General features: G+C 42.0%; 2 protein-coding genes across 8 annotated transcripts; one reads left to right on the forward strand and one right to left on the reverse strand.

The window, feature by feature from the left end:
• Positions 1–37,650: 37,650 nt before the first annotated feature.
• fto (FTO alpha-ketoglutarate dependent dioxygenase) lies at positions 37,651–158,934 on the forward strand. 6 transcript variants are annotated; one of them, XM_042406639.1, is made up of 10 exons: positions 37,651–37,896; positions 58,132–58,209; positions 58,457–59,495; positions 62,019–62,144; positions 66,082–66,161; positions 66,755–66,898; positions 73,387–73,506; positions 93,241–93,365; positions 156,480–156,620; positions 157,089–157,362. In XM_042406639.1, the coding sequence occupies exons 1-10, from the start codon at positions 37,819–37,821 to the stop codon at positions 157,126–157,128; spliced, it is 1,971 nt and encodes a 656-aa protein (XP_042262573.1). In that variant the 5' UTR covers positions 37,651–37,818; the 3' UTR covers positions 157,129–157,362. The 6 variants fall into 6 exon arrangements, with proteins under 6 accessions (XP_042262573.1, XP_042262590.1, XP_042262600.1 ...); XM_042406656.1 differs by lacking the exon at positions 157,089–157,362 and adding an exon at positions 146,528–146,614 and having other exon boundaries at positions 156,480–156,567; XM_042406666.1 differs by lacking the exon at positions 157,089–157,362 and adding an exon at positions 151,854–151,956 and having other exon boundaries at positions 156,480–156,560.
• Positions 158,935–201,613: 42,679 nt separating this feature from the next.
• Positions 201,614–204,892, reverse strand: irx3a (iroquois homeobox 3a). Of its 2 annotated transcripts, XM_042413464.1 has the most exons (3): positions 204,417–204,892; positions 202,735–203,776; positions 201,614–201,739 (listed from the first exon to the last, which is right to left on the reverse strand). In XM_042413464.1, the coding sequence occupies exons 1-3, from the start codon at positions 204,633–204,635 to the stop codon at positions 201,723–201,725; spliced, it is 1,278 nt and encodes a 425-aa protein (XP_042269398.1). In that variant the 5' UTR covers positions 204,636–204,892; the 3' UTR covers positions 201,614–201,722. The 2 variants fall into 2 exon arrangements, with proteins under 2 accessions (XP_042269398.1, XP_042269389.1); XM_042413455.1 differs by having other exon boundaries at positions 201,614–203,776.
• Positions 204,893–217,175: the final 12,283 nt, after the last annotated feature.

Genomic DNA, 217,175 nt, shown 5'->3' on the forward strand with positions numbered 1-217,175 from the left:
TGAGACTATTTGCAAAGGAAATTATAATAGATACACAAGGCACTGTTTGTTACCTTAACTCCAAAGGGAAATCAGCTTCAAAATCATCTGAATGTGAACTCATTGAATGGCAGCTGTCCTCATGTCGACACCTCATCAGAAATGACAACATTGATCTAAGAGGGATACAATGAGCCAAACAAACTTTGATTTCACTTCACTTACATCATTAGAACCACTCATAAGGTCACAGCATAAGGAATCAGCTTGAGGAACATCATGAAAAACATATCTGGATTAAAAGGAAACAGCGTTGACAAAGTTAATATCCATTATACATCAAATTGATAATGTTAATTTTGAATACGTCAAAGGTGTGAAATATTCATGTGGAGCTGTCCAAACTTTTTTTTTTTACTCCTTTACTCTCCTCCTTCTTCTTCTCTTCACGTTGACTTGACTTTCTTCTCCATTAATTATCATGCCCAGGAGGTTTTTCAGGGAGAGGAGCAGCCATCAGGCTGAATCATCTTGACAAGGCGGCATGGCCCAATTACACCAGTGCTCCGCCGGGCTTTGATGTGGCGGAAAAGCAGAGAGATAGGGGCAAATTGCACAGCCATATTATGGTAATGATCTGATTTAATCCTGCCACTAAACTTTATGTAGCTTGTTTAAAGAAGATGCTAACGCTAATTACAGAGGTGCACAGAGGTGCTGGGTGGGATCGGGTGGAGAGGGCTGAGCCGAGGGGCATGTGGCGATGGTGCTGCTGCTGTGGCTGGTGGGAGTTTCGAGTCTACAAAGTGCAGCTCATAAATGTTGTAAATGAAAATGAGACAAAGTGGACTTATTTCCGTTTAATTATACATCCAGCACAGGTGAAAAGGTCAGGGGTATAGGAGGGCATGTGCGCAGGCTCAAAACCTGTTGGGCTACTGTTGTTAATTAACACATCTGAGGATGGGAGGTAGAGCAGGTTCGAGAGAAGAGGAAAGAGACTGAGACAGGAGGAAAGGGAGACATGGGGAGGGAGGTAGAGAGGGGTGTTACAAGGAACGCACGATAATATCAGCCTGTAATTAACTTGTCACTTCAATTACAGCCCCTCAGATTGGAATTGTATTGGGTTATGGCGCCGGGCCCTGTCTGTATGGTTAATTAGTCTGATGAGTAGCCACCATGCTCCTCTCAGCTCTCCACACTGTCACGCCTGCAGCAAGTTAGTTTATTGTTCTAGATGATTGACTAGTATGCAGCGGAGAGCAGATCAAACTCAAGAAAAGGAGCACGACTGATCAGCCATCAGAGGTAAAACGACTCCATACTGTCCTCTATTATATTTTAATGACTGTTATGACTCAAAATTTGTTGCTTGCTTTACTTAATCAATTATTAATGTCTTAGTAAAATGTATTATGATCCAGAATGTACTTGAAATAAGCTCAAGTTGATTTTTATCTTCAAACAGGAGCAGACAGAGTGGCAGTGCCACCGATGGCTTGTGAAACCTGAAAGCTTAACATTTAAAGAATTAATGCATCAATCAAGTTCAATAAGGGAAGTCAGGCTGGCTAGCTAACCTTAATGTGAACCCACTTGTGCACCATTTCAAACTGTTAGACCATTAATATATGAGCAAAAGGAAAATAAATAGGGATGATGGAAGAGAAATAAAAAGCGAAACCAATAGTATAATTCATACTGGAGTTTTCTCTGTGTGTTTTTCTTGTTTATGGGACCACAAGCTATTAGTGCCAGTGGAGATATGAAAGCGAATATAAATATCACGCTGACAAATTGCAGACTAGAGAGCAGTTACAAAGCCTCCTTGTAGGAACAGGCTTATCTTTGATACTGTCTGTTATATTCATAAGGAAAACTGTGTATATATCAATGGGCATATAAAAAGTAAACATAATTATCTGTTTGCATTATACTCAGAAGGAGATCAAAGATATTAAGCATTCTTAGATAGGTTTTTAAACTTTTTAAATGCAAGTGAAGTGCTATAAATATACATTAGAGAGAGAGAGTTGCAGTATCTGCTATGGTTTGTCCTCTGTGTTACCTCTCTCCGTGAAGATGAGGACATCTCCTGGGACACTGAAGGCCTCTTTGTAAAGATTCATCACTTACACAGGCAGTTGTGTGTACTATCAGAGCTCTTGGTGTAACTCTTTGAAATCTCACTGTTATGCAGAACTTGCGCTTGTGAAGGACTTGTGAAGATGTGTTGAGCATTTTGACACAGGTATAATCCGCACTGGGCCAGAGTGGATCAGTGTGTTTTCTCAGAGTCTCAGAGGAAACTTAGAGAATTCTCATTTCATCGTATAGTGTTTTGATTTACAACTCTTTAAATTTATTTAAAGAAACAAATGTATAGAAATGTTCAACAGAAAGTACTAAGCTTTACTTGATATCCCAGCAACAATTTTATCAAGTAAATGTCACTTTTGTAATTGAAAGACTTGCTTTCTTTTGCTATATTGATTCCAGCCCTATCTTTAAAATTTATCTCAAATATCAGTCAATTCATGTGCATGTGTAGTAAAGGATCACAGCCTTCCCCCTTCTCCTCTAGTTAGGGTGACCATATTTTCAAATCCCCAAAGAAGGATCCTTAAACCTTCAGTGTGGAACTTTTACATATAAACGAACATTCAAATTACATTCAAGCCCTTGCCAAACGAGTTCACACAATGGTAAACTTATCACCCCCAGATAAATCTCTCTGTATTTTGCAGTATACGAGTACAGGAGTTTTAAATCTCATGTTGGGCGCAACATTCCTGTGCTGGCCATTTGGCCATTAATCGTGCGGCTCTTCTAGACGTTCCAAATGTTATCCGACTGAATGGATCAAATTCTGATAGTGTAATGAGTCATTTCACAGGGGTTGTGTGACGCTTAATACAGTGTATCCACCGTTTTACAGCCACAATAGTAGGTTACAGCCAGTGGTGTAACTACTGGCCATCGGGCATACTGGGACAAATCCCAGTATGCCAGAAAAAATATGTTTTTGGACCAGTGGACCATCAAAATCTCTCTGTGTGCTGCATGCCTGTGTAAGGCAATAACAGCTGAGCGCCCCCCTTTACTTTCACTGCCAGAAGGGGGAGACAAAAGTCCCGCACACCAGCTTTAAATGAACCACACGTTCATGCAAGTGCACATGTACCGCACACTTACTGAGCAGACAAAAAGTTATATTTTGTCTCCCAAAATCCACCAAGGTATTCGTCAGTGTCCACAAGCACAGGCTGCTGGCTAAATGGCCGACTGTGACACATTCTTTGCCAGCTTTTTTTTAAAAAAACAAGACAAGGTACAAATCTCTTTGTGGCCTACAAATAACTTTATAGGCTATAGAATAAAAACAACTTTGACTTAATTTATTTACAATGCTATGCCACGAGCTGGTTGCAAGTTTACAAAGATTAAAACGTCAAAACATTAAATCACAATTGTACCTCATTAATAACAAAGAGCCTTTAAAGAAAATTATCTTTAAGAAGATTGTCGGGTACTTAACGCTTTGCAATCTTTCTTGTTAGTTGGAATTTCTTTTCTGGAGCTCTCAGCTCTCAGGGAAACCACTGCCTGTGTTTGACTGTCTTAATATGACCTTTTATATCGGCATTTCCAAAGTGCACAACTGAAAAAGTACTCTTGCAGTGTGTACAAAATGCAGCATTTTCATTGCTGGATACTTTACGAAGGAAGGAGTAAGCCTCCTGGGGCTCTTTAAAAAATACTGACTCTCTCGTTGGCATGACCGCTAACCGTTAGCATGCTGATAGGTTCTATCAAGAGCCGCAAGCATCATGGGCTAGCATCAGCCTTGACAACAACACTTGATTGACACTCATACTGACAAATAAGTGTTGAATTCAGACACATTTTTGTCATATTTGTCAGCACTCAGGACACCCAGCTTGAAACCAGAACAATCCCGGACAAACCAGGACGTCTAGTCACTGTACCACTAGAAGCGTAGTGGATGGCAATGGCGGGCGGTTGGTCAGTCCACCATTTTGATCCAGACTCAACAACTTTTAAATGGTTTGCAAAGAAATTGTGTACAGATATTCATGGTGTCTAGAGAATGAATCCCAGTTAAATCATTTGGTGCCACCATGAGGTTCAATTTGTATTTTTGAATGATATGTCTTTGGACTTTGCAGATCCCTTAAATTTTCAGCTAGCACTGTCAGCATGTCAAAATCTTCAATTTGTCCAATACTTTGGTTTATGACCAAATACCTGCAAAAGTAATGACATTCCCATCAGCCTCAGCTACTTGGTGTTTAGTGCTTACTAGCAAATGTTAGAATGTTAACACACTGAAGCCATTATGACCATGTTAGCACGCTGACATTAGCTCAACGTACTGTTGTGCCTATGTGCAGCCTCACAGAGCTGCTATAGCATGCCTGTGGCCTCTTAGTATTGTGTTTGAAAGGAGACCACAGGACATGTGATTTACAGAGCAGATATGGACGCTGTAGCAGAAAAAATCCATTTAATTTTAGTTTGACTTGAAAACCTCCACTTTGACTTGACACTGTTGTGCACACATTTTCATAGGTTTGAGAACCCTGCAAAACAAAGTCAAAGAAGGTGTCTTGCTTGTTTCCTTGTAAATAAAGAGTATACACAATGAAAAAGCGAAGAATACAAAAAACTTACATCAGTCCAGGATTGCCCTTTAAGCCTCAGCTAGCCTGAATTGGTTACTACTACATTTATTTTAGACTAATAAGTTTAACAAGGATATAAAGCAACAATTACTTACACATGTCTGTAGGGATCAAGGTGTGCTACTTGAATAGCTTTGTAATGCAGCAATTAAGCTGTACCCTGGTGGCCCATATGTATCTGTGCTTAAGTAATGGTAGCAACACCCAATTGACCATTCAAGGGATAACATTAACCCGTACATCCAATTCGAACAGCAGACATGTGGTTATGTATTTCACCATACTTCATCAGTCTGAACTTACAGCAAAGATTTAGAAACTGATAGATTGTAATCACTGTGGAATTGCTGGTGATAAAAAACATAACAGTTACACCCTTGTGTAAAAACATTGTTTTTCTGTGAGCGTCTGCCATCAGAATATGTCATCCACTTGAGGTTATGCTATCCCGGTCACTGAACAAGTCTTGGCTATGAGGGGCAGGGGTGGTGGTTGCACAAAGTCATGATGAGGCTTCCTCTCTGCCTTGTTCTCCTGCGTGTATCTGTCAGCTTGTGGCCTTCAGAACTCAAGCCCAGAAAGCCCTCTGGGGCTCGTTCTGTCTGACATTGTCATTACTGGACAACATACAAATGTTGTGGTTTACAAGATTGAAAACAAAAAGAAATCGTGTTTCTTTTTCTAATTTCAGGAAGGCAGCGTGATTGTGCACATATTTACTGGAAGCGAAATGATCCATGAAAAATGGCTGACCCATCAATCAAATCTGGCAACAGTAAGCAAATGAAGAAAGGCTTGTTGATTAGACTCAAACCCAAGAGAGGATTTATGATTCATCTGCCTGCCACACTGCACACTCTCTGTTTCTGGGTTCATGGTTGTTCTCTTTTTTTATGATTTTTTTTCTCCATATTTTGTTCTTTTTTACTATTTAGTGCCTTTCAGTTGAAAGAAAGCACAAGGCATCAGTTTGAGAGAGTGATAATTGTCAGACTCGTCTGGTTCTGATATAGTGGCAGTCATCCATATGAAATCTGACTCACCAGCAATGACAGCAGCAATGGGGAATGCACACCTCATGAATAAAGCTGGCATGCAAAACCTCTGCTCCAAAAAGGCTAAATTCAAATGAGCTCTGTTATCAAGCTTCTCCATGGTGGCTTGCCAATGGCTGGACTGCAAGCATGGCCATTATCCAATAGCACAAACCCTTTGATCAGTAATAACCAATACTGTAGCAGCATCATGGGCCTAACTGAGGCTAATTCTATTCTTTTCCATTTTGCAACTTGTTTACAAGTTATTAAGGAGCCTCCTCCCTCTTTGTGGCTGTCAATCTGTTTAATTGTCATTGACAGCACAGTTTGGCCCACGACACATGGGACATGCCTAAAAAAAAATCAGAATCTGCAAAGGAACTGGGTTAAAAGGCAAAATTAGTCTGACGATTACTTTGCAACAGTGCTGTTAAGTCCATGCAAAAAAAAAAAAAAAAAAAAAAAAGGTATTGAACTGATTAAAGTGTTACTCTTTTTTCTACTGCCTGGGAGGATCAAACATAGAGGTTCAGCCAACTTCTTTTAGTACTGCCATAAAAGTGTCCCTTCCCTCGCAGATTTGATGTGAGAGCTGGAGATGTTCAATCACTCATATTGTTTGAAGATTACAGTATCTTTATATGCATGTACCGTACGTGCATGTGCAGTACCGGAGCTGTAGCCTTTACATTAAAATGGCCAGTTGCATGTGAACTCGCCTTCTGTTAATTTTTATCCAACACTTTTCTAATATATGTTGGTGCTATTAAATTTTGAACTTGTACGCATGTCGTTAAAGCAAAACATCGTAATACATAAGGATAATATACCACAGTACAGAAATAGTTTAAAACAAAATCTTAATCTACTCTTGTCCGCAGTCCAGACTATTCTCAGTTGTTTCTCATGCGATGGGGTATTATGTTCACATCAAAAAGTTATGCTAAAGAGAGTAAAATACAATCATAAAGTTGTCACAGTTCACAAACTCTATGCAGAGCTGCTTTATGAGATGACGCCACAAATACCAAATCTGTCTGTTATTGCAAGTGACATTGTCATTATGCACTGACACAGCATCCCTGCTCTAGTGGGGCATAAAAATGTCCTACTAAACCGGCAACATAAACACGCTGATAAATTACATTTATATGCCATCAAGCTGCGACATTTGCTGACACCAAAAATGTTTCTCCAGATCTGCCGAGGCGATGGTTCTCATTATCCAGCTGAGGAGTGAGCAGCGCTGGGTTGTTAATGAAAAATACACAGACAGTGACCTTTGTAAAGTCTCCCAGCAAATGACAGAGTTAACAAACTCCAGTGAGGGCACAGTGAAAGCTGGAACAGAGGGAGATGGTCTTGCTTCTCAGGATACATTGGAGGAACTCAACGTTTTACCTGTCTGAATCCTCAGGCTGTCGTGTTGGATGGACACTGACAGGGTTAGAAAGGTCACACTGGTCGCCAACTCCTGTCTCTGCTCCAGAAATCACAGCTGCAGAGGGAGAAAACCTCAGGCCTGAGCTCTGCCCAGGCACCAGGGGAGTTGGAACAAGTTGAAAGACTACGGTTTGATTCCGCAAAGAGTGTGGAGGAATTTCTATAATGGCTAATGTCTTAATTAGCCCATAAGAAATAATAGAGCCCAGGACTGAAACATAGCCCGCCAAATCATGACAAAATGGCAGTAATGGTTCACTTGGATTCCTAAAAAACATGCAACTCATTAAGCATTGGGGTAACAGGCTAATTTCCTATTTTGCAGACAAGGTTTATAGGGCAAAATCAAATGTACAATTTAATTAAACATAGGTGTGTCCAGCAGACAGCACATAAAAAATGATATTTTGTTTCCTTTTATGTATCCAGATATGCAAGCTAGTATTCTTGTGGTATTATTGTACAACTGTAAAGGCGCATTGAAAAACAATTAGAGGATTTACTGCCAAGTATCAAATTAAACCGCCTGTGACCTCCGGGTTCACACAGTCATTTTCATAAATCCATGCTTGGACTGATTTATTGAATGACCTTAAGACGGGTTACCAGACGAATTGTGAATTTGCTGAGTTGATGATGGCACCATGTTTTTATACCACAGCCTATTAGGCTCCTTTGGAGCTTAGCTGATCACTGCTGATGAAAGGGTCAACACAATGACAGTTGCTATATGAGATGCAATCAGCCCTGGGGCCATTAATGCAGAGGTAATCATCCTTTATAGTGGTACCCGTTTATAAAAGATGTACACTAATCTATGTAGAAGAGTTTTGGAAATAATCATTGTGAATGCAATCAACTTCGACAACCCATGGGTGCAGCTTATCACATCGGTTTAGATCCTGCGCAGTATCTTAAATGTACTTTCAAATCATCTCGTCACAGTCCAGTTTGATCAATTCCATCTATCTGGATCTCCAAGCAAGTTAGGGGTCTAGAAATGATTTTCAGAGATGACCGAGTCTGTGCACTGAAAACTGCCTCAGAAGTTTTTGGGAAGTGTTTCGGCACTTTGTAGAGCACTTTGCTCCATGGCAGGTGCCCTTTCTCACGCTCTCACTAAGACCATATGGGCCCGTCCAGCCTCAGACTCAGCCTGCACCGGGTTGCTGTCTGCCAAAGCCCTGTCACACCTGAGTAAAGAAGATCAAAGAGCCCTGCAGTGCCTACAACCACACAGCTGCTGCACGTGCCAAACTTCCTTCTCTGCTCCACTTCCTTTGCTTTCAGCACATGTGTTTCCAAGGTTGACCACTAATCCTCCATTTATGTGCATTATCGCGTCTCTAGAACTCACTGGAGTGACAGCTCTGGAAACTCTCACCCATGTCGTTGTGTCTTTGGTGATGTTATCCCTTCTAGTTTATTCAAGCTTTTGGTCTCCTTTTTCTGTTTGTTTTTGTTTGTTTGTCTCTCCTTAACTGTGGAAAGCCACATTCGGAGAGAAGGAGCATGAGGAGAAGGCTTCTGCGATCTCACCCGGCCAAACCGTAACCAGTAAGGCATAATTGTCGTTGGGGTTTCCACTTGTAAAACAATGGCTTTGGCCTGCAAAAGAGGCAGCTTTTCATACCAGCCAGCTGAGGAGAAGAGTGTTTTCTGTTCAGTGCTGCATTAAAGCTCCAAATTGGGACTGTCATTAGAGAATTCCAGAGGGACTGCTAACGATGCAAAACGCTGACTCAAACCAAAGCAAGAGAAACCTCTGGGGCAAATAAATATTCTACATACAGCCATGTATCTGAGCAACAAACAAACAAACAAATTAAAAATATCAGTCTGATTAAACTGCAGAGAGAAGGGTCTTGATTATCACTTGGCTTGCAGAATTTTTTTAAATTGTGTCTAGCACTTAACGGAACAGACATTGGCGTGAGGAGGGACAACTTGAGATTAAGTTCATGTCTCCTGCAGCTCAGTCCTCATCTAGCAAGCAGTGTTTAAGTGATCTTATCGACTTGTGCAGATGCACTCAATCTAAGTAAACTTTTTCTTAGCCAGAATTGATTTGGGGAAAAAAATCACCAGGGGTCCCTTTAATGCTCTAAGCCACATTAATTTCCACTGGGAAATCCATCTTTGTCCTGTACATCAAGTGAAATGGGGATTTATTTGTACTTCGGAACACTCTTAATGAATCCAACCAAGAATATTATCAAGTGTGCATGATGCTTGTAGTTATACTAAATTAAGAGTATTGCAGAACAGTATATGTATGCAGCCTTTCTTCTAAAATGTTTGGAAGACATGAAGTATATCATAAAATCCAAACATATTCATTGCTAATCCAGACAATAGTAATGTGTTTATGTAGCTGTGTAACTGAAAAATACTGCAATTATACTGATAATTTACTAATCAGCATGTGTAAAACATGGAAACCATGACAGAGCTCACTCAATCTGCGCCCAATATTTTGTATCAGATGCAGCTGTATACTTTGAAGAAACTATAATTCGGTGAAAAAAAATTGCCTGCTCGCATAACCGATATTCACTGTACCATTACGGAGACGCAAGCAAGGCCACGCTTTTATTTTATGATGCAGATGTTTATCAGAAATGAGTCACCGCTCCTTGGCACTAAAAAGCAGCACTGTGATGTACCGGCGTTATTGTCTGACTGCCAGATGCTGCCGTCTCAATTTAATGTTTTCATGACAACTGTTAAATCTCCACGAAGCCACAGCGTTAGCATTTTCCCCAAGGTCAAATCTGGACCACCACTCTAAAGTTTTCCATACAGAGCATCACATTCAAGATGATGCAGTTTCATCCTGAAATGAGATATCTCATATTTGAATGAAATGAGGCCTAACCTTGATCTGCTTACCCACAGGCTCTGACACTGACAATAGGATGCATGGATGGGTTGTCTTGGCAAAGGAATGATTTCAAATAAAACATGAAGACAATATGGTGGGCTAGCTAACTTTAATAAATACAATATAATCAGGCTTTTGAATATAACACTGATTTTTAAATATATGACATGAAAGAATAACTGTGTTTGAAATAAGTGTCGTACTTAGCGTTGACTTTTTTAAAAAAATATGTAATATTCCCTTTTTGTGACCTTGCTTCCAAATGTAATAGATCCCAGGTTAAGAGTATATATTTCTCACTGATTTACAACTTATCACTTCAAGACTTCAAAGAGAGGCTCTTCAACACTTTTGAAAAATAACTGAAAAGCAGCATGGTCACTTTTCCAGGCCGTTATTGGCAAACTATACAATTCCCGCTGATTCAAATGGTGTACTATAAATCTGCTGGGTGAAGGGATTCCAGAGAGCATATCAACTCAAATACCACAAAACTGGATGACAGAAAGGATTTATAGAATTGTTTAGGGAGGCGTTTTAATCAAAAGCAAAACTCAGTTGTGAGACATCAACTTAAGCAAGGTTGACCCTGCTTGTAAAAAGGGGAGATGAAGGAGCCATTTTTTTGTAGTGTCTTAATTAAACATTATTACCAAAACTTAAAGAAATATATCAAAAACCTGGTAACTTTAATAACGTACTTTAAATCCAATAAAATGGAAAAGACCTCAAAGCAGGAATATTCGGAGCCAACTTTTATGAGGTATAATAATATTTTATATAAACAGTGTACATTGCAGTATTTAAGCCACAAACAGTTCTCGGAAGGGCTGGATGCGTGTCGCCATGGGAAAATTGGAAACTACAACACTTACAGCATTGTTTTCGAATGAGAGTGCACAATAACCTTTGTAAGGTAAGAGGAATGGAAACCAAATAACCAAAGACAGTGCTGTTGGAAATATTAGCATATTAATTAATACCAGAAATTTGAGCATGTTGCTTGTGTTCTTAGAAGAATTGGGTTGTCAACTAAGCTGTGAAGGGATGGGATGGGATGTACCAATAGAAACCAGAAGGTTTAGAGGTCATTTGGAGAGTAGTGACAACATGCCACTCACCAAATCATCTCTAGTCTCTCTAATGTAAAAATTAACCATCCCCCTTATGCCAACCACAGCGGATTTGAGAGTGGCTGTGCTACACGGTTGTGCAATGCTTCCTTCATAATTCAATAAGGATCAGTTTCACTACAGAGAGTGCTGGCGTCAGGGCAGGGAAATCTTTACAGCAACACGACGCAGAACCAAGTGCAAATGCTGAAGCTCGCCGAAAGGTTTCGATTTTGGTTGTCATGCGCTCTGTGTTAGACTGGGGTTGAGAGCATTTGGTCCGTCGGCTAATGTGTTCGTGTTGGCACTCGCCTTCTAACCAGAATGGGTGCCAGATGTCTTTCTTTTCTGAGCTGAGAACCTGAAGCACGGTGACTCGGAGGGCCCTCGTGCTGCTCCAAAAACCACCAGCAATGTACACGCAAACTGGCACCATTTAATGAGTCACACAATTGCTTCAAAGTGAAATTACATCCATTTAAACCTGTCTTACACGTCACCCAAAGAGGCGCAGAAAAAAGTGTCTACCTTCAATTTATAGACGAATGAAAACCGCAAAGACAAAAGTGGGACATGTGCAAGTTATTACGGATACACTCCATTCTCAGTGATGAGAGCAGCATGTATAAAATGGGGGGGAAAGGGAGGGGTGGCATAATCTCTGCCCGGCATATTTGTATGATACCAGACTTTGAAATGGAAAAATCAAAGGAAAGCTTTTTAGAACAAAATGTGAACTTTCTTGCCGTCTCCTCATGACCGGGCATGGTATATAATCATCATTTCAGCTGTTGTTTCAGGCCATCAAAGGCTCTGCACTCGATTACTATATCACAGGTGATCACAGGGAAGTCAGGAGACATGCTCAGTGAATAAAAGCAGCCTAAGAAAAGTACAGTCTGAGCTGCTGACAGAGTACAAAGAGGGCAGATTTTTTTGGCATGTAAAGCCTCTGCTCACATATATGTGAATATAGGGCTATAAAGCCTTAATACAGCACTTGGGAGTTATGGAAAAAGTCGCTACATGGCCTATAGTTAGAGGCAGAGAGCCACCATGTCCTAACAGCTGTCCACAGCTGTGTGGGTGGTTGAAACAGTGGCGACAGCACCCACACTGACATTGGATTTATCCGACGTGGTTGTCAGAGCCAGAACACAGAAGTATACAGCTACGGTACTGTCAATAGCCAACATGCTTGGGTGTGTGTGCGGTGGCGGGCCTTGTAACTGGTGTCAAAGACATTTCCCAGAGGCCCAAAACATGTTACGTGAATTTCTATTATTACCAACAGCAGAGCTAACATGTGAGAACACCAGCTGGTATAAGAGAACCAATAAAATGATATATTAAACACAAAATGTACCAAAAATAAAAAAGACCACAAGGTGACAAAAATGGAAAGGTGCCCTCTTTAATGTTGCCCTCCCTGATAAAGAACCCCAATTCTGACACAAACAACACTCATATGCTTCTAAAAAGGCTATTTCAGTGGAAAGTGACTACGTGGCCCCTTTTTGACACAGGAAGTAGCCTAATAAATGCGCTGCTATGCTTTTGATACAACTTTTGGCTTTCATGTCAAGCAGCTGGGCAAATCAGTTGACTTTAAGACTGTAGCTGGGCCTTAATGCCTTCCATCCCTGTGGCCGGTAGTATCACCTTCATCATCCTGGAGAAGAAGAGAAAGAGCTAAAGGAAGTAACACCTGGTTCCCCAGAGCCCCATTGAGGCCCCTGGATAGGGATAGTGTGTGCAGTGGCACTCTGAGTGTCCCGGGCGGCGCTCAGCTGCAGCATGAAGTATGTTACCAGAACAACCAGCTGAGCAGATGATCTGAGGCAAGAGGCACTTAGCAATGACATTTAAACATCTACATGAGAGGTGGGGCAATGTGGGGACATGGGTTTATGTCTCCGTGTGTGTGAGAGAGAGAGCGAGTGAAAGAATGTGTTTTGATTGTGTGTCAGGACAAGCAGGGTGAAATCAGGTAACGTGTCACCAATAAATCTTTATGTCCCTAGCATATGCTTTACAGACAGCCCATCTTTCTCTTGCTGTTGCTGTAAAACTATCGGCTGCAAGAGGAAAAGTCCAAAAACATTATCTGAAACACACATACACGCATGACATGCAAGTTGAAATATTTGATCATGAAGGTGGTACCATCACACACACACAGACACGCTGGACGTGGCACATCGACTTCACAGGCTGTGTTCCTCTCCCAATGCGTTTTAAGTGGAACCAAACAGGGCTGCGGCCCGGTCCACACATCTGGAGGCGCTGCTGCAGAAGGCCGCAGTCCCCTCCTCCTTCTTCTCCATTATAAATCCCATCTCACTGTGTCCGTAATTATTCCACACATGCTTATGCAACAAAGCAGTAGCCAAGCCAAATGACAAACAGACCAGAGCTATAAATTAAGACTTGTTTCTTACTTTAATGGCTTGCACTCTCATAATGTTTGCCACTAATTCTGTGCTGCAAAAAGTGGCAACAGTGCACTTTTCTTCCCCGTGCATCATTCTTATTAACACTAAGTATCTAAGCAACAAAGCAAATATGGTGTGTGTGTGGAGACGACAAAAAAACATTAGTTTCCCCTTTGTAAATCATATTGTGTGAAAGGATTAAATGATCCAACGGCTTTAAAGACACAGTTACCCGTGCAATATTGTTATAATTAACACCGTGAATCTTCACACACAAATAACCAAAATCAGTCATCTCCCTTAAGATTAGCGTTTAGAAAACCAGCCAACAGAAAACATTTCTTTGGGTAAGAGGCACTATAAATCCATATCAAGTGTCAAGCACTTTCTCAATTATGTTCAATTACAGAGCACCGCATAAATCCTCCAAATCTCTCTATTATACCAGTTCCGTTCGTGTCATGACGTACACGTAGCACTGTAAAAGAGAATTCCCCCTGTCAAGCAAGCCTTTTGTGACTGTCTCACAGAGTGAGTTTCGACCTACGACCCTCATAGTCTCTGTTCTGAAGAAAAATATATCAGACCTCTTGAAAATCTGTCCTCTTTATTACGAGGACCTGACATCTGAGAGAGCAGAAGGAATGGGACAAAGGAGAGGAGAGGAGAGGAGAGGAGAGGAGAGAGAGTTCTTCTCCAGCCCGAGGCTTGTCACTCAGCCGTACCCAGCACTCACTTAATTAAGCAAGCATGTGGCATGGTGTGGCAACTGCCTGGGTGCATAAGTACATGTCTTGTGGTTTACGCTGGTTTAAGACAGGACGGATGTGGCACTAGTGGCAGCCTGTCTCAACTTGTTCCTGGTATGTTTATTTTGACAGTCAGCTAAGACCCCATGGGCAGGCCTTTTTCGTCCTGGCTGATCCAAAAACATAATACATTTGGTTTTCAGAGACAGAAATAGAAGCCACATTATCCTTCAAATATGGAAAGCTGTTGCCCAGAGAAACGTATAAAAAAAAAAAAGTCATTTAATTTGGTTTTATTTATTTTTCATCCCCCAGCCTTCTGGCTTTTTAGAATAGAGCAGAGATACTCACACACAGGCTAGCACACCATATGTATGAGCATTAATCAAATGTTCCTGGGCCTCGCCTTTAGTACCCAATTCACAATATAACAAATGTTCCTCCAAGCAGCACATCTGTAGAGGATGTCAATAAAGGACTTTGAAATGTACACCAACGCCAACACTCGGTAGACAAGAAAAAAGAGCTTTGAAACAGCTCCCATTGGAGGTGCTCGCTGAAAGGAAGACCAGCGGGGTATTGAAAAGATGTCCGTTTCCCCAACTTTCTCTATATGTAAATCCACATTCCCTACGGGTTCCGTTTCTCAGCGAGGTATCTATATATGGAGCCACTTTATTACGGACAAATCCTCTTTAATGTTCTTGTCGGTGGAAGAACAGCTGGAGCGGAGATAAAAATGAGGAAGCAATCTGCACCAGCTGTTGAAGTATTAATACAAAAATTAACTACTGTGTGTTGGTTAATTGCTTTCTGCTTAATGTGCTTTCAAAAGCCTTGATTCCTCTTTTCTGTTACACAATCGCAACTGCGGTGGGATATCAAGAGGCCTGTGAAATTAAAGATTCCATTTAAAGGAGCAGCCCTCCTTCCCCCCATTCTTCTCACGGCTCAGCGGTCATAATGGACTCATGTGTTGAATAACCAAAATGGTCACATTAGACACCTGCTACTGCGGTCTTGGTAGACACAGATAGGGAACTCTTTTAGACTGCAGCAACACAAGTGCTGCTCATCCGTCAAGAGTTCATGCAAACATTTCCATAAGTGAGACTGTAAGTTTATCACGCTCTGCTCCGTCCCATTCCAGCAATCACACGCCTACACAACCGGCTGAGTGACGACAAGCGATTTCAAACAGCACAGCTGGTATACTCGCTTTAACTGCCATGCGTTTTATTTGCGTTATTATCTGTTGCCACCTCACTCCTTAGATCCACACTGACTGAGGCCACATGGAAGCAATTAAGAACGACGTGTCCCTTTACAGAAAACAAAGAGATTTTTTTTCTCCTCTTAAGGAGTCACAGCTCTCCTCCTCTGGGGCCCATACATGCACGGGTCGTGTCTCCAGCACATTTAATTCCATGCTGTAAAAACATTAATCAGAGCCAGATGAAGTTGGAAGAATTCTAAGACATGTTTTTATGGATAATTTGAGGTTATTTGTGCAGGATGAATAAGAAAAAAACGAGCACCAGGCAGCAGTGCAGAGGGCACTGGTTGCTGTTTGGACATTCATTCAGTGCAATTATTCCAATCTAGGGCACTAATCTTTATAAACCCTATAAACCCTACAGTAGATGGATAAATGGATGGATAGATGGATAGATAGATAGATAGATAGATAGATAGATAGATAGATAGTAAACTAGGCTTCGTGTCAAAAATTTTTCCATTGTTGTCCATTAGATGGCTTACTTGTACTACAAACTCCCAGCATATTGGTGAGGTTGGGGGCTCATAGTTCATGATCAGGCCACGGTCTACATCTTCCAGGAAAACAATGCTGGATAAGAGTGCTGTGTGACATATGAGAGGTCAGAGAGAGGGCTGCCACCGCAAAGCAAGAGGCGAAAGATGAGGAAGGGTGCAAGCTAATTTGACACACACCGCTCTCTCTTTCTCTCTCTCACACACACTCACATGTTCAGCGCTGTACAGCGTGTTCACACAACTACAACGATCAGAAAATACTAGTGATGAACGTCTCTGATTTTTATCTGTCGAGGTGTGTCTCCTGCAACACGACAGACAAAGTTTCGAAAGCACTGCGTTAACAATTGTATTTGTAAGATTTGAGCGAACAAGTTTCCAAAAAAAAAAAATCTGAAAAGAAGTATATTGAAAACTTTAAAATTAAAGTCAAGATGAAATAAAAAATGCCTTTTTAACCCTTTTAAAACACATCCCTGGTCCTATTGTGCACAACAATATATGCCAAAAAAACAAAAATTCAAAATCCAATCATGTTTTCTTCCTGTAAAACAAAAAATGACATGTGTTTACATAGCCTGTCTATCCTGTTTCACTCAGAAATACGTCACGATATGGAAGTTAGATACCCTCGAAATGCTGTTTAATCTGGACTTTAAGAGAATAAGAATAAAAATGGACCATTAAGTAAAGTGAACAATGTAGCAGCATAGTCCTGCAGGACAAACAGAGAGGAGAGCACAGTAGAAGAGCAAGGCATGGCATGTAAGGGAAATATTCCAAAAAATTCAATTTTCTATTTTCATCCCTGTATAATGATTAAGACGCGGATAAGATAGAGAGGAATCATAACCTTATCATACAGCATAAGTTTTATATGGAAGCCCCTCCTCCCCTCTGCTTTGATATTGCATGTGTTGTGAACATGGAGTCTGTATCTCTGTTCCAGCTGCACCACCTCAAACTGTCATTAAAGCGCATGTCCTCAGGTGGAAAATGACTTCTGTGGGGGAGCTTCTCCAATGATAACATGGATTTGCTCTAAAATACGTTGCTTTTCTCAGAGCATCATGAATAAGTAAACGTTGATGAAAACCCTTTGCATTTTCACTATCGTTCCTAATGCTTTTGCTTTTAAGATGCATATTGAGGCATGCATAAAACATCCTTTTTCCCTCCTCTGTGCAGCCGCAATGAATGATGGAAGAAACTCGTGCACACAAAAACCTCTTCACGGCAAAAAGAAAACAGATGAACAAACAAAACAAGTAAGTCTAAATGTGTCCTAGGCGCAACGCCGAGGCCTAAAATTACATGGCTCTCCCTTTCCATTTAGCTGAGCGTTTCTGTATGAATTGCGCCGGTGTCACTTGAGTTTATTTTGGTTGAATGAACTTCATGTGATCTTTTAATTCATCCAATTGTCGCTGTTGCCCTGGAAAACAGGGCTGTAATTTTGGCCTCGGCATTGATAAGTTTTTCACTTAGCATTGAGAGGATTAAATCAATTATGTTGATTCTGTATTTACTGCTTGCATGCCCACAGTCGTTTGTAATTAGCTTATTGCTTTTGATCTGATGTAATGTGATGAAATGCCTGGAAGCAGCTCTGGGAGCCTGCTTGGCTGGAGCGACTGCGGTGGGCGCCACTTTCAGGCCCCTACTAAAGCCCATCCGATTGTCCAAGCATGGGGAGAGGACCGGGGCGACTCGCGTGAGCAACCGCAAACAGAGAGACAAGGGGATCGGTGTCAGAGTGGAGGAAAGGACCACCCGCTGAGATGGCAGCATCCTCCAAACCTCATTACCCTCAGAGGCCTTTGCTTCACATGCATGTGTAATTACACCCCACCCCGCCCAACCCCACCCCCCACGAAAACTCTCCCAACACCTGATACCCGCAGGTAGAGCGCCACAGGGGGGGCTTTGCAATGATAGGGCTCCAAGACCCGAGGGCTCGCTTAGAGTAACTAGCATTCAACTCTGGCCACCCACATCAATCAAAAGACCCCTTAACAGAGAGACTGATCATCTGTTTTGGAGAGAAAGAGCTGTTTATTCATGGAAAGCTAATTGTTCTACCTAGCCACTGTTCTCCATCCAAGACTGTACTACAAAGCACAAAGGATGGAGGATCAGATTTGAAATAGTCCAATATATTTGGACTTGCCTTAAGGACTGGATGTTGCCTGACAGTTTAAGGACAGGGAATCCTTTTAAGTTAATTCTGTCAACCTTCTGGTGAACAGACGGATGCAGTCTTTGGCTTAACTAATACAAGAATGAGCTGGACCTCAGTTTCATGTAGAGTTTCAAGTGCTGCCCATCTTTCCTCAAAGGGGAACGGCTCCAGCATGACTTCCATTTAAACTACCCCAACAGAACCCCTCCCAAAGCACCCCTTTAACACCCCTTTCTCTTCCTTTCCCAAACTGGTGAATCAGACCCATGGTGCTCTGCAGACTGTTCTGTTTATGAAAGAGGTCAGGGTGCCACATATGGCCAGCGTGTTAAAATACACACGGCTCCTGCCGCGGCTGCTAAAAATGTATTGCGGCTGTCTGTACATGCAGGAATAAAATAAACTCTGAATGTTTCAGCAAGCAGTGCTGAGAATTTAATGATTGACTATTTGAAACTATGGTCAGATTTGTACGTGAAAAAGCAGAAAAAAAGCACACGTCTTTAAAAGTCCAAAGATATTGGGTTAGACGTCAGCAATATACAGAGAGTTGTTTGACTTGGCAGGAGGGGACGCGCAGATTTGCCTGGGATAAGTGTGTGTCACACGCCATCTGAGAGGATAGCAGGGCCACAGTAAGCCATAGGAAACTAGCGGTGAAACTAAACACATGCAATGACAGCCACAGGCAGTTGATGTGAGCCAAGGAGTCTTAGCTCCCAAAAGACGGGCCTGAGGGGAGAGAGAGGAGGGCTACTGATAAGTGGAATAAAGAGCAGAAAATATGAATACCTTCCCCTTCAAAGCGAACCATTATGCGCCACTAAATTCTGATTATTTTCCGTGCGATTCTGGTGCTTATTTCTCTTGGCTGCACGGAGCTCTTCCCTGGCTCTGTAACAGATTTGTGGCTCTATGTTTCACCTCACCAGCAAATTGACTCTATGCTTAATAAGACAGAGGTTGGAGATTACACTGTGGATTGTGTGGGCATTAAGAGCAACGCTTCTCGTGGGTTTTATGATCATCACGCCATCAATGAAGCCACAACAGACACCAAAGACAAAATCTCAAACACTGCGCGCTTCTGCAGGCGCCAGTCAATGTGAAGAGAAGGTCAAGAAGGGATCACGGCATGTCACTGGGTGTTCCTCTTGTTTTTATGATTATGACGCCTTGAGACTGGCTGCAAAGTTGTACAGTTGCAAGTTTGACTGCAACCGCCAATTCATCCATCACTTTAGATATTCAGTGAACACCTACCTTCTCCAGCTGGCTCCTGCCTCCAGCCACTGTGGTGAAAAACATCAAATTCATAGTCTTAATTACATTCTGTGATTAAAATGCTCTATATTTCATAAAAATATTAAATCGGTGAAACTCCCCAGACAGCGAAAAACAAAGGCTCTGATAGTATATGAGGCGCCAGTAAGTGTGAATATAAGTTCAAGAGGGCATCACTGTGTGCAGTGTTGGGTGTTGTTTTCTGACGCCCTGTCTTTACGAGATCAAGCCTGGTTCTGGGTAATCTGCTGTGACCTGTGGCAGGAAGACTGTGTCCACCTCTCAGCTCTGTGATCCTTTCTTACACCTAGCAGTTGCGGGTAATAAGCAACCATAATTCCATCTCCTGCTGGGCAATGAAAAACCTCCCCCGCCGCTCTTTGGTTTTTTCCAGTTGCAGGGTCATGTGCTAGCAAAGCATTGTGGGATGAGAAGGGTGACCGAAGTGGAGGAGGAGGAGGAAAGTTTTGGAGTGTGGGTTAGGGGGGTTGCTCATAAAAAAGAAAAAGAATAAAAACATATGTAATGAGAAAACATGTGGTGTGTAACTATTGGAAGTCATCAACAACAGAAAATAATAATTAAAGTGCAGGACGAAGAAAAAAAAATCTGAAGCTGTCTTTTCGTGGCTGGGAGACCACTGTCATCATGTCTCAGGAATTAGGCAAACATATGCTGGTCTGCTGCTGTTGAAACCGAGGCGCCTCGCTCAGGCTGCGGTTTGGGAACATGAAAGGCTTTGTGGGATGAGCAGGAGGACTGGCCCTAATTCAGGGCCTCATTGCCAGAGAAGCTGGCAGCAAACTCCGATTGTGGGACAGGGAAAGGAATTTGGTTACATATTCCAGCGAGGACCGCAGCTCCAAACAAACCGAAGCAACAGGCTGCTGAGCAAACCATTCTGTCCGCATTCAAACCCCCTCTGTCAGAGCTGCTGTTGGGGCGAGGGACTCACTCCCACCTGACTGAACCCCAGAGGAGGCTGAGGAGGGAGAGCATGGGGAACAGGAATGTGGAAGGTCAGGCCTGAAGTTGAACTTGTGCCTCTCTTCCCTGCTGAGATCCAATCCCATGCAGGGTTTAGGATGCTGGCAGTGGACTCCCTTATTTGGATGGAGTGTTTGGAAAACAAAGCAGGCTTTGTGTTGCTTTATTGCAGCCAATTAAACTCTTAAATTCGATATCTATCTGTTAGAGGATGCACAGAGGTCAGTCTGAGATGAGCAAGGGAAACAGAGAAGGAGCAACAGTTAACAGGTCTCAATAATCCCCAGGCTGCAGATTTCACTGGGTTAGACACAGCAACCTGATCATCTTAGCAAATTGGATAAAACTCTTTTGCTTCTATCTTTTCACAGCCATTGCAATGTATATCCACAGGGCAAGCCCATCTTGATTGCTTTCCAGAAGAGAGACATTTTCTGGCATTTTCAGACAGGCAGGGATTAGATTAATCATGTCTCTGTTCAGGGTACATATGATTATGGTTGACTGTTTACAAGTTTTCTCAGATGTGCTCCCCATGCCAGGACATGGTGGTAGAGCTCAGAGCCTGAAACTCATTCACGCATGTGGTGGTCGTGTTTTAGCTCAAAGCAGTGAAAAATCCTTCATTCTTTGACACTGGGAAGTACACACATGAGGCAACAGTGGATTTGCACCTCCTTATTAGCATTTATTTCACTTTTTGGATTTCCAACTGGTATGTGAACTATGAAAGTGATTTTTTTTTTCTGTTCAGTGACATCTGAATTTTCATGATGCAGTTAACTCCAAGCAGGAAAAGGCAAACACAAAGAATTACTTGTATTGTTATTTGTCTTTCAAGAGAGGATACAGTTGGAGGAGATGGAGGTGTCACTGTGTCAGTATCATGCCCAACCAGTGGGAGGCAGCACAGACTGGAGGATGACAGGATTGCAGAGTACACACACTTGCATGCATGTATACACAGAGGGTGAGTCAGTTGAGTGGTTGAAGGTGACCATATCACACATCTGGGGTGCAGAACCTTATGGCCCGTGGCAGAGGAGAGGACCGGGATCGGTGGCCAGAGGAGCCGGGACATGTGGCACGCAGAGGGGAGAGCAGACCACATTGAGTTTCTGTCTGTAATCCTCCGCCTGAGAGAAATGTTTGGTTATGGTTAAAGGCACTGTTGTCCCACATTTTCATCCACTTCTAATTACAACATAGCTGAGGCTCTGTGGCAGCCAGCGTAACTGTTGTTGTTGTTGTTGCTGTTTGTTGACATACATAGTCCTCCCCCACAACACACTTGTCACACGCACACGTTCAGACACATACAATTGAGACCAAGTCATTTACAGCCATGTGCAATACAACTGCATGTGCACACACTTCCACACACACAATGAAATGAAATAGCTATGCGTGTGTGTGTGTGTGTGTGTGTGTGTGTGTGTGTATGGGAGTGTCTTTGTGGCTGTATCTTATTGTGTGTATACGTGTTTATATGTGTTTAGTTGTTTTTTCTGTTGTTCTCATGATAGATCTGAAAGTGATTAAATACATATTTTATGTTGGTTAAAGAAAATTTATGATGCAAAGAAATTCCGCATTATACCGAAAAAGGGATTAAGAATAGCCCATTTGAATATTTGCAGTTTAAGAAATAAACTGCAACAGGACATTTCAAGAAATTCTTATAGAACAGAATTTACATATATTTGCAATCTCAGAAACACATTTAGATTCAACAATAAACAGTTCTTTATTGGACATAGCTGGGTATAATATTTACAGACAAGATAGGAATGTAAATGGAGGTGGAGTAGCAATTTATGTTCAGAGCCAAATACCAGTAAGAGTTATGGAGGATCTAAGAAGTATAGGAGTTGAAATAATCTGGCTACAAGTTCAAATGCCTTATCCAAAGCCAGTATTTATTGGGTGCTGTTCTAGACCAACAAATGCAACGATAATGTATCTGGATCAAAATGTTAGATAGAGTATGTGATATAAATAATGAGATTTACTTCCTGTGTGACTTGAACATTGATTGGAATTCAAGGTGTTGGGCACTCAGAAATTAGTTGCTTTCTCTTGCAGATACATGTAATTTTTCACAAGTTATTACAAAGCTGACAAGAATATGTTGCAGAGCTGATGGTTTACAATCATCGACTTGCACTGACCTAATTTTTACATATGTCGCTCAGTTGTGCTCAAAAGCATTATCAATTCCAGTAGGCTGTAGTGATCACAATCCAATTGCAAATGGAAGGAGGACTAAAGTTCCAAAATCTGGTCAGAAAATAACATTAAAGAGGATGTTTAAATATTTTAATGAAAATGATTACTATAATGAAGTAAGAAATATTGACTGGTCAACATTTCTATGGGAGGAAGATCCTGATTTGGCTTTAGATGTTTTTAATAACTCGTTAATGCCAATTAATGATAAACAAGCCCCTGTAAGAAAGCAAACTATGAGAAATGTTATGGCTCCATGGCTGGACCAAGAACTCAAAGAATACATGGTGCAAAGAAATGGAGCTAAGCAAATCGGATGGTACATTATAGTGGAGTATATATTGTAAATTAAGGAATTATGTAACAAAATAAATAGGAAAAATAGGAAAAAAATAAAATCAAAATAGATAATAATGAATTAATGAGAAAAAGATTTAAGCCAACACCATCCAAAAGTTGGTATTGGTACAATAGAGAAATTATTACGAGCGAGTAAAGAAAAGCCTTCAGGTGTTTATAACCTTGATGTGAAGCTACTGAAACCTACATCAGAATTGAATGCTCTGCTCATTTCTTACATCATTAACTTAAATTTAGAAAAAATGTGTTTGTCCTTCAGAATGGAAAATAGCCGAGATTGTTCCACTAGCCAAAATATGTAAGGAACCATTCTCAGGTAAAAAAAATAGTCAACCAATAAGACCTCTACCCGCTTTGAATAAAATTATGGAGATAATAGTATACAAGCAAATCCAAAAGTATTTCTTTAAAAATGATTTACATACGGTGTATCAGCATGCATATAAAAAGGGCACTCTACAACTACAGCATTAACTCAGATGACTGATGACTGGATGAAAGAAATCAATGTGAAATAAGTTGTTGATGCTGTCTCATTGGATTTGAGTACATAATTTGACATACTTGATCATAAGTTGTTAATGAATAAGTTGAACTGTGATGGGTTTGAAGCATCTGCTGCTGCATGGCTCAAAAGTTATTTAGCCAACAAATATACTGTACATTTTAATAGAGTTATTCTGGGGTAAGAGCAGTAAGTTGTGGAGTGCCTCAGGGAAATTGTTTAGGGCCGCTTTTGTTTCCCATTTTTACCAATGATTTAGCTCTAATTTTGAATTATTCCACCATTGCTATGTATGCAGACGATTCCACAATATATACATCAGCACACATCTGGAGAATTTTGTAGGGTTTTAAATAAGGAATTAAACTTCATAGAAGAATGGGTAACTGAAAATAAATTGGCTCATAATGTAGAAAAGACAAAATGTTGGTATTTTGATTTATATAATGGTATTTGCTTCAAAATACTCATGAAAAGTCACACCAATTTTACACTTAACTATAGGAGATACTGAACAAGTAACAGATGCCAAGTTATTACAGATCGCTGTTAATAGTAAAATGTCTTGGAACAGCCAAATTGATCAAATGGTGGTAAAAATGGGCAGACGCATGGCTGCTACAAAACACTGTAGAAAATTCATGCCTAGCTATTTATGAGCATTAGTGTTATCACAGTTAGATTATTGTTCAGTGATTTGGTCCAACACAACAGAAAATAATTTGAACAGGTTACAGATAGCTCGAAACAAAGCAGCTGGCATTGCTCTTCACTGCCTGAACAAGAGTAAGTACAATGAATAATCATTTGGCTTGTTTAAGTGTAAAAGCAGGCTACATTATTCTCTAGTGTGCTTTTTGAAATATCATAACTAAAACCCAAGAAAAACTATTTTGATGGTAACCTATCTTTCTCAGACAGGTACTGGGATTTCCACAATGTTCTTTGATTATTACTAATGTACACATCAAACTTACCAAGCCTGGTTGAATGGCTACTACCTTATCTTATATGAACAAAACAGAAGCCACACGTAACCTAAACGTCACACTTGAGTTGAGAGGCTAAAGAACAAAGGAGCTCAACAATATACATCCATCTATAGCATATGTGCTGCCCAACTAACTCAAGAAATACAATGCGCTGTCTGATGACGTTGCTTTCTTGTATCTCGGTAACACAGTATGTCTTAAAGGTACATTTCACAGTTTCAACTGTTACAAATTCATTACCAAGTTTTTTGACTTCAGAAAGTAAGACAACATGTTTTAACAAAAAGTTAAGATTGTATTTGTTTACACAAGGAATAGTGTAGAACATTCTATGACTTTTTTGTTTTTTCTGTTCTTGAAGATGTGGTATGGATGTACAGAGCTATTATCCCACTTTTATATGTGATTTAGTGGATTGAGTTGTTCAGTGATTTCTTTTCTCAATTATTCAAGAGATTAAATTATGTATGTGTTATGTATTGTTAATCTTATTGTGAGTATGAATGTTACGGATGTGTATTGTTGTATCTTCTGTTATTCAAGTATTGTTAAAAAAAATACTTATGAGGACCCCAGGGGGAGTAGCTACTGTTTCAATACAGTAGTTAACTGGGATCCAAACAAACAAACAAACAGAGACACACACACACACACACACACACACACACACAAATACACACACAAACACACACTACAGGCAGTTTTTACACATAAAGAAACACACATCCGTCCACAAAGTGATCAACATAGTTGAGTGGTAACCATTGTCGAGCCCAATATAGAGTCACAAATCTTTTTGGTGCCACTAAGAGATTAGTACAACCACACTAAAAACCAAAAAACACTATGTAGACATTTTGGTGGACCGGATATTACAACTTGTACATATGTGAGGGAAACATATTTGTGGTGAAAGGACGGGTGACACAGTTGTATCTCACACACTAACTGTACAATACAAATGAGTTACCACTAATAGGTGCCAGATACAAAGTAACCATAGTATGATAATTGATTAATATTACAGCTGCCAATTGCTGAATAGTTTCCCCTTATTATTATTCCTGAGAAACAACTTCCCTTAAAAATAACTGTGTTTATGACATAAAACACATCATAGTGTACACAAGTGGGTGCAACAAACTAAGAAAAAACAGGTAATACACCTACAGACACATAGATATTGGCAATTTTTAGTATTATGAACCTGCAGATTTTGGAGGTCCCAGAAATTATAAGTTTGTTTTAAAAAAGATGGTTATTTTATGTTTTTATATGTGCAAGACAAAAACCTATTAGCTTACATTAATATTGTTACATTTGTAAATGGAATATGAACCTAGAAAGTGTCTATGTTTACCTGTTATACATTTAGACAACACACCTCATGAACAACAAGTAGATGTCTTGTTGGCACTGACACTTACTAGCACCAAAGCTACAGCTGCAAGTCTAAATACATACTGTACGGTACACACCACAATTTCTCAGTCTGTAATTTAATGTTTGCAATTAAAAACTCCTGCACTGTCTCTCAGAGCACGTAATTTACTGAATCAATGCCTTGAAATCAAGCGTTTCCTTCTGTGACAGACTTGTGTCTCCCTGAGGAATTTGCCATTCCAAACCACAGTCTGCGATCCCAACATTGTTTTCACTCCCAATCACACGTTTTATCTCCAATTGCTGACTAATTACCAAGAGCTAAGGGTTATGGGAAAGGCCCCCCAAAATGGCAGTCTGACGTTTTTGTGGTTCAGCATTTGGATTGCTGCTTCTCTTGTGCTTTTTTTAATTGTCTGTCAATTTACAGTGTGTGAAACTGGGGTCAGATGTGAGAGAGGTCAAAATAGGGTTAACAGGGTTTTTTATCAAAGAGAATCTGAAATGCACAAGCAATGCACAAACATTTATTTATATTGAGTATAAAAATACATTAAATTGGAAGAAATACATTCATGTATTATTTTATATACAGTACCAGTGGAAGGTTTTTTCATTTTGTCATTCAGGTGCATTGGAAAGTGTGTCCAAACTTTTGACAGGTACTGTATCTGTGGGGTACAGCTAACTCATCATTACATATTTCAAACTGATTCACTGCCATTCAAAAATACATGAGTGTGAATTTTTGCACTGGTGGCCAGATTGTACCTTTTGCATGACACTCTATGCACTACATTAGAGTAAGTTAACCAATGTGAAAAATGAGTCACTGAGACAAAATATAGCATACGTCTGTAGAACAATGTTTCCTAAGACTTTTATTCTTGGCAGGGAGGAAAATATTCTGTTTTAGCACTTAAACAAAGAAACACTAAAACACTCCATTGAAATCCTAAAAATGAAATTGTCACACATGGGTCTGAAGATCCTTGGGGCAAAGTACCCTACCCTGCTTTTTAGTGGTGGGGGAAACTCCCTTACCAAGTGAAGCATCATTGATTGGCATTATCAATCATATCTTTTCCTCTGTGATCTCAGATGCTGTGGATGAAGTAATCTGACAACATGCCAAGCCTCTATTGATGTGCGTGTGAAACACCTGAGGTGACTGACTCATATAGAGGCACTGTGCAGTGTGACATGTACGATTCTCCGGAGAGAAAAAAAGGGGGGCGCTTAATGCCTCTGTTCATGATGAAGCAGCGAATTATGGAGACAGGGTGTGTCATCTCATTCTCTGCTCCTTTCATCATAATCTCCCCCACTACGTTCAGAGAAAAGCTCACTGGAGGCCATCAGCCCGAATCGCAGCCTAGAACATCACACAGAGATCTACCTATGGCCTATTTCAACAATTCACAGTTTATGGATTAAAAGCTACCATCTTAAAGTTGGAGGAATGTTAAGAAAGTCAAATGTACAGTAGAGGTGGCAGGATTAATTTACATTTGTGAGTTTTTGACCGCTCTAGCAGGAGTGTCATCTCTGCCATACAGCTGCTATTTTGTGTACTTACTGATGACAGACAGACCACATACAGACATGTACTGGTTCAAGTTGTTGCTCTTGTTTAATATATATCGTTGTCATTAAACTTCTACCAAATTAAACTGCAACCTGAAAAGTATAACGAAAAGTGTTGGGTGAGGTACTTGGAAAATGAATTACTCATTATGTATTACTTATAGAAAGAAGTAATTGGTTACATTATTATCTCCGTTTGGTCGATCATACATTTGGTCGTGTGTGTGTGTCCATGTGTGTATCTGTCCACAGCTAATCTTGCATACTACTGGACCCATCAGCCTAATATTCGTGTGCACATTTATTACTGTATGCTCAAGGACCTCTCATGGTTGCAATGATTCACAATTTCTGACTGCTCTGTTTTATACAGCCATTGACTGCTGACTCCTTGCTCCTCTTAACTGGCCGGTAGGGGCCACAAGTGATCAACAACTGCTTCAGTTTGGAATCTTCAACCTATCATGCCTTGTTGTCACATTAGATCAATCAGTACCAAATTTCAGTACCTTCAGAACAGGTTGTGTTGTGAATTCAAATAAATATTGGTAAGATTCCTTATGAGCCTAAGGTAAAGCTTAGACCTCCGTCTTTTCAGCAGTCCTCGCCATTTTACGATATGTGTTACGACATAGCAAAAGGCATTTCTGGCAATCTGCTAAGCTAAAAACAAAGCTAACCTAGTCTGTTGCAGGCCACATTTTGGCCTTTGTTGTGGCTCAAAAAAGGACATCCATAGAAAAGTTTGTCTCATCTTGAACTGCAGCATCTGCAGATTCATTTCATACCTGATATGTTATGATCCACTAAAGTTAGGCACAATACGAAATGAATAAATCCCTGTTTTCGTTATCTTCACCACCATTGTGACTGTACACACCTGGCGAAGATCTGCACTCTAATGAGTGTGCTCTTCTAGTTCACTATGGTTTAACAAACGCATCTACAGTTTGAAGGTATTAACTGACCATCGACAGCTAGCTTAGCCTCGTTTACCAACCACAGCAGCCCAGAAGTCCTGTCCTCACAATGAAGCCATGTGGTTCATACACCCTCCAACTCTGAACAAAATCAGGTCACTCCTGAATGTAGGATTACCAGTGGCTAATGTTAGAGAGTCAACTAAAAAACATCACATGTACATGAGAACCACTTGGAGGTGTATTATTTGTTACTATGAGTCAAATTTCTACTTTTTTGGTGGAAGCTAAATGCTTACCCACCTCCAGCCCTTGCACCAAGCTAATTCATCCCTCCACTTTTTTTTTTTTATCCCTTCTCAGTTTCTCCACTGCAGAAGAAATGACTATAAATCCTCCATTAAACTACATGTACTGTAAGTTAGCAAACAACAACACTGTTGAAGCAACGGAGCATTACTGAAAAAAATAATCACATTACTATATCACATTAAGTATTGCATTGCAGCCCAACACTGCTCCAGAACTACAAGCCACTATTCCAGCTGACTTTAATATACAAAAAAAGCTAAAAATGTATTTATTGTCAAGTCTGACTGAAATGGGGTCTTGGGAGCATTATTCTGGTCTATCTTTAGAAGCAATAAAATAATAAAAAAGTAGTGTGGATGACTGATTAGGACATGAAGGTTCATGCTAAGAAGTCACAAGAAAGATTTAGTTTACAGCTAAATTTCAGTGTTACATTTGATCAAACTTACTGGCACCTCTGCCATACAACATACACACTGTTTTTCCCATTATATTTTTGCATGTGGCAGCAGTCTTATCAGCGAGTTCAGCCTGAAACTTGGCCATTATCCATTACAACAAAATTGTTGCCTGCTTTTAACATAATTATATTTCTGTTGCTTTGATTCCAGTCCGAAGTAATAAAACACTTCTAACCAAAACCCCAAAATCTATCCACAACTACAATTAAAGTTAAAAGTGCAGTTGTTTTATGATAAGAGCTGCAGGGTCTGTAGCCACCAAGCCCTACCACCTGCTTCTGATTGGCTAGTGGCATGTTATTTTCCCCTCACACATACCCCAGCATGCACTGGGGTTTATTTATTAGGAATAAAAAAAAGGAGTCACTAATCTGTGTTCGGTTCAGACAGCGGGCTCCCCCTACACACTCACACACACACACACATCTGCGTACCAGCTGAGCAGGGAGCAGTCCCACTGTTAGGCTTTCACATATCAAAGAGCCTGGGGTGCTTTGGCACTGGCGGGGTAGTTGTCCTTTTTTACAAAAGACAAACAAGCAAAGAGCTCGGGATGCGGTCCAGAGCCGCCTTTGACATAGTGTTGAAATGGGGACTTGGCTCTGTGACATCTATGATCTACATGTTTAAAAAAGCCGTTTCTTTTTTCTTTTAGACATTGTCAGTTGCTCCTCAGCCTAGCGAGGCAGTCCACATTCTTTATTAATCTGCCTCAACCATATATCACAAAACAACATAATTTGCAGAATTGTTAAATGGCTTCAAACTATGGCCGGAGGCTGCTTTTGTGTCAGAGGTGCATGGAAAGTATTACCTCTAGGTGTGTGGTACTTCTGTGATGTATGTTATACAGATTTTCAGAGGTCAGGATGTTAGTCTGACACTGTGACATCACCAAAACATCAGTAATTACACAAATAGACTGTAGTGAATGGGATGATCAATTGGCAGCGTCTATAAATTATCCTACAATCATCAGAAACTCCCTAAGAGACTAATGTTCCCAAAACAGCCAATCGTTATTTATCATTTTTCAGCAGCAGAATCAAGTTATTGATGATGGTAATGATGACAATGGAACACAGAGAGAGATGATCAAGATAATGGAAATCCCGTGTAAAATGAGCTTGCAAGACATCATATTTAACACGTAAAAACAAATCACAGAGGTCCAATCCATGTACCGCAGCACAAATACAGAACACAATTTTCAGCAATTGGAAACAAGGCCCGTTTGGGATCAAAGCATCTAATGGGTTCTGGATAACCAGAAGCTGCTGTCATTTTCTGGCCAAACCAAACAGACATGCAAACACATGTGGCACTGCGTCCGAAAGATTTTCAATACTGCTCCGAGAATTATAGCTACATTACAGCTAATCTGATTCTTCCCCTCTTCACAAACCTATAGCATTGGCAAGGTACATCTCAGTCAGGACAGTTGACTAAATGGAAAAATAGCTAACAATCTTGAAAAATGACTTGATGGACTGTAAGTAGGGGTTATGCAATTGAAACACTTTTATTGCTGAATGAAAACAGTTCATCTATTTTGTGGCAATAATGTCTATTTCTAAAGATATGCCTTTTTTTGCACTCGTGTGCACCACATTCTGTCTTGAACTGCACTTCCACCCTTTCAGGAAAAGAGAAGAAAGAGAGGAAAGGGGACAGTGAAATCAAATGAGAGGGAAATTGAAAAAGACAGAATTTATGTTATACACTTTATACAAAATCTCAATTTAACCTCTGAGGGTGGGCTGAGGAGCGGGGTGTTCTACTATAAACCAACCTGCCATTCACTTGGATGTACAGTAATTAGACATGAAGGCGGCCTAAATGAGAACGTAGAAAGCTCTGTATATGGGTTTGATTTATACCCTTCAGCCTGTGCTAAATGTACCTGTCACCTTCAGCACGCTCCATAATGTCAACTAATTTGGAAATGAGGAGAAATGTGCATGGATAAATAAACACATTTCAGAGTTCATTTCAGTGGTCAGACTGGAAGGTTTGGGTACAGTTTGGGCTGTCAGATAAATTCTTGGTCACTTGCCAAACTTGAATCAGTTTCACATTCATCAGTGTACACTCCTAATACATGTCGTACCAACAGTTACTGTATGTATGTATGTATGTACATGTGCGCCTCATGTGCGTCTTCTACTGAATCCAGCGACTGGTCACACAACAAGACCTAAACCTGGTAACATTGAGTCAGGGGGAAAACATGCACATTAAAAACCAGAAAAGCCCTAATAAAAAGCCTCTAATGTAAAACAGTCCCCATCAAAGAGATCTCTCCCAATATGTGTTGAACTCTTACATATCATATTAATGCCATTTCAGCCATTGTTCACTCAAGCTGTGTTTGATCTGCAGGGCTGCTATAACTTTGGGGTAATAGGAGCGCTAATGAGAGGAGTTGGCACTTTATAAACACTGTCAAGAGAGCAGGTGGAGCAAGGGGTCACACTGGGCCATTGTGTCCACCTCACCTGGTCCTATTCAGAACGACTTATTTTCTCAGTAGTATTTTGACAAATCAGCATATTTCGGGCAGACGTCTTTGTTAAAAGTTAAGTCCAGTCTTGGTGATTGTATCGTGCTGAACAAATGTGTGATTAATCTGCAGCATGGTGCTGAGCGATAGGGTACAGACCTCTGCCTCCACCGAAGATATTCCCTCCTGATGATGTGTGAGGCAAGGACACACACAGAGGATGTATGCTTCTGTATAGAGTATTATAACGTCTCTCAGCCTGACATTGTGCGTGAGATTTAAACACGGGCTCTTTTGTATGTCAAAACCTCACTTTTAATGGGTTTCTTATAAAAGTGCTCAGTGATCATGGTATTCAGATCATGGCAATAGCAAAGCGCTTCCTCATTTCGGTGTCTGGAAATGATCCCAGGCAAGGAGGTGTACCACATCTTAGACTAAGGCTGCACGCTCTTTCTGTTCGCTAACCAAAGGGCTCTTTCCTGTGGTGATATGATCATTTATTGAGGCTTAATCAACATGTATTGAATGGTGTATGTAGTTTTTGAACCATTTTAAAGGGCCCTATGTGCACTTTAAGCCTCAACCATGGGGTTGCGAGGGTTTTAATGACATTCCAGCTAAGAAGTAGAAGCAAAAAAAGCTCCTGTCCTTCAGAGCTTTAAGAATCTTCTTTTTCCAATGGACTTGAAGAAAGGTGGTTATATAAACCAGACAGCAGGTGCTACTCAGTCCTGGCACTTTTGTCATTGCAGGCTTGAATAGCAAACTGAAGTCTGACGTAATTCACACTCATCCAGTCTGGGTCTTTCTGTCAACAATCGTGGTTAGTTAAAACACAGTCAAAGGTACTATACTGGGGAAATATCAGAAGAAGGCAACCTGTTTCAGCTGGTCAAATCAACATTTTGCATGTGGACCACAACAATATGGGGGTCATCCTGCTATCATTCTGCAATGTCCTGGCAGAAAACATCTATAAATAGCATATAACACAAAAATGTGTTATGTATAAAACTAAAGCACATGAAAATACTTTATTATAACTTATTTCCATAGTGCTGCAAACCATGATTACAATAAAGACTGCTGTGCGTCTGTTACACAAGCGAAAGCTGTGACATGCAGCTTTACACTTCTAATATTCACCATCTGTCCTCTTTTAATTCCCTTTAATAAAAAGTTTTACACCTGTTTTTCAAAACTCTTAGTATCTAAAAGTCATCTGGTAAGCTGTTCCAAATTTTGGCCCCCACAAACTGAGAGGATTCAAATCCAAAAGACCCATATCTATAAATTTTGATGGAATTTTGACTATGCCTAGTATTATACTTATGCTGGCCTCTAGTATACACAAACATCTGTAAATAGTCTGGTGCATTCACACATTTACACAAATGACCTGCTGCTAACTACATAACACTATTAGCAATATTTAACCATTTTAGTGATTTAAAATTTGCCATATTTAAATCGGCTCTTTTATTGCAATAGAAATGTAACATGTCATCTCATTTTGTACAATCTGTAAGCGAGCTTGTTGTTGTTGAAAGACCATGGTAATAGAAATGACATGTGATGTCACGTTTAGATGTAAAACTGTCATTATAAAACTATTCAAAAAAGCACCTCTCCTCTAACACATGAAAAGCCAATTTTCAACTTTGCACCTTTTACATTTGGCACGTTTTTAATGTAATGCATGTAACACAACCATCAGTTCATACGGTAATGGTGGCTCCAGTGGGAATTGAATAGCTACACCTGGGGGAATTTCCAAAATATTCCTAAATCAACCCATTTACCCACACACGGGACTTTTAATCTTCTCCATCTCTATTGTAGTGCCACTTTTTATGCCCTGTAACTAATAGGCCACCGGGTGTGAGCCACACAGGTACCCTGTTGCTACAAAGAGACTGAACAGGGGTGATGTGGGGGTGCTTCAAAGAAACGAGTCAAAGGCGGCGGAGTATATGGAATGGAAAAAGTCAGCAAGAAAAGAAAACCCTCTTCTGAACGAGGACATAATCGTTTGGAGGACTCCAGCACATAACCTAAATAATACATTTCAGGTTTTGATATAACTATTACTGCCTGTGAAGAGCTCTTTGATGTTAATTGAAACCACTGGGCAGCAATCTGCTTTATAGCACTGACAAATAACAGTTTCCTAAGGCTAAGCATTGAAGGTTAGCAAGCAGAGAAGGCACATACTTGCTCCATATGTTCACTCGATATAAATAAAAATCAAAAAAGCGCTTGTCTTCATGTAGGCGGCACAATATGCTGAGGATAGTCCCTGGCCGAAGTTGTGGTGAGTGAAAAATGCTGTTTACAATTCTTAACAGTACCTTCACCAGAGGTCCTGTGTGGTGCAGGACAAAGCTTGACTATATTGTTTTCTGTTTTCCCAGTAGTTTGCTTCCTTTCTCTCATACAGAAACCACAGCTTAACTTGATAACACAATAATAAAATCTCGGTGGCCCAATAGAAACTGCTGCATCGGAAAGATATCATTAAAGGCCTGTCTCTTGTATTTCTGATTTTTCGGGCTATACAATAGTCTGAAGCATGGGGGAGAGATGATTGCTGGGCTCTGTGCTCTGGTTTTAATACAGACACAACACAATGGTCTCTGTCTTCCTTTACAGTGCTTTAGTACATTCTGGCACCGTGCTCTCCTCATCTTTTATTCTTCCCCAGCTTTTTTAGACGCTCATTATATCACAAAAAGAAGCCTTGTCAAAGGGTCATCCGGAGCTGATGCAATGCACAATAACAGAAAACATACCCCCATAGTGAGTGCAAACACATTGGCCAGACCAATAGAAGGAACTATATGATGATAGAAGAAGTTCAAAGTGATTTTTTTCCCCCTCCCTTCGTTCTATATGATACCACATCAGAGAGTGTACAGGGGTGACCTTGCCTTACGCTGAACCCCACAGGTCGGACATGAGAGAAGAGGTGCCTGCTTTAGAGCCTGATTCACTGTACGACAAATGACAGGCATTGCTGAAGGAGGTAATTGGCTTGTCTTCCTGTAAAGAGCCTGTACGTTATGATTGTTCATAGAGCCTCAGATCTGAACATCTGGAAAAAAAGATGCAGAGGACTTTCCCCTCTTTGACATGTTCCCATCAAGATGATTGACAGTGACAACATGTGAATGATAGTTTGACATGTTCACTGAAGTAACAGACTGTAATGATGGATTAGGTTTAAGGGTTGAACAGAGTGGTATGGATTTAAAAAAGATTTGGACATCACCAGGACAAAATGAAAACATTTTATAACATGGCTTGGGTGATCTAAACAGGAAAAATACCAAACAAATTCTGACAGTAATCTGAAAATAACTTTGAAAATACATAATACACTTTTTTGCTTAGGATGGGAGTTGGATGTGAAAAATGATATCCCTTTTATATCTCTCCAGTAAATAAGAAGCTAATAGACTGCCAGCAGCTGGTTTGGTTAGTTTAGCGTAAAAATGGGAAGCAGGAGGAAAGCTATCTTGGCTCTGTCTGAAGGTAACAAAATCCCCAAACACCTCTAAAGCTCACTAATTAACACCTTAAATCTCATTTGTTTATCTTGTACAAAAAAACATTGTGTATAAATGCTACGTTGCAGTTTTATGTTGGGTTATCGGCCAGGCTATTTCTTGGCAGTGAGCAGTGACCTCCTGGAGTCTTGTCATCAACATGACTTGTCCAGCACATAACTCCCCATAAAACTGCAACTTGTCCTTTGGTTTTTGTACAGATTAAACAAAAGATATTTATTAGTGAGCTTCTGAGGTGCTGGTAGGCAGATTTTGTTACTTTTTGTAACAGAGCCAGGCTAGCTCTCCCCATTTCCAGTCTTTATGCTAAGCTAAAATAATAAGCTACACTAAGCTAAGCTTCTCATCTAACACTTGACAAGAAAGTATGTTAGCATATTTCTCAAAATGTCAAACTATTTCTTCAAAGTAATGGAATGTTCTGTCTCATAAATTGCATTACAATTTTGACAAGTTTACTATTAAGTGTATTAAAATACATTTTTAGTTATGATCAAAAGCAATTCCATCCCCTTTGGCTCTGAAACAAATCCACAAACCTCCATTACTGAGGATTATAGTCTACATGATTTGAATGGTTTACATACTTTGTGAATAATTTAATAGGGCCCACTTTGCACATATGATTCTTCAGCCATGGGGGTTGTGAGGACTTTGACACCATCCCAGCAACGGGCCACCAGCAATGGAATTAAAAACCAAAGCTTCTGTGTGGATTGTTGGACAAGATGGCCTGTCTGTCATTAAAGGCCCTATACATTATGTTCACTCACTGAACCCCAGATCTAACAAACTCCACAAAAAAAAAATCAGACAGGGAACCCTCTGTTCCCTGAAATGTTCTCCATAAAGATGATTGACAGTGGGAATATGTGAATGATAGTCTGACGCATAAAAGGAACATAGTGTAATGACGGATTGGGGTGATGGAGGTTGAATGAAGGCAGATTTTGACATTATAAGATAAAAAAAGAAATTATTTACAACATCATACCGTTTTTTCCCCCTGATAGAAGTATTATAAGGCACTATATGCTCACACATGTTCGTGTAAAAAAAAAAAAAAAGTCTATATGCACATGGATCTAGTTTTCGCAGAATGATTCAAGGATATTTTTCAAACAAATTCTCCCCTTGGAAGACCAGGACAGAGGAGAGGAAATGTAGGTTATAAATAGGAATCAAAAGAACCCCCTCCGTTTATTAGTAAGGGATGCCAGAGACCGACATCTTTGAAAGTGGGAGAGCTTTTGAGCATTTTACAAGACAGGTGAAAGAAACATGTGTGTTAAATCACTGTACCCGGCTCACTTGGGTCAGCTCTACCATAAAAGAAAAGAAATTACAAAGGAAACTAATGAAGACACTGATCAAAGTCTGTAATGGTAATATGTAGCAGGTGTTTCAGACCCCTGCAATCCACCCCTTGCACCACCCTCCCACACTGCCGCTCCATCCGTGAAACTCTCTCATGTACTTCACATGTGCTTTGATAGGAACAATGGACAGAATACATTTCAGCACTATTCAAAACATGTTATGAGCAATCTGGATGAACCCTTGGAGGGCGATTTAACTGTGGGTGATACATAAAACCGGCCAGTGGGTTTACGTTGCACTTTCATGATCGGTAGTGAATTGAAAAGGACTGACGTGGTTGAAGCCCACACCGGCAGACGAGCACCTGGATATGAGATGCATGCAGTTGAAGGAAGGTTGGCGGGACTTGAACTGAAGCTGTTCAAAGCATGATTGCTATTTTTACACATAGTCTGAGATGAAAGTGGCACTGCTTTTGATTTACAAAAAGGGGGGGAAGCACATGAAATATCAGTGTTCAAGACCTACATCTTTTGAGAACAATATTTAAACATTTTTTCCCATTCTTCTTAAAAAGTTTCAAATGCCAAATGTATATTCCTAATATTAATACAAATGTTACAGCTACTACCTACTTCTAGGGTAGTAATAATAAAAATATGAATAGGAGTGCTGGTCGTGTGCAGTAGAAGTAGCTTTTGCTTGTATGTTTGCTTCATAATGTTTCCTTTTAATGTCACAGCCATTTTAATAGAGCTGTGACAGTAAAACCACCGATTTCGAACCATGTTGATAAGCATATCTGTAGTTTGTTGCTCTGTACCTGCGCTGCACCTGCGTAGTGCAACATCTAGAGCATGTCGAAGCTACTTCCGCCTCGAGCACACACCCACTCTGGGATTTGTAGTTCTCATGGCTAAGTTTTTAGCATCTCCGTCAAGAATTTCTGTACAATACAGAATTTTACACCGAAAACATTGACTGCTGGAGCATGACTGACATTACCTGAAAGGATAGATGTCGTCGTGATTTTCCTGTCAGGAGAATCGATCGCGGTACTATTTGTGCGTGTACTACATCAACCAACATCGCCCCTAATGAAAGCGAGACAGTGTAAACACAACTCCAGGAACATGAAAAGATCGGGTGACAGTGAGGGGGAGAAGAGAAGAAAGGTATTGATAGCGTTTTTCTCCGTTAGGTCTGGCATATTTCTAAGACCTGTCGCTCGTTGAATATCTAACGCTCCTTATGTGATGCTGCTGGCCGCATTTTGAAGGCTAGAAAGCCGCGAATGTCAGCGCATACCTCACCTTGCCTGTTTCCTTTATTGTGTTTTCCATTTTTCCCCCCCAGTCTACCACAATGAAGAATTACAGTTGCATTAAAACGGCGGTTTTTATCACGGAAATACACTGCTGATAAGACGCTATAGATTGCAGAATAACGTCTTGGCGGAATCTCATATCAAGTGGAAATACAGTACGACATGAATATCAGTCTGTAGTGTATTGGTGAAAAAATAGTGAAATTATAACTATCCTATAGGTTAGCCTAATTATTAACATTTAATACAAACAAACAAATAAACCTACAGGAGACAATGTGGAAGGTTAATTTAATCATTCTGGTGTAAAGAATTAACAATGAATCAAATGTTAATTGTATAGTAGCAACAGAACAGTTTAGTGCAACAGTAAAAACAAATGGGGAAGTTAGTGCGTGTGCATCGCAGATTTGGCAAGGTGCCAGGCCAGTAGTGTACAGCTGCTGCAGGCTTTTACTATAGATTCACTGGGCAATGACTGCTGCTCTAATGTACAGTTGAAATAATAATTACTAGGCTATGTTGTGATTTCACCTTTCTACACCTTTCACAGTGTGCCAAGCTGTAGAGCCTGCTGAGGTGTAAAAGTGAGATGTCTGCAGGGTCATTTTCAGATAAATGTGAGATGTGAGCAGAGATGCGTGCATTTATAACTTGCGAGGACCCACTGTTGTGTGTGTCAGTACGTTTAGCTGTGTTTCGTGCTGACCTGGGCTTAGTCAGGCTTTCGTGTGCTGTACAACCGTAACTTTGCTGTTTGCGGTTTGAGGAGATACTGATGGAAAGGAAGGAAAAGGGCTCTGCTGTGCCCAAGGCATCCTGAGCTATATTTTGCCTATAGTCATCTGTCTGTGTGTCTGTCTGCCTCTCTGTCTGTTTCTCCTCTTATCTCCTGACTTGGACGCCGTCTGCTGTGGCACATGTGTTTGGATCATGTTAGACAGCAGTGAAACTATGTAGGACGTGGTTCCTCCTGTTTATGAAAGCAGCCATGGCGGCCAGATGAGCGGCTCAGAGAGAAAACTCATTCCAGCTGGCCCTCAGGCAGTCAGGCAGCACTGCACAGACCTAATGGCTTAGCTTTCTTTCTCTTTAGATAAATAAAAGGATGAGCAAGAGGAATTGTAATTTTAAAATGACTATACGACTGCAGAGGAGCCAAGAAGGGAGCTGCGTGCATTTTGGCCAGTTTTTATAATATCAGTGGTTGAATAATGATACAGTTATTATCATAACTAATAACTTGGATATGATTGTTGTCTTATCCAGTAAATGAATGTGTTTGCAGTGCTGCACAAAGTGAGAGATGCGCTATGATGGGTCCACTGTCATTCTGAGTTAGGGAATGCAAGCACCAAAAGATTAGTGCCAAATGAATACACAATCTCCTTAAAAAAAAAATCCCACCACAGCAAGTCAGTATAGCATAGTGGCAGGTGGGATGCCATAGTCTATATATATTTTCTGAGTGATATAGAATAGGACATTGGCCTAAGTGCTCAGTGGAAAATAACCACATCCTGTCCACATTCATCCACACCCTTTCAATTACTTGATCCATCACATGTTGTTTGCCACACTAACACATTCATTCGTAGTTTCAACTACAAAAAATTGTAGACTATATGTACTTTTGCACATTACCCCAATGCCCTAGTGGCTACTGTTGATCCCAATGCAACATTCAACTCACCATGTACCCCAAAGAATTGAAAACATCTCATTATGTTTTATCAACATTGTCATCACAGGATGAATTTCCACTCATGCCTTGGCAAGTGTGAAAACAGTACTGACCCTCTCCCTTAACCCGATGTTCTAATGCTGTCTTTGATGCAAGCTCGCCATTTGGACAGCGATGACAAGTATAAAGTGCTGTGTCGAAACAGGAAGTGTGTGTGTGAGCGGCAGGCTAAGTAATGATCACACAGGGTCACCAGATGTTGTGAGGTCCTGGGCTCAGCCCAGCCCATTGCTTAGATCAGCCTCATTGGTTTGCTCTGGTTGTGGCACCTAGTGCAAGCTGTTTAGGGTATTTAATTTCTGAACACTCATTAAAATGGTTTGTGTTTCCCTTGGCAATTCTGTTAAATTAACAACTAGCAAGGTAAAAGCTGATTATGTGGCCACACATCCAGACATGGTTAATCAATTCTCCCCCACAAAATGTTAGCTGGTGAATTAGTGTTAAGGAAACGATTTATGGCAACTAATGCCGACGTCCTGTCATGTCAGGCCCTGTGTTTTAGCAAGAGGGGGGTGTCAGATTCAGCACATTCAGCAGCTTTGCACTCTGCCGGCCATCTTTTTCTCCCTCTTAACCCAAGCTACATGCTGGTTGCTCTATTAATGAGCCAATAATGGAGAAATAGTGTTGGGTGCTGACATAAAACATGGGTACGGATACCTAAGGCAGGGTAGCACATAAGCTCCAACAGAGCTGGATTTACACCTAGGCTCTGTGTAGAATAGCAGAAAGGGGGACACTCGGCATGGGGGCTTTCACAGCTTCATCAGACCCCCACTGGTCGAGCTGTGGAAAAACCAGGTCTCAGAAAAATACGGCTGTGGCAGATAATGATACCATTACACTAATGGAGCTGGCAAATGAAGGAGAACCCAGATGCCCTGCTTTATTACCGGAGGGGGTCATTTCCTCGCTGCATTCCTAATGGCCTGAGCACACAGTATTGATCAGGCTATCATGCTGCTAATCCTCTACAGAATTGCTTATCGCTGGCAAGGTGTCGATCCACCACATGCCCTGCTCCTGCCTTGCCGCTGGGCGGCTGCTGGGTGTCCAGCAGGGACCCACTGGGCCGTTTATCCAGTCATGATTTAGGGCCAAGCAGGGATGGTGTCTGGGAGGTCTTCAGCAGTGGGCTGGCCAGTTCAATGTGTAAAAAAAGGAGGCAAATGAACCTAACAGCTTTCATTTAATTAAGGAGCAGGCAATGAGGTGGTTCCTCCCTTTTTATGGGCCTAGTGGCTGCTGTGGAGCAGGGGAAGCTGTGAGATTGGGTATTGTTCTTAGTGATTGTGCTGTGCTGTAAATAAGAGCAAGCAGCTCGTGTGCCATCAGCAGCAGCAGCAGCAGGATGCAGGATTTTCACCAGAACTCTGGCCTGGGTTATTCACAAAGTGTTTTACATGTTTAACTCTACCTCATGCTCACTTCATGTGGCTGAAAATGTGCTAAATTGATTTTTTAGGCCAAACTTTAGTGGACCTCCCAGTTCCAGTTCTGATTACATAGTGGCTTTATGTGAACATGACAGAGAATGGTGTAGCCTGGGCCCATCATCATTACAAATGAATAGGAGGGTCAGGTAGCACAGAGCACTCTGCTCAGGGCCTGTGACCTGTCATATCTTTGGCTCCTTTACTGGGCCCCTGTGTGCATTAGCATCCTCAGGCCATTGGAAGCGTGGCATCCTAGCATCAGCAGACCCCTCTAGTCACCTTTGGCCTTGGCTAATCAAAGAGTTTACCTTAAGGGGGGCATTTAGCCCTGTTCGTTAGAGCCACTCCAGTAGCCATAAAGATGTATTTATATATTTCCATCTGGAACAACCTGTCGTGGCTAGGGAAACTAGCTATTGATCCAGATATTTAGTCATTTCTTTCAGCGTGAGCCATCAATATTGTGCAAACATCCGTCCACACGAGGGTTGACCTCAGCCCCAGCCTCTATTTTTCGCTCCCATTGGAGTTCAGTGATATACTATTCTGAAAAGTAAAATCAATGAATGAATATGAAGTTTTGGTGTGTAATATAGCGCAGGACCAAGGCCCCAGGTCTTTCATTGATCGGCTGTGTGTGCGTTGGAGGGGGCTGATTAGTCTGTGGCTGAGCTTTTCCTCTACATGTCTTTACCTTGTCCTGCTTATTTGATCTTTGGCTCATATATTTGGACTGAGGTGTTTACAGATCAGCTTGGTTAGTCAAGCCTCTCTTTTAACTATTTCAACCAACGCACTAAAACTGTGATGAATTTATGTTCCTGTATTGTTTTGGTGTAAGACTGTCATAACTTGTATTGAAGGGATGAGATCATTTTCGGGGTAGTATCAATGCTTGTCTGTGTAAATTTATGTGAAGTTTAAAAGCACTAGTGTGGGAGATTGTCAGTAATGGAAACATGGGATTGTTTTGCACCTCTTTGTCTCTAGTGTAATTATTAAATACACTAATTATATGTCCCGTGACTGGTGACGTTTAAATGTAAGCGAGCTGTTTCCTGACGATAAAATGACCCACTAAGTTACGGTTTATGATGCATGAGATGGTTCTCTGTTGATGACATTCTGTCATTAACCAAGTAAGGGCTGGATTAGCTTCTCACTATAAATGTGAGAAACCATTCACTTTGTTCCTTCACTTCCCACCACCTTTTTTATAGCATTCTTTGTTGAACGCATGACGTTTTAAAGGTTCATGATGTCTACATTTGGTTTACATCTGGAAGGATATCAATTTTTACAGCCCCGCCTGCATTGTCTCAGAGCACGTAGCTAAGATGGCCTGCCCCGGACTCCCATATGTGCTTAAGAGCACCTGTGATCTTACTAAATATTTAAATGGAAAAACAGAGATGGCCTTATGCTAGGCTTTGCAGTTTGGTGTGGCTTTGTGATTGTACACCACGGTGAGTCACACTGTAACTGAGAGGGTCATCTGCAGAGGTTTCCTCCAAGTACCGGCTCCCATCTATTCACCTTTGTCTGGCCGGCTACTGTATGTTACTACATTTTAAAGTTATCTGCTGCTGCTTGAGCAAATGCAAATATACTCACAGAGGTCTGTTTGTTTAATCGTATCCATCCAAATTCAGACATGGACAACCATGACATAGATTTTCATTTTTGCTTTTAATTTTAAACATTTTTTTATTGTGGATAGTTTGATTAGTTTATTTAAAAGGGATGATGCACATTAATAAGCACTGATAAAGATTATGGTCTAGACCTGCTCTATGTGAAAAGTGCCCTGAGATGACTTTTGTTGTGATTTGGCGCAATATAAATAAAAATTGATTGATTGATTGATTGATTGATATTTAAAAACATAGTACTGTAAATGTGTTGGAGTAAGCTAAACCACAAATTTGAATCCATAGTCCCTACACAGCAAACCACTGATCACCAGTATTATTGCCTATCATTAGGCAAGTTGCAAAATTGACAAATAATTTTACTAATGAAAAATTCCAACACAAACTTCCACAAAATTAAGTTACACCAATCACGTCCTTCACCCTTGAAGCCATGCTAAGTTTGATTTCCTCTAGAAAACACCAGCGGCCTTACCCTGTGCAACATTCTTCCCAAATTAAAACAAATTATATAAAAGCTTGATTGTTTAAAACATTAAGAAATATTCTGCAGGCCAGTTAACACTTTAGGTACCAAACATTTGCTGTACTGCTATGTTTAGCATTTTACCACCAGGATGGTTTGCTCCTATGGAAGCAGTCACTAGGATTGCCTAAACAGCCCTTGACAGCTTACGTGTCTGACAGCCCCTACCGAGCACCTCATATTAGTGTTGAGGCATTAGCCACAGATGTCAGCGTATTCGCAAACAAGGCCGCGATGTGGATCATGCAAACTGGCCGACCAGATCAGCCGTCAGATTCAATGAGATTGCATCGAATGTGACCTGCTCAAGTAGGGTTCATCTGTCATGCATGTGTCCCGTCACAAGAGAGACATAGAATAATCAGTTCAATCAATAGATGGTGGTGGCTCATTGGACTGGTGCTGAATAAACATGGGAATGACCCTCTCACCTCATACACAGAGGCTAGAGCCTCCAGGGGGTTCATTAGCCACTCGAGGGTATGATCCAGGGGAGTCGTTATTTTCCATTTCTGTTTATTTGGCATTCTGCTGGTGTGAGTGTGAATGTGCACTGTGTGTGGTTTTGTGTAGTTTGATGTGTGTAAATTTGAGGTATCAGTTTGAGCTTGTTTTTGAATGCGTGTGTGTGTGTGTGTACGTGCACATACTTTTCTGTGCATGTTCCGGCTGCTATTGTTGTGAATGCTAAGAAAACAGAACACATAAGCGATAAACATCTTCAATAAACTTGTTTAGCACCTTTGATATTGGGAAGATTAACAATAACAGCGGTAATGTTGCATCAGACATGTTCCGTCTGAGCCTCCAAAGCAAAAATGTCAGTAATAACTGATGCTACCCTGAACACATAGCTGCCCTGGTTGTAGCTAATTTTAGCTAACGCCAATAAAAGTGATTTCACTACGCAAAGCCACCTGTACAGGACTGAGCAGTCTTCATGCTGTTTATTTGTAAATTTATTTTCCTTTGTAATGACTCACCTTTCCAATAAAATAAAAGTGCCTACTGCTACGGTGTTGCCCAACATCTGGTTTCAATGGAAAGTCTAAAACCCTTCATTCACAAAAGCTGCAGGAGACCAGGTTCACAAGGCTCTGTAAATAGTAACTGTTAATTTGTACATCATAAGTTCTTTTCCATAAACGCGGGCGATGAAAGTGTGTTAAAATACTTGGCATTTGGCTTATTGCGTTGTGAAGGCTGAACATAGGAAGTGCCTTATTTACCCAGAGCCAGGTTTTAGCATCGGTGTTAGAGGTACAGTTGGCCTTCTTTGTTAACCACTAGTTTCTACTTGTAAAAACAAACATAATAACTAAAGTTAGAGTAATGGTGCCAGAGCCTTCAATTTTCTATGTAGTTCAGTTACCAAATAAGCTAGCTAGCGACTACATTAGCCCTTAAACTCATACGTGTCTTCTTCACTTATCTAATAAGCTTAAAACTGTGAAAACTTTGAAAAATTCTTTTTTACTCCTTGTGATGTAACCAGACCAACTTTCAGTTTGGAGTACGCGTCCTAGTTATCCTGGATTTTTTTTTTTTCATGAAGCTTTTTGTATCGCTCGTTCCAGCATTTACTCTGCATCAAGTCTTTGAGAAGTGTCTGCTCACTTCAGGTAGTCTGTTCATGTCTCAGTGATTCTTCCTCTGAGCCCCTGTGTGTTTTTTCCTCATCAGCCTAACTTTTCCTTGCATATATGCGAAGGAGCCAACGACAGCTTGACTGGCATGCTGTCAGAAAGGCGATGCCTTTCCAATGGTGGAGCATCAGCCCTTTCCTGAGAGCTTGTATGTGTGTGTATGTGTGTCGATTCCGTGTGTGTGTGTGTGCGTGTGTGTAGAAAAAGTGAGGGTATTGTCAGGACGTGACCGGCACACTTTGCATGTTCTTCTCGAGACAGGTGCTCCTGGGCGAGCACTGGTGCATGACAGTTGCCTTTCATCGCTGTCTTCTCTACACTTAACCCCTGACCAGCCCTCCCTTCTTCCTCTTGCTCCTCATCCTCCTCTCCTCACTCCTCCCTCCCTCTTTTTCCTCCACGTCTGACCTCTTCTCATAGCACTTCCCTCGGCCGTCCTGAGTGACGGACTGCGAAGGCCGATGGGCGGGTTGCGCGTTGTATGTGGTGGTGTGGTGCGGCAGGCTTGTCACAAGCCCAACACTGTCAGGCCTTGGAAACCCAGCTGTCCAGACTGAACCACACATACACAGACAGGCCCACAAACACACTCACACCCACACCACAACTTTTTGTTCAACAGTCCGTAATTCCATCCACCGGCGCTGTCAAGCACTTGATCAAACGTGCATAAAGAAAGGAGCCCCTTGGCTGAATCCCATCTTCTTTTCTCCTATCATAATGTAGGCAGATTTTCCCTCCTCTGCCTGTTTCCTCAGCTGTTTATTCAGATGAGCCTGACTTGGGGGCAGCGGGTCACATCCACTTGCCTGGCTAAAACGGTCCTGAATTGAGGGTTGTCTCCAGTGAGATGGAGAGAGAAAAAACACAAGGAGGGGTTAGGAAGGGCTGCCGAGCGGTCATGTCAGGGCTGTTTTCAGGGCTATTTGTGTGTGTGTGCGCGTGCTATGGCAGGGGTAAGGGTTAGGGAGTTTGAGGGTTCACTTGTCAACCCTTGTGTCATGCTTGCCCTGGCCCTGTTATGTAGAGGGCATCCACTGTCATTTGTTGCAGGACTGTTTGAAGAGGAGTGAATCACAGAAGCATAAAAAGCAGTCAGCACACTGTGAGCTCTCAGGTGCCTTTAAGTACCACACATTCATTTAAAAGTACAAACTCATACTCTGCAGGAACTAATCCCTCATAAATCTGACGCCCCAAAGTTTATGTTTTATCTAGTTTGTTTTTTTTAGGCTTAAGGGTTAGCCTTTTAATCACTATCATTATTGTGTTTATTCAAGATGGAGACTGATCCAGATGTTTTCTTTAGCACATACTTAGTTTTATGTTGTTTTCCTTTTTTATTCTCTGTGCATCATAATGTTAAGTGAAGTAGGTGGATTAAAGTCATGCTTCAAGCCAACTTGGGGGAAGACATACACTAGTTAAGCTCGTGGTTTTCAGACAACAGTCGTAAAGTTTCTTGAAGTTTATCCCAGAGTGTGTATTTGTCAGTGTAGGTGTATGCGTGCGTCTCATCTGACATACATCTCCCACATTCTCTCCGCTATGGAAAAAAACAGCAATGGTTAAGACTCCTTAAACTTGTTGTCGGAGTGTCAGCGCAGACATGAGCACGGCGCGCACTACGTGAGCTTAATCCAACAACAGCCATACGGTACACCCGCTATCTGCGAGTGAGTGGACCCCTTCCTCGCAGCCATTGTCATATATAGGGGGCATTGTCATATATGAGATGGACTCATGTAAATGCGGTGACAGGCTAGTGTCTCGGCTGACTGACAGCACAGAGGGATTGGGCTAATCTGAGTGACTGATTTGAGACGTGCGGCGGCTCGGCTGTCCCCATAACTCCTGAAAAATAGACAGCTTCAGCGGAGTTATCTGTGTTTGTAAGTCCTTCTGCTGCGCTGGGATGACAATAGGGATTAGTGCCAAGGTTCTTTAAACTGTTTTTTTTATTTTATTTTTGGGAGGGGGGAAGGGGGCCCTCTTATCGGTGTCTCGGCAGGATGCTGCCGCAGCCAGTTTTCCTTGACTGTCAATTAAAGAGGGGATCATTAACTTCAAGGGTATAAATGTTCTAACACTGGTATTACGTTGGGAAGCTAAGTCGCTGACAGATGTTCCAACTTTAATTCTCCACTTGTTTTTTTGTCCTTTAATTAATTTATGTATCACTATTCGGGTTTTAAATATTTTTTCCCCCTGTCTGCTCTTTGTTAGCCTGTAATCTCAGTTACCATGGTAGTCGCAAAGACGATTGGGCCTTGTCACTCGCCTGTGTTTCTTATGAGGTTCAATCGGCTAATGTATTCAATATCACCCAAACTGAAAGGTAAACAGTATCTAATGGCGCGTGTGTTCCTGTGCTGCCTCAGTGCAGCCCGGAGGTGCTGGGCGGGAGGAGAACAGCGTGTTTTGCCTCTAGTTCTCCAGATTTTTCAACAGGAGGACCCAGCTACTTAGAGCGGCGCTTGATAAAAACAAAACGAGCGCAGCTTGTATCTCTGTACATGTGTGTTTTTTTCGGGAGGTGAATAAAAGTAGTGTACTACTTTGGGGTTTTTCTTTCGGGGAGCTTTGTTGGCGGTTGTGAAGCATGAGCGTGACAGCTGTGGTTGAGATTTCCTTAGAGTGGATGTACAGGCGTAGAGCTGAGTGCGACGGGATACAGTCAGGTGTGTACTGTAGGTAGCCACATAGAGAAATAAGGCAAACAAGAGGAGGAGAGATGAGAAGGGGAGCGGGAGAGAGAGAGATAGGCGACAGAGACTGCTAATGGGCAAACTCTCTTCTTCCACCGCCACTGCCATCACCACCACCACCCTGTTCTCTCATGACAGCTCTTTTCCTTTGTTCTCCCCCTCGGCCCACTCTCTGCCGGGGATTCATGACAAGTTTTCGCGGGCTGATCAAACGCGGTGGTGACACCTGATTAGGATATAGCGCGTGTTTACAATCGTGCATGGTGAGGACCCCCCCCCCCCACCCTCCTTTCTCAGACAACAAGGGAGACTTCACCTTGACTAATTAAATTTGCACCTGCAATGCCAGCTGTGACAGCCACTGGAGAGCTGCATTTATTTATGTCACTCCATACATACTTCCTGTAACGTTCATAGAGGCTGAGTTTGCACTAGCTCCCGTGTTTACTCACAGTATGGGTTTCTCCAATAGCCGTCTTTATTGTGTTTGTGTCTGCCATGATTTTGGGACTGACACTAGAGAAAGTGCCTGCAGGTGTAGAGCCGCTACAGGAGGCACTGTTGAGGAACAATGAGGGGGGGGGGAAATGGATGTGCAAGATCATAAAATCTTCATGCATGCTAAGATGTTAATTCCTGCATGTAATTTTATGGCTTCCAACATTGTTTCTGACTGATAACTTAAAACATTTTTTGCAGTGTAATTTTAACATAAGCTATAAAATTTCCAAATACATTCCTGTCAATTTTTTGCTCAGGAGTTCAAAGTTTACTCAGGATAGCAGGTGGCAAACGTATCAAATTAATTTGCATGATTATGGCATTAAGATGGAAAAACTTGATCAGTTTTATGTAGTATCATCATTGTGTTTAGCAGTAGCCAGCAGTTATTTTCTATGGGTAAGTAATTCATGCTAACTAAAACAAATTCAATTCTGTTTTATCTGAATCTTTGAGATCTCATTCTGAAAGGGCTTTGAACCCTCGTTTAAAATAATTTGTGTGTCCCCCGCTCGACGTCGAATGTGTTGAATCATTCATTAACGTGCGTACATATGTGTGATTGTACATCATCTGCCTCTTAGAGTGTGCGTGTGTGTGTGTATCTATCTAAATCAGTGTTGAGAGTGTAAAAGGCCACAGCTGAAGTGAGCAGGACATCAGTCACCCAGTAGCAGAAGAGAGAGAGGGCCTGGTAATTTGTGGCTGTCCCCCCTTCCTCTCTCTCTCTCTCTCTCTCTCTCCATCTCCATCTCTCTCTCTCTCCACCACCCACCTATCTCCCCCATCCTGCCTCACCAGCCTCAAATTGACCAGGCTCGACTGCTGGTCATGCTGTATTACATGGGTTAGATGAAGTAATTATTTCTAGGCCACTGACTACAAGCAAGATTAATAGTTTTTGAAACGGCCATAATGGAGGGCTGACCCGTCGTGACATAAGCATTATTTCAAGCTCACCTCCACTCTCATCCTTCTCACCTCTGGGCACTGGCAGAGTGTGATTTATACCTGGGCTAATGAGGGGAGGGGACCTAGGAGCCCAGGGCCACCAGCCTACCAGAGCAGTGTTACAGGCCTGCTCCCGGAGCCGAACAAACAGCAGGGGTCACTTGAGGAAGGCTGATAGAGTTTTTGCTTGACTGGGTTTTGGAAAACGTGATGAGAAGTAATTATAATATACATCGTTTTAGAATTTCATCGCTTTACTGCGTGTTGAAGTTTGGGTCGAAACTCGAATGGTTCAAGCTGCTCTATGAAGAGAGTTTGTGTTCGTTGCGGTGTCCTATAATGAATAGAACAATACGCTACTGATATTGAATTTCTCTTTTTGAGATGAATGTAATTATCCCCACAGAACCAGCTCTCTCTCCTGTCCACCCCTAACCCTGATGTTTTGAAGCTGTGAGGACCAGAGAAGCTGGGAAGTTGTCACTAGGTGGCAGTTGGACATCATGCTATTATATCCTCTCTCCCCTTCACCCCACTCCACCACCACCCTCTTCCCCTCCCTCCTTCCATGCCTTCTTCCCCTCTGTGCTAAGTACACCTCAGATGTCAGGGTGTTTTATTTTTATTGGATGAGGACAGTGTGTAATGCATTCACCTCCGTTCCTGCCAGCTGTTAAATGCCCCAGAACATGGTCTGGCCAGGCTCCGCCCCGTTAACCCCTCTGATTGGCTGTAATAATTAGCAGAAGTGAACAGTAACTATGGTGCCTAGCGTGGGTTTGGGACAGCTTGCAACTCCCTGATACGTACGTGACAGAATAGTCCGTCCTGCCCCGGGCGTCAGTGACTTGGGTCCGGCCCAACCTGGCCGCATCCCTCCTGACCGGAGTGTGTGTTTTTGAGCTTTAATATTAACCTTCAACTTAAACACATGCATGCAGTGTGCCACCAGCAATTACATTTTCAAATGGCTGGGTTTGTAAACCTCCAGCGTGTTAATCTGTCACCATTCAAGCTACTGGGAAGAGTGAAAAGAGGATTAAGCCATTCAATTCCTGGTAGAATATTTTCCTTTGTTCAGAATGAGTGAAGGAAAAATAAATAAAGAAATGAGGTGGCTTCTCAAGCAAGACAAGTGCCGTCTGCTATACTTCAGGATTTGGCTAATGCCATTATAGAAAACTTATCTGCCTCAGGATTCCAGGAAGACAGGCCGATGGCCGTGTAAACAGCCACAAATGATTCCAGTGCTTAATTCAATATTAATCTGAGGTCACATCATAATGCCAGTTTATCTGGGTCAAAGACTACATGAGATAGAATTAGACCTGTCCTAGATGTTTAGTCCACATCTGTTTTGAGCCATATGTTTTTCTAGTGGCTTAGGTGATTGTCAGCTTTTAAGTACAGGTCACTGCTCTGGCTTGTTGATGATAGTATGTTAAAAAAAGCATAGGACTCAACAAATAATTCAAGAGTTTGTCCTAGTTGTCCGTTGAAGAAACGTGATATGTCAGAAAAGTAAAACGACATGTCATATTTTGATGGACAGGCAGCTCAAGCCTGTTGTTGGGCAAATTGAAGGAGATGGGATCCTCTGTATTTTTGATTTGTTGTATGATCCTCTGATATTTCTTTCCTCCTGCTCATTTTATGTGTAGTGTGTGAATATGACATACAGCTTGAGAGTTGTAACTTGATAGCAAAATAGCCTTGAAGTGTTTTGTCAGCCAACAAACAGTATCAAATCTTATGTTTAGCATAAGGTTATAATATACCACATGATAATTGTCACAGCTGTCAGCCCATCCGGCACACTACCCCTGTCTTAGCCCCTCGTTTACCCTTGACTCCCAGCCCCTCGGGTTGGATTGCACATCATCTTTATCCCAGATGAAGTACCAGACTCGGTAGTGTCAGAAGATGATCTAATATGGAGCTGAAAGGACACAGAGCTGGGAAATCATCGTCATTTGAAGAGGTTGCTTGTCACATGATGGGTTTGATCAGCCAGTGCTGCGGTACACAGAGCCGGGTCTTTGCACTGCCTAACAGTGGTACTGGATTAGAGGCACAAGCCACTTCTACTGTGATCAGTCACTCACACACGGAGACACGCGGCAGGACTGAAATCCTCCTTGCATGCTTCATCCACATCATGTATAGGCTTCTTCGTCAAGCCTACTGTATGGAAATGAGGAACACTGCTGTTGACAAAGACGGTATATGCCAGTTTTTCTTTTTTTATGAGGCCACTTTTGATGCTTTATTCTATAAGTAAGGATATGATTTCCTGAAGTAACTGAGGCACTGCACTTACAGTGAGATCTACTGATCTGTGTCATGTTGAGACAATGGTAGTGTGTGTGAGGAGTTTGGCTCTACACCCTTCAGACACCGTGTATGGCCACGTAAGTGCTATTGAATTGTTTATTGTCACAAATCACAAACCTTTCAATGACCTGACCAGGTGCGACCGCCATACACCCACTCATCCATCCATCCAGCTGCTCTGCCCTGAGCGATGTGTTGGTCTACTCGACTCTGAGGAGCGTAACGTCAGCCTCCAGAGCCGGGGATTTTAAACGCTCCACCTGCTTATTGATCTCTTCTGCCCCGCTGAGCCAGCCAAGCCCAAGCAGCAGAGAGAGAGAGAGAGAGAGAGAACGCGAGATGCTGAGGGGAAGGGCAATCTGGTGGCCTCAGTCCTCTGGTCCTCAGGTCTGTCCTTGACACTGCCTGTGGGACAGGCCTGGAGGACGCCTGTTGTCCTCCCTGTAAGCCCTGCATCCAGCCCCTACAGCTAGCTGGCCCTCCCCCTGGGCCAAGCTGCACTTTGCACAGCCATATTGATTTTTTGGAGGGGCAGGAAAGTGTGGCTGGGTGGTGAGAGCGAATGAGGGAGGGAGGGAAGGGGGGGGGGGGGGGGGGGGGGGGGGGGGGGGGATGGAGAAATCGAGGGAGCTTTCTAAAGCACTGACTTCTCCTTGACTGCACCTCGAGACGCGACAACCCTGTTAGAACAACTCAATGGCCCTGGTTCCCCGCTGAAAACTGCTAATCACAGTCTTTCAATCAACGCTCTCTCTTCCCATTCCGCCCTCCCTCCATCCCTCTCCCTTCCTCATTTTCTCACTCTTTTCCCCTGACTTTCCCCTCGCTGAACCGGACCCCGCCTGAATACCAAGGGACTGTGTCTGCATTAAAACCGGCCATTCCACATGGAAAACAGCTGACCTCATGAAAGCATGTTGTAATTTGAAGGTGAAAACTAAAAAGCTTTTCTCGATCGACATAATCTTAATGGAAACATTATGGCCCCGGCCGCAAACTAACAATTAAGGCAAAATGGCAAATGGCTCTTGCATATTGGTGGTTGTAGCTAAGAGTTCATAGATATAGGACAGCTATTGTGATGACAAGGCTGCTAGTTTGAATCCCGCACTGGGCGTAAAGCTCAAGATACTCTCGAACAAGACGCTTAACTCTGAGTTGCTCCAGCAAAGATCAGAGAAACTTTTTATTGTCCAGCAGAAATCTGTAGATATACCAGCCAGCTCCTGTGTGTGAAATTGCGTATGTGAGTGTGAAGCAGCCAGTATGTTTCTGATAAAGAGCATGCTCAGTCAATCTCTCCCGGATAAATAAAAAGGTTATGTAAGGCATACATCGACAGATCTCTTAAATCGCCCTCCTCTTTTTCTCTCCTTTCCCCTCTCTTCTTCTCTCCAGATTTGACACTTGCTAAAGGTCACATGAAACATCTTTTTTCCCCCTTTGAGGTGTAGATAAGTGTGAAATAGATGTTGACACCACAGACACATTGAAAAGCACTTTAACAGAGTGGCCATGTGCCAACCTGTCCGTGTCTGGCTTTGTGCATTTGTAAATACTTTTGAATGATTGATCTGGAAACCTGGGTCTCTCTGTAAGCCTGTCAGGTGCAGTGAAAGAGATGGAGAGTGGGAGAGTTCAAAAAACAGATGAGGTCTGATACTCTTTTTTTTTTTTTTTTGTCATCTTCGTCTCACTCTCTTTCTCCCTCACATGCATTGCACACGCACTCTCCACCTGACAGAATTACACGTACCCCGGGATGACTGGAAGAGCAGCTTTAAGTAAGCGTGCGTACGTGTTAGAAAGCACACACGACTGACAAAGAGAGAACAGGACGGGACTTTTGATGTCTAGTTAAATAAGCACACCGGATGCGTGTAAGTCTACCTCATCTCATACGTGTGACATTTTTGAAATGTGAGCGGGCGCCAATAAAAGGTGCTCATATCGTGTGTGTGTGTGTGTGTGAATCTAATTAATGACTGGCAGTGGTCCCCCACAGCTCTGGTAATGTGCTTAGATCAGTGTTATAAACAGGGTGTGAAAGGTCTGCCCAGCGCCAGCCCTTTAAATGACTGGCCTCTTGTTCAGGTAGATGGATGGAAATGTTCTGATATTAATGATCACGTCCCCCGCTGACCTGTCGCGAGGTGAAATGAACAACGCAGCCTTCAGCCTCCAACAACAATTAACGGGCCAGAGCCAGCCTGTCTGCTATTTGTCATCGCTTACCCTACCTGTGGACCCCCGCTGAACACATGCTGAACGTGTCTGTCAATGTATACACAATGTTCAGTTCATTGATTAAAAAAAAAAAAAAAAGTGCTGTGGTTAATGGCATAGCATTTTTAGAACAAATTTTGAAACACCAACATCTGGTCCATTTGGTTAATGCTAGCTTGGACTACTTTATATTTAACCCACCGTACAGGGGTTACTCCTGCTATCTCAGGGTAATATAGGTAATCCAGAAATCTTCAGATATTAACAGCAAAGTAGCTGAAAGCCTGTTTTTGTAGATGTTTCTGGCAACATCCATCTAACCGGCCTCTTGCTTTCACAGTCCAATTCATATTCATGGGTCTGTCCTGGGCAGGAGCGTGTAGACATGGTGTTACACATTACCACCGCTTTCAAGTCAACTCCCACACATTCCAGTCAGTCATTTACCAGTTTGCCTAGTTGGCCATCACACTGAGTCACTAAACCACTAGCTAGTATTCTTAAAATAAATGAATGCCACATGGTTGCAAACTAAATGTCAGCAGTGAGAAATGGTTAATTTTTTTTCTCTGAATGTTGTTTTAGTGAAGAAGAAGCCTGATCTGTGAAGTAAGTTGAAACGTGTGTTTCCTAGATTGTAACCCCTGCTAGTGTTGCTAGTGCTGTTTGTCAGTTTGTGTATGATATTAGAGAAGTATTCTAAAAGCTATAACCCCGCAAGAAACACTGCACCAGAAGTGTAGTGGCTCTCTATGCATGTGTGATGTGTATGTGTGTGTGTGTGTACAGGTATTTGTGTGTGATGGCACCTAGGTGCTGTGTTATCTCACTGTAGTTCAAGTCAGAGGCATAACCTGTAGACCCTTAAAGACTAATATGGAACATACTACCGAGGCCTTGACCACCACTTAGCTGAAGCGCCTTGTGTGTTTTCTTAAATCGATTCCAATTTGTATGTCTTCCCTCAGTTTTTTCCAGTTTCAAAACTGAATTCAAGGCTCCCGCAGACGTTGTTTTCGTTCTGTGCAACACACCTCCACATAGAAGTGTTCTTGGGGTGGTGGTAGACACTCCCTTCCCCTCTCTGTACCCTGAGTCGCTTCACACCGGCTCCCTACATTCTGCGATCCGGTGCCAAATGGACCGGGACGGAAGCGCCTTTGATGTACGCGGGTAGTCTGTCTGTTTGAGTCCGACGTTTTACAGCCGACTTGTCAAAACTGTTGATTCACCATCACTTTTGCAGAGGAGGACCAGTTCTGAAATGGGTGTCACACAAGTACCAATGGTTTGCTGTCTAAACACGGAGCTCTATTACACAGCTATCTCTCATCACGTCATCCTCCAGGCTACATAAGGCCTGTGTAAGAACTTTTCCGTCTGTCTGCTCTCTGAAGCCCCTGCGTTAATGAAGTTGCTGCCCTCCTTTGGTTGGAGGTTTTGAAGAAGGTATAACTTTGTACTGTAGTATACTTAGTAGCCTCAAAAGAAAATATAGATACCACACAAATCATATGTAAAGCATACCATGAGTGCTACCACACAAGGTGACAATTCTAGCTTTGTAGCTTTCTAGCTTTTATCTGCAGTCCATGATGCATAAGCCGAATCTAAGCCTGCAGAGTTTCACGTGTCCTCCTTCAGCAGTCCTACCACATACGGTACGTTCCAGTGGACCCTCAGGGGCAGACACAACTCAGACTGGAAGTGTTTTTTATCCCTACAGCAGCAGAGTTATCTGGCTATTTTCAGCTATTGATGCTAAGCACTGGACATTAATCTACTCTGCAAAGAACGCTTTGAAGAAAGTGTCCGTTGAAGTGTCACAGATGGGAAATAAATGAAATTAATAAATATATGGTACACAGTTTAATATCTCTTATAGGCCAAGATCAAAGCGAACCAATTGAGTTCTATTCTACCTAATATGTTTTTCTGTGATAAACAGTCCGGCTGAGGGAATAATCCCATCAAGGAAGAGAGAGATTAAAAAAGGAAAAAAAAAAAACATCAGATATATCACTCAGCGCGGACGGTTGGCATGGCTACCGTGAAGCATCCGTGTTATTATGGGATTGGTAATCTCGTTTCTTGGGTTTGAGTGGAAACACAGACCTTTTTTTTTTTTTTTTTTTTGCGCCTCGTGGTTTTCCTTCTAGAATCAGGTGCAGACAGAGAGACAGGAAGACAGACACAGTGGTTCTCTGATACAGCGAGAGTCCATCTGCTTCAGAGGGCTCCGGTAACTTTGTGTCTTTCTTTTTTTCTGTGGAATTTCTGAGTAGCTTGATGTATTTGACATGTGTGTGACAGCCCTGGTTGTGTGTGATTGGGGTTGAGGCATCATGCTTGCTACCCTGGCTGCGCGTTCTTCAGGATGGGCACGTATATGTGTGTATCTATGGGAACCTTATACACACACAAACACACACACACAATCTGAAGGCACAGTTTTGTACACAGTATTGGTTTGCACACTGTGAATAAAGCAGACTGTAATGATTTTACTTATGTGCACACATGCGCATATCCACAGTAAGTGGATGTCAGGATATCATCTGCACAGACACACACAGCAGCACATAGATAGACACACACACACACACAAACACATACACACATACAACACTAGCCCAGAGCCTCACCTTGATATCTTGAGCTTCTGTCATGAGTTGGAATGTGCGTCAGGTTGTCAATTTCTTCCAACAGCCTTTGAATGCAGTCTGGCCATGAATAGTGCATGTTGTTTTGTTTTTTAGATTCCAACTGTCTGCAAGTCTGTTTTTGTTTGTTCCAGAATAACTTGGAAGGCCTGTACACTTATGTGCATCCTTTAAGAAAACTTTCAGCAGGTGTTGTGCTGTTTAGCCTAAGGTAAAGATTCAGCCCTGAAGGTAAATTCACCAAACTTTGTCAGATCTGATGCCCTCCCATTTCTTTTGCCTCCGTTATCGGAATCTGTTTTTTTTTTACCCCTCCTGTCTTTAATGCACATACTTTCACTGTTTGCCCTCTTTTTGATCCAGCCCCCTTACGAGTCAGGACACACATCTTTTTTAACCTGCACTTTAATGTTATTAACGGGACATTTTATTTCACTCTAAAAGTCAGGACATATTTTGGCAGCCGGTTCCCATATTCCCCGTAGCATGCCACATGAGGTCTTTGGCATTATGAGGGCTGAAGAAATGTGAGACCCGTGTTGTAAATGTCTCGGAAAAATATACAGGGTCGGTTCTCCTTAAACTATCACAACCGCTTGGTGGTTGATGCACAGGCCATTCACGCAAAACTTTAAAGATGTAAAAAGGCAGCGGCATGTCGGTGACATTTCTCCTTCTCCTGCTGCTGAGACATCATGCGGAGTCTGTGTGTGTGTGTGCACCTGTGGGTCATGAGTATGAGGTTCTGAACCCACATACACACACACACAGATACACCTCACCACACCTCCATGTACACATACCTTCACACAAGTATACAGTGCGGGAGGCGAAGATGAGGCAGGGTCGGGAAACAGTTGTGAAATTTATTTGGGCATACGTATAGCTTTTATCCCAGTTGCCATTGGATTTACGGGTCAGAATGGAATGCTGCCCAATGAAAGGTACTTTGATCCCTCCACCAGGTTGGTGTTTTTATTGAAGGAGCTCTGTATGGCACAGGGCATCTTTTAAAAGGTTGTAAGAAACCCCTCGGCAGCCTCTTGAAAATCATAAAAATGTGAGACGTCAATGAAAATGGTTACCAGGTTGCTGTGACATCTCAGCCAGTTTTGAATGCATTTATTTGTTAAAATTAATTCACTAATTTAAGCCTCAAATACCTGGTGATTCAGTTTGTATGATTGGTTTGTTTTTGTCATTCCCTACAGTCCATTACTGTATATTATTGCAAACTGCACATTATAACAGTTGTAGATTGCCAGTTTTGGAGAGTTAATGTATTTTGGCCATATAATTCCATTATACAAGCCAGCACTAGTGCACTAATTCTCATCCCAGGAAGTGGTGTAATAATTCTTACATTGTAGCGCCTAAGTAAATGCATACATTTTTAATTGGGAGTTTGACAGTGACTTCATTGAGTTCCTTTTTAATTTTTTTTTTTTTAACCACAGTGCTTTAGTGTTTGTGTAGTTTCTATAACTTTAGTCATATACGTTTTGCCCTCCACGCCACCTCTGCCATCAGTTCTGGTAATGTCCAAAAAGTTCAACCCTGAATATCTATGAATAGAAAATAAATGCTGAGGCTATTGATAAGAAAGTAAGTATTTAAAAAAATACTCAATAACAACATGTATTAGTTTCCTGCTGCTATTCATCAATCTTTTTACTGTGTTTGTGTTTCACAGAGGCGGAGGTTACTGCAGGAGTTGGGGGACCAGAAGATCCCCTTTCTGGGACCTTCAGACCGGGGCTATCAGCAACTGGTGAGTCATTCCCAGACACACTGACATTTCCAGATTATGCAAATGATGTCTAGACCTATGAAGGGTCTATAAACTGCCTTTTGTCTAACGTAACCTAATACTACAGCTGTGTACCTTGCAATGTTTTGCTCAGAATCAGAGAGAGAAACAAGCTTGGCAAATAAGTTGAATTGTTATTTAGTTTTAGTCAGATTTGTTGTGATATTATATGATGATGCTGTCATTATAAGAATGTTTTGTTTCCTAGTGGGACTCCAGCTACACTGGCCTGGCTCTGAGGAGATCCTGCTCGCTGCCTGCTGAGCTCCATGGCCGAGTGCAGGCAGCCCTGCTCACTCTGAGAAGAAAGGGCTGCCTCCTGAAGGATTTGGTTCGTGTCCGTGACAGAGATGTATTCACCGCCGTGTCGCGGGCTCTGCTGGGTGAACCGGGCCACACCTATCGCTATCTGGACACGCGACTCTTTGCTATCCCTTGGCACAGCGAGGACAGCGAGGTTAAAGGACAAAACTGTTGTGACCCTGACCTGAGGGCTGCTTGCAAGGCATTGTGGGAGCTTAACACCTTCTTCTGCTCTGATGTCTGTCAGCTGAAGGAGGGAGACAGGCTAACACAGTGTGTGAAGACGGGGGAGGTAGAGGCCAAACAGAGTGAAGAAGGGGACACAGAGTCGAAACACAGTGAAGACTCCAAGAATAGTGAAGGAGGGGACTCAGAGTCCAGGCAAAGTGAGGAGGGGGACACAGAGTCCAAGCACAGCGAGGAGTGGGACATTGAGTCGAAACACAGTGAAGAAGGATGCTCTGGGTCAAAACAAGAAGGGGAGTGGGAGACTGAGTCCAAACACAGCAGTGAGGAGGGAGAGACCTCCCAGGTAAAGCCGGCTGAAGCGGCTGTAGCAGCAGGGTCGGAACAAAGTGAAGGAAAATGCCCCGCTGGGACACCCAAAGGTGTCAGTGGCACACAGACTGAACCTGTGGGACTAAAGGCCCAGGAGAAACCTGTGGCCCAACTCAAGTACAGCCTGTCAGATTACCATATTGAGGAAAAGGGGGAACAGGCCAGTGGGCAGGGCTGTTCCCAGCCCAGTCCGCAGCAGGTATGCAATGATTCGGTCAAATTCAATGTCACCTTACTCAACTACATGGACCCAGCAGCTATGAGCCAGCTCAAAGAAGAGCCATACTATGGCATGGGGAAAATGGCGGTAGGGTGGCACCATGATGAGAACCTGATCAGTCATTCGCCAGTGGCTGTTTACAGCTATAGCTGTCACGATGACAAAGGTAAGACTCAAAGCTGAAATTGCTTTCTTGTCATAACTAATTGGATAACAGTAGTTAGTAGTAGTAGAGACATACATCAATATGTAACACCTTTGAATCTTTTATTCAATACTTTAATCCAAAGTATCTCTTACTAGTCTTTGGCATTTTGTCTCTGAAATTAGAATTCCCTTTTCTCTTTAACTTCAATATCCCATCAGCTTATCTCAGTGTCTTTATGGTGGATCAGATGCAGCTAACCTTGTGTATTATGGCCCTACAGCAGCGCTGTAGCAGCTCTAGACATGGCCTCTGGTGAGGCAACCATCAGATCCATCTATGTGATAGTGTCAGGGCATTATCAAATGTCATCACTGGCTTGCTGCTGACAGTCTTATCGCCGACCGTGCGTCGGGAGATCACAGACATTTGGATCTCAGCTCTTAACACGCGCTCAATGGCGCAGTCTAACAAACAGGCCTTATCACACACACCGCATCCCATCTAAATCATTTCCCCAAGAAATGATCGATGTGCAATTATCTGATATGGAAAAATGAGCCCTGCTTTGATAAGTGTTCCTAGACTGTACTGTATGGATAATACGATGTCTCCTAATTATGGAATGTGCACTCTTTCAAGAACTGATAGTATTTGCTGATTGAGCTGATAGAGCATCTCAGAGAGAGGAGAACTTCGCCTTCTAGAGCAAATACAAAACAACCATAGGAGAGGTACCACCATATCAAAAGTGTTATATTTAAAATATTAATAAATGTCTGAGAAGGGTCCTCGTAATTTGTATGTCATGCGTTTGTATACAATAGAGTGCAAAATACATTTTCATCCATTGTAGAAATAATACTCAAATTTACAGCAGTAGTGGTTGTTAAAACTGCATCACACCTTGCCTTAGGCCTGTGTTTATATTGTAGACAATTTCAGACCAAATGAATCCATTTTAAAATAAAAGTCTAGACCATCCCATGCACCTGAAGGAAGAGAAAAACGTGATTTCCTGTTGTGGATGGACATAAAGGTGCAGCTGTAGTTTTCGCAGGCATGCAGAACAGCCAAACGTGGGAGCTCTACACAGTCTGCATCTGTATCTTGAGACTGTAATTTTACAGTATCGTACAGGTGCAGTGCCAACTGCTCTGACATCCCAACACACTTTACAGCTGGGCTCCCTTCATCTGGGTTTCTTAAGCAGAAACACCTGCTCTAGAGGTCTGCTTCGATGATTTGTTCTAGGCCATTTCAACTCTGACCCTGTGAACACGGGCTTCAAACACTGTGGCATAACACCTTGCTGCGCTTAGCAGCTGTGTCTTTTCTAGTCCCGAATGACCCCACAGCTCCAGACTTTAGAGAGGAAAGTCTGGTCAGAGCTCCACAGAGCGTTATTCCAGTGGCTGGCTCTGAGGACTCTCAGGACCAGGCTAATGAAATTGTTACCTTGAGGAATGTTGCACTTCTACAATAAGGTCACGCTTCTTACATTGTCCTTGAGAGAGGAAAGAAACAGCACATTAGAAATCTTAGATGTACAGAGAGCAGATATTTAGTATGACTCCTACTTCCTTTGAGATGCTTTTCTTCCATTTGAGCCACCTCACCTTGTCTTCTGCTTCAGCCAGAGAAGTGTTCAGTTGTGTTTTTCCCAGCTACGCTGATCCAAAGGAATCTGCCACGACTGAGTGTTTTCCGGCACAGAGGATGATCTTCCACCATTCCAGAGGCCTTGGGGAGTGCTGTCATTAGCTGGCTCTCAGAGCACAATGGCTGGAAATTAAGTTACTATTTATCCGTGCTGAGCAAAGGAAAAGGCAGCTGTGGGGCAGAGAGGCCCAGAAAGACTTTAGTATTGATTTTACTGAAGGGTGTTGGCCAGCCAAGTTAAATCTTGTTTTCTTAGTATGCCATGTTAGAATGGAAGGAGAGAGAAGAACAGGGGAGGTGGTTACAGTGAACGGGTTCAGAAACAGGAATATCATAGGATACCTACCATCCAATAACACACTCTCACACACTCACTAAACAACATCAAGGGCTTTTATCCAACAATTTCCTCCTGCACAGCATAATGATAGCATAAAGATCCTGTGGTAACAGCCAATATAATCACAGCAACACATATCATCTTTGCTCTGCTGTTAAGTGATTTTTACTTTCTGGAGACAAAGGCATACATCTTACATCCCTTGTTTGGGTGGTGAGGATTAAATCATTTCTCTCCCTACTCTTTTAAAGTGGCAGCCCTGCATTTCATATTATTTATTTACTCTTTGCACTGCATTACCCAGACATCACTCTGTGCTTTTACATCTTTTCCACATATTTTTTTCTTAAATTAGCTGATATTATAACATGATGAAACAAGTGTATGCACATCAAAAATGTGAGACATTTAAGTGAGACGGCGTTGCACTTTTACACTCAATTTAAGTCATGCTGGCTGAAACTGTCAACCCAGTGCCTCAAATATGAATATAAATGTAAAATGCGAATCTTACAGTGAGTTGGGCTGTGTATGACTGACAGGTGAGAGCAGTGAGGGAAGCAGCAGTGAGAAGGCATGCTGGAGGATTGGGCTGAAGGTAGCCTGGGACATTCACACACCTGGCCTGATGCTGCCACTGGAGTCTGGAGACTGCTATTACATGAGAGGTACTGAGTCTTCTCTATAAACACACACACACACACACATGTAAACACATTGCTCACACAACTCTGCCACATTCACCACCATGTCTGAGTTTGCAGGAAGGAACATTTTTTATTGCCCTGTGTTTTAGTGTTTCTTGTACTTTGTCCCAAATGACCCATGCCAGCAGGATGCACTTGAGTCTCACTCTCTTGCTCTATTCTCTTCTTCTTCTACCCTCTCTGCAGGAGAAAAACAGAGCCGAGGTGTGTGTGCGTGCATGTGTGTGTGAGGCGCTACTTGGCCTGAACACAGAGCTTTAAGGTTCCATGAAATTGTGTGCATTAGAGAGGTTAGGAAAACCAAATGTTATTTTTTGAAGTCCTGTGACCCAGTGCTGACTATGTCTCTATGGAGAGGACAGACAGCGAGTCACAGGGGTGTAAATCATAGCTTAATGCTTTTGGCTGCAGCAGACACCTCCACCCTCCTCTTTTCAGTCCCGTGGGCCCTTCCAAAGCTTTCTCATATTTTCTGAGTGTGAGGACATTTATCCACATCACAGCAGAAGCTTGTGTACAGATGTACGAGGAGTTAGGACCCCCGGTTGGATGGATAGGGGATTTTTTATTTTTTGTTATGACGTACTGATTTCACATAAGTATAAAAAGATGCGCACTTCTGTTTTCGTTTATTCTAAAATCTACAATTGATTTCTGTGTTTTATTAGCTACAGATAAACAAAATTAATATTTTCACTAATATAGATAACTTTCAGATAGCATTCTCCCTAAAAAGATATCTTAGCTTTGCCTGCTATTCTTTTAAACCGTGATGGTTCCTCAGTGGACTACAGAAAGGATTTAAATTGAATGAAAGTATTAATCTTGAACTCAATAACTGGTAATGTCTACTCAATATTCATTGTAATATTTAACCAATACAGGATCTAAATAATTTTGATTACAGTATTTATCAGGGAAATAATGTGCATAGTGTTTCTGTATATTTAATTTACCTTTAGAACGTTTTAATTACCTTTTATTTCACCCATGTTCGTATGCAAAATCACAGCATTATTCCTTTTTTCCTCCTTTTTTGTCTGCAACTAGCTTTTGCTAATCCTTGTACAGCAACCCTGGTTACAATTAAGTCCACTGTAGGCCAGCGGTGGGTTTAGTCATGGTTTCTAACAGCATGACTTTACCTGATATATCAATATATTAAATTGCTTTTCTTATTTTCATATTTCTTTATTTTCTTATCTAATCTGTTAGTTGTCTGCATATGTGGTAATATATGTACGTGACCTAATGATCAGACTGTACTGTGGATAAAAGAGCAGTGATTTTATCGCTTCAACAGCAAATACGTGTATCCATCTGGTGTACAATAACATGTGCTGTCAGTGTTTTTTATGAAGACACTGAAACCCTACTTGTGCACTCTGCATACATGCCAAATCATAAATACACCGCTTAGATTTAAAGCAGCTTTCAGCTTTTAGGAATTTTAAAAACCGTGTCAGGGCTTTGGAGTCTAGAGTATGTAACTGACATGATCTACAGGTTAGGCCTATATCAAATACATTTTTTGGAAATATGCTGTATTTAAAGTATTCTTTCTGTGTGTTTCTTTGATGATCTTGTTGCATTACATTTTGAGCTCAGGAGGACAAGTCCGATGATAATATTTCAAAAACTACAAAAAGTACATTTCCTTGAAAGAAGGTTTTGTTTAGCTACAAGCAAATCCTAATAAGTACTGTTGATGTATACAATACTCCCCCCAGTATTTCACTGAACAGTGCACTGCCATATGTTGCCTCTACAGTTAATTCAGAGCAATTCCTAGTCGTCTTTAGGTTGTGGGAAAGGTCGACAGTATTTGCTACCAGGTAATTATTAGATGGTTACTGTTAGTCACTAGTGTGATGAAGTTTTGACATCAGTTGCACCAAATATGAACGGTTAAATACTTCAGATTACTTTAAAGCAAATCAAAAGTTGAATACGTCCATATATCGAACACATATATCTAACGTAATATTGTCAAGTTTGGTCGGGTTACTTATTTATCTGTTAGAATGCCCACTAATAAGTATTTGTCAACCTGAATATATTTTTTACAAGCAAGAAAAAGGAAGGTTTTAATGAATTCCTGAAGTTGACTCTTTGAAGCTGCTATGTTTTCTTCTGAGAGCAGCGATGTCTGTACCTAATATTCAGCTTGACAGGGCTTGAAGCCGACCTCCTTTAGCTGGATAAGATTTACAATAGAACAGTCAGTTTCAGGCCAGCCATGATAATAGAGTGATGGGCTGTTGTGCAGACCATTCTAATGGGACTTGACTGTCGCGGATCAGTGGGGATTTATGCTCCACTTGGTGAGTACGCCCTTGAGAGGCCAACTGCTGCACAACGATAGCGGCTCACACAGGCCTTGGCTGTCTGTCGCTTTGTGGGTCTACCTGAATTAAATACTTGGCACACTCCATGAACATATGCACGCACCTATAAATTTGCACAACTCACATGCACAAAAATACACGCTCTCAGACATGCAAAAGGTCGCAGTCCTTTGCGTTTTCATTTGAGAGAGGACATATCACCCCTCCCGTTTCAAACACACACACACACGCACACACACAGGAGCCACCAATAAACCAAGTGTTAAAATATATTGTTCCAGTGTTTTAGTGACATATACCATATGATAAGTAGTTTTGTGGTATTAAAAGAAAACTACAATGCTGTATAACCACAGACACCATAATGTCTTTTCAGCACCATTTGTCGCCGGGTGGCCCTTTTGAACTGCTAATGTCTAAGCCGCTGGAGGCAAATTGAATCACCATCATTTCCACCCAAATGGAATTTCAGTGGTTAAAAAAGAACAATGCAAGTCTTGACACCAGGCCTGTTCAATAATCAGATTTCCAGCTCCCAATGCACAGGGGGACTGGAGAAAAGAGTTGACCCAATATATTTAAAAGCCTGCTTCCTGGAAAAGGAGGACAAGTGGCAGCAGGCGCAGGGGTTGAAAGAAAGATAAATATTTATTACAGTTATCGAGTTTGCCTCTACTCCCTCCTGATCCCACTGACGCATCAGACGCGCCAAGAAAAGAGCAGATTGATGGAGATAATTTGTTATTGGATATAAACAGTTTTAAAGACGCAGAGTAATTCTGCCCAGAGACCTAATCCTTCACAATCTCATCAGGGTGAAGAAAACACCAGCAAGTTGTTTTGTTTGTCACCATCTTTTTTTTTCTCCTCCACCAAACAATAATATCTTCCTCCCAAAGCATTTGGCTGTTTGACTTTCAAATCACAGGCATTAGCCGGTGTACTCTTGCTCAAGGCGGGTGTAAATATGCACATGTGCTGTGAATGACAGCTCTGTCATGGCTAAATTAATTATTGGTATGAGGCAAATAATGGCAGAGCTGAGAAACATCTATACACACAAAGAAACACATGGAGGGATGCACAGGAAACAGCAGTAAGGCCTCTTTGTAAAGCTCCTGTGATATTGGACAAATGTTTGTTGGTATGGCTCTTCCATCTTGACAGATTGAGCGTGATCTGGTTTTGTTTGGTAATTAAAATTATAGTACAATGCCGCTCATTCTATTTGATTCGATGCTGGACCAAGCGCAATCTGTCTGAGAGTACATGATTTAGTTGTCATGTTCACTCACGCCCTGCTTTCCATCTGTTTGGCTATTGTAATCACTTCTTTTCTTTTTATGGTCTGCTTTATTCTTTATTATAATTAATTAAAACCACAAAATAAAATATTAACTCTCTTTTAACTGCTCTCTTCTACTCTCCACTACTGAATATTCTCCTCTTCTGATCTGTTCTCTTGTTTACTCTTCTTCGCTGCTCTCTTGATGATTGTTGGTGGTATTGTTAGCATGTTCTGATAGTTTTCTCTCGCCTGTATTTACCAGATGATCTGAACAGTACCCACCAGCACTGTGTCCTAGCTGGAGACACCGCACGCTTCAGCTCCACTCACAGAGTGGCCGAGGTGAGAAGCCACCAGCCTTAAAAGGGAAAACGCAGTGTTTCGAATTTGTCGTGAAGATGCTGTATAGCATGCCGACTGTCTCCTTTGGTTTCAGCGAGGACTTCTGTTGATACTTACACGCTCTTTCAGGGAAAAGCTTCAACATTGTGTCTGGTAAACAAAAACATTCAAAGAGTTATGTTTCCAGTGAGATGGAAGGATTCCACAATCTCATATGAGTGGAGAGAAATTGCAATTATATGAAAGTTTTTCAAACAAGCCCATATACTTGTTGTGTTATTCACTGATACTCTCCAATGAGAAAAACATAGGGAATCATTTATTAAATAATACCTATATAATATTTCAATCATGAACATACAATCATTCTCTAAAAAGTTTTAATATGTACACTGATACAATATGATATTGACAGCAATGGATCATGATGTCCCAAGAGAAATTTGAGGGTTAGTCATCGAGACCTCTTCTTGTACATTTCAGTAGTTTTATATGAAACTTTTAATTGTCTTTTGATACTCAGGGTCAAACTGTAGCTAAACCCTACGCTTCAGTTACGTGTATAACACTGGGTCTGTCCCTTTTCCTGTCAGTGTTCCAGTGGGACCCTGACCTACATCCAGTCACGGTGCCAAGAGGCCCTGTCCAACCTGCACACTGACCCAGAGACAGGCTCCCACAGCCTGCTGGCCCTGCGGCCAACCACGCTACAGAACTGTGAGGAGATTCACAATGAGGTGGGGACACGATGGTGTGTTTTCATCTGCGTGTGTGTTTTTAATGATAGCACATATGTTTGTACACCTACAGTTTTCATGTATTTAATGTGTGTGTGCATGAATGATAAGCTGTATTTGAACTAGCACTGTAAAGTCTTCAGTAGAGTTAACTTTTAACTTTTTAGCATCAGGAAATATTTGCTGTTTATTTTTGCACCAGATGAATGTGGTTGGCCACATTGGACAGCAGAATAAATGCCAAAAAACTTTAGACAATAGCAGTCTTTGAAAGTTTGAATATATCTTTCTGTGATCATGAACCTGCCTGACACTTTCTGATATTGTCCTTATGCTGTAATCCTCACCCATCTGGTACTCCAAGGAGGTTAAAGACGGCTAAGAACCATCTGCAGATATGACAGGATTTCATCAGAACAGAAGCACAGTCATTCTTTATAAATAACACGGATAAATATCTAGTGAAAGAGTTTAACTCATCTGAACAAATCTATGAATTTGCATGAACATACACATCTATGCATCCAGTACATACCCTCTGGTAGATCTACTAATCTATGGTAGAATGATAGTCAAGACCAATTTCGATATTACAATGACACCAATAGATGTAATTTAAGAAAAGTTTACATTACTTCTAAGTGAAGTAATGTAAACTTACATCTGAAGATATGACAGGACTGATCAGATGGATGTAAAATAATCTGACAATACAGCATTTCAACAAGTAAACTGGCAAAATATTGTAGTAGTGTAGTGGAAAGTGTACTGTGTAATATGGTGAAGTCAAAGGAATTGATCAGCAGAAAACATGCAGCACTACATTTAATCCTGGTTTGATATGCCCTTTCTATTTCCTCTGCATCATGGGATTTACAGACCATGCTGTGAGTCCTCTGATAGCAGGTTAAAGCTTTGTAAATGGCAGAATGGGAGCCTGCCAGCTTCCCACCCTCTACTTACCTGGTTGTTTCTACTCAGGGAAATGTCTCCTATATGAAATCCAGGTTGTTCTCATTTGTCCTGGCCTGTGATGGATCGTAAGGCAATAGCCTCTCCATATGTTATCTAAAGATGGAGTCATGCCCCGCTCCCCTCCCTAACCCCTTTTCAGTCACAACAATGAGTGATGCTGGCTTGGGGTATTGAGGGGTAGAGTGAGGTCAAAGAAGACCGCGAGGGGCACCACCAGCCCCCTGTGTTAGCTTGCCGCAGGCCAACAGTTAATATAGCACTTCACCTCTCCCCCTTTCCACTCCTGGGCTCAAAGCGCACATCCTAGCCGACGCTAGCACCCAGGCCCCTCAGTGGGACGCCATGACAGATGAGTCTGACGTAAGGTTGTTTAAAGGTTGTAGACAATATTAATTATTCAACACTGCCAAACAATAGGGCTGTCTGTGTCAGGAGGAGTGCTGCGCTAGTTGAGCTAGCAACACCTGCTAGCTTGCCGCATAGCGCCACAGGATTACTAAGCATAGGCCCCCACTAGGAGGGCAAGGCAGGTTTATTTAGGAAAACAGGATGCTATTTATAAAAGAGCAGGTGTGCGAGTATGTATGTGTGAGTGTTTAAGTAAGGGGGGGGGGGGGGGGGTGCTCTCGGGGGCTCAGCCTACCCTACCTGGCACTCGCAATGATCGATGTGGCCATTTGTTTGGAGTTGCCCACGAGAGCAGAACACCCACTTAAATGATGTATTGTTGGTGGAGTTATTTATGATGGCGGCCCACTTTGGCGCTTGGCGGGTGCATATTGCACAGGTCGTGTTTGACATGGACGACCGAGGAGCGAACAAGCCTGAGACGCGCAGGCAGCCTGACCTGAGCAGTGCCTTATGGGCCTTTCCTTAAAAAGTGCTAAACAGCAAGCTAGCACCGGCTGACGTGCCACAGATATTGTGTAATGTGGTGCAACGGAAAGGGGGGGGGGGTGGGGGGCGGTGAGTATAGGTTGACACTTGTCAGAGGACGTGGGCGGGTCTGACGATGATGAAGCAGAGCGTCTGCCATCTGAGTATGAGTGTTTGGGGATGGGGTGGGATGTCGAGTTGAAGTAGGAGCTGATGGGAGACAGAGACAGAAATGAAGAAAACTCAAGTTCCCACCTGTTTGTTAAGCGTGGTCCCTCTCACTGTCTCTTTTTAATCTTACCTCCTGTCTTAGGTGGCGGTGGAGGGGAGGGGGGGTTTAGTCTAACATAACATCGCCACACGGCCTCCGCGTGCATGTTTGGCTTTGAAATGCTAATCCCAGACGCAAACGTCTTGTCTCATTTAAAGCCACTGTGTCACTTCCCAGGTGGGTGTGTGACAGAGTGCCCTGAGGGACCCCCTCTAATGATGCTAGTCCCCCCCCCCACAGTAAATATTGAAGGGAGGGACAAGGTTTTCCCACATGTTCTGGCAGAAAGTAAACTGTGAGGAAGCAGGTGTGTGACCTTCCAAATGTCCTGTTTTCTTGGCCAAAATGTCTCCCCAGGCTCTCAGGTCTTTGCCTGGCTTTGAAACACCTTACCGTAGGGGCTTATGCTGGCAATATCATTGTAATCTTGTAAACATATTTTTGCTAGCAGATCTGTGCAGCCTGTAGTTTGTACTTTTTATTCCTCTTGGATTTACCAGTTTTATTACCCTTTAACACTCTTTTTAATTCATGTGAGACATTTTTATTGTTGATCGTAGGGGTTTATTGTAGTTTTAATGGTTTTTATGTACTTTGTAAAATTGTTTTGGAATTGCTACACAAATAAAGGGATAGAGCATTGTATTTATATAGATAGAACATTGTACATATTTCACTCGTTCTGAGCTCTGCAGAATGACAATTTAGGGATGTACTGTTGTTTTTCAAAGATTAAATTTACTTTAATAATTTAATTTAATGATATTAGTCACACTGATATCAATGAGCTCTTCTTCAGTGGCAGCGTAGACAGCAAGAGCACACGTAGTTGTATTTTTGGCCTGCGGGAGAGAAAAAGAATTCAACACTGCTATTTGTTTGGATATAGATAGAAATGGAAATGTGTACAGCAATGTGTGCATGTACAGTATAACCTAGCTTGTGTGTGACCAGTTGGGCAAGTGTGTGATGAGGGTAAATTGCGTGACTGGTCGCTCACAGAGAGCTGGGGGGACCAGTTCTCCTGGCTGATGTGTGAGGAGGCCAGGGAAAGGTAAACAGAGGACGGCAGAGTGGGATCGATCCCACTCTCATCAGCTCCCACCTCAGGGCCCTGGCCCGGAAATTGATTGGGCTCGCTCAGGGAATACCGTGAAGGTGTGGAGAAAAAAATTGCGCCTCATTAGATGGGAAAAAAGGGGGCTACTTCACTTTAAATCCAGAGTTTCTATGGTGGGCAGCTGGACGACTAATGTGGGGCTAATGTGTAGTTAGTGTGTCCATCACCTGGAGAGATGACAGCGACTGCCGCAGGGGAGCCACTAGCTCCCCTCTCACACCCCCACGCCGTCTTAGAGAAAAACTAGCCCTAACAACCACTCTCTCTTTCACACACACTTTCGATCTGTCTGCCCGGATAGGTGGCATTTAGTCAGAGTTCCCCTCTTGGTAGCTCTCAGCTGGGTGGCCAAACTCCAAATGCCACATAGCCAGCACTCCTCAGTCGCTTTAGATGACCTGCTTTGTGGCTGCCACTGGCCTGCGCAGTGGGGGACAGGCAGCCATGTCAGCTCAAAGTGGAGACACAGGTTGGTTTCTTCTCACAAAAGGACAGGCAGACAATCAGAGAGATGGAAGGAGGGACAGACAGAGAGAAAAGGACGTCCGATATCGGCGCTCGGCGGCTTTGTTGTGTGTTTGAGCTGTAGTGATCGAAGGGGAGTGGATTTGCAGAGTGTTGAAGGGACCATAAAGGATGACATTTCTTTGAAGGGTGGGTTGTATGGAGTGACTGAAAGGCTGCTGAGCAGTGCCACTGGCTGTGTATTCTCCCTGACATGCCCCAGTCCTTGCATGTCATCCCTGCTGTGATCAGAGCCTTTTGGAAGCAAATGGCAGGATGATTCTGTGCACAGCTACTACTCAAGGCAGCCCTCACTCAAGTTGTTTGCGCAAATCATTCTTGCCCTTTGTTTTAACTTGCTTGGGTCGCTGGATGGTAGGTGACTTGCCTTATAATACAGCGCAATGATCACTAGAAAATTTCAATGTGGCATATTGTTCCATGGCACTTGTATTAGCTGGAACTGGGATAATCTGGACTTGATTTGAGTTTAAAACGACAATATATTTGGACTTCTTACACCTCAACAATTACTCTCATATACAACATTGCATTGATTTATAATTTGGGAAGTTACATAATGCCACCTGTACCAATGCAGGAATTGTCATGTTCTTATACTTCATCAAAATGTTGCAGTGCGCAGGTGAGGGTGGATGACACAAAAGTACTGTACTTTGACAGCAGCGACATGGGATCCGTCTCTTGTTTCCAGTCACTGACAGCATTGACTTTTGAATACTTAACCAAGATCCCAAAACCAAAAAGTGATATGTCTCATCATCCAACAAAACATATTAGCCAGTGCAAATTAGTTGTGTATGAATGTATATGACATTTGAAGGAGACAGGGTTAGATGAGAGTGGAGGATTGGCTCATCACAAAAAAAAACTGAGCTACATGAATTGAATAACATGTGCAGGTCGATCAGTGAAACAAAAATGACACTTATTTAAAGCAGAAATGTAATTTTCATTTAATGGGACCTTTTGGGTAGCACTCATCCGCTCAAACCTTGTCGCAACTATGTGTGACTCCACTGCTTTAAAAAAGGGTCTGGTGTGTACACTGGCTAATGCTCTGTTAGAATAACTGTAAACAAAATAGTTTTCATAAAAGGAACAATAGCAGTCCCATTCGAGATGCGACTCCTTTGTATGCAAGTACATTTTGTGTTGTACAGTTGTCTACGTCAATATGAAATGGAGCATGCATTGTTTTGGGTGGATGATGCTTTGTAGGACGTTTTGGGGGAGGGCAACTCACAGTGTCTTGCATTTAAGTTGGCGGCAATTGGGGCAATCTTTGACATACACACTTGCATCGGCAATTGTATGCACAGATGCTCACAAAGCCACTCACACAACTATGTAGACAGATACATGCAAGGGCGCCAACACACTGACGCACTAACTAACACAAAACATGCAAACGAAAAGACACACGTAGAAATAGATAGGCTACACCTGGCTACACGAAGCATCCTTGCGAGGATTAAATCAGCACTTCAAAAGAGCAGGAAACAAAAACACTCCCAACGGAGGAGAGGGGAGCGGCTCGGCAGCCGAGACTGTCATCTCCAGACAGAGCGAGGGAGCTGGAGAGGAGGGGAAGAAGGGAGGAGAATGAGGAGAGGAGGAAGAGGGCGGAGTTTTCAGGTGTGCTGACTGGAAGGTGTGTGTGTGTAAATAGACGTGCATATTTGTGTGTGAATGTACTCTATGTCTGTTTGTCTGTATTTGGTAAGGGTGTGACTACTGTGTTGAGATCAGCAACATTTACATGGTTTGTGTTAGGACTATTTTTTGCATATGTCAATATGATTATATCTTCCATTTCAGAGACCTCATAAAAAAAAAATAAAAAATGTACTCATAAATAATCTCATGGCACACAAAATGTTCAGCAAATAAAAGCAATGAATGCATTTCTAAGTGAAAAAAAGTATTTTCTTCTTGCCCAGAGTCATGCATAAATATATTCGATGTTTTTAGCCAGTTATTTTAATTATTTATGTTTACAATTTTATGAAATTAATCTCTATTTTAATTTCAAATAGAACTTTACGTAAAAGAAAGAAAGAGGCAAACACTGTGAGGCAGTAAGTGAGGCAGTGAACATTGTGAAATATTGAATTAAAAAATGTGATGTTTACCAGTTGAAAAGTCTGACAGCTACTCTCAGAAGATGACTCACTGCAAAATTAAAACATGTTATATTATTATTATTTTTTTACTGAATGTTAAGTAACTTTTGGGTGACAATGGGATGATTAATTTTTTATGTTGTTCTACAGTTTGCATTTTACAGATCCTAAATGATATAATTTTTAACTTCTGTTCAAAGCTGACATTTGGGACTGTCAAATAAGGCTGAAAGTTTCTCCTTGTATTTTATAGTTTAGTATAGTATATAGTATAGTTTGTTGACATACATGACTTTATGCAGTTCCATATATGTTTCATATGATAATTTCATAACTTACAGTAACATATTAAATTTTATTCCTTTCACATTATGTCATGATTTAATGTTTTATGCTTTCATTCAGGAGCAGTGAGCATTTTTTGACAACTGTATTTTACAATCCCAAAATAAGAAGAAAAAAATCATAGTTTTTTTTTGTTACTTTTGCGGGTTGAATGCTGGGAAAAATGTCTGTCTTAACTCAAAATTTCATCCTGTTTATGTGTGTGGGTGTATGTGTGTGTGTGTGTGTGTGTGTGTGTGTGTGTATGCAGGTGGAGTTCGAGTGGCTGCGACAGTACTGGTTTCAGGGCCAGCGATACGCCCGCTTCTGCAGCTGGTGGACCAGACCGATGGAGCAGCTGGAAAAGGACTGGAGGCTCATGGAGACCATGGTAAAGCCGCTCAGAAACACTGCAGGTCACATGGCTGCATCACAGTCTGCTTTCTCAGCCTGCGTAGTTCAGTTATTATGAATATCAACTCAGTGTCACTCACGTTACCTTACAGATGTTTAGCTGCTTAAATGTAATATATTTGCATTTTATATTTGTAGGCCTTTTCTTTTCAGCTGTTGTTTTTCAAGTTTTTAGACACACCATCCTCAGTGCATTTTTTTAGAAAATAGATGGAAACAACAACAAAAAACAAAAAACTTTTTCTCAACATTTTCTTTTTAAAAATACAAAACCTGTTTCTTATGACAATACAAAAAAACATATTTACTGATAGTAACAATGACCCTGATATTAATAATATATAATAGTTTATAGTGTAAATAAAATAAAATACCCAGAAAAATATAATAATACCCAGAAAATATTCTTGAAAATAATAATAATACTAGTAACAGTAATAATAATACGTTTTTACCATTTCCCGAAAATATGGGCTGCTTCATGACTAGTGTAGTTATTTCTGTCATTTAATAATAAGGGTTTTCACCTTTCTAAATGCTCAACATGCCTCCGCTTGTGTGTCTTACACAAACTACACGAGTGATCTGCTGTCCAATAATGCTCCTCACAAGGGAGGGTGTGTTTAAAATAACATGATAGATTGTCTAACTTCTCACCGCGACGCATTATTAAGGATGTGTCATGTGTTTAATCGTAGCCTCACAGAAGTTTTATTAGAGAGGAACGTGGGCACACAGCTATTAGTTAGACACCACTGTAAAGGAATCACTTAGTAATGTCAGACTCATAATTAAGTCACCTTAGTCACAGCTCTTTACTGTACATATGTGCTGCACACACACACACACACACACACACACACACACACACACACACACATACATACATGCACACACACACACACACACATACACAACACTGTATCTAAATAGCACACAAACACACACAGATACATACTTGGTCTCGCTTTCTCTCCCGCCCTGCAGGTTTTTACGCCGTCCTTTTCGCATAGCTAGATTTCAAAGAGTGTGTGTGTTCATGTATGTACGTGTGTTTAACACCCAGACACCAGAAGCAGCAGGGGGCACTCTTGTATCACTGTAGCAGCAGCAGAGGGAACGAAAGAGCCGTGCTCCTCTTTTCCTCTCTGCTCCCTCTTTCTCTCTCTCTCTCCTACTGTCTCTTTATGTCTCTCACCCACTCCTGCTGTCTCTGGGAGCTCTCTGTCTCTGTCAGTGTCGAGCGCTGAGCAGTAATCACATCTAATGCTCAGGCGGGGATAAAGACAGGGGCTGGAGCAGAACAGTACTGCTGCTGCCGACGCCGCTCAGCTCTAGTCATAGTCTCTCTCTCTCTCACCCTCTCTCTCACAGTCCAACAGCCTGGCGGGGGAGGGGTGTGTGTGTGTGTGTGTGGGGGGGGGGGGTAGGTTAGTAGACAGGGGCTAAACTCATCTAGAGCTCCACCTCCGGGCCCAGATGAAGTGTGTGATTTGGACCCGTATTTAGAAAAGGGCATCAGTGAAATGTGAGGTCTTTTTCTCTTTCTGTTGCTGTGTCTCCATCTCTCTCTAATGGACAAGCAAACCATATCCACTGTGTGTGTGTGTGTGTGATTGTGTCTCTCTGTGTGTCCACATGTGGATTTCTGTCATGCAGGAGAAACTTAGCATCAGACTTTACACAATACAGCAAATAAAATGTGAGGATTTTTTTTTTTTTAGGAAAAAAAAGTTGAATCAGTAAATTAAGATAAATAAAACAAACATAAGTACTTAGATTTATATAGTGTATATATTTTATTAATGTAAAATTACATTTATTTGTTGTGTTTTCATATATATTTTTTAAATTACTTTGACATGATTTTGTCAGAACATTATTATTATTATAACTTCAAATTAATGACATGGTGTCAAATTGGACAAAAGCAAGTATTCCTTCTGCAGAAAGGCGTATTGAACCTACGCAAAAATAATACACTGGTGAATGCATAAATGTAATGATTCACCATAGTGATGAAAGACAACATTATTGCTCTCGCAAGCAATATTTACATACATGCATCGACCTCTGATATGCTGATGAAAAGCACTTTATATATGTGATTTATAGATTTTCCTTTTGAGTGTTTTGATAGCTGTGGCTTTTCTGCAGTTAGATTAAAACACATTTTCTCTAAACTACTTATGTAGGCATCCCCGCACATTCCTTTATTGCATATATTTTACATTTTGAAGCTGGCAATCGACAGTATAGTGTAATTTAGTGAAATACGAGTGACCTACTGCGCTGTGTGCTGATGCTGTTTGCCATTTATTTATTTAGATTTGTCTGCCGTTTCCTTCCTGAGTATATTTTAATACAGCATTATTTTTGTCAAATTTGATATCACCGTGGGTATTTTAAAATAACAAAAATACGTCTCTTCAAATAGGGCTTATAAAATGACACTATGTTTTACCACGCGCTGTGCTGTAGCAATAAAGCAGACTATTGTTTTATCCTGCTAAAATAGCAATACAAACAGCCATGCTTCCTCTCTTTATTGTCATATTTAGCACACAGGGTTTTGCGGGATGCGCTGGGCTATGTATGCGTTTGTTAGTCTGTATGAAGAATATTGCAATATGGGGGGGACTAGCTCCTGTTTATGGATACTGTCTCTCCCTGGGGCTCCCTCTCTGCTCCTCAGCCTGTTGTCATGCAAATGCTCATCCTTCCATTTGAATGACATTCTGATAAAATACATAAATAAATATATAAATAAATAAATAAAGAACCGAAACAAAACAAGTCCACTTGCTCGCTCGCCTCTTTTTCGTCTCCAAACTGGTACCTCATGAATTCATGTGCTTCCTTGATAGAAACAAAGAGACAGGCGTCTGAATAGTGTGTGTGTGTGTGTGTGTGTGTGTGTTTTGGGGGGGGGGTGGTACCATATGTAAGGTAAAGGTTTTTTTCTGGAGGGTGGGAGAAGGACATTAACTTAAAGGTTTTACACTCCCCTGTGATCCAGGGTACTGAAGTCCATTTAAACGTGCCTGGCTTGCAGCCTTGTGTTCCCCCAGGACTCTGCTATCATGGCTATCATACAATAGTGACATTTCCTTAAACTAGCAACAATGAATAGCTTCCGTCTAACTCACAATAGACAGAGTGTCTTGGCTTTATGCAGAATATTTTAAATACCGGTGTGGTATTTTTTATCTTTCCTCTTTTCACTGTGGGGGAGAAGCGACAGCGACGAGCCCATGAGCACATCTCCCTTTTTTTTTTTTTTCTTTTTTTTCTTCCTGTCCTGTGTGTGTTGGTGTGTGTGTGTGTGTGTGTGTGTGTGCGCATGTGTCTGTGAGTGTGTATATGTGTGTGCCATTGATGTTAATGTATGCACTCGGCATGACTTTAATTGATTTAGCAGCTCTGCTTGCACAGTACAGCTTTTTCCCTAATTTGTCACTTTCCTGACTTCTGTGGCTGCTCATCTCACAACTTCAAAAGCCACCGCGGATGCAAAGAGATTTCAATGCACTCCGTCTCCCTCCCTTTCCTCTCTTTCTCTCTCTCACTTTACGTTCTTTCTTTCTCTTGTTCTCTCTCGCTCCCCGCTATCTCTCCATATCTCTGTCTCTTTCTCACACTTTCTCCCTCATTTGACAGGAGAACGAGCCTTGTAGATGGAAATCTTTTCAACACATATCAAGGAAATTAATCTACTTTCATAATAAATGGGATCCACTCAGTTGAATATATTTGTATATTTCAAGATGTACAAAACAGGAAGTGGTATCGGGGCCATGTCTTCCTCTACTCTGTTCACCCAGCCTGTCACTCCCTGTTTTCCAACGGTTTGGTCACGCACGCATATAAATATACGCCTTACACACTCTCGCTTTTCTTCTCATTGTGTGACAAAATTTACCTCTGATTTATAATGGAAGCTGGCTTTTGCGTGCGTGTATGCGCTAGGGATGCGCTCGGTGACCATTTCATCTTCTCCCTTCGCTTTAATAACAGTCTTCGGAAACAATCTGGGCTGCTGAGGAGGGTTGCACCGCAATCATACACAGCCTGGCCCGGTCGCCATCGATAGCTGATTAGGTTATTGACCTAACGTGTGGAGGGCGAGCGCCGAGGAGCGGTTGGAGAGGGAGGGATGGAGCTGTAGGGACAGTCTGTAGAGACAGAGACGGAGAGAGAGGGAGGAGAGAAAAAATAAAAAAGAGAGAGAGGGTTGTGTGTGTTGGGAGGGAGGAGGGGTTGTGAGGGGGGGGGGGGGGGGGGTCAATGTAAATGTTATTGCTGTGTGAGCTCATTTGATCAAAGTCCTGGAAAGGTTAAGCGAATCCAATCTGGTTTTGTATGGCAGAGTGGAGACACAGGCGCTAGGGAAGAAACCCCCAGGACGGAGAACGGATTATCATATTGGCGCTGGAGTAGCAGGGGCCTCCGACGGACAGTTTACCCTGCCCGTAATGCGTTTAGACAGCAATTGGCCTTAATAACCTTTATTGACTTCAGCGGGTCAGTGCCAAGAATCTAATTATCAAAGTGTATCAATTTCATTGGAGTTTAGAGTTGCACTGCTCAAAATAATTATTTTAAGGTCGGGCCGGGGCAATTAATCCCCTCTCCACTTATTTGATGGCTTTGTAAAACATTATAAATGTTATGGTTTCTGTTGTGCGTTTCACCGTAAATAATTTCAGGGAGCAATTTTTTGTAATGCATTATTTGGAGAGCTTGCCGTGCTGGTCCAGGTGGGGGGAAAAAAGGCAGCACATTTCGAAAGCTAGAGGCCACAGCTGAATCACGTCGCATATGTTTACCAGCAATAATTTTTCTCTTTCGCTCACTGTTTTACTTGCGTATTTGGGCAGAGTTTTATACCCACTTTATATGCACACATGGAACCCAGATTAATTATAAGTGTGAACTAAGCAGTAAAGTGTTTAAAGACCATTTTTATTGCTCATTATGAAGCCATTTATTATCTCTTACATTAAATCACACTCTGTTTATTCATCATATTGTTTTGCATTTTGAGCTCTATACAGCACAAATAGGCTTATGCATTTATTATATCCCAATATTCCGCGGTTCTGATGGATACGCGGTACATACAGAATGCCTCTGTGTTCATGTGTATGCATGTATGTGGGCTTGTTTGTGTGTTTATGTGCGTATGTTTGTGTGTTGGGATATGTATGTGTGTGGCTGTAAACTGTGTCCACAGTGTGAATGAAGGAAGTAAATGTGCAGCTACACAGTAGTTTATCCTTCATTGACAGTCAATATGTGCTGTTACCTGGATAGTAGCAGCTGTTTTTCCTTATCGCACAACATAGACTAGAGGCCTAATCCACGCGTTCATTATTGCACAGCCTTGTTTACCCGCGGCTCTATATTAGCTTGCTTGCTTTGCCCTATTTAGACGGAGATGTATAAAAAAGAAATTACTCAAAGATTATTGTTATTATTCATTTAAAGAGGAAATATATGGCTGATAATACATTTTACATCATGCAGCAGCTTGTGTTTGGAAATATAAAATGAAAAGAAGCAGGAAGAGATGGAGAGAGAGAGCGAGAAAAGAGAGAAGGGAGAAAATGTAGCGGTGCAAAGGTATTTGCAATTCTCTTTGAAGTCCCTATTCAACAGGGTAAGCTGAATTTTCGGCAGTGCCTGATAGTGTTCTGCGTAAATGCTTAAACCCCTTTAGAGAATTTTCATGGGCAGATACGCGGCGGCTTGAAGGGAGCGTTTATGTTACCTGGAGCCAATGCAGCCCGCAGCTTTGTACCTAAAGATGTACACTAGTAGTGAATAGAATCCCACAGAGGTTTGTCTATGACAGAATCTCACTGCCACATCGCTGTAAGCTGAAACGGGAAAAAAAAAAAAAAGAGCTATGAACAGGTTTAACCCTGTCACTCTTCGGCTGGCGTCTCACAAATACATTTATATACATGAACACAGACCTGGAAGGACAAAAAAAACACAGGCCTCAATATATTATTTAACATACAGTATGTGCAAATACAGCAGTGCACATTTAGGAAAGTTTAAAAGAAACTATAGCTGCAGTTCAAATGTTCTTTTTTTTGCTTAACCTCCTTTCATGGATTTATTTTAAAGCTATTACATTAATACAATATTCTGTTCTTTCAACCTCAAGTGACTAAAAACTAAAATTCATTAAACACAGTCAAAAATGGGACTTGGCTTCACACAGCGCCACAGTCTATGAACAGACACATTCAAATCATAATTGCTTTTGCTTTCTATGTATTACTGTCTGTTAGTGAACAAAACCTGACAGCAGCTCATCTTTTCTTCTTGAACACGATTCCTTTCGGAGCCCCTCCTCATTTTAAATGATTAAAACAATCCCTCATATACCGTATGTATGATTATTTCCCAATAACAGGATGTAGCTCATTGTCCGGAAAGCTAAGGTGGGGAAAGCTGTTCGCATTTTCATTCCTACAATAGACTTTGACCTGAGTCAACTTGTTTTGCGCTGTGGATGACTGCGTTTGGAATGTATTTGAGGAACTTAGCCATCATTGACTTTGTGTCAGTCCTGTGAGTCATGTCACAATGTGAAAACCGCAGATGTAACAGTACCATTGTTTTACATCACCGCTGTTTATGAAGTAAAATGAGCTCATCAGAAAAAAAAACCCCTCATATTTTAGTCTTTGAATGTCAGCTACAGTATGGAGTACCCCTCATCTTAACAGTGAGGGGGTGGGGGAATTTATTGACAGCGGTTTGGATAATTTATTTTGTTTGTCTGTGAATTGTGATGTTGACAGTGTTTTTACTGTATCAGCAGGCTCTGAAGGCGGCTTGTCTCGTCTTCTTAGAAAACAAATGAGCACTTTACAGAGCCTGATCTGCCTTATCCGCTTAGTAGCTCCCTCAATCCCTGCATTTATTTATTTACTTACTTATTTACTTACTTATTCATTTACTTACCTCTGTATGGATTTGGTTTGATTTGTCCCCTTACCCACAGCTACCCCCTCCTCTTCCTCTCCCTCTCTCCTCATCCTTGGCCCCGATCAGCAAGATAAGCCTTCAGAGGAGGGGAGATAACATCCATTAAAGTGGTAAAGAGGAATTATGGGGCAGCCCAGATTAATCACTGCTCAGCTTAATCGCATTCAGTGCGGACGGCGGGGTTGGCTGCAGGGCCCTGCTTCTTCCTGTGTCATACCAACACAGAGAGAGAGAGAGAGAGAGAGAGATGCAAGGAAAGGGTGTGTGTGTGTGTTGAAGTGCCTCGATGGGGGAGAAAGTATAAAAAAGATGAAAGCAAGATTTCAGAGCATCTTATAGAAAAGCCCGCCCCTCATATAGTTGACTGGAGACATAACTACTAATCGGCACTTGACATATAATTATTCCACTTCTTTGATCCAGGTGTAATTGTTTACTCTTGCAGGCAATCATGTGAAAGCGGTGGAGTAAAAGAAATTTCCACAGACACAAGAAAACCACATTGATTTGTCACTAAAAGCAAAAAAAAAACCCTAAACTCTTGTTCAATTTATGTTGTGTTCTTGTGACATGTTAGTCTTATTGAATATTGAATACATGACTAAAGCTTGTCCATCACTTGTTCAATATTTCTCATTGGGTTGATGGTCAGAAATACGCACATTAAGATGTGGTGTTGAGCTATTTAAGCCAGAGTGAACAAAAAATATTGCTCTCATACTCTGAACTCTGCACGGCCTCTTAACAAAATAATTTGAATCTGAATCTGGATCTTCATGAGCTTCTGTGATCCTCATTATTGTTTTCTCTGTACTTCAAGTCATTTCACATTTACTTATACAGCTCCTAATCACAGTCTCAGGCTGCCTTCCCCAACCATAGGTCATCAAAGTGAACAAAAAAAACCTAATTAGGGAAAAAAAAATCAGAACATAAATCAAAAACCTCACCTGTGATATATATGCTGTACACACAATACAATAAAAACAAAAGAAACACAAAAAGGTTAAAAGCTACAAATTCAAATATCCCTGTTATACCAAATGACACTTTTCATCTTTTCATCTCTGAGGAAGGCTTAGGCTGTAAGGTCTACAGTTTAGGGAAGAGTTGATCCTTAATCAGCTTTTTGTTCGAACGTTGCAACTAGCATAGAAAAATAGCAACCTCTTAATACCTCAGTAGCTCTAATTCTTCAAAATCACTAGAGCAGCTATCGTGTTAGGGTTTTAAGTACATAAAGCCTCCCTTGAAAACAATGAGTGGAGTGAATAGGGTGATCCTGATGGGAAGACGGTGTAAAATTGTTTGATTCGCTTGAAGAGATGTGAAGAAAAGGAAGAAAAAGATGTTGATGATAATTGTGGCGTTTTATAGGATGAAGGGGGGTGTAGGGAGGTGGAACAGGGAAGATGAAATGAGGGAGGGAAGGTGTGACATTATCAGAAGTGAAGGGAAGAAAGAGATAACGGTAAAGATTTAAGTCGGAATCAAGAGTGTATGAGAGAAGGTAAACAAGGAAGAAATGAAAAGCTGATGCTGTAGACAAAGGGATGTGAGTACAGTCAGGAGGAAGTATAAGTCCTCAGAGCATTCTGGGAAGTTCCATGCCTTGTTTTTTTTTGACTGTGCACTTTTCAAAACAAGGCATATACAGTATAAAGAGGATAACCCAACAGAGATCAAACCTGATATGTGTGTTTTCTGGTAAAGCAGATTCTCTCCCTGGTGAAGTCTGAAAGGAAGATCCCCTTTTGTTTATAACCCGAGGTCTGTTTTTGTAGTTTTGACCATCGTGCCTGTTGGTTATGTTAACATTTTACTCACCAGTTTCACTTTTGAAATCCTAACACTGGTAGCCACTGCTTTACACTGGATCACTGTTGGACAAGAAACGCTGATTTTCAGAAGATACCCAGTATAACGTAGCTATCAAGCATTATTTCTGAGTGTGCATTCCAGATGTTTTCATTGTTTCCAAAACCAGAAGCAAACACACTCAAAGTGTCCATTATAGTTGTCCATTACTCTGTAAATCAGTGTGCACACACAACTTTGGTAATTACGGTAACTTTGTTGAACCAAGAAGTTGCTGTGCAAGATTAGATACTGTGCATCTAATTGACTTTCACAACTGACTGTTTTAGTAATAACTCACCTTTGTTTTTACTGGACTTGTTTTAAACCTGTTGGATCACTCACATTGCTGCTCTGTGTACTGTACCAGTGTTGCTGCGTCACTACATGTCATTGATACACTTGGCGAGTAAAATGTTTTCATAACCAACAGACAAAACTGAAAACAAAACCCAGGCATAAAAAAGACAACTGTCTGAATACACCATTATATATATATTTAAAAAAAAAATATATATATTTCTAGGGTCATTTAATTGGAAATGAGTAAGACTAGACTGGAATGACTAAGCTATTATAAATTGTTTGAATTTGACTGTGAGCCTCATGCATGCATATGCAGGTCACTGGGATGTCAGAGAAGTTACAGACAGGAATACGGAAGCAGCTTTAACTTTTATACTCACAAACATCAAGCACATTTTCAGGCTGTGCCACACCGGTTAAACTAAGAGTGGCCATCCTTCCAGGTGGTGAAACGCTTCCACCTTCCTATCCTTCCCCTGCAGATAGAGTGATCTGATGGGTGGTGTTAAATGGGCGAGATGTAGGACAGTGTAATTAACGCTAGTCCTTTAGCGGGCCCCGCCTCGCTCCGCTGGGAGCGCCAGATATAGCGCTCATTAATTCCTATTTGTGTGTAATGAGAGGGTCATGTTGGATGTAATAAATGGCTCTTTTATTTGGGCGAGAGCTGCAGGGCGGCATCCTCTCCTGGCTAACAATCTCATAAACACCCTTTAGCTGCTCTCATCAGGCTCGCTGGGTGGGGAGCAATCACACATACAAACATAACACAATGGTGGGGGGGGTGAGTATACTGTGTAAATGTGTGGAAAATCAGGTGTGTTTAGGAACACCTCAGTTACTTTAACATGCCCCCTTTTTCCATTAATAATAGATAACCAGTAGAGATAACCAGCAGATAGCCAGTAATAACACCATGTCAAGTTTTCCCCATTCACTATACATTTTGTGTTTACCCAACATCACTGATGATCATTTATCAGAGAATATGCATTTTTAATATATTTTACTGTCCTACCATTACAGCCAGTGTTTTTTAATTCAATCGTTTAAGTCTTTTTTTTTTTTAGAATTATACAAACATACAAGTCTTCAGAGGCTGTATGCTGATCAAAAGATTCATTCATGAGCTTTTTTTTTGTTGAAAGATTAAACCTAGAAAACAAATGATAAGCAAACACAAATGTCAGGAAAATAAGAACTTGGCAGCTTCTTGGTGTTAAAATACAGCACAATGTAATAGAGATTCTTGATACAATAATCACACACATGATGTTACTTTTTCCACATTTAATTCCCCTTAATTAATTCGATCATATTAACATGCACACCACAGTGGAATTCTTTGCATATCATATACTGTCTGTTTTGAATATACAGTATTAAACGTAAAAACTGCTAGAGTGTCTGAGATTTCTTCGCCAGATTGAAGTAGACAGCATTTTATGGAGTATGTGAGTCCATAATCCAGTTATATGTAACCGCTTCATGGTGTGTGCCATTGTCTATTACTGTATAGCCATGTAGTGTGGAGAGAATTGTTGCCATTCTAATCACAACTGAGCTAAAAGGAAGCAGCGGATTGAAGACACTCTTGTTTTTATGTCACATAAAGCACCGTGCTTTGAATGATCAATACTAGGAGTTTAGGTAGAACTGATGTCGGATTGGACAAAACAACATCATAATGCAACAGACAATATATGGATTACGTCAAACCTTAATTAGGCGTTAGAGTGAGCTGCCAGAATAATATAACAGACAAACAAAATAGATGTGATTAAGTCTTCATGTTCATCTCTAAATGTATCCATAAAACCAAGGTTTGCCCATGGCTGTTTCTGCACAAACCTCATGGCCTTTATTATAGTGTACAGTATTTATATGGGAGGGAATTTGGAACTTTGGAGATCTCAATCTGTTGTACTTTAGATGTAGTCATTCTCTTTCACTGTACCTCCATAGTCCCTTCATATTTGATGTCAGAGTAGACGCATAAGAAGGCCTGTTTAGTTTCACTACAGCGACTCCATGGTTTTCAGCCAGATGCAAAAATTGAAGAATCACTATACTTCAGACTTCTTGTAGTCACAATCAAAACTTTGTTAGCGGCACATTTCAGCCCCTGCAGGCACATTCCCCCACTAAAACAAAATTCCTCTATGCAAGCGTGCCTAGATGGATGGAAACCCTTTTTATTGGTTTAGCATTTTTGAAGACCTGAAGTACGGTGCAGTGTGTGTTCCGCTGTAACTCTGGGGTTTAGAAAGGCTGGCTTTGGCCCCAGTCAGCAAAAAGCTTTTTACTGGCAGGAGAGTGAGGTGCTGATCACAATCTGCTATCTAGCTAGAATCTAGACTCAGCTTTCATACACTGAAAGAGAGAAAGGGGGTTTTAACAGAGCAGAAGGTGCTTGAGTGTCACGCTCATCGCAAACATCTCTGTCCAGCTCTGTCTTCATTGTCCCGAATTAGTCAAACCGCCTCTCAAAGCTTCCTTGTGATGGATGGATGATGCATTCTTGCCAGGCCAGTGAGCGGTTTGCACAAGTGTGTGTCCCTTGTCCAAGCCTGCTGTATGGAGTTATATTTGTGCCTCATTCCTGAGCGCGCAGTGGAACATTTTGAACACAGAAAAAAAAGATTTTTTGCAAGAAAATAGAATATATTTTGTACAGAAATAATTATCACGCAAAGAATGATTTGATTTGAGCAAACAAATCTATTCTGTGCTCAATACATGTGTGTGTTTGCTATTATCCACTTACTGTAACCTTTCTCACTCAGTTTTACTTACTTCCCCTCTCAGTGTTTCTGCTCTGTGTGCTTTGTCTTTGACACTCGCTAATTGTCTGTCTGTCTTTTTCTCTCAACATCTCTGCTCTGTGTGCTCTCAGGTTTGCCTGCGTACTCATTTAACTTGACAGAGTGTTACGGTGTGCCACAATTCCAGCTAATCTGAAAATTGCAGTAAGCAATTTTGATATTTACAGTGTGTGGCTGACTTACTAATTGCTATCAGCGACCCTTTTAGCATGTTTCAAAACAAGATGTAGCACTCGCTCTCCAACAAAATTGTATCTTAGATTTAAATTTACAGGCACAGTTAAAGCCTTTTTTTTTTTTTACTGTACTTTAATAATTATAATGCCTTGTCTGTGTAGCTGGCAATCATCAAGTTAGCCAACTAGCTTAGTTAACTATTGTTAACTATTGTTGTATTTTCTGGCAGAACTTAGCTAGCCAGCTGTCAAGATAGGTGGGTTGCAAGCTAATATTTTACAGAAGGAAAATTCATAAAACTAGATATATACCTAAAACTGTATAAAATAATTACATGCGGTTATGGTGTGCCTGCTTCCCTCTTCCAGTGCTTCCCTAGTAACTGATAATACTACTAGCAATCTGATTGGAGAAGAAAACAGCCAATCAGAAATGACCCACTCCACTTTTCAGTTTGGCTGGATATTGTGGCACACTGTAACATTGTCAAGTTGAGCGAGCGCACAGGCAAACCTGAGAGTGCTCTTGTCCAGAGATATTGAGAGAGAAAGACAGACATTGTGAACTAGTGTCCGAGGGTTTGTGAGCACACAGCAGGAATATTTAGAGAGGGCGAATGAGTATAACTGACTGAAAGGGAGGTTATGATTTGTCTCGTATGTGGATATTAGCCAACACACAACTATTAAATTAAATTATTCTTTGTGTGATAATTATTTATCGAGCAAATTTTATTTCCCTGGCAAAAGATATTTTTCTGTGCTTAAAACGTCCCAACATGCGCTCGGGAAAGAGGCACAAATATAACTCCATACTGCTGGAGAGCTCATTCAAACTAAGAACTATGTGGTTTAGCCATTAAGGCCAACTGGATCCACACTCCTTATCATGAGACAGGGACAAAAGCTTTGCAAGAAACAGGCCGGTGAATTTTTATGTGATATTTGTGGGCCCATTGGGACTACGACCCAACAACAGATTTGCCTTTTCTTCTCGCCACCAAAAGGGAGCACCACAAAGCCTGTGAGTTCTGCTTCATTTGACCCTGTGGAAAGCATATGTCCCTCCATCCTGCTTGTATTCTGCCCAAAAGATGGACTGCCGTTAGGGCCATAGAAAGCATTCCTGCCCACTTGACTGTGTTACAATGCCTTCAAACAAAATCACTTGTCAGGGGTCTTCCCTTTTTGGGAGTGTCTCTATCCACCCCCAACCCTTTGTCACTTCAAACATGTTACTCTGATGTTTCAGACACATTTTTCTAATGTTTTACACTCCATATAATCTGCTGTGTGTAGCAAAGCCCATTTTACTGGTTGACATAATTGATGGTGCCCGTGACCTTGCAAGGGTCAATCTGGCAGAAAGGCCTTGGTTTCTATCACCACGGAGATGGCGAGAACACATTAACACACCCATACATACACACACATATACATAAACACAGTAAAATTAGGGATCTCTAGATGTTGTTTTTCTTGTTTTATCATGTAAACATCTAGATAGACTTTGAATAGAATCTGTTCTGAGATTGATCCCGAGATTCCAAAAGCGAGGTTTTAGTTGAGCTGAGCTGAGTTACAGAGTTACTGCCCATTACTGATGGGTAGTACATCAGTGTAATATGTTTGCAGTTATTATTTTCAAATTTCTATATCATTTTAAGACAGTAAAAGGTTCATTTCTGGAGTAACTGTAAAGAAGTGTCCAGGGCAAACATTGTAAAGGGTCCTTTAAAGTCTAACTGCCCACTATTGCACAGGTAATTCAAAAGACACACACACACACACACGGACATACAAGGAAAAGACTTTCTTGAATCATCTTTGAGAGAAATTTTTTATAGAATTTTCTTCTCTCATTTTCCTCACTGTTTCGTCTTTGATATTATCAAAGGTTGTGGAGCTTCAAGGTCTGGAAGACAGCCCTGGCCAGCAATGTTGACACCCTTCACTCTTCCCCTATACACACACTCACACACACATACACACACACTCACACACACACACACACACACACTACACACCACACATCACACACACACATACACACACACTCACACTTTATCAACCAATCTTACGTAATGGAAACTGAACAAATTTAATTTCAGATATGCCTCAATTTTGAGCCATCTGTAATCATGTGACAGCACACAGACGGTAGGAAAAAAGCACACTTGTACACCCACACACACACACACACACACACACTTTTTATGACTGCAAGTGTGATGTCACAGAAAAGTGAATGTGGTCTGGACTTATTTCTTCCTGGGCTAATATAATTTTCCACTGGTGGAGAGTCCCCCCCGCCCCCCAAGAGCAAAGTAACTTGGCGGTGGCATGCTGCAAACACACACAGATCCCTTGTCCAGACTGCAACTGGCCCTGAGAGGATCACAACTCCCCAGTTGTTTATATCAGTGAGCAGAAGCTATCCATTACCTCGAGCAAGGTGCCTGATGCCTTTTTCCACTAGCGGTCAAAGTGATATTGGTTTCTTGTATTAGGAGGGAGAAAGAGATGGAGACAGCTAAGAGGCTGCCAAACTCCCACTCCCCAGGCCTATGAAATCAGATGTCAGGGCAGCTGTGCGTTGACTGTTGCAGTGGAGTGTCTGGAGTTTTGGAGAAAAGGGTTGAACCTTAAAGCTTGAGATACCTTGCTTGTGCACTAGCCCTGCAGGTGGGCTAAAGGAAGTCAGGGAGCAACGAGAGGAAAAGGCTGAACAGACAAAAGGAGTGTTAGAAATTCAGTTTATCTCATGTTATTTCTATAGTCTGAAAAAAGTGGATCTCTGTCATGGATATTAGTATAGTATTGCCCAAAGTCATCCACCTGCCATTATTATCAGGTGTTAATTAGTGTTTTAGCCGATAACTAAAACAAAGTCATCGTGCTGGTGATTAGGGTTGAAGCCCCACTGATCTTGAATAGTTTAGCCACTTTGGTAATTACCAACATCTTAAACAGAAACATTTTCTCTTTCATGGTATTAAATCTGAAACAACTACATCAGACACGTTTGGCATGATAGAGATTATAAAAAGGTTGTCGATGTCAGTTTTAGAAGCATTACCTGTACTGTAATGTGAAACCTATTTGGGCGTATAGTTCTCTAAGTAAGTCACACAATTGGTCCTCATTCATGAATCTGCTATTTTTACTGATTTAACATTTAGAAAACTTTTTTTAAATACTCATACGATAAATGTCATGATCTTAGAATAAGACATGTCTGTCATTTAACGTACCCTTTGAGGCCCTGTTTTCAAGTAATGAATTGACACAGTAGTGAGTAGTCAACAGTCTCTTCTGCAGTTTGAAAAGGTATCATGATTTTCCTCCAAACACGGTTTTCTCATTGTAGAGTAGTCAGCCTGGATTAGATTTGCAGCTTATTGCCGCAAATGTAATTTTTAATATAGAACTGAATTTATGGAGGTTTTTAGTGCTTGCACACCATCACTATGAGTTAAAGGCCCCAGCGGTGGCTCAACAGTCACAAACAGGAGGATGGATTACTAGTCAGGGCCATGCTTGCCTCCATATGGGCACACAGGCATGTTGGCACACAGGGAGGCAGGGGAGTCTGCTGGCCTGTTGCTGAGCCTGTTACACATGCTAGTGGCAGGGGGACAGACTTGGAGGCTGCCAGTCCAACAGACAGAGGTGCACTTAGGCACCATGGTGGAAAATTAACACCAGCCACCAGCCAAAAGCTGGGGAATGTTTGGTTTTTACTTGTGTCTGTTTACCACCTACCTTTTTAGTTAACTATTCTTCATCTAGATTATCTTTTTTGGTTTAGAAATCACCCCTCTCTGTTAAAATAGTTAATAAGGGGGGTACGTTTTGGTATTTATAAGTGTTTGTGGCCTGCAGGCATAAATGGTTTCCTATATAAGAGAGTGCCAGTGAGCTTAAGAGTGCTCTGGGTCTCCTGAAAGTCCTGGTCTTAAGTCAGCTAAGGCATTTCATGGGGTGTTAACAGTTTCTGAGACACTCTGGTGGTCAGCTAGTAGCTCCGTTTTATGGAGTGTAAACCTTCAGTTCTGCATGCGTCTTTTTTTAAGCTTCCCCTCTTTGAGTACTTGCTTCTTAGCTATTATGTGACCTGTGGTTGCTATACTGTGAAGTTTTAAGGGATGTACACCATATTGCGCTGTGTGCACTAACAATCAATCTTCCCATTCAATCATTCTACGTTGAATGAGTGACATGTTGTTATGTGATGGAATAGACAGATGCTTGTTGGTGTTAAGCTACAGTCCTGGCTCGGGTGTTAGTATGCTGCCCCAGGCTGCCCTCCAGCCAGCCTTCCCTTGGAACACTATCATCACTCCAGCTCTCCACCAACCAAAATATCACCTCAGCCTGGCTGTGTGTTTGTTTACCAACCCTTCTTCTGCACAGGACCGGAAATGTTTATGCGTAGTAAAATAGACAGGGTTGAGTTTGGGGTCTGGGGACCAAGAATTGGGGTACCTAGGTCCCTCTTGTCCTCTTGTTCACCTCGGGATGTGGCCAGGGTCAGGGGGACATCTGTGGTCAGCATCAGTGTGAGAGAGATGGAGGCTGAGGACAGCTACTGTCATCAAGGGGTAAATAGAAGGAAAAAGGGGGCTGAGTAGTGCTAACACTGGCTCAGAGATAAAGGGCTGTGGTCTGGCCGAGGCTGACTGAGGCCGGGCTTGACCAGTAAACAACCAGTGGGGTGTCTAAATGGCCTGGGGATCAGCCTGGGGCTAAACCTGAAGGCCTCTCTCAGCACTGGGTCTTCTAAACACAAGATCATATGCAAACACACTCTGACACGCAAACACACATGCCCACATTTTCATGGGTAGGGCGCTTGATAACACACATTCACAATATTAGAGGTACACCTATACTCAATACAAAAATTACCCTAGGACAAACATTAAAAAAGCTTTCCAATACACACCCACAAATGTACACACACTCCCTAAAAGCAGACGCTGTCATGTGTGTTTAACATGTTTAATGGAAGAGGTGAGCAGCTTCAGGGTGTTTGCAGGGGACTATTTTGGTGATTTCTGTCATCATCTTTCAGTTGGGACCGAAATTTTATTGATGCATATTACCCATCCATTTATAGGTGTGATGATGTACAAGCATTATGGACTCGTCTAAAGCTTAGTCAGTATGACAGTAAATGTGGTGAATTATTAGACTTTTACTGGCTGTATTTTGTTAGAACAGTTAGAATAAGCTTATTGGACTACACTGTCTGTTCCCAGACCGGCTTTGGGAGGAGCTACAGCAAGCTCAGAAGGACGTCAGAGCAGGTTTGAGATCAACTACAAATCACTTGTTCTTCAGCGCTGTGCTTGAAACACTGAAAACTGCGCTGCAGGGCCGCCATGACAATATGATGTCTACCAGCTGAGATAGTGATACACTCTGAATGCACTTTCTGGCACTTTCTTAGCCTGTCACTCATCCCAGGAGAACAGGGTTTGATCCAAAATGAAAGGTACAGTTTCCATAGGGAGTACAGCCGGCCCTGCTTCCTCCTGGTCACCGTAATCTTTGGTGTCTCCTCCGAGTCAGGTGTAATCAGTCACACACCGCCACATGTTTTGACACCTGTCCTGTGTGGTGTGGAGGAAGTAAGCATATTACTCTGTCTGCAAATCACACTCTTCTCCTTTGGAAACACACACACAGACAATCAGACCTTTCTTCACATGAATTAAGACAGACAGGAAGATTGTCAGAAAGGGATTAAAAAAAGAGGGAGAGGAGAAGAAATGAAGGTTCCCTTACATTGTGGGTTTTCTGAAAAGAGGGTTGGATGACTGGGGAGGCGAGTGACTGTTAATGGGAAGAAATGAACGCGCTTGACTGGTGGATGTGACAGGAAGAGACTGTTCTTAACAAGGCGTCAGAGTCAGTCAGAGTTACAGATCCATCACTTCTCAGAGGCTGCGAGAAGGAGGGGGGGGGGGGGCAGACATTTAAGGATATTCAGAGAGGGAGAGAGTCTGTGAAGGGTAGAGAAGAAGAGGGAGACGGTAAGGGAAAAGAGGGATTTGAGTGTGGCTGACAGCACTGCATTTAATTTGGGCTGCCAGATCCTTTTTCATTTGACTCCCTCTCAACCAGCTTAGAGGCTGCTGAGGACTTGGAGGCGAAGGTTTGCCAGGATGTCTCAGATTAGCACTGATGTGCCACGTCACACTTTAAGCCGGCCTGTAATTCATGTTCAACAGGGGGATACTCACACATTACACTGTGCTGTGCAGGACGTGATTAATTGACTCACACTCTAATATTGGGTGTAATTTGCCCATCCTCTGATGTGAAACTGACTTTATGCTAGACTTACTGTATGATGCCATCCCGGGGATGTTATAATGGAGTCTTGACTCAGAGCTGTGTAATTTCTAAAGTGAGGATAGGAACTCAAGGATGGAGGGAATTGCTTCAGGTAGTTTTTTTCCGCTTGCTTTCATGTAGTTTAATATTTAGGAGGAGATTTGAAAGAGCCAAATAGTTTTGATATGTCTTACTCAAGGATTTAGTGGAAAGTAAACCAGCCATCATCTTTTTAGCTACTGTTTTAAGAAAATGAGCAAGAACTGCGTGTATGAACAGATTTGTTCTTAAGTGGCCCGTATAGGTGATTTTATAGAGATTTCACCAGATGTCTTATAGAATTTTCTTTTAGGTATGAGCAACTTCTACAAGTGGTCCAGACCTGTCATATGAGTCATGTAGAGATAGTCCACCTTTCTCAGACAAGAATTACAATGCCTTAATCCGAATGAATTTTCAGTTTGAAAAGGCTTTGCGTCTGAAATCAAGTAACATAAAAATACATAACAAGAATAAACTTAATGCAAAATTAATATTGTATTCACCATATCATCATGGCTTGCCAATTTGCTCAGAGGTGAACATTTTTTCTCTTTCTTTTTTGATTTCATTGGCATATTTTGGCATGGCAACTTCAGTTGTTAGAAAACTTTCTTTCACTCTGACAGCTGCCTCAGGGTCTTTATGCAGGTCGCTGTCAGGGGCAACATCCTCCGCTGTGCCAGAGAGAGTATCATCACTGACTGTATAGGCTAACATTTTCCATGTATTGTATCTCCATGACTGTTACATCCCCACAATCACCTCTCATCTCTCTTTTTTTTTTAATGAAACTAGCTTACAAACCAAGTGGAACAGGTAGCCTTATGTAGAAGTTTAAGGCCATTGATTATGGATAATATCTCACAAACACGCACCTCCTCCTAACTCTCAGTTAAGAGAGATGTTGAATCTGATTTGGAATACTCGTATGAGCAAGTCTCTAAGAAAAAAAAGTGAGAGAAGTTTAGGATAAGAATATGAAAATGTTCCTACATGAGGCACAATGTTCTTTTGTATTGCAAACGGAAAATTAAATGATTATAGGTATGTTGATGTTGTGTTTTTTTCAGTTATACTCTCTTTTGCACATCTTTTCATGTGGTTATGCTTGATCCACCTACTGTATTTTTTACCTCTGCTTGTATTTTTCAGACTATGCTGTTCCTGGCTACAGTGGAGGAGGAGGGCCAAGCGGGGGAGGGCAGGAGGGAGATGGCAGAGACCCTGCTATCTGCCTTGACAGACAGACACCAGCAAAGACAGACATGGAGAGACAGGTAACACATTGTACCACCAACTTTGTTCCTTCCACTGGACATCGAAAAATAAATCTCTGACAGACATGTGAGACAAGGAGAGTAAGACACTTCACTGTGCATCAACCCTTTCTCAAACTGAATCGCATACAGTACATATAAAAGTTTAACTCCAAACTCATTTTGGAAATGAGCAGTTATGTGAGCTTCACAGCTTCTCATGTCACATTTTATGTAAAACGGTCATGATTATTACAGAAGTAACCCATTATTGAGTCCTATTTTCATGTCGGAAAAGTACAGTCCAGTCAAAATATTGTTTTGAGTGAAAGAAATTTAATGTTAAAGCATGGCACACTTGACATTGTTACTGTTTTATCACAAAGTGAGAATATCTCATGTAGACAGTCAGGATACTTCTCATTTCCTTTACAGTACCACTCAAAAGTTTGGACACGTCTTCCCATTCATTCGAATGAGAAAGTGTGTCCAAACTTTTGACTGGTACTTTAGGTAGTTAAGTCAAAGTGTTGATATAGAGTAGGATGCATACAACTGCAGTGCATCGTCATAAGATAAGTTGTGGTTATAAATTGTGTTTGATCACATCAACAAGCATAATAATCAGGATTCATCACTCCAGTCCCACTCTCAATGGGAGGGCATCGACAATGATTCCTTCTGAAGAGCTGATGTGAATTCCACAGATATGCAGTGGTGTGGTTGGTGTTTGTTTGTGCTCCGAGGGCCTGGCAGCTATCACAGCTATCACAACGACACGTGTGTCTTGGATAAGCCCAGTCACTTCCTTCCTCCCAGATAAGGGCAGAGAGTGCAGGGATTAGAACACTGGCCATTCATTCAGATAAAGACGGGCCTCACACACACACACACAGTTTTGTGTTATTTTAGCTGCCCCTTCTCTCAGTCACTCTCTCCCTCAACACTAGCAAGGACACACACAAACACTGGCATGCATGTATAAACTAAATCTACGGTCACATATGTTTCCCTGCTTATTGTCTCTATCAACAGATTTGACCTCAGTGTCACACACACACACACAAACACACACATGCTTTGGACCAGACATGATCCAGAGACTAAAGAAAGCAAAAGTGCCAGGGGCAGAATCCACAGACTAGAAATTCCTGAAAGCAACATCTTTTCTTTTGAAAGATATATGTTAACTTCCTGTAGTGTTTTGTCCCTCATCTTTCCATGGCGCCCCTCTGTTTTGAGTCGTCCCCTCTAGTTGACCCTTAGCTCTGCCCCATCCAGATGAGCCTTGTAAACAGGCTGTTTCCACACACCTTGCTCTGCTGCGTCGACGCCCACCGCCTCAAAGCTCTGATGTAGGGCCTGCTCTGATAGTGCATTCCAGCTGCAGGTGCTGAAAGCTAGAAACCATCTTGCCATACCCACCCCCGGGCTAACATCAGCACTGTCCCCCACCATCCCGGGTTCGCCCACCACCCACAATGCAATGTTACCACCTTCTCACCATGTCTATCCCTATATGTAGCTCAGCCCACCCTAAGATCCTGACAAGCAGTATCACAGACCAGGACAGGAAATGCTCAGTCCTTGTCAGGGGAGCAGACAGACGTTTACTCTATCAGCAGTGAAAGACTGATTAGATTAGTTTTTGGAGGAGGGCAAGCGTCCCACACAATATGTTTGAACTCCAGCTGCTCCAGATATCTCCTCTCCCCTTTACACACATTAAATGCCTGTCCCTAACCCCCCACCGCCCCCACTTACAAAAAAGCCAGGGGTCATCCTGTCAAGTGGCTGTCAACAGATAGCATTTACACAAAACTAAACACATGGCTATGTGCAATGTTAAGTGAGACGTGCTGGTTCTGATTAGAGATTCGCTGCTTATGAGTTCTTTGTGAAGGAAGGAAAAATTTGTGTTTTTTTTAAAATTCATTCTGGAGAGGTAAAGTCAATGTTTTGAATTAAAGATAGAATATATTACAGAATCAGACACACAGAAGGCAAATTTTGTTCACTTCAGTCAGATGTATTCAAACCCTCATTTATTTTCATAAAAGCACTCACCAAAATAGGACGTTTGAAATTAATTTGCTGATTCATTTTGCTTCTTTTTTATATCGGGCGTCCTAATTAGGTTTCCACACAATATGCAACAGGCAGGCTTTTATCATAATACTGCCTTTTGTTTCCATGGTTTCCGTTCAGCACATAAGGACGGAAAAAAGCATGATTGATGACCCTTGCTAGAGGCACATAAACATAAACAACCAGCACTGATTGATTAAGTTTCTCGCTGACTTTTGTTTCTTAAACACCGGTTAAAGCAGCACTCTGTGCACTGGAACGTGGACCTGCTAGCTGCCATTTTCTGCCTCCGGGGCATTTTTAGTACTAGCAAGAAGGAAAGAAAGAGAAATTGGACCCGGTGACCAGTGGTTCTTCACAAGTGACTTATAGGCACTCAGAGTGAGTGATGCCTCGGTTCGCCCTGCTAGCAGAAGCAGTCCATTCATTCACTCTGAGCCAACAAAGTTATGAGATCTTTTTTATTCTTATGAGCTTTTCTGGTAACTGGGTTTCCTGATGCACATGGTGAATTCTTTGATAGATGCTGCCCTCTGTGTCCCTTCGGTAAATGCCCCGTGAGTACCCTGGAAATAGATGGATTATTATGTGGGTGGGTGACTGCACCGTAGCAGAGCAGTTGAGTATGCCACACAGGAAGTACAGATTGAAGAGCAAGGCACAATCTCCAGGGAGCAGGCCTATTAGGATGGGGAATGGCATATCCCAGTGGCACCAGAACAATAGAGATTCAAAACACTAGGCACTGGAATTATTAGGTTTTGAAAATTGCATAGATGTTGTTTCACATCTGTGCAAATACAGGTAAAGAAGCATTCACTGGTTGACAAACACTGGAAGTGCATACACACAAAATCCAACAATCTTCCATAGTTTTGTTCAAAAAAGTGCTATATTTTAACTTATGGTACTTACAGTAGTAACTTGTTGGGATGCTATTGTGACTGTATGCTTATAGTATGGCTACCTTTGACCCTCCTGAATGAGGTGACCTCATGCTGACCTTCCAGAGCCTAGAGGTCACTGCCCTGACCAACAGAAAAACTAAACAAAAAAAGCTTTGTCACACCCAGCGAGCAAACACTGAAGGGAACAGCTGTGAGTTTTGTACTGACCATGCAAACTGCTGTAGGCTTTGTAAGGTCATTATATGATAATGAAAATCATTACAGAATTACATGGGGGTTTAGGACATGAGAGCAGCGGGGAGGGGAGGGGAGGGCCACATTGGGTTTGATAAATGGACTGTGAAGGTGCCCATCTGGCCCTCTCTATGGCTTTTTCTTCCTGCTCTTTTATCCACTCTCGTCCTTTACTAGCCCTCTTTCATTCCCTTCCTCTGTTCTCCAGCGGGCCAGTGTAAAAGCGAGGAGGCCTGTAGTGAAAGATTAACAGAGTGCAAACCTGACTCACCTCTGTGCAAGAGAAAAGAGGAGTGGAGACAGGTGGAGGGAGGTGTTTATGATCCAAGTTTGTGCCTGACTTGACAAACCCTGTCTGTCCTCCCATCTATTAGTGTGGGCCGGTAGGAGAGTAGGCAGCAAATGACCTTTGGCATCGGAAACAGTGGGATGACTCAGGATGTATGAATCAAGACGTCGCTGTAGTTTGGAGGCAGTGTGTTCATTGTTTAATAGGCATGGGTAATACGTAACAAGGTTTAAAATAGCCCTTCTCATTCGTGTCACAGACCTGCTCCTCACATTAGAGAAGGGAGAAAAGATGGCAAGTGCAAACAAGTCTGCTACTGAAAAGAGTTAAACATTTGAGAAAATGGCAGCCAGGGATGAAAATACATCATGTGCATTCATATTAATTTAGACATTGTACGTTATATTTGACTGCACAAATAAACCTGACTTATGTAACAGCTTTTTCCCTTTCTTCCCTCAAGGATGACAACTTGTAAGTTATGTTATGAGTACTAATATTAGATTTTTTTAAGATAATGCAAGTGTTTACTACAGGTAAAGTTATGTGTCCATGAGAGATCTAGTGCCTTGTCAATGTAGTTTTGACATTAGTTTGTATTTTGTTATTTTTAAGAAATAAAAAGCATTATTTAAAATGACAGCTATTCCAATTTTTAAATTAAATAAAGGCAAATTTCTTGCATGCAGTTGACCCAAACCATACAACTTAGGTTGTCAATATATTAGCTGTACACTCTGTGGCGTAGTACATCTGTTGTCTGTGTTTATTACTTCTCTCTAACTTGTTGAGAGTTAGTGAGGTCTTTATCCCAAGACAAAGGCAACATCAGCTGACATGGCTAAAGGACAGAGAAGGAGGTCCACGTGTTCACAGCTGCACTCATCACTCAGCTGTCCAGCTTGACCCATGACCCGTAGGGCCGTCTCCCAGTCTCCATCGGCTTTATGTTTCCTGCTATTGTCATCCTCTCTTGTCCTCACCTGGACAGGGTGCTGCTACACAAAGGGCCCAGTCTGTCATCAAAACTAAGGGTCAACTGGGGCCAAGAGAGGCCAGAAAGCCGAAGTTGAAGCTGTGTCCAGTTGAGGATGACCCCACCAGTGTTGTCAGCTACCAGTTGCACCTCTGTTGAGATGCATAGAGACACAGAAAAAGGAGGAGAGAGACCTTCGTAGGCTGGCACTTCATTCCAGGAGTGGTGACATTTCTTTTGTGCTGTCCCTGACAGACCCCGCCCCCATTCCTGAGCAGGGGTGGAGCAAGGAGTTAGGAGACAATGGAGGTCCCCTGTCCCAGATGGGAGTTGGAAAGATTGTCAGTGTCGTGCCCACAATGAAGATGGACAGACCACAGCCTTGTCTAATGTGGCCAATGACCTCCTTAAGCCTTAGAAATGGAGGCACTATACTGCAGGGATTGCTATCATGCCAAAGACAACTCATTCTTTTTATATACTCAAGGCTTTACTGAGCACAGGGTCCCAATGACCTCTAGCAAAGCTGTCATCTGTTCAGCTGTAATTGCACAAGTGAATGAGAGGGCTTTCTGAAATTTTAAAATGTAGGCAACGTGTCATTCTCTGACCGTCTTTCACTGTAAAAATCTGGCTGGCTGTCATGTGGATGGGTTTGGGAAGCAGGGTTTGTGGGGTACAGTTAAGAGAAGGTTGTATCAAGCTGTTAATAAGGTTTAATTAGCGAGGGTAGTGGTGGTGTTTGGGTTGGCATCATAAACCAGTGTTCTGGTTGGCAGCAGGTTGGTCCGGGCATGTTGTCAACCAGGCCTGTGCGATGTAAGTTGCAACCCGAGGTGACAGGTTAATCAGATCTTCCAGACAGCAGCCCCATATTTGCCTCTACATCAACCCCCACAACAGTGGTCCTGTTATGCAAGAGGAACAGACAGGGCTAGCTCAGTCTGTTTTCCTCAGCATGAGTTGCCAGCCAAAGGTTTTTCTGGCTGTGCCCTTGTTTCTCTATTTTTTTTTTTTTTTTACTGCACTGGTGGGCAAACACCTGTGTATGGTGGGTGGAACTTTCATCCCACAACCATGTTCTATATCTTTGTTGTTTGTGTGTCTCTCTGTGTGTACCACCTTCGTTTGCTGTCATCTGCATCGCTGTGTTTACTTGGTTTAGGGCGCTGCAGGAGAAAACAAATAAGGACATGTCATCTGTCTCTTTCATCACCGGCCAGCCTGTAATTAACGCAAGCGCAGTGGTTAGCCTGCGATTCTGTCGTCTAATTTGTCTGTCTTTATCTAAAACATGTCTGTGTGGTCCCTTAGACCGGTTACATGCGTGCAGCGAGATCGACTGTGGCCTGCGTGTTTGTGAGGTGTGTGCTTGTGTGTGCTTGATTGTAAATTATGAATTCTTCTCTCATGCACCCGCCCCTGTTTAGCAATCAGTCAGTTATGCATGACATGTCCTGACCTCAGCAGAACCTCACAGCTGCTGTTGCCGTAGCAATCGTCCTCCCATCCTAGTTAGCTCCCAGGCTGGAAAGTACATCAGAGAGTGTCTTATTTTTGCAGGAATGCACTTTGAACAAGATGACTGATGATGCTATTCCTTTACCTTCCACTTACTGTACAAACAAGTTCAAGCCGTGTAAATATGCACTTACCTCTATCTTGCCTGGTTCTCAAACAAGTCAGTAATTAGCCGTTGAGCTACATGCTTTCTCTTGTTCTGTGGTTACGAGTGGGGATGGAAGACTTACAACTTGCAGGAATCGGTATCACTCTCTCTCTTTCTCTTTGTTCAGTTTCCTGCTTATCCATGACTGAGTCACAACTGCGTTAAATTGCTTACAGTTTTTAATGGAAACAGTCATTTCATAATCATCTATTTCACAGCTAGGGCTTGGCAATGCAATGCGGTACAGAAAGGGAGAAAGAGAGTTAAAAAATGTCATTAAAAGTCCCACAGACATTTCAACACACTTGTTGCAGAGACAGTTACCCATTAAGTGCTGCCTTTTTTAATATGGAAACAAGATTTGTGTTTGGAAAAGACAATGTGGTAAGGAGAGGGGGAGAGGGAATGGGTTTGGGCCTGTTTTACTGGTAGTCAGGAAAACCAGGACATTCTTTCTGGTCAAAGCCATTATCCCAGAGAGCTGATAGAGCATGATTGGGTGAGAATGTGTGGCAGGCATGAGAAACAAATGACAAGAACATAGCATTATGGTGTTGTTGGAGGGTGTGCTCAGAAAATACACTGTCATTACAGCTTATCTCATCTAAATCCTGTTTGTTATTGGTTGGATAGCTATTCTCCTTAAAACATCAAATTGAAATTGTACCAATTAAGGATCGCTATGCTGAAATATTGAACATGTGAAAAATGTTTGTGTGGTGAGTGTAGGCCACAGTAAACATGCAAACTGCATATCAGACCCTCATAAGGTTTCACACAGTGTTTTGTGTATGATTTGTTAGAGGCACTTGTTTAAAGTTAGATATTTCTTTGGTTCGGGTAGTGTTTTTGCTATTTAATATATATATTAATATTACAGAACTGAAGTAATGTCCAGTATGTGATGTATATACATTAGATATGCACACCACATGTTCATTCCCTCTTTATTTTCTCCACCCCATCTACCACAACCACCCCACCTGGGCTGCTCCCCACCTTCACCCCTCCCACCCGATATACACACATCTTTCTCCCCTCCACTGTTAATTATAACCTACGCCGCTGGAACACTTCATTTCATAGCAAGCATATTGTCTCTTCAAGGCTGGCAGGCAGGTCATAAATTATCCTGAAGGTGAGGATGGAAGTTGGAGGAGATAGTTATGAAAATTTCATCTGTCTGCCGTAGCGGCCGCAGCTGCTCCTGTCACCAGCCGTGTGCTGGAGAAATTACACCGGGTCAGCGTGTGTGTGTCTGTGTGTGCTCTGGTTTGTGCATATGGGTATGTACATGAACTCGTGTGAACAGTAACAGTGCGCACATATATACAGCACTCACGCATGCACGTCTTTGTGTATCTCCCTACGTCCCTGTGTATGTGTGTGTTCGTGTGTGTGTGTGTGTGTGTGTGTCGTTGGGCCAATGTGTACAGCGGGTTGGCCAGGTAAGACCTGCCTGTCAGTGTGTGGAACATCTCTGGCGTCCCTGTCACCTCAGGGCCCCCAGCTCTGCCCCGAAGCAGGGAGACTGGGAGGGGGGACAAGCTCACAGGGCGGTCCCCAAGCTGTCTCTGTTCATTACCGCTACAGAGATGGGACGTGGCCGGCAGGTGGCCAGACCTTTAGTCCCTACCTACTGTGATCATCTGCTGCTCCACTCTGTGCGTGTCTGTGTGGGTAGGTGGGTGTGCAAGTGTGTTTGAGTATGAAAAAGTCAGAGGAAGCCTATAACTGATGTACTGGAGCAGGGAAGTGCATATTTTATGTTTGACCTATGAATGTGCATTTGTGTTTGTGACAGATTATTGCATTGAAGCAATGCGCCTGTGCATGCACATCTCTAATTGACTATGCTTACATATTTACAAATGTACAGAAACTCTGCATTTGGAGAAACTGGAGTGCTGCTGTGGCACTTTCTTGACAGAGCGTAGAGCAGCTCTTCTCAACAGACAGCCACTCCAAGTGGCAATTAGTAAGAAAAGAAAAACACAGTAAAACTCCCCCCTCGTCTCCTCCTATGTCAATCTGCAGTTTCCTGCAAAAATTCTATTAGGGGCAAAGTCCATAGCTGTTAATTACAATTCTAACTAGCTTGCCTCCTGACAAATGGATGGTTTCAGCAGCGATGTTGGATAAAAGGGATATCAGCGATTTCACTTCCCCGTACAAAGGCTGCCTCTGAAATGGGTCATCAATCCCATAGTGATAAATGTCTGGTGGAGTAATGACTCTCTTATCGGCGCCGGATTACTGCAGATATTTGTAATTAGTGTAGCCACACAAGTCCCCGACAGATGTTTTTGAGGCGGCACAATATTGAAGCCTTGGTTTAGTGCTAAATGGGAACTTTCTGGAAAGAATAGGGATAGTTAAAGCCATTGTGTTGCAGCAGACATAGGTGAATCAGGAGAGCTGAGTTGCTGTTTTGTCAGTGGGAAAGAATGTACGTATTCTGCTGCACACACATACAGTACACACAAACGTATGGAGCCACCTGTACACATGCACACGAGCTCATGACCTGATAGCTAAATACACAGCCTGAGGTCCATCCTTCAGATATTGAGCTCAGCAGTCACATGACTGTGAGAGCCAGGGGGGGCTCCTCTTCTCCTTCTTTTCCTCCTCCTCCTCCTCCTCCAGCCCTAGAGGTAGCCACTGTTACGCCAGGGGGAGTGAACGATTCACTTTTAACTTCCATTTCTCCTGTTTTGGGCTGAGATTCACTAGCCACCCTGAAGTTTTTTTCTTCTTCCTCCTCTTCCAGCTCTCATGAAATCACAATGTGATGTATTCAGCCTGAGGTGTAGCTCTATTCACAATGCAGTTTGACACTACGAAGCCCTGCTCCCCTCTGTTTTCACCAAGCATCTGTACAGACGGACGGCTGACAAGTCTGTACCACTAATAAAATTGTCCTGGATTTACCTGACAGCTACTTTGACTAAAAATGTTTAATATAAATTTACAAAGAGACACCTGTGTAGACACGATTTCTATCTCTCTCCATATGTGTATATATCAATATACAGTGCGTGATTGTAGAGAGAAAGAACTCGTGCCAATGAACCCTTTGTGTCTAGATTTCATGTTGGTTAAGGGCTATGTTCTGTTGCCAAAATATACACCCACCAACCCACCGTCCGACACACCCACCTACCTACAGTATACACACATACACAGCCTGCCCGCCACTGACAGACGTGTAAGCAGATGCAGCCAGAACTGGTAATGGCAGGTGATTATAAGTGGCACACGTGCCAAACTAATTAAACCCCTGGGTTGACAGCAGCATTTGGTAGCACTGGCATTCTGGCATGCTGGCATTAGAATAATTGTAGCAGCATCACATTTCACCTGCGAGACTGCAGCTAACAACGTCATTTATTTTACAGCAGGCTGCACTGGATGTTGATACAGAGGCTCGAGTTAGCTTACTTTAGGTTTGATATGTATGGCAACCTCTGGCACAGATGGGACAGCTTTTCTCTGTTGTTAATGTTGGTAAACTTCAATTCAATCTACAAGTCAAAAGCCTTTCTTTTGAAAAATATGAAACCGATGATGAAAAAGGTGGTAAATAAGTATAAGCATGAGATCATCCATTCAACTGTTTGTTTGAATTTGTGATTGTAACAATAATAATAATTAAAATAGCAATCATCCATCACCATATTTGCTCTCTTCTTGTTCTTTGGAATGGGCCTGGGTCAACGCACTAAGTTCTTGATTTTTATCATATTTATTTTCCCTTCTTGTTCAGTTTTCATTGTGATATGTTTTCCTTCTTTTCTATGATCAGATTAGATGATTTTTACCAGATGATGATACAGAAGAGTTGATATTAGAGTAGCAAAATAAAAGATATAAAAAACAATTTACATTTATCGCAACCCAGGGATCAAAAAACCGTGTGGCTACAAACCAAAGAACAGACGCTTCATAACAGCTCAGAGCTCTTATATACCAGCTGGTACAATTACTGCCTCAATCAGCTGATTGTCAGAAGAGGAATGTCTACACTCAACGTTCCAACAACAATTTGTCAACACAATTCCAATAATTTATAATGAATCTATTTCAACTCCCCATCTTTCATTACATTTATGCATAATTAATCAACATAAAACTTAATATCAAGTCATAATTTTGGCTCCAACATCAGTGATAAAAAGTGTACAATGTTTACAAAGACATGAAAACATAAACTCACATACATCTTTACATGCAATGTATACCACTACACACCCAGGATTTCAGTGTTGTACATACAGTACATGCATACACCCATATATGAATAACATTAACATTTAATAACATATTAATTCGTAAATCCATAGTCATACATATATCTAAATATATACACAAAACTGTATGCATTGTTTGTTAAAGAATAAACAAAAAACTGAAGACAGTGAGATATTAACAGAGCTAGGAAGAAGAAAAGGAAAGCTAATTTTAAAAATATTTTCATGCATTAATGAAAATCAAGCCGTTCCATCATGTCTAAACTACTGAGTTCTAAGAAGTGATTTGAAGGAGGACAGGGATTCATCCAGCTTGATATCTTCAGGCAGGTGCACCCAGCTCTGCATGTCTCCCACTAAGGACAAACTGCAGCAGGCAGGCAGGCAGGAAGGAGACAAGGACAGGAGGACGAGTCTCTCGGTTTGTTCAGTTCTCAGGTCATCACTTTTCCAGCTGGTGGGCTGGAGCTGTGAATCCTCTTCACAGAGGTCAGAGCTATGCCAGGAGGCCATAAACTGCACCAGGAGGCCCACCTGCACACATTCTGTGCATCTCCTCACGTATACCTCACACATACACACACACACACACCTGGACTGTTGAGTAAGAATTCTGACATACCTGCAGTTCTGTGGAAACTAGTCTGTTTTTAACTGACTTGACTGATTCATGTGATTGCCTTGTGCTATGCAGTAGGTGTGGCTAGGCCAGGTGCACATTGCGCTGCATCACAAGGTGTGTGCACTCAAGGCTTGAAGTAAATATGACACTGTATCTGTTAGTGTAGGAGTGAGTTGGGTTATGCAAGGTATGTAAGGTCATTGCATGTATTGTCAGATTTATGGGGTGTGGCGTGGCATATCATAAGCTGTCATGTATGTACAACCGTTTTCTAGTATTTCAGTGCAGTAAATCACGCTGGTGACAAATAGGATGTAATCAGCTCGCACATATTTTCCCTATAGACTGCACTGTCTCGTCCACTCGCACATAATTGCTTCCTTGCTTTACAGCATATATATCACTTGCTGAAACATCACTTAGACTTTTCAGGTTTTATTGCACATGCAAAGACTGCGTTCACTCTAGATAGCTACTGTGTTAAGTTGGTTGTAGACGAAGTGAAAAATCAGCTCTTTGAAGGCACAAGTAAGTGGCCGATGGCAGCTGATAGCTGGGGCTTAGTGGATCCTCATTATGTGCTGTAGCAAGCTGATTAAAACATTTGATTTGTTCCCAGTGTGTGTGTGTGTGTGTGTATGTGTGTGTGTGCCTGTGCATATAGTCGAGTGCCTGTGTGCGTCCTGTGTATGTACACGCTTCCATGTGCATGCGCATGTGTGAGAGAGAAGGCCTTCGGGCTGCTGCGATGTGTTATCTGTTTTTTCAACCTTGTCATACTAATTACAGTCCATATTTACTTACATTTTCTTTTTGTTTTCTGCCTTCGATAGGCATCTGTGAGTGGCTCTGCCTAGGCTGTTCTCATTAACAAACCGATGATGTGTGATAGGTCTATCTAGTGATGATACAGGGAGCTTTTCCAAAAAAAAAAAGAGGTCATGATACAAATGTTGTCAGCTTTTTGCACCCACAAAGAATTATGTTCTTGTTATCAGTGACACTGTGATTGCAAATTTGCCAGCGAGTGTTGGTAGGGAAATACTGGATGTTCAAATCAAAGCCAAATGAAAAAAGGCATCAACATTAGCTTGTATCAGAGGCTTTTTAAATTGTATTATTGCCACATGATAAGCTAAGTCACTGGTTCCATACTCGGGGTAGGGATGTGACATGATTAACAAGATAGACAAGAAGAAATATAATGCAACACAAAAGGCTGTTTATTTTTTCTAAAGTTATAATCTTCATTTTTTTCCACTTCAAAAATGCGATAGTTTTCCTCTTTGGGCATTTAGAAATGACTGAAATTAAACAGTATGAGAATGTTAAAGCCACTCCTTGCCCAACATGTTCAGAAAAAAAACGTTTCCATTGCTTTTTAAACAGGCACTTGTCTAAATACTGTTTCTGAGGTACAGTATTTGCACTGGTTTGCAAAAACCTATATCAGTAGCTCTTACTAGCAGCTAAAGGCTACATTTGATTAGCTAGACAGCAAAACTGCAGTGTCCAGATAGTAGATGTAACCAACATCATTGTGCCCCATAAACTCATGTTTGAGAGATTCACATGATAAATAACTCTGACAAAAACAGAAATGAAACATATTTCTACACATTTTTTTGTTGTTCCTCTTGGGTCAGCAGCTCCGTGACCAGTTTACCAGTAGTGACCTTTGTCATATTACCAACCATTGTTTACTGCATACTCACCACAGAAGACCAATGGACCTGACCACACCCTGATACTGTAGCTGGCTTTTTGGATACTGTTTCTGATTAACCAAACCCCTTCAGTTAACTAAACTGGTTAGGACCCAATTAACAACATCACTATGCATGTCCGTGTGTGTAGGAGACGCTCTGACAAACTTACAATAGGACGTGTAAATGTTTAAACCGAACAGGAAGCTTTGTGAGGATACATGGAGGGGTGAGCAGCGTAAATCGCCGACAGCTGAGTTTTATATGGCAGAGGTGGGTGGCGGGGTGTGAATGGTTTTATATGAGTGTGAATGACTGATTCCCAGACACAGACGCAGTGCATCCTGAATGGGTAAATGGCATTTATTCAGCCGGTTAGTCTAGGAAAACATATGGTGCCATTTGGAGGCCCAGACTGGTGCACGCTGTTCTCCTGTAATTAGACTGGCCCAGCAGAGCAGCTACATAACTGCTTCATGATAACCGCCTTACTGTAGCCTACAGTGCTGCCACCCAGCCCTGGCTGCAGCACAGGACCAGCGCGCCGCATTATACATCCTGTTAACACACTGTTCAACACCAGTGAACATCAGTGACACCACAGCTTTGGCAGCTGCACATGTGCACTGTGGGCCAGATTTATGTATGCGAAGGCGCAAACTGAAAATAAGCACTGCATCTTTTATTCTATTTGTGCTTATAATCGAAAATGTACTAAAGCAGCAACTGACTGTGCAATCAGTGACTGGAACTGCCTTCTAATTACATTTTGTGACCTGAAAAAAGACGCAGTTCAGTAATGGAATCTCTTGATGTTTGTTACTAAAATTGTAATAATTGTCTTCTTTATAGAAACATTTAAGAAGAGTCTTTCAATGAACTTATAAGAAAATGAAAAAAGATGGATTGGCATAAAAAGAAGAGAAAATATTGCTTATGAAAAACTTAAGCCACCACAATATAAATGTCAAATCAAAGCGCATCCACAGTGCATTAGCAGCTCAGTGAATGTCAAGTTTAATGACCACACGGTTACAACTCCCACCCATCCACTCATTATTTGCTCAGATATTGCATTATTTTATATGTTAGAAAATGGTCAGATATTACATTCCTTTATTATGAATTCTGTATTTTTCTTTCTAATTAGATACTAGGTTTCTGTATACTACACAGGATTTTCAAATACTATACGATTTGATTAAAATTCTGCTCTACACACACAGATACAATGTTAGTTTAATATATCAGTTCCTGGATGGAATTCAAACTGTTGATCGTATGGAGTTTGCATGGTCTCCCCTTGTTTGCTTGAGTTTCCTCTGCACGCTTCTGTGTCCTTCAACAATCCATTGACATGTGGGCTAGAAACTGAAAACTCTGTCACTGTGGTTATTAGTATAAAGTAAATGTTAGCTCCTCTAGAAATCTATATTTTGAGGACACCTACTTTGTGAAAGAAGGTAATGTACCTTTCCTTTCTTTGTTATTTTCTTCTTTATTGTCTTTGCTCTTGTTTTTTTTTTACTTTCTCCCCACCCTCCCTACGTCAGGATCAGGGGAGCAGATTGTGGGTCGAAGGCGTGGGTTGGCAAGGCTGTGGGGGCGTCAGCTGGGCTGTTGTCCCGTCAGGGGGGAACAGGCTGGCAGCCTGGCAGGAAGGCCCTGTTAAAGATACACTGCTGGGAATCGGACTGAGCCAGTGCCTGGTCCAAACCACACACACACATGCACACACACCGGGAGGGATTGCTAAGGAAAGTGGTGGGGGTGTCCAAACCTGGGATAAAGACATTTCCTCCCTCATTTATAAAATCTGACACCACCAGTCTGCCCTCTCCTCCTCCCTCATCAACATCCCTTCACAAAAAATTACCAACACGCACACACACACAAACACACACCAGTGCACATACAGTGAAAATACAAGCTGCAGTTCCTCTACTGGCCACTAGATGCTGGCTCGAAAACAAATCTCACTTAAAAATGTCTCAACGTGTCCCTCAAAATACACTCAGAATGTATGGGCTCAGTACTTAATTTTCCCTTTGCTAAACTTCATGGAGAGAGATTTAAAGTAGTAATTTTTTTGTTTGTTTTTTTTTGACCAAGTTTGGATTTTATCGCTCCAGTGGTAACTGCCAAAATGGCAAAAAGCAAGCAAGCCAGCCTATAGAAACCTGTGTTCAGTGTCACAGATGCTAGTTCTGTGTTTTTCCATCTCGTTGTGTAAATCCAAACGCATCATTTAAAGACCTCAGTGCGGGTGGAAGACATTTAAGGGTACAAGAAGCATCTTGCATTCCCAAAACAATTAAGACCGTAGGTACAGCTAACATCCCCGCAACACACACACACACATACAGTCACATACAGTACTACATACTGTCTGTGTCCAGAAGGGGCTCTCTGCATGGCATGCTATTCTCTTGTTGTCTGTTTAGCAAGTACAGCATGTGAGAGCACTGCCAAATTTGCATATGCCGCCATGTATATTTCAGCAGCATTTAAGACACACATCACCGGCAGTGAATTATGCATTGGGCTGGTACAGTGGAGGTGCTTGTTTTATGCACTTGTGAAGGGAAATTGAACTGTGTTTTCTTCTGCTCATGACACTCAAGGCCCAAGGCCCATTAAAGTATACAGAGCAGGCAGCTTCTAAATGGACTGGTGGTGTACATCGTATTCCCCGCTAACACAGGGGCCTTAGCATAAGGAAAAGGGCCCGACAGATTCTGACAGCTTAGGTAATAGGATTCCCTCTTCTCCAAAGGGACTGACTGAGGTGCTGTTGTAGTATCCTTGTAGACCACTCTGTCTTTTTATATGTGAATGTGCATATGTGTTTGTTAAATGCGGTGCTGTGGCAGAGATGAGTGACTGAATAATTCAAAACTGGCATGTCTCACAAAATGATGCAAACCCATGCATAGATTGTCAGTGGGAGGAATAGAGTGTTGCAGTAAACACAGCCTAAAAGGCTCTTATGCATTATAGACAAGCCTTTTGAAACTGTTTTCTCATATGCAAATGGAACACACACAGCTGCAAAGGCTTAATATGAATCTCTCCCATTCACTGCAAATCCAAATGAGGCACAGGGTTGTTTATGTTTATATGCGACTGGTAGAAGAGGATGGAAGGGTGTTGGTCGAGGCACATGAAAGATACAATAAAAGACACAATTGTGCTGCTATCAGTGTTTACTTTATAGAATGAGCAGTTAGAGCCGTGGTGGTGCCGGCACACACAGCAGTTGTGTTCTCATAAGCCTCTTCTGGACTATAAGAGAAGACTGCAGAGGATGAGCATCATTAGATATGTCATTTAAGACAACTATGCTCTCCCACCGCTCTATATTTATCCACTTGCAGGTCTCTAACAGGCCCTCGGGTCAACACATTGTGTCCCTACCTGTCAGCTCAGCAATGGACGGGACATATGTGGTGGATAGAGACAATATGAAACCACCTGCTAGTCACCCTGCCCTTTCCTCTTCTCTCCACTCTTCTCCTCTCTTCTCCTCTGCACCTCTCCTCTTCTTTTTGCCTCACCTTGCCACTAGATGCATGTGTGACAATTTATATATTCCTGTTATAGCAGCCTTGTTTAGCTTGGCTTAGAACCAGTGAATCTGCTATTTATAGAGTTCGTTTTAGCCACCTCTGCGTGGTAAATGATGATAAGCCTAGTCTGTAATAAACAATCTCGTAAACAGCTCTGCAGCTCAGCCCTTAATGGCCTTAGGGGCTTGTAAGAGCTTTATAACACATTTATTACCTCTTTAATGGTCCTAGGACCTGTGAGCCATAACATAAGCTAACACTAATTTAATTTCCTGACATATATTGGCTTTATGTTATCTTAAGGCTTTGGTTATTTTGCCAACTTGATTGATTTCATACCTGGTCCTATTTAGGGTTTGCTTAATGCAGAACTACACTCAACACTTGCCTCAATTATTTTTGCCACTTGGTATTCAGAGTCTGGTAAGAGAGAATCACAAACCATTACTTTGTTAGCCAAAAGCACACATCTACTCATAACAGACGAAAGGGCCAGTATGGGGAATAGAGATATTTGATGTTGAATCTCCCCCTATTTACAGTAGGATGCCTGAATAAAAGTGTTCAGAAGCTGGAAAGCAGCATTATGACCCATAACCCAGAGGTATTTGAAATGGAACAGCGGGACTTACTTTGAAAAAGAATAGGAGATGTGCTCTGGGCTCACTGTTTATACCTTGATGTGATTTGGACTGAAATATAAAAAAAGCCTGTTTATCTGTTCTTTCCCTTACGTCCATGGCTGAAAATTGCAGGGTTTAGGAAAAGGAGGCTATTTAGATACACTGCACTGCTGGCAGAGACTGTAAAAAAAGAAAATTGTGTCTTTTGTTTTAGTATCTGCAGCAGAAAATTATTCAACAAGTATTACTGTAGAAGTTTTAATGATATTGTTAGCTATTTACCAGTTTCTCTTGTCATTACTGGTCAGTGTTTAAACCAGATTTGAGTAGTTTTGTCTTGCACAAGTGCCATTGCAATCCAGATAAACATGGGGTTATATTTGAAGGATCTAATATGTAAGAGTGTACTTTTTTTTACAAGGTACAGATTTCCCATCACAAAAGTGCCCTTTCTGCAAGATTTTCCCATTATGGTTTATTAAACTAACTCGGGGGCCTGGGCATCCACTTTTGCTTTCAGTTCTCCATTCTCCAAATACCAGTTTCAACCCTTCCTCAATTATTATTTTGTCTGAAAAGACGCAAGGTATCAATCTTTTATGTTTTGGAAAAATCTGATGAGTGCTATTTGCCGGACCTCCTGCTCAACAGAGATTGTGGAGCTGGCTCAGGGAGAGAAACACGAAATTGCAGAGTAAATCAATACTAGGCCAGTAATGTTAGGGGGGATCCCCTTTCAAAGAGCGGAGCTGAATTTGTACGCCTTATGTTTTTGATCTCTTACTGTACTCATTTCATTCCAGGCACAGTTGTTATCATAGTTGCTGTTGTTTGTATGTTATTTTAGCTTCTTTCCCAAGTAGCTATTTTGCAATTTGGACAAAAATACAATTAAAGTCCCATCTGTTTCCAATGCTCTTAACGTTAGACAGATGGGGTTTGTCTATTGAAGCCATACCAGGATCCTGGCAGGTTAGAGGCTTCAGTAATGAACATGCTAAATATACGACCAGGCTGATTTCATCATAACAAGGCCTGTATGGGCTAGAATTGCTACAGTAAATATTCTTTTTCATAAAGTTAAGCTGTCGCACTTAAGTCTTGGCAGTGGTTTGGGAGAAAAACAGGACGAAGGTTTATAGGTATTCACCCCTAGTGGTGTAAATTTCAGTGTTATTTGGGAGTCTTCTCGGTCATCCCATGGTCAATTCTCACAAGACTGGTGCAGTTGTGGCTTTGTTGTTAATGAACCAAGATCTGTACATCACTGACAATTTGTCAAAGAAGTATTTTCTTTTTGTATATGAAAAATATAATGACATAAAGTTTTGAAGCCTCAATATGCATGTATGTGCAATATTAATGCTGTCTGTCCCAAAATTGTTAACTCATGAACAGCCATTTATTTCCTTTTGTTCACCTAGTTTGCATGTTTTTGCATAACACCTCAGAGTATAATGAAGGCACGTATTTTCAGCAGGAGAGGCCTCCCCCCTTACTGGGCCCCTAACCACCAAACCTGACTATGTAAGTTAGTATTTTGTGGGACACACGATCCTGATTCTGGTTGATTCTTTCTGGGCCACTGTAAAGGCTACAGCACTTCACAGAGTACACTGCTACTTTTGAGGAATCATGAGATTTGTCACATGCTTTCACTTTCAGACTCCTCACATTAAGCTTCAAACCACTGACCCTGTGCTTGCCCAATTATAAATGTCAAAGAAAATCTCACTAAACACATCACACTGAGTGCTTATACATAGCATATGCGTGTAAACACATTTGGCCACAATCCTGTATGCTGTTTTAGAGTGCTCCTCTTACTTCCTGTCTGATCCTTTTCCTTCCTGGGTTGCTACAGCACTGCATTAGTAAGTAGGAACAAAGAGTGCTTTTTTTAATAGTTGCTAACTCCTCCTTTAGCTACAATGGCTGCAGGACTAAATCTGTGCAACAGTAAACAGGCTGATCTAATAGATAATAATATCCTCTAATGACAGCTGTCCCAAAGTGTTTAGGTTAATTGTAACAAATACACTGCCCCACCCTGTTCTGTCTGTAGGAGACACTTGTGTGAACGTGAGACACAGTCGGATCAGGTTTTCTGGGGACTGAGGCAGGGTCTGGGAGTGATTGATTACACTGTGTCGAACCCCATGGACTCAGGTCTCCACTGAAGTACAAGCATGCTCCCCTCTCGTCTTGCCTCCCAAACATGCAAGCACAAACATTTCTAACACAGTTCTTTTACCTAGAAACAAGCCTGAGGGCTCTGACCAAAACACTTCTGATATAGGAAAATTGAGCTGCTTTGAACTTTAGTGTTTTTGATAACTACTTGGTATGCTTCCTGGAGGATAACCTGTGGGCTTGGCTTCCCATGCTTTAATCCCTTTGATTAAGTGCCAGGGCAAGATAGCTCGGCTCTCAATAGGCCCTTTACCTTCCTAATATCCCTACTGTCCTGGGCTTGAAAGCACCGGTGCTCACAAGCTCTCAGTAGGTGAATTTGGAGTCCTCCTTAGTCCAAAGACTCCCCTGCAGATTTTTGTTTTCAAAGTTTGGGCCAAACTGTCTGTGCCCTTTCCCTTGTCCCTCATCCTGTTTTAGGTCAAGTTGTCCTCTGTTCTTTTGCTCTATTTATGCATTATGATTCATTGCAGCAAGGTTGTGCGTGGTACAGTGCTGCACCTCCTTCTCCTCTTTTCCCTCCCTTTCAGTGACCAGGTGGAGTTGATGGCAGGGCCACATCCTCCACAGATTAGCAAGGCTCCGAGGAGGAGCACGGTTGCTGGGATAATTATGCTGAGAGTTGTGGGGTTTGCCAGATATAGGATGAGGCTCAGGCCTCGGTTCCACACTGGTGGATCAACCCAGGAAAACTGCATCAAATTGGGGGGAGCATCCATGGTCTGGCCCATCCAAGACTCCATCATCACCAGCATCTATCAGCTCATGGTTTGGCCTTATGAATAACTTTATTTATCTCTGAAAAGACAGCTGGACACACAGCAGATGATTATACTGTATATTTAACTTTTTACAAAAATACATATGTCCAAACAAGCACAGACGAAAACACGGAATTTAGGGCTTAAGATTTTGGTATGACAATGGAAAGAATTAATGACTGACTGTTGCCAAAAATATTGTATGTAGCTTCCCACGTCAGTATTGGTTATAAGCCCATCGTAGTCAAAACTCTCAGCTTGCATTTTTACTCAGCTGAAGCTTAACTGTGCTGTATCTGTTTAAGTCTTTGTTCATCTGTTTGTGTTTCATACATATTTGAAATGTATCATGATCTGGGTCCAAAACCCAAACAATTGCTTTGTGCAACATTTTTTTTCTGCTCTTTTATTGGAAATTGTCATAAATCTTGAAGCTTGAGAAGTAAATGAGCTTGTTTGGTAGGAGAAAACCTCAAACTTGAAATAACTGGCTCATATTTATTGCATCTAGCTCCTGATGCATGCTTTGATTGGCTCAGTGTTTCTGAAGAATATGTATGTGATGTATTCCACTGCAGCTGCCCAAAGACAACCACTGGATTTAGATGCAGATAGAAAACAACACGCTCTCTAAAATTGGCTGACCCTTCCCAGCACTCTGTACCTTCTCTGCCCTCACCACAGAGATATGAGGGCACTCTGACATACTTCTGAGGCATCTTTTGTTGTTTCTCATGGGTAAATTCTGCCCAGTGTTATTCCCTGTAAAGCCCCTACACACACACACACACACACACACACACACTTGTACACATACACACATAACCAAAACCAGTCCACAGCAAAATCAAGAGCGTTGCAGTTTTCTTTCACTCACATCAAATATTGTATAATAAATACTGTTAAACGATCACAGCTGGGACGCTATTTAGATCTTTGCTTACATTTATAATCCGAGACAGTAGCTTGAAACAAAAGGCTATAATGAGTGTTTTTCTAACAGTAACTATTTTATAACAATTCAATTTGCTTTCATTATCTCTTACTGCATCCATCTTCAAAATGATTGAGGCCGTATTTAGTGGGACTGCATTCTGACTGTATTCTAAAGGATGTTAGAGCTCTGCAGGAGTAGCATTAGTAAGTAAAACATTAACATTTTTGCTTACTGTATGTCAAGTGTACTGTAAGTGACCTAAGAATTTTTTTCTAACTGTGTTTAAATTTGTACTTTATCTTGTTTCAGCTGCATTCAGTCTACATCTGGTGCAGGTTAAGTACCAACAAATGACTGATGAAAGACTGCTGAAGCCTATGTCCTTGTCAGAGCTTGTAAATGACATGTTAGAGGTGGTAGATAAGTCAGTTTCTATAATGTCCCAAATATCTCATGTTAAATTAACTCCACTGCAGTTTACAACTACCTATGACTGCAAATTGTCAACCAAGGAAAGTGAGTAAGTCGCCTGGGAATGCAAACAACAAGCCAGATCAGTTGCAGGTCCGTTGAGTTACCAGATTAGACACGTATGGTTCAGGCTCGGTAAATCAATAGCTTAGCCAGTAGAGTGAGTAGCCACAGCAGCCAAGCTCCTGCTGGCCTCTCAATTGACATCACCAGCTAATCATTAACTGGAATAGTTGCCAACTTTTAAAGAGTTAGGCTTTGCCGACCTCTCAGTAGTTTCTTTTTTGGGTCTTGTCCTGTGCCATACCATCCTGCCCCAACACCAAAGCAATGTCATATGGCATCTGAATATTGTAGAGGGTTGAGTCACCCATCATGGCGAATAGCAGCTTGACTGCATGCATGTGTGTATGAGTGCTTGTTTGCGTACACGCCTGTGTACATAAATGTGTGCAATACTGAAGATGGGCTCCATTACTTCTGCAGAACGATATCTCTTGACTTCTATCTTTTAAATTATTTATTTCATGAACAGTATATATATTTTGTTGCGGGTTATTGGGGCATGAATAAGCGTGTGTCACGGCCTTTTCACAATCCCTTATGAGCGAATCCCACCCCCCATCTCTGCCTTGCCCCCAGCAGGCCCGGCTCAGAGTTCTTCTGATAGCCATGAAGGGATTTGGGCTGGATGGGCAGACCCTGACTGGGCTGATTGCTTTGAATGGCACTGGCTAAAGCTGCCTTTGAAAGCAGGGGCGTTGATGAGCGCCTTCTCAGAAGAGCCTGTGTAGTCACTGCCTCTGGGAGGGACCCTCACTAATACCCCAGCATTAGATATACAGCAAGAGGCAGGGATCACCAGTCACCCCCAGCCATACACACACACATACATGCACATAGACATGCACACACCCACTTACTTAAACAACAACAGAAAAGTACTTCCAGTAAACTTTTTGAATTTTACTTATGTTGCCTACTAGTTGATGGATCTGCATGTCACTCAAGCTATACAGTGAAATAACTAACTTTACCCTCCCAAAATATTGTAGAGTGGAATTATTCATACTATTTAAGTCCTCACTCAGTTTGATGAACAGCATGCCGCACATCTTTCTATTTGTGCTGAGGCATATTTGAAAAATAAGCTCAGAACAGCTTGTGAAGACAGAGAGCAAGGATTTCCGCAAGAATATGTGGGCTTGCTTGTTTTGTTCGCTGTTTAACCTTGTCCTTTTGCTCTCATAAAACACCTTGAACATGAGAGAAGACAAATTACAGCTTCAGACGCAGGTGTCCTGGTGCGTTTTTATCTCTCAGCAGGCCCCCAGGGTACATTACCTGTGTTCCACAGAGCTGGCTGTGACATGGGAGCTGTCACTGGTGGGGCCCCTGAGGCCTGGGCTGCTGCTCTGAACAGGGTGGCCTTCTCTCTTTGATGGCCTGTCCCCCGGAGCAAGGAGCTCTGAACCTAGGACGGGTCCGCACCCAGCACCCCTGACCCCGAACCCAGTTACCCCTTGACTTTGCAATCACCTTAGTCATGGGAACAGGCATGTCCACCATAAGCATCCTTGGTGATTAACATGAAAACACATTGGCTACACAGCTTCATGCTCATTATGGTGACTGGTGCAAGTTGAGGCATGGCAAGACATCAGTGCTTTAGAGTACTCATCTTTACTGTGATCATATGTATGGAAAATTCCCAGGTAACGCTTGTTGATGTCAGTAAACCTTGTGTCAGTCAGTGAGTTGAGGATACGTGCTTGTCTTCCACAGCAGTCGAATGGCTTGAGGCGAAACAAGCTCATTTTGTGTGAAAGAGAGAAAAAAAGAAGGGGAAAAAGAAGTAGCAGTAAATTACTGATAAGTGACAGAGAGAGCAGGTTATCGTGTGATAGCATCAGTGTGGAATGAAGGCCTTGAGTGTGTGTGTGTGTGTGTGAATTAACCCTTTGACACGTCTCACGGTGAGGACGAAGGTGAGTGAAACACAGACGCGTAGATGAACAACCGTGGAAAGAAGAGAGGCGGAGAGGAAAATGGGAAAGATGTTAGTAGGGGAGTGGGTGGTGTATACAGCGCGTCTGGCTTTATTTTCAATTGCAGTTTACGATTTTTCATGGTCATGTCTCCCCTGCCTCCTTTTCAAAATAATCGGCTGTCGGTTTTTGCGAGTCTGGCCGCCTTTCATTTCAGAGGTTTGTTTTTGAAAAGGTTGCTATTATAGCCAAATGGTTTCTGTGCTTCTCTAAACACGGCAAGGCATTAGGCCGGGCTCCGGTTACAGGGCCTGGCTCCTAATGAGAGACCCAATCACACAGAGGGAAAAGACGGATCAGTCCTGCTACACCAGACCCAACCTGTGGTTTACCTCTTGAAACATAACCACACTCCATCGTTCTTTCTTTTTCCCTTTCTTTTTCTCCCGCTCTGTCGTTCCCTCCACCTCCTGTCATGTCTCTTCTGTTTTACAACTAAACTTGATCAAAGTTGATTGTGCAGCTGCACTGTTCCACACAGATCTGTAAATAAATAGATTAACACCAGGGCCAAAATCTGGCTTGACAGCTCGCGTGGATTGCAGCCATGGCGCTAGAATTAGTTTCATCTTATATGGGTTGAGAGATTTTCCTCTCCGGCCGCAGACAGTGACTGTGAGTGAGAGGAGTGAATGGCTGTAGGTTTTTTCAACCTAAAAATGATATAAATTACTAGACATCTGACATCAACAACCGATATATCAACACAGATATTAGCTGTAGTTAGCTGGCAATACGCACTGATTCTGTTCCTGTGTGCCTGTGTTACAACTTGGACTCGGACAGATTTTAAAACTTGCCAGGAACTTTCAATTATTTTCCTCCAGAGTCTCTATTTCTTGCTTGTTGTTGTATGTCTTGAAAAGAAGCCATACAGTTTGAGGACAATTGCACATGTTTTGCTCTAATAGAAACATTTTTAATGTGGGCGACATATCTTTTCAGTGATTAGAGTGAATCCATCCATGTTTTTATCTGCTTGCATCTTTCCCACTACTTTTTAATGCAATCCCACCACTAAAATGTGCCTTATCTTCGATCTGAACACATCTTTGCGCTGTATGTATCGCATTTCATAGCTATATACTGTATATGCTATATACTGTATAGCTATGGTAGCTATGGTCTTAGCTCCTGCTCTAATTTCTGCTAACCTCGTGACTCTCCACAAGTCTTCTTCCAGTGAACATAGAAGTCTACTGTATTTGCTCTGTGAAGGTTGTCTGTTCTCCACCACTGAGTCACAAGACCCTGTCAGTAAGACGGTGGCTTTGACTCCTGCAAAGCTGGAGTGGAAGAGAGGATGGAGGAGAAGAAGAAGAAGAAGAAGAAGAGACAGAGAGCAGTATGCACAGTCTTCTGTCACTGCCAGACACTCCTCAGTCTTCTTGCAGTGGGGACTATGATTTATGGAGGAGTCTCCACGTTGTAAGAACCTGAGCAGAATCACTCGCTTCTGCAGGAAGAGAGAGGGGGGAGAGCAGTCTCCTCTGTCCCTGGTGTTTCTCTTACACACCTATGTTAGCTCTTCTTATTTCAATTTCTGTTTATAGTTTTGACAGATTATAAAAAAGCAATGCCAGTTGGATACCTTCTCTTTTCCCCCTTCTGTTCTTTTCTCTTTTTTTTCAAAGTGAGTGATTGTTAAACAGTTTATGTATTCTCTTTCTGCCTGTGTGTTTATTGGAGGTAGTGAATTAGGTTTGAAACCATCACTGGAGGTTGTGTTTGAAACTTGAAAGGAAGCCCCCTTAGCACAGGCCCCCTCCCTCTCTCTCTCTCTCTCTCTCTCTCATCCCCCCACCCTCTCTCTCTCTCTATCTTTTTCTCTCTCTCTCTCTCTCACTCACTCACTCACACACAAGCTCACACTCTCTCAGCGTTAGCACAGTTGTCACACTGTGGCGCCGCTATCTGCACATTATTAGTTATTACTTTATCGGCTCCCAAAGCTGTCAGAAGACACCCTCCTGGAATATACAGCAGGCATAAGCCATCAGTCCTCATTACGCTAGACCCGTGTGCAATTTACACCCAGCTGCCGCTCACACAACCATGACAACATGCTAATGTGTATGTGTTTTTGTGTGTGTGTGTGTGTGTGTATATGCACACTTCTATGCAGATGACAGGGCTGCACACATATGATATGAACACACCTTTGAGGGAATGCACTCACATGTATGAATGGGGCAGGGCTAATGTGTAACATGATAAAAGCATCCACCAAGGCCTTTATGTATGCGTTTGAAGAGAGCAAAGGCTTATGTTTTTTCATGCTTAGTGCTGCTGCTCCAAGCCACCAGGAGGCAGGGACAACATTGAAAACTGCCGCTCAGGACAGCTCAAGTCCTGTTCAACACACAGGTGTGCGGTAAAGCCCCTGGAGGCACCTGGGACAGAACAGGGCCCAGCAAGTCAGGCTGGGTGAGTTACTGCGTATCCCAGAGATATAGATCAACACAAACGTCACATCACCTGAAAAAAACGAACTGCTTGTGTGTGTGTGTGTGTGTGTGTGTGTGTGTGTGTGGAAGAGGGGGTGGAGGGGTTGTAAAAATAAAAAAGAGCATCATATCAACATAATGAATTATGTTTTGATTCTGCTCTTGCATATTTTGCCTGAGGTGGCTGTCATGAACAGATGTACAAGTCAGGTTCTCATCATTACTGTTAGCGTTGGAATATAAAGATTGTGCAAATCAGACCTCCTGCACCGACATGCCGTTGGATGCTTATTACCCAGTCCTGTTGCCAGTGACTAAACTCTCCACCGTTTGATCTAGCAAAGTGGCCACATTAGCACTGACTAATTCCCTTGGCTGTGGGTTTGGAAATAGCACACGTTCCTGAGGCCTGCTGTCACACTGTGATTGTGAGAGTTGAATTAAGTCTTTGAATCCTTCCCCTCCTCCCCACATGGTTTTATTAAGAGGCATCAGTTGGGCACATGCCCTCACCTATCTGTCAATCACAGGACCGGCGCCCTGTGTTTGGCATGACGAAGAAGTGGGTCTCTTTCATTAGCTGCGTTTACACGGATCCTAATATTCCACTAATAATCGGAATAATAGCCCAATCAGAATAAAAATGAACGGAAGAAATTTTCAGTCGGGTTAAGAGGGGTAGTGTAAACCTTTGATAATCAGTTCAATAGGAAAATATTAGCGCCTAATAACCATGTAAACGCTCAATCTCATCATTTCTCTCTGGTTGGAATAAATATATTCTTTCTGTGCATGTTTGCCCCACGTGGGGGTAACATTAGGTGATGTGTACAAGTTTTGGGGAGGGAGAGAAACGTGACGCTATAAAAAACAAAACTGGTCTGGTCTGTCTCTCCTCCTGTGTGAAGATTGCAGAAATATGTGCTGCTGAGATTGCTGCTTAATTAGAAAGAACAGCGGAAACGCAAATATTGTTCCTAGGACACGATGTAGGTCCATCTTGAAAGTTGTATTAATGGGCAGAACCACTTCTTCTTCTGCTGTTATATTTCTGGCAGATTAGATGCTTCACAGCGGGTGGAACCACTTTGCGCGTGTCAGAAAAGTTATATTCTGATTAAATGCTTTTGGGCATGTAAATGCACATCTCACCAGATCACTTTATTTTGATTCCATGTAAACAGTTAAATTGGAATCTAATTTCAATCAGGTTGAAGAAATATTGTCCATGTAACTGCAGCTATTGTTGATGTTTCTCTGAACTTTGAGGAAATATCTACGTTGTCATACATGCGCAGTAGAAAGGAGCCAGTGTACTTTCTTTTAATGGATATGTTCCAGTGACCATCCTGACAAATTATGTTGACTCATATTTGATGGTTATTTGTGTATTTATTCAGTAATCTCAGTTTCAGCTGATATTTATACAGCGATAAGTCATGTTATTTTTCTTTGTCAATCACTATTGCATGCTCCAATTCCAGAGAATGTATGTCAACTAAAGAACAGTTTTTTTTTTGTTTTTTTTCATGAAGCATACTGTGCAGCTGTTATAATAATTTTATGGAGGGCAGACTCTTAAGAAGGTCATGAATAGTAACATTGCAGCACACAAGCCTTTGAAGCACCGGTGTCTCCAGTTTGCTTCTTGCGAGAGAGACATGCCCGTATTTGTCTGCTCCTGCATTATCAAGAGAACGCAGGAGTATGGATGGCCAGCAGCAACAGGAAGGATTTGCTAAGTTGCTCTTGGATAGCTGAGCCTCCATCCCACATAATGCTAAACACAATTATGCAAACTTTTTTTTTTTTTTCAATGAGAACAACACAAAATAATGGCTTTAATATATGCCCTTACCTCCAGCAAGTGTTTTGTATGCAAATGAGGTGTGATTTCAGGGACGGAGAGGCGGAGTGTCTCTTGCATCCATCTTTTGTTGCCAGGCGGATTAAGGGAGATCTGTTATGGTTTGTTAACATGAGAGCTTTTGATTCGGATTGAAACGAAACCATGTGTAGAATTAGATTAAAGACAATGTGTGGTGAGTGGCGGCTCAGGCATGTGCTGGACTTCACCCGCCCGTACGCCAGCGCTCACCACTGTGGTCCCATTGTTTGGCCCGGCTTCTGTTGTGAAGTGGGTTTTTGTCCTGTTTTTGTTCTGTAATGGGCTATAATAACTTATATAAATCACAGTGACTGAGCTGGAGCTCCACAGTTTGGGTTTGGCATTGATGGAAGGCCTGGTTCTCCAGAGGACTGGTGAGCAGAAAGTCTTGTGTATGCTGGGGGAAAGTTTGAAAGTCAGCGGGCTTTAGGTTTGACAGTGTTGTTTTGTTATGAAGGGAATCAGCCTGAGGTTTTCTTCTGGGGAGGAAGGTCAAATAAAGAGAGAGGAAAGCTTTGATAGTGATCTACAAACAGTGTGTTAGAGCAGGACAGGTGAAGAAATAAAAATATAAAAGGGAACTGAATTTGTGTGAATTTTACCCTGTCTTTTGCCTTGCCTGAAGGGTTATATTTTGCTATCAAAAAGAAAGCGAGAAAAAGAAGGCTAGATTTGAAAATGAGGCTGTTCTCATTAAAAAGGGCACACAAACATCAACAAAGGGTGAGAACATAAATAATGTTTTCTTGGAAACTGTAGTCAAGTGGAAGCGAGTGTTTTTCTAATGTTACGTGAAGGTTTGCGTCTCTGATAACATGTAGGGATGATAAATTAAGGAATTAGGAATTATTTAGAGCACTCACTGTGTTCATTACTAGTCAGTGATGTTTTGTCAATAGCAGAACTCACTTCGTCTTGTAAGCTTTGGGCGGTGCATTTAGTTACACTGCTGGGAATTGTCCGTAACCCTGTTTTACATTGAAAATAGCCCAGAGTAAAAGGGGTAAGAGGAGAGAGAGAGGGGGGTACAAAGACTAACCACTGATTAATTATGCACATCCCTGATTGTGACATGCTATCTGCTGCTATTAATGGGCAAGGATAATCACTCTGGATTGTAATTGCAGCCTCTGACTTCAGAAGTGTACTGTGTCCAACATCAATCTTCATATGAAACCCTGCAATTTAGAGAAGAACTTCATTTGCGAACTGTTGTTGAGTATCCAACTCAGCTCATTTTTAAGAAGAGAAGTGAAGTGTCGAGGAGAAGTGGGGGCAGAAAGGGTGGAGGGTTGCTTTAAACGATGTCAGCCATAGACACGCAAGTTAGAACAGGAAGCTGTGATATTACTGTACACTGCTTGAGGTTATGAAAAATAATTAGAGATCTGTGTGGAAGGAGAAAAAAAAGTATGCATTTTGAGGTGGCATATGAAAGTTTTCACAGCTTTCATTGTTTGAACTTTTAATTCAACTCTAAATGAGTGTCATTATTCTCACTCACACATGGTATTACTGTGGAGGAAAATATATACGAGAGCTTGGAAAAAAATATCACATTAAAATGTTAAATATGAGTTAATGAGAAAATAACACTCACCAACTGATTTTAAGGCTTCATCAAAACTGCCACAGAGTCATTTCAGGTACAGTATTTGCTATGAAATGTGTTTCCGTAAATGTAAATGTCTGTTTTGTGTCATGTGCGTAATAACTCTGCCTATTAGAGGGAAAATATAAAGAAGATAAATGGACAGTTTATTCCCCATTTTATCCAATTTCAGCACATTTTTTTCATTACAAACTCAAACCTTATAAAAAAAATAACAAAGTGAAATTGAGCCCAGCTTTTCTTTTTTTTTTTTTTTTTTTTTTTTCTTGCCTTCTCCAAAAGCTTCCCTGGCAGTTTGTCTAAAAGCCGAAATGAAACGAAGAATGTAATTAGAGGGAAGGGAAACTTTTAAGGGGAATTTCAGAATACCGAGCAATCAGAGCCTTAAAAGCAGCTTTTGGTCCCCCATCAGAGAGTCTCCTGCCCAGCCACAGACAGTGTCAGTACACAGAGTGTAACGGGCCCCCTTTCCATGGAGGCACACAATGTCTTACTGTTTTTATTCTACCTTCTATGGCTGTGCTTTGCTGCTGTCACACCTCCCTTATATTAACCTTGCTGTGGCTCTGGGATCCAAGAGGAAACCACAGTATACAGCCTTTCCCCCCACTGGAAAGACAGGAAAGGGAGTTGGAGTAGTGGGTGATGCGAGAAAAGTAAGATATAGAAAAAGAAGATCAGGTGTGTGAAAGGCAGAGACTGGGTGAGAGAAATCTATGAAAAAAAGCATGAAAAAGTCTGTTCTTTGGTTCTTTCAGGCCCATTGGCGAGGCTAAACAAACAGCGAATGCTTTGGAGAGACACATTAACTGTAACTGCCCTTGATCTGCCAGTGTTTAGAGTGCTGTCGGCACGGCTAATAAACACTTCATTTAGTTTTAATGGTGCCGGCGCCTCTCTGCAGCCTTCAAAAGTACCCTTTATTTGGGTCATTTACGGCTCTTCCTCGAGGAGCACCCAAGGGATGGCAGATCCAGTCCACATCTCTGTCTGCCGGAGCACTCCAGGCCTGGGGAAAATTAATAGGGCTATCTGGGAAAAATAAATAAGTGATGGGCTTTAGCCCTGCCAAACAGCCCTGAGAGCTTATTAAGGCAAAGTGAAGTGAGATGGGGCAGCAGAAAGAGAGATTTTAATATGAATTTTGCACCTTTTAATGTAGGGCCAGGCTCATTCTTTTCTCAGTTTCATCCTTTCTCTTTTTTTTCTCTTTTATTCCATTTCCTTGTGCACCCTCACCTACCTTCTTCTTCCTTTGCCTCCGTGTTTCTCTTCTACAGTAATTGTAAACACAGCAATTATGGATTGTGTGAGACTTAATTATAGCTTGTGCAGAGCCCTGGGGGAGCTCTGGCGGAATGCTGCGGCTGATAAAAATGCTAGCTCATCAGCACCCCTCCAATGGTGGCGAGCCCCAGTGAGAGTGGACCAAAGGGAGCCGTTCCCCCAGGGCCCTCCCAGCCGAAGGACCAATTAGTATTAGGCGGGAATTAATCTTAACGGGACACAGCCACTCAAACAGGTCCTCCCAAGGTGAGGAGGAATTAATGTGGTTGCCTTATTGGTTATTGCTGCTGTTGTTTTAGGTCGTTCATTGCTCAGCGCATAGAGCTTAGGTGTCTCGATAGACCAGATTGGCCTGTAGCTGACATGTGTTCTTCTGCACGCGCTGTGTCAAGACACGAGTTGGAGGAAGCTCCTGGATTAGAGAATAAACGAGCAAATCGAATCAGAGGAGAAAACGTGTGGTCTAATTTTTTGCTTTTAATGTCTGCTGCAGCTCCGTTTATTCTTTTCTGGAATGTTTTTACATAGTCAGTTGGAGAGGGGAAAAAAATTGAAGGCAGCAGCCTGTGAATTTAAGTTACTGCTTCTTGTATTTAGACATTCAAAGCTCAGCCCTATTGTCAGATCCCATCAGGCGGGGGCTCATATAGTGATCCATGCCCAGTTTGAGTATTGATTTCTGGGGAGCATGGCTCCATTAAGGTCCTGCCCGGGGGTGTGGAAGGGTCAGCAGGGGAAGTTGCGGGCTGCCGTGACCCCAGCTGCAGTTTACAATCGATTAACTCTGACTGGGAAGGGAGAAAGTCCTGGGGAAGTAAGCACAGGGCCCCACACGCGATTAGGCTACATTAGCCCTCTGGTCAGAGCTGTTCCAGAGGTTGCAGTAAGTTAATTAGCACTTTCTTATGATATCAGTGATGACAGGGATAAAGCAGCTAGCATTGATTCAGCTTTACTCCATTTCAGCCGTAGAGACCCACCACCAAAACACCCAATACTCCCAACCTCCCTCTTCACAATCGAGCACAAGATGCACGTCACTACCCGGAAACGATTAGTAAGCACTAACCTGTTATGACCGCTAATATGCTAACTAACTGTAAGTGTTGATCCAAATATTTAAAGCAGTGTGAAGTGCAATTTGAAATCTTTGCTGATTAGGTTGAGATTGTTGGAGTAAAAGGTCTTCCACTGTTTTATTTTGTTGTGTTTGCTTCTTTGACTTCTCAAAATTTAAAGGGTTCATGGATTTGTATATATTGCTTCTGACAGTTTGCGATGGTTTGATGAGGGGAGGTTGTTCTCTTACAATACCCATCCATATACAACTTCCCTCTTTGTATATGCAATTTAAGGCTTGAGATAGGGCTTCCTCTTTGACATCTGGATGCGTGTCCTCCTCATCATGTGTGTTTTTGCCTGTGACTGCTCATTGTCTGCCCCAGTTTCCTCAAGAGAAAACACAAAGAGCCTGCACTAATTTTCTTATTTTGGCAATTAAAGTGTAAAGGTGTCAGAAGCTGATCATCTTTGTCTACCCCGCTTACCGCCTAACCAACATCTCGTCATGTCTCTCCAGTAATCCCTTTGTTGTTTGCCTGCCATTTCCTTTATTTTGCCTCCTGCTCTGTTCTTGTCATCCGTCTTTACTTCTCCATCTTTCTTTCTCTCTTGCGCTACATCGTTCTCTCTCCTCTGCTGGTCTCACAGTACTCCCTTTGTTAAATGAAAGGTTTGCCAATGGATCACTCACGCTCTTTGTTCTTCCTCCTTTGCAGTATGCTGCTTTCAATATTGTTTGTTTTACCAGCAGCTAAACTGCAGTACACCTTCTTTCTCTCTCTGTCTGTATCGCTCCATCTCCGTCTGTCTGTTTTTGCTTGGGGCCCAGCCATGCAAGTGAACAGCGACAGATGAAGCACCTTGTCTGTCAACAGTGTTGGAGGGAATTAATCACGACTCAGTAAGTGCTCTGATGAGGATTCAGAGATGCTTGTTAGAGATAGAGCCATCAGGTGTGTCTGATCCGTCATGCACTGACAGCAGCCTCAGGCAGGACACTGAGCCAGGTATTAAGGCCTGTTTAGGGCCCAGTCCTGCCCTCAGGTGCTAGTGGTCATGAGCACACAGGACTTAAAATTAACACCCGCCAACCCACCAACCCACCAAATGCAGGTTAAAATTAATTATGGTGGGTAGTGTTATCAAATTGCAATGTCTAAAACAATGCATCAGATCATGCGCACAGTGTCCAGCAAACCTGCTATTCATTCATATATGACACACTATGGGCAACAGATTTGTGGGAAACATATATTGGAGGAATGGCTCAGCACAAAAAATGTTTTTGTTTTGTTTATTTCTTTGTACATTTATGTTATAATATAGTTATAATGTGTAAAATTATGTGAAAACCTAATAACCAAAAATTAAGGTAAGCCACACGTATTAATATACACACACTAAAACACACGTACACATTCTCGTATGTAGAGCACAGTGCCACTTAGAGACAGACAGACACAAAACATTTGTGCACCTCTGAATATTAGTGGCTATATGTGGCCATGTCTTCACATGCCAAGGAAGTGCCTCTGCTCCTTTGGAAAGCCAAAGTGTATGTTATGGCTTTGTGACAAATCTCTGACATGACACACTAATCAGATAAGAGCTCAAACCCGAGGCCAGAGAGGGCCACTGAGACAAAAGAACAGGTTGAAAAATAATAAATACCTCTAAAATGTTACAAATTATAAGTGCTCTGCTATTGAGGGAGTCTATATGATCTGCTCTTTGTGTCTGCGCCCAGTTGCACATTCCTCAGGGTAATTTACAACATGGCTCCGAGCAGCTTGTTTAATTTCGGAGCCCAAATGAAAGCGTTTGCGGCATATTGGCATATTTTTCTTGTTAAGCAATGTTTAAGGTAGAGATAGACACAGCAGTAATTGCTGGTTTGACTGAGAGTAGGAGTTGAGTTAGCAGACATCAACACTCCCCCTGCCTTGGGTAGAGAATGAGAATAAAAAGATAATGTTGCAGATAAAGCATGAGAGAGGTATGTCATTTGCTTAACTATTTCACAGTTGGAGAACTCACATGGATCCTGCAGAAGATGCGAAGTAGATTCGAAGTACGAAGGGAAACATTTGAGCAGAAGAAGATAAACAAGAAAGCAAAAAAAAAAAAAAAAAAATAACTGGGACAGAAATTAAGAATGAGGACACATCAGCCTGTAATAGCAGTAGCATAACAAACACAAGCCAAAATTAGTCTCTCACAATAAACTGACAGGGGTATAAAAACAAGCCTGCGTACATGATGTGAGATTATAATGAGGCATTGATTGTTTGTCCTCAATTTCCATTTCAGTTCCCTCTCAAATTGAAGGCAGACACTTGTAAACAGCCATACCTATGTCTTTGCTGTTCTCATTAGCTTTTCTTTTTATTTTCCCCACACGTTGTTGAGCTAGCGGATCTAGATGAGAGAGCCGTGTCACTTCCTGTTTGCGGGAGTGCATCCTGTTTTCCTGACCATGTTCTGGTCGTCTGTTCCCGGGCTGGTGTTTATGGCCTGGTTTGCAACCATCTGAATGTAGCAGCGAGGGTCCTATGGGATGTTTGTTTGTACTGTCTTTTATTATGCAATTTTTTAAACTGCCATTGTGGCAAGACAGGAATGTGCCATTGCTTGTTGTTGGCTGCTAGAGTGAGAAAGCCCAATTACCACGGGATCCCAGTGCCTGGTTGTAGTTGTAGGCTGGGCTGTGAGTGTGTGTGTGTTAGGGTGTTCTGGTGAGCAGCTGTCCCAGGCCTCACTGGCAGTGATGGCAGGGGATGTCTATGGTTGTAGCGGTGACAGTGAGGAGGAGGAAGAAGCAGACAGGCTTATAAGGGACTTCGTATGTGTTTTGTGCTTCCACCTTGGTTCTGCTCAGCAGCCAGCTCTCCCTGTCTGTCTCCCTCACCACTTTTAACTGCTGTCTGATGTTGTAAAATCTTGTATGCGAGTCTGCGACTGAAGTCGTGCGTGTTCCTCCCAGTTTACACAGTATGTGTGGCCAATTAGAGCTGGGGTTATGAGGCAGATGTATGGATTATAGTCTATTATTCCTTCTTCCCTAATGTTGACCATTAACTGCTGTGTCATTAGTTACTTTACCAACTGTGGTGGCAGCACAGGAAGGCACACAGTCTGTCTTACACATTTCTCTGTGGGTACATGGCACGGGACATGAGAATGTGCCTGCAAATGGTGACAGTATTCTGGGGAATTTTAGTAGAGTAAACCAGGAACCACATTATATTGCTGCCATCTAATTAAATGAAAACAGCAAGTAAATCAGCTTTATTTGAAAATTGTGCTTTCTTACATTTGAAAATACGCGTTGTGGACTTGTTTGTCACTGTTAATTTATCTTTTTTTTTCTCAGGGATGTACAAACCTTCAATTTGACAAAAGAAACAGACATGTATGAATTGTGAGATTTTCAGTGTCGCTGCAGTGTTGTCGTAGTAAATACAACAGTAACCTGTGCATGATTCCACTATTCTGCTGTTCCACTATGGGCACTGTGTTGTATGCGACGCAGCATTGACTTGCTGTCTGTCTGTCTCATATCCAGTGTGGCAGCGTAGTGAGCGGTGTCTAATGGAGCCTCTGATGAATAATGAGTCCATACACTGGTAATGTTCTGTGCCGAGTAACGGCTGCATTGGTTTCTGTCCTGTTAACTCCACTGGTGTAAGATTGATTGTGGTGTGCTCCACAGTCATACAAAGACACTTCATTGCTTGGCAATGAAAATAAAGCTTCTCCTACTGAAATGAAGAGCAATGGCACTGGGGCAACAGAGGCAGACCAGCGCCAGGCCTGGAGACAACCACAGCCCCGTGTCGCCAGCATGAGTGAGTGACACACCATGAAATAGGCACCGCTCCAATAAGACTTATTTGTTTACACATTGCTTTCTGCCAATTGAGGTGTGGCAGAGTTTGTTATTTTTGCCTTAGTCGAGATGAACCTTAGTCGCCCCGATTAGCCCTCTCACTTTACTTAGAGATCCTCTACCAAGACTCTCCTTCAAATTACACTTGACACTGTGAAGAAACATCTAATAGAAGTGTGTAATGGGCTCTGATGACAAACTACACGGTTGGAAGACCATGTAATCTCCCCGCAATTAATTAAAGTGCGTCGCGCATGTGTGTGTATGTGTGTGTGTATGTGTGTGTATGTGTGTGTTAGGATTTTTTTCTTACTCCCTCTCTCTCACACCCACCCTAACCAGATGCCAAAAAATAACTGAAGTAACATAGCCTGTCAACAGTAAAAAATGAAGACCCATACCCTAACAAAGAAAGGTACTTAGAGCTGGCAGAGGGAGGCAGATGCAGGGTTATTTGTGCTCCAGTGCTTCTCAGTGTCCCGGTAAGGGTCCTCCACAGCTCAACATCTGTACCTCCACCCGCCTAATTACCCACAACACCCCTGCCCAACCGCTTCCTAGTCTGTCACCACCTCAAAGCTCGCTGGAGAGGAGAAGGAAAAAGAGAAGGTGAGAGGAGTGTTACTCCTCGCCGGTCTTCATTGTACAGTTTCACCGTACAGTATAGAGTTTTTTCCCAGTTTCGTTTTTTTCTGCTTCAGGGGTGATTAGTTACAGTGTTCGACTGTACTTTACATATTGTAAAGTGAGCATTATTGTATGCTGTAATTGTTTATACATAGCAGTAGTATGACTTTTACCTGAAATGTTAATTCTCACTGATCAGAAAACCATATTGAAGGAGGTGCTCACTCTCTGTCTCACTCCTGCTCCTCCTTATCCATCTCTCCACATTGTTCTTGCGCTTTACTTTTGTTATTTATCTCTTTATTTATTTATTTCCCACCACAGTATTGATTCGTAGACAGAGAACAATTAGGGCCATTTTGCAGATAATTCCCTTGTCTTTACTTATTTTTATAAGTAAATGAGAAATTTGCCATGCTTTATGTAAGTTTTGATGGGAGCTATCAGTTTGGAGTTGCTTGTGCCATTGATTTGATTAAAGGCATTATCCATTGTCTAATGAGTTTTACACATGGCTGAGTGGTAAATAATCACCCAGTGATTTCTGACCCAGAACTCTTCTTCACACCCCCTCCTCCTCTCATTTTTCTCACTTTCTCCCTTTCTCACTCTCTTGGAGCGGAGGACCAGACACTCAGTAGTTCACAGAAGAGGTAACGGAAATCAATTGAGACCATGATTTGAAGAGTTTTTTTTCTTCTTTTTTCCCCCAGCTCAAGTCAAATTGATTCCTTTGCTTGTTTTGCTTTAATATTCATTTTAGGTAAGTGTTGAGTAAATGTGCAGAGAATGAATATGAATATTAGGTGCCAAGCCTCTTTGCATGAGATCAGTTTTGAAAACTATAAATTTTACCCAGCTGAAAATTGTCTGACAATTAAAGCGTGTGTGTATAATAAGCAGTGTCTCTATTGGGTGTTTAGCTTTATCGAGCCTGTCTGGAGATGGAACTCATACCTGCTGCTCTGTGAATTGCAGCACATAAAAGATGGACTGAATATGTTCCCGGGGAATATTGCCCTCTCCAAAAGACCAATCCATCTTGCTTAGGGAGGCAATCTTAGGTGCGGTAGATAAACTAATATTTGTGTATAACCTCAGTCAGACAATACAAATGATCGGATGATTTTTCATCTCCTTATGCATACAGGGAAATATGAAAAATTGAGGTTTAGGAATATTTGCAGGGTCTGTGAGGCGGCTGGCTGGGCTGCTGAGTGCCCTGGGCCACGCTCCTCACCAACGACTGCCGAGTGAAGAGTGATGAGAATATTATACCCGTCTGTTTCCCGTCACTCCCCATCCTCCCCTCCTACCTTCTTCATTCTCTCCTCTCACCACACTAATTCATATGGCCACAAGCTGGAGAGACAGAGGGAGTGAGAGTGGTAAAATGAAAGAGAGAGCGGTACACAGGCCATATTTGACTTTTGCCGTCTGACCGCCACCCATGATTGACAATCATGGTCCTTTTTATTGTCCCTCGCACCCTCAACCAACATCCACTCCACCACCGCCAACTTCAACCACATCACACACTTTCTCCATCCTCTGACCCTCAGCTTCCACACTGCAAACAAAAACTTATTGGGTTAATCTGCTGGTGTTACTGGGCCAAACTTTTCATCACGTTGGGGAGCTGATGGGGAGGCGGGGGCATAGTGTCATCCCTAGTGTTGAAGTTTTGTCATAGTGGAACTATGAGGCTACAATGCTAATATTAAGAGATATTATAAGATAGCATCAGAGATAGCATCTCAAATCCCAAATACCAAAATGTAACTTTTATTCATGCAGCATGTATGGTAGGTTTAATGTATATACAAATTACAGAAATACCTTCAACAACTGGCTTCACTTTATACTAGGTCTTTTTTATAATATACAGCCCTTGAGAGTATGTATAGCAGGAATTCTACCAATATTGGTCAGGAAAAGGGCATGTTTCGCTATAAAACAGTGCATTTGGTTCCTTCCAACAGCCTCTGGCGTCCCTCTCTATCCTTCTTCTCTTCCTTGGAAAAAAACTGCTGAATCCCACAAAATCCTGCCATCAAGTGCAATTCCCCTCACCACCACCCCCTGACATGGAGATGGTGACATTTACCCCCACGCTCCCCTCTCCTCCTCCCCAGGTTTGGGAATTTTTATTTTTAGTTTATTGCATCGCCTCACGCTGAAGCCTCCATGTTTTCCCTTGAAAACCTTTCTGTTTGCTCTCTATATTTCTGCATTATCTGCCTTTGCCCTCTGTTTTTCAATAGGTCCTTTTTCTCCCCCTTTTTATTTCATTTTCTCCCCCCCCCTCCTTTCTTGCATCTCCCGTTGTATCCCTCTCCCATTCTCTCTCTTTCTCTCGCTCTATATTTTAGCCTTACTGCGGTGAAGAACTTCTCCCCTCCCCTGTTCATGATAAATCAGGGGTCTGAGCGCTGGCACCCGGTCGGAGGCATCAGTCGCGAGGCTAATGAGATAAGCGGTGCTCATCTCTCGCCCCTGTATGGAGATTTATTGGGCCAGGATAAGCAACAAGCTAGCCATCACTCTCAGCCAAATAGACTCCCCGCCTGCATGTGTTTATTCTTATTGCACTGCCACGACCACTGCCGCTGTCAGGGGTGGAGTAGCCCCCGGAGGCCTGCTCCGTGGTAGAGGAAGCCTAGCCCTGCTCTCTGGATCATTACCTTCTATTAGATCAAGAAAACAAGCCTCCACACTGGGGCTCTGAGTGACACTGATGGTCCAATTTCTCTCTATCTCTGAGGACCACATAGGCATATATGAAATAAGATTATTGTATATATTGGCTCCTCACATCCAAGTGTCAACGGTGTGGTCTTTCTTTTTTTGAATTTGCAAGCTCTGCTGTTGGTGCATCTCACATAATAAAAAGTTCATAATTATTCACATACCTGTCTCAGATAAACATGTATTTCAGTAGTGGGGTCAAATGTCAAGGGGCATTCAGGGGCAAGTCATGTTTGGAAGGATGTATTTGAGGAATGTGTGATCTTTGAATTTTCAGACAGTCTCTATCTAAACATCCATGCTCTTTATACTGTAGCTCTTCAAAACTTTTGGGCTAACTAGCTGGTTCTACATAGGCTACAAGTGCACTTTGCTCTCAGGCTTTATAGCTAGGCTAACTTTTGAAAGAATAAATAAATCAGTCTTCCATTTACAAATGAAAAGTTGAATTCAAATGCAAATAAATGCACCCATGCTGAATTAAAACACTCTTCAGTCTTACTTGGTCTAGTATGACCAGTAGCTCATGGTGGCTCATGCTAACTAACATTAGCGAACATAAGCTAGATATTGATGTGTAACTTACTCAATGATGACTCTTCTCTACCGGTTCTACTGTTTCAGAGTGTGACAGATAAATGTTTCAATTGTTTTATCACAAAAGTAAAACAAAGTAAACACCCTATCTCACAGATTGCAAATGGTGGCGATTTCATGTTTCACAAATGATTGTCTCACAAACTGCAGATCAGTTTGTGATTTCTATAAGGCTCTGGCATGCTCATGCACGGGTGCCAAGTATGGAGTTTTTTTTGATTGTCGAAACATATCAAAATTAACAGGAGAGGAAATTATCTCATGTTTCCAATCACAGCTTGCATGTCGCAAATCTGTAAACCAACTGGCTTTGAAAACAATTGAAGGGTAATTGAACGCCATTATCCTTTAAGTGCCACATGTGGCCACAATGGCCACTGTTCAGCAAAAGTGACATCGTCCCACTTTGACTCCTCTTCTCCAGCTGCTTATGACAGCATTAATTTCAGGCGACCAGCAGTCTAACACATTAACTGTTGCCCGGCTGGTGTCAGAGAGCTTCAGGCCAGGATGTGCACACCCAGCACCCGCTCATCCCTCCACTCCCTCCCCAGTGCCACAAAAACATATACTCCACTCACCCAACAAGTTCTCCACAAATTGCTTTTACCCTCCTCACCTCATGAGAGTACACATGCACACACAAACTTAAGCCTGGGTGGGGTAGCGGGGGTTAGTTTTTCACCACTCAGGTTATATTTAATCATGGCTGGCGGATGAGGAGGCTTTTCTCTTTATGAAAGGTATTAGAGCAGCACTGTGTTTTCACTCAGCTTTACACTCTGCCCCCATGCTTTTCTTCCCCTGACCTCTGTTACCATGTGCCAGGGAGGAATTTGATAAAGTGACACCGGGCCCCCACTGTCTCTTCCTCTCTCTCCATCTCCCATCTCTGTCTCAGATTCTAATAGTGCGTCTGGCAGGTCTGGTCTGCCTCTCATCTCATCAATGGGGTCACACCTTTGGGCTGCCCTCACTCTCTCTCCACCAGCACTTGCCTTGTCATTTATTTTACTGCTGAAGTGGCCAGCGAACCGGCAGGTCTGATTCAATCTCCTACATCCTGAGGCTGATGTACCGGACAGAGCCTTCGCCGCCTGTGATACAGCTTGCAGGAATGAAGAGGGGGCAGGGTTTTACAGCAGGAACAAGAGGCGCCCCGTGTCTTGCAACTTCCTGCCCTCTGCTCATCCTTTGCTCTTTCCTCATTGAACCTGAACCTTCAGGGAGGATTTTCTTGCGCCATACATTGTTAAAACACACTTTCGTTAGCCGAGGAATCGCTCTCTGACAGAATACTGTATCATTCAACTTTCCCTCTGCATCCTTATGTGACTTACCCCAACCCTAGTTGATCTGTACTACTACTTAAGGGCCCCATTCTCTTTGATCTAACTAAAGTTACAGAGGGAAGTGAGAAGCATTGGGAAAGCTCCAGCAGGGGGGCTTACATGCCCTTTCAACACTTTGAGAAGCTGGGGATACTCTCCATTCTGCTTCATGTTGCACCCAGGGACTCCCCCCACTTCACTAGCATGCATCAGCAGACACTTGGTCATTAGGTAGATTGACAGTGATTGTCTGGCCTGCAGAGCTGAGGCAGCCTCAGCTCAGCTCAGATGCCTGCTTTGAAATGCACACATATAGATTTTGTGTGGGTGAACAGAATTAACAGAAAACGTTACAAGCGAAGGTAATCGATAATGGTGTGAAAGATGCGGCGGACAGTGTGGAAATCACATTTTGGACAGGTTGCTACTTCATAATTGATTGGCTGTAGCTTTAAGCTGCTGCTTTTTTTTATTCTTTAGCTTTGGGCTAACGGTCAGTGCCTCACTGCTACTCATGAATCTAGTACTAAAGAAAGCAAAAGGTGAAAAGGGTAGTGTAGATGATGGTAGTAAGGCAAAAGTGAGGCAGCCCTTGAGTGTGATTTTCTACCCTATACAGAACGGCTGTTGTTTTCTTTTCCATTGCTCTGAATTCATGTTGCCCTTATTTCGAGAGAGCAGAGAGGTGTATTATGTGGGCTGTGTGAGTTGGGCATGTTGAACAAAATCCTCCACCATGTAAAGTACCTTTTCTGTTAGACGCAACACAAAACGCTGGTGTACAGTAGTTGTTGTTCCTTGACTTGTAGCACATCGTTGATAAAGTGAACTTGCCGATTTGTACTGTATCTGTAGTTGCTCTGTGCCTCCTGTAAGAATTTACAGGCTCCATTCCCATTTGGGAATGAGGTCAAATTCATAAGATCTGACTGCTCTGGTCCAAACTGGATCTGACTTCTGTAGTTTGCAAGCATCCTTGCTGTCTTCTCATATTCCTGCATTAGTTTCTTTCCCCATGTGTTTTTTTATGTGTGTGTCTGTATGTGTGCACATGTACATTCAGGGAGGACAAGAATCTTGAGGAGGTTGGGGACTGTCCTCTATTATTCATTAGTGGAAATGAGTGAGAGGAGCTGGCAGCATCTGTGGACTTATTGATCCTGTCCTCTGGTTTCGTGCCTCACCTCCGGAGGGGGTGGGGGGTGTGGGGCTCAATCCAGATGCACACCTCTTCTGTGGAGGCAAGGGAACATGCCCAGCCCACTATTTCTTTGCTCTGACTGGCTGGCCACCTGGCATTGAGACCTTACTGTTTCATTGTTTTGGGTTACAGTCCCTGTTGTGCCATGGTGTAGAGATTGACTCAAGTGTCATAACATCTGTAATTATACAAGATCTGTCACTATTTTTGGGTGAAAAACTTCAATTCAGGTGATTTTCCTGTTTTTCCTTTTAGTAAATCATCAAATGATGCCCTGTGGGTTGACAGAATTTAAGGTATTTTTGGATTTGAACCATAATCGTACAAATAACTGTCACTCTGCAAACTAAATCCTGAAATGTTTGCATTAGGGAGATGGTGAAATGCAGTCATTTTCCCTGCCTTTGTGGCTTTATGTCGAGATTCATGTAGATGTGTATGAGTACCGTAGGATGTGAATTTTGGAAACTGCCAGACAAATAAAATGTTGCAGTATAAAATGTTGAATTTTTATAAAGGATGTGTAATGGCCATTAGGCAAAGACCCGCAGCTGGCCCGTTGACCAAATACTATATCTGAGCCATGCAGAGGCCTCTCTTTCCTTCTCTGTATACCCCCACCCCACCCATTTTACTGCCTTACTGCACAAACGCAAGCAGGCTAAATTAGGCCGGCCCCTTTTTAATACCGCAGAGAAGGGAGAAGCAGCCATTATGAATTATCCTTAATTACAGCCATTTCCTAAACTAATAAAGCTGCTAAATCTTTACTGCAAAGGTTAGTTTACCCAGCATGCATAAAAACCGCGGCATGTGTGTGCATCTGTGCCTCTGTCTGTGTGTGTGTGTGTATGTGCATGCACATGTAGGTGTGCCAGCTCATGCATTCAAGCATACATGCTGGTGATTGGTGTGTGTAAAGAGTGTGTGCATATGTGTGTATGTGTGTGTATGTGTGTGTGTGTGTGTGTGTGTGTGGGCACAGGAGAGCTGGCTGGCTGGCAGCACCCATAGTCCCATTAATTTCACGTGGGCTCCCTATCACCAGCCACAGATGCCTATAGACACGTAAATGAGTCTCCAGCGAGCGGTGGGCCGCCTCAGCCAGCCAGCTCGGGCCTAATGGGCTGGAAAGCCAGCGTATGTGACGGCAGGAGATGAGGGCCTTATTTACACTGGCAGACATTAGTGGATGGACGCTGATTCACTGATTAACACGTCAGCCTCCCCACATCCTCCTCCCCCCCTCCATGCCTCCAGCAGTTCTCTTCATCCCTTCCCTCTCTCCCTTCAAACATTTACACTCATAGTTACACACATAAATATAAACAGAGAAAAACATCCATATCCACTACCCCTATATTCCTCCCTTTTTTGTTTTTTCCCCCCTTACTTCTCTCCCTCCAACTTATACCAATGCATATGCCCATACCAGTAGACAAATACAGTACACACCAAAAGACACTCAGTCACACACAAATACACAAACCATTGTTGGAAATGCATGGTGGCAGGCTGCTGAGAAGGGGGAAACCATTTGTGAATGATAGCTCCTGTGGAAAGATAATGTTTCTCATGCAGCGCCGAGTGAGGCGCTGATGGAAGAAGATGACTTTTTGAATGGTTAAGTGGGTAAACGTTAGATCACGGCCGCAGCGCTCCCATTCGCCTCACCCACCATCAATCCCTCCCTCTCCCCTCTCTTCTCTCCCTCGCTCTGCCTTCCTCTCTCTCTTTCCGTCTACTAGATTGTTTATTGAAAAGGCACGAGGAGGCCGCCGATAAGAGATGCAAGGCTAATGCCATGATTTGTGTCAGTCACGCCGTACAATTTGTTACAATCGCGACACTTATCACAATATAATATGTTTATTCTGGTCAATTAAGTGGCACAGGAAGGCTTCTGCATTTGAAGTGTCACATTCAAGATGGGACGGGGTGAGGGCGATCAAAGGAAATGGAACTAATCTAATTGTACAGCATCTCACGCTGCTGCCTCCCTAACCGTTGCCATTGCCAGTCAGCCTATGAACTGATGTATTGTGGGATAAAAGAGGGGACATCAGTGCAGGTTTACAGATACAGAGACGGCCAGGTGTAGATTTTGTTAAATGAGCGTGTGCATGCATACACAGACACATAGGGGCAATTGTTGGAATTATATGCACACTGTAACCCAGTCTTTTTATTTTAGCATTTGTGGACTTACTACACAAACAAACAAACATGTTCATGTGTTCATTGGCACATTTAGGCTTTCAATTCACTTTACCACATACAAAAATACACCAACACATAAATATGCTTATCATTGATATGCTGCATAAACACAGAACATCTCTTGGACTTTTTTAGGCCTGCAACGCGCTGTACATATTCACACACTCACATACACATACATATACAGCACACACACACACACACACACACACACACACACACACACGCACTCCTTAGCACATAATAGGACAAGTATGACAGAAATGCAAACAAGGTGTGCACAGTAAGTGCGCAAATAATCATACTATTGCGTCGGTCTGCATAGCTGTGCCTTTGATCATGTATATTAGAGCCGACGTGTTTACTTTTGTAAACACACAGACACACGCAGAATAAATGAGTACATCAGCACACTTTTATCCAGGTCTACAGCTGCATGCACACATGGACACACACACACACACACACACACCTGGACACTTTGTGGCTTGATTCGGTAAAGATCCCAAAAGAGTCAGAGTATACATAAAAGCAGGCCAGGCGGTGAAGGCAGGCTGTGTAGCGGACCAGTGCTTCCATCGATCTGAGAGGGTTCATTAGGTAAGTGCTGACATCACAGATTGATGTCTCTTTAAACCAGTGCCTGCCGAGGAGCTGACAAGGAAAATCAGCACTATTGACTCCCTTAGTGGTATTTGTGTGTATGTGTGTGCGTGTGTGATTGTTTGGCTTTGCAAGCATATCAGTGCGTGCCCATACACGCTTACATATTTGAGTACATCAACGTCAGTGTGCACATGTGTTCCAATAAAATGAATGTGTTTACTATCATTTGGCATACTGGTGTGTCTGTTTGTGTGTGTGTGTGTGTGTGTGCGTGCGTTTCCCTAGGCGCCACACTAAATACCCTTGTCTGTGATGGGCTCCTCAGGTGTAGGTGTTCACTAATGTTGCTAGTTATACACTCAGCCATGCGGCTAAGGAGCCTGTCAGCCTGTTTCTGCCTTTACGCCGCCATCCATCCATCCATCCATCCACCGTCACAGAGTAGGGAAGAGATGGAGTGGAAAATGGAGATGAAGAGTAAAGGAAAGAACATAGGATGGAGGAGTTGCAGAGGTGATGGACTATCTATATTTCATCAGCACATTTAGAAACTTAGGGTGATTATGTTGTGCAAGTTTCTTACTAATTTGTAATCCTCAGAAAGTCTTGACATGGAGCTGGTTACATTTCATATGAGGCCCTCATAGCTGTTTAGTCGAAATTTAGGAATTTGATTTTTTTTTTTTTTTAATTCATATCATGGAAAAAAAGACTTAAAGTTGTCCCTCTGTATGACCCCAGTCCCCTCATCCTGTACTTGTCGATTGATTTGAGATGTCGTTTGTATTTGATGTGTTTCTCTAATTAAGATCAGGGCGGAATCATTGGCATTGAGCAGCTCCACACTCCCATCGATTGGAGCGAGGAGGGAGCCGGTGTCTGTGAGGATAGTGTGGACAGGAGTGACAGGAATCAAACTGGTGGTGGCCACAGCTATGCCTCACCAAGTAAAACCTCCAGTGTATGTGTATTATGTTTTTATACATATCATGGAGCAGGTGAACAGCAGCAGACAGCAGAGATCACTGCATTTGGTTTTTCAAATATAACCCCGGTGACCTTCTTGTTATAGCAGCATTTCTGAGAGCACAAGGTTGTTAAGATCATCAATTTCCTATTTTCATGTTGCAGCTGCAATAAGCATTTTTTTTTGCTGCTGCTGGTCTGCATCTATTGTAATCTATAACAAAGTATTCAATACTTTGTGATAAATTTTAACAGAGGGTGCTGACAGCTGGAAATCAACAGCACTTATTTAACAGTGTTACATTCTGATGGTAATGCAATAAACATTAACTCCTCTAAACACCACAGCACCACATCCTGCCGCTTTAAATGAGCCATTGATCAGCTCCTTTGGAACATGAACAGAGTGTCTTCATGTCCAGTGGAAATGTCTTTAAACGATCTGTAGTCTAGGAGAGACAAAGACCAATTGACTTATCTGGCTTTAATATATCAATACTCTCAAGATGCTGGATTTTCACAAATAAGAAAAAGTAAAACTGTTTGGAAAGTTTCCCTGTACTTTATTTTAGCCTGAGCTGAGCATAATGCAAAGTAAGTGTTTGGATTGTGGAATGTGTAGAACCGAAGGCATGAATCCCTTCCAGGCCGTCACCACCAGAGGCACATCCCCATTGGCTGCCTCCAGGAGATTAAAGAGAATAATTGCCAGCTGATTGGCTGTTTAATTTTTCATGGACCTTTGATGCACAGGGTGTTTGTATTACCTTTATCAGCAGGCATAATAATGGGATAGAGTTTGACACACTTAAGTAAAACAGGCTTTTTCACTTAGTAGAGGAGCCTCTACTTTTCTTCTCTGCAGAAACGAACAGAATAGACTGCAGTGGAGTGTTGGTATCTGTCCAATGCTGCACTTGAAGAGTTTAGCTGCCAAGTGCAACTGTTTACCTGTTTAAGGGACATTTAACTGCATTATTAAATGAATTTGCTCTAAAATTAAGTTTTAATTTAATTTTTGTGAATGTTATTCTAAACTTGTCAATTTTTTGTGACGTTTTCGGATTGGATTTAAGTTTAAGTAATTGTTTGTAATATTATATTATTATATATTATATTTTTGTTTCTCAATATGTTTAAATGAAGTGGAAAAAAGCCTTTCAGTGAATTAAGTCTAATACAGCATTACCAAAAATTTAAGCCACAAAATATACCATTTCACTGAGCTAGCACACAAACTGCTAAAGTAGTTGTCTCTACAAAAATGGAATATTTTAAGTAAGGTAGTGTGCACTGCTGTTGTATTTCATTGTACAGACACTTCTGTTTTTCTTGTCACTTATTGTATGTATACGGTAGGTGCATATTTGAAAGGAACTGATTTTATCCTCACACAGTATGTTTAATTTCTAATGTCGGGAATCCTCTGGACTCAGCTGCAGCATAAACTGTGTTTTAGCACCTCTCTTAAATCAGTATAAAAGTATATGAAAGCTAGTTGTGCCAGAGCCTCTGAGATCAGGGACAGCTGCAGTTGACAGTCCCATGTTCATACCTCTGCCTGGTGACACTAATCTCTTCCTGTAGGTGACCTACCTCCCCATTCCCAATCTGTCTGTGTGTTTAGGTGTGTGTGTGTGTGTGTTGTGTGATGGTTGCAGCGCATGTCTCCTCTGCGGTTCCGCTTCGGAGGTCCTGGAACGGTGAGCTTCTCATGGTTGTCACTTTGAGGTGGGAGAGCAATCATTTCCTTGGACAACAGTCCCATCCTCATCCCTGCTTCCCGCCTGCTCGGATTAGTTCCTCTCACTGAGAAAATTTGCATCCAAAATATTTTCTCCTTATTTATTTTTTCTCTATTTTTTCCTGTTTTCTTTTCTTTACATTGTCTACCATCTGTGTCTCTTTTTCTCTGCCCTTCTCTGTTTCCTCCCTCCTTGTTTTCCCCCGGACACTGTAGAGCATTTTATTACAATTGTCAGAAAGAGTAACAATTCTATTGTGGGGTGATTACGACAGGGTGTTTTACCCACAGATCACCAGAGCAATTAAAATCTGTAAATAAGGCTACCCATGATGCCTCAGTCCAAACAATGGGGTCCCGTAGGAAGTGTTTGTTTGAAGGAGAACTGTGGAAGAGAGAGTTTCTCTCTCTTTGACTCTCTCTCTCTCTCACTCTCTCTCTCATTAATTAGGAGACGCTCCTTCAACCCGACACGGCTGTGTCGATGGGCAGCTTTGCACAATCGCAGTGACACATATTTCAGACACAAGATGAAGTTGTTTACTTTTGTGTAAGACCTCGCATTACGCCACTGCACTTTGTTTTGCAGCATGGAAAAGATAATGCAGGCCTAATTGTGCCAGCTACAGCTGTTAGTAAGAGGGAAGAGAGAGAGGCCTGCGCCAGCTACTGTGAGGGGGGAGTCAAGCCGGCAAGTAGACATGCATGAATATGACAACACGTACAACAAAATGTGACACTTGGAGTTTGAATTTGACAAAAGTATAGATTTATAGGGAATGAGGTAAGCAATAGAGAAGTTGTTATGGGAACATCTGCAAAGAGGATATTGTTGGGTGTCCTGCTTGAACACTTATTATTTGCAGAAATCTGGTGCCATACTAATATTGGAAAAATATTTCTGAGTGCACTGATCGTGGTCGTGGACCCTTTTCTCCTGGCTAATCTTTTGGCCTGCTTTTCTTCTAGTTCCTTGGCTTGGCAGTGTATCACTTCTGTACCTGGCACCAGAAGACAATCCTGCCAGATAACCAAGACAATGCTGCCAGATAATGTCATATTCCTTGAATGAACAGCTTAATTAGGGCTTAAGCTAAGTGTTAGCACAGAGAGCTAGTGCCGTTCTGTCTTAGTCTCATAACTCGGGGTTGCCATTTTCTACCTGGTTTACAGTAGTTCACAAAGTGATGCAAGCACCTTGAATGCCTCAACTACTTTTTAATGTTTCTTTTTCTTTGTAGAGACAAAAGGGCTCTTTGTAGTTTCGTGGGAAGACATGTGGAACATGTCATGTATTTGGTGTCAGGATATGCGCGTACCGCTTCCGCAACCACCCCCGCCCCGCTTCATAAATTACTCACGAGTGGAGTTTGGGCAGGTTGGAGCAAAGGAACCAGACAGATAGAAGGAGGGACCGTGGGAGTGCTGCAGCTCGACACAGTACTGCGATGATGCCAGGCTCCATGGGCCTCACCAGAGGCTATATGCCTTACCAAGATCCTGTTTACAGTCAGCCAAAGAAGCTGCCAGCCACCCATTTCCATAATGTTGCCTGCGGTCCTCTGCGGAAACTAATTTCTCTCTGCCGGAGATGCACCATGATGCTGCCTGCTCTGTACCTCTCTCACTTTGCATTCTCTGTCTTGTGTTTCTCTCTTTTGTTTCCATCTGTTTTCCTCCCATCTCATCTTTCCATCACTTCTTGTTCGCTGCGTCTCTTCTTTTTCTATCTCCCTCTACACTCGTCTTTCCTTGGCTTTCTTCCAGCCCTAACCATTGAATTCTGTTCTTTCCTGTTAATTCAAATCAGTGATTGTTGCCAGTATTCCAGGAACATGTTGCCACTCAAGGGGTAGCAAGCCGAATTAGATTGTGGGCATAATAACGAGATGTCTCATGGTAGTGCTTACAAGGTGCACTCAGTATATAGGTCAGTATATAAGATGTATAAACAGATTGGTTTGTGTGGTTATATTTTAATGTGTGTGGAGACTGGGGTTGCTTATACTCTACTGTAGCCTTACCATTGGGATAGTGTGAATGTGTGTATTTGTGTGTCTTTCTTTTATCAGAAGTATAGTTGATATAGTCTTGTGTGCGCCTGAGTGTGTATGCTTATCACGCATGTGTATGTGTACACCTCTTTATTCAAATGTATATGCAGTTTGCGTATCTCTGCTCATTGGTATGCAGATATTAATTTAATGGCATGTGTGTGAGGTAATTCTGCTTATTTTACATCCATGTCAATGTTCGCATGCCGTCTTCCATGCACGTGCGTGTCAGCGTGCCATGTCCACTCTACTGTGTATTTGTGGTCATGTTTCCACACTCAAACACATCTCTGCGTGAGCCTGCCATCTTCAGCTCTTTTCCCTTGTTCTTTTATGTCATATGTTTGTGCGGATTTTTTTTTCTGCTTCAGCCACTTGTGTAGTTGCCGTGTTCCTGTGCCTGTACATCAGTGAGCATCTGCTCTTTCAACAAGGTCCCCATGGCCTCAAATGTCAGAGCAAGCAGCTGCCAGACAAGTGCATTGTGCAGCAGGCTTTTGTTTCGCCTCCTCCTCCCATCCCTCCACTTCTTGTCCTGTGATGTTAACTGTGATTGAAAGTAAGTAAGCAGCAGCTGAGTGGAGGACAGATGAGGGGAAGGGCCTGTGCTCTTTAGAGAACTGAATTCCTGCAGTTTGGAGGAGCCCTGCTTTTACTGTTGCACAGGGCCGGACTGTTCTCCAGGGCTTTTGGGTCAGGTGGGGGGATGGAGGTGTTCTGTTGTGCATTAGGTACGGCTTCCTCTGCCCTCTTGTTTGAAAGACCACTTCAAACTGGGAGCCATTTGTAGCTTGTCCATATTGTGGTCCACGTACTTTAAGGTATCAGGGGACAAACAGTGTGTGCACGTGTGTAATATGTGTCTCAGTGTGTGTGTGTACATGCACATGTGAATTTGCTTGTGTATGCTCTTATATTCCTTTTTTTAGTCTTCACCTGCAGCGTAACATTATGTGGATCCCCTGTTGCACTTCATAGTATAGATGGTGCTACAAGATGTCACAGCACGCCTGTATCAGAGAATATGTGGCCCATTATGCACACGAGTGTGTGTGTGTGTGTGTGTGTGTATGAGAGAGAGAGATGCAGGATGGGATGGGAGCACTGAGGCAGAAGAGATGGAGGGTGAAGAGACAGGCAGGTACCCCCCAGGAGGGGCCCGGGGGGCAGCGGGCCAGGGGTAGCCCCTCCAGCTCCCCCCCAGCACACTCTGCTCTGCTCTTAGACACTACTATTGATTTGTCCAGCAGATAAGACCACAGGTTAGCTGCTCTGCTAAGTACTGCTCTTTTCACCTCCCTTTGCCTGCAAACAAAGGCTGGACGCAGGCTCCATTTGATGTCAGGTGACGTTTCCTTGGCATTACTTTTTCTAGCCAAACAACACACCCTACCTGTACCTTTCCTCACTGGCACAAAGCATGTATGAACCATCAGGGGGCACTATTAGACTCGCTCTCACCCTATAAAGGGCCCAACCCAAACCTGGCATAGTTTTCCGTTGTCTTCTCCTGAGGCTATAGGAAGCCAAGAGTTCACAGCTTTGGCAGGTCTACAAGCTGTGAGAAAAGGCACTTTAGGTGTCAATCAATCCTCCGCCTTCATCTCAGGATCCCAGAAAGTAGAAATTCTGTGTTAATTCAAGCCTAAAGTAGATGAGTCCAAACAGCAGCTTGAAATTTTGCCTGTACTTTGCTATATGTGATTAACATGTGTAGTGAAGTGTAAAGTTTGAACCTGACAGATATAGACAGAAGCCGAGGCAACTCTTGATCAGCTTACGACAGTTCACCTCGTTGCCAAGCTCTTATGTGATTGGAAGTCAGTCGGCAGTACCTCTGTGCTCACTGACAGATGGATGAATCAAGTCTTCAAAAGGCCTCATCGGTGACACATTAACATGAGCCAAGCTTCCTGGAGGACTCTGAATTCTGAGCTGTCACAGGTGGCAGATGAGATAAAGCTACTATGCTGCTCTGCTTGTTTCGTAACATAACCCGAGTCATCTTGAGAAGAAAATTGGCACCTGCTTGACATCTATTAAAAAGCAGTTTCAGAGATGTAAAGGAGGGTTGTTGTAACATGTCTTGTATTTTTAATTAAAGCAACCTCCTCTGAGTCATCATCAGCCTTTCATGTGTCCGAAGTCAGAACAGGTGTGAAGGTAATACAATGAACAGTGAAAGAAGAAACACCACAAGGGTGTGGACGTTATACAACTTCCCACGCTTTAATTGCGAGCTAGTATGTCCTTACAAGACACTGCAACATAATTTATCATTGTTAATTAGGAAACTTTAGTGTAGGACAGTGTAATACCAGCTTGTCATATTGTTTGCTTTTCTTCTTGCACATAGTTGCAAGTCATTTATCATGGCAGAGAGCCAGACTTGTTACTGTAAGTTAAACTGGTCCTCCCTCAGATGAGAAATAGAGGCTATTACCAGCAATGCCAGCCATAATTAACAAATTGTTTTCCAAGCTGAAGACTACCTACGAAATTTGACTGAATAGAACAGACATCTTCAAAGATATCAATATTTTTGAATGCTCAGGAGTTTTAAAAAATCCAGTGGTCCTTATTTCCACCATAACTTTATAAAAACTTAAATGGCAGTCACCAGTGTTTTCCATAAGATTGCAATCGTATATGAAGAAATATTTAGGTGCAAATGGAATCACAGCAGTGAAGAGATTTACAAGAAAAACACATGGATGTGTGGAATGCTCTAATGTTGATTATGTCATGTGAATGTTAATGTTATAAGTTTATAATAGTATTAGAAATAATAGTTGAGAAAGTAAATGTGCAGCTGCAGAATTGCTAATTGTCATTTTTATACTTGCAATGAAGTAGACTACTTCTTGTTGCATGTTCATCATAGCTTTAATTCCATTGAGCAGCATTTTTCACATGAGTATCCGCAGCATTGCCCAAGTGCATCTATCAAAAACAACAGAATTATAAATATGACAGAGGGACGGTTCTTAAAAGGATAGAAAAGAAGTGAGATAATAAACATATAGAGCTACAGCATATTGGCATATACTATGAAATGCATGCAACCTTACTGTATATATGTATATACCCTTTTTCATGAGATGCTTATGTTATTCTCCCACTTGTGAAGAAATGTATGGATTGGCAAATCTATGGTAAACTGAGGTGCTGCCAGCCGCATAAATTAACAAGGAAGACACCTTTGACTCAAAAACCAAGCACTCCTGGTATATCCCAACCTTCCACCCCTTGCCCAGCTCACAGGCAACCTTAGCTTTAGCTGTTTTGCTAGCTACCAATACCACTTACCTGCGACATGAACGGGGAGGACAGGAACTAATTGCTGGGACAAATGTTCCCGACTGCGGGGTTTGCAGTTGTCTGGGCCTGGTCCAGGCCCTGTTTATCTCAACCTCTGTTGGCAGTCATACACACACCACACATGCTATGCTCTGATTTAACCAGAGGCAAAGCTCCCGTCTGCCCCCACTATCTCTCATCAAAGATTCATAAAGGCAAGGTTCTCAATGATTTTCTGTCTCTTTCCCTATTCACAGCTTGTTGTCCTCACCCTCCCAGTCTCCTGCCAGTCAGACAGCGGAAGTCAGGCGGAATTACAGCTGAAGTGGCCACTGGCTTCCAGGGTGTGTGCATGCTTGTGTTTGTGTATTTTTGAGGTGTGTGTTCTTGCCCTGGTGTGATGGTGTAGGGAGACACAGGGCTAAGGACGTGGGCAATAGGGCAAGGGGACGGATGGACAGCGACATGTTGATTTTGTTCTAAAAATGTTAGGAGCCCCCATCAAGGGGAAGCACTTATACTCCTCCTGCTCCTCTCTTCCCCTCATGCACTCCTTCCGCTGCTCTTTGTCTTCCGCCCCCAACCCCTGAGCCCTGTGCATTGTGGCAGCTTCCACACTGGCTCTAAAACTAGCTCATTCAGAGCCCCAGTCACCATGCCCAGGGCACACCATCTGTAGCCCTCTGAGTCCTTCCGTGTGTGTGTGTGTGTGACTATGTAAGTGTGTGTTTACCTCCTTATTTATGTGTGTGTCCGTTTGCGTGCAAGCTAACAAGCACGGGTGTGTGTGTGTATGTGTGTGTCTGTGAACCCAAACCACCGTGCCTCAGCCTGTTAGTCTTGCTACTTACCAGGCTTAGCCAGATGAGGGCCACTCAGCCCGGATCTAATTCCTTCGACTCTAGCAGCACTTCACTCCCGGCTCTTTTTGCCTCTCAAGTGAGCATCTGTGACCTTGGCTGACATCAGAGGGGGTTAAACTGTGGACTTGGAGATGTGGCCACAGCGACTGAGTTTTAAGCTAGTTTTTGGATCGGAGCTTCTGCACAGCCATCTGGGCTTCTACGGGGCTCAGAAAGAGGTTATCCCTCTCTTACTCCTCACAGCTGACCTCGGATCAGCAGGGACGGCAGAGAACAGAACTTAGAAAGGAGTATTCTCGCTGGGATAGGTAGTGCAGAGCAAGGATGTTTGTAGAATGGAAAAATCATTAAGAGAGGAAGCTAACGAACAGAGTTGATCTCCGTTACCACTTCAGCTGTAATCCCTCTGCTTTTATTGTGCTGAGCTTTGCATGTGGCTTTTGTCTTATTCTTGTCCTTTGTGGCAAACAAGTTAAGCCTGCGCCACCTTTTACTTCAACTTTTTTTTTTTTTAAACTTTGCAAAACATTTAACACCGCCCTATACTTTTCTCACATCAGTATCAACATGAACAATGCCCCTGCCTAGACAATGGGTTCTATGAAACACAGTGTTCAGTTATGCTGGTATTACGGTTATTGCATCAAATCTTGATATTGTCACTACAAACAGAAGATTATTAAGTACCTGTTAGACCACAAACAGCCTTCTTTCAACACCCAGAACAACTTTGAATGAGTGATTTACACACGCGTCAACTCATCTTCACAAGCAGGTACATATGTACTGACACACACACCCACACACACCATTATACTGCGTTCTCTGGCTCACTGTGTGCACTCTTTGCATCCTGTTTGGTGCTGCGCCTCAGGGCCTAGCCTGGCTGCTCTTCCAAACAAATTGCTGGCTGTTCACAGCGTTTTAAATGCCGAGGCCCTTTAATTACACTATTTACTTAATAGGGTGAAACAAAACTCGTGTTCACGCAGCAGGAGCACCAGGTGATGCAGAAGTTCAAACACCTGGCGGAAAGCACTTTTCTGGCATGGATGCACAGCATACACATATGTATGCATGAATGCACACACATACTATGTTACAAATACTTTGCAGTCGGCCTCTCTTAGGTTTGCATAAGAAACTTTGCTGAGTTTAGGACGTTTTCTTTTGTTTGTTTACTGGGGAAAAAAGCAACAAAACAAATGTATCTGGGAAAGTACGGCCCATAAGTTACTATATACCCAGCCTGACATTTTCAGAATGAGTTCATCCTGTACTGTAAATAGAATGAGTAATGATAGTTTTAGTTGTTGACTTATTACAAATGCCCATGTGGGAATGTGAACATCTTACACTCTCTGACACTCCTTTGTTTATCCGTTCAAAGGTTAACTAAAAAAAGAAACCAGCTGAAATTAGACTAAAGGATAATCACAATTTGCCCATTGGATTTGACTATTTCATGTTTGCTGTCTGAAGGTGCAGAATGTTGCCTGATGGTGGCAGTTTTACAAGTGTGAAAGTTTAAAATTTAGTGGTGCATGCTTTTAACCAGTATACACATGGGTGATTTTTGAAACACATATTTCTAAATTACGTCTTTTTATTTCTATCTACATCATTCGTTTACATGATTTAAATGACAAATAAGTCTTTAATTAATACTGTATGTGATTAAATGTCCTGTTTGCTCTTTGTTTTTACAAGAACGTCTTGTCTGTGTTGATGGCCGTGTTATAGCCTACGCCTAGACCTGTCCAATTTATGAGGTTTAAGATTTATGATATTGCTGTAGGGCGTGTTTACAATCGCTGCTTTGCTGAGCCTATCATGTGATCTCATCGTGACAAACAATGCCAACAATGAGGTGAGTTTTGTTCACAAGTTGAACAAAATCTCACGTTTATTCATAGGATGGCATAACAGTGCTTTTTCCCTGCTCGTTTGTTTCCGTGCTTTGCTTAAGGGAACAGCAAATTCAACGTCTCATTTTTTCTCTTGTAAAACTGTTTAACATACATATTTCTGAAACCTAATATCTGTTGTGCAACAGTTTAAAGCTTCTATCTCACAGTTTAGCTTTACACAAAGGCTTCAGAACTTAACACCATGTCCCCTGGAGCAAGAAGGATGACTTGTAACTAGGCAATTGAAGTTACAATAGACTATAATTAGCTGGGCCAGCTTGACCCTGCCATTGTCACCTGAAGACAGGTGGGAATTGTGCCCATGTTGGATCGACCTTATCGTGTGACTGGGGTCAGGTGCCGTCCAATGGCTCGGCTGTATAGCTGTCGAGGCAAGTCTCATCCATCACCAGCATTATTGCACCATTCAAATGATGCCCACAAGGCAATGACGCTTGGCCAAGAGGGAGGGGGCATGCTGTGGAAGGGAGGGATGAGAGTTAAAAATGATCGTTTTACAGGAACTCTCCCAGAACAACAAGTTTTCACAGCAACAGCGTGCCTTTGCCCTGGAAAACTAAGAGTTAGTGCTCCCAGCGCCACAGTAACCCTCTTCCTGATTCCCCAACAGCAGATTTACAGCCCTCCAACGCTGAGCTGTGAAGAAGTGCAGTCACTTGCAGGCTCGTAACCTATTTACCCTCGTCATCAAGTCCTCCTATGGCTCAATTTTTTCAGTAAACAGCGTCATCAGGAAAAACGCCAGTGTCTCTTTAAAACCAACTCTAATTAGTTTTGTATGTATATAACAAAAATGTTTCACACTGGTATTTTGCCACATGTGGCTTGTTTGGGATGATGATGGAGAGGGTTGTTGTGTTGAGCCAGGCGTCCGTCACTGCATAGTGTTGTCCTTGGGGTGTTACTGGCAGGCCCTAGAGTAAACATTTGTTTTGTTGTTTGTTGTGTGTTTTTTTTTTTACTTTTCCTTCAAGCCAGCTGCTTCTGTTGAGCTAGCCTGTAGCCTGGCACAGGTGGCTAGTAGGCCAAAAGCCGCAGTCACCCTCATTCCTCCCTATTCGGCCTGGAGCACACCACACATAAACTCTTTTTCTCTCAAATACACACATTCACTCACCAACTCTTTTTCTTTTTTTCAAACTTACACACACACTTACACAGATCCAAAGCCTAAGGGGGTGATCTGTCTCTCCACCCCTTGTCGGAAGAGTAAACGGCCAGGAGGGCCCTATCTGTTTGTCCTTTTCCTGCCTCTTTTTTTATTAGAACCTGATTGCATTTGAACAATAGTTGTCTGCTCGTAAATTTTGCGCCTGTGTTGACATTAGGCCACATTCCATCCCAGAGCCTGAGGAGGAGAAGGAGCAGGCCGGGGTGTTCGGTAATTTGTTACGCTGTTAAGCACCTAATGGACGTCCACCTGGTTTTTGAGAGCGGTAGCTGTAGTACAGGGGCTTGCCTCCTTTGCACTTCCAGACTGCAATAGTGTTTTATTGCCTCCAATTATGATGGCGTTTAGAGGCTACCTAGCTTTGTGTGTGTTTTTCAGTTACATCTGTTTCACCGTGCCTCTAGAAGGGGCAGCCAGCCAAGCCACATCAAACACTCAGGGTGTGAGGTAAGCAGCGGCTGTGCAGGTACGACGATCCTTCTCTGTGGCTGCCATAAACTCCAAGTAACTCTACATACAGTACATGGACCCAATGCAAACTTGGGTCCCTGCATTCCCGACTGGCTGGAGATGCCAGTAACGAGCCTTATTTGTTTCATGTGGTTTAATGAGCAGCCCAGACTGCAGCTGGCAAGAGGGAGACCTCACAGAGTCTGAGGAAGGGGTTGCCCCACCCCAAAGGTACCCGTGCTCCTTGACAAAATCATTGTTCCCAGCAGCAGCAGCAGCAGCAGAGCTGTGGTGGCACGTGGGGGGGAGTGTTGAACTCACCAAGCAGCACCCACCTCGTCTCCCACCCCTCCTTGCTAATGCATTTTTGCATGGTTTCCACAACCATTAATTAAAGGGAAAAAGAGTGCATCAGATGTTAGTTTTATTAGCCTAGACTCCTTAGAGGGAATCAAAATGAAAGGAACATATGTCATGTATTTGATGACGCCCCCCACCCCCCACCCCTTCTCTTTCTGTTTCTCTCTCCACAATTGCCCACCTCACACACTCACAAAGTGTACAGTCAGCAGCTGTCTGCAGACACAATAGCATTTGATTGATCCTGAGGAAACGGTTAAGACACGGCCCTGCCCACGCTTTCTGGCTGGCTGGCTGGCTGGCTGCACATTCTGCACCACTTTACATTTAATGCTGAATGTGGCAGTGGTTGGGATAATGGGAGTCGGGGATGGTGGGTGGGGATCTGAGGCGCTGGTTGGGCTTTAATGAGGACAGCCCTGAGAGTTCACAGGACCTTTGGAGTCCTGGGTGGTGTAGGCTGAGATCCCAAGCTTCACACCTCACAGGCTGGGTCTTGTTCTGAATGTGTCCGTATCATACTGCCCTCTTCATGACATCAGTAATATCTTGCACAACGCAGTAGAAAGCTAAGTATGTAGATAAATGCTACCTGTCTCTCACCTGTTATATAACTGTATGATATACAAAGACAGATGTGCTCAATTGCTCGTTTCTTACACAACATTGTATAGATACAGAATGTACATGGATAATATACTTCTTTCTTTCTCTCCTTTGGATGGGATTGCATGCCTTACCTTCAGGGGTAGGCTGATTTATGAGACACATGCCTGTTTTTTCATGACTTGTTTGATTGCATTCTCAGCTATCAGGGCACTGGGGTTGCCAAGACCATAAAAATTCACACCTGCACAGGATTGAGAGTCAGATGAAGTGCAAGCAGAGCATGAGGAAGCAGGTGATCTGAGGTATTTCGCTTCCATGATCAGTACAGGCATATAATACATCTCAAAATTGACACAGATGATTGATTGATGTTCTGCGTCATTGCTCTTTCAAACAAGCTTTATTTTGGTCCCGTGTAACAGTGTAATGCGTAGGGCATGGCACATACTTTGCAGATGATTCCTAATTTACCGTGTTCAAATTGTAAACAAGAGCTGTCTAATGAATCATTTAGCTCCTGTCTCTCTCTTTTTTATTACCATACAACAATGGACAAAATATTCAAGCAGTTGAAGCCACAAATACATAATCTATCAAGCAAAAGTTTTAGTCTTTAAGTTTTTCTGTATATCCATATAAACAGATAATAAACAATAAACAATGAACTGGTTTATAAGGTAAATTCGTAAGGTGTATTCAGTGGATTTGATACTGGTCTGGGCTGTTGTCTAAGGTACTATGCTGATATTTCATAGAGACAATACATTTTCAACATTGCACCAACAAAAAGGTCATTTGCGTGGCTCCCCCATAAAGCAAGTGAACCACATCAAGTTTAGAAAAGATGTCTGAGCCTCTTAAAATCCCTTCCAAAAAGCTTTGCATCAGCGTGCCGTGACTCCACCCATGTCCTAAGATGATGTCAAGCCGCCCGAGCTGTCTTGTCCCATGAGGTTACAAATGACCTCCTGTAGCAATAATGCAATAAGTGTTGTCTCCTATCTGCGTTCTCTGGGTTCTTTTTCACTTGGCCTGACACAATTGTGCATTTATCAGTGTAATTGCATGAGTCGGAAGCACTGATGTTGTCTATTAGGCGGATTTCCATCCTGTTAAGAGCAGAGGGCCTTTTAATGTATGGCCCTGCTTGAGTGTACTGCTACACAATTACACACCAGCCAGAGATTGAGTGAGCTGATGATGCTGATGATTGTAATGGTTGGGATGGTGGTGATGGCAGTGATGATATTGGACCACCCTGCACTCTTCTAACAAGCCTTTCAGAGAGAGACTAAGAGTGAAACAACAAAGTGAAACCGAGGTTAATCATTTTATTTACTCGTTTTTCTCTCCCTCTCTCTTCACCCTACCTCTCTCTCCCTCTCCCTTCCCTTTCTTTAACCAAGTGATGAAGCCCAGACTGTGGACCAAGGGGGAGGAAATCGATGGGGAGCGCATTACAGTAAAACGTATTGATTAGGAGACCTGCGAGCAGCGTGTTGGTCGCAGAGATGGTGGAATGATGCAATGCTTAAAGGAATTTATCCTTTGACTTTTACATTAACCTTTTATTGACTGCTTTGCCTGTCCATAATTAACACTCACTTTAGCTAAAGTGGTTAGTTTGAGCGCAAAGGGGGCTCCGGCCCTTATTGAAGCGAGGGCCGTGGAGCTCCCGCCCCAGCCGCAGTTCAAGTGCACTGTGCTGCTCGGAGGGAAATGCCTCTGTGGAATAGAGGCAATAGAATCTTAGATACCTTTCACATTAGCATACCATTTGAGTGGGGGCCTGCCAGGCTATAAGGTTTCAGGGCAAATTGAAATGAGTGATTGTATTGCCAATCTCTCTTGACCGAGCGCCAGATGGGATAGTTAGGCCCATATCTGTCTGGGGTTAATCCATTGGAACAGCCAGGACTCACAAACATATACCCTCCCTCCTCATCCCCCCACACACACCTCTTTGTCTTTGACCTTAACTTTAAGGTGGGCTGTTTTGCCATGGGAAAGTCTTTTGGTGAGCCTTGTTTGTACGCCACTGTGGCTTACACTGAATTTCTAACAAGAGCCCTGGAGAGCTTAAGGCACCTCGCTTGATATTGACTTTTTGTTTGGTTCCATTTTAGCAGTCAAGGGACGGTACTCTGTGAACAGTGGTAGATTGTGTAAAAGTGTGTGCTGAATTACCTGGACTATATTATCTTTGATAGTCTTCCAGTCTTGATATCTTTTATATCTGTGGTAAACCAGGAGCCTTCTATTTTCAAGCTAATGTTGCAAGATCCCTTGTCAGATAAATTCAGCAGCTCTGTTGAAGGTGGCTGATCAGGTTTTTACGGTATGTAGCCTTTCATTATGAGTCAGGGCAGCAGAAAAGAGGCGAGTGTTTTCTCTCATAGCCCTGCTGCATGAATACTTAATCAGACCAAATCAAAGGCCTGGGTTCCCTTGGCCTATGGTGTCCTCAAGCTGATGTCAGCAGAGCCACGCTGTGTGTGCGTGAGTGTGTGCTGTCTGGGTCAGTTAGCACTTTCTCTCTCTCTTGCACACTCTGTAGATATGTATGCCAGCCATGTCCTCCTCCTCCTCCTCCTCCTCCTCCTCCTCCTCCTCTGAAGTGGCGCTTCCTTTAATTCGCACCCTAAATAAATGATGAGAACATTTAAACACACGGCTCGTCGCAAAGCCCCAAGGTCGCCTAATCGTATTATTTATGAAGTGATGTGCTACATAATGGTACTTAGTGCATGTTAACAGATGCTATTATCAGGCCCTGATCCAGAGCGCAGAAGATATATTAGAACAGTGGATGTTAATGCTGCTCCTCACCACCATAATGCAGCAGCTCTTTAAAGGGCTAACCGCACCAAAATGCAGCACTTAGGCCGAGAGCCAGTCGAACATTAAGTGGCTCCGGTGAATATATATAACCACAAATTGTGGCAGCCGCTGGCTGTCCCCTGACAACTTTAACATCCCCTCATCTCATCCATAACCGACCCCCATATCCCTCTCTTCGTCTCTCTGTCCTCTTCATCCCCTGCTTCAGCCAGTAGCCACAAGATGGTGGTGGTCGTGTTTGTGTGTGAGGGGTTTGTTTGAGGTTTTTAGGGTGTGGATGGGGTAAAAGGATATGACTGAGTTGGGAGTATCACTGGCCTCTAGAAGGAAATTCTTCGGCCACCACTCACAAGCGCGCACACACACACTACACACACAACATACAAATGCCACCCTCCACCTCTCCCTCTTGCACCTCCAGGTCAGGGGGTCATTCTCGTCTGTCAAGAGGCAAAGGGAGGGCAGATTTACAATGACAGGCAGCGGGGCGAAACGCAGAGTCACCGCAGTAAATATTTACACTGGCGTGACAAAAGATGTGGCTAAGGTCTGTAGGGATTCCAAACACTGTAGAAATTACAACTAACCTCAGATTATTAATCATATAAAAATCATGCAGTGACATGAGAAGGCTGGATTTCTCACTGCTCTGTCAGGATTGCAACAACAGAGAGTGATGTTCTTGTGAAAGCATCCTGCTCGGTGTGTCTGTATGTGTGTAAGATGAATGGGGCATTAATCATAATAGTTTATATCATGGTGCCTCATCAGCCTGACACTCCTGCAGCTATTTATTGCATTAGAAACACTTTCCTGACTTATCACTCTCTACCCTCTCTCTCACATTCAGTTAATTCAGTTCATCGAGAAAAGTATTGGCAAAGCAAGGAAGTGCAAGACAGATAAATATCAATGATATCAATGTTGATTTCAATAAAATATCAGTATATTTAACAATAATGTGGAGGAAAAAATATTTACCCAAAAAGAAAAGAAAAATAAATCTCTCACTGTCGCCTTTGCCAATTTTCCACAAACAACATCACGTGTGCAGACACATATTATACAGACACACTTACTCTCTCACATCCTGGAGGGTCTAATTGGGTCCAGTATTATTAGGAGTCATAAAAACAAGAGGAAACACACAGGCCGACTGCCTCCTGGTCAAACACACAACACCCACTGTGTGTTTAGGGATGAGTTAACACACACACACACCCCTCTTGTTGTCAACCAGCAGCACTTACTGATTTTTGTAATGATTTCCACAGTGGAAGTTGTAGTAATTTGAAGAAACTTTTAGCTTTACTGTATATTAATTTGCATTGCTAGAATTACCAAATTCTATGAAGACGGTTCACAAAAGCAACATTGAGAAATACCGCGTGCTCATGGTTATAAAGTAGTAAACTCCAGGTGATGCAAGGTGTTCTAGAAATTAAACTGGTCAACTACAGACAAAGGGAAGCCTCTGGGCTTACTTCAGGCACTGTCGCACTGAGCCAAGGATGTAGTTAAAATGCCTTCATTGGTTAGGGCATATCAAAGTTAAAAAAATATCACCAAAAGAACACCAACTGGTTTATACCCACAGTGGGACTTCCTCAGGGTGTGGCTAGAAAGAGGAGTCAACCAGAGTGGAATGTCAAGATTCCTCATATAGACAATTAGTGGCCAGGATTACACCAGCATCAGCGTTCTCCTTTTGGTGATATTTTTTTTAACTGTGATATGCCCTAACCAATAACAGCATTTTAACTACATCTTTGGCTTGGTGTGAGTATGCCTGAAGTAGGCCCAGAGGCTTCCCTTTTCTATAGTCTACCAGGATGGTATTGTCAATGTCTCTGGCAAGTTTTGTGAGTGACCAGAGACCTTCCCTTTAACCACGTGTCCTGATGCTGATGAGAGTCTACCAGTTGGTTTTGATGAGAGGGAGGAGTTAATGGGTGCGTTTGTTTCCTGTGTCCTGTCGCCTCAGGTGCCATTCGAGTCTGGCCCAGACATTACCCCCTGAGGAGGCCCCTGTCGACCGGCCCTTCTGGGGTGTGGATGACCCCAGCATGCCACTGCCCTTTGATCTGGCTGACATCATCAACAGAGTGGAGTCACTGCTATGGAGGTGGGCGCAAGATGTTAAAGTGGAAAAAGATGTTAGAATTTTTCTTATGTACACTTTGTGTACACACATACTTATGCTTGCATTAATTCACAAGTGGTGTGTTGTTGGTGACTTTCGGAAGATATAATAGTCATTTTGTAAACAGACTGCATCCATAGCATGTTTTTATATTAGTCTCTCATACACATGCATGTATACATGTATAATCCCTTTACTGTCACATAAATTCACACACAAACATGAATACTGACATAATTACTTATAGGCCAATGTGTGAAGAGTCAAATAAGAAATGTAAACTGTATGTTGCATATTGTGTATGCCAAGCTACACATGCACAGTAGCTGGTCCAAAGCAAACTAAATGGCCACTTAGGACCAAAAGGAGCATGACACAATTAAATAAACAATTGTAGATGACTTCACTTTGTTCCAAAAGTTACATTTCATTTCAAAATCACTTTTTCAGCTTTGAGGACTTCATCAAACCTTGCTTTGGTTGGCCCTGAATTTTCATACACAGAACTCTGCCAAACCACTCGGCAAGTCATGTCACAGATTAATTACACGTACACACTACATAATATGTAATAATTCAGTGTTTATATATGAACTGTCCCATTCATTACATGTTACAAAGTGAGTTCTGTTGTGGTTTTAGCTGATCATAATTGGTGTGTAACCTGGGCCCCTCAAGGCCTCCATTAAGGTATTTCAAACACTTGTTGGTAGCAAGGCTGTGAATAGATGCCAAGATGCATTTTGATCATTGGCTTTTTCTTTTTGTTATTTCCTTGAACAGGATGTGAAGGATGGATAGAGGGAGTATGAAAGAAAAACAAGGGAAAAAAAAACCCCACCAGCTTTTCTGAATGGCCCCACATCAGGTGATGAGGACAGACCATCGAAGACAGCTCCATTTTGATCACACCAAGATTGATTTCCTTTTGATTGGGGCATCTACATTCCCCCCCTACTCCACCCTTCACCAACCCAGATGATCCCCGGCATCTCAGCCACCCCATCTTGGATTTGGCTGGAAGGAAAAACCAGACCACCACAATAGCAAGAATAGTGCTTCAGTAACATGCTAACAACGCAAGCTTAGCACCAAGCTACTAGTGTCACAACGGTCTAACAAAACATAAGTGGAACCTGCATTTCAGTGTTAGCATACATTGTGTAACTATTTATTATTTCAGTGTACTCTGTTACTTAATCTCATGTAACCCAGACATGCTTTTATCAATGGATTGACTCATTCTCAGTAGTCACAGTACAGTACATACATATATGCTTTCTACTTGTCACAGTGTTATAGTACAGTGTAGAATGGTTAGAAAAACTCACTTTGCTCTCATGATATTGCATTCTTCACTTGTGTATAGTGTAATCCCTTTTATTGTGTTCAGAAGTGGAATGAGCCTAAAGAGACCAAAGAAAGATAATGATAAGAAAGTTATGAATGTCACCCAACGGAGAACATGAAGAATATGTCGTTCAGTGTTTACGGTGTGATGGTGTGCTTGTGCCATATTGATGTGTGACAGCGTGTATGTGTGTGTTCGTATGCGTACATTTAGCCATGTGAATATACGTGTGATCAGTCGTTGGCCTGTGTGTTTGTGCATGTTCGCTCTCCCACGTGTCTACATGAAGGTGCGTGTGTATGAATGTGATAGTGTGTGTGAGCCTGTAGGCAGCCTGCCAGTTGTTTGTTCTTGAAGATGTGCATATGGAGAAACAGAGACTAGCAGCGGGGCCCCTCTGCCTCTGCTCTGATGAAAGGCAGCTCTGATAGAATGACCCGGAACACAACCGCCGTTTCTCATAAACAGCTGTTCAATCGCTTTTAATTACTCTTAAAGTGTGTAGAGCACCACATTCCCCTGTAATGCTGCGGGCCATCCGAGAGAGCGAGAGAAAGATCCGGCGCTTCTGACAAAATCCACTTTCAAAAAAGCTAAAAAGGGTGGAAAAGGGGGCCGACGTCAAAGCAGTGTAGCAGCCCTCCTCGTTTGATTTATTTCTCTATCTAGTTCATGATGAAGTAGAGACGCTGTTTACTATTAAAAATGCAGAATGCACTCCTTTTTTTACTTCTGAAGTTTTTTCCAAGATGTTAATGGTTGCCAAAAGCTGTTCTTCTTGCTTCTTCTTTTGCCGCGCCTCTGTTGTTTGTTGTTGTCAGAGAGATTTGTTTGTAGATCGGCAGTAGCATTGACTTGTTTGAATCACTCTGTGCTCCCTGCACCACAGCTTGTCTGTCTGAAGCAATAGGAATGGCAGTAAATAAAAAACAGTGTTTTATCCAACGACCTGTGTCCCTCTGTTCTCTGTGTGCTTGTGTCCATCACTTACTCAATTTCTGGTGAATAACACACAAAACATGTACAATAGTTCCGTCATACATGAATGTATAAGTGTTTAAGTAGGTTAAATGTTAATTGATTGTATTTCTCCTCATTTTTTTTTACCTGACCCTAAACCTAGTCAGTCCATGCAAGCATGCTTGTGTCTCCTTACTCTCCCACTGTGGTGGAGGTGAGTTACTGTGCTCTGGAGTACCCTTTCTCCAGAATTGTTCTCTTGATCAAGATAAATAGGACAGGAATGGACCTTTTTCGCCAGATGCCTTTTAGCTTGATGGCAAGAAAATGGACAGTAATGAACAGTATATCCATGCCAGACTGAGGTCAAATAGTGCTTATGTGTACAATAGTACTACAAATAATTCTTAATATTTTATTTGCACAATTTAATGTGCCACTGTCAGTTACAGAAATACATATAGAACTGTCAAATGCCTTCAAGTTACTATCCATTGCTCCATGGAGCAAACAACATTTGTTTTTCCACCTAGGTTAAAACAAAAGCAGATAAATAACAGATATAACTAGAAGAGTGCACTGAGTAGAGTGCAGATCTCCGCCAGGTGTGTACAATCAAGATGGTGGCAAAAATAACAAAAATAGGGATTTATTCAGATTGTATTATGCCTATCTTTAGTGGATCATAACATATTGGGTATGAAATGAATCTGCAGATGCTCCAGTTCGAGATGAGACCAAGCTTTTCTATGGATGTCAGTTTTTGAACCTTGACAAAGGCCAAAATGTGGCCTGCAACAGACTAGCCTTGATTTTAGCCTAGCAGATTGTCGGAAATGCCTTTTGCTTTGTCGCAAAAGTTTGGCACCGATTTGATCTAATGTGACAACAAGACATGATTGCTTCCCTAGCGGAAACAAGATTCCAAACTGAAGCAGTTGTTGATCACTACTACCAGCTGGTTAAGGGGAGTGAGGAGTCTGCAGTCAATAAACCAGAGCAAACAATAGCGTTATAAAATAGATTTATCAAAAACTGTGAATCACTGCAAACACGAGAGGTCATTGAGCATACAGTAATAAATGTGCACAAAAAATATTAGGCTGATGGGTCCAGTAGTATGTGAGATTAGCTGCAGACAGATACACACATGGACACACACACATAACCAAACACATGATCCCAGAGATAACAAATAACTTCTTGACATATGACTAGCATGATACTCATGCTTTCCGCAACCGATAAAATCTTCAATAACAAACAGGGTTTCCATCATTACTGACCTCAAGCTACTCACTATGGTTATGCTGTCTATACTTTCATCAAGTTCACATCCAGTTTCAATGAAAAAGAGAGATTTTTGATTTTACATCTCAGAAATCTAGTCACTAGCACTAAACACTTATAATATTGCACCAATATGGCATAATTCAAGGCTTTTTATTGAATTAGTTGAGGCTTGTTCTGTCAGTTTGGCCTCTAAGGTCAATGCTCATTTCTGCATGGAAGCAAAGAAGTGTGGACAGGAGACTTACACATGCAGCCTCCATTTCCGAGACATATATAATGGACATTAAAGACAAAACTTTTTAGTTTCTCTACATCTGTTCTCACTCAACACACCTTTGCATCAGGTCCTGTTTTTTTAACCACCTGCTTCTTGCTTTCTGTGTTTCTCTAAAGTTCAAAAGAACCAGCTGGATTAGCAGAGCAAACAACTGCTACAACAGACTGACTGATGGGGTGATTGATTGAGTGATGTCACTCCCAGTGATGAAGTGATGGCTAATGCTCTGTATGTCTCTCCCCAAAACCTCAAGCCACCACCGCGCCCCTCCTCCCCACACTGGACCGCCATCCCAGAGGTGGCCCATGTTAACCACTTCCTGTAGTGGCTGAGTGACTGAGTGATGGATGAGTGTGGAGGGCTCTACCCCTCAGGGGCCGACTGGAAAAGGGCCTCACTTGAAGAGACAATTACACAGAGCTGGTGAGAGCCACAGGTATGCATTGTTCCGACTGGGGTCAGCCGCCAGCCAACCAGCCAAGCCACCTTCAATTAGGCCAACAATAGGCACAAGGAGAGATAAAATAACCAGGTGTGTGGTGGAGAAAGGTATTGGTTTGGGGTCATATCCCAGTCAAATGTTTCGGTGTATGGCTATAAGGTTGGGGTTGATTGTAGTGCAGATAAATGAAATCTGAAAATGGATTTCCATCCAAATGTCAAGATGTTTTTATATCCAATTTATAGAGCGATGATTAAGATTTATTATGTTATTTCGATGAAAAATGATTCTATCTATGTCAGTAAAGGATAACTTTATTTCACATTTAGAATTGAGGAAGCTTGATATATTTGGCATGTTATGTAATGAAGATTGTGTATACTGTACTTATTTTTTGGGTCTTCTGTGTATGTACAATACATTCCACTGTATTTGTGTAAATGATTATAGACATCTCTGTGAGAATGTTGTTGTACAAATGAATCGATGTGTGTAATGTAGTGTGTCTCGGGTTCCAGAGTGCAAGCTGGTGTTGGAGGCCCTGAGGCCAGAGAGGCAGTAGTAATTGTAGAAGCAGGCTGAAGAGCTGAAGATAGCATCGCAGCTCTGGGGCGGCTGTCAGCAGTGGGATGGGCTGCACTCATTTGTCACCAGCGCAGACAAACACCACTCAGCACTGACAAAACGCTGACTTGATTGACCTCATGTGAAGCAACACCGGCCCTAATGTTTTGCAACTGTTAATTGCGCTAAAGGTCATTAAAAAGGCAAACCGCAAAAGTCAGTGTAAATACAAGGCAGCGCACACACAGTGACTGCTCTGTCTCTGTAAATTACACTAAAGGTCACATAGACATCAAGGTCACAGAAAATAGATAGCAATTGCAGATATCATTTGTCTTTTATGTTCAAACATTTTCCTTCTATCTGACTTACATATAAAATTGTATTTTTCAATAAGGTTTATTGAATCATACCTTTATCACTCTTCCTTATTTTCCTTACAAAGTCATGTTTAATGTAGAATGTAGCATAAATGAAGGCATCTTGATGAAATGGTGTCTTAAATAAAATTGTATGCAATCCAGAAATATAAAGATATAGTAACATCTAAACACAGATTCTATTTCTAGTCAGCACTTATAGTTGATTTTGCGCAATTATTAACATTTTTATGTTTGATCAAGATATACCCCCAAATCTTTCATTATTTTTTCATCAAAATTTTCAATTTCATCAAGAAATCGACCAGATGCTTAAATCCTAAAATGCTAAAATGTAATGTGTAAAATGTAACAACCTTTTTCTTTCTTTACATATATTCCTATAGTCATTTTCCCTCAAACAAATCTTCTCTCCTCTCCTCTCCTCTCCTCTCCTCTCCTCTCCTCTCCTCTCCTCTTCTGTCCTCTCCTCTCCTCTCCTCTCCTCTCCTCTTCTGTCCTCTCCTCTCCTCTCCTCTCCTCTCCTCTCCTCTCCTCTCCTCTCCTCTCCTCTCCTCTCCTCTCCTCCTGATTTTGAAAAACTGCAGTATTTCATCCTGCAAACCAATATTGACATGCTCACTGGCCCCCAGTTCACTCAGTATTAGACTTGGTAAAGTGAAAGTGAAGCAATGGTGAAGTCTTGATGCTGATGTTGCTGCTGTCAGGATCCTGGCAGTTGAGCTGCTCTGATGAGCAGAGGGTATGGCATGATGTGTGTGTACATGTATTTATGTGTGTGTGTGTGTGTGTGTGTGTGTGTGTATGGTAGAAGAGTGTAGAGGGAGGTCTTGAGGGAAAAGGCTTTGCAGATCAAACAGCGGTCTGATTAAATGTAGAGCATGTTTGTGGGTCGTTGCTGTGGCCCTGGCTCTAGTGACCAGCAGCCCTGATATCATCTGTCCTGCAGGACCTCGCTCTCTTTATATCTCCCTCTCTCACTCCATCTTTCATTTCCAGTCTGAAGTGGCTGACCCATTTCTCTCATTCACTCCTTATCTTCATCTGAGGCTTTTTGTACACTTCAGGTCCAGCGTTCCACCATACCTTCAGTTACAGTCCAATCCAAAGGAGCTCCCTTTAAAGTGCATTTTGTAGAAATTTTCACACACATGTGAAAATATTAATCATTACTACATTGACTAGATTGTAAACAGATGATTTGAGCAAGAAGATCAGGAGCCTTTCTTGGCTTTACATGTTGCATTGTGCCATTTTGAAATCTGATTGATTTACAACACCAAACAGGAGCCAGTTTTGCCTGTCAGGTAACATGCAACTTCATGTTACTTCCAATTCTCTTTCTGCTTTTCAAGGGACTTACTTAATTTTATGAACCTATCATGCTGCACATAGCATCGTTAAATCCACTCTCCTCCTGCTACTGCCTCATCCCCCTCCTCACATTCCCACCCTTCATATACACTGATCCCTGTTTCTTCAGAGCAGCAATGAAGCATCTCTGCTCATACCTGTCTCACTCTCTTACCGTTGCAGGCCCAGTTAGCGCCCTGCCATTCATATCAGTGGGATTAAATGGATCATTTTCCAGTGTTAGCAGCTTCTCCGCCAAGTGGTCTTGATGTCAGGCCAGGCATAATTGAGTCATCTGCATCTCATCTAAAATGGATGAAAGGACTTTTTGATATCTCCAGCCCCTCCTCCACCCCTCCACCCATACCCAGCAGCAAAGAGAAAAGGCTTAGGCTAGCATCACTTCTTCTTAAGAAGGGTAGAACAAGAGGAGAAAGAGGAGGGGAAGAAGTCAATCATCTCTCATTAGCCATCACTACTTGTGGAATGACAACATTAGAGAATGTGAAGAATCTGAAGGAATAAATTGAAAAGAAAAGATCAGCACAGGTATTTTAGTTGAAGCAACTAAAGCTATGTGGTTGAGGAAAGATTGTGGAGTCATTGTCAACTGATGGTCTCATGTTTTGAAGTCAGGCACTTTGTGTGACAATCTACCTCTTCCCTGAAACTTCTCTCTGGGCTACAAAGAACATCACCCTTCTTCCTGCTTTGGCATTGACCATTACTGTTCACAACCATTAATAATGCTGTTGTTTTTCTGGAATGGACAGTTTCTTTTATTTAGTAGCACAAGATGAGAAGAAGGAGAACAAAGCAACAGTAAATACCACACAATAAAAGATGCATTCCACCTTGAGGCAAGTAGTGACAAATATGTCACCTTGTCTTTCTTTAACTGTACTTCCAATCAGTGTAATTTCAAACACCAGACTGGTACTGGTGAGATGCACTTTTCCCTGAGTTTTTGTCAAAATCCCTTTGATATATTGCATGTGACAAATGGACAAAAGCACAAACATAAAGACAAGAGACTGATACTTCAAAAAAGGGATACAAAGCTGTAGATCAACATAAAACAAGGAAAAGTGTTGTAGAACCAGAAAAGAAGAATATAACAAAAGAAAAGACAGGTACACAGGAGGATAAGGGGTGTAAAAATTAGGAGTAAGAGGCACACTGGCCTTCACACAAGCTGTTAAAATCTTAATCAGTTGCAGATTAGCAGAGACAAGGAACCTCACGTTTCTACTCCTACATGGCCGCCATGTTTAATGCATCTCCAAAAGACAGACGGGATAAAGCTCTGAATACTGGGCCAGAGTTAAGACAGTTTAATAGGTTTGGTGGAAGAGTAGAAGGGATGGATAAAAGGAGGGTGGAGGTATAGTTGAAAAAATGTAGTAAGGTGTGATGCATTCATCAGGAGAGACGCTCACTATATCTGCTCCAACCTTGAAGATGAATTGCTGGCCAGCCCTCCTAAACACACACACACACACATGCTCATATCCCCAACGCTGCTGCCCCTTGATTGACAGCTCTTCAAATGAGTGTCTGAGTAGCACTGGGCTCTGGCCCTCCAAGTAAGTGGGCCGTCAAATTACATCCAGGGGAATGGCTGGCCCTCTCTCCCCTGGCAGAGGAGATCTATTTATTTGTCTGTTTATTTGCTTGGTTTAAATATTTGGTGGGGAAAAAATATTGAATTTTTGTCCCCCGGTCAAAGTCCCTTCATATTTAGTTAATAAAGAGCAGAGGAGGTTGTTTGCCCAGAAAAGTGCAGGATAGGGGACTTTATTTAAGGGAGTCCTCAGAGAGAGCTGGTGACCTTCTTCTCATGGAGGAGAGTGCTGTGTACACTGTGCAGAGATTCACTCTCTCTGCCTCCGCCAGCTTCTCTCACTCTCCATCCTCTGCCATTCTTCAGTCTGTGTACTCAGACATGTTTCTTTCCCTCTCTATCCCTGCTCTCCTGTTGCTTTGCATCCATTCTTTCCCTTCTCTCACTTTTTCTTGCAGGATCTTTTTTCTCTCCGCTTATCTTCTCTTCTTCATACTGTACATCCCTCACCTGACTTTTCTGTTCCTCTACCTCCCTCGCTCCCTCCCCTCCTCCTGCCTGCCTCTCTTTCTGCACAGCCTTGCTCTATTTGACTGGAGTCTCTCTCTGGATTCCCCGGGCTGCATCCAGGTTAAACTCTTAATTGCCTCGGCAGTGGGTGGTTTAAGGCGCTGGCTCACTGCAGCTCAGCCGGTCCCTGTGCAGGGGGCTGTGGGGTTATTGGGGGGGGTGGGGGGTGTGAGTTGTTCTGTGTTGGACTGTGGTTAGTGCATGCTGGCAGACAGTGCTGGGAGATGATAAAGACTTATTAATATAGATGATGGAGATGACCTCTGACAGAAGTTCTACAGCAAGCCTTCGCTGCACGTCAGAGGCGAGACATGATCTCTGTGTGCTCCACACATCTATCTTTCTATCTATCTATCTATCTATCTATCTATCTATCTATCTATCTATCTATCTATCTATCTATCTATCTACACTTTACTTTAACGCATTCCATTTAGCCTTTATTAGCACCATGTAAAAATAAAGAAAGGATTTATAGCACACCATAATATATATTTTAAGCAGTTATAAGGATAGGATAATTTTTTTGACTGATTTTTTGATTTTTGTCTATTATAACTTCCTCTATGAAGACATATTTTAAATTCTTACAACTGTGTTTGACCATATTGTTATTGATTATTTGTTTATACACCAGCCTCCACTAATAAACATTCCAATCTGCTTACAACAACATTAAAGTTTCATTCAAACAATTCATTAAAGGTTTACTGGGTATAAATTCTAAATAGAGGAGGTTAAAGTAAAGTGTTACCCATTCGCTCTATCTCCAACACAAATACACTTCCCCATCGCTTTATTTACCTTCCCTCTCCTCCATTCTCTCGCTCCATTCCTTAAAACATGGATACATTTACTGCACATACACTGACCCCAGAAACACCCCCACAATCAATAACCACTAGTAGGATGAATTTAGTCAGCACGTGCTGTTAATGTTAATGTGAACAGCGTCTGTGGGTTGTCCTGACTCACCCATATCTGGGTAAGCTGCACTCTGTGTGTGGATATGCATCAGAATGTGTGTGTACATTAGTCAGTCTGAAGGCTACAAGACCCTCCCATCTTGTCATGTACAACTACAACACATGCCCACTTCGATCTGAGATCCAAGCTACCGCTCGGCCGCGCCCCGCTACACTCTACTGCTTTTCTGTCACTAAAATAAAGCCTGTAACACGCCTGCTCAGCTAATCAATGAGATCGATGGTGTATTGCATCCACATATAAATATGTTGACAGCTGTCAGGTCCTATAAGTCACCAGTAAAGTCATCTTTTTACCCCTGCCACAGCAAAACAAAAAGAAAGCTGCTTATACTACATACAGACTGAGAAAATACAGAGCGCTTCAGAGGCCACAATACGATCCTGGCTCATCTCATAAGGCTGTATTAGTGAGTTAATGCCCCCCATCTCAGTGCTCCACCCCTACCATTGATTCCTGTTTAAAAGGCTATGGGTAGTCGATACAACCTCCTCATCGCCATCTGTCTCTATTTACTAATAAATAAAGTGGAGAGCATTGACTGCTTTGGCCAGGCCTGTAAAAGCATGCATGCTAATGAGCTCTGGGCCCCTGTGGCCAATGGAGGAGAAGGTGGTGATACTCTACCTCTCCACTAACTCTGTCTCCTTCTCGATGGCTCTCACAAGGCACACCACTCCAATCATGGTAATTGGCCGCCGGTCCAGTTGTTGTTTAACATCGCTCATCAGACGAAATGCGGTTCACTTCAGCTGCATAGATTTTTCTCCTAGGCTTCCCTGTATGTTCATTCTGTTTTCTTTTTTTCCCCCTCTCCAAGTTTTGTGTAGGTCAGCTCTTAAGGTCGTGTCTAGTCGTTTGTCAGATGTGGCCCATGAGCGCTGCCACACCACACTCTGTCACCCTGATCAATTACGGATCATACAGATGGGCTCGTTTGGAATGGCCCCCATGACGCATTTGTTCTAAAAGGCATTCGATCTTTTTTATCCATCTCCCTCCTCTCATTCCTCTTAGTTTTGCAATATCTACATAGGAAGAAATTAATGTTTGTATTAATAAAGATACTGTTTGTGGAAGAAGAAAGAAAAATCAATATTCAGAATGAAGGAAATTCCTCATGTGAAGCTCGATACATGTCAACACACACGTCAACGCACAATGACTCATACACAAATGCACAATAATAACATAAAAATCATTATTATACTTCTTATAACAAGAATCATAAGAAGAAAAAGGAAAAGAAGTCTGCAGGCACTCACACACACATTTACACACACGGCTGTATAGTCCATTTGGTTTGACACTGATTTCCTGAGTGAAGGGGTGGTGCTGATGTGTGGTGGCTCTCATAGCTCAGCATAACACAGTACTGCTGTGTCAACTGTGACCCCAGCGACCCTGCAGAAGCCAGAGAATGGGCTGTGGGGTCGCTTTGCGACTCAGGTGAAATGAGGGGTCAAAGGTCAGCTGTCCAGTGTGTCAGGCTTGCTGATCAGGAAGTGTAGCCTCTCGCTTCAGGGAGTACACAGGGAGTGTCATGTTGTGGACACATACTCGCACTCTGACATAAATCTTCCATGCTTACATGCAGTGGAGCTCCCTGCTAAGTCAGTGAATGGCAGGAAAAGTGGTGGGAAGATGCCAGTATCAGCTACTAAAAGTAACTGTACAAGAGCTGATTATTGGCCTTTACTGCTACTGATTGGTGTCTGTAGCTCAGAGGGCAGATCATATTATTACTGGGAGGATTAATGGGTTAATTACTACTGAGACAACTGAAAATGCACTACTGTAAATATTTTGAATTAAACAAATTATCCATGTTATCAGGTGGATATTTTGGTTTTCCTATAAGTTATATGATCTTTGATTTGGTTTCAAAAAACAAAAATCCCCATATCTTCTCCCAATAATGATTTATCTTGTAAACCCAGTTGAATTTAGCAGTTTAACAAATTGCATTAACATGAAAATAATAGTTCACTTTTTCTGCAAGCTAATCTTCTACTTCCTTTTGTGAAATTTGATTTAGTTTAATTCTATTTTAGTTCTTTTGACAGAAAACTCACTAAACCCAGGTAACAGTGCTTGCACTAAGAAAACGTAGTCCAGTACTTTTTCTCCCATCTGTGGCAGTCTCATACAGAGTCAAATGGTGCAAAGGTTCATGTTTGTTTGTCCCAACCCTTGCTCTCTATCTGTGGCTCACTCCCATTGTAGACACATCCAAACGGACCCCTTACCCATGCTGCACTGAGGCAGTCCTTCCTTCCATCCTTAACCCAGAGTCTTAGGTTAGAGAACTCACTGTTGTTCTGAGCCACCCCAGCATCCTGGTAGTGCTATGAAGGGAAAACAGCAGCACCGCAGTGGAGTTTCCTTCCAATGTCTCATCTGGAGTGGGCTCTGCTGGCTGTCTGGATCAAACTGGCCCACAGTATGATGCCGGGTCCTGTATGCAAACAAGAGGAGGTCTGTACATTAAAGACTCACCACGGGGGCAACTGTCTGAGAAGTTTTGCTCTCCAACCACCCTGGAGAGAGTAAATATTACGAGTAGAGTTTGTGTGTCCGTCTGTCTGTGTGTGTAAGTTCAGAAAAGTTTCAGGTTTTTCTAATTTCCTTTACAAAGAGATTTTTAAAATTAATTTCTTTGTCCAACTTGCTATTCTGTATCTAAAGCTGATACAACAAATATTAATAACTCAACTTAAATCAAAGTCAAGGAAGCACCTGCTTCATCACACTGCTGGGTGGTGCTGAGTGTTTCCTGGAAGATACTCTGACATGGATGAAACCTTGCGCTTGTTTCTGCCAAGAGCATAGAAGACGAACCGGGCAGTTGACAAAAGAGTTCCTGGAGTGCCTGCCTAGAAAGTCAAGTTTCATGAACAAAAGAATCTTGGAAAAAGATGTCACAGCACTTTACACATGATTTGATTAACAGGTGATTGAGAAAAGCATAACACCACAGAAATTATTTAAAAAGAATTTGAGTGTTTATGAAAAAACTGAAGTGAATACCGCTTAAAATATTTCACATTACATGAATTTGATGAAACGTTAAGTATGCATTTATTTTAAAGTAAGAAATTATCATTTTGAAGCATACTGCTGCAGGTTTTTTGAAGTTGATTTCCAAAACTCTACTGTTTTTATTTTATTTTTTATCAAAGGTCATGAAAATGGATCAAATGTCACCGTTGCGGTTTATTTTTAATTTATCATTGCTGTCTACGCTTTGATATTTTCAGCACCATCATGTGACACCACTAATCTTTCTTTATTCAGACAACAACTAAAGTTTGAAAGACTCAGATCTGACTCCTTCATCTTTGTTCATCCTTGCTTCTGACAAAAAAAAGAAGACAGGCACTCTTCACTCTCCTATTTCTCTCTTCTTGCTCTCTTTCCCCCTCACTCCCCTCGCCTTCTTCCTCCACTCACTCTGTCCAGGGAGTCATTATTGCTTTGGTAAATATTTCATAGGCCTCAATACCTTTGCACACAGCCACCTGCCAGCCGCCTCTCCTCTCACACACAAACCATGGATAGACAGATCAAAATGAAAGAGAGCAAAGTGAAGGCGGAGGAGGGGGAGGTGGAATGAGAGGAAGGGAGAAGAAGTCTGCTCTCTCTGCCTATAGTGTGCATTTACATTTTCAGGGGGCTGGGGCTCTCTGCTCTGTATCCTGACTTTATAACAGACTGAGTCCTTTCTAAAGATGGAAAGATTCTCTGGATGATGTCAAATCTATGCCTAACAACATTTTGTTTTCTGAGGCCCTTTTTTTCTCTCGCCCTAAGCATTTTTTTTTCTCCACTCGGCACATAAAAGGTTCTGGTTTAGTTTCCAACAAGGTTTTGCTGGGAAAGGAGGGAGACAGAAAAAGCAAGAGACAAAAGAATGAGCCGGCGCAAGCTCAAGACAAGACAGAGAAAGAGAGAGAGAATACTAAGCTTCTCCTTCCTCTGACCTTGAAGAGGCCTGTAAGCAGCACCCACTCTCCCGCCCATCCCTTCCTCCTCCTCCTGCTTTCCCAGCTTCACCTGTTTACTTTGACTGGGATAGAGAGTGGTCTTGCATCACCTGCAGTGTCCTCTCTTTCTTTCTATTCTCTCGCTAGCCCCGTGTCATTCCCCTCACTTCTTACTTTGACAAAAACTCTAAAGGAGTAGCGATCCAGAGATGAAATATTCAGCTTGGATATACGCGCTTTAAGTTGTTTCAGAGTGGATAGCTTGTTGCCACAGAGCTTTGACTTCATAAATAAATGGTCAACAGTGGCCGCTTCGACTGCCATGTCTCCTGTATATATATGGCTGAGTTGTTCGTGTGCCCGGGGCTAAGCCCTGCCAGTAAGTTCCAGGCCTTAAATATGGATAAGCTGTGAAACGCCTCTGGACACACTCCTATGTAGTCAGTATAATGTTGAATAAAGCTCAGCTGTGCACACAGCAAGAGAGCTGGAATAGAAAATGTAAAATCTTTATGCCATCTTGGGAAATGCAAGGCTGCTAGTTGAAAGGTGGGTGTGCAACAAGGAATATTAGGTTAGATGTGCTTTACATTCACATTTAATGCTTGTATCCACACCCAACAGGAACAGATTTAGTGTCCAGTGCTCAGCTTCTGCCATTTCCATTTCATTGGATTCCATTGATGGATACATTGAGGGAATTGCGCCTGTGAACATTTGGTTTCAAGGCACTTGGATTAACTAGATTAACTAGTTAACTGTGCCACCATATGCTATCCTTTACTTTGCATTGCAACAATATTAGCTGACCATTTCCCTCTCCCATATTTTCAAAATCCACCACCTTTTTCCTCAAAAGCTTCAACGCCACTCTTGTTTCTGCTGGGGGAAATGCTTGACGCTTGGTTTCCTTTGAGCTTTCCTATGTAAACGCGTGTTCTCACATTTGCCTTGCAGTGTTGGACATTTCTACCAGGAAATGAAATGAGTCCGTAACAAATGTTTTGGCTCCTGTTGAACTCTTTAGTGAATGGTGGCTTGCCAACTGCAGCAGTGTGTTTGCATTCCCACAAACCCCCTGGGATGGTGACTCCCTGAACTTCCGGATGGAGGGCAAACAGTTTCTCTCTTTGACTGGAAAAAAAGAAAGAAAAATGTCTTGCATACTTGCAAAGGTATTAGGATAAGAGGGATTGAAAAAAAGATTTTCTTTTGTAGATATATATAGTCCATTTGTATTTCATTTATGTGAATGGAGATATGGTCTCGGCCTAGCCAGGCCATTTAGCCTTGTGCGCTAATCTGCAGGTGAAAAGGGGGACTGACTTTGATAAAGGCGCCCTTGAAGACAGGTTTGGCTACCTCTGGTGCAGCAAGTTGAGCTCAGGTCATGAACAATTTGTTCCTCGTTCGTTTTCTGTGTGCCTGTGTGTGTGAGTGTGTGTGTGCGTGTGCATGTGTAACTGTGAGAATATGCAGTATGCTAACACCCATGAGCCTTGTAACTATAAATCAGCAATAGGAAGTGGTGTGACACAGGCTGCAGGGCCCTGCTGATATGGACTGGAGCTATAATGGGCCCTGTTTCAGGTGGAGGAAGACATCAGCTGCAGTGATCTTTACTACCCTGCAGGGCTCTGGAGATTACTACTGTACAAGAAGAAACACTATTCAGGTCACTCAGATGGTAAAAACTTTTCTTCGGCATGCTTGTACCACATGCTCGCTTCTGTACAGTACGCTCTGTCGAAGCCTTGACAATACTGTACCGCTGCATGAATGATGAGCTGTATTTGTTCAATGTGCACACACAGAACAACAGCGTTTGTTATTCTGTCTGTTTGTTGCAGATAGGGCCTGGGTCTTGTTAGCTGTCAGGCCAAGCATCCACAAAGCTATTCTCTCACTTATTGATGGGGATCCACTAAATTACAGGCTCAAACAAGAGAGGCGGCAGCAAAAAACAACCCTTGTAAAAGTTTCCTAAGAGCCCTTTATATTTCAGCATTGTGTGTGTACACGAAGAAAAAAGAGAACGAATGTCAAGAAGATCCCAAATGCATTTTTCTTTATTTCGCTCTCTCTTTTCTTTTGGCTGTCTTTCTTTGGTCAGACCCTGTCTGGTCTTGCTATTATCCTGGGGTGTTATCAGTGTGTAGCTGCCTCTTCAGATCAGGCCTGCGATAAGGGCTAAATAAATGGAATGCTTGGCTAGTGGACATAGGTCAAGCCTTGTTTCGCCCCTGTTTTTTTCATGTGTTGTTGTGTTTGTCTGCAGGGGAAGTGGAGGGTGCAGCATGAGCAGGCTCTGCAGTCTAATGAACTTATTGATTTCAATTTCAGGGCTGTTCTCTCCCTGCCTGATGCTTCTGAAGCTTTCATCCATTGCTTGACATAAATTAGTAACTCTGTCTCTTGTTCAGGGACTTTTTCTTTTTTTGCTCATCTCTTTTTCGCTCTGTCTCTCTGAGACAGGTTGCTATCTTGGAAATGCTGTTTTTAAATGTGTTAAAAGCTTCTGTGGTTAGATGGATACTGTCTCCGTGTGGGTGTTTTCTGTGTGGCTTAGCATACACCTGTCCCTGACAGAGAAGGAGCTAACGAAATGACAAGCTGTGTGTGTGTGTGTGTGTGTGCGTGCGTGTGTGTGTGTATGTATCATTGGTCACCGGGGGTCATTGAAGATGCTGAGTGACCTCTTCCCAAGGGGGTCAGAGAGCAGCTGAAGACTGTTTATGTACTGTATGTCTGTGTGTGCATGACTATGCGTGTCTGTGAATACAGGCACATCCACTACTAATCCATATCATGTATCACATGCACAACATGTTTTCCCTACAAATTTGTGCACACATCCAAAGACGGAGGCCCATGCCAACAGAAGTGAGCGCAGCACATTCCCAAAAGAAGCCCAGTTCATGGAAAATGAGAGGCCACCGGCGCTGGGACAGGAAGCTGTCTTGGACCGGCCCTAACGAGCACTGTGGGAGTCTCCACTCTGGACCCGGTACATCCGATACCCCTGATGATGTCCAAAGGCTAAACAGTTAAAAGGTCCGGTTGCTATATGTAGATGCGCAACACCCCCCTGTTCTGAATACGATACTCTGGGAATCACAATAACAAGGCTGTGAGCTCTGGTCAGTTTTCCAGAGCTACCAGTCGGCCTCCCACCAACAGGCACTTGCTGCTGAGACCCAGAGAGAGAAAGATAGAGAGTGAGCATGAAAGAGAATTGATGCTGAGTAGCACAGGTTTTAATAGGGCTGTCAGAGTCATATTGTTTATGTCATGTTCCAGATTAATCCATTCTTCCTTTATGAGCCTCTGCAGCCACCGTAAATTGCAAGCACGAAGCCGGTCCACTGTTGAGTTACGCCTCGGGGATCAGTGCCACACATGAGCGGAAAATAAATCATTTCCCCCAGATTTAACGCCGGGCAATACCTGGGCCCTTTGTAAATAAAGCCATAGATGTTTTTACACCCCCTGTTTTCTCTCTCCTGCCTCCAGGGCTCTTATTGAATCTCAAAAGGAGAGGGAGGGAGAGACAGAGAGAGAAACATGAGAGAATAAGAGAGAGCAGAGCTGAAGGGGGACAGGGGGAGAAAGACAGATGAGAAAGAGAGAGAAAGTGAAACAGAGAAAAGTCAGGAAAGAGATTCCAAGCAGGGAAGGTTGAAGAGACACAAACCAAGATAGCTTCACAAAACAGACAAGTAGAGAGAGAGGATGTAGATGTTGGCTAGGGGTGATATATGCATGGAGTGCTGATTCCCCGGGTTCTCTGGGTGTTCAGGTTGAGATCTGTCAGACTGTCTAAACACAGGGCCCACTGTAATGCACTGCTCTGGAGCAGCGGGTGCCAAGCAGACAGCCAGCTTCACCAGCACAACCAGGAGGGCAGCTTAGCTCGGCTCCAGCGCTGGCCGTGGCCACAGTCCAGGCCGCCTGCCTTCTCTCCAGCTTCCCGTTTCCATCGTCGTAACCTCTGGCACTGGTCCCCAGGGCCAGAGCCTGGAGAGACAGAGATGGGGAAAGAGAGAGAAGGACAGAGAGGAAGGCCGGAACAACTTGTTCATCCTGGCTTGTGCGGACTGCCAGCCGGAGACAGCCAAAGGGAATGGGGAATGTGCACGCTGCTCTGTCAGGACTTCATGAGTTATACATGACGTGCAATGTGAAAATGCTTCCTGTGTACTGTGTGTATCATGCTCTTTTCTTTTTTCCCTTTCTCTTCTTTAACCCCCTCCCTGCCTCCCTCTCTCACACTCTCTTTCTCTCTACCATTGCTTTCAAGAGCTCAAAGTTTGCTTTTCTTTTCAGTGACAAAGTATTCCCTGGTTGTTAAATGTTAATCAATGGCGGGCAGCAGGGTGACTCAAGAGGCTCCAGCTTCTGGTGGGATACTGCAGTTCAGACGGATCTCGTCTGGGATGATACTGGGCTTCGGTAGATGCACATGGGCAAACTAGAATGTACCCTGCATTTAAATATGACACCGTCTTTGTTCCCTTTGAAGAGTCCAAACCAAATCATTACATAAATACAGACACTGAACAGACTCTATACTAATTCATTCTTAACACAAGCATTTAACTTATCCATTATTCATATCTCCAACAATGCCAGGGGGCAAAAATCAGTGTTCCCCTTGCCCATATATCTGCCCAGCTACAGAGAGGTTGATGCATTATTCAGGGTGTGCCAGGCTAAAAGACTGTTCTCCCTGTTCTCGACCGCTGGAAGCAACAATCATCTCACTAGGACACTGTTCTCTGTCTGTAACTCTGTGTCCTCTCCTTTTTTTTGTCTATTGTCTCTGCCTCGCCTAAACTTTGTTACATCATGCTAATTTTCCATCCTTGGTGTTTAACCAGATACTGTGTGGAATTGCTCTCTCCATCTTGCTGTATTATACAATATGTACATAATTCGATCTATCTCTCCCTTTGTATTTCCATTGCAACATTTCAGAAAACACTGTGTTGCTAGGTGCATGTTGATCTAATAGCCTGCTCTTGTGTAAGAAAACTGATGTAGGCTATATGTAGCCAATAAAGCAATCTGTTTGATCTCTGAGACTATACTTTTGTTGAAAAAAAAGTTTGTATTGATGTTGACCTTGGCCACCGTTTTGCACTCTGCTATTCATTGTTGTGTCTCTCTACCTCTTCGCATACACACATCTCTCTCTCTTTTCATCTCTTTTAACTCAAACGGCTCTCCTATAATTTAGCCTCTCTGCTTTTGTTTCTTGTTGATGTGAACTGTCACTGGAATGGAGGAAGAGATCCAAATACATTTGCTTGTATCCTGGGTCTGTTGTGTCCACACTCTCTGTTTTGTATCTCCCCTGGCTCCCACTCAGAGAGACATTAAAATTTGAGCAGAAAGAGGAAATGGAGGGCCAGGGCCAGCCTGGGGGTCCTGGTGTACTCCTGCACACTTCTGTCCCAGAAAACAAAGAATAGGATGACAAGTTGCAAAGACTCTGGGCAGCTTGTTTGTTTAGACTAGAGTGAGACTGTTTCTCCGGGCCTAGAACATTTTGAGTTAGAGTACTTATTGCTGTAACATTCAACTCAAACTTATTATCAGTAGTTTTGAGTGTAGTCACACAAAATTAACCAAGCGAAGCAAGGGAAAGAGAGAGAGAGTATCCACATGTATTTGTGAATGTTTCATGCTAACGCCTAACTTAAACTTGAAGGATTTGAGGTCACTTTGTACAAAATATGAGGTGTTGAGTTTCTGCAAAATGAGCGTTGCTGACTTTTTTCTAAAACCCTCACTGCCAAAGTTGGAAATCAACATTAAGCAGAGTTACCTTGTGGGTAAAGGAACAGGCTTGGTTTCATTTCTTATTTAAAATCAGCTCCATAATTTGATCTTTGTAAAACTTAAGTTGCTGCAGGTGTTCGGCAGGAGGAGTGATAGCCTTAGGGCTCGGAGCTACCGTGAGGCCCCGCCGAGATTTCCCATCATCCCTACAGTCTGGCAGCAGCTTTTCAAACAGCGCCCCTTCTGAAGTTGCCCTTGGTTCTACATGTGTAGCAGTAATTATGAATGAGGGGGACTAAGATCTGTACAAAACCATCAAACATTTTACAGCTTGCTGCTATTGTAATAAAGATCAATAGACACGGTATCAGTCGTGGTTTTGAAGGAGAGGTGGTGCTGTACATTTTCCCTCGCATACTTCCTCTCTTTATTTCTTTCTTTCTCTCTCCCACACTCATGTCCCCTATCATTTCTCTTCTTCTTCTTCTTTCTCTCTCAACTCTCTCTCCCTATACAGAGCCAGTGTAGCACATCCATTTTAATTGCCGTTTGTAGGGCTCTGTGATGTGAGCTGCTAAAAGACACCCGTCCTGTAAAAGAGCAGGAGACGGAGACACAGGCAGTGAAATATATTCACTTCAGCACTAGCTAGGTTGTAGGGCCAAGGCCAAACTTCAAGAGCAATGTGTATATAATGTACATTGTGTGTAGCATATGTGTAGCATGTACATGTGCAGTACTTGTATATACAGTATATACAGTATACAGTAACACACCTTTTAATGCTTAGATATGTCTCAGATGTGTTTCTGTGTGTGTGAACATAACAACTGATGCAAATAAAGAGTGTGCGTGGCGTGTGTGTGGTTACCAAGTATTCCTCATGTTGCGGGGACATAAATTTGTTAAGACAGTCTCGCCTCCCTTTTGGGGACAAAAAGGAAGTCCTCGTAATGTAAATCATTAAATTTTAGGGTGAAAAAGTTAAGGTAAGGTAAGGTTAGGTAAGTAGTGCTTAGGGTCAGGGTTGGTCTCCAGCAAAAAAATGTAAGTCAACGTGGAAACACATGCATGAAACATATTTTCAAATTCCAATACATTCACGTGGACGTAAGAACTGCCTCACTTTCATCACACTTTCAGCAAGCCTGGGAGTGGTAGTACTGCTAAAACAACCTCTGGTAGTGGGCTGAGGTCATCTGACCAGAGATAGAAGACATGGAGAAGCTGCAGATCAAACAGTATTCTGTCTGACAGGAGGAGATAAAGAGACTGTCAGCCTTGCCTCAGAACAAAGCAACTTCTCACCTCTCCGGCCCATAGCAGCTCCCTGACGGCCAGTGATGCAGTGGTAAATCAAAAGGTTGGTAAACTAAGATGAATGTCAAAAGATGATCACAATGTCAACATTCACCATTATAAAAAATGTATTGTTATATAAAGGGTTTGTTTCAAAATGCTGTACATCTGTTTTGGGAAAGATGTTGCTAATTGGGAAATATATCAGAAACAGCAATTTATTAAGCAGTGGCCTGACTATTATTAAGTGTATTGGCAAGCTTGTTTTTATTTAAGAAATGTTCTTATCGTTGTGGGTAAATAGCAAAAGATAGGTGATATCACTGAACTGAATTTCTGAATGTCTACATCAGCAGTTAAAGTCAGAAACAGGCTCTTGATGTTGCTATCACTATAGCTATCTCTCTCTAAATGTGTATGTGTAACGGGCTGCTTGACGCAGCCAGTCTGTGCAGGTTTTCTGGGGGCTGACCAAAGGTATCAAGTTTAGAAGACAGGTGTTGATGTTGTGTGCATGTGCCAACAACTTTTAAATCACATAAGTTGCAAATGGGTGTTTGGAGATGCCATCTTCTCTCAAGGGTAAAATATATCAATGTAGCTGATGTTTCAAGTTCTTTTACAAAATTGGAATATGTAATGCAGAGAGTCAGTACCAACAGTATGAGTTTTTTAAAAAACTTTTTTAAAACACAGGGACACATTTTTTTGTGACTAACGAGCTACCAATAATCCACACCACTTTCTACATGAGAAATAGCCGCAAATTGTTGACACTGAGCTCTATGGATTATCTGATTACCTGGAACATTGTTACTGATAAGATGCATTAGTGTTGAGTTTTTTGAATGTCATTTTTCAATGTTTTGAGCAGCACAAATTCTGTTCAACTCCATTGTATTGGGGCAGATATTGCAAAACCTGGGTAAATAAAACTGAATCTGCACAGTATTTTTTTTTTTTCATTTGGTTGAACTGACCCTTTTAATTTTAAATTTCTCACTGTGATGGTGTGCATTCAGGTTGTTTTTCTGTTCCCAGCTTCTACTGCTCAAGTAAAGGGCCTAATGTGTGAGAGGGATCCTGCAGTGGCATACCTGGAGGGTTGCAAGTCACACACTTACATTGTTAAGTCAGATGGTCACATGTCTGTGTGGGGATTTTATCCAGACTGAATTAAAATGATGCGATAGAGTGACAGGCCTTCACTGTGGGAATGGAGGAAAAAGTTTTTGTCTGTTCAGATCTTAAATGTTTTTTTTTTGGTTTTATTTGCAGTTTTAGCAATAACCCTGGAACCACATAGTGTTCGAAATTGGCTGTTGTGGAATATATCTTGCTTCCACTCCTTTGATTACAGGAACTGTAAATGTGCTTTCATGGCTGATTAAAACTGAAGCTGATGCCTGTGAGTGAATATAATGATTATCATTATTATACATGTATCACATCTTTCGGAATGAAAAGCAGTATATCTGTATGACATGTCTAAATGACTCTTTTTATTAGACTTATTAGTTGAATTAGATTCTGGTTAGCATAATGTGTGCCATGAATGTTGATATATCTGCTTCTGGTCAGAGTTCTGCTATACTGGACTGAAATCACAAGATCTGTAGTGAAATTTACTAGCTTCCAGCCAACCTCCTGTTGGCAGATCACAGCTGGAAAACATACTTCTATTAGTCTGCCTGTTTTTTGAATACAAGCCGAGGGTCACTGTGAAGCTGCACGACTGAGGAATATGATCCAATGCGACTTTATTCTCTCACTGAACAATGATGATACGATGCGTTGCCAAAATGAAAGCATAATGTGACACGTTGATCTCCACAACACATAACAGAACCTGCTCATGCGTCAAGACTTTGTAAGTGTGATGCTTCTCAGCTGTGATCTGCTGTCACACAGCAATAGTCTGACTGATGAGACTTTATCTGTGATGCCTCTTTCGGAGTAGAGTTACATTCGCTGCCTTGTCAGTAAGTGATTAATGGATTCAAAAGGACATGATGGCTGGGATATCAAACTATACAGACTATATAGATTTTCTGCTGAGCCTGAGTGTGTCTGTTTGTGTTGATAAAGATTAACACATAATCTGCCTCTTATTATATGGATATTTCTCTTCCTTGAAGAGGACCATGGATGATTGCTTTGCAGTTTTTTTTTCACTCAATCGAATAATCTGGTCTACAATTGTCCTTGATACTCCACAGCTTTGAGCCACCAATGCATGGAACAAAAGGAACAAAACACACACACACACACACACACACACACACACAAATGTTACATTTGTTAAACAACAAAAACTGAACTCAGTTGAGCATTAATATACTTCTCAGTCAGTTTTAATTTAGCATAGGGAATATGTGGGCTTCAACTGTGACAATCGATGAGGTTTGGCATTTAACTGTAAACTTTAAAAGACACCCATAATCTGGCTCCATTGTTTTTAATGGCCACATCAACTACTTTCAAGGATAATCATTTTATCTGATAAATGAGGATTTCAAACACTCTTATCTGCTGTGCACTAGCAGTTGTTTTTCTTTTTTAATCCTTCCATTCTGTCTCGTTGTTTTTAATTGATTCTGCAGCACAGAGGCTTTCTTTAAGAGATAATGCACTTGTGAGAACAGGTCATGATCCCTAAATGAGGGAATTTCACTCCAGTGTATTTGCCATGGCGTATTTACCGTCCTTCAGAAGCATTTCCAAACTGCTGGAAAGTACAGATTGACTTTGTTTTTCTACATTTCTCTGCAACTCCCTGTCTCACCATGTTTTCCAGAGATGCCACGCTCCGCAGCGAATGGCCCAAGCTAAGAGCCGGTGGTGCTGATGCTGTTTGGAAATGCTTCCACATATGTCCTACCTCAAGGCTTGAACCAAATCTCTGTGTATTAGGATCAAAAACACTGTCTACTTCTTTCCCTATGTCTTTACATAATTTGGTAATGTGAGCACAGCCAGGCATGAAAAGTAGACCACTGATTATCCAATAATGTTGTAACAGAAGACATAAAAATATAAATATATAAAGACAAGAAGTGGTCCAGCATCTGTGCTGTGTTGGACTGTGATAACGGCTCATCCAGTAAGACCTCCACTCACCTCTCCCATTGCTTCACGAATCCACCACCAGTTCCACTCTCAGGCCCTCAGAGGAAAGCTGTTTATTCCACACGCTGCCTAAGTAGAGGTCTTGGGGTTGGAGCGGCTGTGTAGCGCATGGTGAAGACAAACACAGGCCTATTTAGTCTGGTGGGGAAAACCATGGTAAACAGCGCAGAATGGAAGCAGCTGGGGATTTTTGTTTTCTGTTTTTTTTTTTTTTTTTTTTTTTAATTAAATGCTCCTGTTTCTACACCATCTAGGTTGGGAAATATAATGGATTTTTTGTGATGAAAAAGTAGGAGCAGACCAGGATTTTTTTAATTCTGCAATGGAGAACATTAAAATTGAAATACATTTTTTTTAGCTACTATCTATACATACTGTTTTGTGTTCACCACAACATATAATGACAGAATTGCAGTTTGATCTCAAGCTTTACCACATGTGTGTTACCACTCTGTTGGCTTCTGCTTTGAGGGAAGGCCATTTTGTAAATGGGTACAGTTAGTATGCACAAGTTTGAAAGCGTGATGACTACAACATGTTATGGGTCATTAAATTATTAAATTAGATCTTTTGTTTTTTAAACACAGAATTAGAACATACATGTGTTGTCTGAGCCTCATGTGTCCTATATGGCATACAAGATGGAAAGGTTGTGCAAATTATAATGTGTTGCAGATCAGTATTTACATGCATACAATTAAAATCTGTAACATAATTTAGAATAATATATTTATGATTCTGAGTGTGCCAGTACTACTGTAAAGAATGGTGCAAAGTAGAAAGAACAACAAAATCTGCTGAATGCATGTGGATTTACAATCTTATAAACCTTTTTTCATTTAAAGTTAATATTTTTCAGAAAACCAAAAAGTCATAACATATTTTTAAATGTTCAAATATTTGCAAACTGTGACAGATATGATTACATTTTTATATTAGATTTGTAGGACTGATATTTCAAATCAAGATAATGTGATCCCGGTTCATGCTATCCATTATTTTTGAGTATTTGGAGTATGTGCATGCTTGCATGCATCATTACAAAGTGGAAATGTCCTCTGGAATGGCATGAGGAGACCCCTGTCAGCCACAGACCCTGTGAATCCCACTTGGTATGGTGACATGAACGCCCTCCCATCCTTCCCACAGGCACCTGTCTAGAGGTCAAAGGTCATCCTGTTAGGGGTAATCCCCACAGTAACCTGACCAGGCCAGGGGATAGTGGCAACCAAACGTGCAATAGTGGACCAAGCTGTCCCCCTAATACTCTCACTAATCACATTTTAATTGAATTCCAGCTAACATGTAAAAACCTGGTTCAGTTTTGTTTTTCCATTTTCCTAACAGATGTCCCTGTGATCCCTGTAAAGTGATCTGCGGTGGTGACGTCTTCTGTTTGGGAACACATACATGAAATGGCTAATCTAGATGGGAGAAAGTAGAACCATGTGCTTGTCCTCAGGAAGGAGAGAGGAGTGGGGGTGTGGTGCTTGGAGGGCGGAGTTGAGAGGGTTGTGCTTGAAGGATGGAAGGTGTCTTACTTGAACCATGAAAAGAAAATCACCTTTGTCTTTTGATGAATGCTATCATTCCAAAAATCCTAAAAGCACCATTAACACGTACATTTTTCCTGGTTGGAATATTTATCCTTGCAATATTAGTGCCATGGTTGACTGAGCTGTGGAGAACACTGGCTCAGCTTGGTTTTCACGCCAATCAGCAAGCCATATCCTCTGCAGCCCTATGCACAGTGGAGGAGGAGGATTTGTGAGAAGATTTGTGAACAAATTTGTAGACAAATCTACAGCAAGCAAACTGGAAAGCCACACAGATGGTTGACGTAAAACTGGGTATAACCTCTATTCCTTTGTACAATGCTGATCATTTGGTGTCATTTCAATCAAACAAAAACCTGGGTTCATCAACAACAACAACAACAAGACCACAGTTTAAATACACCTTGATGTTTGTTTTACATATTTCAGATTTCATACGGTGGATCCTCAAGCAGATAAAGAAGCTCAAAAACCATGCAGAGGCCCTTAATGGGCTTCACCATGGTACCATCGTGTGAAAGCCACTTTCAAGGAAAATAAATAGGATAAGACCTACAGTAAGAGACCTTAGGTTTTCTTGTATAAATGTACTTTCTTCATCCTCTCCACTTTTACCTTTTTATCTCTTTTTACCATGCAGGTAAAACGGGGGAAAGGTCTTCTGTCCAGACCCTTCTCCACGTGCCCCTCTGTTGCTGTAGTGTTTGTAGGACTTGGTCATAGCATTTGAAAGTCAGGAGTGGAACTGATGGTGATTTCTTGAGGGAATGGGAGAGTGGTGGGAGAAGGTCCTGCTGCATGAGCCGCTATCAGAGCCCAACATAGTGTTGACACAGGAAGGATTTATTTCTGTCATAATGCTATGGGATAATCAAAGTGGTCCACTTTCCATGTTTGGCTGTGATCAAAGTGCCAAATTATGTAAAGACATAGGGAAAGAAGAAGACACTGTTTTGATCCTAATATGCAGAGATTTGGCTCAAGCCTTGACATAGGACACATGTTTCCTTATCCCTTCTCCTCTCTGCACCTCTGCAGGAGACTGCCTCAATAGCTGCACTAGATTCTGGGAGTTGACCATAGCCACATGCATACAACCCTGCTGCAATGATGGATGAGTGACTTTTTCATACCATCAGTTCTGTGACCTCCACTTTATGTCTCACAGTCGGAAGTTGAGCAAATTCTGGAGTGTCAGTTTGGGACATGAACCATAAAAGTGAGCAGTTTGAGGGATCAAGGTGATGTGTGTGCCAGCTTAACCCACCTCACACCAACCAGCAGCCTCAAGTGAGGGAGAGGGATCCACCCACATGCCTCCAGCTCTCTGATTAACCACCACAAGCAGCAGAAAGTTTTGTGTCTGCAGCCCACTTGCCTGTTACCGAGCGCTAAATCAAAGACCCGCTCTGTTATTAGAGCCAATGTGCTTTTGAGGAAAACAAAATCTGACTGTGAGCTTAAAAAGGAGTTGTCTCATTTGATCATTTATTACACATTTTAAGTGGTTTGGAAATAACTGAGGCCAGCGTGGTCTACATCCCTAATTGGTGCTCTTTTTCTCCCATTAGTACATCCAGACTTGTGATCCCACTAAAACAGGCAAGAGAAGAAAAAAATCTTTTCCCCAAACAAAGCGTTTGTCATCAGTTTGCAGTTGCTGTGTTCGCAGGCATGGTTCAGATCTGCTTCTACGCACAGCTGTCACTGAGCCTGTTGGACATCCTGGACCCCAAACACACAAACCAGAAGAGATTAGTGTGCCATGTCAACCCACTGCTTCCGCAGATGGCACGGATGCTTTTAGCCTACTCCCTGTAGACAGCCACTCATTGATCTTTCATACTAAACTCCTCACAGCAGGACTCTTGATACTGTTTTATTTATCATTCTGGCATTTACTATTAAGGCCAATAAAGTTTGACATGTGTGGATTTTAACTGTAGGGGGCACTGTGGTTTCTGTGCAACATGCTGGGGGTGAAGGGGGGGTAGATTTATATCCTGGCAGTCAGAACTGTCACCTGCAGTAATATCTCCCATGTCTCTCTTTCTTTCAGCGTGCCCCTAGCCCCAATTCCCCAGGTCCAAATCCAACCCATAATTCACTATGGTTGTCTCTCACCTTGACGTACACCTAGTAAACGTGTAAAACATTCTGGTGGGATTTGCTCCCATTTTAATAACTGAACATTTCAGGCTGTGTGGGGGAAAAAAAGGACATATCAGTTACTAGTTTTTAAGGATCCTGGCACAAGCTGCAGGAACCCCTAAGCTCCAGCCCAGAGACCTCATCCAAAACCAACACAGGGGACAAGCAGGCAATTTTTGAAATGCGGTTTTCAGTTTCTGCACATATTTTCCAAGGGTGCTGCAGTCAGGCTGACCATGATGAAATTTGGTTCTGGCTCTAGTCCAGGACATTACCTGTGTGAGTGTCAGGTGATAGCCTCCCTAATTACCCTGGAAGGCAAACAGAGAATCTTTCTCGTTGAGATTTCACAGAGCCCTCTGCACCAGTAAACGTGTTGCTCCTGTGGTAAAATGTGATCTTTCGGCTAATGAAGGACACGCTTCGTTTCCTTAACTGAATCACCCTCTAGTTTTGGCCTCTAGGGGGAGCTTAGCTCAGTTTTTTCTTGTTTTTACTGCAGTGGGCACTGGCAAGAGTTTAGGTGAACCTTTGTGAGTAAGTATTGATTTATGGCCGGGGCCTGAGGTGTGCATCTCTCCAGGGGTATTCAGCCTTTCTGGACATGAGCGTGTGTGAACAGTGGCTCTCAGACATCACTGACACTCTGTCCAACCACTGGACCAAGAACCACTGATTGGAGTCTGCGGTTTGCGGTGTGTGTGTCTCATACACACACCACAGCAGACCAAAGCCCTCAATCACTGGGTCTTGGTCCAGCCTGTGCCCCCGTGTTCCAGAGTTGAGTGACGCGCTGCCTACAGAGCACTCATTAGAATCTATGTTTCACAAGCAGAGCAGGGATAGTAAATCGTTCAGGCCTCAATGTTGTTATAGCTGGCTCTAACAAGCCACTCTCTGTCTGCTTTATTGGAGTTTAAAAGTGGATTCCATGTAGTTTTTGGCAACTTTGAAAAAATATGACAAACAATGGAAACTATTGGTGTAAGAGACAAGACCGCAACATGATGAAAACTTGTTCAATCTTTCAAAGGAGCTCTTTAGGTTTTCAAGCCCTCTGCTACTTAGAGACTGACAGAAACATCATTAGACAACAAAAACATCCCATTTATGTTTTCAATAACATCAGAAAAGGCGAAGTGTGCTATGGGAATACTGTGTAGTTTTGGGACGGTGCTATGTGATCCCTCATCACATGGTCAAGGCCCCTGCTCTGGTACGAAGTTAACGGATTTTCTCCCTATGGCCCCACTCCTAAATCAGATCAGCTTTTTTTAAATGCTACATCTAAGGGCCCCCATCCCATGTCTAACTACCTACTCTTTTGTTTGCTCATGTTTTCCTTTTCCTCTGTGGATCGGCTGGCTCTGACCGTGTAATAGAGCGCATATTGGCCAAGCGAGGCAGCCTGCTGTGACCAGATCAGATGTGTGCTCCTGATTATGAAACTCCCTTTTAGTCACTGACAGACATGGTAATAAATGTGTCCATAAATTGAATTTGGGTCTTTTGAAAAGGAGCAGGAATATCTAAGGAGCATTTCAGCTGATTGTCTCCAGCCGACATGGCAGCGCTTCAGTGGGATTCTGGGGGGAAAACTGATCCTGCTGTGGTGCGGTTGGAGGGCTGGGAGTGGAGGGGGGGTGCGGGATAGACGCCCAGCCAAGCAAAATAAAGACTGCTTTATTGCTATTCAGAAAATCATTTGATTGAGTTTGCACAAATAAGAAGATGGAGAGCAGTCTGTAGGAGTGTATATAACTGTTTGTGTGGTTATATGTTTGAATGTAATTGTGTTTGCATGTGTATGTTTGTAAGCATTTTACCCTTTCTTAGAGGTATACTGCACAGGAGCAAGTTTCTGAATTGTTCCACTGACTTTAAAGGGTTGTACGGTGCCCTTACAGTTAAATGCTCCCCCTCACAACACTACTGAATTTTGCTGAAGTGGTGTTGACAGCAGAACTGGATTGTTGTGCCAAAGCTTTTGTATTTAATTCCTCTTTGGAAAGAGCCTAGGATGTTCTTTCCTGAGCAGCAAGAATATAGTAAATTATTTTATACCTACCTTTATTTGTTATGATGGTATCATTGAATACATATTAGCCACAGCCTGGCTTGTCCCTAAAACTGATTTGTTTACATGCTGTTTTCAATAAATACATGGCTAATGGCAAACTAAAGATAATATAGATTTACAGTATAACATGATACATTTTATTACTGTCAAATTACACAGTCAACACCAGAATTAAGAGCATAAAAATATAAAGGCCTCTGGTAATACTTTAAATGAAAAGCATGTACAAAAAAGCAAATATTTTCGCGTGTGATAGATAACGATCATCAAACCTCACTTATACATACAATATATGACCTTACCCTACACATGGCCATGCTAAATCTACACTGAGCTCAACTATGCTAGGCTACAGCGCTCACACTTACCTCAGATCCAGTAACATAAAGTTGATGTTCGCCAAGAGAGAGGAAACAGTGTGTAAGTGCTTGCTGAAGTGTGCATATTTAGCCTGGTCAGTCATGAGGGAGGGACACAACTTCTCAGAGTGGTGTGACACACGTAACTCAGTCACCAAGAGTCACACATCCCCATGTGTTTGCCAGGCCTATCCTTTGGGCTTGATTTTCGTGGAGACGTGAAGTGACGGGTCTGAAAGGTTCCCCTGGGGCAGAGGGCAGCCTGAGTCATAGCCAGAGAACAGTCAGGAATACTCAGACCCCGGTTTAGACCTGGCAATCTAGCATGATGTTGTGAAACTGTTACCCTTCATTATTTATTCACTATAGACATCTGTCTTGGCAAAGGGAATGGGATTCAGTGTGTGATTTTTATCTTGGCCCTCTCGCCTTCCCTCTGTGTCTTTCTTTTTATCCCCACTCTATCCAATTTGCCTTTATCTCTTTGTCATTCACTCCGTCTGTCCCGTTCTGTCTCTTTCCATCTCATTCTTTCTTGCTGCATCTGTCTATCCTGCCTGTCTTTGAAATGTTATGATTCACTGACTGTGATCTCTGTGAGCTGTCTCCTTGAAGTCTGTGTGTCTCCTGAGTGCAACCACAGAATGGTACATCACTTCTATTACATGTAATTTCCTGGGTTTTATAAGGTACATTTACTCACCCTACAATGGTGAAGACTGTTCTTTTCTACAGCTGAGTTCAGAGTATCTGTCTCTTACACCACGGCCCAGTTCATGGAAACCATTATCTGGTGTGGGAATGTGCCAAGATTAGGCTACAAAGTTTGCCTCTCTGTAACATTTTGAAACTTGGATTAATGTAAAAGTCCAAATCCTCCCTAGAGCTGTTTCAATTATAATATCATGATAAGACAGTATTGTACTCACTTTTCCAGTAGATGTAGTAAGACCGGTATGGCAGTAGCTCACAGTTACAGAGAAATTCAATAATGGACTGACATGCTATTTTAATCTACAATAAAAGTGGTTTAATGGAGGCATTACAACCAAGCAAATAACTATATGAAGAAAAAAAATTAAAGGAACAAGTTTTAATAAACTGCAGGAAATCCCGTTAGACAACAAAAGTTCTTACCTTTAATTCACCATAAAACATAAACCCATTTAAATGCCTCCACCTGTGGTACCTTTGTGCTGTGCAACATTGCAGACAGGCTCAATTACACTGTTATTCTTACTTATGTTACTCTCTCATTCTCTATCTCACCCTCTCAATAAAAAGAGGCCAATAAATCACTTAGCTGTCTCTGTGGGTTTGGGGTATTGGTGTTGGAGCGAGCTGTCCCACCATCCCAGCTGAGTAGACATGACTCTCAAAGCACCAAAAAACCCTTCCCAATTCCCCTCACTGTCAAAAACCAACATGGTGAAAATTACATTTTGGTTGAAGAGTCTAATAAATCTTGGCCGAACATGGCTGGAGAAGTGGAAAAAGGCCCTCCATGGCGGCTGCAGTCTCAGTGATGTGGATCCCGCGCTGGGGGAAAGGGGAAGCCACATAAGAGAAGGTTTGTGTTAGCGCGGGCTAGATGAGGTGCAAGGGGAGTCAGTGGGAGGATACAAGGCCTAAAAGTGCTTGTGGATTATAGGGAGTGATAACTCTAATGTTGAATGTGTGTATGTGTGTGTGCAGGAAAAGGAGCTCTTGAGATTTACATTCAGATAACAGATGTCTATTATGATCTGTGATTTCAAAAGCATGTGGAGATGATGTGTTATCACTTCAGGGAAGAAGAGAGTTCCAAGTCACCTCTCATGAAGAAAGGTAAAAAATAAAAAAGTTGAGCACTTGATCTTGTAACTTAAGAAAAGATTGAAGAACTGTTGCTTTTGGATCAACTTTTTTTGCCCCTTAAGAACCGTAACAGAGATTTCTCTCACCAAAACAAAGAAGTTTTACACAGAGCCTTTAAGATAAACCTCATGAACAACACTGGGAAGCTGTTTGGATGTGTGACCATTCAGTTATAGGTGTTGGTCATTAGCATTATGTCAGGGCTTATTCCAAATCACTGCGGCTTGTCCACATGGTCGATCTCTGTTGGTTTCTCATCTCTGGGGCCTGTTTGACGGGAACAACTTGTGTAAGGCCATCAGCAGCCTGTCGAGGCTAATTAAAACACACATCTACAAATCTGCCAGCAATTACTACACCCAGAAACATTTGGTGCCACTCACAAATTTTAGGCAGAAAAGGCTGTGTTTACCGCGCTAGCTTTTCATTTCTCAGAGCGTTCCCACAAAACAAATACTGGTTAGAGCCTTGTTTGATACGGCAACGTTCATATTTATTTTGCCATTTAAATGTTACAAAAATGTAGGCATTGGGAGATATGATAATGGAATCCAGATTTTGACTTTATTTAATTTGTAGCTCTGCATGGAGTCATCTCATTTTAGATTATAGCCCTGTGTAAACTGTGCCGCTCCAGTCATAGGGTTATATTGTGTAACAGTGTTGTGTCCCAGTCATCTGGATGTGCTTTACTGTCCTCAACTGAGCACACTCCTTATCTGCATCACTCCCAACCCACAACCTCATGATCATGTGGTTCATCTACTTTGCCCAATGACAAAAACAGCAAAGTGGGCCATTTGTATGCAAATGCTGAGATGTAATTTGAAGTTCCCTATCCTTTGCATGCTATTGATAGCACAAGGTTGAGTACATGTATGCAAAACTGATATATTAGGATTCCTCAGTTGTCTGTTAAACTGTAATCAATCAGTGTAAGAGTGGCATAGTATAGCAACAACTAGTACAGACACACTCATCATCATGACTGTGGAATGTATTATACTTGCTTTTTTCCAGTGACAGATTCAACCAAATATTTTTGCAGTGCAATTTTTTGCAATTGCTGTAGACATTAGATGAAGAAAGTGCTCTGTTATTTGTGCCTTTAAAGAGTTGGGCGATCTCTTTGAGTTTCTGTTTATAACACCTGTTTCCTCTTGGCTTTCTCTGCATGTGAGGGGATTAATCCTTAGGTGACATTTCCATAATTTTAGAAAAAATATCTTGTTATGCCATCTTGATACCTGCTCAACTGTGCTATTTGCATTTATTTAAATTTTGTGTAATTTTGTTTTTTATATAAACAGTTCATTAAGAAATATTCACTGATATTAATGGCATATGTTACACACCAAATTTTGCCAGCTGCTTTTGATATTTTACCTTAGCTGCACCCCAAGTGATGGTTGGGTACCTGCCAGTGGCTGGTAAACTAGACAAAGTCACCAGCCGAAGCCAAAATGATGTCAGTTACTGTAATTTTGAGATTCATCTATATTGGAGACCATGGAAAGCCACATATAATGCATGATAACAATCTTTATATTGTAACCTTTATAAAGTCAAGATAATGCTTACTGTTTTTCATTTTGCCACATTAGAAAGCACTGAATGTGTGAGCAAAAATGAGTGAGGCTTAAATGTAAATCCTTGCTTTTTTTCCTTTCTTTTCCTCAGGCCTCATTCAACAATTGTGCCATGTGTCCAGCACAGTGATGTTTTAATCTTAAAAAAGGTTACATTTCTGTAGGTCCACCTGTGTATATAGATACTCCTGGTAACCACAGGCAAGATTATTGTTGCCAGTGCTGGAAACCTAAAACACATTGCATTCTCCACTCGGAGAATTTTTCTCAGGAAAACTCCACCCATCACCAGGTGTTGACAAAAGCAAATGTAAGAGCCCTTATGATTCATTATTCAACAGGCTGAATCATTGTTATGTTATGTACCAGTTGGCAATAGAGGGTTGCAAAACGGGCAGTTATTAATGTGAATATGTCTTGAATCATTTCTTTGACAAAAGCAGATTCACAATAGTTGTCTCATTCCAAAATGTAATCACCTGCCATGATCTAGCTGAGTTTGGCCTGGTCTGTCAACTGTCATCTCCAATGATAGCTCATAAAATATGAGGTTATAACTCCTGTTGGCTTAAAGTGTGGATTCTTATGTGTACTGTTTTTGTTTATATATCGCTTTATTATGCTTTTTAAAATAACTTGTATGCCATGGCAAGACAAATTTTTTTCAATTTAAGGCCTCAGGCTTAAACTGTTGGAAAACAGTTGATCACCACAGTTCACTGTCATTTTGTTGTGAAAGTATCAGATAGGGATAACATGTCCCATAGGGTCAAATGTTAAATAAGTTAGTGATGATAATAATAACGATAATAATGCTAATATTACTACAACTACTACTACTACTACTACTACTACTAATAATAATAAGGTGAAATAAATTAAAGCGACCCTCTCTAATTTTGTTGTACCACCAAATCCCAAAATGATGATAATGTTTTGGAGCTCAAACGTAAACTGTACAGTAAACTTGGGCACAACAACAAAATCAAAGAGTATGTTTAGTGTAAAAATTAAGATGGTCTTCCCTGAGTATCAATCTATTGGAAATATTTTTTTCTCTGTACACTATACCTGACAAAGTCAAAGTGACCGACTCTGATAAGGGACAAAACAAGTAGCTAGGATATCATGGGGAGCAGTGGAAGCATGGAGATCGTCCCTGCGGGCCTCAGAGCAGAGGGGCTGGATGAGGATTAGTGTGGCTGCTGAGGAACACCTGTCTGTCACTGACGGATTCCCTCCCGCCAAGCCCCAGATGGATCTTGGGAGCGGTGGGCCCCATCATAACTTCCTCCTTCCAATTCCCCATTAACGCTAATGTTTTTTTTTTCTGTCTTAACCCTCCTCCCCTGTATTCCCTTACCCTGCGTGTCTGGCATTCTGTAGGGGGGGTGGGTGGCGCAGGAGGAGGGTGCAGAAGGGGAAAAAGGGGCTGGGACAGTTTAGTTAGACGGCCAGCTGTGTGCCAGCTGCGTGCCAGCAAAACGCTGAGTGGCGTGGAGAAAGGCCTATTATCTCCCACACGCACACACTCTCTCTCGGCTTTCACACCCCAAACCCTGGCCCTGCAAAATCAGGCAGACAGATTCTGCTAAAACCATCACTCCTCCTTATACATGCATGTGGTCTACTCCTGCATACACCCACTCACATCAACACACACACACACACTTATTCTAAGTGCTGTGCAGGGAGTTGTTTTCCCCTCTCTGCCTCTGTCTTTGCATACACACACACACAAACACACACACAGATGCACAGAAGGCCCAAGAGCTTCCATGCCATCCTCTATGTGTCACTGCCTCTGACACACAGGACTAAACAAGTCATTAGAGCATGGGTCGAATCATCCATACACATAGTCTTATCTGTCTGCTTTCAGTCAGCCAGCCTATTGCACAGCGGCTGGACGCCTCTCACTGCTGGTAGGATATGAGCAATTAGCAAGAAAGACCTTTTAGCTCTGCCAGCTGATTTGCGGCCAGTTTCTGCATATGCCTGTAATTCACTCTGACATTTCATCTCCTCACTTGTCACAGTCTTTATTGTGTATTACCACAATATAAACAATAATGATGAAGTAATAATCAAATCGGAGGCAATATAATCATTTTGTTTTCCCCCCGCGCTAATGTCCACTGGTTGAACCTGTGGGAGACAGCTGATAAGTGAGCGTTCGTGTACGGAGTGGAGGTCTCTGGAGAACGAGTGGAGGCAGCCGGGGGGGAGTCTTCCCAGTCAGCCCAGGGGAAATGGATGACAGTTACACTACCCTCCGGCCAATTAACTGTCATTCTAGCTGTTGGTTTAACTTGCTGACCTTACCTCTTCTCTGCTGTTTGTCTTATCATTTCCGGAAAAGCGGACCTCATCTGTGTATGTAAAATGGACTGGTGACCTTCAGGGAAGGGGAACAAAGGTCACAGTTCATCCGCTGTATATTTCTTTTGCGCGACAGCAAATATGCCGAGGAGTCTTCTGGGAATTCGGGGGCGTAGGAGGAGAGAAGTCCTGTGGGATTGAAAGAGAGCTATCTGTTATTACTTCCAATTACTCCCCAATCTCTCGCTCTATCTACCTGTAAAATGACATTAGATATGCCTGTTCTCATGGTCTTTTACAGATGAAGGCTGTGCTTCTTAGTGATGAGGCCCAGGGGAACTGAAGGTCCATACTCCTTGCCCTTAAGTCATCAGCTAACGTATTCACAGATCGGCAGGAGCAACGTTAATTCCTTCAAGAAATGCATGGCTTTTGTCTTTGAGAGGAAGCATGGATATAAGTAGGAGGAAGCTGAATGAGGTTGCCACATTTGTCCTTGGGTGAGTGTGGGTTTGAGGTTGGTATGTGTGAATAGGGGTACAGTTCCTGTGAACGCTGCTGTCTTAGCATGACAACAGTAGAGGGCGGGTTGTACTGGCCCTTCTGGAAGGGGAGACAGTGACACAGTGCCCACCCCTCTCTATTTGTCAGATCGCCACTTCATTGTGCCCAGTCGCCATGAAGGGACAAAACCTAGAAAGCCTACACAGCTGGAGATGGCAGGGAGCTTTCATACTCAATGCTTGGCTTGTTCAGACACCTCTCTGCCCTGTGTCTCACAAGATCCAACTTCCTACTTCCTGTCTCGTCTCTGACAAGAGACGAGTAGAAGGTTGTACTTCATATTGTCTGAATTAAAAGTCTGGAAGCATAGGAGGTCTGGTAATTGGTAATTATTAACTCAAGACACCAAGAATTATTCTTCCCTGAGCACAGATGTCAATGACTTTCTCTTGCTATTCCAGAAAAGAGAATATATATTTTTAATGGATCACTTTTATCCCACTCAGATCAACATATAGTTTAGTGTCAGCAGCCTGCTTTGCAATGTCCCCTCACACTGTATGTGGGGTGAGATTGTCTTGTAAAGGTGTGACTTGTATTGTGTAACTCTATAATCTTAACATTTGCAGGCTCATTATGGTAAATGTATTCTACTTGGCAATTTAAGTGAATTTGGTTCTGATAAACTGTCTAAACCTTAGTCTCTAATTTCCCCATATGATGTCTTAAGGCAACTTGTCTTGACTAGATGAGGGAAATTTCCCAGGAGTAGATGAGAACAAGTAGACCGAGAGCAGAACTTTGCTCAACAATCCACCTTCAGCATGCATTTAGTTTGCTTATTATGGACAAGGCACCAATCTATCCTCATGCCACCGTTGAATCACTCTGTCGCCCACCCTTTCATTCTCTAATAAACACTAACAAAACAGATGCATGCATGAATGCACACACATGCACATACACACACACACACTGGTGGGATAGCTTTCACCATCTCTCATTTGCATGGCAATGCCATTATCTGGCTGTGAGGTGTCACGCTGGAGTGGCTGACAATGTGCCTGACAACAAGTTTATCTAAGCACAAAGAAAAGTTGAGAAGAATAGAGTACTTTCTCTGCCTCCTCTTTTCCTCTGGCTTTAGCATATATACTTTTAAACTCCCCATGGAGTACGAGGAAGCATGTCACCCAGCCTCATACTGCATGATAGACTGGCAAATCCATTATTTATACCCCCAGTAAAACCCGTGGTAAACACTTTGTATAAACATATAGTTACTGTTTTAGCACTGTGCCTTTCTTAGTCTGTCTTCTATTTCTCCCGTTCTCGGTCATGTTTCTCCACTTCCTATCTTCTTTTCTTTTCATTATGAAATGTGTTTATTTTTACTACATTTTCTGTAAATGACTGTAACCAAATGTGCTACTGCGGTCTTGGCCGGATCTCTCTTGCAAACAGGATCTGTGCTCTCAGACTAACTTGGTTAATCAAAATGAAAATACAAAGGTTGAGCTACTTGTCAGTATTCATTAATAGTAGCGGATATTGGATTCTATGCAGACACATTACTGTAGACTTTCAGGCATGGAAGATTGTGGAGACTATTGGCTGAACTGAAGAGAATCAATAGCAGGGTTTACAACTTAGACACTGGTAGGCATCATCATTACACAGCGAAGCCCTCTCACCTGCTGTTATCGACCTCCCTCTCAGGTTTACAGCAGCAGCGAGCAACACTTGGCTTGTCTGGGTGATGTCATAGATGCTTGTGTTTGTGTGTGTCTGATATGTAGCAGCAGAGCAAACTAAACCTGTCTGGGTCATGGAGTAATGCTGTGAGACGTGAATAGCCCTATCTGTGGTATCCATGTTTGAATAAATCACTTGCGGTGGTGTATTGCAAAATACAGCATGATGATAAGTAGGAGCTGCTGTGTCCAGTGCTCGTAAAGTCTCTGTTGTTCCTGTGTTTTGCTGATAAGCAGGCTCAGCTCTGGGTGGCTAAAAAATTTCCTGTATGGTTTACCCCTACCCAACACCATGCTAGTTCTCATGAACAATGATTAGCCCGTGAGCTGTTTGGATACACATACCTACCACATGGAAGCCTTGATTTATGCAAACACACACACAGGAATACGTATGTAGTCTATCTTAGTGTGTTTAAAAGTCTTATCCACATAACTTAAAATTTGTGCAAAACACGCAAAATCAATAACTTATGAAGCAACCAAGCAGGAGGAGGTCAAAGGTCATAGTACCCCTAGACTGAAGAGTAATTATGTAAGATGGAGAAGTGCTAAGGAGAAAAATAAGTGAATAACAAGAGCTGTCAATTTATTTTTTCATTCCCTTTGAACATAAAATAATGCCCACAAGTAGACACACATGAATAGATGCATACCCTCACACACAATGCTAGACCACAAAAAAGGCATCAGGTGCAGAGTTACACAGTCATCACTTAGTTTCTGATATAAGGCCTATTAAAGATGTTTCATGGATACTGAGTCAATTTCATTTAGCTGTAAACTGTGAGCAGGAATCCAAATCAATCCTGCTTCTCATATTACCCAGGAGAGACCTTAGTGAGTTAAAGACATCAGACTTTTTTAAAGAGTTTAATATTGGCAGTATGCAGGCACAAAAGTGAAAACAGTATATAAAAGGGAACCTCGTATCTGCAGTGTGCGGCACTGATAGGGAAGTGATGGATATAGCCAGTTTGAGGTTGTGAAAATGAACTCAAACTAAAGGGGATGTGGATCAAAGAGAGGGACAGCACCAGTGATCATCGTTAGACTTCCTGTGCTCCCCACACCCCCACCACGCCTTCCTTTACATTACCATTATTAAAAAGGAGAGGACTCTCTTAATAAAGTCTATTAATCACACCGGGGGAGTCGGTTCATCGGTTCACCCTCTCGTGAGGGTCTCTAATCAATCAAGCTCGCTGGTAATGTATTCATGGGAGATGTAAGAAAGGACTTGTTTGACAGTGTTCCAAGGAGGAAGAATTTATTAAGTTCCCTTCACCAGTCAGCCAATCCTGAAGAGTCATGACTACACCCCCCATCCGACCCCACCCTTGTCCCCTCTGCCTGGTACTGTGAATAAAAGGGCCTTCATAATGTATGAAGTCTGTACAAATATTGGAAACGTCCAAAATATGTCCTCTCATTAACAGTGATGAGTGAAAGCTGGAGTATTGGCATTTGTCAGATATGCTCGGAGTGTAAAGGCACTGTTGTACAAGGCCTCTGCTGTGTCGGGTGATGTAGAGACATCACTCTCTTGCGATCCTCTCAAAAGCCGGAGAAAATGTGTCTTATTAGTTCACACGAGGTGGCGAAATTCTGTGCTACACCGCTGACTAATGTACAAAGCTGAGAAAGTGCAGGGCTGATGGTTTGCTGGGCCTCTGTTAGTGACGTGTGAACTGGGAGGGTGCGGAGAGGGGACATCAGGCTGGTTAAATCGTGCAGCTGTTGGAAGCAGCTATGAGGCCAGGCGTTTTTTATAAATCCACCCCTCTGCTCATCTCCTCGGTAAATGCTTTATAGGCAGATTGACATGGTAAAGAGATGAGGGAATGCAGCTCTGGCTCAGAAACGTGTTAAAATGGTCTCATATAATATCTCCATAAAAAACAAAAACAAAAGTTCCTATAATTTTCTTTTACGCTCTTTTTGAAAAGAATATTCACAAGTGTCAACACTAACTACAATATAGCGTGAGTTAGAGAAGAAAAGTTAGGAACATACACATGCTGAGGCTGAAACATGTTTTATAGAGGAGGGTGCATAAAAAGCCCTTATTGCCTTTGCTTTGTCCTGAGGAAGAGCTGAAAAAGGGCTATGCTTGGCTTCAAAGCAGCATTTCCATAATTGCCCTGTAACTCGGGCCTGTCTGAAGGATCTGAAGGGGGGCTGAGAAAAGCACAATCTTTCAGCTGGGTGAACGGCAAAAGCCCAAACGCCTCTCCCTCTGGCCTGTCGGCCTGTTGCCCCCTTCCCCACTTGTTGCCTTTCGGATTCAGTGAAAGAATTCCTCTCTCTAACCTACATCAACAAAAGGCATGAAATCAGTGCCCTCCCTCTCTCCCACTTCGGCCCCAGAGAATGTCATTCCTACTGGGCCTTTTGTCCTTTGCTCAGCCCGGAGAAACACAACAACCCCTCTCTCCCTGCTCCCTGGCTATTCTTTAACATGTAGCTGCTGCACTTTCACTTACATTCTCAATAATGAATGCGCCATGAAACATGCAGGAGACACAGAAGTCGCATATCTTTGGCAGGGGTAAAATTGAGCTGGCCACCTTCTCTTCTTTCGGTTCTAGAGTACGACTGCTGTAACAAGTTGCCGCGGAGTGCTGTGGCCTGTAAGCCCGTGTATGAAGGTATGTGGTGTGTGGGACATGTGTTCTCGAGAGTAGATCCCCGCTCCTCTTGCGGTCAACTAACACACAGGCCGAGTGCTTGCAAAAGGGCAGCCCCTCTTTTGGCCTGGGCAGGCACTGGGTGGGGGCGCGGTCGACAGTGGCTCATAAAAGGATTAGTCCACCGCACAAAGACAGTGGGCCGCTTCTAAGCCTGACTAGGTCCACAAAGGAGTTGACATTTGTCTGTCTCAGTGGCAGGAGGGGGTGTGGCAGAACGGTCCAGGCTGGGGGCAGGAGGAGGTGGCACTGGTGGTGGGGCTACAATGACAGAAGGGGTGGATGAGGTGAAAACACAAGACTGACCCTCTTTATTTGGAGCTGCCTCCTCTTTCACAGGGCACCTCTGGCCCCCTCCAATGGGCTGCTCTAGTGTTTATTTACTCCACGGTTTCTCCCCATTCACACATGGCCCTCTGATGGCTCCATTGGCCCCGACCCTTTCAGCTGCCTGGAACTGCCGTCCACCTTCTCCCAGATCAATGAACGTTTCGAAAGACAGATTAGATTTCCTTTTAATGATTCCATCTTCCTCAGATTTTTCCCCTTCTAAATGGCTGTTTAACCGCACATTACTTTTTTTCACTCATGTAGCTGTTCTGTCTTCTGAGTATTGAGGGCAAAAGGGAGCAGCCGTCAACAGCGCTCAGGACAACATAAGCAATGTGATTAGATGGGAAATGAAGTACAATTTATTTGCACTGTGTCAAAAGCTTCTGTGTTTCCCACACTCTTGATACTGTAGAACTACCCATTCATTTGTAAAATATTAAGATTAAGACAGTGAATATAGCTGAGAATCTATTGCTTTGTAACGTGGTGCATTCAAATCTGAAAAATCAATGATGCCACATTATTATGAAACCTAGTTGTTTTTTAGTATATGCAAGAACATTTTAAATTCTACCTTAACTCTTTTACTTTTCTCACAGTCTCCTGTTCAGTAGTTTCCTGTGCTTTTTAGGCAGTTGAGTACTAAAGTGTTACAGTGTGCCCCCCGACTCTGTGCATTTAACACAGCATGGACCTAAGAAATAAGAAGAGGAGTCAATGTTGATTATTGCTCATTAGCCAGGGGAACATCCACTTAACGTGCGAGGAAATGAGTGACACACCATGCCCCACTGGAAATGGTCCCTGTGTAGCTCAGAGCAAAATGTTAGCTAATGCATTCCATTTGCTCTTTGTAACCAGGAGCAGGTTGGACACGTATGGCGACATAAGCAGACATGATTACTTTGTTTCTGCCGAGGCATTTTAATCCCTAATTTCATGCACTGATCAGAGGAGAGGCCCTGAGCTCCTGACACAATCACTGTCCCTTCAGTAGCATTTCAATTGAATCCTCGTGATCAAGAGGGGGTTTGTTCTTGGGCCCTCAGGAGCAAACATCCTGAAGAAATACTGACAATGAAACTGAAGAAATAAGCATAACTATTTATGATAAAGTTCAGTATGCTCACATGTAGCTAGCTGTCCTTACAGTCCATTTTTTTTATTTATAGAATATTTAATTTTAGGCTGACATAAATCTCAATAACATTCATTTATAATACATGTCATGGTAAATGGTATCAAATGATGTTTTTATAATAATTAATTGTTATTTATATTGATGATTATTTAATTTACAATGACAAAATGCATTAAAAAGGCATTTTAAAAGCTTTTCATTTTTTTTCTGTTTTGATTATTTTGTTCCTTGTTGTCACATATAACATCCCATATGTGCACCTCATTTTCTTTTATGCTGTATAATTATGAATCATAAATGTTAGTGGAAGGCTGGTCATTCAAAGCAACTTCCTCCAACCAAAGGAAGTGGACAAGGACCTACAAAAAAAAAACAAAAAAAACAAAGGGGGACGGGGGAGGGGATGGGGGGACTATTACATCAATCAGCTGGCTGATGCCACTTATGAATATGCATCGCGTGGTTAGATGGGGCTCTCAAGGAAGATAATTGATTAGACAGGAAGGCAACATGGTGAGAGGAGCTCCAAAAGGCTCCGGAGTCTTTCCCTCGGCTGAGTTGGGGTTTGTTTAAAGCATATCCTAAACATAGAGAGGATACGGCTCGAGCGAATCAGCGCTTTTCATCTGCTTTGCTGCTGTGAATCGCGTATATTAAAAAGATATCGTCCTCTTTGACCATCTGATTCTAGTCGAGGAATGTGTGACAGATTGTGTGTGTGTGTTTGTGTGTGTGTGTGTGTATTTTAAAATATAAAAATGCCATCGTCATGAATCCAAGTCCATCAAAATCTAAAACTACTGAAATTAAATAAAAATGCGAAATTAAAAGTTAATGATTAAAACGTTGAAGTGTCAACGAAAACGTCATTCTATTGATTGCTTTTCGTTTGAAGTACGATAAATTAGGAAGTCGAAGTTTGCCTCCTAAAATGAAGTTTTTGAATGTCTTAAACATTAATATATTTTGACTGATTATAAATGAGCTAGATAAAAAGAAAAATAAGGATTTGCATTACTAAGACTTCCATGTCTCATATGAGTCTTTTAAAAGCTGGAGATGTTTTATAATCTCGACGAAATATGAATAATTTCAATATTGACGGCATTTTTTGCTTTACTGTTTTTTTTTCCTTTCTTCCCTTTTCTACTTTTCATTTTTCATTTTCCTTTCTTTTATTTCAGCATGATTTCAAAGAGGTAACAGAGATAAACGACTGAATGCGTTTTCATGGATGATTTAGAAGTCCTGTGATCTGTAAGTCCAGCATGGCTGCCATCATGTTTTAAAAATACTTCACTCACTGACGAATATAAACAATAGGTCTACTAAATTTGACATATTTTACATACTATATTATAATAGTTTATCTATCGTGTCTTTGGGTACATTTTTGGTACGTTGTAAATCATTTTTACATTGAAAGGTTTGTCTCTTGTGGCCTAAACTGAATGTCTGTTTTTATTCAATATTTTTTTTTTTTAACATTTTGGACGAAACAGAATTTTCTTTTTTTTGTAATCCATGGATGATTTTTTTTTAAACATTAAAACATCTACTGATTCCTTTACACAGATGCACCGCGTTTGTAAATCATAAAAACACAACACTAAAGCTTGAAAACACGTTTTAAAAAATACGGCATTGTGACAAATTTATAGGAGTAAATGTTTCTATCGATTTTTTTAATCACATCTGATGGATAAATTAGGAATGGGCCAAAACCCACTCAAGCTGCATCAGAAGTGTGTGTGTGTGTGTGTGTGTGTGTGTGTGTGTGTGTACTTGCAGCAGAATATGGCCGACTGCAAGTGACTGTAGAGGGAGCTCCAACACTAAGTTTACATAAACTTCCTCTGATAAGGGCTCACACATGCAAATGATCACATCACGGACAAACAAAATAAATGATGTTATTATTAGTTTTACAGCGACGATATATTACAATTATAAAAGCAGCGTTAGTTGGGAGGAAATGTATGATATATGTGAGGGGAAAAAGCATTACAAATCGAGCATGATGAGATGTGGGAGTTGCATTGCAAAGCTAAAATCCATCTTTAGGATCAACTGAACACTTTGAGGCACCAACGATCCTCAAACAGCCATTCATTACCTAAAGTCTCTTTATAGACCATACCATTTCAGACGAAAATTAATGAAAGAATTATTCATTTTAATGCGACCACTACGCCTCTATGAGGATAATCCCACAACATTAATATCCAAATGTATGCCGCAATACTGGCTAATTAGCCTTAAGTCCCTCTACTATGAAAGTATGATAAATCCCTCTCGAATATTTACTTATCACGGAGGATGAAGTCTGCGCCTCAGGCTGTCCACTAACACACATGCAAAACCAAAGCAATGCAATTCCAGCTGCAATGGCACAATAACAACCAAGCATCAAAAGCAGCTGTCAAAATAGCTCGGCCAAAAACCAACCATTTTTTAAAGTTGCAGCAATTCATTTATTAGCCAAAATATAGACTTTCTTGTACAATTTGGTTCACAAGTATGTACATATTCTTAACTTTATATACAAAACATTTGAACATCAAATCCTCACAGAACTTACAAAAAGAAAAAAAAAAAACTCACAGACTACAGGTTCATACATTATTACATTAGCAGTTTTACACAGGACATGCTTACAATGTAAGTATACAGAGATGTATTATTCTTATTTTACATTCCATATTCAAATTAAAAGCAAAAAAAAACAAAAAAAAAAAACAAAAAAACAAAAAAAGAGGATGAGTGAGGGGTTATGGAGAGGAAAGAGCCGAAAGAACCACCGCTGCTTCTAGTTGGTTCTGAGGTCTGAAATACACAGGGATAAAACAGAATGAAAAAAAAATGTAGTGATCTAAAAAAAAAAAAAAAAAGAAGAAAAAAACCACTAACAATAGCCTCATGAAGAGCTAAAACACAAAGTGATATAAAAGTGACAATTGCCTTTCAAAAACGAGCCTGTAGTGAATTTGCATTGAGCTCATTTGCATGACCAAACAAGTAAGTGTAACATAGGCCTTGACGAAATAACACAAGCGCACACACAGGGATAAAAAAAATATCTTAGAATAAAAGCTAATTTGGGTAAATATGTCGTTTAAAACAGAAAATGTGATATGACATCAAAAAGAAAATCCCCAAATGTCATCAACTGACATCCTCGCTATGTTTGAACTGGGTGGAAAGCTGTTTTTAACAACTTTTTCTCTGCATCCAAGGCACTAAGTTCTCTCTGAAATAGTGGCAATGAAAATTAAAATGCATTAATTAAACTGCCTATTATCAGAGCCCATGCTGGGCATCAGTGAATTTAGTGTTGAAAGTTGGTTGGTTTAATGGGCTCTATGTAAACAATTAAATACAAGCACTTGGGCCTTAATATCACATGGATGTAACAACACCAAATTAAGAAAAGGGGGCATACAAATCAACAACACTTTTCACCCAATTCAACATTTGTCTTTTCTCTTAAATGCTTTCTGATCTGCACTTGCTTTAATAAACCTCTCGGACATTTTTCAAAGCAGTTACACACACATACACACTCACACACACACACACACACACACACACACACACAAACACACACACACACACACACACACACGCACACACACTGTATTCTGTAAGCTGTAACATTGTAACACTGTTCATCTGTGTGGCCTAGAGAGAAAGAAATCCATCAACAGGCAAAGAAGGCAAAAGGAGGTCTAAAATAATAGAAATGAATGACGGGCAATGGACTAGTGTCTTTGTTTTTGTAGTTATTTATACATGCGCGTCTCAGTGTCGGGGACATGTACCTGTGACTGGAGTCTCTGAACTATGACTCTTGTCCTCCGTTTGCCTGCTGCTGTAGAGGGCCAGGCTGGTGGCAGTGGCCTGGTTTGCCAGTCCCAGATAATGATTAGAGTTCAGTAAAGCCAGCTGATGCGCCGAGAAGGCTCGGTTCGTCCAGTTCTGGATTTTCCCAACGGGACAAGAAGAGATGAGTCTGTGAGGGGTTATTATGGTTTGGGCGGCCGGCCCTGCGGAGTTGCTGCCGTTCATTTGTGGCGATTTGCGCGGATTGTCAGGGGCCGTGGCTGTCTCTGCCAAAGACCAAATCTTTGGCTTTTGGGCTGGGGCTGGGTTGTTTTCTGAGGGCGGTGAGTTAACGGACACCGGGTTCAGTTTGAGCTGTTCCCCGTTTGGCTGGGACGTTTTGATTTCCAAAGAAGAGTGGTGATGGTGGAGGTGGTGACTGTGGAAGTGCTCTCCCCCTCTCTCCACGTCTTTACCCTCTTTCCCCACAGCCTTTAGAAACCTCTGGTCGGGCCCTTGTAAATCCTCATAGCCGTCAGAAATCTCAGAGTCACTCCTCCCGTCTAGTTTTATATCTGAATGCAGGTCGTCCTGGTCGTCCAAGTCGTCCTTGTTCTCGATATTTTCCGTGTCGATGTTCTCCAAGTCGATCTCCTCCTCGTCCTCCCTCTTGTCCCCCTCCTCCCCCTCGTGATCGCTGGGGTAAACATTTCCCTCTTCGTCGGTGCGGTTCCGGGGGGCCCAGGTCATCTTGTTCTCCTTCTTTAGCCTCCTCCTGGCGTTGGCGAACCAGGTGGACACCTGGGTGAGAGTCATTTTGGTGATGATGGCCAGCATGATCTTCTCGCCCTTGGTAGGGTAGGGGTTCTTGCGGTGTTCACTGAGCCAGGCCTTCAGGGTGCTGGTGCTCTCCCTGGTGGCGTTTTTGGGTCTGGACGGGTCACCGAACTGATATTGGCCATATGGATAAAAAGCAGGGTGATGGTGGGCAAACCCTGGGTGCTGGACACCGGGACTGTCTTTCAGTTCATACTGAGCCCCCTGCAAAGACAAAGAATCCAAGAGTCAGAGGGATTTATTAGACTTAAAAATTAATACCATAAACAAATACTTGTTCTGAAATTCTTCTTCATGACACATATTATCATGATCCCACAGTAAGCTTTGTGGATTTACAGCAATAAAACAATAATGAGGTTATCATTGAAGTGTAAACAAACAAAATGGTTAACGTATTTTTTGTCATAACTTAAATTGTTATTCACGTCCCACTAGCCTAAAAAATGAACGAAATTTTGTGATATTTTTAATTTCTATAAATCAAATACTTCGAAGGAGAAGACTTCACTTTTACAAACTTATAGGCTACCCCACCTATACCTGTAAACCTCCCACAGCACTTTACACCATTTTATTCACTCTTTATTCACTCAGTTTTCTATTTTTTTCCGCTAAACCTTCAACCGAAAGCTCGATTTGTTAATGTGTTAATTTTTAACCACTTTTAACTAATTTTCACAAAACAATTCAACGACAAAGTTCACCACGGCGCTCCTAAAGTTTACACTTAAAAAGTGCCAATAAAGCTCACGTCGAGGCCCGCGTAGTTTCATCGTTTCTTTTAAAGTGTAACATGTAGACTGACTTATAAGAGACTTAACGAGAGCAGAGAGTTACTCACCAATTGATTGAAAATTGATATATCGTTTGAGTAGGGGAGAAACGCTCCATAGCCTTGCGCTGCTGCGGCGAAAGGAGATCCATACATAGTGGAGAGGACGTTGGAGAGTGCGCCGGACGGACTGAGCTCTGTCCCGGCCCGGGCATTGCTGGCGATCCCCTGGCGCTCCGGTGGGTATATCGGTCGGATGTACTGATATCCCAGCTGAGGGAAAGACATGGTGGCAGGAAAGGGGGAAAAAGTCTGCTGCAATCACACAAAGCAAGGGAATTGCCTCGATATCCACTTTTACAGTGTGAGCATGTGAGCAACAAAAGGTGCAAGCAAGGGAAGTCTATATTTCCTCGGGAACAGCCAGTGTAAACGATCCGGTTGCGCCCCTTATTTCTTCCTCTTCTTCTTCTTTCCACCCTCACTTCCCTATTGATCTGGATGGACTAAGGTCAGGTCCTTACAGATTGCTTTAGATTATTGGGACTCCCTTGCTCAGATTGACATTTCTAGTCGTTTAGAAGCCCCTCCTATTTCTCAAATCTCACCCCTCTCATGCACACCACACACCAAACAGCGCTCTCTCTCTTTCTCCCTCCCTCCCTCCTCTCTCTCTCTCTCTCTCTCTCTCTCTCGCTCTCTCTCTCTCTCTCTTCCTCTCTCTCTCTCCCTCTCTCGGATAAGTGCACTGACTTCGCGAGCTCTTATTTGAATGGGGTTTCAAATCTCATTTTATGGCTCGCCAATCTATTTCATTTGTTATTTGTTCTCGTCTGTCCTACCACAGTTTTTTTTGTGTTAATTCACATTTTTTTTTGTCCGTTTGCACAACTGTAAATATTTGGTGTCAGTGACTGATTAACTTTCTTTGTCTGAAGTTTCTTTTTAATACACAAATGCAGAAGAAAGTTGCCGAACCAAACTTGGAGACTCATCTCCAAGAAGGTATTGGTTAAATAAAGTAAAATTGGGGAGTAAAAACAGAGTATAAGCCGGTTTCAGCTCCTTTTCTAATAAGGGGATAGAGTTTACATCCTTTTTAAATTGACATACGTTTAAATCCCCCCAAATCTTAATGGCCAGTATCAAACGCACGTAAATCACTAACAGAAAACCTGAAAATAATTATGAAGTAATGTCTTTGTAAGTACTGTCGGTGGTCATGTTTTGCAATGACCCTATATCACAGGTTATACACACCTATTTATCGCTACATCACTGGGTGCAAGCTGTGTTTTCTTACACCGGGTTTGAGGTGTTATGGGCTCTTGGTGGCAGGCGAATCGCAGTCAATTCATTCTTTAATTTGAGACATCAAACGGGTCCCGTGTAGCCACTTGACATCAAAGAGAGAGCTGATGATAGACGCATTACACTGTTAATGAAGACTAAGTGTAAAGTAACAGCAATGATAAGTAATAAACATTGGACTGGAAAGATGTTTATTCTGGTGAAACAACACGCGGATTTCAATAAACAAAGGCAAAAAATAAATAAAATAAAAATAAATAAATAAACAAATGGAATAAAATAAAATAAAACAAATAGAATAACCATCTTAATAATAATAATAATAATAATAATAATAATAATAATAATTCTTGAATAAACATATGGTTCGAAGTGAGTCAACAAATAATTTAGGCTACTGTTTTTAAATGAAAGATCTTAATCCACTAAAATCCGGAAAGACCGCACCTTCAAGAAATCCATTTGATAATTTTGATTCAACCTGATGTTTCTTGTAAATAATACGGATTAAAACAAAACAAGGGAGTCAGAATTGAAATTCCGTGAATCAATATAGAAAAGTGTGTACGGGACAACCATAATCGCATTTCAACTCGACTTTGTACCAGCATCTGTTTTGTTAATCGTTTGCAAAACAACACCAGAGGTTGAATTATTATTTCACGCACTTTATTTGAATGTGGTAAGTCTCAATGCAATACTGACAGCGAGATGAAATCTCATCAATCTCAGTTTAGTTTTGATAATGCGATCCGGGTTTCCAAGAACTCTGAACTTGTATAAACCTTTAATCTTCTTTTGAAGCAGATAGTTATCATTGTCTGGGAGGGATAATAGCAGCTATAATTTCTTATATAGAGCTACCATAAGGATACGCCTTATTTCTGTAAACCTCTGTCCTGAATCTGTGTGTGTTCTTCGCCGACATCCACCCCAACCCGGATTATGGGGTTATTAATTACAGCGGCTTGCTGGTGCCATCCGACCGGAATGGTAATCACTACATAGCAGTCAATAGCACGCTCACACTTGACACACACACACACACACACACATGCGCGCGCGCGCGCATACACACACACACACACACACACACACACACACACACACACACACACACACACACACACACACACACACACACACACACGCATATATAACATCGACATGCAAACTGAGTCGGTCCAGACAGTCAAGTAAAGAGTGGTTAAAGATAAGTGGATGGTATTTGACATTTAGATAGGCTACACAGCCGCATAATAAGTGTAAAGAATAAAGAGAAGAATAAAAAAAGCACGTCCTTTTCAAACGCTTAAAACATCAGAGAGAGAGAGAGAGAGAGAGAGAGAGAGAGACAGACAGACAGAGAGAGAGAGAGAGAGAGAGAGAGAGAGAGAGAGAGAGAGAGAGAGAGAGAGAGAGAGGGAGGGAGAGAGAGAGAGAGAGAGAGAGAGAGAAGGGAACATCAAGTTGGCTTAAAATATTGGACTCCGTTATTGAACCTGTTTCCCTTTATGGTTGCAAGGTCTGAGGTCCACTTGCCAACCAAGATTTTACAAAATGGGACAAAAACCAAATTGAGACTCATCATGCAGAATTCTACAAATCCATTTTCCACATTCTCGAAATCCAAACTACAATTAATGACAAAAAAAAATAAAAATAAAACTAATAATAAAAATTCATAAGAGAGCATTTAAATTTTATAATCACCTAAAAGAAAGTGACCCTGACACGCTCCATAACAAAGCCCTCACCTACAGAGAGACCCTAGAGAGAAGCCCCCTCAGCCAGCTGGTTCTGGGACTCTGTTCACAAACACAAACAGAGCCCCCAGACAGAAACCCCATTAGACTGAACCAAATTATGGGAAAACAAAAAGAAAACTATTTGACACATCGGAAAGAATCAACTAAAAAAAAAACAGAGCAAACCGGAATGCTATTTGGCCCTAAACAAAGAATACTCAGTGGTAGATCACCTGACCACTGTGACCGATCCAAAAACTAAGGAAATCCTTGACCATGTACAGACTCAGTGAGCACAGCCTCGCAGTGGAGAGAGGCCGCCAGAGGCAGACCTGGCTCCGCAGAGAAGAAAGACAGTGCACCCACTGCACACAGCAAGAGGTGCAAACCGAGCTGCACTTTTTAACCACCTGCCAGCTGTAAGACATCAGAGACATATACTTCCCACAGATTACACGCACCTAAAAAGACTTTGAAAACATGGCTAATAACAAAAAACTTCCATGTCTGCTGGGCGAAATACAGCAATGTGCAAACACAGCAGCAAGATTTGTGACCTGTTATGACAGGAAAAGGGCGTCCAATAGAAAGCAACCACCATGAAGATGTGTACTCCTTCACTGACCATTTGCACTGTGCTGATCTCTGTACATAGACATACTTACTGTACATACATACAGAACAAATATCTTTAAATACATTCATTTAAAAATAAATAAACGTTGCAGTGATATATAGTTCTCACTTATTTGTATTTTTTTAAACTACAAGTCTACATTTTTCTATTTTGTTTTAAGTTATATATGTATATGTGTGTGTGTGTGTGTGTATATATATATATATATATATATATATATATATATATATATATATATATATATATATATATATATATATATATATATATATATATATACTGCAAAATCACAACTCTTGTGTTTATGTACATTTGCCAATGTAATGTCTGTTTCCCATGCCAATAAAACCCCTTTGAATTGAATTAAATTGACTGAATTGAGAGAGAGAGAGAGAGAGAGAGAGAGAGAGAGAGAGAGAGAGAGAGAGAGAGAGAGAGAGAGAGAGAGGGTGGGGGAGTGGGGGCGGGGGGAGGGGAGGGGGGTGGGGTGGAGAGAGACAGCGTGGCTAGGCCTTAATAAACATTGGAAGAGAGGATATAAATCTGAGAGTCCAGCGTGGTGTCTGGCTGCTGCTGTCCGCTAAGCAGCGCTCCTAGTCCGGATGGACACGTGTCTCATCAACGGGACCGCGTCGCTCGGACGTTCCCCCCACCAACTCCACCCACGCCGAGGACTGTGTCTGATTTATTGCCTCCAATCAAACGCACCACGCACTAACTTAACACTTTCACACTGACCCGGGAAACTGGCGTAGCCATAAAAGCATTAAGAGACGCCGCTCCCCTCTTTCCTAAAGAGAGTCTCAGTAAACAGTAAACTAACCTCTGCTTGACTTCCGTTGACACACACACACACACACACACACACACACACACACACACACACACACACACACACACATCGGAACAGGCCAAAATTCAACAATTTAACACAGGAAACACCAAGAGAACTGTAGCTAAATTTTAAATCCTATTATTATTGTTATTGTTATTATTATTATTATTATTATTATTATTATTATTATTATTATTATTATTATTATTATTATTATTATTATTATTATTTTATTATTATTATTATTTCTTACAACTACTTTTAAAATTCTTAATTCTTGTGAAGAATGGAGCTGGGAGCGCACTGGAGCCAATTTAATTTGTAGGTGCTGTAAAAAGAGGGCAATCATACACGAGTGACTTGAGGGCTGTTTTGTACAGAGCTCTTTGACGGTAATTATGCAGATGACACAATTTCACATTCTCATAAGCAAACATACACGGCCTATCGCTCAACAGTAGTTCCTTATGCAATACACAGGGCACCAGCGACACGTCGCAAATGATGAACCGAGGCTCTGCAAAACAGACGAGATCAAAGGCTTCAAACAGAGGCACTTCAAATTACACATTTGGATCTTTTCCATATCGTCCCAGTGACAGAAAAAAAACTACTAACACATCTCTTATCACACATGGAATCAATTTTAAGGGAGCCCTTGCTGATTGATCAACATCGGTTAATTACTGTGACGAATGAGGATTTGAAAAGAAAACTCAATTAATGACCCTTGGATGCTTGTGTAGTTAGAAGAGTGTGTGTATGTGTGTGAGGGAGATAGAGAGAGAGATTTGACTTGCTTGACAAACCAGTTTTCAGTTTATTAAACATTTTTTAATGGGAGATCTTGGTCAACATGTGGCATCTTGCAGGGTTTGTTTAGACTAACATTAATTTTGCATGGTCAGTTTCACCAGCAGAAACTGCTGTAAATATTATATATGAGTGCAGTGGTTGTGATTTGCAGCAATTTCAATATAGCATTCTTATTTTCAATCAAGAAAAGCTACTGGTCAGATGAAGCCAAATATAGAGGTTACAATATATTTGACATCCGTCAGAATGAGGAAACTAAATGACAAAATATAATGGAAAACATCTCAGTGTAATTCATAAAAATGACTCTTGGTATTACCCTATCTTATTACAAAGCAATTATTCTCAGCTATTGGGAATATACATAGCTGTTGTTGTCAATCAGAAATGTTCCTCAGCGGGTTCAAACCTAAATCTGTGGGTAACCTAAAAAACTAACTGCAACACATTCAATCTCCAAATATGCTCTTTCAAACTCATGTCCCATTAGGGTGAAATAAAGGGCCAATAAATCTTGCAGTGTTTAAAGAACAGTGAAGCTTAATCCAATAAATGAATTAGTTTCTAAAATTAATTGTTCTTAGCAGCAGGAGCAAGTGTACTTTGAAAATACATTTAAAGTTTAATTTTTTTGCTGTTAGGATAATTTAAATAGTATGATTTTAATTACATTACACCAACCAATCATGCATATTAAATAGATAGCCTAACTTTGATTTGCATTAGTGGCAAAGTAAAGCATTTTAGAACCGTTCCTCCTGCTCACACCATTTGGAAACAAATTAATAGTCAATGGACTGCAACTTATTAAACTGGGTTATGACAGCGGATCAAAGCATGAATTAATGCATTACCTTGCAAATGTTTTACATTAACTTGTTAACTTCAGGTTGCAGGCGGCTACTAAATTTAAACAGTCAGACATTTAGGCAAAGCACGGGTTGAGTGTGAGATCTGTTTCAGACGCAGGCCTCAAACAGCTTTAGCCAAGCAGCCAACAGCTTTTAAGTTTCTACAATGTGCAGTGTGCATAGACATATGAACTCCAATACTGTATGTATAGGCCTACATGGGATGTTGGCTATTGTATGAACAACTCAGATTATCAACTGACTATATATACTTCTAATTACTGTACTCATAGTAGTTTAGGGTTATAGGCTCTTAATGTTGGTCTAAATAATATTGCCCAATTAATGTCTGCCCCTCATCCTAATGAAATGTAATTGTTTCTGTGTGCCTGGTTTACTCAATACTGAGATTATAGTAATATTCTGCTTTTCAATTTCCTGCTATAATTTTATTTTATTGTCCTACTGTCCTGTAGGATATTTTATACAGTTTATACTCCAACAATAATATGGATACTGGTTAATTTTGCACTAAGACACTAGCAGATAAGTGGTAAAAATTGAGAGGCAATACCACACGAAGAATAAATCTGATACTATACTCTGGTTTTGCTATAAGTTGAAATTGACTGGACAGGTCATAATGGCACAGTGTCTAATGGCCTTCTGAGGATAATTTCACTTCTACAGTGTTTTCATATTGACATAGAAATTATGCATACTGGCCTACATTATGTACTTGTACTGGGTTGAGAAGTATAATCAGTATGAACTAATCCAAACCTGTGAAGAACATGCAAAATATCAATGATATTCAGTCAATGATGTCATCAATCAATAATGACAGTCCAAGCAGCACAGCAGCACAATGTGAATACCGCACATTCATGAATTGATCTATAAACCGAGACATTAAATTCTACCCTGACAGCAGCTTCAACTACTAACACTGTAGACATTTGCAAAGCTTTGTGATGCCTTTAACAATGCTGCATTGAAGGTGAGGTTTTTTTTTTTGTTTCCTCTCTGCCCACTCACTCTCACTCCATCTGCTGCAGTTTCCCCTGTATCAGTAACACAAGGCATTGATTTTACGGTAAAGTCACTTTGTAAAGGGAATGAGTAACTCTGGGCCCCACTATCACTGTATTACACGGGTATGGCCCACGTAACAAGATGAACATTGATTCAGCATTACGGATGATCGATAATGAAATAAGTAACTTCAGGGCCAAATTAAAATGCAAGCCGGCTTGATTCTGCCAGGCTCTGTGAGAGGTGACAGCAGGAGAGAGAGAAGAAGAGGGAGGGAGATAGAGGGGCAGAAAAAGACTACAAGCTGGTGGCCAAAGAGTGTTCCCTGTTCCAATGTCTATAATTATACTGTGTATACAGTGATGATGAGGATGTTTTGAGGATGTTAATAACAATGATGATGAAAGCGATGGCTGTGGTGTTCTCAGAACACTAATAATATTTCATATGATTTATGCCAAACAGTTTCCTTGTAATTAGCAATCATTAAGTCCAGCTTGCTATAGTTACTATAGTTGAATTTCCTCAAATACTTCCTAGTGACCCTACTGCACAAACATATTCTATATCCTGCCCAGGAGTACACTGTTCTAGTCTGGTTGCGGTCAAATTATTTTTGATACAAGTGATTTTAGCTTGAAATGTAAAACCTTTTTAAACTGTTTCTTGTAATATACTGTTTCAAAATAATTGAGAATGACAGATACATCATTAGTCAGCAAATACTAGTCTTATTTAAGATTTCAGAATGGCTAAATATGACATAAATGGTCCTGATCTATGATTTGGCAGGCCTGTTTGTCTGCAGAGAGGCACATATTTGAAAGGAATAACTCGCCAATTGACATTCTGTGGAAATGTGTCATTATAGTATCCATGGCCATTATAGGAAATTGATAACATGGATGAATGATCTGTTGCCTCTAGATGAAGGAATTATGAAGAAATATTACTTATTAAATTAAATTGTATTAGTTTATTTATATGAGATTATTTTGCCTTTTACTTTTTATTTTTTGTAAATGTTACACAAAACATGTCTACTCTATAAATTGTACAGCTATACATTTTCCCACTGAATCTATCTGGTTCTACTGTGTGCCTACACAGATTTGCACTTACAGTTCATGTAGCCAAACCATCATCCTTCCATTCACATAGTGGAACATCCTCAAGGCAACACCAACTATTTACCACGACCATCCAACAAAAGTCCAAATGCAACAGATTATCTGTTTCCCTCATGGAAGCATAACATGGTTTGTCTATTACTGAGTGTCATGATCCAGTGGTAGCCAGTGGTGCCCTTCCGTGGCCCCACAGCTCGACACTGCGGCCAGACAAATATCAGTTTCCCAGCACTTTTGGCCTACTGAGCCAGACAAAGCCTCAGTCTTTCCAGCTGTTGCTGCTGCTGGTTTGAGCCTGGAGAAGAGGCAGCTGTACTAACATGGTAGAGCAGAGCCTCCTCATCTGTGTGATGGCCTGGACTTTGCAGGGGGTGCAGGGTAGATTGTAGGTGGCAGGGTGATGTAGCCAAGTAAGGATTCAAAGTCTGGACATTAGCTGCTATGAAACTGACCCTTTCCATGATGCGGCAGTCACCATGGATAATCAAAGATGGATAGTTGTCAAAGACATTGAAGTGACTATTTGGTTGCATTAAAAGCCTGGAAAAGTTGAGTGGCCAGTATCAACCATGCTGACATTGGAGTGATGCCACCACTCACATAAGCAAGCCATGATAAAAGATTAAAGTGTTCAGGGTTCAGAGAGTATTACATTACGGGAGTTGCAGGAAGTGTTTTGGCCATTCATTTGTAGCACATTAATTATCTATGGCAGTTTTCCACGTGGTTCCACATATTAATTTTTCATTATTAAAATTTACAGTTATCAGTGTGGTCAAATGACATGTCCTTGTATAATAACCGTATTAATGCCATTCCAAACCAGTTAGTCTGTTGTGGTAAAATCCCTATCATTGAGGTGGTTTGTCAAGTAACTAGCTCATTTTCAGATTCAAAATCATGGCCCTGGCAGTGAAACTGAAATTGCTTGCTCATATTTAAGTTAAAAAAATCAACAAGCCTCCAACAGGAGTAAGTGATTATGTCATATTTGAGTTTGAGTTGAGTCTATAAATCAATTTGTATCATGATTTTACCCCAATGAAAACTCATCAACTCATCTGTCTTGGTTTTGTTATGAGCATTTTCTTATTAATTATTTACCGAGTGTAGCATAATTTTTTTCTTTATTCTTTTTAGGATTTAAATAGGATTCTATCACCTTGGGAGAACTGTAAGGTTGTGACATATTTTTCTTCGCATTGAGCAAAAACAGCAAGTCTCTATGGTGAAGTTAAGCAATTATTGCAAAGAGAAAGCTGTTGGGGCAGGTGGAAAAAATGCAAAAAATACTTCCTGGAAACACTACTGTGTGACAAATACCCAGTATTAACACATGAACATGTCATGAGAAAATATCTTGCACCTTTTCACTTTTCACATCGCTGTCACCTTGTATTTTACTATCTAGCACTCCATTTGCATGAGTGGCATATGGAGCTATCAGAGGAGAACCTGTGATGGTATGTTGTAGAGGTCGGTGGGTGTGGACTTTACTTTTATAATCAGCCCTATTGAGTGGCCCAGCATGCCAATGGACTGAGGTCAGAGGAGACTTTACAAGCAAACACTTAAACCTCAGCAGGGCAGCTTTGATAAGGATTTACCCACCTAAACACTGCACTTATTAATGATGACAGTGCCAAGCAGTGAGTAACACCATGAATACCTGCAAATTTATATGGCTGCGTCTTGAGTGTGTGTATGTGCCCACATACAGCCGTTGTCTTGGCACTTGAAACACATTATGTTATTATTAGCCCATTATGCTCAAAACAGTAACTAATAGTGAAACAGACTTTAATGACTATGACGATGATGGTGACAAACCATTGCTCCGACCTTGTAAAATGCGTACATGTTACCACTATAAACAAAGGCGAGTTGGCAAACCTGTACCTGTTCAATCAAAAATATGGTAACAAAGCCTCAGTAACACGTCAGCAGATTGGGCAACTCAGTTTTTTTTAACCTGCTGGTTCATCCTGTACTGCTTCCTTTTAATTTGCATCCAACGGTTATTGTTTTTAGTTCTAGGAAACTCCAAGTGACAAGTGAAAAAGAGCAAACGTTGGCTCTTTTTTCAGTCTGCAGTGTTTTTCTTTTCTATGGTTTCTCTTTAGATGTGTGCAAATATGTGTGGATTGGTGTATTTTTTGCCCCTTTACCTGCTGGCTCAGGGAAAAATATCTCAGCATTTACTCAATTGTCTTGGAATGAACATTAACATGACCATTTATGGTTTCCAGAGGATGAATCATGGTTATGTCACCATTTGGTCATAATGTTGTTGACAAGATGTACCTAAAAAAAGCTGTTTCTATTCAGCCCAAGAGGATGAATCCAAATGTTTGTCCTCTGAATTTTCCTGTGGCACCATCACCAGGACCAGATTTCCACATGAACACTACTAAAAACTACTGAACACAGTCATTCTGTCCAGAGAATTAAACCTTTCCATTTTGAACACTCTGTAAGTTTTACCTTCGGACAAAATGTGAGGGCAAAAAGTCACATGACTTCTCATGCAAGATATTTCTTATTTTAATAGATAAGTTGGATTTAAATGTTTAAGTACATTCTCACTCCTTAGGGGATAAACCCTTTTGATTTTAATAATTCTATGACCTTTCTTCTAGCACCACCCTCAGGACAAACTCCATTTTTAGTCACTCCTGTTAAAGCCAGGGCCCTAAGAATGGCTAAATTGTCAGTATGTTGTTCACTCAGTCCAACAGTTTCATATTTTAAGGTGTACTGAACAATGTATTCTCCTGAGTATGCCCAACAAACAAGACAAACAATTCCAAACAAACAAGTCTTTTAGTCTTGTTTGGGTTTTATATGTGTGAAAGCACATGCATGCACAACCACACACACATGTGCTTACAGACATGTGTGTATGTGTGTGCATGTGAATGTGTGTGTGTGTGTCTGAGCCTGTCTGTTGTACAACAAGCACTGGAGCAAGACTGGACCCAGCTGTCAGGTCACCGCTGTCACAACCAATAATGATTACCCTCTCCCTGCTCCTCAATTCCTGCTTCATAACCACCAACACAGAGGAGATCCGCCTCTTTTAGGAGAACAATGCATCCATGAGTGGGCCTCATCATCGCCCACGCCCACTCTTATCAGCCCTCTGAGGGCCCACCAGACCCCATCACTGTGTGTGTTTGTGTGTGTGTTTGGATATCTGCTAATCTTTGTGTATCTGTCAGATTTTTCCAATGAGAACCACTGACCCGACATTTTCTCCCAAGACCCAGAATGATTCCAGCCCTTCTGGCGCTGGTAGATTATACACCAATCAATACCTATGGACTGCAGATTTTATAAAGCAAAAAAGAGCTCTTCAAACGAAGCTCCCTCACAGTTTAGTTGACGTGAGAGACTTACGTTCAACTTCTCCATGGCTTTTTTCAAAATCCATGACTCAGAAGCTAAAAGGACAGAGAGTTCAGCACATGTCAAACCCTCTCAAACCCCTACCCATTTCTCAAGCAGCCACATTAGCAGACTTAAACAATATGCACATCGCTCATCGGCGTCATTTGGTGGGATTGGGTAGCCATTAGAGCATATATTAAGGAGGCCTCATAGCCTGTCAGCCTTGCCTGCCCATGTCTAATGAAATGAGCGCCCCAGAGCAGCAGTGGATTAGGAACACAGGCAAGAGAGTATATATTCATGTATATATACACATGATTATATATTGGAAAAGTGTCTGCATGCTATTCCCCAGGTCCCTTTAAGCCTTCTGACCGGCAAAGCATTCAGGCCCCGTGTGGGAAGGCGGAAGAGGAAAATCACTAATGCTCTTAGCATCAAACAATAAATCCTGAAGTTATTTGCCACCATGTTTAATTAAATATTTGGAGAAGAAAACCCTGTGATTGATTCGCTTGCTGCATTGATCCACCATCGATTGAGCACCGTTTTGTTGCCCCAGCTGGGTTAATGCTAAATGGTGGCTGAGCCGTTGGAATAAATTGTTAGTAACCACCAGAGCAAGAACAAAAATGAACTCTGTGTCATGTAGAAAGCACATAGATGCCTTTGCAGTTCAGTTTGCATGACACAAGTTGGAGGACAGTGTGGTGTAAACTATATTCTTACTAATTGTGAAACATTTATGTATTATTTGTATTCATTTATTATGTTCCCCATAAAGTTTCCAATTTCATACATAGATACTTACATAATAAATATGCCAATAATCCATAGGAAACAATGTTTAGGAAAAAAACAAACACACAAACAAAGAAAAAACAAAAATGCGACTATCAGTAATCCTATTCGAGTCAATGTGAGAGAAAACTGTGGATTAGAAGTCCCCTCATGAAGATAAAAGCACAATCATTAACTCCCCCTCCCCCTGTCACCCATTTTTTCCCATCTTGTTTAAGTGTACTAGAATAAAATACCTTGGGGCATCCAGGCTTGGCTCCTTATTTGTTTCATT

The sequence above is a fragment of the Thunnus maccoyii genome, chromosome 1, assembly GCF_910596095.1.
Source record: "Thunnus maccoyii chromosome 1, fThuMac1.1, whole genome shotgun sequence".
NCBI lineage: Eukaryota > Metazoa > Chordata > Actinopteri > Scombriformes > Scombridae > Thunnus > Thunnus maccoyii.

Bases quoted from the DNA above. Each gene is read 5' to 3' on its own strand.
- irx3a (XM_042413455.1), bottom strand. From the start codon at position 204,635: ATGTCTTTCCCTCAGCTGGGATATCAGTACATCCGACCGATATACCCA. The intron at 203,777-204,416 runs GTGAGTAACTCT...TTGTCTTTGCAG, and splicing joins TATCAATTTTCAATCAATTG to GGGGCTCAGTATGAACTGAA.
- fto (XM_042406639.1), top strand. From the start codon at position 37,819: ATGAAAGCGAGACAGTGTAAACACAACTCCAGGAACATGAAAAGATCG. The intron at 62,145-66,081 runs GTACTGAGTCTT...TGTATTTACCAG, and splicing joins AGACTGCTATTACATGAGAG to ATGATCTGAACAGTACCCAC. The intron at 66,162-66,754 runs GTGAGAAGCCAC...TTTTCCTGTCAG, and splicing joins CCACTCACAGAGTGGCCGAG to TGTTCCAGTGGGACCCTGAC.